Here is a 284,864-nt window from a genome sequence, read left to right as displayed (position 1 = left end):
CACCTATAGGAATAAAAAAAGACTGATATGTGTACATGCATATAGTAATTGAAACAAAGGATAGACGGTACCACCATATGACTTATACAATCAAAAGAACATATTTAACCTGACTCATGGCAAGACATCTTTACCTTCACATGACCCTTTCTACAAAATACAGAAGAGCAGACCGATTTAAACTCATGCATTAATTCTGCAAATATGCAGTGTCATGAATCTGCATGGCTTCCTGAAAGCAAATGCATTAAACTTTGAGAATTGGACTACAAGAACAGCAAGGATAACCACCAATCAATGCCCCACTCCATTCATTTTTACAGAACTATGATAAGCAACAAAATTAATAATTAAACAGATAAAACATTCATATATATCAACAGCAGGAAACAAGATACATTGCATTTCATTCTCTATGCCATTCCCAGCAGCTATTGTGGCAGATGGAAGGGGAGGTAAATACTAATTTCTCATCATCAGTATTTCCAAATGTCAATGCAACAAGTAATGAATAAAACAGATTTTATTTAGCTAAGTACTTTTTTTTCATACCCATTTGTGTATCTTCTATCCTTTTGTAATTTTCCTGCTTCATTCAAGTCAGTATGGTGTATTTCACAAAATAAGGAAATCCTTGTAATCACCAATATATTTGTCATCACTTCATAAAGGCAAAGGATTAATTCCTCGCTCATGCTAAATTTGCTACCTGTTGTGCAAAGTTGCTATTGTTATATTAGTAACCCACCGTAAAAGATTTGCAAAAGTGCGTATCAAAGTTGAATAGTATCAGGTGGTGAAGAGCGGATACATACAGCTACTGTAGGCCCCTTACATTAGGGGTTGATCATGATTGGGGGGGGGGGGGGGTTGGGAGGAAGAAGAAAATGAATACGACTCTTGAGGCAAAGCCTCGATTCCATGACACTCATCAAGACTGCACGTTATCAGGATTTTTAAAGCCTTTCGAGGCCAATTGTTCAAAATATGAGAAAAGAACATCCTGGAATTGATGACATCTCTTGCTCACTTTGCATACAAATGGCGGCTTGGGAAAAACGCGCTCCAATTTGACGCGCAAATCTCGAAATCTACCTCCGCGTCCTTGAGCATGTTATTGCTCTCTGCCTTTAGACATTACGTTTTGCTCAATGGGCGTACAGAGTGACATTGTCTTTGTGAACTGGAAATGTGCAATACCAACAAAATAAGAATGTTTCTTCACAAACATTCATGGTCACTGCACAGATCTTACAACAAACTCACAAGAATACCTGATCACCAAAAAGAAAAAAACAAAGGAATGGTGGAGACGTCTTTTGATCCTTATGCTTCGTGGTAGTCATGGTTTCCATAACTAGCATAATCCTTGGATTCATGCATTAGTCATCAGAGGGTATGAGTGATAAAACCAGCAAAGTCCAATGGGGGGGGGGGGAGATTCATAGAATTATATAAAAAGAGAGGCAGTGATTATAATTGTACGGACATTTATACTCTGAGACATGCAAGATGACAATAATGGTGATGAAACATAAAACCAAATCAAATCAAATTAGAAACACATTCTTTTCTTGGTGGAAAGACATTTCTAGTTTTCATGGCCTGTGTCATCATTACTACCCTCCATATTATGCTTAAGATTACTACGCCTTTGACTCCAATGCTTTTAATTTGTTGTTTTACATGCCCACAGGCTTCATGATCATTTTCATATCATATCCGCATGACGCATTTCAAAACTGAACAAAATTTTCAAAGACATACCCAAATATTTCACCACACTGACATTTTGACTGGACAATGCCAAGGTAATATCTGTTGGGATTTATGGCAGAAGAAAAAATACCAAAAAAAAAAATGTTTTTCCATGGCTTGCATTAACTTTTAATTCACAAAAGCTGAATTGTATTCTAACCACTCACGACAAACCTAGAAATTACATCTTTCCTGTCTCTCAACATCCTTCCTTCATGTGCATTATTAACTCTTTACTCTAGTTTGATACTACCGTATCTAAACTACGGGATTCTTGCTTGGGGTAATACATATCAGATACTACTTGATAAACTTTTTTTATTGCAAAAGAAAGCACTCAGAACTGTTTTTAACCTAACTACACGAGAACATACAGATCCTTTGTTTTTTTACCATAAAATACTAAAAATAAAAGATTTGTATGTGTTTCAACTTGGTCAGTTCATGTTTAATTATAACAGCAACTTTTTACCCAAAATATTTCACGACTCTTTTCATCGAAACAGTCATGTACATAACTATCCTACGCGACGATCCAACGAATTCCATCTTCCATTCATGAGAACCGTACATGCCCAAAATACATTTCTGTATACCGGACCCAGACTTTGGAATAATCTAGATAATAGCTTAAAAGACTCACCCTCATTCCTCACATTTAAATACAAATTCAGAAAACATTTGTTATCTACTTATAATTCTAGATAATCTGAATTAATTGTTTTAATTTATGCTTGAGGTTTCACCTGTCCTGATGTCGCAGCACTTGGCGTGTTCTGTATGCAGACCTCTCTTCTCTCTTTATTCTTCTTTCCTCTTCCTTCCTGTCTTTGTTCCTCGTAGACTTGTATTGTCACCGTCTTCTCTCTTCTCGGTACTGTCTCGCGTCGTATATGTGTGTGGGTAACTGAATGTCTGTACGAGTGTGTCGTCCTTCTTATATTTTCCCGGTACACCAGTTCAGTGAACACCGTCTGGGCATTAGCATTGATACTTATTTCCTATTATTGTCGAAGCCAGCGTATAGCTATATTTTTACAAACGACTTAAGTAATCTATATTTAATATGAATGCTGTAAGAAAATAATAAAACAAACTTGAATAATATATTGCTTACTCATCAATTATCTAGGGATCCACGTCCTACAAGCTTAGCTTTTTTGTGGATCGCTATTTTCCAAAATTGAAGTTATTTTCTGAAAGCTCGCGAAGTATACATGTATACGCATCGTTCCTTCTGATTATTGTACATATGTTGATGCATATAATTTATTTCGTATATTACATGAACCTTTTGTAAAAGTGTAGGCAATATCATTTTATGATATGTATACTTTGCATTACGTTTTGATTTTCTTTGATTGGAAATAAACTACGATTGAACTTGAAACTTGAACATCTGCCTTCTGTTTTTTCTTCTTGTACCATTCGGATCAATACAGCACAGTGCATGGAGCCAGTACGAAAGGTTTGTAATGCATTCAGATTTCAGGCTTTCCATTGCAACCAGTATGCTTAACCAACCTTTTCCTGCCTAGCTATGTTTAATAAATGCAAATTAGATCAGTATCAGGCTTTACATACAGATTCACAAAAATATGCAAAGGAATTGCAAATTGCTCAGATCACCAGGGAAAAAAAAACAAAAACATAAATTTGATTACAATACAACACTCCAGTATTGCAGGATGCCGGAAAACTACAGAGGTTGGATCACAAACAGACATACCAATCCATTTAAGCTGTATGACAAAAAAAAAAAAAAAAAAACACCACACACTCACATTCCTGCAGATAAACACAATTGTATTGGTATTAGTAACAGTTTTCCCATTTCACAATAATCAGAGCAGACTTTTGACCCATTGCTATGGTGACCTTAAATTGTGAGCTTCCTGCCATTCTGCAGCAAAGCTACTATAAAATTTTGTATTCCTAACATTTTGATGTAATACTATTAATTTTCCTATACCACTGCAGAATAACAAGGTAAATCACAGAATATATATTTCTAATTAATCATTTGAACAATCAGTATTCATGGTATACAAACCTCATGCTACTGCAACATACAAAACTTGGATCAAAGAAAAGTGATTTATATAGGAGCATATGAGAATATAATATAACCCTTCCAATTTTTTCCCCTTCCTTGTTTGTGATTGGATTGAGGCAACAAAGGATTAAAAGCACCACCGCGTAATTAGGAAGCTTAAGCTGCCTTAATCCATCTGGCTAGGTCGTTAAAACCGCCTGCTGGATGATGCTACTGACGTGGGAATGAATCGCTAACAATTCTGTCCCCAAATGGTCTCCACCTCTCTTGCCAATTGCTCGCATAGAGATCCCCGTCTCATGGCCAATCAGCATGTGCGGCATATTGCGGTCATATTCAGCTCATCCTGATGTAAATCTGCTGCCGTGCCTGACAGACCTAAACCCAATTCATACTGGGTTCAGACTTTAATATCTGAGTTTGATTCTTTTTTTTTTTTTTTGGGACAGTAAGCAGGGAATGATTTCTTCTCCCTTTGTTTACTGTAAAACATGATATATTGGCGGCACAAATTTTTCGCGAATTGGAGCCGATGGCCTTTTTTGCGGCATGAAATTTTCGCGAACTGCCACTGGCTTTCAATGCATATAGTGTAGAAAAGAACTTTCGCGTGCATTTTACTTTTGCGAATCTTGACACTCGCGAAATTCACGAAAATAGAATGCGCGCGAAAATTCCTCGTTTTACATTATGCTTCTGAGAGAATGCATGGCATTATTTCATAATATCAACTGCAACCATCATCAGTATTAACACAATCTATTTATTCTGATCCTGGTGAGATACACAAGCACATATAATGCTTCAGCCTGCTTGAGGATATTTAACCCATTGAGGATGAGTCCCTAGTATACTCCGGCAGGTGTCTATGGGAAATGCCTGTTGCAGCAAAATCAGTCCATCCTCAACGGGTTAACAATGAGCAGGATTGTAAGAACACATCTGACACTGTAATCTACAACCAAAATTATGGTCACTTTTAAAAAGATCTGATCCATCATGATAAGATTTATTCTTGTCATCCCTTCCCCCCTCCCTGACTAATTTTCATCCATGACAGGCATGAAACTGAGGGTTTAATATAAGGCTTACAAAGTGGCTTCACAGCTTACATTTATCTCTCACCTTCTGGCTTTCAACCATCCTATTGAATGCACAGAAGAATATAAGAAGGAATATAAGAAAAATAGACCCTTTCATTCTTTTGATTTCTCTTTTTATAATTATCTCATAAGCAAAAGGCAATACCCATTTAACGAAAAACCATCAAGGACATGTTAGCTTCGGTTCCGAAAGCTACACACACGATTATACTGGAGTGCCATTTGCAAGAAAACAAGGAACACAGCAACAATACCACTGAAGCATACAAAAGTGGAGGGAACTGTACCATGTCTTCAACCCCCCCCCCCCCCCCTCCCCCTCAATGCAATGAGGATACTGTGTTATTTATGTAACTAGTGCCTTGAGGTAGAGAGCATGGTGAATTAACACCAAAGAATCAGAGGTCTTTCTGCCCCCGGGAGAGAGGAAGTACATCTCGATTTCCTTTTTTTGATATTTGGCAGAGAAGCGGAAGTTTTGCCACAGAAGTTCATAAAGATTCAGGTGATTTTTTTTTCCCTCTCTCCCTCCTTCTCTCTCTGCCTCAGCCACTCTCTCTCTCTTTCTCTCTCTCTCTCTCCTTTTTTTACTCATTCTATTTCTCTTTTTCATCAGCTTCCTGCCAAAAGGAATCACTTTTTTTTTACACTGTTGCTTTTTTTTCACATGAACAGAAACTCTCAAGTACCATTCATATACCTATAGAAACTTGCTACCCTCCTCATTGCATTGACTAAGATGTATGAATCATGATATTCTCTCATTGTCAAACTTCTACAAAGAATTATACAGGGCATCTTTCATGTAAAAAAAAAAAGGTTTTGTTTTTCATAATCGGACATGTTTACAAACCTTCAGGCAGAGATTATTCTTTTAAAGGAAGAATACATTTTGTGTGTTTCTGCCTGTAGTTCAGTCCTGTAAGAAGGCTTTAGTGTGTGTATGCACAACAAACAAAGGCAAGTAACCTCGTTCATCCTTTTAATGTGTGTAAATTTAGATTTTTCTCATGACAGGGAGTGGGTGTGATATAACAATGATCCTATATATGGATTACAAAGGGTGAAATAGTATACAAATAGTGAATGGTCACGAGTGCAATGGTACGAGATTTCGCACAAGGTGAAAGATAGAGGCGCTCTATTCAACGAGGCGAAGCCGAGTTGAATAGTGCGCCTCATCTTTCACCGAGTGCGAAATTTCGTTCCATTGCAAGAGTAAAGACCATACACTATTTGATTTATACAACGTCCAAGTAGATCTTTTTGGTCTAAGTAGGCCTAGAAGTCTATAGGGCCTATATGTATGAAAAATATAGCCATACTTACATGTGGATCCACTGCAATTCTCTTTCTGGCTTGTGCAATCAGTGTAGATACAGGTCACAGCTATACTAGCGCTCATACACGTATACTAGCACTACGTAGGCCTATGTACGCGCATGCATGTACCGCACACGTACCTGCGCTAGCTGCATGCGATCCTCAATATGCAACACACAGTACACGCAGTACCGTACATTATTTCTCGAACCGTGGAATAGAACGAAAAAATCGAACCAAGTTGCACGCAAAAATAGAACCAAAATTGCACGGCGCGTTGAATGGAGTGCTTATTTAATATCACGTCACCAACAATCCTCCAATCAAATTACAAGGATCTACTTGGACGTCGTATAAACAGCTAATGAGCAGAGATGTATCACACAATTGTTTTGATTATTGACAGATGTAGAAATCTCTCTTATTCATATCTAGACAAAGGAATTAAGGGGAAGACAGATAAGTTTAGGTCGGATTAGATTACATTATTTAATTTGCTTTGAATTAGATTAAAATTAATTAGATCCAAAGATAAAATCAAAGTAGCTTGAGTAAGTTTTATTGTCCATATGATTTTGATTATTCATTTCAGAATACACCTTAGTTTCGATGGGAAAATTCATGAATACAGCATCACTAGCAAAGAAACAACACCTTGTGTATGCTTTTAATTTTGTAAATGTTATTTTTTTTACATCAAACACAGCCTTGGAATCGTGCTGTTATTGACAGTGTGACAAGAGGATCACAAGAGCACATAACTTGTAAACAAGTCATGCTGAATTCATGCTATTCATAGTTAATGCATCCATATATTATACAAATGATGCACAGGATAGAGTGCGTTAGTGTAGGCGTAGTGCACTCGAGGGTATTTACAATTGTGAAACATGCACGAGGCGAAGCCGAGTGCATGTTGCACTACATTGTAAATACCCGAGAGTGAGCTACGCCTCCACTAACGCCACGAAATAATCCTGTGCATCACTTGTTTTATAAAATGGGTCGAAAATTCGAAAACTAACAGCATTTTTCAGCATTTATCACGTACCTTTGTGGGTCGAGACGTCCGAAGATGTTCGTCCCAAACATTTACGCACGTCGCACTCGGAAATCCCGCACATACAGTATACTAGTAAGTATAATGGGGGGTTGGGTTTCCGGACACTTAAGTTCCCCGCATGAAAACTTACTAATTTTACATAGAATATGCACCCTTTACCTTAAAGACTTGATATAGACTCCTCATATATGCCTACTAGACAACATACTCTGAAAACGGCGTGAGAATTAACCTGCTAAATCGTTGGATTTGCCCTTCAAAGCGACTCCATGTACGCGTCCAGTCCCACAACGCTTGGTCTATAGCTGTACATACGTACGTACGCCATGCGCCATACATGTTATGCACAAGGGAAGAAAGGCCGGCCGGCCGGCAGCCCGAACTAGAAGTTGTTTACAGGATTGACAGCGCGTATGCATGCAATTCATCAAAGGAGCCGCCGCGCGCACAGATGATCGGCAATAGGATTTAACACACAGTGCAATGGGACTAGAATAAAGGAAGCACATGTGACTCATTTCAGCGCTTCCTATTGGCTACATTCTTGAACCCTTTTTATAAATCACATATGGAGTACAGAGAATCAACATTGCTTTGTAATCCATATCTAAGGTAAAATGTTGTTGTCGTTGCAATTTTAATTTCCATTAAAGCAGGGCAAGGACAAACTTAAATCAGAATGTGCTTGATATACATCTTTTGTGTGGGTGTAAAATGGAACATGCTGACTTTCATCAGGACCATTACTTATTTATGTAATCACATTGTATTGCTTGTCTAGATGGCAGTATCAGCGGGCTAGGGTTCACAGAACTGAAAATATACATCCAATAACATCAGCATTCATACAGAAGTATTACTGTCCGCGGCAATGTTAGGTTTTGTGGGCGTGGGGTGGGGGGGGGGGGAGTGAATGAGAACGAGAAAGATGGGGGGGGGGCTACAGTTTACCAAATACATTCAAAATTTATATACCAATGAGATGAATATCTTGTAAAAAATGCCATGTTTCTCCACTGTGCTAAACATAGTTTATGGATGGTGTCCTCTATGACACATGATTTGGGGTTATGTTTTTGTTTTGTTTTTTCTTTCACCTCAACATTCCAAAATCACATTTCACAGCTCCCCTCTTGACACAGCTGGCCCCTATGATCTGAATGCAGGAAGCATGAATGGCTACAATATCGGAAATCATGCAAGACTTCCTCCGTAACACATCCACATCGACGCCCAATGTGAAAAAGGGAGAAAGAGATAGAGATAGAAGTATATACTAAAAAGATAGATGGATAGATAGATGGATAGAAAGAGAGAGAGAGAGAAAGAGAGAGAGAGAGATAAGGCACATTATTCCCATGTTTTCCTCATCACCTGCCACTGTCCGGGATCGCATCCCTCACCAACATCCATTCCCTGCGGTCTCATCCGATCCTCGACGTGATGAATCGGTGTTTGCCCGCCACCAAAATTTGTGTTGGGTCGGGCGAGGTGTGTGTCTCGGGACAGACAGGTCCAACCTCCCGGGGGAAATCTGCTCTCCGTTAATCAGCAGATATACAACATTGAATCTCAAAGGCAGTTTCATGTCCCTTATTCTCCCTTTGCGTCTCCCCTCCCCCCCCCCCTCCATTCCACTCCTTCCATCATCACTTTCCTCTTTGTTTCTGATTATTTTGGCTACTGGAGTAAAGGAAGAGCAGTAGTGATCAATGACTCACTCAGAAAGAAAAAAGATAGAAAACACATTGAGTACAATGAAATGGTATAAAGGGCAACACAAAAGGAATAAATATGATACATACATACATGTATATGTGTATGTCAGGTCTCGATATTAACTTCTTTCTCTGTCAGCACATTCTTTAAATTTGAAATTTTGGTGGCCCGAAATAAAAAGGAGCAATATTCATTTTGATTCTTAGTTGCTCAATTGGGCTACCAAAAGACAATTTTTTGAAATTAGATGGCCCGACATCAATTTTTAGCGGCCCCAGGCCACCACTAATGTCAAGCTCTGTACATACATATATGATGTAGAAGATGAAGTGACTGCGTTTGCAGCAGTAAAAGTAGTAGCAGGAGGAGAGACACGAGTCACAGAAGAAGTAATGAGAGCTTTTTTTGTTTAACTTTTACTGAGAATACAAGAAGTTGAAGTAATAGAAGTAATTTCAATAGTAGTACAGTTGAACCTCTCGTATCCGGACAAGTCGGGACCGGGGCTCATCCGGATAAGGGATTTGGCCGGATATGGGAGACTCAATGCTTTATACATGTACATATACATACACATGTACTGATGTAGCCCATTGTAGTACCACATGTAGTAATGTGTATACTGCAACCTTTTCATTGATACACTCAGTAACAGACCCCAAAATAGAGGTTTGTGTTTGCAAGAATGAAATCATTTTCTTTTATAAATTCTTGGGATGATTTACCTAAATAATTATTAAGAAATGTATCAAGTATATGTAATTCATGTGTGTTTGTGTAGGAGTTCTCATGGAGTTGGGAATCCCCCTTTCCTCCCGTAATTATAATATTTAAAAAAAAATCACGGCGAGATTGCGTCCGTATAATAGAGAGATCCGGATAAAGGGAGGCCGGATAATAGAGGTTCAACTGTAATAAGATTACTGTAGGTAGAGGTAGTAATAGAGTGTTATTAGCAGTTGGTACAAGTAGCTGAAGTGGTAAGAGCAGATCTATAAAGTTATAGCAGTACATGTACATGTATGTAGTGATATAAACAGAGGTTGCTGAATATTGTCATCGCGTGTAATCACAGAAGTGCCCCCCTGCATTGTGTGATTGATAAAACCTCCAGTGGATGTCAGATCAATGAAAATGAACTTTTGAAAAATGTGCAGGAGACGCTCTTGCACTAACCAAAGCCACCATGATGGATGTGGGCTGTGTTTACAGCCCGGGTACCTGCTACGCATCAAGAGGCACATTCATTAAGAAGAAAGATGACAACAATGATGCCACATCAGAGAAGCGAGGAAGCTGGACTGGGATGGGGTGGGGGGGGGGGGGGAGAAGAAGAGTGTTATTGAGGTTAATCAGGTGTAATTTGGCCACCTTCCACGCTGTGATCTATTCTTTCAGCCCTTTCATTATGCTAAACGAGCCTCTAATGAGACAATTAGTGTGTGGCGAGGTGGTTTTCGCATCTTCGCCACGCTTGCGCATTGACTTCAGTGGCACACGGTGACACAGCATGCGCTTACGAAAAAGAAGTACAATTACTGGAGGCACATTTACTGCATTACATATTTTACATGCGGTATTCTCTTTACGGGACTACAGGGAGTAGTCTTTAGGCTGATGATACAGGAGGAAGCTAATGGGAGACTTAGTTCCATGTACAATCAAATATTTTCAGAATACGTAAAATCTTACTTCGGCATTAAGCTGCACTAAAGCCAGTACCAAGTATAGTGACTGAACCTCAGCATTACTGGTAAGAGTAGCTTTAACTCTAGTATTATTACTTTGAATGATGGTAATAATAGTGGTAGATGTAATATACATAAGAAGTACTCAGAAATAGTCATGTGAGCCTTGGTGTGGCAGGAGTAATTGTTATCAATACATAGGCAGTAGTAGGTATAGTAGCAATTGAAGGACTAGTAAAATGAGAATTAGTAGACTGTGGAAGAAGGAGTGGTAATGCTAGTACAACCAGTAGTAGTGGCAGTGGTTATAATAATACAAAAAGTAGTAGTAGTAGTCATAGTAGCGGTAGTATAATATTAGTGGTAGTAGTAGAAATAGTAGAAGTAGCAGCAGCAGCAGCAGTAGCAGTAGTAGTAGTAGTAGTAGTAGTAGTAGTAGTAGTAGTGGTAGTGGTACTTAATTGTGGTAGTAGTAGTAGCAGCAGTAGCAGAAATAGCATAGTTGATATAGTGAGTTGTAGTTATACTATAGTAGTTGTTGCAGTTGTAATATTACCATTGTCAAGTGATGGAACAAATTTTACTTCATGATAGTGGTGACTATGCAAGTAATGATAGGAGAAGTGAGGGTAATATCAGAATTAGTACTACTCGTGTTTTGTGATAACTGTAGCAACAAGACTAGTTATGAAAAATGGGTGTAGTTATGGTAACGACAGAAGCAGAGTAAAGTAGCAGTAGATGTAAAAGTAGACATCATAAGTAGTAGTAGTAGTAGTAGTAGTAGTAGTAGTAGTAGTAGTAGTAGTAGTAGTAGTAGTAGTAGTAGTAACCACAGGACTTTTTTTGTAAGGGTAGTAGTAGTAGTAGTAGTAGTAGTAGTAGTAGTAGTAGTAGTAGTGGTGGTGGTGGTGGTGGTGGTGGTGGTGGTGGTGGTGGTGGTGGTGGTGGTGGTGGTGGTAGTAGTAGTAGTAGTAGTAGTAGTAGTAGTAGTAGTAGTAGGTAGTAGTAGTAGTAGTAGTAGTAGTAGTAGTAGTAGTGGTAGTAGTAGTAGTAGTAGTAGTAGTAGTAGTGGTAGTAGTAGTGAGTAGCACAATAGTAGTAAGAGTAGCAGTAGCAGCAGCAGCAGTAGTAGTATCTAATGTACTGGTATCTAAAGTACCAGAAGTTATGTGTACATGTGACTAGCAGTAGTATAGTAGCTGCATTTAAACTTCTAACAGTGCAATGGCTGCAAGTGTAATGGCAATTGTAGTTTAACAACAGCAGTGAGAGAAAAAAAATAGAAGAAAATTTGTTATTGGATCTTCTCATCAACATGACATGGTTCTATTTAGGACTGATACCAAGCATCTTTGAAACAGCAAGCTGCACTCATAATTTTTATATCTGTATCCCTATAAAATTACAGATAAATCAAAATAAGATATCAACATACTTCATACACAGAACTATTTGTATAGGTTATTTTGCATACAGAGACAGCATGCTTAGACAGTTATATAAAAGGGGAAAATTCAATGGATATCCTCTCCCTGGCTCGCGATCTTGCAATTCAAATACCCTCCCCATTTCTCATTACAATCCCAGCTTCTCATCAAAGAAACGAGCGTTCACTGACATTTTACAACGGTTTTGTAATTAGACGGTGGCTGCTTGAAAGCGGTGGAGAATTCTTTGAAAACAAGGAGAAAAAAGAGAGTCATCTTTTATGTCCTGACGGCAACAAATCTCACGACTTCATCTACAGTTGCCATGGGAACGCACCACTGCTCGGCTGGCAAAGTACCACAGCAAAACGACTCTCCCCCAACCCAGCAGGCACTGCCAGGCATGCAGCACTGGAATGGAGTTATGAACGGTTTACATCACCAAGCGAGAGCAGAAAACGATACCCTGTGGGATAATGCGTAAGCTACGTGCGCAATTCATTGATGGGCATTCATCCCGGCTGGTTTCGTGACCGATTTCAAGGCTATTGCAAGTCTCTCTGTTTTGTTTTGTTTTTTACGGCGAAAAGAGTATTTCTTTGTAGGCAACGCTGTATTTCCCAAAGTCTCAAAGTCTGGGATAAAACGTCAAACGTATCAACATTGCACGCCTTGGTGTATTTTGAGGTTTGTTTGGTTTGTGTTGTAATTTGAGTGGGCAGAAAGAAAAAAAAATGTCATCAATAGAGAATGAAGACCCTTCCAAGTTTGCTTTGTGTAGTTTGTTTGAGGAATTCTTTTCAGCTAAAAGTCTTGAAATCAATCGGATCTATAGCTGACAGTGGTTACCAGTGGCAACATGTAAACACTGCATTGACTATCACATCTGGGTGATATCAGTGATCTATTAAACCATCATTGGTATGAATCATCAGTGATATCATGGATGATATATGATAAGATATCGTCTGATTACTTCAATGAGCTATGAAGAGTGAAAACAAGAGTATTCTACAGGAGCCCACACACTACCAAAGATATGATCAATAGGAGATTACACACACAATTACACAAGCACATTAGTCTCTACTTTTCCAAAACAGACTTTCCTGAGAGTACAAACTTCTTATATCAGCCTAGACATAAGACTAACAGCCTGAAAACACACACGAATACACACACACACAAATTTAAATGCACACACAAAACTAATCTCTACAAACTATACCCTCATTTGTGTGGGGGCCTCATTCTCACTGACAAGATGATTAGCACAAACGAAAGCCTCATATTTTGCTGTTTAAATGCAACTTGCTGCTCTCGCAAGATTACGTACTAAATATAACTACCATATCAAGCACTTTGGGTACTGCTTTGAGCTTTTTATTTTTATAAAACTGTTGTGTACAAAGGGGGAAAAAATACAAAGACACAAGAATTCTATAAGCTGTAACCATAGATCACATTTTCCGCTTGTACCTTTTAACTATGTCAATAAGTATTGAATAAGCTCGTCTTGACCTTGAAATACCTTTTCACACAACAAAAGTTTGCATCCATGCTTTAAGGGAAAAACAATGCCTCTGGCACCACTTCGTGGCGGAGGCATAAAAATAGTTTGAAGGTTACAAAATTTACAGGTTTGATTAGTGTTCCATAGCAAAGGTAGCTCACTATACTTCATTTTACAACTTTTTTAGAGTGATTTGTGTATGTACATACAGGTCATACTAATTTATCTCACTTTTTACAGATGGGGGAAATCTTATTTTTTTCACATAAATATTTAACAGCCTCTGAAGTAAAAAGACAAATTTTTAAAAAATACATGAAATGACTGAGGTATTGAGACTACAGGACATTGGATGGAAGAGGGCATGAAAAACAAATCTATTTTTAATCCCAATATGAAACAGGTAAAGTGTACTGTCAAACACGATTTTCTATACTGATAAGTAATAAAGTGTCAAAAGTACTTTTTAGCCCCCTACTTGAATTAACCAGCTCCATCCACCTTTGGCATTATGGACTTCCTCTCCCCTCTACACGATGCAGAGAGCATTTACCCAGAAACACCCACTGGCATCAAATATGGAAGGCAACCAACACACACACACACATACACACACACACACAACACACACACACACACTCACACTCACACATGCATAACTTCTTGTGGTTGCTATGGCAACCTGGATTGGCTGAATGCTCCATCACGGCTTGCTTGGCCGCTAAGACACTCTCCTGAGGAAATAGACGGACAGACAGGCAGATACACAGACACACAGACAGAAGAAGAAAAAGTATCACAAGAAATGGTACAACCAGAGAAAAAAAAAAAAAACAATGGAGGAAGAGGAAAACAGCCAATACTAAAAATACACTTTCTCATCTCTCATATTTGTAACAGACGATACGGAATGGAAAACAAAGACACAAGATAAACCTGGAAAAAATTGATGAAAAAGAACAGTGGCACTGAAAGACTCCAATATCCCAACAACACAAAGATATACTGTCAGCTTGCTTGATAGAAGGTAATACAATGACGAAAATAGTACAAACACAATGAGATCATGACTGAATACCACACTACCAAATTATGATGAAAACACAGGAAGAAGAGAAAAACAACAGCTGTGAGACATAAAATTCCAGATGAAGCAAAAAAAAAAAGGAACACAATTACGGAAAGACAGATAAGGTTAGCGATGGAAGAAGGCGATAAGAGGAAAAAGTGAGGGCTGAAAGCGGAGAGTCGTTAGCAATGGGTCTCTTTACGTTCGGTGGCGCGGCAGCCAGGAGCAACAGTTGAGGTTACGTATTAAACGCACCACTTACGTCAATGACAAACGGGTGTGTTTTGATGGCAGCTTGTTCTCACCCCTCACTAACTCCCCCCCCCCCCACACTCTCCCTTTCTCCTCTTTTTCTTTCTGTCTCTAATGCCGCAAACATGCACTCATAACCATGGTAAAATCCTGGAATGCACACAGGGCGGCTGAGAAATGACCGACAAGGCTTATATTCAATCCACACAGCCATTGCCATAGGAAGTAAAGTGGCTCCGCATTTGGACGCACAAGTTTGTCGGTCACTCCACACACGCCGGCGGCGGCAACGTCGTCTTGGAAGAGACTGTTTTGAGAGTCTATAAGCCAACGCTAGCACAGAGCGGTAATGACATTTACCACGCCTTTTGTTTACTCAGCATTATGGCTCAATCAATTCTTTCTGAAAACATGAACATCTAGCTTTGAAAAACACACACTCAAACACACTTGCAGTTGCACGGTTTATTCAACAATTTGACTCTTGATATGAATGAAAATTAACTTCTGTGTTCTATACAAGTGAAACATGTCTTGGCTATATGTATTTTGTTCACAATGCATACTCGGTTAGGGGGTAATTACACATTAAATAAAATCTGCAAATTTAATAAAAATGATCACGAAAGAGCAAAAAAAAAAAAAAAACAATACCATGGAAGAAACAAAGAATATATGAGTGAAAAGTGCTTAGTTTCTTAGATACCAGAGAGTGTATTTCATGTGAGTGCATTTTTTTTTTCCAAGTATTTGTTGATGCCAGATGAAGTGTTTCAACATGGCAGATCTGAGACATTACATAACAACAATAGAATAATCTTTTACTTTCTTGGAAAGCATGTCATTTTTCCTCGTAGGAGAATGAGGCTACTGGAAACTGTGTGTCACATCTGTGCGTACATACGCAGTGCCTGCCGTCATCACATCTCATCCCGACCCTGATTCGTGGCAGAAAACAACAAACAAGTCGGGCGCCTCTCGTGGCCTACCACTTGACAGACATTCTCCGTGAGGTCGTCAGTGGAAGAACACACAAACACAAACACAGAAAACATACAAACAAACGCACATACACAGACAAACACTGTACACACCCAGGCACAGACACTGTACACACGCAGGCACATGCAGCTAGATGCCTGCACACACACCATAGTCTGATCGATACTGTGGAGATGGACCATTTTTGCCAAACTTCCGCCCGTGCATGTGGATGACGGGCCGTGCCAATCACGTTTGGACAGCTCAGCAAACGTCCAGCCATCTCTGTCCCTCTTGATCTCTCCCCTACGTCACTCTCCCACACACACAGACAAAAACAGAAAAATCACTGCAGTCAACTCCACTGAAAGGATGCAAACACTCAAGATGTCTCAACCTTTGATGACCATCGCATACTTCGGAGGTGCACTCCACTTCAGTCAACTTTCACCTTTCGTAAAGAAAATGACTTTGACAACCACAAGGTCTTCACATGAATACGTTATCTACCAAGCCTTCATGATTGAGTCCATTCAACAGAGAGTAGGAAGGACTAAAGTGATGATGCAGTGGACTTTAAAGGAATGATGTCATGTGAAGTCATGTTGACGTGGATTGATTCATGATACCCTCTCCATCACTTATGAGGCCAAATTAATTTGCAAATGCATGCCAAATATTCCACAATAATATTTCTAATATTCTTCCTCATATTACTTGGATACACAAACAAAATACCCTTCGAAACCAAGATTCTGCCAGTGACATCATCTGTCAATTACGGCTATTAAAAGTACAAATATGATTATCGAAAGAAATTGGAAGGCACTTTCCCTATACTGAGCATAACTTGCATGCTTCCATGGTACTTTACATGACTAACAAAAGACCATTGCAGGGAAACATCCAAATTATGCTCAACCTAGGGGAAGGTGGATTCCAATGTCTTTTGTTAATCACAGTACTTTAGCAATGATTGACAGATGATGTCACTGGCAGAATCTTGGCTTTGAATATTTATCTTTTTTGTGGGCATATCCAAGTAATCTGAAGAAAAATAGAGATATTACTTTGAAATACATGTCACATATATAGATATCATTTTGACCAAATAAGTGATGTCCAGGGTATCATGAATCAATATAAGTCAAGATACCATTGCACTGCACAGTCCCTTTTTGTTGAGGATGGGCTGATTTTGCTATAACACGCATTTCCTATATACACCTGCCCAAGTATACTCGGGACTACGTAGTCTTCAACGGATCAAGAATCATATTTCCTCCTCCCACTGAAGTGCAATTTGGTCGTCAAAATCAATGAGACAGCTAAGACTCTCTCACTAGTTGTAGGTGTTTTCCTCCAAAAGTATATTTAACAATATTGATTTTTTTGTAAGGGCAAATACAACTCTTTAGGGAAAAACATCATAGTTGCTATTTCTGAGTGTTTGCAGTGATATCTGCAAGGATTGATATTCATCTGCAAAGCATCTATTATTGACATTTCATGTTGCATTATCCCAATTTTGCAGCACGTTTCTTTCCTTCAATTTGTAATTTTCACTGACTTGCCAATTAATGTTAAATGGTTTTGAATAGATACTAGCATTTCAGGGGAGTGGGCAATCATTGCCATCTATTTATGATTTTTTTTTTTTTTTTTAAGTATACATTCATTGATTTTTTTTTTCACTTGCTAGAACACATAAAAAAAGGTTTAACAAATAATAAAGCACTGAGAAATCTTTCTGACAGAAATTTCAATATATGTTTTATATCTCAATATAATGTTGGTTGTGAATTCATGCAATCTTTGGTGCAAACTGCCTGTACATTTTTAAACACAACAAATTCTACTAATCAATAAAGAGCGAGGTTTGCGCCTCGTTTTTTTTTTTTTTTTTTTTTTTTTATCCAACATTTGACGTCATCATGACGTTAGCAAGTGTACTGCCATCTTTCTAATTGCTCTAGCAGTAATTGGCCAAATTACTGGCTATTACCTGTTGCTATGAGGCAAATCCTGCATGGGTGGGGAAATGTGCTTGTTTGAAGTTGTGGAATGAAAAGGTAATATCCCCAGGTCTGTTTGAATAAAAAGACCTTGTCTACTACAATATAACTCAATCAGTGAAACTACCTGCCTATAATCTTTTTTTTTTTTTTTTTTTTTTTTTTGGGGGGGGGGGGTAAGCATGCATGTACAATTTTCATATCACTCTTGTCCCAGTGACATATGACCCTTACAGTTATTCACTCTGATGTTTTTTCTATATCTTTTAAACTCGTTGCGATTTTGCTGCAACGCGCATTTCCCATAGACATCTGCCCGAGTATACTCGGGACTCGTCCTCAACGGATTAATCTGAATCACCAAATTTCTCTCTGAGGGGGAAAGGATGCAACACAATAAGAACCTCTTGCCTCCATCCTGGATGTATGGCCACACCATGATGCATTATCCTGATGCATCATTCATCCAGACTTGCGTTTGATCCAAACTGTCAATGACACGGACACATGAATTTCCAACACACACTGGATAAGAAGTCAATCAAACTGAGCTATGGTTTTGCTTTTAAAGTATTTCCAGCCCCTTAATCACTGGAATTCATCCCTTACCTTTTCTACAATATGTCTGGCCCCCCCCCCCTTTTCTCTGTACCCCTGTTTCTGTTTTATTATCTTGTTTAAACTTGACCTCAGTGGCTTATGTTTTCTAAATCCACAGCAAGCATATCAAACTTTTGTTAGTATCACTGGGAAAGCATCACTTTCTCCCTGCGTCATTGCAATTTGCCTGTCATAAATGGCAAGCTGATGTGATACTCATGGGAAGTGTATGGATTGAGGAATGGGGGGGGGGGGGCTACCTTTGATCTCTGTGGGATGAGGGGAGGTGGAAGACAAGGGTGATAGGGACGGGGATAGAAGGTGAGGAGGAGGAAGGTGATGGAGAGGAAAAGGAGGGAGTGACAAGGCAAAGGAAGAAGAGGAGGAGGAGGAAGAAGAAAGATAAAGGCAAAATGAGGAAGAGAAGGAAAAGAACAATAATAAGGAAAAGAATAAAAGAAGAAGGAAAATGACGGCAAGGAAGAGGCAGGAGAAAAGGTAGAGGAGAGAACGGAAGAATTGGATAATTACAAGGAGAGAAAAGACAAGGAGCACAAGAATGAGATGAACACAAGAAGAGAAGAGAAGAAAGGTAAGGGAAAAAGAGAACAGAAGGGAAGAGTATGGAGAAAGAAGAATGCAAAGAGAAGAGGAGGAGAGAGAGAAGGAAAGAAGTGGCACGTGCCTTCATGTGGGTGCAACAGGAAGTGAGTTGGTTGTGGAAGGGTAGGAGGGGGCACTCAAGTACGAGGGATGATGATAGCCGTCAATCAGCCGCTACAAAGACAACAAATTAAAGACCACATATTTGAACTCGAGGGTCACTGCCTTGTCCTCATCATTTTGCCTATCTGCATCTTGATCGCTCACAGCAAACACGGAAGATACGCATCAGTTGTCTTAATGGATGCAAAGTCTACCTCCCTCCTTTCTCTTTCACAATCATTACCTTTCTTCTTTCCTTTCTCCACTTTAACCTCCAGGAATATCAGTTAGTCCCTTTTTTGTCTCGCTATATTTCAATAGGAATGACAATTCTGTTACGTATCTCTTGATTCAAATCATATGGTTTCCTAACACTTTTGTAGATTCTTCTATGAATTAAGACTAAGAACGTCTCTTTATACAACTCTCCCCATTCTTCCTTTCTCTTGGCCTTTCTTTTTCTTTTTTTCCCCAAAAACATTATACAATCCCCATCAAATGTTATATAAGCCATGTTTAGTGTACAAAACTGAAAAATTGGGGGATTTCACTGAAAATAAAAAAGCTAATCTATGAATTAAAAAAAAAATATCTAATCAGTAGTCAGAGTTTGATACATTTACCGTTTCTCACCAGTTTCAAAGTTTACAAAGTGTTAAGAGATTTTGAAGCATTCAATTCCTATGAAACATACCACTCTGTGTCTTGATATTGTGTTTAAGTACTGATGTCCTTCACACTATGACTGTGTCAAAAACTTTGGAGCCGATTTTACCCAAGCTGTGTTTGTGTGGTGGCCACAGCTTTTTCTACAATTTCTGTGGCAATTTCTCAGGAAATAAAGCAATTAAAAAGTGGCATAACAGTTAGTAACATAAAGTCTAGAGAATTTAGAAACAAAACGATCAGAAAATGTAAGTTTTGGTGATTCATTATAGTACCAAAGTGATGATGTCACAGTCTGTTGTTGTAGCTCAGTGATGGTTCCAAACAAGATATCCTTGCACAAGGCTGTAGGCAGTGGGTTGGAATCGGGTATGATCATGGTTAGCAACTGTTGCGTTCACAAATATTTGGGTTACTTGAGGTCATTTAGAACCACTTTCCATTGTGATGAATGGCCATGATGCCACAATCCAGTACTCTTTTGGCTCTTTATGAAAATAGACCACATGTCTTCTTGGTTTCATACTATTGTTTTAATTGACCTTTTTTTTGGGGGGGGGGGGGTACACCTAATTATACACAGACTTCAAAGCCCATTTTTCTCACAGGAGTGCCCTAGTCACGCTACTGAGGACAAGCTGATTTTGAACAATATTTTGGTTGATATTTTGACCAACGATTTTGACCAATGATTTTGACCAAGATTTTGAACAATATAAACACACATAGACACCTGCCTGAGTATACTCGGGACTAGTCTTCAACGCGCGGGTTACCATGATCGTGTACCATTTCTATTGTACGATATTGGCAAATTTTGATTCACTGGAAAACTCAGAGCCTGACACACATGGAGATGTGTAAATCAAGAAATCAATGTTCAAGAAATTTGCCGGGCTTCCACGGTGACGAGGCAGCTTTGTTTTCAATGTTGCCACAATGGTGATAACAACAGCAAGGCCATCTTACTCATTAATATACAGGCACAAACACACACATACACACACTTTTTTCTCTCTCTCTTTCAATCTCTCTCTCTCTTTCTCTCTCACCTCCAATAACCTTCCTACACATATGTCTTCAACGTTGCTGAGCCGGTGACAACAGGAGTGAGGTTATCTCGCTCACTAATTATGCAGGAACAAGCAATATACACACATTCTCTCTTTTTCCCCTTCTCTCTCTTTCTTCATTATTTTATTTCTCTTTTAGTCTCTTTCTATCTCTCTCTCTCTTATATATATATATATATATATATATATATATATATATATATATATACAATGTTTATATTGTATTTGCCTCTCTCATCTATATTTCTCTATGCAAGACCCCTCCTTTAATGTCTTCCATGTTGACACGACAGTAATAGTTAAAGGACAAATCCACCTTCATATACATGTGGATTGAGTGAAGGCAACAATATTAGTAGAACACATCAGTGAAAGTTTGGGGAAAATCGGACAATCCGTTCAAAAGTTATGAATTTTTAGAGTATCTGCGCAGTCACTGCTGGATGAGAAGACTACTACAGTGTGTGATGTCACATGCGTACAACAATATAAGGAAAATACAAAGAGAATTTCACAAAACTTTACTTTTTCAATAAAGGGCACGTTTCTTCGACTTGTCACTGACATATGTTAAGGGTAATATTATTCCCCCGTCTTCTGAAAAAGAGAAGTCGAGCGTTTTCTTTTGTTATGCGAGAAAAATGAAAATATGTTTAATTTTCTTTATTCTTTCTTTAAATCATTGTACACATTTGACATCACAAGCTATAGTAGTCTTCTCATCCAGCCGTGACTGAGCAGAAACTTCAAAAATCCATAACTTTTGAACGGATTGTCCGATTTTCCTCAACCCTCACTGATGCGTTCTACTAATATTGCAGCATTCACTCAACCCACATGTCTATGAAGGTGAACTTGTCCTTTAAGCACCAACACTTCATTAACACGCAAACATGAACATTTCACACTAATGTTCATGCAGATACAAAAACACATACAGTACACATACACAAATACATTATCCTCTATTTTTCTGTCTGTCCGTCTGTCTGTCTGTCTGTCTGTCTCGGTCTTTGTCTCACTCTCTTTCATTTTCTTTTTTTTTTCTCTCTCTCTCTCCTAATACTCATCTCATGGTCTGTAGAATATCAATTTTCTAATATTCATCTCATAGTCTGTAGAATATCAATTTTCTACCTCAAGCATTGTGGGGAAGGTCTAAGCATGCACACACCAAGGTCCTGCACCAATTGATCTGAAAGTCTACATGCACATGAAAGGCAGGATTGAAATCATTTCCATTTCTTCCCATAATACAAACTCACACACCTATCTTTCTAATCAAAACATACTTTCACACACACAAAAACACCACACATACACAAACAGATACAAACCTGGGTTCACTTGTATGTGCATTCATGCACATGTGAAAACACACATACAACTACTCCACGGTCCCTGGAAAATGAATCCTATAGTCTCTAAAACACCCCACTCCCCAACACACACACACACACACACACACACACACACACACATACACACACACACACACACACACACACACACAACGTGAAACAAAGCTTTTATCACAAGCACCTGAAAAATTGGATCCTCTTATATTAAAAAATAAGAAAAATAACAAGGTCTGTGTGTCCTCCTCTGTGGGGTCTTCTGAAGATGACACACATATTAGATTATTTGCTACTAATGCTAGAAGCAACTGAATCACAGTTTAGAAAAAAAAAATAAGTGCACACTTGGAAGGGTCTTGTTCTACAAAATCTGTAGGCAAATACATGGCAGTGTTAGGGAGATAGGGGATGGTTAATTAATTTGATTTTACCAAAATTTTACTGCCACATAAAACATCAGATGAGCAGTGGCAAGTGAAATCAATGCAGTTTAATCACATTATGTACAACAGGTATCATCCTCCATGTTTTGATGAGGTTCCAGCTTGTGACAGACACTAACAGAAATTGATGCGATCTCGTGTGACTCTTGTGCATATTTTATACTTGGTAATTTAGGTCTCCTATTTCATATCTCTTGCTCTCACCCTATATCTATTTCTCTATCTCTCGATGCCATGATTTCATTCTGAGTGGTGAGTGGTGTTTTTTAGCTCTACTTGTACACACTCACTTCATAATGTCATCCAATGTGACATCTCTTTTACAAATTTTTTTTCCTGTGAAATGTCTCCCTCAAAAAAACCTGTCAAAAAAAAAAATTCAAATTTGGCTTCGGGTTTTTTTTTCTTTTCATGCACCTCTGTCGGCTCCTAGTGATCAATCTCAGCTTCATCAAAACTGGTTTGCTCCGTTTCGACGCAAAAAGAAGACGTTACACTCCAAGAGAGTGCGACTGGATGAATCCATCAGGGCAGTCGTCATGTTATTGGGTCAACGGAGACCACTCAATTCAATAGACGTTATTACCCTCACTCCCACACAACAGGGTCGAAGCCATCCTCCCACACAAATTAAACGTCATGTCGGCTTTATCTCATATAGATCCAGCCACCGCTGGGGAGGGGGAATTTGGCTGGCTGAACTGTTTTTTGTGCAATATGAGTGAAGAGTAACCACAATGAAAAAGAAGACCAAAAGAGACAAAAAAGGGGGAAAAAAATCCAGGGAGAGATGTAAATTGTCGATCTGCTCTCTCTCTCAAATTTAGTTCACTTCCCGTCCAAACGTCATCTCACCTACCAGCGTTTCCTGACTTCATATCAAAAGTAGATCAGCTGTGAAAGGAAAATGAATACTTTTCATTAAAGGGACTTGTCAGTCATTTCCAACTGCACAGACCTACTGGAAACAAATTGGCTTTTGTCCAACAGGATTTTGAAATATTTTCTTTTACAAAAACAGATAGCTTTAAGATCCTTTGAACTTTCAAAAATTTGTTAGTAATTTCAACATCCAACATGTAGGGCTTAATGCAGTGAGGAGGGACTAGGTTTCTCGGAATTTCCCAATGCCTGTACGTGTACTTTTTTTTTTCTATGGCTGCCATTTTATATCTTTCCATATTGTGATTAAACATAGGGAAAACTAATGAAGAGCTACCAAGAGTTCAGACCCTCTTTTCTTTAATACTATCTTTAATAACTTTGATATCTTGAAGCACAAATAGGTTTCTGTCAATCACATTTTGTCAAATCAAATCAGTGATTTCTTTGCAATACCATTCCTCCATCATCTACATTTTTCATTTCAGCACTTTGAATGTTTATTCTTCCCATTCTGAAATCTGTTTATATCTTTCCTCTCTCATTTTCATTGCATCAAAAACCCGTCTCCCCATAAAACCCCTTGCTACAAGCCATTTCGATACTAAAGTGTCACCTATTCCGCTTTTCCAATAAAACATTGATCTTTATTATTCTTTTCCCGTTGTAATCTTGCCGGTATGCATGTACCGTTCATCTAAAATAGATGACGAAATAAATCACGATGGATAAAGGGGTATCTGCTAAAATCCCTATAGTCTCTCATCGAAAAGATATTAAAGTAAGATCCCAAACACATGACAAGGGAAATGAAAGTTGCAAAAATCCATTTCCATCTTTATGGCACTGATAATCAAGTTATCTCTTTCTCTCTTTCATATTTCTTTTTTTCCCTCTCTCATTCTTTCCATTTCTATTTGAGTACATATATATATTCATATCTATCCATCTGTCTATCTATTTGTCAACCGGAATATATCTATTTCTCTCTCTCTCTCTCTCTCTTTCTAGTGAGAATACTTTCCATATAAAGTTAAGAGTTGTATCTGCCAAGACAATAATCTCTCAACCTATGAGTTTCATGATGACATTTTGACTGATGATAGGTGAAAAGTTGCCCGTCATCCTTTCTAAACTTCTTGCCCTAAAATTTCAGTCTCATTACTACTTAAATCCAATAACTCCTACACAAGGCAACCAATCTAACATAATATGTCGCTTGAAGATATAATTAAGTTTTTCCTTCTCTCTCCTTCTGCCCACTCTTTTTCTCACCATCTCTCGTTCTCTCTATCTTTCTCTTTTCAAACTGACACCCAAATAAACTTTGTCTCTCTACATTCTCATTTATAAACTCTGAATTTTGACATTTTAGCATAGTCTTACCACATTTACTTGCTCATTGTCTGGAGCACTATATTGATGTCTCATGACCTCCCCATCCTATAAATCAATTTCTCTAACACACTGCCTCTGGTTTTTTTTTTTATCTTCTCTCTCTTTCCCTCTCTCTTCTTCCTCTTTGCCTCTTTTATTCCTTTTTGCTCTTTCTCTACCTTGCTGTCCACCTCTCTCTCTTCCTTGCTGAAAAACGGCACTGATGCGATCTTGTCTATCCCATGCTTAGCCTCCCCTCTTTCCTCCAAGTACAGTTCAAGTGCAAACACATGGCGAATCCTTCCTCCCTGGTTGTGCCACCACCGCGCTACCGCGTCATCTGACCTTGCATCGAACATCGGCCATTATCTTGCCTTCGCCTCACCATTCGGGGGTTTTCCTTTATAATTTGGCTGGCTTAACACATGGCTGGCTTCAATAAACACAGATTCCTTCACCATACACAGCACATCCATATGAAAACTTGTATCCCTATGAAGACTGGATACCACGGAAGAACAGAATCATTATAATGAATCTGACATGGGCAATCCATCTATTCTGTATATAATAATAATCTTTCTTTGATTCATGCATGATTTATGTATTTTTTGTACGTTTTTATTGTGAAATAAAGGATAAATTAACAAACAAATATGACGTAGTTTATATGTATTTATGAATACACACACCTACACACAAAGAGATAGATATAGTCATGCATCTGTAGTACTTATGACTATGCCGTCCATAACTGCAATACTGTATACCCCATGTATTTCTGGCTTCATTTCTGGCTTCGTAGTCAACATACACAAACAATAACAATATTTCCTTCCTCATGTTTATGTTTTCCTCTGTCTCTCTCTCTCTCCCTCCCCTCCCCCTCCCCCTCTCCCCCTCCCCCCCCCCCCCCCCACATCATCATCTTTCAAACCAGCATGTTGCCATAGCGTGGAGTCTCTAAAACATGAATGGCCACCCTGCTCCTCCTCCAAAAACATCCTGGGGGGTGAGTTACCTGAGCCTTTATTGGCTTTCGGAGCAGCTTCCAATATCGGACTAACTTCCCATTTCTCGGAGATGCGTTGTCATCAGCTCTGTGGAGCAAAAGCTGTAAAGGTTACAGACACATGTAGCTTTGGGCTCTTTTTTCCCTCCCTCCGCCCAAACCCATTTCTCCCCTTCTCTCTCTTCACCTTTTCCCCTAGTACATGATATATGTCACAAACCATACTGCTCTCTTTTATACTACAGTACACAATCCATTAGATATGGCCTAATTTATGTACAGCTTCGCAGTATTAGTAATGTATCTAACACTGGCATATGTGGGTATAAATGACAGTGCAAATAGACTTCACAGCGACCATTAGCCCCACTTTAGAAAAAAAAAAGTTGCCAAGATTTTAGAGAAACGTACTGTCAGGTTATATCTATCTTTGATGTCAGAAACTTTGCCTTGAGTTTTTCTAACAGCCCAAATACTTCAATCAGATTATTCATGAAAATTATGTTAATTCACATTAGGGCTCAGACGATAACATACTCCTGTACAATTGGCAGAAACTAATCAGTAATGAGCAGCATACCCACACCTCAAAATTTCTTCTCCTTTTCTACTCTTAGTATTTATTAGACATTCCCAATGATGGGAATTCAGAACAGTGGCTATTCTTCATCTTTACAGTACCCTGTGATGATAGACATAAATCTTCCACTCAAGTTATGAATTAAACATGAAAAGATTTCTCTCCGAGATATACACAAAATCTTTTGCATTATCATTAACATTCGGCTGCTAAAGAATCATGTTGAGTTCAAGAGTAACTATATCACATGACCTGTAAGTTACTTTATGTGATAGTTTATATTTGTGATTTATGACATGATTCTTTTTTTTTAGACATCATGTGACAGCCTTTCTGTATCTTAGTAGACTGCTGCTTCCAGAAATACTCTTTTTTTTTTTATTATAAAGGAAATTATCCCATTGCATAATGGTATTTTCTATGATGAACAACAAACAGAGTTAGCTTATCAATCCTTTTCCTACTCTAGAACAACCTACAAAAAAAAAATGGCAAGTCATTACGAGAAAACCATCAAACCAACAAGCATACAAGAGGAAGGGGGAGGGGGAAAATGGATTGCAACATATTTTATCAGTCTGGTTCATTGTTCATGCCCCAGTGACAACGTTGACATGACTTTCCACGAAAGCCCAAATTTCCCTGGAAACTGACAGAGTGCTAGACTGGATAATGACTTCAACAATGATTGCACAAATTTCCCTGTTCGGCACCCAGACAAGAGACGGAGAGGTAAGGGGGTACGATATTGCCGCAAAACTGTGAAGTACTCCCTCACGTGCGGGCGTGACATGAAAGGCTACTGTGCCCGCTGCATCTAACTTTTGGCATGTGCCGTAACCTGATAAATGCATGAACCCTGTTTCTGACTGCACCTCCACTCTGCCCCCCATTGATGAGCATCCTACTTGTCATAATATCCAATTTTCTTTTTTTTTTTCAAAATACCACAAATGATGCCACAGCAATTCCCCACCCACACACACACAAACAAAAATAAATTACCAATTACATAAGGAATCATATCACAATTATGCAGGCAGTGATCTCACATTCACTGCTTAGGAGAATAGTCTGATTTTATATGTTGGACTACACCAGACTATACCATTCTTTTTTTCATATTCAACTTTGATATTGCAATCAGTCAGGAGAAAGAACAGTTTCATAGAAGTACCTTCCCTATATACTGCCCTCAATATTCTGTTGCTAATTCAGTAGGTCTGCTCCGATTCCAAAGCACAGTTTGTTGATCTCCATCGTGGGACATTTCGCATGCACAAGGGGAAACCGGATGTCTGCCCCTCTGCATACGTAGTGCTTCGATTTCAAGTTTACAGCCTTTACCTCTTACACCCTCACTGCAATAGTAAGTAGGTTAATTCATCACACTCTGTGAATTACAAAAAATCAATTTGTAGAAAATCTCATCACCATTTGCCAAGAATATTGCCAATCTTTGCCTAAAAACAGCAAGTACTGCTCACCGATCCCTTCCTTCCCCCCCCCCCCAAAAAAAAGAATACACACAGCCAGAAATCGCGATGGTATCATTTCTCTGCAGCAATCTCCGACTTCCATTAAACTCTGCTACTGACACACAGCTAATCCTTAAAGTGCGAATGGATTCCCGGAGAGCTGACGGTTTGATTAATTGCAGACGGCCGGATTTGACTTCACTTCAAGTGAGCAGAGAGACGCGCGGCATATCTTTAAAAATGGCATGATTTTAAGCCGGGTTCCACAAAACTTTTCCCTGTCTCTTGTCTGGATTAGATCAAAGTTTAATGAGTCTCTTTGCTACTAAATTCTCTGCCCATATAAAGAAAAACACAGGCAAGTCTCTTTGAATTCAAAAAGTTTTGGTTCAGTTTCATGGTTTGATGAGTTTGGCCACATTTTAAAAGGATGTCATTCATTATAATTGTGCACATAACTGGAATCAAAGTAAAAAATAAGTTTTCATTATCTAGTAACTACATATTTTCAATGCTCTTTGTACTAGATCACCGCTTTTTCAAATTGGTGATCTTTTGAACAAGCAACAGAAAAAGAAAACTGCTAGAGTAAGATATTTCACGTCCCACAAAGCTGACTCATAAATCATGCTTTATTGCTAAATTTACCAAGTCACGATTGATCCTGGTTGAAATGCAAAATCTAGATCTTGTAGGAGAAAGCTGACATATCACATGAAGGTTCAGCCCTTGGAGAATGTATCCCCAGGCATCATGGAGGCCATTTGTGCCATCTTTTGAAAAACTCTGTGTCCACAAGCAGTTAAGACAAATAACTGACTTCTGCCAAGCCTGATTAAAATATGTTCATTTATATCCAAAAAGACGATTAAAATGTTCAAAGAATTTGACTGCCTTTCAAATGTGCACATGCAGTATTCCCTTCAGGGGTGTACCTTGACCTAAACTGGCACTGCTATGGTGACACTGAAGAGGCTACCCTGTATAAATAAGACCATATCGCACTCTAGTCTCTACCATGGTAAGAATGATGCAGTTCATTCAATAGCAGTGTTCCATTTCTGTTTCAACAATTCCAACCCTTGCTCAGTATACAAATGATGCACAGGATAGAGTGTGTTAGTGTAGGCGAAGCGCACTCGAGGGTATTTACAATTGTGAAACATGCACGAGGCGAAGCCGACATACGCAGCCCGAACTAGAAGTTGTTTACAGGTATTGACAGCGCGTATAGTAGCGCGCGACGCACTTGTAACAACTGATTGAGTGCGCACTGGTACTGCAGTGCAATGGTACTAAAGTAATCAAAGCCCACGTGACTCATTTCAGCCCTTCCTATTGGCTACGTTCTTGAACCCATTTTATAAAGCTCTTTATCACTGAAAGCATTGCAAAGCATCAAAATATCTTTTAATAATACCTATTTCATCATGACGTACATGTAAACATATACAATACCATTATTCATAATGAAATGCATATTTGACAATCTGCTCCTCATTTATAGACTGAAACACATATAACAGAAGATAAAGGGAATGTTCTAGGAAGACAAATGTCTCAATGGTAAAGAAAACAACAACAACAACAACAACACCGACAACAACAAAACTACATTGGCCATCGACTGGTAGGCTCGCAAATTTCCAGTTTCAATCCAATCTGTAATCTTTCGGGGAAAACTGCAGTAGCTGCAAGCTAGCCAGCACAATGTTTGTCCTAGACAGCCTACAGGAGGAGACATGATTTTGATGAGATTCATGGTAGAGGCAAAAAGAGCAGCGGAGGTAGACCATGACCCATTATAGCATCCCTGTGTTAATTTACCCGGTAGCGTATTACACAGAAACCCACACACCCACTTTGCTGCTGCTGCTGCTGCTATTCATTTCACAGAAAGAGACCCCCTAGGAAAAAAAAAAATAATTGCTAGGGATTTGGTAATCAACATAAATGTTTAGCTTGAATTATCTTTGACTAACTCAGTATTTGGATTGCCACGCGGGTAGCTACTAGAGGCTGCCATGTGCTAGATTCCAATTCGGCGTACCTAATTCAATCAAGTCATCTCTGGAAGCAAAATGAACACTAACAATCAACCTCCTACATTTCCCTGAAAAACTGTCATACACCACTTGCATCACTTTATATGCGTTGAATGTCAATCATGGCTTGTGTGAATGTGCATCCTTTCCATGAAAATGTGATGATGTAAATGATTAGGTTATCCTGATCATGTTAACCCTTTATGTGCTAGGGACTTTGGACAATGTGCACAGTACCATGGAGTTTTTTGTCCTTTCGCACTCAAAGCACACAAAGGGTTAAAGGTCGCAAGGTGAGACAAGAATTTCACAGAAAAAAATATATATATTAGCAGCCTTTAAGTGCATTGGCAGTGCATAGAAAGAATGCTTTTTGTCAGGCTTTACGTTTTGTGCATGGTTTATCATCATAAGATATGAATATAGTCTAAACTAACTACATACCCTAGCAATTTCTTCTGGATGTGTGTTGGATTCAAAATCAACAAAATATAACATTTTTATAATGATATCACTTTTAAAGGAATGAACATGAATGGGATTTTATCTTTGTTGTGCATAGATTTTTGTATTCTGGACCCTATGTGTCATAAATGGCAATGTATGTATACTAATAAACATGTAAATATGTATCACAGAGAGCATGGCTTTATGCAAAAGTTGTTTTCACATTGTAATTCCATTAATTTTTATGAGATACTTGAGCTGGGCCCCATTTCATCAAAAGATATAATCGATTATAAATTTCCTTACCACACAGGTTGCCATAGACTTATGATAGAAATCAACTATATAATCAATTATAGCTCTTTCATTAAACAGGGCCCTGGTTTCTTATGAAGTCCTGACTAATAATTGCTTGAGGATTTTTTTTTATTTATTTATTTTTTTTTCACACAAGTAAATCAGAGCACTAACACTGGGAAATATATGGACAAAATTTATTTCATTAAAAAATGGAAAGGGAAAATTGGAAAAGGGCTGGTAGCGGGAAGGACCACTCTACATGTAGCCTTGGAAATGCCTGGAGGTTGTGCTTTCCTGGAATTCTCTCTCTTCTTGTTTCATGCAACCATAATGTCCCCCATGGATGGTGGGGTGAGGGGACTGAATCCCTGATGCTTGCTCCGGGCCAGATGGCTCCGTTGGTGGATATATAACATGCAAATAATCAGACAGAGGAGAAGTGGGCATTGACAAACAGTCACACAAAATGGAGGTTCAAAAACAAAGTCTGCTTGGAATATCGTCATCCGACGTGCATCATTAATCAGTAAACAAACTTCCTTCTGGGAAGCGATTCTAGCACCTACGGAGAAAGATGAGCCGCTCGGAGATGTGTGCGGGGAAACCGATATCGCGGGCGAGAAGCCATCTCTTGACATGAGCATCAACAGGTGCTCACTCGAGGAGCGGCGCAAGACTCGGCACTCTTCATCTCTCTTCTCATACCATACATCCATGATGCCCCAAGGTTGGCGAGAATTATGGACAGATTTCTGGATGAGAATCCCTCTGGGTGCTCTATTATTTAAGCAGCTCAAGGAGAATCCAGAATACATTGCACAGAACAAAACATATTTCTTGTGTGTCATTGGTCTGTCATATTAACAGATTTGTTCTCAAGAATGATGGTGTCAATCATACCATGGAAAGATACTCTCTCTCTCTCTGCTTGAATTATAATGTAACTACCTTTTCAACAAAACATGTGTGAGTTTTATTCATTCTACGAATAGCAAGTTTGATAAGGTTTGTGGAAATTTGATCTTTGAGTACTCAGCAGGTGCCAGCAGTGCTAAGGCATAGATTGGTTGGCTCAGCACCCTGAAACCACATGTATTAAAATGAGAATGTAGATTTCTGATGCCCTTGAATGGAAAGTTAAATCATTCAAGAGCTAACCATTCATTCAGTTCTTCGGAACTGTCAATTTCAAAGAAAAACAATAACCTCAGTCTTCATCTAGAGACCATTGATGATGACGAGTAGAAGACAGACTTGCTTCACATAAAGACAACTCGATTTGACATATTCTGCCATGAGTGAGCACAATACATAAGGCCACCATCCATCAAATCTACAAAAGATTGATGAGCATGCTCATAGGGTCTGGAGGTCACAATCCATGGCAAGGCTTAAAAAGAACTATAAAGATCTCTGATCACATATCCAAGGAATTTCTAACACCCAGGATACGTCAGGCACTTTGCCTTCTTTACAGGGTAGTACCCAACCAAACTGCTGTTGGGACGCCTACGTGCCTGCGTGAGAATCATGTGCATTAAATCGTAAAACTGAGGCACACTAGATAGATTAACCAGAGAGTCTTGGCATGGTCCAGAACATCAAATGACACAAAAAAGTTCTGGATGAAATCTTACTGATACTAAGAAAATGTACATAAATTTTGTTACAAAGTTTCATGCCACTGTCAAAAGTGTCATTAAATGCTCCTTGGAGTGGCAACTCTACAACATTTACAAGGAAGACTACTTCAAACCTGCAGCAACTGGGGGCAAGCCAATCAGCTGCAAGTATATCAGCTCTCGCCATGGTAGTGACAATGTTGAGAGGCAAAGTTTGCAAATCTTTTATTGAGAGATCTACACTCACACCTTCTGCCTATCTGTTGACAAAAAAAAAAAAAGAGAAAGTAAGCAGGGAATTCATGAAGACTTTGTTAAACAGGAGAATACGGCAATGTTAATGCTGGTACAGTATTCATCGCATAATCGGGACAGGTCGGGAGTAGCAAACACGGCCCCTTTAAGCGGGGTGCCCGATTTCGCGATGAGCACTCACCATACACTAACGGCATACGACATGTACATGTAGTGCACACACACACACACACATGCATACTGACGTACTGTACATGTACATGAATACACAACCACGCTACCCCTTGGCGCGACCCTCTAGCTCTCCCTGCACTTGGCTTTGCTTATAGGGAGAAGAATGTTCGCGAAAGCATGTGTTTCGCAATGGCATGGATACTTATACACGGCGCTTTCGTGGCTATGCACACCAGTCCGAAGCTTGCTTTGTAAGTTCGATGTAAACGACAGCTGATAGGGAATCTTTGAAATATTGTTGTGGTATTTTGGTAGATTTTTTGTGTAAAATATCAACAAAATCAAAGATCGCTTGAAGAAAAATTGTCCCGTTTATCAGAGGTCCCCGCCCGATTATCCAGTGAAAATAACATGCATTGGAAATGTTTCTGGGAAGCGTATGTCATTTAAGCGAGGTTCCCGATTATCAGATGCCCGATTATGCGATGAATACTGTACTTCCATTCAAACACAGCTAGGTAAGAGAAGTAATCAGGGAGATTAACGAGGACAGTGAGACAAAGAAAACAGCAAAGCAAACTTGAGCGCCCTCATATAACATTTCAGAGAGGAGCAACTCCCGCCCTGAAGTAAACTGATGAAAGGACATCTCAGAAATGCCGTTCGGAGAAAAGGGATGTGCATATGGGATTTGGTAGAACGGAAGTGTGACCGCAGACGTGCTTAGAGATGAGAAAAGAGGGAATCCCTGACGACTGAGTGTCACGATTAGATTCACCAAATCATCGCCAGTTGCGCTCTCTAAGATGTCTTGGTAAATCTAAACATGGACTGTTGTGTGTACCGCAATGCCTGCCCAAGATGGCATTGCTCTAAGGATTTTTTCCCCTCTTTACTTCTTTCTGAAAAGAAAAAACGGAAATGCAGTAGTAACCCTATTGCCAAATTGCCCTAATTATTCCCAAACCTATGAATCCATTTGGACCGAATCTCCTGAGAATCTATATGAGGGCTGTAAGCTGCTTGCAAAAACCACATTAGGAAAAAAATAAACAAAAACAGACATACATCGTATGCTGCAAAGTCTCCAGAAAGGAAACAAAAGAGCTCTGACTTCTGATTATGTCTTTTTATCTCTACCATCATCAACCCTGCAAGACTTATACAACTCATTCCTAAAGTAGTTCAGATCAATGTAGATGATACACTTTGCAAGGAGGGGGGCTTTGAGAAACCCGCGGACACGCAGCTTGGCTTACGAAAGTTCTCCGAACATCTCGCCAATAAATCTCATTAAAGCATGATCTGTGAAACTATGAGATTTTGATGGAGATGGAAGATTTGCTCCCCATTTTGTCCTTTCTATCATTAATAGATATATTCAATTTGTCACTCGCAGAGAACAGACAGGATCCTCAACAACTTTATTAGAATTCCTCATCTCATAGCTACCTTGCATTCCAACTCAGAGAATTTTCCATTTGCATTTAGTTTTTAATGGCAAGCCCAATTTGGATGAAATAGATAAGAATTGTGTCAGTTTGAGACATCATGAGCTTTCCTAACCATTAATTCTAGGCTGGCAGTACAAATTACAAACATGTGAATAAGTATCATTTATCAAGGAAAACGACTGTCACTAAGACTAACAGTAAGCTCCACAATATGAGTGAAATGTGTACATTTGTTAAGAATGAATAAATTGAATCACATGTGTGATATTCATTTACAAAGCTTAAAATTACAGGTGTCATATGATGTATGATATATAACATGAAAGCTCAATTGTCTTATATTCACTCCTCAAAGCCTATGAAATTTAATTGAAAATACGAATCTTCTACTATGATAAACACAGTGATACGTGGATAGAATTTCACAGTACAATTTTTTTTAATATAGTGATGATAACAAAGAAAAAACGGTTTAATTTTCTGTGCTTAATATCACCAAAATCACAAGTAGAGGGGAAATAAAAAAAAAAAAAAAAACTCCTGAAGCTAATGTTGAATTATTGCAATCTAGGGCAGTGGATTAGAGAAATGATGATCATGAAAGTGTAAGCAGGTATTTATAATTGATAAGCACACACGACAGTGAGGAGAGGAAAATCACTTTTAATCTCTTTGTTCATTAATGCTGTTGTCATCAACGAACCCTCCCAATTTTCATAAGCGTTCAGATGCATGAGAGAGTCTCACTGCATATTGACACAGCGTCTGCTAATTTTAAGCTCCAGCGGGGGATAATAAAGAATAAAAGATTGCATAGTAATTGAGCAATTTCTGTGCCCTAAAACTTTCTGATTACATTTCCAGTCAGTGTTAGTAAAGGCTTGGCAAGTTCTATTTTCTTTTCTTTTTTTAACTTCTGTCACTGTTCAAATCAGGACAAGCTACAAATTCATTCAAGAGTTTTAAATTAACATCATATACCATATCATTTATCTGTTATCAGTCCACCCCCGCTCCATCCCACCCTCGCAATATGCACCCTGAAGGGTTCACAGGTTTTAATGTATGAGGACTCCTTATACATATGTAGTGTATCTACTGCACATTCAGGCACATTTGCACATTCCTAGTCTAATGCTAGACCGCACTGTCTGTTCTGCCATAGAAACCAAAATACTCTTTCACATGGAACACAAGCTACAAAGAGATTAGCACCATACTGGCTAGTCTGAGCAAATTTGCACCAAAAATAGTAGTCTCTATTGTAAAAGTGGACATTTTTGCAATGTGGAAACTGTTGTGCATTTCACAAAACAAGAAACTAGCAAGAAAATGAAAGCTTGCATATTTTTCCTTGCTATATGAATAATGTAAGATTATTTCATATCTTGATTACACAGAATAAAAAAAAAAAGAACACATCAAATTTGCCTTATCTGGCAGAGCACAAAAATTACTTGAACAAAAATTTTCACATTTGCAGTATACACATCTCATTGGAATTCTTCAGTTACCAGCGCAAAGTCGCACTGTCTCAAGTCTCCATTGTCTAGTGGTTTCATGGACACTTTACATGTAACACGTTTGTTACGAGGAAATGCTAACCTCACCCTGAAAGTAGAACACCGCCATGAAACACAACCCTCTCCACTTCACAGATTTCATTTGCCTGGAAATTTCATTCGGCCCCATGATACATCTACATGATACATCTCCTTGCAAATTCCGAGAAACAGAGCAGTGGCAACATCACACAGTGCTCAAGACTGCCTACAGAAAAAAAAAAAGAAAAAAATCTGGATTGGAATATTTTTATCTCGCAAGCTACATCTTGCCTTCAAGTGCTTTCTGCTGGTTCCCACAATTTTTGCCACAAGAAGCCAATACTCGGACACATAGGCACATGTAGCACGATGTATGCCATGATGAATGTACATGTGTATATATTTGTGAATGTCACACAAACAAGAGAAAATACAAAAATATCTCTGGTTAAGTGTGACAGCCAAAGAGGCATGAGAGTAGAGAAAGGAACTGGGGCGAATGTTGGCATTAGCGGAAGGAAAGGATGTCACGAACCGCCTGACGATTGACAATGCTCAAATTCCTAACTGCTGATAGCGATCACAATGGAGGGTCATGTTGCCCCACGAAGGAAGTGACGAAGGTATGGACTCAAGCAAATTCCGGGAAAAGAAAACTCTACACAGACAATGAGAAGGGCAGGTAAAGCAATTCACATTGAGAATTCATCTGTCATCATGCTTGTCTTACACTGCATGCAATCCCATTTGATGAGACAATGGTACCCCGAGATTCAAAACTTATTGAAATTAGAAATTCCATGAAAAAGAAACAAGAATAAAACAAGCAGGTGACAAATTTGGGAAACAGTAACTGTTGTGTTTAGTAAGGAAATACAGTCCAACAAACTTTGTCTCAAACACAAGTGTTGCATTGATTCTATTTGTAGTTACACTAAACAATTTCCTGTTTTTGATTAATTTCTATGACTCTTTGACCAATTAGTGTGGGTGGAATGCCTTACGGGTATTAGAAATTATGGAGATTACTCCGGTCTAAATAAAAATGCCTAATATCTCAAAATGGAACTACAGCTGGAGATATTTGGAGTGTGTAGAGAAAATTCTAAAGACAGGATATAAGATTGAAGTGAATCAGGAATAGACCTGACAAAAGACAATCCGGGAAATGAAAAAGGCCTTGAGAAAATAATTTCAATTCCAGGAATTGCACACACCTTCCTGATAGATAAGATTTCTTCATTTTGGAAATCTGTAGTGTGAATCTGTACTAGATTTCATTGACAAAGTATATTTTTACTGTATGGCCAAACAGACAAACAAAACACACACAAACACACACACACACACACACACACACACAGCAATGAAACACATCCTTTTTTCCCCATGAACACCCTTCCATTATTTCAAAATATACTGCAGGAAATTTTATTACCCATAAAATTCTTCACTTGGTGAGAAAATTCTGTCTAGAAAAAGGATGCAAGAGCAGAAACAATACTAATTCACATCAAAGCAAGAGAAACACTGACCCATTGAAGACCAGTCATTCATAAACTCTGTTTAAAGCATGTGAGAACTTTGTAATTCACTAAAATTACACTGCACAAAACTGATTACTTTGATATCACAATGTAATCAACTCTGCTTAGAATCCATATCATTAATGCTCTTGTCTCATTTTGGTGGGTGTTACCAGTGGTTATGAGAATTTTGAAGGGTGAACGAAAATTGGCAATGTACATGTATGGGGCGTTAGGGCTTCATATAAAGAACAAACCAACCCATGCACACAAGTTCAACCCCTAATGTGGGCATCAGATCATATGGGTGAGGAAAGATGGTTGATGTATCTAATTAATCACTTACCAGACAAAATTTTGATGGGCCCCATAAAATGTTCATTGAAGAGTACCCAGACGTGCCTCACACACATGCACACACACACACACACACACACACACACAAGAAATTCAGACTCATGAAACTCTCCACTATTGTCAATCTTTGATTAGATTACGTACCTGCCAGATAGTTAGGCTTCTACCTTAAAGAGAAAGAAATAGTAAAGATTGTATTCCCTTCACATCAATCTTACTTGACTCAAAGCCTAGATTCCACATTAATGCCAGAAGGAAGGAGATCTCATGCACCAGTGGGTTGGCCCCGGCAACCAATCTACCCTTTCACGCTCGTCACTCATGGTATAACCCGGGAAATTCAATGGGGAATCAAACCTGGAACATTTGAAAAAAAAAAAAAAAAAGTCTTTCATATATTAGTGTATGAGCTCTCAGTTGAATTTCTCTCTGCAGTGCAAGTACATGTTATGGCGCATGGCCCGCAAGATGTTATTGGTATACCAACCTTCCCTTTTTACCCAGGTGTTCAGCCACAATGCTTTTTATACTACAGCATCATTCAAGAGTTCACAGGGACACTGCTGGGGAGTTTAGCAGGGGCAGTTTGAGGTTAGGATTTTTGAAAAGTCACATGGCATTTCATCCGGGAGTTTACCTGCAATGCTTTTCCATGCTACAGCATCGCTCGCCAGTTCCTGGTAAATCTCGAGTGAAATTTGCGAAGTAGGAAAGGGGTATAAGTCCTATTACAGTATACTTGACTTCAGGGCTTTCATGGTCATGAAAGTGCTTGTTCATTACTATAATGTTTCTACACAGATTTCATGCTAATCAAGTAATTATTGACAAGTCTAAATGCATGGATCACATTTCTCACAAAAACTTTGTCAAAGCATATATGGTCAATCATGTTTTGCTCAAATTTAAGTGCACGTTTTGAAATCCAAATGGTTTCAACATTTGAAACACCATTGGGGAGGCAGAATACTTCCACCTTGTGTCAATATCTGCCAAGATGCTTGGGGCCTATACATATGTATCTTTGCATGTAAGCTTTTGATCGAGAATTGCATTTTTTATTAACAGGTCACAAAAAAATGTTATACTGCTGTTGCGTGAAATGTTAATACAGTCATGAATTAGACTCCATTCCATGTGTACCTGAACAACCAGTAAAGGGAAAGGCATTGGGAAATGAGTTTCAGAAACATGATTAAACAAGTTCTTCTGTAAGTGTGAAACTTCTCTTCATCTGCAACTTGATAAGGATGCAGAAGATGATCTAGATTACAACCAACACCCCCTCCCCCTTTTCTAACGTCACCCTCCCCACCACTTCTCCAAACTGACATACTTTCTGGACATGTTCCTCATATGACATGGTTGAGTGCATTATTACAATTTCCCTCGTCCGCCATGTGAGCTCACACAGAGGATTTCCAGCTGGGTTGCAGTAATCACTCCCCCCTCTCCCCCCCCCCCCCCCCCCCCCATTCAATTGCACGGTGATCGCATAAGGTTAAACCGCTAAGGCTGTTGAGTCTCCCCAAGTACTGTGTCCTCTCCAATTACCCAGCATTAGCCCATCCCTGTACATCTTACTCTGCCTGCGATGCCCTTTGAACACATCACACACGAGTCCTCTTATCAACCCTCCCTTTGCACTCTCTCTCTCTCTCTCTCTTCTTCTCAATCTCTGATCTCTCCTTCTTTCTCTCTCTTAATATTTTTCTTTAACCTGTTGTACAACAAAATATGGTTGAGTGTTTGTCTTCTTTTGGTTTTTTTTTTTTCATCCATTTGTACAATGCACAGATCAATCAGCATGCAAATGTAGGTCAACAACTTGTTTTTAAAATTGCACTACTGCAATTGTGAACCATGTTTACTTTTTGATATCTGCATCCATGCAGTTAATTATCATACAACAATATCATATTGTGCTAAAACTCAAACAAAGTGGTATTTCAAATTCATTTATTCATTCGACTGCTTCTAACCTTTACATCTGCATTGAGTATAATGGCACAAGGTTGGAGAGGAGATCTGACATACATTTATTTTATTATACTTTTGTCCAGGCTAGCCTTAATATTACTACTGAATATACCAGGACTAGCAAAAGATATCAAATTGCTTTGTGATTCAACCCACTCTTGCCATATAAAGTGTTCTATACTGTACAATGTCCTATCTCTCCCTCTGCCTTTCTTTCTTTCAAACACACACACACACACATACACACACACACACATACACACACACACACATACACACACATATACACACACACATACACACACACTTTTTTTTAAAAATAATATTCTTTATTTGAGTTTCATTCAATATCAAATCCATATTAACAATAAAATTAATATGTCCACCAACAAACAAAAAAAAAGCAGCTGTATTCTTCTTTCTTGTGCTGCTTAATCATTTTTTCAAACATACAGTACAATATATTTGGGTCTTTTTACCAAATCATACCCTGTTTTTTTTAAGAGAAATGACATGAAATTCTGCATAATTCTCAGAAAAAGCTATTTTGATCAGCCTAATCAAGCCAATCCAAATGTGCCTTATCACTCACACACCCAATAAGAAATTTGTGTTTTCTCTCTTTTTTTTTTTTTGGCAGAGCACACGCTATATATATAAATATATCAGATAAAGTATAACTCTTAAAAGAGAAAAGAATTCTTGATCAACTTGATCAGATTGCTCAATATCCACTTCATTACATAAATTCAGCATTTCCTAAAACGTATCATAAAAAAGCATTCTTTACTTAACCGAACAAACACACACACACACACACACACACACACACACACACATATACACGACCCCTCATGGTTCGCCCAAGGTGACTATAGTCAGCAAATGGTATCGACCAGGCACACTGTGCCATACTCTACTATACGAACACGCACACTCACCACCCACACACATTACATAAAGTCAAGGTAGCAGTTAGTCTTTGGTGTGCAAACCACAGTTAGCTTTTGTCGCATCCATAAGATGCTCACAGCACTGTGATTTGGTTATAGCATCATCACATGGCTGCCACGTGTTCATCAGGTTTAGAAAAAAAAAGAAATATAAGATTAGAGCAAGCAACTGCGGTGCAGTCAACTGAGATTCCCTTCACTTCCTAATACAGTCACTATATGCAATACATGTTTACATATGTGGCACTTCGTTTGCATTTGATGAATTTATTGACATTGACCACTGATCAAGGACTGATCATAAGCCCTCTCCACACACCTAAAAAACAAAACAAAAAAAGACATATATTTGTGACGTACTTCCAAATGCCTTACATAAAAAAAAACAAACATTATCACCTGGCTTACCAAAAAGTAATATCCCTAGCCAAAACACAGCATTTTTACTTAATTTTGGTGGTCTTAGGCCTTGACCTTCTACTCCTGTATGATATGATAACCAATATTTATATAGCGCTTTTTCTAAACAGACACAAAGCGCTGTAATTGCAGGCAACTATGTGATTACTCAGTCCTAATCTTCACACCATTATATTACCACTAGAAATTCCTAGCTGATGATATGACTGTAAACTTAGGATTTAGCCTAAAATCTGATTTGCCCATCTTAAATTCACGTCATGTAATGTAGCTTGCCTGGGCCAGGTACCAACAAATCTACAACATATCAAGAGAGGTTTTCTAAATCAAAGTACCCAGAAAAACAGACAGACAGACGGACAGATGGATGGACAATCCAAAATGCAATACAGTATTCATCGCATAATCGGGCATCTGATTATCGGGAACCTCGCTTAAATGACATACGCTTCCCACAAACATTTCCAATGCACGTTATTTTCACTGGATAATCGGGCGGGGACCTCTGATAAACGGGACAATTTTTCTTCAAGCGATCTTTGATTTTGTTGATATTTTACACAAAAAATCTACCAAAATACCACAACAATATTGCAAAGATTCCCTATCAGTTGTTGTTTACATCGAACTTACAAAGCAAGCTTCGGACTGGTGTGTTTTGACTTCCGTCCATCCAGTACACATACATTTCAGCTCGCTGCCCGCCTTCGCTTTTCTGTACATGTGTATATATGGCGAGCTAGATCGCTACATATTGACAACACATGTACAATGTACAGTGCAGTGATCGCGGCAAGTAAACAATCAAGCCGTGATGATTGAATGATTGAAGGACTTTTCATTGACGTTCCCACATCAGTTCTGGGTAATCATTTCCCATGGTCATGGATATGTATTTATACAGAACGCCCTACATGTCCAAGAATTCTACGAATGTTTAAGAAAGTGCTAGCTTTTAATCCACATATATTTTGTGTTCGAAGAGAGGTGACAGAAGAAGAACCCAGTTGCGATTACTCTACAACATTGCGAGAATGCAGGGAGAGCTAGAGGGTCGCGCTGAGGGGTAGCGTGATTGTGTATTCATGTACATGTACAGTACGTCAGTATGCATGCGTATGTGTGTGTGTGTGTGTGTGTGCGCGCTACATGTACATGTCGTATGCCGTTAGTGTATGGTGAGTGCTCATCGCGAAATCGGGCACCCCGCTTAAAGGGGCCGTGTTTGCTACTCCCAACCTGTCCCGATTATGCGATGAATACTGTACCTCCTGCACCCTTCAGATTAGAGCACTAAGAATATACAGTGTAATTGCAAAATAACCTAATCAAAATCATAACAGGCTTTAAAAAGCAGCTTTCATCTCTTTTTAGAGATTGCACTATGTTCAGCATCTAAGAAAGTTTTAGAAGGAAATGAGTAGGAACAACAGGGGGAGTGCTGAAAAGTACAATACAATTCTTTACGTATCATAGTGTATTTTCATGAAATCAAGCTTGAAATGGAAACCAAGCACCCTGTTGTTCACCTGCCCACCTTAACTTTCACACTTAAGATGTTCTCTCTATTACAATAAAAAGATTATGAAAAAAACAATGATAATAATACCAAATTCTTGTACAAATTAAGTGCTATCAAAACACTTGTTTGGGGGTTTTGTTTTGTTTTGTCTTTTTCATTTTGATGTCCGGTCGTGTCCACATGTAGATAAGAAAGAAATGATTCATGACCTTATTTTCTTCAATGTTTCATGCAAGCATGTAGAGGCATTCTTGGTGACAGGGGCCTCGCTTTCATTTACCTTGGATTAAGCTTTTTTATTCAAGTGGTAAATTGAGTAAAACCAACTATGACTCAGGCATAGAATGCATTCCTGTTTTCCATCATGTTACAATGATTCAAAAGAGGTATATAACGTGAAACTCAGTATTTTATGGTAGGAGGGGGAGGGTTAAAAAAAAAGGTTGAGCTCTTTACCATTCTTTGCGTGACCTCTGCTGATGAACCATGCATATTACCCTTTGAGTCTACCCACTATGAATGACTCTCGCTACTACAAGGTTGCCATGCACCATATCCTTCTGTTTTTTTCTGTGCATTCTATCCCGTCCCATCCCCGCCCCCATTCCCAGGGCCTGATGATCAGAAATGGCTTTCAGCCACGCCTGGAATATTGGCAGACTGATGGAGCGCTTAGCCAAAAGTGATGGCAAGTTACTCCAATTTTTGGCCAGTCTCTTTTCCGCATGCCCCATCACATCAGTTGGAGGGGCACTCCCCATTAGGCTGACAAGGGCCAGGTAAAGTGCCGTTAAACCGACTCGTTTGCGGGGTAGGCCCAGACGCGGTAGTGTTTGCAAAGTACCATATCTACTCAAATTAGTCTATTGCCCCCCTACCAGTCTTGAAATATATCACCACAACCCACATACTGCATATCCAACATGCCTTTTAACTGATACAGGTAGGCCAACTCCCAATAGCCATATCATGGATGAGACATTCAGGAGAAAATTTGCTAGGCGTAAATGTATTCTCTACAAAGAATATACCACACACGCACATGATCACTCTCAAACTCTTTATCATGGATTTTCCCCATACAAAAATCCTGATAAATTGAAAAGATAAGGGTGATTAGTCTTCTATCTTAAACATCACTTTTACAGTAAAAAAAAATAAATAAATAAATAAATAAAACAAAGTACAAGAAACACTGTTTTTTCACAAATCTTTACTAGAAATAAACAATTTTTCAGCTATACCTTATAACATTGAGAGAGACCCAATGAACAAGCTCACCATATTCATGAAATATACATTATTATATTTACTGTTCAGCACACCAAGGTTCTTCATTCCCTTTTCTGCAATGCTGGAGCTGTTCACTTGTAAGCAAAAGCAAGTAGGCCGAGCTAAATATAGGTGTGACTTTGGACGTGCAGTGACTGTATTTTTAGACCTTATTGATGCTGAATGCGCCTTGGAAGAATACAGAATTTCGTGCAGCTGCAAGCAAAGCGTACCACCCCACAAAGGTGGCACACTGCATAAATGCATGCTTGTTTACTCTCAGTTTATCAAAAGCGCTACGGGAAACGTCTGTACAAATGCTAAGGTTTCCATCCGGCATTATTTTTCTACTGATACACAATAATGCACAACAGCAGGCGTGGAAACGAAAATGTTAAATTGATTCCGCAACTATCATGGTATGTCGGGGAAAACCCAAATCAATTCAGTTTACGTACAATCCATATGCCTTCACTCCCAGCAGCGCAATAACACAACATGTGTGCACATTGGCAATTTGATGACCATTTTTGCTGAGGAAGACAAAACAAAGGTGTCATTGACCAGAAGTTGAAGTGTGTACCTGCCAGACACATTTGATATCACAATCCACTTGCAAGCATGACCACAACCAGGCCATAGAATCTCTGAGCCTGGATCCTACACTCGTTAATATGTCATAAAGACTTCCATTGCAGCAAGAAATAAATCAGTAACATCATTGCTAGCACTAGTAGGGAGGGAAACAAAATTCATATACAAATTTTGTGCAAGTGACTGCTACTGAATTAGCAAGAGAAAGAAAAAAAAAATCATTGTGGGCGTGTATATTCCCCCCCCCCCCCCCCCCCCGCACACATGTACACTTTCTACCTCTTCCTATGCATAAAATCATTATTCCTATGGATACTGAATGAGAAGGGGAGACCTTGTTCATATTACTACAGCTCTATGATCTTTGCACTTTCAGTGTAGACTACAGGTGAATACAGATTATAACCTCTCTCATATGATATGAACAAATCAGAACAAGCCAAAAAAAAAAAAAGTAGTCAAGTCATAGCATGCTGGAGATTTAAAAAAAAAAAAAAAAAAAAAAAAAAAAAAAAAAATCATTAGGGGGGATCATTAGGGGAGTTAATTTCATACACAAATCACTCAAAACAGTCATTCTTTTTTCTCCTTGTTAAAATGTATGGATAAGGGCTTTGATTTGATGTAAACAATACTGGTCTTTAGTTTGTTTGTTTGTTTGTTTTTTGTGCTACATTTGTACTCACAACCCAACATAATGTCAGTTTGAGAGACTACAAAAGAAAGTCGCCAGGTTCATCTGTAATGTGTTGACATACAAACCTATCAACTCAGCCTGCTTGGTTAATTTAAGTAAATTCAATATTCACCAATTTAACTGTTACTTATTCCGACATATTATGCTGTCATTGCTATTAGTTATAAATATCACATCTCATACACATCTAAAAGGATTACAAGTTCTAAAGCATTTGGTAACTTCTCATTTTGCTGTTGAAAAGAAATACACTTTATACTGTGTGACACTCACATCTCAATACGTTTTGCGAGTCAATCAAATTATCAATTGTCATAGGTTAATCGTTGGCCTAATTCTGTATCCTGTGCATCCATGCTACAAATACGTCATTGTCGAATGAATCAATTTTGTTTTCTAGGTCGGCAACTTATTGTTACCAATGGTCGCCAATCAGGGGCAAATGAAAGAAATTGGGTTAGCTAGATAAACAGCATTTGAGGAAGATTTGTAGATACTATGCGTAGATATGATGGCAAGAAAGAAACACACACTCATAAAAAAAAAGCAACCAAACATCCACACTCCATCGGATTATCTTTGTCAATGACAGAAAAATCCTATCATTCATTCAAGGATTTTTGCCGACTGAAGAATGCAGAATTGCGACCATTGTTCTGCAGTAATCATCTCATTGTGGTAGCCAGAGTAGTCACTGCCACTGCAATGGATACAAAAGAGGCCCAGCTACAAAAATCTTTGTCTTTAAATCCAGTGTAGGCTTCTTGGAGGCAATAGGCTTAGTGCCAGGAAATACATCGTACATTTTCATGGACAGGTATTATGGTTTTTCATGCACACATATTATGAAGAACATAAGAAGCTGAAGTCAATAGTTTAACAAGGGACTGGATGAGAAACAGGCAAGATCTTTAGCATCCATTAAAGACACACACCACTATCCATTTAGCAACAACAAGAGCTTTGCTCACGAAAAGCTCTGGACTTACAATATTTACGACAAGAAACCCCAAATATATCTATACTTTATGCAGATGTATACATATTACATATACATTATCTCTGTTTTACCCAGAAACTTTTTCAAAAATTTCCAAGAATCAGTAGAAAAATAATCTGCAATGCATCTGCTATTTTCAAGGTGGTCTGTGAGCACTGCATTTGAACATCAAACCAGTTTCTGAGAGGTCATTTTATGCAACTCGTATTTGCATGCTCTACTTTATTCAAATTCTCTACACCATACGGCAACTGAATTAGCCCCTTAAACCAGACACTCTCACCCTTTGTGCATATAGACCAATGACCAAATATGATCAGAAATATTTGACCCTGGCCGATCCTCACGCCCCATCTAAGTTTGCTTGATAGGCAGATTGAGAAAAAAGCATGCCTCGGCTGGATTGTATTACCATACCATCTAGGCACACAAGCATTACAGACTGGTGACCCCCGTCTCCGACTCCCTTGCGTTCCTCATCGTGTCTACCCACATCCTGCATGGCATGAGATGAGGGGCATGCCACCAGTCTTGCTCATGTCTCAAACTTTCTGGTGACCATCAAGAGAGGCCTTGCAGACGCTCCGGCTGCATGGCTGTTCATTTCAAGACAGCTATGCCAGAGACTGGTGCACCAAGTTCTACCTTACCACGGTATCACGTCAGCCATGGCAGTAATGTGATAGACGGGGTTGGTTACCAGTCTGCCATGGCTCAGATTTCTAATTAGTTGGACGGACCGACATAGTTAATTGCAATATGATGTAGCAACTTCCTGATGTATAGCAAGTGCAGAATATGATGTAATTGCTGTATTCTGACGTTAACCACCGTGACAATAATTTCCACAATTGCAATTTAGCAGACCGAGATATTTCAACCATCATAGTAATGCAATTATCAAACATTGGTACATGCACATGCATTTGATGTCAACAATTTCTTTTGACACATATTATCTCTGCTCAAAGGCCTGTCCATGATGTTGAGACAAAAATAAGGTGTTTTTCATGGTTGTGTTGATTTAATGAAGACTAAGGTACAGAATTTGTAGGCCCTATGGATTTAACTAGATATATCGCTACGGCGACTGAATGCCTCCGCCATAATGCATGGTTCTCCTAATAGGTCTATAGTACAATGTCTTGACAATGTGTGATGACAGTTTCACACAATTGGCAAAATATTAAAATGACAGGTTTGCCACAAATGTGCTGAATGTTCACTTTCCTAGAACTAGGTTCAATTGGATGAATGATTAAAATGTCAGAGTGCAGGTATTTGGGGAACTGATGATTTTTACTTGATTTTTGACCCTTTTATAAGTTTATGCATTGAGTAATTTCCAAGGTATTGAGAAAAAGTATAATTTCAGTATCAAATGGGAAAATAGCACTATCTAAACCTGGCCTTTGACCTTTGACCTCACAGTTCCAAAGAGAATCACTGTTAGGTTGAACATGCATAAATATGTAAGTTTCATGATGATAACTTGAGTTACTTTTGAGATATGGAGGAAAAAGTGCAATTCAGCACTTTCACTTGACCTTTGACCTTTTGACCTTTAACCTTTTTTGCAAGAAACTTCCCACAGAATATATATTGGGTAATACATGCATACATCAAGTTAAAAAAAAAAACCTTCAGGCATTGCATAAATATAAGGAAAGTAGTGATATTTTGAGGAGTTGACCTTGACCTTTGACCCCCTGACCTTTGAACCATGACCCCCAACTTCCCTAGATAATCACTGCCCATTGGAACAAGCATATATACTAAGTTCCATGAAGATACCTTGAACCATTTGCGAGATATGGAGAAAAACATGAATTTTCAACCTTTTTTTTTCACAAAATAACCTGTGACCTTTGACTTTTGACCCCATGACCCTAAAGTCCAAACAAAGTATCATCCCCCCAGGATATACCCTCATACCAAGTTTGATGCAAAACCACCTCACGGTTCTTAAGATATCGATAAAATCAAAACGGGACGGACGGACGGACAGACGGACGACCCGAAAACATAATGCCTCCGGCCACTTCGTTGGCGGAGGCATAAAAAGCAAAGTCCAAAAAGTTTGAAGTGAATGAAAGGAACATAAAAACAGAGCAAGATGGGAATGCATAGGAGCCAGTGGAATACTCCCAACATTCATTATTTACCACTGGAAATGACTGAGTTAAAGTCTAGTACTGTACTTTAAGCTTCTGATTATTATGATAATTTATCATTGTCAGCCAAGAGAGCAAGTGAAGCCCAAATTCAAATTTGCAAGATCTACAAACACTGTCACTTTGTTATTAATTTGGCTATTTTGCTTTGTGTACTCCTAGAGTCCAGGTTATGATAGCATGAAGTTCCTGAAAATAAAGTAAACAAACAACTATTACAGCAGCTATTTCTCAAAGACTAGCCTAGATACAAGGCATTAACAACACCAAGATATTATTGATTGTTGATTTATAATTTCTTGAAATCTGTGGACAGAATTTAAACTTTGCTCAAACAGAGGGACAGAGCACAAGGCAATAGCCAAAAGGATTTTAATTCTAATTTCCATTCATCAGTGTTTTTAGATTTGGTCATCTTTTACAAAATAACTACTGTAGCATGGTTTTAACTTCCTTATTCAAAGCTGAGCTGAAGAATTTATTGCTACACCTATATTTCCTACATCGGGGCCACAAGTCGCACTCAATGAGATTTGCATGCCATACTGGAGGCTGTTAAAACGTTTTATTTCCAATTGGTCCACTATCAAAACATTACATTGATACTCAAAATCTCTGTTACTGTTACTCCCACCGATCTGTTCATGCACAATGTAAATGTCACATTGCTATGGCGGCAGGAAAGGGTTAACAAGTCACTGCTCTCACAGACGTGGCCAAAAAGCCAATGATGTTAGACACAGTTCACCTGCATTGCAATGCCCCCGCTGTGAAGCAGACCAGGGCCTTCAACCCGCTCCCCTTCTCCCCTCTCCCCCTGCCCTGCCCCATCACAGTCTGGCAACCATGCAGTTAATCTTGGCCCAGATTCCAGGCCAGACCTCGCGTGCAGCACCCTGCATCTCACACGCCCCACTCTTTTATAGATGGTGTCTGCAGGGTTGGCATGGCAACAAGGCCACGGAGAGAAATCGCACTGTCCACTAGTTGTATAAGAGCCTCCGCAGGCACCCTACAGGGGCAGAAGTATGCATGGATCACTGGTTTCGCTCTCAAAGTAGCACTCTATTGGATAAAGTGTCTTTTTCATACCCACTGGCTCTTGAATGCTGATGTAATCTCTTAACACAAATTTGGAAGGAGAAACAAAACAAAACAAAAAAATCACTCAGATGTGCAGGGATCCTCTGAATTTATGCTCTCTACTGTTTATCTTTCTTTATGAAGAACAAAAACTTTTCCAAATACAATTACTTTTCTCAGTGAGAGTACAGTGTATAAATCTGTCAGGCTTAAGTTCATTATCAACCCATTGGGGATGAGCTAATTATGCTATATAACACACAATGCCCATGGACACCTGCCCAAGCATACTTATGAGTAGTCATTCCTTCAGGGATTCTGAAAATAAACATGGACACAAATTAGATTTTTTTTTATATATCTAGAATATCATCACTGCCTTCTTGCAATTACAGGTCACACATGTTATATAGCACATTATTGAAGATCATGTTTGTAGTATCCCCCACATTAGATTCCATCTTTGACTTGCACTATATACATGTGTACAGGCCTGTCTCTCGGTCTCTCTCTCTACCTCACACACACTGACACACGACGGAATCTGCTATTACATCATGTAAGGTAATATGGCACTAACTTGCCAATTCTGCACTCGATTACCTTCATGTGTGAGTTATTGACGAGGAAAATCCCATATTGTTGTCAGCTGCAAGCAACCACAAACCTTATCCTTCAATGGCACATACACACACCCACATACATGCACACACACCAACCTAATCATAAAGTGTTTAATACACACTTATCACCATACACACATTCATGCACAAATACACACATGTTACAATCTAATACAAATACATACTCATGCATGCACACACACTTTACACTTTGTGCTCTTTTATGTGATCAAGGTATTTTTATGTAGAACTAATCCACTGTTCACAGAAAGCTGAAATGTCCTGCATCAAATTTATCATATGGAAAAAATTTCAGAGTTAACAGGTTAAAACATTATAAATGTGAAGTTGACAATGCTAGCTTTATTAAGAGGTAGGGAACTGTCAGAAAGGTTGTACACAGATGTCTCTTTTTTTTATGAAAATGCAATGATGTGATTATTCTTTTCAGCAAAACAACAAAAACACTGATATGTACAATATAGCTCTGGAAATTCTGCATGTGAATAGTGTGTATACCTCATAAAAACACACTACTGGCTGGCACAAGCTTGTAGAGTAAACAGTAACACATGTTATCATGCCACTTTCACCTGGTTCGCAGCTCTGCAGGAAGCCATTCAGACTGTGATTTGACCACATTTGGCCCAGCAGTAAAGAGACTGGTATCATATACCAGGAGAAGCAGGTGCAATAGCTTAATGTGATAAAACTGTGGTGTTTACTCTTTGGTAGGGGCAGCTGTGCTACCAGTCACAGCCTAAACTCTTGTAATATCATCACACAACCCACAGATATTTTACATCAGCAGGTGTGGGGATTCCAGACTGGTTTACCGCTTGGTAATACTTGGTGACTGGGCTTTCTTTTTTTCCCTGTGTCAGGTTGCCAACATTTTCTTGGAATACTGGACCCATAATGCTGGTGGCTGGCTTTTAAGAACCAAACACACACACACACACACACACAAACAAACAAATATTCACACAAATAAATATGATAATACATTGTATACTATATAATTTTTTCCATTGCAGTTATTCCCTTCGCGTATCCTATCATACACATACTGTAAAAGTGGAAATTTTCGCGGTGTTGAAATTTTCACGCATTTCGCGCAACTCGAAACTAGCGCGAAAATAAAAATATATTTTTGCTTGCCATATGTTCCAGTAGTTGATGTCTTGATTCCGCAGAATTAAAAACACGCAAAACTCTTCTTACCCCGCCGAACACGAAAAATCAGTCGCGTGAAAATATCTACTTTAACAGCAGTTAGCCCTGATGAGTAAACCATGTACTTGTGTTGATGGACTTGCATTTCAATGCACTTTGTTCCCATTAATTATTACTGCATAATGAAGCATTACATACATTGAAAATGAAGGGCACAAACAAACAAATGTTATGTTCCTAGCCCTGCCATAGACATACTATCAGCACTACTGAAAGATCAATTAATCCTTATTGATGTCCACACTTCAAAATACAAGTGCTGTGACTAAGCCACTCGTCCTGTTAGGTACTGGCCATTGTAAAATGCTGTGAAATTTCATTGATTGGATTATCAACCATGTCCCCTCCATCCCCCCCCCCCCACACACACACACATACACACACACAAATCATTTTTATAATGCTTCTCTTCCAAAACTTACACTCACTTACTTCAAGTCACAATCTAGATTTGACTTTGAGATCTCTAACTTTTAACGACATCCTACCAAAAGAGTGTTATTTCACAAGGACTTACAAACACGATATCATTTAGGCAAACAAGCAGAAAAGAGAAATTCATTGACTAAACATTTTGTCCTCTGGAATGACACAAATCTGGCATAATGTATTCACATTGCTATTCAATTTCCAGAGAAACCGCATCAAACTAGCTTCCCAAATCACAACCTACAAATAGCTTACATCTCTGGACCACATTTTGTTGGACAGGCAGAATACAGTGTGATTAACTAATTATAACAAATTCAAAATTTTCCCACAAGCCTATGACATGATTCAAACTACGAATATTTAAATTATAAGTGATTCTTTTTTAGACATGTCCTGTCACAAACTGATGTGGAGCTACTTAGTGACATTCCCTCTAACATACCTTGATTTTCTGTAATTTATCTCAAGCACTTCACATCAAAGTAAGATATGAAACAGATATCTCAATTACTTCACATCTAAGTAAGATATAAACCAGATTTATACTACATTGTATGTGACACAAAGGAAAAGGAAAATGAAGGAAAATGCACTTCACATAAAAATGCTTACCTCTCAAGAAACAAATTTTTGTTTACATTCTTTGCCGGTGAATATTTTTATGCGTGTGTATGCATGTATGATTGTGTGTGTGTGTGTGTGTGTGTGTACATATATCCATATCAATGCGTGTGCATTTTTGCGTGTGCATTCTAATCGCAAACTGCCTACGTAATTTCCATGTGCATGTAAAAGATCAGGCTGCATCAATGCTTGTAGAGTGTATGTTTTAAAGAATTTATGGGAAAAGCCTATGGTTGCTGAAAAAACAGTGGTGGTGTACATTTTGACATTGAAAATTGCCGGATAAGAACCCGAGTTGTTAAAAATCAATTTTCAAATTCATCGCCTACGTACTGAATTTATATTCTAAGTGCATAATTTGCGAGTCTGAACAATGCATTTCTGTCAATCTAGATCTTCCTTTCAATATGACACCATTTATAAAGTAAGTGATATTATCTGGTAACTGTTAAAAATAGGATACATGTGTGATGAGTTCATGATTGAATGAGATGGAATTTCTAAATTGTGCATGTTTATTAGCACACTCTACGGCCAGAAAAATGATGACAGAGCAGTTTCACCACTTTGGCTGGAATTAGTAAGTAATTATTTAAAACCAGGATTTCAATAAAATCTGAATTACTATGTCCTTCAAAATTGGAGTGCTTATGAATTTCATTTTGTCTATCATTCAAACAAATTCGTATCAGGCATCAACACTGAAGATGCACTAACAACAATTTTTACAAACTTTGCAACTGGTATAAGCAGGACCACACATCACAAGGAACTTTCTGTTTTCTGCCTGAAATCATTATGAGACTACAAGCTGAAGACACTTTGAACGTCAGATTCAGTTGATAGGTCAGGGGAAATGTGGCCTTTAATCATGAAAGTCTGGCTAAAAAATCTAGAAATATTGATAATCTGATATAAGTATATTCCATTTGCTACATTGCAAGCTTTCATATGACACATTATTTTCCCTGACTTTATGTTGAACAACCTGAGATGTAAAATGAAAAACATATGTCACTAGAAATGTACTAATTTGGTTAAGGTTAAGGGTACAGGAGATTTAAAAGCATTCAACTTCGACTTTGTGGCAACATGCATCAAAAGACTAAATCAAACCACTACAGTAACTGTATGATACTTTAAAAATGCTACCTTTGATAATTACCACTTTATTCAGAAAGAGTGCCCATGTAAAGCACTCATCGCTCATCAAAGATCACATTTTAGCAAATGGTACATGAAATTTTCAGACATTCTCAGACATACTGATTTTGTTTTGTTAAACCATTTTACTCCTTCTTTGTTTGCATGCTTAATCTATCTTCGATTAGAATTCATCCCTTAGGCATAATTTCTTTAGCAAACCAGAACAAGGTTCATGAATGAAGTTGGCAATCTCTCATCAGTTATTGCACATTTCAAAGGGGCAATTATGCACAAGTCTCCACTGCAATAGCAATCCATCAAAGAATGCCCATATATGAGAGAGAAGGAGAGAGAAAAAAAAATGACATCCCTTAAAAAGTCATATCAGAGAGCCTGCATTGTCAGATACAGAAGAGCAGCGCTGGGGCTACGTGTAAATGTAAATGCAACATCTAGCTTTTAGCATGGGTTTCATAGGAAATCTATTCACTCAGGTAATTATCGCGCGCTGCGTGCACAGGTTGTTGGGCACAGGCAGGCTTGTCGCACAAGGGGGCGAGGATGAGTGTGTGGGATAAACACGGCATAGCGGCTGGCAGGAAATGGTTGCCTGGCAACCGTATCTCCACTCTTTTTTTTCTCTCTCTCTTTCTAATATGCACCATCTGCATTGTTCTTCGTGGGAAAGAGCTGCAATCCGTGGCCTCAGCACACTTGCGGGTGAATGCAGCCGCTGCACTCTCTTTCACTCAGGCTTGCTTTTCTGCTCCTTCATGCTTTCTACAAACACGGTCGGGCCAGCAGAACATGAGCTTTGTGTCATGAACGCCTGCCACCTTTATCTCCCGCCCTCGAGTAAAGGCAGAGCCCACAGTATACCGAGCAGAAATGCACGCTTTTTCATTTTGCTACTACCGCCTCCCATTGTTTACATCAGCCGAGCTTACATTATCAATACGCCTCACCTCTGCTCAAACATGAACTCGATTTTCAGACGGTGGCGCTAATGCAGAATGCGACAGACTTTCATTTTTGACATAATCTGCAGTATCTGCACTTAACCTATTCATTGCCATCAGTCATAGCTAGTATGTTCTCTCATAATTGGGAGTTGGGGAAAATGAAGCATGTTTATAAGATATCACAAAATAATTTGGTCAACTGAACTTGAATGATTGTAGTATGACACCAGCTAGAAAGTATGGATCTTGCTGTGTTGGATAAATGGAAGCACTCATGGCAAGCATACTGTACTTTCCATTATGCACAGTGTTTCAATTTAATTTCTGCATATGAATGATTGATTGAAACACCATCTAATAAATTTGAAATATTATAATAGAAACAAATGAGACGTGTCTCTGATCTTCTATTACAGACACAGTTTTATTTTCAAAGCAGATATTTTAGTATTTTCCTGTTCTTTTTTTTTTTTCATTCTGCCAATCCCATGGTCTACTCCCTGTGAAAATGCTGTGCCCAAGATTTATATGTGACCAGAATTAAAAAAAAAAAGGAAGAGTTAACATTGGCATCATACAAAGTGCGCTTGATTACATCTGAGCAAAATTAATTTTACACACAAGAAATATTAAGAACATTGTACAAAGTACATTTGTGTTTTTAGTTTTAGAAGATGACTGCTCTTGGGACACTGAATATAATTTATAAATAATTATATAACAGATCATAGAATCTGCCATCATAGCCACATTCACACATGGGAAGTAATGGTTATTGCATCGTGATACAAAACTCGAGTTTATTTGCCACCATTAACACACACTGCACAAGACAAATTATTACAATGTTTCAATAATAAAATCAACAGTGGCCGGAACTTGATACCGGGAATCCAAGCGTGCGGACCTGCTGTGGCACATTACATTATGGGATTACAAAACTTGAGTTTCTCTTCCTGTACCATCCACAAACACTACTCAAGGCACATGACTGCAATGTTTCATGTAAAAATTAATTTTGCATCAAGACGCAGCTCTTGATGCAGGGTTTATTGTGTCCACACACAGAAATTCAGCGGTTTTTGCATTGCTATTCAGAAACTTGATTTTCAAAGAGCATTACCTGGGGTGTGTGTGAACAGCACTAATTTTTCTTTACCTCAATCATCCCGCTTGCGAAACTGACCCGACAACCAGAACCTTGAAAACAAACAAGATGATCCTGCCCCTTTTATTGCATTGTGTACATTATACAACTTTCAGTTTAATTGGGGTGTTGGCTTTTACTGACACGTTGAGAGAATTAATAGACTCTGACTGGCTTTCCACACCACTGAATGACACGGAAATGAGGATGAGGATGGAATTGTGGTGGCGATGGAGGATGGGGGGGGGGGGGGGGAGGGAGGGAGAAGTGAGGAAGGGAGAGGAGGGATGAATACTCCATTGATTCTGAACAGGATATTATTCACCCGGAGAGGATTAATAGATGAGAGCCGAAGTGATGCTGACACCGTGCTGAATCTCGGAGGAGGAGGAGCGCATCATTACCAATCATCCCAAAAGCCACAGACACGCATCCGCTTCCAACACTCATTTTTGTCTCCTTCTCAAACCCTTCCTTTTAGTCTCATCCTATAGTAGGACTTCACACAGTCATTGTCTAACCCTCTTGCCCTGACAATACAGTAAACTCCCACAGGATTTAATAAGCTAACACATTCACTTCCTATAAGCAATTATAATGGATTATTGTCCAGACCAGAATGTGGCAACATCTGAATGTGGTCAAAATTTCGCCACAAAGCATGATGGGATAGGGTGAATGGACTAAAGTGACATCAAAATGATACTCTTCCACATACCACATATGGTGGGGAAAAAAGAAGAAATGAAATTGTTTCTGGTGGAAAATTCATTATTGATAGATTCATGAATATATACCACATGCTGTCACATGGTATGATGTGGTATTCTTTGAAACCTATCAAACATGGGGTTTGCTGTGACAAGGGAAATATTCTTTCATATTAGAACTAATCTAAAAATGCATTGTATATGTCACCCTTTACTGACTTAAAACTGAACCTACAATCTACCAAACATGACTTTCAAAATATTAGTTGCCAGCATACCTGTCAGCTATCACAAGCATTCATTCTCACATATCATGAGTATTCACAAGGATTTTCAACTCCTCATTTTGTGAGCATTGATGAGTATTAGTGATCAGCCCCATTCTTCACTATTCTTACACGCGCCAATCAGGCAATTACATGTACACCGCTCATTCGTCTACCTGCATGCTACCAGCAATGCAGCAGGGGCAGTGTGCGTGACCCCTGCATCCAACCCTCCAAGCGTCGCAGACCAAGATCAATACTTTCTCGATCAAAACATTTACATCATGCTCTAATTACCACCCACACTGTGAAGTGGCAATCTCATTTCTTTCTTTTTTTTAATATGGGAATGTCTATCTTAATTACAGAATGGTTTGCATATTTTCTTGGAATAGGTCACAACACAATGCATCCACTGTTAAAGGAACATGAATAAAAAAAAAAAAAAAAATCTATTCTGTCACTGGCTGTCATTCAATATGTATATTAAGGTTGCTGTGATGATCATGCTGTCAAGCGGTAATCCTTTTACGGCACACTCTAGAAGAAATCACCTTAACGCCAAGGCCCACAGATTATTAGCACTTACACTGGTTGATTACCATCTTTCTACTGTGAGGTCAAAATTGGCAAATGGCTGAGTGAGGGCCTTGGTGCCACTGTCAAGGGCAATTACAAGTGAATTGAAAGAGTGTTACGCGAACACACACACAAGTACTCACATATACACACATCTGATTACCCAATCTAAAAGTCACTCAAAGTGTAAAATTAACTTGCACCTGTGTGCATATCAGTGAACCTTAACGTATAAAGAGACTTTTGTGTGTGTGATACTCATTTAAACATTGTATGCAGCTCATTATTATGAAGTGCTACATGGTAATAACCTTGTATGTAAAAATTGGTGTAATGTATCTGTTTCGATTTCTAAATAACTTTATACAAAATGATCTTTATTACAAACACAAAAAGTGAGAAAAAAAAACATCCCAGGTAGGAGAAGAGGCAGGCTTATGTTAGATGACACAGTATTACCTCTCCCAAAACCTACATGTACTTCGTTACTTTCACAATAAAGACTAGTAAAAGTGCCGATGAACTGTACATTATTAAAAAAAAAAAAAAAAAAAATACATGCATACTGTATCAAATCTTGTAACCTAGGGTTTGTGTTAGGAAAACATCCATACATTTTACTGACAGTTAGTATCAATACCATTTTGTTTTCTAAAAGAATGATACTTTCACATTGTGTCGGCGGATTCAGTAGAGAGTGGTGTGCTATAATATGTGCTGTCAGCCAGATTACTCTTATTACTTACATCACAGGAATGCTGCAATCATACCTCATTGCAATGAATGTTACTACCGTACTTGCAAGGGCATGAGCATACTTAAAAAACATCTAATTCATCACTGCTTTAATGGTACCTACCGCCACATTCCGAGCTGTGCGCAACAATTATTCATCGTGCTGCTATTAGAATTTTTTCTGCACATGTATACCCTTAGAAGGTGAGGAAAAAATCAGAGTTTTTTCTGTCTTTTCTCCCCCTTGACTGAAATAATCATTTGTCATGATAGATCCTCAGCAAAGTATGTGGGCACATCTTTAGATGCAGACAACGGGAGTTAACTTCCCAGACACTGACAAACAATGCACCACACTGATAGAGTGTAACATGATTAAAAATTATGGTGTATACACAGAACAAAAACTCCTCTCAAGTGTATTTCTCACATTACCTCAGGCATTCCCCCTGAAGGAAAGGGGGTAAGGGGGAAGGATGGGGGGGGGGGGGAGATGGGGGAGGGGAAAAATGGGGGGGGGGGCTAGGAGAGAGAGAGCGAGAAGGGTAGATGGCTTTTCAGCCCTCAGTCTGCTGCTGAGGAAATCCTACTCTCTGGAATGCCATCAAATGCCAGGCATAAGTCTGTCTGCCCTATGGCTCTCTGTGTCACAGATTGACTACATGTGTGCCGTTCGAGCTCGCTGGGTTATTAGATTATTACAACTGCTAACTATGCACTGTGTAAATGCATACACGTAATGTAGTGCACAGAGTGACCATACTATAGCGAGTATGTTTCCTTTCATTTTTGGTGTCTGCTACATCATCGTATCTCTCGAGGATGGATGTACCATTACCTCTTCCTTTTGCACTTCCCTCAATGTTTTAATTTTGTGTGTGTAGGTTTTTTTTTTTTTTCCAGAACTGTTAATTGTGTCTAACTGACGATGCTAAGTAGCACTTTGATATAACAATTGTAGACTAAAGTGTACAATATTTCTATAACTGCTAAAATAAAAATAAAAATCTTTGCCATATTTAGGAATACACTTGCCATTTAACAACCGAAATAAAAATAATTGATTCCTTTGGCTGGATCGCTTTTAATCTGAATTAAGTCTATTATCATGGAGTAATTTAAAACAGAAGCATATTTAATGCACTGCATCTCCTCCTAACCGAGCAAATACAGACACTGCACAAAATATGCACCAGACGCAGGTAACATTCATCATGGTTTTAGCAGTCTCAAATGATTAAGGACACAGCGATTAGCCGAGGTAAGGGAAAAATCTTGAAAGGAGCACACAACAGACCACACACAGCCCGGTGAATAAACTGCATGTCTTTCTGCGACTCTCTTGTGCTTCGCTCATCTGTGCAGTTGCCATGGCAACCTCCCTTGCAATTTTCATGATTCGGGCTAGACAGCCTTCCAGGCACTACTTGCATACTCATCAAGGCAGGCAGACGACAGGCACAGGTAGGGTAAATATCACGGGGCATTGTCAGCACGGCGATGCTGCATCCTTCAAGAACACTTTTCTTTGTCCTAACGCAGAGAAAATGAATACACTGATCAACGTCGTGTACATCAAGACAAGTGTGTATATTCCTCCCATGAACAGGATGAATGCATGTACACAAGCTGCCACTGCAATTGTGCATAGATTATGACTGTGACATCGCCATATTCTGCAAAGCACTGACTTTGAATCAATCCTAGTTACACACAGGAAACTATGACAGGTCTATGATTTTTACTGATTAAAAAAAAAAGACAATAAATGAAACATTCAGCCAATAATCACTGCCAACATAAAGATGATTTAGTAAGTTCCACAAAATCACCATAACTAGTTATCAGTCATTGTATGCATGCATGGCCAAGTAAACAAGACCGACAAATGATTGTTTGTGGACACTTTGCCAAAACGTTGGCTCAATATTTGGCAGTGATTGGCGACAGAATGCCACATACTGTATTCTGTACATTTAATAACCAATATTTGTCAGACATTCAGCAGCACATTTCATCACTGTTGAACTCCAGCTGGGTTAAAGTATTTCAACAGGCAGTCAGTGACTGATTCACACTGATAGAAATGTCCCATCACATGCCCTGCTACTCAACCAGGAGACATCATGGCTACCACCAAGAATAAGGAGTCCAAAAGTACTGGAACAAACATTCTTTAGTACCAATAGCAGAAAATTAGAACAGAATTTCTTTGGACCATGGACACGCCACGGTTTTGATATCAAATAAAAAGCACAACGGCAACAAATATTTACACACAACTACTGTATACTCCGAATATTTTGCGAGGTTTTTATTTTCACAAATTTTGCAAGTCAGGTGCTATTCACGAAATTAAAGACATGCGAAAATATTGACTCTGATCCTGATGTGAATGTGATGTACACGTTTACAATTCTCCGTTCAGTACAGGACTCCATGATCGCGAATTTAACCACTCACGAAATCGTTGGGAATTCCCGATTCGCAAAAATTTAGACTCGCGAAATATATGGCATTACATGTATAGTACTTGTCAGGCACAGTGAAAAAAACAGTGTTCAAAACTATGACTGCATAAAATCTTTCTAGCACCCTGTGATAACCAACTACCCACAGGCGGTTGGGTCATACACTGGTGACTACATTGTATACCTGTCACAGCTGGTAGCACTATGGGTGATAGTAATAAGAGATTAATGTTAAAAATAGTGATGAGTTTAGGATGAAAACTCATCCTTCACAAAAGTGTGATTCCTGATGAATACTATGACTAGATTTATTCACTGCATGGAAGTTTGTTCCTTTGTTACTATGTACTCATCAAATTTTCAAATACCAATTCAATATCTTTGTGGGGGGAGGGAATAGATGTTTTCTAAAAAACAATGCTATCTACACACAGTCAGCACCAATATGATTTTTACATGTACAGTGTACCTAGCCTTCATTAATAAGACAGTTCCTGTTTTTTTAATTATATAATGAAGCAGAAATCACTATCTCTATTTTTTTTTTTTTTTTGGTATCGTTGCACTATTTACATTATCATGTTTGTATACTGTGGAGTGCATATGGAGTTACATCTTTTCACAGTTAGTTGATTCTGGTGAGCGTTAACGCAAGCACCCACACATGGTTTTGAGGTAGTACCAATTTCCTCCAGAAGTTCATGTAAACATGATTTAATTACAGCTGTATGCACTGAGTAAATACTCGAGTGTTGACACAATCATACCAGCACTCTTGCACAGGGCTTGTGCAAAATAACCAATGCCCATTCGATGAAACAATGAAACTACGATTAGTACTCATTCCAGATACTTCTTATGAGAGTTTGCAGCAAACTAACAGCATTGGTGAGAGCTGTACAGTTGTGCTTGTGGGCATGGAAAAAAAAATGAAAGCACACGCTAAATAATTTACTACTTCTTATGAATTAATAGGAATAAAAGATCAATAAGATTTGCTATAACTCTGCTGAAGTACATCACAGAACCATATGTGTGCATCTAATATACACTGTATATAATATGCATAAATGCATGTATGCATAATGTATTATAAACACATAATTTCTGTTGCCTTGACAGCAATTTTGAGGCAACTACCAAACCACAATGCACATTAACGATGCAAGAGATTTATGCTGAATGGTGCGTGACCGCAGTGCAAACAGGCCCCTAATCAATAGTACACTGGTTCTGTTGGTGCAGTGTCGTAGCAGGTGCAGAGCACCCGTCTTGCTCTAGTCTCGGGAGATTTTTAATCAATAGGGTGCAATGTTTTAAACGTGCCAAGAATAGAATCCAGTCAACGACACGGTGTCCCCTGGGAAAATTAAATCTAGTGCAGCCTGTTTTTTAGTGAAAATATTGGTAAACCAAGCTTTTTTGGACTCCTATCCATTAAAACTTTTGATGCCAAGGGCATGAAAATCTCATTTATGAGTCTGCAATTGACTCACTGCTTGTTTGAGACAGGTGGATAGAGTGTACAGCCCAGGGGTCATAGGGTAAAAGGAGGGAGGTGCTCATTTCTGACACTCTTTAGATGAATTCTTGCCTAATGTTTATCTTAGTTGGCAACATGCCAGGTAAAATGTGCACGTTTTGAATTTGTGAATTTGTGAAATTCACATAGTTAACATGATCTACACCATATGTTTCTATAACAGCCTGTCAAAAGCACACCTTAATACAATGCGCTCAGATTAAGACCATGAAAAGAAACAGTGGTAAGGTTTCCCATTTGGAGACATGCATTCCACCTTTTACATGAGCATGGCAATAAATTACTGTAGTAAGCAGGTTTATTATAAACACAACCATACTTCCTAGATCTATGTCTTTTCTCATTTCTAAAAGCGCTTAGAGACTTGAATGTAATTTGCGCTCTATAAAAATGGTTTATTATTATTATTATTATATCAATTCAGTTTGACAATGAACTCAATTTCTGTGGAAGTACTGCCTATCATTAATGGATATTGTCATATAAACTATGTCTGAATTTCTGTCATACTGGCTTTTAAACATATTGGCTAGCCTTGAGTGGGATAAAAATACTCTATACAGCACATACACTAAATATAAAATATAATTTGGTAAAATCTTCAGTGGTATGGTTCCTCCTGTATGTGCTGTGTATGCAATAGCCAGTCAATATTTCATTTCTGGTTTGTTTGGTTGGTAGCATCTAATGCTTTTTTTATACTAGCCGTTTACTTGGTTATGCACTCATTTTACTGAGCATTTCTGAGCATCTATGAACAGACTATGGACCTTAATAATTCAAAACCCCTTCAAATACTGTCCAATTACCTATAAACTTAGATTCAAATTCAATGTACACAAATTTTGAAAAAAACAAAGTTGTTCCTGCCAACCAGAAGGCTTACCCTTGGCTTACCAGTCATACAGTACCAATACATACCAAAATGTCATGTCATTGCCATTCATTGTCATGGATACTGGTTCTAAACAACCTCACCTTTATTGTTGCTAACCATGCTTGCACCTGGTTCCAACTCATGCTATAACAAAAGACTGTGACATCATCACTTATTCAATATGTGCAAACTTGGGCCACATTTATAAGATTTTGCATGCCGAGAATCACTGTTTTGAAACACTGATTTGGAACACTGATTTGAAACACGGTTTTGTCAGGAGAGCGTTTATAAGATTTTTCCCCGTGCGTGTTTGAGGCTCTCGCTCAGACTGTGCCATTGCGCAACTCATTCTGCGCAGTTTGTTCCTCAGCAAAAGGTCAAACAGGGTGCGCGCAAGGCATTGTGACGTCATTTAAACAGTGTTTGAGATCGCGGTTGCATTTATAAGATTTTTGAAACACTGTTTCAAATCATGGCGAGCATTTATAAGATTTTTTTTTTTCTTGCTAGAAACACTGTTTGCCCAGAAACAGTGTTTCAAAACACTGTTTCTGGCAAGAAAAAAATCTTATAAACGCACCCTTGGTCTCATTACTGACATACATTAAGCATATACTCATAACAGCTACAAATGTTTAAGTTATGAAAATGCTTTTGTTTGTTTGTTTCTTTGTTTGTTTGTTTGTTTGTTTATTAACAAACCAAGATGCAGTTTATAGATCCCAAAACTGGCACTTTCTCCTATAAATCCCCATCAACACACGTGATTTCAGTTAGAACAGCTATAATCCATCAATGCAGACTATTTGGCGAATGCTGCAGAAGTACACATTCAAACTCTTTTCACTAGTATGATTCCTTACATGTCAATAGTCTTCACAGTTACTGTTTCATAGGCTTGATATTTTCTGGCATTAAAACAAAATGGAGGCAAAGGACTACCGCAAAGGATAAAAGACCATTTTTTGTTTTCCCTATGGCAACATGTGACTAAAAAAATCAATTTTAAAATACATCATGCCTTTTAGCTGGATCAAGTATAAGATTGCCTGTGAAAGAAAAGATCAGGGCTGCCAACCTCTGCAGATCGGGAATCTAGTCATGCAGAGTTTAAAACATATTTTGAAGACAGACATCACATCCCAGTTGGAAAATAGAGAGATTGCCTGTTTCAGACTCATGCAAACATTGGCTAAAAATTATCAGACTTTTCAGATTGATAAAAAGGATATTTCCACTCCACGATGCTGATGCACATCCTCCTGACAGGATTGTCCAGCGTCAGACAGAAAAGCGAGCGCGGGGGCCGCGAGGGCGCCCCGATGTGCGGCTTCTTCTTGCCGTAGGCGTTGCGCTTCATGCTGTTGACGGTGTTGGCAGCCGCTAGCGCCTGCATCCAGGCGTTGCTTAGCGGTTGCTCGGAGAGCGGGACAGTCCTGGTCTGGCCCGGGGTAGGTGCCCCTAGGCCAGTGGTGGTGGTGGTGGTGGTGGCACTGGACGGGGCCGTGCCAGAGGTCGCAAGAGGTCGTGACCCTGGCGCCGCCTGGGACGCAGGAACGGTCCCGCTGACGTAGGTACCGCTACTGCCGGTCCCGGCCGGTGCAGCATTATTGTATGGACCTGGAGAGAACAAGACAAAAGAAGTCATTGATTATGGCTCTCATGACTAACATCAATATTGTCTTTCCTAATCATACAGGATCATGTTTTCAATACAGCTTGGTCCAAAGGTACATGTTGAGTATGACAAACTTCTGCACAGTCAAAATGAGAATACCACAAACAAATACACAATAATTACCATGAAAATATATTTCAGAGTTAATGAAAATGAAAGAATTGATAATGGATGAATAAATTGGTGATCTATGTTACTGTTGGTTTATTTTATCATTTAACTCAATTTAACACTGAAGGATTCACTATACTATTCTAATACAGGGAATTAGTCTGGTGCGAAAGGACCTATATTTTCCATGTATTTTCACGAAGACTTGCCATGTTTGTTAAGTGTATGATTTCACAACCTAAATTAAACTTTACATATCACGCTTACATACATCTCCAATGATTCAAAGGTAAGAATAAAGATTATGGTTATGCTACTACGCATTTAATCAAAAATTCACTATTTACTTTTTATGCCATTTTTTTTTTAATTAAAATCTTCTGATGGTGGTATTTTGCTCTTGAGAGTTTTGGTGATAGCAGTTTTTAAAAAAAAATCCACAAAGAGCAATGGCTATACCCCTTAGATGTGCTTACACATTATCATGCCAGCAAATAATCTTTATAATTATTTCTATGTGTATTGTTCTTTTAAAATGCATAACATGTTTCAGTACATGCACAAATTACCAAAAACCACCAGATCCACAACTTGTATTATAGAGCACATACAAACATATGTACATTTTATGTACATGTACATGTATGCACCTTCATACACATGCAAACATATACATGTACACACTTTCAAGTTAATCCCAACAGACAAGACAGAATCTAACCATGGGCACAGTAATTACCACCATTACACATAATGGCACACTCACTAATGATGCGATATATGGACTTTTGTTATACGAATTGCCAGGGTGCAAAAAGCCTTCTATGTTCATGTCCATTAACTATCAAAGGACATACTTTAGGACGCACAGCAAAATGCTGCAGGCACTACAAATGTTTACTGCAAGGGCAAAAAAAAAAGTTAGAAAGAATATGCGCAATGATAGTATGTATGTGACATTTTGATGCACTGCCTGAGAAGTTGAAGCGAGTCTTTGATAATGTGAAGGAGGAAGGGGATCTGCGTCTTTGATGAATGTGATCTAAATGGAAATGAATGTGGGAAGGGATGACACTTATGGAAGCGCCTGTCGTGTTTGCTCCTCTCGAGTGCGTTCAAGCCACTCGAGATTTATGCAAATCATGAAAATCAATATCGTCGGCTCGCGCATCTTCCTAGGCTGCAACAGGCAAAAGCCGCCTCACACCGCACTAAACAGACGTGGATGACATCACCTTATTAGATTATCTACAATTATGGGGGGAAGATACAAAAAGACGTTTACTGCAGAGTTCATGGCTATGTGGACAGGCTTAAGAGGGGTCCCTGAATTTGCATTTCATATCCATTGCACTACATTCATAGTGGTAGCTCAAATCAGTTTCATTCAGGTTTACACACGTCAGAGTAATATATTTTCATTAGAGATATTTTAGAACCTAGAATATTAATTCAAGCAATGCTCAAGAAGATTTCATGAAATTCTATACAAGTTTTTTTTTTTTTTTTTTTTTTTTACTAAATATACATCATGACATCTTCAGTAAAAGCTTTTTATTTGGTCTTCTGAAATATGATACCTGCAAAGATTTTAATTGCTGTATTTTCATATTGTGAATAAAAGTGTTCCTTTCAAAGTATATATGCATCTGTGCTTATGAAAAGAGTTAATCTATCAGTCTCCATAAGCAATTACATAGCTATTACATATTCATTGTTTGCTCATGAATGGAATCACTGTACACTGAAAGAAAGACAAACAATTGTTACCACCACACTCCCTCAAACTCAGTCTTGCCAAAAAAAAAAAAAAAATCATTCAAATCATGTTCTCATTCGATATATTCATTTACAATGACATCATATTTTATACACATTAAAAGCATTCAAGGTACCAGGAAGTTCATGAATGGCATGGAGGGTAGTTCTTTTTTTTTTTTGAGTGTTTACAAAACAAGAGCAGTGTGAATGAAAAAAAAAAATAGAGCAATATATCGATGCAAAGTTTCTTAGGCACGACAGCATCACAAATCCTCTACACAGTAAGCATTTGAATGTCAATAAGCATCATAACAAAAAAAGATAAATCTCTCGGGCCATACGACTGAATTCTCTTGCGGAGAAACAGTCACCACATGCTTGACATTTCTGCAGTCGTAACTAATTATCTGTGGTATTTCACTAAATATTTATTGACTTCTTTCTTCTTGTTTTACCACTTTTTTTCTCTTTTGAGGCACACTTTCTCTTTGACGTAATTCAGCCTGTAAATGTAACAACGTAATCACAAAGTGTGATCACAATTTAGAGGGGTGCTCTTGTCACTGCATTACATGGAGAGTTTAGATGCAAATATCAATTTTTATCAACTTGAGATATTTGAGATAGGAGCTCCTTAAAAACAAAGAAAATAATTGAAACATATGTGTGATAATTTTGATATCTTCACAGATATTATCATGTAATGGGTACAGTATCACTGAAATTATTCAATTTCTCTTTGCTTGATGATGACTTTACTCAACTAAGAGAAAAACTTTGAAAATGGTGTTTATCTGTTCTTGTAGCCTGTGTAGCAGGTGATTGTAAGTTTTGTATTCAGGGGATTTTCCCAGACAACTTCTAGCCTGTGGACCACCTGAAAATTACGCTGCTGGATGAAAATGGCTGCCATTTTTCTCAAAATGGCCGCCGTATGTAACTAACGTTGATTTTCACGAATATTACCTTTACTCACCATGTGTACCAAATTAAAGATAATTAAATTTCCTACAAGAAGATACCACATTTGAGTGGTTTGAAGGCTATTTGTAGAATGATTTTGGGCCAAAAAAAAAACACATTTTTTATCCAAATTTTTCACATTATGTAAATTTTGCTAAAATACATTTTTTTCATATTTCAAAAACCATAGCAACTAGACTAGATTAGATTAGACTTGACTCCCCGACTTCAGTCACCCACAGGATAAGGGTAAGTGTTCAGTGATGACTGGGAGCTTAATTCAGGAATATGGTATCTGCCATGACTTTTTATTCTCCTCACTTACAATTTCATGGCATGATAACAATACTCAAATAAACTGGAAGCATCACCTATAAAGAATAAGAAAAATTCAATGTTCATGCACAACACTAAATAGTTTTCATTCCTGTTCCATCCCATGTCGCCAGACCATGTTGCCAGACATTACTTCTGCAAATAAATATTCCAGTATCTCTCACCTCAGCTTAAATGACACAATGCCAATGGTGACATTAAACACAATATTCATGAATTGTAAATGCCTGAGCGGATATCGGGAGGGGGAAGCAATACAACATTCTCTTCCTGATTTATAATGCCATGCCATTAGGGACAATCTGTTAGACCACATGGCTACATAGCTGACAGTTTGAAAGGTTATTGATCAAAAGGGATCATTTTTCCAATCAAGACAGTTCGGTCATTGGTGGCACCAATGTAGCCTGCACATACATACAAATGTAGACTCTTTTCTCGCTGTTTTTTGTTCTGACTGGGTTATGATGGCTGGTGATCGATGACACTGAAACACAGTGCATTTACTGGGTCACCTGACTCACAGACACATATGATGCACAGAATGTTCACATATTACTTTTGTCACGTACAGTGTCATTTCATATTAAACCATATTTCTGCAACAAACACAATTCCATGGCAATCACAACCCTCAGAGCAGGTTTAATAGAGTTGCTTGTCGTCACACTATCTGATGAGAAATATAGGATCCCCACATTTCTCTTGTCCAATATGTATGAACTAGTCTCTCATTTCCACAGACAATAGGTATACATTTTTCTTTAATTCTGTGCAAAAAAAAAAAAAAAAAAACTACAAACAAACAAAAAGTAAAGAAAAAATTGTTCTAACATGTATATAACACAATACATTGTTTTGGTAAAAATATGCTTCATGTTACAATATGCTGTGTTGGAAATGAGACTTATCTGATCCAAATGGAAATGAACTTACTCTCAATGAATCACACGTTTCTGGCCAAGGAAAATCTTTGACCATTTGTAAATTGGAATTGTGAGTAATACTGTCGATGTTGAGCTTTAGTGATGACTTTATTTAGTCAAACTACCTGTACACAGTATAATGACAGTGACCCATGCTCATATAGTAATTTGTGACATTCAATGCTTTGGATTCAATCAAATGAAAAAGCTTTTACCTCTTCTGTGCTGAGCATATGGAAATAGAGTGATACTTGTACGTGCCCTCTTTCAAAAGTGAGGATACACACAAGTTAACTCTTCTGGCTAAACTGTGAAACTCATTGATGCCAACCTATACTTTACCATCTAACTTAGATGTGCCCATGCGATACTGTGATAAGTGTGCTAAATATAGACACTTGTTGAAGTCTGCATGTGTCACCTCAGCATTCATAAAATTCAGTCAGTATAAATAATTGTTTTTATTCTATTGTAATGAGCAGACTACACTGTATGCACACATTTCATGAGCCCAATCTTTATTGGAAGCCTGCCCCCCTCCCCTTCTCTCTCTCTCTCTCTCTCTCATATATTCATAACACTGATGTGAAAAAGGAAAGAAATCCTAGCTATGGAGGATTAAGTGATATGCTAGATTCCCTGGCTACCTTGTTATTCCACACTGAAAGACTGGCTCATGTCAATAGCCAGAGCCTCTGGGAACAATACAGTTGACACACAGTTCTTTCAAATTATATTTTAAAGTACCTTGACCCATTCATCATGGTGAAAGGGGGCACTTGGCCTATAGATACTGAATAATTATCAATACTATCATCATCATCATCAATTTCACTAAGAAAACACAAGACTAGTAGTTATATGTAGGATTTTTTTTTTCCAAAAATATATATTTTTTTTTCTATCTGGATGGCCATATTTTGGTAAAATATTACAACAGAACCAGACAGACTATAACTTATTTAATCCACTGTGACCTGAATGACCTTCAACAGGGCATCATTTCAATCACAGCAACAACAAAAATACATTTGAATATTTTTAAACCAATGAATCTTGGCACAAAGAAACAGCTGGTGGTCATATTAAACCATGGAGGCCTACTCATATCCATGTGCATTTAGTTCCAAAAGATGGATAGGCATCATATCCTTGGTTTCAGAAGCTGTTTAAAAATTCCAACAAAGGAAACACTTCTTGATGCAAGAAATGATAAACCTCAATGTAAAGTCAATCCCCACATACCAGTATTCTGGGAACAAGGTATTTTTGTTATCTAACCTTCAGTTATATGCACACAACCACACACACACACACACACACACACACACACACACATACAACCATGGGGTACACCTTAATCATTTCTTATCATTGTTCTGTGTAGACCTACTGTAAAAGTTGGGTTTTGCACTCCACAAGCTTGGTGGAATAAAGCCACCCATTGTTCTCTAGACTCAACCATTTAGCCTACTGGGTACACACACACACACACACAAAAACACATACACACATCCACAGTATCATATTTTTCTCATAGTAATATGATAGTACTAACATAGTTACAAGGCTAGCATGGATATTAAATTTCATATAGGGCCTAACACCTAAATAGATCCTTGTCATTTGAATGGCTGTTTGATATCTGATCACTTATCCCATTTTACTATCAGTATTACATCATTCATGCAATTGTGGCTCCATGAGTACCGAGTGATTTTTGATTAATGCGATTTGTCCTATTTCATAAAATATCTCATGACAAGGATCTATATAATAATTCTAGGTGTAATATATAAAACAAATAATTCTTTTTTTTTCTTTTGTGCAATGGACAGAATATTTTATTTGGTAAAAGATGAAAGTATTGATCCATTCAACAAGGTTGTGCCTCATTGAATGGATCATTTCATCTTCACTTCATTAAATATTCTGTCCATTGCACTCATAAACATTCATTATTTGTAATACCGATTTTCAGACAGTTGAGGAACTTGAATGAATGAAAATGACTACAGCAACAAAGAAGACAACCATGTGGAAGAAACATATAGGACAAACCTAAGCTATCTTCAGTAGATGTTGATATATATCTACTATCAAGTAGGGCCTAGAATTTCTAACTTACATCTCTTTTATCCTTTCCAATCTTTGAAATGTTAATAAGGAGAGTGAGTAGAAAATCTAGCACTCGTATAGAAACTCTACTGTTACACACCTAACGTTAGAATGATAATTTGCTCTGATCCAAAACAGTTCGCGCTTGCTTTGCTAGCACCAACACTTTAGTAGTAACAGCAGTTTCTTCCTAGGCCTACTTTGTTTTAACTGTCAATTTGTTTTTCGCGTTCATCATTCTCACTCTACCTGAACATCTTTTTGACCTATTTTCCAAGAAATCAAGTCGCCATGAAATTATCCCTGGGCTTTTAGTCTGCTTGTGAGTTTTTGTGTTTTTTTTTTCCATTTATGCAATTTCCAATACTTTAATAACGGAAATGACGGTAGAAAACAATTACTTGTATTGAAGCTAACTTCTATGGGCGCACTTCACGCTGTGCTCCGTTCGCTTTACGTAGAGCACAGCCTGGAAAGCGTATTGTGGCGAGTGAGTGGTATGTACTGTACTGATTTGTATGAAACGTGAGAATGAAATTTAGCCATGGAGCGGCGAAGGCAAATAAGGACTGAAAATATTTACCCGGTCTTGGACGCTGCATAATTACGTTTTCCTAAGACAATCTCTCGACGACTACTACAAGAGTCTTGAATATATCCAAATATCACCACATAATGATCTCACGAATGTACAGTGGAGCATGATTTATCCAACACGATCAGCTACGTTGACTCTTCCAAATTACACTGAGCTCGCGATTATCACACACGGAAGCCTCGGGCCTCGCGAGGATCCGATCGAGGAAGCGGAATGCAACTGGTCGAATACGGAGAAGCGCCGGGCTAGCTAGCTAGCCAAACTACGTGCGTTGACGCCCGGCAAAATTAGTTACTCGTACTTGACTCGGTCGCATGCACAATCACGTACGTGTAGTTGGAACGCGTTCGTGAGGTGGAAAATTTCACGCACACAAGCGAGTCTCGCAACTGATTGCTATTAGTTTCATTTCTTATCCCCGCTCTCTTGGTGGATTCGTTCAATATGAGATAGGTAATCAACTTTTGACTTTCTACTTGAACAATTACTAAACTTCCAACTTAGTTCAATCAAGTCACGTTTATTCACTTCTGACTAATAAGTTATTTCCCTGTTCTCAAAGCTTCAAACATACAAATTACTGCTAGCAGGATTTTGTAGTGTTGTTTTTTTTCAAGGGCGAAGATTTTGAATCCTGACTCCTAAATAATTGAAATGGACGTGTCATTTTCTTTGCGTTGATACCACCACTTCGTGTACAGCGTGAAACCGGGAACCATGGAGCTTCAATGGTTACTGAGTACTCATTATGAAATACATTTCTACAGGAGGCCTACCTCCTTTCATATCGAAGAGATATCCATCGGCTACATAGTAACAATAACATTACCGGTATTTGTTATTGTCTCGGAGGAGTGGGGAATATAGTGATTAAATGATTCTGAAGAAATTAAGTTGAAGATTGGTATCATTTCCTCTCTCTCCCTCTCCCCTCCCTCCCCTCCCCTAATGATGTGTCATATCACACGTAACGATTATTGTCGAAAGTTTGTCTCCTCTCGATATTCCTGGAGTTTTCTACATACTCTAAACGTAGATAGACATATGAATAAATAAGTAGGTAGATAGATAGATAAATTTTATTTATTTTTATCAAGTCATAAAATTATCAATGTTTTGTGGTTTTAGTAGACGAGAAATTAAGTTTTCATCTGTGAAACTTTTTCCAACTAACACAGCATTCAGATGGTCTAGTTTAACACACAGTCTAGACTATTTAGCATAACGTCGATCGTCATAATTCTGCTAGTGTCCCATTCAGGGGTAGATCAAACTCTAATTTCATTTTAATACAAATGAGCAAAAGTATTTTGTGAGTTAGTCTAGTTAAGTAACGGGTGACCTCCATATATTATCTGTACCAGCAGGTGACCTTCATAAATTCTTTGTAGGCCTAGAATGTTACAACGTGCATATTCTGTCTCCCGACAACCGACTATGAACCATAATATTGAGTAGTCGTATCATATAAGCCGCGGAACATATCGAGGTGTGTACATCTTGTATTGCAGTTTTTACCTCTGTCTGAGAACTACCTCGTGATATCCATTGGGATTCGTTATGATACAAAAACCCCCAACCCCCAATTCCTGGGGAGAACCTACAATGGGCACTTAATCACGACTTTGCATTTCGTTTCCTTTGTCATTACCCAACTCGGACTGGTTTCTACTAGTTGCGAGTACTTGCGAGAGAAGAATGATGATTAGACGACTGTGCACAACTTGCAGTTCGCGCGGCAGCCTCGCTCAAATCTTACTACAGATGGCGCTCTTCTACTTGCATGCTTCCATTGCATTGGGTCCACTACAAATTGTACCACGAATGTAATACTAGTACACGTGAAATTTTGACAATGAAATTTTTATGATTTGTACCGTTCGTATGTTCAGGCGCGGTGGAGCACCCCAATTATCTCGCAGAAATCCATCGGCAGCCGAGCCTCATTTGCATAAAGTAAACAACATGTACTCGCGTAGTTGAGAAAAAGTAAACAACTTCTCAAGCTAATAACAATTTAAGGAAACCTATTTTCGGATTAAAATTGAGTTAGTTTGAATTTGAAAACATGTCCGAATATGCACATATAACATATTAATGGATTTGACAATGATAAAATGTGAAATTTTAGCGAAAACCTGGTGAGCAAAATTACCAAAAATATGCCTCGAAAATCATCCTAGAATTCACGAAGTGTGATTGCGGAACCAAAGCGCCATTCGAACAAAGTACACTGAAATTTATTTATCTGCTTGCATTTTAAATTTCACACCGTAATATTCCCGGCCATGGTTGTGTCGGAAAAAAACAGAAGGTGATGTCAAAAATGACACGAACACAAAGCGTACAGGTCGGTCCCATGTATATATAATCGCGTCACTGTCTGAGCGTTGCATGTCACAGCACACACAACGCATTGCTGCATGCAGCGTGCGCGGCAGCAGCTCAGCAGTCACCGCCGTGCGACACTCAGCAAAATTGACTGCGTCACATGCAAACCAACAATACAATGAGCACGAAATCCTGAATCTCACGTACCACGCATGCCCAATATTACGGGAAAAGAAATGACGTCATTTTCAATTGTTTCGCTGACTACAATTTTCTATTCCAAACCCTGTAGAAACAAGTTGATTTCTCAAAAAGTACAGGTGGAACCAAGCGAAAACTGTCACCATATATGGATTGAGGCCTGATGAACTTATGTTGCCAATTTCGGACACATTGGAGCCCGGCCATAGTCCAGTCGGAAAAAAAAAACCAGAGAGCTTGTTTTGCGAGAGGTGATTTTCAAAACGCTTTAATATCTCAAGTTCTAGTGCAGCAAATTTCATAATATTTTCATCAAAAGGAAGGTTTTTAAAAACTTAGATAGTGTGGGAAGTTTGAGTTTACTAGCGGCACGCATAGCGGCACAAGGAGAAGGTAAAGATTTGACTTTTTCATGCACACAGTTTCGGGCAGCCGTGGATGCCCGTTGGAAACTCAAATAGAACGGGGCGATAATGAGATGCAAATTGGGGTGCTCCACCGCGCCTGTGTTTATTCGAGGGACAGCAAATGTGCTCTTACTGGCCGTATACCCTACTAGCCTGCTGGTCTTGTATTTAATTTTGATCCATGCAGTAACAGTATCAACCTTACTAACATGTATTAGAATGTGCATTGCACAAGGAAATAGTGTTTTTGTGATAATAATAATTTAAAAAAATCACACACAATAATCTATGGGGGGGGGGGGGAATGCACTCAGCTGATGGTTAAGTCTGAACATTGGCATCATACTGGTCAGGTCATACAATGCTTGAATTCAGATAGATTAATAGAACACTTAATTATTATTTTCTTATTGATTTGACACATTTGTGATTAAACTAGTTAGAAAAAGTAACAAAAAAAAGGAATATTTTTTCATCACTATATATCTAACTTCAAGAATATTTCTTGTTCAGTGACAAGTGCATTATCACTGGAAATATTTTGTTTGCAGTTGCATCATCCATTCAAAAGTTATTGGAGTTGAAAAGGAAAAGTATGGGGTTGAAGTGAAAAGTGGCCTTCAAGATATACCTGCTCAAGCTATTCTGCAAAAGGTGTCCTAGAAAAGCTTCTTTTATGAAAAAAGTCCCATATCTGATACTTATGATCCCAAACTTTACAATAATGTGGAAGAATTGTAATGCTCTTTCAGAAAATATGAAAAAGTCAAGATTGACTTGGTTGACCAGTTTCACTTATCTTTAATCCTTATAAAAAATCAGGGCGTGCAACTTTTTGTAGGTTTTACGGATGCGTGGTCACATATGGAAAACCATAAGCTAAAGAAGTTAGGAGGAGGAGGAGAATGAAGAAGAAGAAGAAGAAGAAGAAGAAGAAGAAGAAGAAGGACGACGACAATGACCAAACAACAGACAGGATCACGGAATAGTTGGAAGGGAAACAGATCTATAAGAACAAGCACAGAAAAAGATGATCGTTTCCTTCAGAGTTAAAACTTTGCTCTCCTAAATTAATAAAGACAGCAGAAAGTACAGAAGAATTATTTTGATGTTATTATCATAATTGTAATTGTCATGATGATGATTATGATGACCATTATTTTTAGGCCTATATTTTCATTATTACAATGATCACCATAATCTTCATTATCATCACGTCATCATCATCACTTGAAGAGTTTGTTCGCAAAAACCGATAAGTCCATATTTGCCAAATGGAGATATTTGCGATTAAAGGTCAAGAAAAATAAAAAGAATGATAAGAAAATTTGTGCTTCTTTTGACTATAACTTCAAAAATGGAGCTTTATATGTAGTGACCAATATATCATTTAAAAGGTATCATTTTGTATTTTATGACAGAGACCGTACTTCAAAATCTTCAAAAATGGACTTATCGGTTTTTGCGAACAAACTCTTCACTTACATCATTATCATTATGTTGTTTTTATATAGATGTTTGTTATTATCCTGTGTATATTGATAAAAGAATGGACTCTGGAGGGATAGTGCTTTGGAACAGATAAGACCATCCAGAATTAAAAAAAAAAAATCAAAACTAATGTGAAAAACAAAAATACAAATAATGAAACGAATGAATGAATGAGTCAATAAATGAACATTTGAAATGAATAAAAAATAAGTAAATACCAACTCTCCTGACCGACGGAATAGATAATTCTCATTGATGGACAAGACCCAGTACAAGTACAATTTATTATTGGGAAGCTAAAACTTCACAAAATCTCTACCCAACGTAGGCCTATTAGCCGAAGACATGGTTTGGACAGTAATCACTAATGGTGATCATCAAAACATTGTATCAGATTCTGATCAACATTCGAACATCTCTAGCCTATGTTGTCAATTGTCCATGTCACCACGAGAGCAACACAATACGGAGAAAAATCTCTTCAAAGAATAACAAGAGTTAGGATCTCAAAAATAACATTAGGAGACAGACTGACAATGCCAACGCAAGTCAGATGTTTTTCCGACAATCGGAGCGCCCAGTGACAATTTCTGTATGCCGCCATCAACGGCAATTGTGCGCACATGCACGGACAGCAGAAAAGATGGCGACAAACGTTGACAAGGCCGAGGCGCAGATGAACCTCACAGCGCTGCAGCAGTTCGATCCATACATAAGCGACATTTTGCTGAAAGCAAGTCAAGTTGCTCTCTACCTGTTTGATCACTCTGCAAACAAATGGGTTAGTATGACAATGATTAGACAATGTTTACGCTATCTTACCGAAACGGCGGGACGTCTTTGTATAACAGTCCCATATACTATATCTCATGTAAGTGGGTGTGAGATCAGAGAATAGTGGCCAGTGACACTGATTGTAGCTGCTACTGATTGCATTGTCACACGGAAGATGCGCTTTCGAAGCATCCAGAACCCTGAGTACGTAAGTGCATGCATGCAAGCGGACAGTATGGTACATAAAACATATAGTTGAGTACAGAGATACTGCAAGAGCTCCATAATGTGCCCCCTGCTAAAACTGACAGTGAGCTGAGCTGAGGGGGGTGAGACATGTCCCCAATTCCCACCACTTGCCAAATGTGTGTGTGTAAATTAGGCGCCCTAAATTAAATTAAAATACAATTGTATCTACATCCGTGTGTAACAAGTGTAGGGTAGTGTAGAGTGGTACTGGCAAGATTAGTGGGATACATCAGGATATCTTTCCCTGTAGATTTTGGCATTGTATAGGCCTACCACAGCATTTTTCTGCTTCATCATCATACTGGGCCGGGTATTGTGGGTTAAGCGAGTGAAGAGCAGCAAATGCAGTGCAGCTGCATAAGTGCATGTTTAGGACATCCACACTGCAAAAATAAATGGTTCCTCTTCTTCTTCTTCCTGATTAGTACAGTCCACTTTTGGTGTATTGTCGTACTGTTGACAGGCTAACTATACACAGCCCTGTCTCTGTACACAAGTGTAAGTCGCGACAGGGCTGTACGGTGTGGACACTAGTAATCTCAGGATTCTGGGACGCCGACTCCATTTTGAATTTACTGCACCATATTTGTTACGCAGACTACATATGGTGAAAACTTGATCTATTTAGCTACCGTCTTTGGCAATCAATATTGAGATAACTATTTCACAACCTACCAAAAATGACACTTTCTTTAAAGGTACTAGCCCACATTTGCAAACCCACGAAAATCAAAACTGCATAAAACAGGTCCAATATGACTTCAAGTACAAGTTATAACAGTAACATACCTCACCTGTCGCTCTTTGTCTATGCCATTCGATAAAAGAGAGAAAATCATCGTTTTAAAATCAATTTTCAAACGGGGTCAACCGACCCAAAATCGAATTACGAGCGCGGGCTATAGCTACGTACATTGTACATGTAACACATACATGGACCGGAGCTAGCGAGCGTTATACGCATGCATACGGATTACGGTGCATTTTCATTTATTTTTATGAAAGTAATGGACTAATTGGAACAAAATTTTGCACAGGTGTTACTGCAATCATACCCAAACTCCATGCTAACTATGAGACCAATTGCTGCAGGTTTACAAATGTGGGCTAATACCTTTAATCCTGTACATCGCAGAAATCGTAAAAAGGCAGACATGATTTGAAATGTCAGCGGCACTGCGAATGGTGGGCAAAGGGGGCGCTGTCGACCGTGCGGGCGGTACAAACTCTGCAGCGCGTGCACGAAAGAGATCGACAAGGGGTGTTGACCCCATCAGCGCACAGCCGCGCTTGCTACGAAGCACTTCCGGTCACACATGCGCAGTTTGCATCACTCAAAGCTGAGGAAGATTTATTTTGAGTAGCCCAGCAATGATCAGCATTCCGGTTAAAATTTGACTTTTTTGCTCAGTGTATGTTGCATGAGGACTCACTATGGATTGATATACCATGCTCATAGTCCAAGCCTTTCAATTCACGTGAGTGATTCGTAAAATTTGTGATAAGAATGTCGAAATTTTCAACAGTTTTGTTGTTGTGTGGCCGTGTTTGAGGGGTTTGTAGATATGTGTATGGGGTTTAGTAGATATTTGTATCACACACCGTGCTAGTGCACGGCGTCTGGTCGGGCTAGGTGTGGACGTGTTTATGTACAGTGTAGGTTAAAATGACTGCATTTTCTACAGTGCAGCTGAAAACATCCCATGAGTGTCTTTATCATGTATGATATCTCATAAACTTGATTGAGACAATACATTTGATATGGCAAGATACCAAAGATGTATTTTGTGTGTAAACCATGTAACAAATGTTTACTTTGCAGCCAGTCATTTGAAGTGCTTTAAAACTTTTAAAAGCACACCTCTTCTTGATATTGCTGTCCTTTGTTATGAATGATGCTTTTATTCTCTAGTGCACAGCATAGGAAAGCAATGCTGGATATGACCGAAGAATTTGTATTCTTGATAATTTGTATACTGGCTTGCCTCTATGATGGACTGTAGACACTTGTGTAGGCACAGCACGAAATGATTTAGAACTAAAATGTGATCTTCTGTGCATTCTATAACCACTGTAAAAAAATCCATGATGAATTCTTAAAGTTTTCAAATTATAATAAGGGTTGATTGGTACCGAATCTCATCTAGATAGTTGATGAATGTTTCTGTCTTATACATGAAGTCCGCAATTTATCATGGATCAAACGTAAACAGAAAAACTGACCAGAATGAATATCATTTATAAGTGGAAAATTGAGCAAAGAAAATGGGATTCCATCGGGATTCGAACCCGAGAGCTTCGGATGCTAGCCCGGTGCTCTACCAACTGAGCTATAGAAAGCCCTAGTTCAGTGTTCGTCACAGAAACCCTAAATTCTCAATGCTCGAATGGTCAGAAGCTACAGCAGTGTGTTTGTGTGTGACACTCACGTACACAATTGAACCTGGCATAAACCCGAAGGATAATTCAACTTGGGGATAAATGCGAGTGATCACCGAAGTGATGCAGCTTTTTGAGCATGTAACAAATGTAAACAGAAAAACGTAAACAGAAAAACGTAAGCATTTATCATGGATATTACTTGTAGGCCTGCTGACTGCCACAACAATGCCTTTCATGAAATATCAAAATTTTATCACATTGACTGTTTCTTGAGATTGAATGGAATTTGTTAGAAAGAATAGTTTTATGGATGTTGTTTTTTTTTGCTGCTATTCTCCATGAATAATATGTATGCTCTATTGATGTAGATATTATTATGAACACCAAGTGAGAAAGAAGGAATTAGCTTGGGATTTGAACCTGCGTCACCTGCTGCGTACAAGGCAGCAGCAGCAGCTCTAACACCAAGCTAAAGCTAATTCATGGCAGTGACAGGATGATGTTTGATTGTTTCTTATCTCTATTGGCTTTTGGACATGATTGCAATAAGTACCAGTAGTTAATATAAGAATGGTACACCAGCTGCAAACTTGTGTGCATCTCCTTAGTTACAATGACTAGGGGTGGCACATACTGTATCATGTCATGACACATTACATGGGTGTCAAAGTGGCTCCCCCCCCCCCCCATCCTATATCCTACATAAGATGTTCATTTGTGCTGGAAAGGGAACTTAAGTTTTTGTGCAGTAGTTATCTCCTGACATAACTTTAGCTACCCAGCAAACATTTTTTTTTTTTTAACTATTGAGATGGCATTCATGTCTACTTGTCTATTTGATATCGTTACCCATTTTTATGTTTTGTTTTTTGTTTTTTGTTTTTTTTTTTGATTAGCTGTTATGTACTGCTGATGTTCTGATTGCGGTAGTGATTGTGTTTGGTATCAGCAACAATAATAATGTATTCCACTGATGTTACAGGGCAAAGTTGACTCTATTTCTGATTGTTTGAGAGCAAGTGCCCTTCTTGTGTGGAAATTATCTTTTTAATATATTACTGATGATATTTGGTATTTTTGTAAATCTTTATTAATTCGTCAAGATACATATCTATAGTCATTTTTTTTTTTTAATTTGGCACAGATTAGTCAGTTATATGAGGTATGTTTGAAAATTTTGTCAGCTCTCTCGTTAGTTTCTTAAGGTCAGTAGGATTTATATCACATTAGTATTGAATTAGTAACTTTGCACCACAGGAACTAGTCCTGGGAGAATTTTTTTTTTTTTGCCCTTTTTGCATGTCCATGTAGCTATGCACATGTCCCTGATTAGATTTAGAATTAAATCAAATTAATATAAAGGATGTGGTACACTTAAGCAGGCCTGCAGTATTCTCAGTGATCAGTCACTTTGTGTTTTTTGCTCCATGTAGATTGCATGCAATAAATTTGAGCAAATTCTGAATACTGTAAAGCAAAATAGTTTGCGGCATCAAATTTTGGCGAATTGAAGCTGACTGCCCATTTTGTGGGATGGAATTTTTGAGAAATTGCCACTGGCATTCAGTGCACATAGTGTAAACAAGAGCTTTGTGGTTTTTTTTTTTTATTTCATGAATCTTGGCTCTTGCAAAATTCACAAATTTAATATGCATGCGAACATTTCTGGTTTTACAGTATGTTTGCCTGATTGACTTTTTAACAAATTGCTGGCATTATAGGAGGTGTCTCTTTCCTGTTCCTAGAGTAGCTTTTATATGATTTAGACATGAACAATCAGCTGTTCAGAGTACCTCATATGCGCTTATTCTGATTACAAAGTACGTGTGTCCCTCCACTCTTAAAACAGAAGAAATCATTTTGTAATAAATCTGTAGGACAATGAGATTTAAATTAACTCAGAACAGACATTCCGATTCAGCATATAATACCCTTTGAACTAATCCTGCAGACAACTCAATAAATACTGTATTTGATTGGAGTGAAGAAATGATTTATATTTCTGTTACTAGCATGCATTCTTTGTATTTAAGTCTGCACATGCTGAACCTACACAAAACAGTAGAAACACTCAATTGAGCAAGAGCAATATACTTGATCAAAACAGTGAACCCCTTTCCTGTGCATATTGCATGCTGCCCTCTATTGTTGATCATGTGTATAATGGTTTGATGCCAGTCTTTGCATCGTTTGGGTAATCAGTGTGGATCATATGATTTCGCTGAAGCATTGTCAATGCTTCCATCTCCTGTAGAGAAGGAGAGAGAAGGGGGGGGGGGGGATTATGTTTTAAGGTGATATGAAACAAATGACTATGTTTAATTGATATGCTACAGTGTAGGCTTGAGCTCTTAACAAATGGAAAATGTTTATCAGTAAAATTGCTGGTATGACAGAAATGGTCCCTATCGTATAATTTCTTAGGATGTATAGATTACACTACTTTTATGCATGGATCATATTCAAATTTTCAAACTGAAATGCCCCTAAGGAGGAAATCAATAAAATGAATACTGTCAACATGCTATTCTTTATCAAAAGATGTCTTCAAAATTCCATGTGTTGCTGGCCTTGTAGATCTGTGACATTATTTACAGAAAATGTAGAATGAGGTCTAGGGGTGACTAAATATTAAAAAAACAACAATAGAATATACATGTATTTGTTCATTTGTTTGTTTTATGTTTTGTTTTACCCAAGTGAGTGCTATGGAAATCATTCTTGGGAAAAAAGCTTTGAGACATATTAAGTACTTAAGATGACATGGTAAAGGAAAAGCATAGTTGTCTGATACACAGAAAGAGTTGTTGTTGTTTCTTCTGTGTTCTGTTGTTAGGTGAAGGTATTCATGTGTCTTGACGGCATAATGAGTGTGCTGAAGTGAACAGTGATTAGAGCAATTATGCGATGCAAAGTGGAGTGCTGCTGCCATGCGTGAATTTGATAGCCTAAATATTTAGCAGCTCTGGCTGGATATTGCGAGGCAGCGTATAATGCGTACACACACAGACACACACACGCACACGCAATTCGCTCAAAATGGTCTGACACACACACACCACTCAAACACACTCTTTTAGGAACACATGCAATAATGGTGAGCGGGGCCTGAGCGCGACTCAATTTTTCACAGCTTTAATCAGGAAATTGCTTGTGGTGCAACTTCTTTGTTTTCTCTGTTTTTTAGCCATGAGCTTGATTGATCACTGTTGCTGCCTGCCCTAGCCATTTATTGCCTGATTACCATCCAGTGGAGTGTGTCTTCTGAAAATTTAATTTGTCAGGTTATTTTCTTGTTTGGTTTTATTTTTATTATTATTATTATTTTTTTTTTTCTCCAGAAAACACTGGGAATAAATTGATGAGAACTTGAGGAGTGTAGACTACTCTTTAGTTGAGTGTTTTCCATAACGGCATGTATTCAATTAGATTAGTGACTAAACCCAGGAATTCTGTGCATGGATTGTAATACACGTGATGGCCAGAATGGTGCAGAATAGCGCAGCGCAAGCGCAAGGAATATATTCCAGAGCAAAGTGCTGTATACGCATTTGATGCACCTGTGATTACGAGACATTCAAACAATTTGTACAAAATTTTTCTTGAGAGTAGTCTTGATTTGTTTGTTTTTTATTATTATTCTGATTTTTGGTTGGCAAGAGCATGGACAATTCAATCCATTTCTTGAGATTGTAATCCTTAAAGATTGACCTCATTACATACACATCAGTTTCCTCTGAGCAGTACCTTAAAAATAAAACATTTTTCTCTGAAGGGCCCAAAATTCATCTTCTACCACTTAGAATTTGCTTACAATACATCGAAGGGGTTTACCAAGAATCTTACCTGGCTGATGTGATTTGCCAGGATGTTCAGTTGTTTTCAAGTGTCTTTAGATCAGATTGTGCAAAATAATTTAGATAAAGTATGCAACCTTTATTCCTGAAATGCCCTCCCCATTCAGTAGCGGGTAGGTAGAACGGTGCGTGATGATCAATTGTGCCCTCGCAGTAGTTATTTCCCAGCAAGCTGCACGCAATTCATTCTTGTTCGATGGAGTAATGATCAATAGCTACTGCTAATGTGTACTTTGTAATTACAATTTGTAAGTAAAGCATTAATGTAGCAACCATGATTGATGCTTTGAAATTGCAATGCTGTTGGTGTACCTCTTTGGCTATTAAATGCTTTGCAATTTCATCATTACCCAAATGAAATTGTGTTACCACAATGTTATTTTACTCATTTCGTGCATGCATACAAGTATGTTGCCATTGTAGATTAAAAAAAAAAAAAGTAGACAGTTTCTGTCTGCATATGGAAACTTTGTTTTACTGTTATGCCTTCCATACAATCACAGTGTTGGCTTTGAATATATGCCTTATGTATTTCTTCTGAGTGGGAACCTTTGTGCATACAATGAAAATGACATTCCAAGATGTTGGTCTTGGGAGAGTTTAAAAGACAATTGTGTAGTTACTCACAGTTGAACATTAATTTGCATACAGGTGATGTAATTGTCATTGGGCAGATCAATATCCTTTCATAAAATCATAATCACTTAAATTTTTTGTAAGCCCTCACTTTTCCGCCAAGCAGCAAAAACATGCTACCTCTCGAGTTTGCAAAAGTTTTTTTTTTTTTTTTTTTTAACATTGATGGGCAATTTTTACTTATCTGAGTTTATGCAAGAATGTCTATAGATATTGATACATATTTGAAAATGGTATTTTATGTTGATTGCAAGATCGTCTTAATAATTTTGTCACAAGCGTAATGTGTGACATTGATTTAGTGAATATGATTTTTTTTTTCTTTTTAATAAACTTATAAACTCATGTAAAATCCTTGTTGCAAGCACATTTATGACTTTCAAGTCACTGTGCCATCATGAAACTAGGCCAAGAATAATCATTTTCATGGCTAGGTCCCAATGGCTTATGTGTGCAATGCACTTTTCTTCTTTGTGTTTAAAACCAATTCAAGGAGTAACCTGTTAAACAGTTTTGAAAAAAGCAGGGTCAACTGTGATATATGATAAGATATATGGCACTTGATTGCCTGAGAAGAACAGGGCTTTACCTAGATAGGGAATACATACACAGTATCTAATTTTTGTACATGGAAGAAATTCAGTAAGCAGAGCATGCCTGTTGTGAAGAACGTAAAGCTTGGTGGCTGTTTTAAAAAACAATATTTTTCTCATTTTTAGTTTATTTCTTTGTGAATCAGAAATATGACTTTAAAGTGCATTGGTCTATACAATACTCCTCCTTTTTTGTTAGTGAAAAGAGAGTTGAGATTTTTATTTGGAGAAACTGATGAGTATTACCTTGTCCGATATTGAAATATTGAATATTTCGCAATAATGCTGCCACCCCCACCCCCAAATGCTCCCAGCAGAGATCTATAACAGCTACCACGACATACGCTACCAGTATCCATGGGGGAAATCAAGCCAAATTCATGGAATGAATTCACTCTTTCCGTCGGCTCAACCAAAACCATCTTGTATCATGTACACAATAATCCTCAGCCCTGTCTGTCACAGATCTATGGCTCAGACAGTTGCTACTGTAGACAACTCTATCTCCTTGATTACTTTTATTCAAATCCTGGCCCAGGAAAATGTCAACAATAGTATGCTCTATATCATGCCATTGCTCCCAAATAGCTCTTTGTTACATTTTTTGTAGTTGATCTTATTGTTGCTGCTGTTGTTGTTGTTGTTTTTTGTATTATTTGAAAAATGCTTGATGATTTTTTTTTTTTTTCTCTCTCTGTGGGGTCACTGTGCTACTGCGCTCGCGCTAGGTCTTTGTACTAAGCTCCTTATCGGGCAGTAGATTTTTGAGTCGGGAAGATTGGATCGATGAGCGGAGCATGATACTCATTCCCTAGCATTGTCCTCCACGGAGGGTTTCCTGGAATTTGGAATGAATTGGCCCTTAACGGCTTGCAAGGGATGATAGCATTAGATGATGGCATGTTTAGGAGTTCTCATCATTGAAAGCAATGCAAAATGAAACAAAGACAAAACAGACACACACACACACACACATACACACAAGAGTATTAGTGCTTCAGTATTTCTGGCATCATTAGTGATTTAACTTTCATTGCCTTATGGCATGTCTGCAGTCTCCAAATTGATTGGGTGAAGGTCAAGTTTGATATGATTAAGTAAGTGAATTATGCATGGGATATTTTATCAATTTACATACAAATGTGCTTATCTCTAGCTGTAATATGATGGATTTAGAGCCCATTTGTCTAAATCAAGACCGATAATGATTTTTATTTTAAGAATGTTGATCACCATGCCCTTTTGCCAATTATAGTAAGCAAAATGCCATTAGCATCATAATTTGTGAAGCTAAAACTGGAAAAAACTCTATTTTGATTTTCTTTCTTTGTTTTGTTATGTTTTTTTTTTAACTGTTTTAATGACATTTCCCAGTATAATTCCTGGTAATCTTTACTACTGTTTCTTTTTTGGTTTTCATATGATAACACACACAATAAAGGCAATTTAAGATTCTCCATTACTGGGGGTTTATGTTACTGTGTGTTTGAAATATTCTATGTTATTGGATCAGACTTTGAATTTGGCTTTACTGGGATAATGTAATTCCCAGAAGATAGAGTTTGGGCAGAGTGTGAGTTAGGCACCAACCGTATAGTCAAGGATATACATTGTAGCATAAAGATTTCTTTGGAAATGTCTGCCAGTGGGTTGTATACAAATAAAACACAGATGAGAGTGCGTTAGTGGAGATGCAGCACACTTTCGGGTATTTACAAATTGTGAAACATGCGTTGAGGTGAAGCCCAGTATTTTGCCCTACTTTTGGCTTTGAACGTGAATTCTAAATTTTGGAAAACTATCGTTACTATTTTCTCTGCACATTCTGAACTGGTATGAGCATATGCAATTCCTTAGCACAAATTCAAGAACTCGCAATTACGTTTTTGAGCCACACTGCAATTAAAATTAATCACCCAAAAATATTGATGTTTACAGTTTCTCTTTAACTTCTAAGAGACTGTGAAAGCCAAGAATGAAAGAGATATTTGAGTCTTCATATTTAATGAGTGGCAGAAAAGAATGAGATTAAGAGAAAAGAAAATGTTTCTGCACAGTGAGACACGTAAAAAGGTACATTTTCTAGTCGTTGGTAGTGATAGGGGGAATTTAAACTGGCTGCAACGAGTGAACCTGAGCAGTGGTAAGAGGAGTGTGCCGCATCTCAGGCAATACTGATAACAGCAAAACCGACAGTTGCTAGGGCAGCTCTCGAGCGTCTGTGTGTGTGTGTGACAGAGCGTGCGCAAATTTGGTTGTCCAGTGGAGCGTGTGTTTGAAAAATGGTGGTGGTCGGCTGGTGTGAAAGCTTTTTAGAATTTCTGATAGTGGGTGCGCTACTAATGAGGGTTAGAGAGCATGGCGTAATGCGGCGTGATCCGTGCATTCTTGAGTGGCGTTGTAGCGCCGTGGTCAAGTGGGCTGGCTTGCTAATGTCATATTTCTTTTAAATTAATTTCTTCCTCCTGGATTTGGTCTCCCCCTCTCTCTCTCTCTTGTTCTGTCTGTCTGTCTGTATGTCTGTTTGCCCTTTTTTCTCTTTCTCTTTCAGTGTCTGTCTGTCTGTCTGTCTTTGCATCTGTCTGTCTCCGTTGTTCTTACCCTCTTAGGATGGACATTTTTAACTTTGTCTCCCTCTTTTTTCCCTGTTTGTTTGTTTGTCTGTCTCTCTATCTCTACCTGTTTCTGTATGTCTGTCTTTCTCTTTCTCATGCCAAGTATGCCATGATGGAGAATTGGGTGGCTGTTTTTGGTTTAGATGCATTATTTTTGCGGTCATAATTACTGTACAATGTGGCTGCGTTTTGAAAGGATGCAGACATAAATACATTATAGAGAGCTGTGTGTTAAAGGTGTATAAAGTGTATTTGGAGGATGATATTTTGTATGCAAGACATGACTAGATGGCATCCTAGCTCTGAGTTGATGTATCTTAGTTCAACAGTCTCCCACCCAGTGGAAGCTTTCATATTCCACACATTTTAATTGGTAGCGCTACTTCCATGTGAAAAAAAAAAAGGGTTTATGAGTGGTGAGCTAATTTATTGCATGGAAGGTGCGGGGCTGTCATCTCCCCTTTCTACACTCTGCCATGTTAAAAAACTTCCTGATTGATGGCCAATGTCGACAAATCTTTACATTGTGTCAAGAGTGCACTTTGTGCCACATGATCGCCTTGCTCAAATGTTGCCCGCAAATGGTTGCTAAATTACATGCTGCAGGCGGGCATGTTTTTTTTTTTTTCTGTCCCCCCCCCCCCCCCCATTGCTCATTATCGCCGCTCAAGCATGGACAGACTTGTGTAGAGTCAACTGTGACAAACGGAACGAAGGAAACGCCCTGTCTCGTTGTCAGATGCAATATTTCTGTACCCCGGTCGGCAGGTTCAACATCAATTTTTTGTATGTAGATGGAAGAATTGTAAACATGATACCACTCTAAATAATGAGATCCATTAATTTGGAATGTTAGAAATAGAATTTGATTTGAATGGATTTTGAATTGAATTTTAAAAGCTGACATGCCTTTTTCCTGATATCATCTGTGCTTCAATTCATCTTTTCATGTTTTTCATCTATCTATCAATGTATCGTCATACCTATCTTCTCGTATCTATCACTGTATCATCATACGTATCTTGCACATACATCTTTTTGTTTTGTTTTGTTCCTTCTGCCCCATCTCTACATTGTAACTATGGATATCCATTGATTACATGTATCTACACATCCATCAACCTGTGCATCATTATATCTGTCATATTATCTATTCATCTATTTAGAGATCAAATTTATCATACATTTGCAATCTGCCTACGTAATTATTTTCATCTTCCTGTCTGTATTTCCATTTTTCTCTCTCTTTCCTATGATTAAAGGGATCGTATAGTTTTGGTTGAGACCAAATTTCAGGTTTCTAACATTTTTTGGTGAGATAATGAGAAACCTCATGAAATATGAAAGAGCATGTAATTCTATGAGGAATTCAATCTTTATTTGATGAAAATTGGTTTTGAAATGGCTGAGATATCCAAAAAAGAGCGATTCTAATAAAGTGTGGGACCCACACTTTATACGATCACTTTGTTTTACTTTGGTTTTGGATGTTTCAGTCATTGCAAACCCGATTTTCATCAAATAAACTTTGAATTCCTCTTAAAATGGTACACTCTGTACTATATCGTAAGTGTTTTCTTGGTATCTCACAAAAAGTTAAAAGCCCAATTCTCATCTCCACCAATACTGTCCCATCCCTTTAACCTCCATTTCACACAACTCCACAGCAGGTATAGTCAAATGCGTGGACGGGAATAGCCCCCTCAGCTGTAATGTTTAGCTTTCTTTCTGGTAACATCCTGGTGGATTCATTTTTGATCATCAGAGAGGTAGTCTTACAAACATGATGTCACAGTATCTATGTTGCATCAGAAGCTAAAGATATTCATATGAATTTCTTGTATTGGTGCCTGGGCAGTTATGAACTTTCTTAGGACCACAATCTCAAATTACCTGGTACCTGGCAAATTTTACATCATATTCTTGCCTCTGGATATGAAATTGAGGATGGTAATGACTGCCCTCCCCCCCCCCCCACTGCCCACTTAGCTGTCCAGTCACGTTGATTTATCTTCCGCATATCTTTGAGGGGCCAAAACTCTGCCGACTAACTCCATGAACAGATGTGTGGCTAGGGAGTTGCCTCCCAAAAATAATCGTTGCTTATCGTTAATATTTTAATTTTTGCAGCTGATAATTTATGGCCAGTTTAATTGAAAGTTTTGGATGCTCATGGGAGGGGGGGGGGGGAGCTCTGTGCTCCTGTTGAGAGAGCAAGGGGACGCATTAACCCATCTATCTATCTATCTAGGGGTGTTTGACCCACCAGATGAGTCAACACACAGGGTATGGATGCGTGACTGGAATTTATCAATTAACGTCCGTTGGGGTCAGTTTGCAATGAGTGATAGCCTACATAATCACCATTGGAAGAGCTAGGGGTGAGCCAACTGGTGCGGCAGTGTGTATTTGCAGCACACAAGGTGCCCTTGTGTGTAAAATTTGTGGGAAAGACAGTGTAAGACAGTGTAATTTCAATAATGGTGGTGAAACTGAAAGCAACTGGTACTTTAAAGGGAAATCGATCATGTATTCAGGTTGACTTAAATAATTAAGTTCACATGACCAGTAGAAAAGTTCAAATCAATATTGGAAACAGTTATTGTACATACAGTGACATATCACAAAAGCAATTAAGAAAATGCTCTGGTATCATTATTATGACTTTCGTCTGTATTTTGCTCAATAAGATCTCGTTTTCAGTTTTGGCGTTTAGCACCTGTGATGGGTAATACGAATGTTTACCCCTTTTCAGTCTGCCCAGTGTAGCAGCAGGGCAGGAAGAATGTGTAATTTGATAGGGCATGCCGTAATTTCATTTTGTCCGGGCAATGCCGCGAAGAAATGGGGGCAGACCCCTGATGTTAGAACATCACAAGGTGTGTCGGCGGTGTTTCGTTGATTAAATCAAGTTTGCTACAGAGTCTCAATGTGTTTCCTATACCGAGTGACACCACAAGCGTTTCCCAGCCATCAACAATACGATCAGCCATTCTTTCCATTATAACCATAATACTAAGTTACATATTCTTTTTCTTTATATCTTTGAATGACAATATTTCAAGTTGTACCTTTCCTTGAAACGTTAAGCTAAATGGCAGGTTGCCAGTATTGATTTTTCAAAACATATTAACATCCTTTTCAGTCGCCTAGTTTCGGAAGTTACACAGGTGTTGCATTTATTTGTGTTATCGGATCCAAACAGGAAGCTGTATTGAATATGCCATCTAATCTTGGTGAAACAAACCCTGTGTCCAAATATCATACTGCACGAAATGAGTCAATTGGTAAATACTACGTCAGTGTATAAATTCTTGATTTATTATTTCTATTACAAGTCATCTCTAATAACCATCAATAATGCTGCTATTTTCTTCCTGAGATCCGACAGCATTCCTTATTTCAATAGTTTGAGAACACATGATGCTTGCGTTACACCAGATTTACTGTTTGCTCTAAAACCCCCAATATCGTGCTTCTGTACACGTGTACAGTCTTTCTTACACGTGTACCGCGGCGCTACTAGTATCCGTTCGCAGCGCCGACGTCATCCAGTGATGACAGTAGCCGTGTGTACACAGTTGACATTGTCTTGATCCTGTCTGGCGGGCAGGGACAGCGGAGGTGCAGGGGGTACAATGTTTGGCCAAGGGAGTAAAATGTGCATCACTCGGATGCATCACAGACAGACAGACAGACAGACGGGACAAGACTTGTCAGATTGGGAAGCAAAGAAAAGGTAGAAAGAACAAGGATAAAAGGTGGGCGTGACAGAGATAATTGACTGCCAGTGTGCGCCTGATTTATTGACACATGAATGATGGGGACGGGACGGCATGATGTGAGAGGAAAATTAGGCGGTTCTGTTTGATGGTTTGGATACCTCTCGGGTTTATTGACATTCATCGCCCCGATCAATACACTGCCGTCTGGGAGGGGAGCGCACATATTATGCACATAGCCGTGGCAATGCGTCCATGTTAAGGTGTGCATCACTCACAACCGCTCTTCTACAGGCAAATGCATATTCGTCAGATTTATTATTAGTTTTATTTTTTGCTCTCTGAATAATGATGCAAGAGTTGGACAGAGTGCTGACACAAGGCAGACAAGGCTTTGTGAAATGGATCGTGTGATAAGATTACACTCTATGTACCTCTGTGACACTGCTGTTGATCTATGAGACAGACAGACAGGCAGACAGAGAAGCACAAACACACACACATGCACACACAAAAGGAAATTCAGGCATGAATCTGACACTGAGAATTTTGTGAAATGATGTCAGTGTTGGGGTTTGGCGAGCAAGTGTATGTACAAATCTTGCTGGAATTGACTTAATATCACATTGGTAGTGATGATGTCAGCTAACTGAGATGAAATACTGCATTAGAGATAGTCAATAAAAAACAAAACAAAAGAATTAACAGGCCCCATCATGATTTGATTTGAAGCTGTGAATATCAATTCAATATCAGAATCCAGGCAGGGTGTACATGAAAAACGACAAGATAAAAGACTGACGAACAGTGTTACATGAAGAAAACATCAGAAGTTGTGAAATTATCTGTAGATGATATTAAAATAGGAGGTTGCTAGATATCAAATGCACTGTACAGACATTATTAAGATAACTGTCATGATTATGATAGCAAAATGAAGACAAAGAGTGCTATATGTACAACAACAAAAAAATCAGTCTGTCAAGTATTCTTGGCCACAAAGATCTCCCCTCTCCTTGGAGGTGATCGTCGAGAGGTATCTCGTAGGCATCCAGAAATGGAATTCTTTAAGGAGATCATGCTACGTTTCAACATTCAGTCTTCAATACACAGGCATCCCCTATAGTGATCAGATTCGTTCGTCACACCACCGTGAGTTGTGGTCTGGGGTTTGGGCTGTCGTGTATTCCTTTTTTGTCAGTTCTTTGTGGTCGTGTTCCTTGAGATCTAGACATCCGTGAGGAGTATGTCCGCTCCTCAGACTCAATTTGTCTTTTTTTTTTTCTTTTGGTCTCTTTTCTCTTGGAGATGAAGAGAGAGATTGAGGGGGAAGATCTGGGGAGGTTGCTAAGATACGAAATAAATTTCCATCACATCAAGGAGTTTTGAGATCTACGGAGCATTCATGTATGATGCTGAGTGTCCAAATTGTGCATGCTCTCTGCGTGGGTATTATGTGAGTGAGTGAGTGTACTTATTTGTGTATTTGTGTGTGTGTGTGTGAGTGTGTGTGCATTTTGCTACCATCCCTATAACAATATAAAAAATACTTAAAAGTGGGTAGGAGATTTTTTTCTTAGTATCCCAAAAACTTATGACTGAAACTGTGTCAACATTGCTGATTAAAAGAAAAAGAGAAGGTAATGGAAAACTGATAGCCAACTCAGTACAAATTATGTCCATCAGAAACGAGCCCTCAGTATACCATGGATAGTGCATGAGCAATAAAACACTGATGAGCTCGAGAGCACAGTTTTGGCTCATCGACATGCTCGTCATATGTTGCAACTGGATCTTTGTCATAGAATATGTCTGTGAGTTCAGATCACCATACAAGATAGAAAACTCATATTGGTGACGACTGTTATGAAGTGGTGTTTGATCTGAAGGGGAAAAAAGTCATAACCTAGCTACACTTTTGCTACACTATAGTTGTTAAATTGTGTCTTGTTGGTTCTACTGAAAATGCTGAATAAAAAGCTTGTCATCTTCCTTTTTGTTGTTGTCATTGATATGTCTGCATGATTGGTCAGCCCTTTTTTAACCCGTTGAGGACAAGTCCCGAGTGTACTCGGGCAAGTGTCAATAGGAAATGCATGTTAAAGCAGAATTAGTCCGTCCTCAACGGGTTAAGACTTGGTCTTTTCTCAAAACAATAATTTGCTTTCGTATGTATGAACCACTTGGTACATGTGGAAAACATGCAGTGCTTGTCCTAACTTTAATTTTGTGCTGGATGTGACAAGCAAGTATCACAAATTGACAATGGAGTTTATGAGAGAAACTCGCAGACATGAGAGCGTGAAGAGCCCCATTCACTTTCTTCTCTGTGGAAACCAAACCACTTTCCAAGAACTTTCGTTGGAAGATGGCACTGTATAGAGTCAGAAAGGCAATTAAAGTGAAATGTCAAGTCCCAAAATAACAATTAGCTGTAAATATCTATCTGAAAAAAAACAACAACACTATTATTCATCTGTGTATAAAATTCACATATATCAGCACTTCAGCTGTAATTAGCAAATAGTTTGAATAGTAATTATCAAAGTAATAAAGGAAAGCATGACTACCGGTACATCTAGAGGTCGTGTACAACCGAGATAATATTCCTGAAAAGATGAAGACAGAACAGAATGACATATAGATGAATGGGACATACATATCATCAATAAAAAATTTGAATTCAGTGAAAGTCTTTTATGTGGGTCTCTCTTTTCCAATAATGCCATTATTTTGAACGATCAGTTCTGTAAGTATATATATGTGCATTTATTGTTGTAGTACATTGGATGTTTTGTTTTCTTTGAATCTGTATCGATAACAAACGTATTATTGGAAATAAAATTTCATTTGAATTGAATTAAAAAAAAAATTAGTAGTTTGAAATATTCCATGATAACACTGTGTTATAATGCACAGACAAAATAGTGGAAGACAACAGGAAATATAATAATGATTTTTCTGTTCCTAATTCTGTTATTGCAGAAAAGACTCACTATAGTGACAGGTGTACTTCAGCAGCAAATGAATGATGATCACTAGAGTCAAGGACTTTTCCTTTGAGTCATAAAGTCTAGATAACACCTTGATGTCTGCAATGTGATTAGGGTATTAGGTGGAAGATACAATCACCCCTGTGGAAAGACCTAGGGGGATTAAAGAAAAATGATGAGGAACTACAAGTTTTTAGTTCTTGTAAAGATTGGAGGATAAGAAAAGGAAATTAGGTTTTAGGCAAGTTGATCATCTTTTTTTTTTTTTTTTTACAGATGCATCAAATTTGTATGATTGTGCCTGTGTGTTCCAATTCCTTTTTTTTTTTTTTCCTGGGCGAGGGGATGAAAGGTTGGGAGTTGAACGATGGTTGATCGTGTGAATGACATCTCCCCTAAATCGTGAAATCGTGATGACTTGTGATGATTGCTCCGGGAGGAGGGAGGTCGCAGAGGAAATCAACCCCAGTGGGAGTATCTCCTCCCCCCCCCCCCCCACCCCACTTCTCATCACCCCCTGCCCCGGATTATTTGCTGAAATATTTATGTCTGCTTGTCTTTCCACTCTGCCTGACAGCAGTGTAGATTGGAGGGAATGCGAAGCCATTCTGACAAAATTGGAGCACCATTACGCATTTTCCGTCCCTCCCCGTTGCCCTGAAAATCGACAATCATGACAGCGACACACTTTCAGCAGATACAGCGGAGGTCACAGTAGAAACAAAAAAACAAACAAACAACAAAATCTGATGTGGAAAGGATCGTTGTTGGAGAAGAATAATGATCCTTCATGATTCTTTTTTTTTTGGGGGGGGGAGGGGTGGGGAGATGTCACCTTATGCTTCAGAATTGATCCTTCTTTTTCAAAAGCTTGCAAGGAATGAGTTACAAATTGTACTACTTCACATGGGCATTTGATTTAAAGTGTACCAATACCCTAAGTATTATGTTTGCTATGTTTGTTGAGTGTACTTAAGACATGCCCTCTGCAAAATATTAGAGTTTTTTTGTCACTGCCATTTTTATTTATTAGGATTTAAATGTAAATTTTAAAGAGCATGCAAAAACTAAAACAACTTGAAATAGACTGGTAGATCACCTAATTCTTTCAATCAAACTACCCTCCTATTGATATTTTTCCCCCCAAATACGTCTTGAACGATAGTAATATGCATTGCGCGCATGTACTTCGATTGATACCTCGCCAACCGATTGACATGGAATCTCAATATTATATGTGAAAACGTATGCGTATAGCTATAACGCACACACGTAAGTACCAGCATTTATGAAGCAGAACTTAAATGCGTGGAGCACAAGTGGCAAAGTGCACTAGAGGTATAATCTTATTCAGGGGCTTTCACAAGTAAATTAAACCTGTTTTTTTTTTTTGTGTGTGTGTATTGTAGCTGTACACAAATTTGATTTCCAGGGTATTGGTACATCTTTATAAGCAATCAGCATTAGAGTGAATTTTCATGACAAAAATCAACGTTGGACAATTTGAGTTTATTTTCTTATTCATGCAGACATATTTGATAGCAGTGACTTTCTCTTGTGCTAGCAACATGGTTTATGAGAGACCTTTGAGGAAAGTTGCAAGAATGATGAAAATACCATTACCAGTACATGTCTTTAAAGATTTTCATATATTTCTGTAGATGTTGCATGAAAAAGGAAGGATATAAAAAAAAAAATCCAAGAAACTTTGATGCTTGTTTTTGTTACAACGGTAATGCCAATGACAGATGACTGGATTTGATTTTTAATGCAATGCATTCCTTCTCTTCACTCTTTGTCTTTTCTCCAGGCGAAGACGGACATTCAAGGCACGATGTTTGTCTACAAAAGGTCAGTTCTACCAGATCCTGTATTGTTTGTTTGAATTTTTTGTTTCTGTCTAAAGGAAGGAGAGCTAAGATCTGAACAATTCAAAGTACACAATATTCCCGTCAGGTTCTACAGTGATGGAGACTCCTTGATTGCCATAGCTGGCTGGGGTAGAATTTGGCAAAAGTTACCACGACAACGTCTGAGCAACATTTTGCAGGGACCGTTTTAACAGGCAGGGCAGAAAAAGATTGCTCGGATGTTCTTGCGGTAACTCTGGTTTGAAAGTCTCTGTGAAAACAGGGCTTAACAGTGTTCAATTTCTCTTAGAAATCATATATGATGTGAAAACGTTTTTCTAATGTTTTTATTTATGACATTCTAAGGTTGTGTTGTTTTTTTTAGGGGGGAGTTTCTCTTATTCTAGAGGGATCAAATCTTTCATACTATAAATAAAAAAGAAATACGTATAGATTTGATGCTAGACTACAATAGCTCATTAAACATTATGCTAGGGTACAGATTGAGCCTCTAGATTCTTCCGTAGAGTTTGCTCTAGATATTTATGACATAGGTGGGTAAAAACACAAGTAAATGGGAATAACACAGGAAAAAATGCCAAGTTTGAGATGGTGAGAGTTTCAGACTTACAACAGTAAGTGATTATGAAGCTATCCTAACAACATTGGTATGTGTTAATTATTCTTTATAATTCATTAGGCGTTTACTAGTGTGTAATTGTCTCTACTACTGTTCAGCTATATGGAGTCGTACACCATACATACATGTGTTTTCATTTTGAAACAAATTGTCAGTGTGTGGTGGTGTGATGCCAGTGTGAACGCAGCTCCTGAAGGAGTAGCGATTGTTGCCCTTGTCCATTCCTAATCGAATGGGGTTTTGGGTGCCTTGCTCTCACCTGACAATCACGGTAATTGAGGGCCAGGTGTGGGGCACAATGCGTCTAGTGTCCAATCAGAGAAGTATTAGGGGGTGTGACATCCAAAAAAAAAGGAAAAAAAGATGATGGAATGCCATAAGATGAAGGAATGATGTTGAGATGGGAACAGGATGGGGGAGAATTTCAAATGTTTTTTTTTTTTTTTTTTGTCTTTGAGGATTTCTTGGAAATGTGATTAAACTGCTTTAGGATGTGGCAGCAGATGAAAGTCTTTAACTCCTCCCCCCCCCCATTGAAATTCTCAAGTTCTCACAGATGGTGCTACCTCCAGCTGATGACAATGCACTTGACATGGCTTTCCTACTTCTTTTCCTTTTTCTTCTTCTTCTTCTTCTTCTTTGAGAGAGAGAGCAAGAGAAGCATCATGGTCTGTGCAGGATGTTTAAGAAGGACTGCAAATGAAACATGTGATTTTGCACATCAGAAGTTGATGGAACACTGTCAGAAATGGCTATTATTACTTTGTGGCATGATATAGCAAAATCAGTGGGGGGGGGGGGGGAGTGAGGGAGGATAGAGGGGGAGGGGAGGGAGGGGGATGGGAGGTTTATCATCATTTGTCATAATAGCATAATTTATGACCCCAATGCACAAATTTGTCGCAGAATAAGGTGATTCTCGCAATACATTGATATAAAAGGTGGACTTTGTAACCATCCAGTTGGTGTACAAATTGTCATCTACACAGTTAATTACAGATGTTTCAAGTACATATATGTATGTGTGTGTGTGTGTGTGTGTGTGTGTGTGTGTGTGTGTGTGTGTGTGCTAACCGGAATGGCTGTGAGATATACAATTTGAGGAGCATAACTTATGCCGGCATCTTTTTGCATTTCTTTTTTTTCACATTGCACCATAAAGTGAAAGTGAAAATAAAGTGATATTCTGCTTGTAATAGGGGAATATCAAAGTGAAGGTACAATGCATGTTGTGAGAAAAGAATAGTTAGTGGGCCATGTAAAGAACAAAGAGAAAGGTAAAGACCCCCAAAACAAGTGAAAAACAATTACCATCCTCTGACTATCAAATACATAGTTGAGTAGTCAAGTACACTCCTACCAAGAACTCATGCTGTCAGTGGACAATTTGATTACATGGGGGGGGGGGGGGAGACTGGCCTCAGATTGTTGTTTTTTTACTTTGTTGTTATTGTTGTCGTATAGAGGAGACAAGCACTGCGATCGAGTGGAAATTCTGCGACTCCATTGCAACAAATCCCCCAGAGGCAATGCGTGCGTTCTTTGGCAGTGCGTGTTTACGATGGATTTATTGATTTTTCCCCATCGGTTTAATGTAGAAGAGAAAGAAGACGGTGTCTTCGGCTATTTATGGATTCTACATGTGGTGCAGAATTGGTGATGCCTAGATAGTCTGTGCGTGTGTGTGTGTGTTATGGTTTGTAATGCATCAGCCTTTTCACAGGCTAAAAGTGAGGGAAATTTCTAATGACAGTTTAATACCACATGCTACCTATCATATCATGATAGTTGTTGGTATTCATAAAGATTGCAATCTGCAATTTTGTGTACTCTCTGGGGTTTTTATGCCAGTTCATTCTCTCTGTTCTTTAAAGTAGGGATGCTTGTCTGAGATAAAGGATAGAAGATACAAATTTTTATGTTTAACTTACTGTTCAGCAAACACTCTCACCAACGAGGCATGGTCTTGATAAAACAGATGAATTAATAAGATATAGGCACCGTAAAATACCTGAACGTTTTTCATTGAGGACACAAGGGCTGCATTTGATGCATCTTCTAAAATGTCCTTTTGTTGTTTCCAGGAAATTGACAAAGGTATAAAGTTGCAAGTGTGTGTTTTTATTTATCCATGTGGTACTTTAATTCAAAGGCATTCTAATAACAAGGTGTTTCCAGTCTTGCTATTCCTTTTTAAGGTAAGACTATTGGCTTGATAAGTCACTGAGTGGTGAATGTTTTAGTTAACCAATCAGAATGAAGGGTCGACTCACTTGATCTAAGGTATGCCAGTTCAGATTTATGCCAGTTCAGATGTGTCTGTTTGAGTTTGTTTCTTTCCACTAATCATAAATATACACATAAATGACTTTAAAAAAAAAAATCCTTCCTGTTGTAAAGGAAGTAGTTTTCATTAGTATTATATGTAAGCATTTTAAGCCTGAAAGTTTTATCAAATGAATATGAAGTTGAGCTGCATTCAAATTGAAACATATTTAGTTGCTCGTTGCAATGGCTGGTAATCACATGTTGCGGTTTAAAGACAGAAAACATAAACTCAGTACTGTACAGTGTGGTTTTGGGACTTCCTGATCCCTGCTGATTGCTTAATTAAAACTCGTGCTGTCATCTCCCCACACGGACGCGACCGCATAAACCAAACCTTGCGCGAGCAGCGCGGCGCCGGCGACAGGTACAAAGCGTCATTACACATATACAGTTGCAAAAGCGCGTCGAAAAACGAAATGGGACCCTGGGGAGAGAGAGAGAGAAAGAGAGAGACTTTACGAGGACACGCCATGATGAATACGGAATTGAGGGCAGGAGCCTCCGTCGATTAAATTTTAGAGCAGCCCGTCGAGTCAGGGCTGTCCAAGGCGAGGTACACGTGTGTGCGTTTGTGTGTGTGTGTGTTTGTACGCACATGATGTTAAGGGGAAAAACAAGACTAGTGTATAATGAGACAAGGACGGAGATGGCGGCGGCGATCGCCAAATTGGCAATGACGCTGACAGTCATTATCTCATTGGCTGGCTCTCATTTGGGGAATCAAACTAATGATGTATTCAATAACATGTCGGCGGAGAGAATTAACGTTGATGTACCTGACGGGACTCAGAATTTTGTAGCCATTGTTGACGTTGTTGTCACTGTCATATTTCTTGGGCAGTAAAGACATTTTCTGCACTGAATCATCGCTGATTATTAAAAAGAGAGAGAGAGACAGAAATATGACAGGACTGTAAAGGAGAAAAATTAATGTAATAGCGGGCACTGATACCCTTATGACTACATGATAAAAAGGATATAAGGATGCGCTGAGCGAAACTTCATCTATGTGCATTATGCAGTATATTTTGTGCATGACTTGTGCTGAAATGCCTGTAGTCCCCTGTGCCTGCAATTGGTATGCATGTACTCTGTGCTATTGTCTCAACTACTGAACACCCACAATTTTATAAACAAAAAGAAAAATGTCTTCCTAAACCCTTGGGGGAATAACTTCTTTGCATGCTCTTTCTTCAAGAGCAAGTTCTACATCCAAAGTCTGGCTGTGACGTGGACCGATGATTACTTTTGCTTCCTGGATGGCTCAAAATGTGATAGTGCAGCGAAAGTGATTGATTACTAAAAATAAGCCCTTGGCAAGTTAAGGTGTCAGGGTCAAACCTTGAATAGTGAAATTTCCTCAACATCTTTTTCCTCTGTTATGGAAATAATTTCTCTCTCACTTTTTATTTTCTTTCAATTCTAAAAAAAGTTTTGTTGTTTTTTTAGACTGTTTAAGGATTTATTGTCAACACAGAAGTTGGACTGAGAAAGTTACGATGACGTGATTGATGTGTTGCCATTGTCATTCCTGAGGACATAATCCATGCCTGGCGGTGGGGATTGAATTGAATCAGCTGGTAGGATTGTGGTAGGGATTAGGACCGAATCCGAGCCTGGTTAAGGGAGGAATGGATCGGAGTGGTTGACTGTGGAAGTGGGCAAAACGGCAGATGCGAGTGGATCATGCAAATGGTATAGATTATGGCTGTGCCTTCAGAACTCCAGAATCAGTTGGCTTCTTTCTTTTCTGTGTTATTCTGCTTTTGTATATACAAAGTGTGTAAAGTTTGAACCTCTCGGTTGATAATTCTGCTAGCTCCACTCAAACATGGAAAAATCTAGCTTTTTGCCCAAAGGTGGCCTATAGAACAGCAAAATGCAAAATATTTTTAATATTTAACACGATAAACAAATGGATGGAGGTTTTACTGAGATTAAGGAAGATTCATGTGGATATGCCATTATTCACTGTGACAGAGGTCATATATCTATACAGAGAATAAATGGGTTAGTACACTGCTAGACGAATAACTATATGGATAAAGAGAGGGGAGGGGAGGTGGGAGAATATCATGGATACACCGAACAGGAGTATAAATATAATATACCATGCACTGAGAGCTTGTAGTTAGAATTATGGATTCCAAGGTTTCAGGTATAGTACTATTTTTCACAATTCAATTTCTGACATTGAGAAATTATGCCTATAATTCCACAAGTGGCTCAAATCAGTGCATGATATACAGCTGTACTAGTATTTATTTTATGTTCCTCCAATAAGTCTTTAGATAACAAATGGTCAAATTGTTTGGATAAAAATATGTACATATTGCCATGCAGATGATCGGTATACGATAGTGGACACGAGTTACGCAGTGGTTTATCAGGTCAATACCGATTGCACTTTACACATGCTATTGATAAAAACACATTGAACATTTGCATAGTATGTTTAATGACATCTATGGTATAGTGCACTATACCATGAATGATCTCAGGATATAGCACGTCTTTTTCTATTACCCCTTTTTATTTTTCAACATCATCAGTATCATAGCAATGTAATGTTTTGTCATTGTTGTTAGTCCTTAGGGCGGTGAGTTGGCTCAGTCGGTAGCGCGTCTGCCTCACGATCACGCAGCCCGGGTTCGAACCTGAGTCTGGACTGAGCAATGTTGTGGTAAGCATGCCACCCCCTCTAGCAAGAGGCAAAACACTCTGTCCCTCGGATAGGACATAAAATGGAGGTCCCGCATATGAGAGAGTCACAACTCATGCACGTAAAAGATCCCGCTTCATTCATTCATCGCAAAGAGCAGGGTGTTTAACCCGGTGAAGTGGTCCCACCTCACGTCCAACTGGACCCCATGGAAGACCAGCTTAATGTAGCTGAATATGGGCTATCAGCCATCTTCTCAGATGGAAATGAACAAACAAACAAACAAACAAACACAATGCCGCACATACCAATCAGGATACCAAACAGGATTTTAAAATGATGGATATAATGTTAATTAATTATGTAGTGTGCCCATCTTTTCTATTCTTGGTCAGACAATGAGTGAAGGACCCCATGATCTCAAATAGTTTCAGATCACAAAGATCGGAATGACCTTGCTCACTTTATGAGTACATGACTATAGCTCAGTCATTGTTGTTAGTCCTTCTTCATTTTTTTTTTACCCGCTCTTGCTTTCTTTTGAACTAAGCAGTAAGTGAACACACCATGCTATAGGCTTGTTGGTAAATATTTTTACCGCTTTGTTTGATGTGGCCAGACATTGAAAACATCCCCTGTGTTCAGTAAGCTACTTAATTGCAACCTTCCAGTATGTTGGGTGGTACAATGGTAGGTGTACAAATTGTTTTTACTTGCAGATTGATGTTTAAAAAATGTTATCATCGCAGTTTGCAAATTTTCCTCATATACCATCCGAAAGGAGGAATATGCCATTCTCATTTTTCTGTGTGGATAAACTCACATTTTACATTTATCCAGTATGTAGCATTTGACATTTCAGAAAATATGTCATCCTGATGTGTTGTTGTTGGGTTTTTTTTTCTGAAATTGATAAGATGAGAAGAGGAAAAGTGAGAGTTACTGAAACCAATATTTCTGTAATACTTTTTTTTTGCAAAAAGAAAGGATACAGAGTCAGTGAAGTGAATCAGTGAATGAGATTGTATAGTAATTGTAGCATTCTATGTTTCTAAGTGCTGATCTACATTAGATGTGGAACTACCATGTAATTTTCAGTGTATGTCGGAGATCATTTTTTTTGCATCTTTCTGATTCCTTGGGAGCTATTTTGAAGTCTTGAAATTGAATGCAGTATCTTTATTTAATGTGAAGATGGGTCCAGGAGTTGATGTGCACTGTCAGTGTGTTAGTGACATGGCATCACAATGAGGAAGCAGTGTAAAGCAAACTTTCCAGGAGAGAATTATCAGTTTCATGTTTGGAGTTTTCAAGGAATTCTCTCTCTCTCTCTCTTTCTCTGTCTCTCTCTCTCTCTCTCTTGCTCTCTCTCTTACTCTTTTTTTCTCTCATCCACCTCATATACTCTTATCCTCTGTCTGCCTGTATGTCTGTCTCTCTATGTATTCATATGTGCGTGTTTGTGTGTGATATATTCTTTGTATGATTTTGATATATATGCACCATTGTTTTTTCTTTCTTTTTGTTTTTTCAGTGCTCTCTCCCACCCCCCCTTCCTTTTCCTGGCTAAATACATCAATTTTGTGCTGATTGCCGCAGGGATTGTGGCTTCTACTTTCCTGTCGAGTAATCTGTTATCGTCATGAATGTTTATTGATCTCGATCATTTTACCTCTTTTTCTTCGTTCTTGTTCTTTTGCTGATTTGATGCATCTCACTCTGTTGTTGTTGTTGTTATTGTTTTTTGTAGACTTTCTCTCCCTTGGGCTTTTTTCCCTCTTTTAACCGTTCCTATAGAATTTGGGATTTCCCATGAAATTCGTGTCATCAACATTCTCTCCCCTCGCAGAGCAATTTTTTGTTTTGTTTTTTTTTTACCAGTAATTGCCTGGAGTGATATGGGGAAACGATCAGCTGTATTCGTGCTCAGAATCTACACGGCTTTGCCTTGTCTTTCTTATCATTTGGGTATCTAATCTAATTTGGGACATGACATCAAGGGCCGTCCTTTTAGTATGTGTGTGTGTGTGTGTGTGTGTTTGTGTGTGTGTGTGTGTGTGTGTTTGTGTGCATATTCCAACAAGTTACTGTGGGGGGGGGGGGGGGGATGGGTTGGGGATGCATACATTCGAACGATTGACCATACTTGTGCTCTGTCAGTATATACAACTTGAAAGTTGGTGGCTTATGCATGTTTTCCTCACTGCTTTATGCACAGACTGTGAGATTATAAATGCATGCCATTTACACATGCATGCTTGATAATCAGCATTAGTGTGCTCGCTCGTTTACGTGACAGTGCTTGTGGTGAAATGCCAGAATTTAGGATGATGTCATTGGCCGCTGTGGGCTAAATATGTTGTTATGTTGAAATGGGTGCAAATATTGACCGCAATATTTCACTGCTCATATTAAAATATAGAGTATACTTGAACATTTTTGTGTGGGGGGATGTATGTTTGTGTGTGTGTGTGTGTGTGTGTATGTGACTCCAACAGAAGCCCAAACCAAATGATCCACCAGTCGATAATGGGCTTAATAAAAAATGTGCAGTAAATAGGATGATTTATTCTATGACAAAATTAAGTTTCTTACCCTTTTGAGTTCACTTCACTTGTGCCGACAGATTTGAACTCAAACCAAATTATTAAGATTAATAATGAGCTCCTTCACAGTCCCACATATGCCTAGATGTTGTTGCTTCCATAGTTTAGTAATGCCTAAATCTTGTTGCTTCAAGAGGTAATTATTGAAAATCTTCAGTAATTTGAACAAACAATTAAAAAAAAAAGAATGACAGGAGTACCTCTTATTTGTAATTGATTAACAAAACTTTTACAATTTATATCTTCCAAATCAAGGGTGTAAGAGGAGTTTTCCTCTGTTTTTTTTGGGGGGGGGGGATTGAGGAAGAAAAGGCAAACAAAAGGAACTACAAGAGGCAAGATTTATTGGCAAAGTCTATATGGGGGTTTACCCCACTTCTGACTAATGGCTTGTCTTTTTGGCTAGAACATATTGGTCTAGGCATGTCTACAATTACCCTCCTCCTAGAAAATGTGCCCACTCACATAATCTGCCCACTCACATAATCTGCCCACAGATAGGACTACAAATGGTATTGGTGAGATGTCTTTTAGATGTGCACCAGTGGTCAGTTTAAGGGAGTCACAGAGCAGGGGGTAAATAGAGAAAGAAAGAGTTCAAATTGATGATTGATTTTTGTTCCCTGCTAATGGAACTTGTAATAGGACAGGGTGGTATCATCTGTTCTAAGATTTGACATACAGTCAGAGATTGTTGACGGTAATGGGAATAATGCTAATGATGATAATATCATTGTGCTGATTCCACTCACAATAACCATCTGTAACAACACTCATCACTATATAATTCATAATTTTCCATGTTCCACACATGGCTAGATATTTTGTAATCCTAGCTGTAAAACGTTTCGCTCTGTGAGATAATTTGATTTACATTGATTTGGCATTAGCTTGAATTGAAACCAGTCATAATGCAGGGAGTATAAATGATGGAGGGTTATTTTTAGGACTAAACCATAATATTGCTCGGCTGTATAAAGTAAATCCTGCTAATATTCTCATTGATTAATGAATGAGAAGTTGATCTTGTTTAACCAGCTGGAATTGGATCAGAAGTGTAGAGGATCACAGACTTAATGCATCATAGCTTTTCACCGAATCATAGGCAGGTATTTTCTCCATAATTTTGTTTTTCAACATGTTGCATAACTGCATATTGGTACATGACTGCATGAAACAGTGCGTATTAAAAAAAAAAAATAATATTTAATGCTCGCGTTTGGGAGTTTTTGCTGCTAAATGATATTTGTTTACCTTGGGGTGGAAAAAAATCCAAATGACATTTTCATACAGAAAAAGTCAGAGCCCTGGGTGATTTCATGCTGTGCTGTCCTACCATTATGGCAAATTGTGTAATTTGGTGATATGCTTATTTAGAGTCTGCCAGGGAAGCTGTTATGCCAGAAAGCTGGAATGGTGTTCCAAGCAATAGACAAAAATCATGTAGGTCAATGGGAGATGTGTCAAGAAATACAGAAACAATTTTAAAAAAAGAGATGATAAAAAAAAAAAACAAAGAGAAAAAGAAGCTCTAAAATGTACAGTAGAGTGAGCCATCCAGTATTTGGACCATCGAGCGAATCTCAGAAAGGTGAGCTTTGATCAACCCAACCCTCTACCTGGCCGTGTAATTTGTCCTGATTCCCCGAAGGCGAGCCGAGATTCTAGGTCAGCCCGAAATATTAGCCACTGCAATGTCCTGGTGGTAGTGGTGGTGGTAACAAGGCGACTATAGTATGACCCCTTATGCAGTACCAAGGGGGAGCTATCAGGCAAGAAAGTTGCTTGTTGGTCATGGAGGATGGGGGGGGGGGGGGAGGTGGAATTAAATAGAAGCAGTTAAGACATCAGTAATGGACGGGAAACCAGAATCGATTTTAAGGAGAAAAATGAAGGAACCCTATGGGGAGCTGTGAGTATATCTTTGACTATGAACCATGTCAAGTGAACTTTCTTCATTCATACTTGGTGCCAATGGCATGGGAAAACTGAAAGAATAGGTGTTATGTCAAGAGTTCGTGCCCCCCCCCCTCCATTAGATTATACTCCAGTGCCTTTCTCCAAAGGTCACAAAATGTCACATATATTGGTTGTATAGCCTGTTCTGAACACCCCATGATATTTAGCCCTTTATGTACCCACTGAAAAAAGACTTGGGATATGAGGTATTCAGTGTACGATTTGGTGGATCTAACTTTAGGGAATTTAGTGGGAGTAATTGATGCATCCAACATTTTTTTTTTTTTACACTTCCCTGACATAAATCATGAACTAAAAATTGAGAGCATATATGTATATAATTTAAAATGCTCAAAAAAAGTCTTGAAAAGAAATCTTGAGAATGATTATCGACAGAAATACTCATGCAACTATGGATAAGATACTTGGGACCTTTGGATGGGAACTGGTGTTTGTGTTGTGCAGTTTTTTCTTTTTGGTTGTCATTGTTTAGGTTTTGTTTATGTTTATGTTTATGCCTTTGTTTTGCTGGAGGGAGCTGGAGGAAAGAGGGAAGGGAAGAAAGAAGGATGAGGAGTGGGGGGATGAAGGGAGAAAAGGAAGGAGTGGTCATCACCTAGCAGGGGCGGATCCAGGAATTCCATAAAGGGGAGGTGCCTTTACAAAAAAAAAAAATGAAAGGGTGGTGCTTTGCGCCCCCATTTTTTCTTTTTATTTCTTTTGTTTTAACAAAAAATAAAGAGGGTGCGCACGCCCAGTCCGCCCCCCTCACGCCCGATGCTCCCCCTCTGGATCTGCCACTGCCTAGGATGTTTGACAGGTGCTTACTGAAGTCTGCCGATACTCCAACATGCTTCACCACATGCCAAGAGCTGCTCCAGCTTGTCAGATACTGGTCACATGATACTTCCATACTTCCCAAGTGCACAAGTTGTCTCTTTCCTCGTTTTCTGTGACAATTGTGAAAACAGTCTTTGCCTTTGAAACAGTGTTTTGTGGTGTGTTCCCCCCCCCCCCCCCCCCGTGAATTGTATACATTTTCTTCCAACAGCAGAAGTATAGACCTGTATTAGATATGTACCATAATTGTATGACTTACTGCAAGCCTGTTGCAACGTAAGAACTTATGATTTCAAATGGTACAGCACTGAGTACGGATTACTTTGAGTTCTGGCAAAAAACAGACACACAAACAAACAAACAACAACAACATCAAAAACTGAGTCAAAATTTTCTCTGTACTGGACCTGGTTCTTCAGTGTAACGTATGTGCATAGTGATATAAACACTCTCAGTCGAATTGAACCCAGTGCTATTAGACACCATTTTAGCTGTCAAATGAGATCTACATGTATGCCATCCCAGCAAGCCTCTCATGTGTGTGAGGGTTCCAGTGTATTTGAAGTTTTAGTGGCTCCCAGCTCTCCTGCTTGTATTGTGCTGTAAAGAAAATATCTCAAGCCTATTCTCGACAGTGTACACCATACATTGTAACTGCAGTGACTGTTAGATCTAGAGAATGCGGGACAGGCTACGGGGTAAAATATTAGAATGCTCAGAGACGTCGCTACCTGTTGAATTGGGGCACATAATTTAATTTCTTTTCAAATGTTTACAAGTTTCTTCTCGTGCTTGTATTCTTGGCCACGAAATCTCATTAGGAATCATGAGTGATGTGACTTTTCGGGTGCACAGTCGAGTCATAAGCAGTACCTTGTCGTATGCACGGTTCAATTTCATAGAAATGAGAAACCCTCCCAAAGAATGCAAAGTGTTGAGTTTCTCCTCGTCTAACTCTGAAGGATGTTTACTGCAGATGATGAATGCCGAACAACGGCGGAGCGAAATTCGAGAAAGAACTCGTCAATTCTTGTGCCATTCAGCCCCAAAGGCATGGCAACAGTCCAGTGGACGCTTGCCTGAATTCGGCGCAACTCAGTACCCAGCCATGACGTCTGCAGCGTATTTCAATGATATCGAATTTTATTTTTGATCCTGTTGGACAGAAGCGTCAGCAGACCTTTCAGGATTGGGGTGGGTTGGGTGGGTCGTGGGCCACCAGTAAATAAGATGTACAAATTGAGGCACGGTGAAGCGAGTTGTAAACAACTGCTGCTTATGCAATTTGCAGCATTTTGTCACCGAATTCCACTTGTAGCACTTCACAAAAATTCTGTGAATGTGAACGATTTAGTTACGATTTGCAACAAAATGGATGAAACATTACATAATGTGAACTCGTTTTGATGGCAATTGATCTTTCTGTTTTACTAGTTGATCCTTCTGTTTTACTAATTGGTTTTAGTTATGTGTTTGGTGTTTTTGTTTTTTTTTTGGTAGCAAGCATTTTTGGTAGCAAGCAATGATAAACCAATGTCTACACAAGCTCAGAGGTTTAAAATGCAGGAAATCAAGCACTTTCCTCACGTTGTGTCATATTATCAGCATTTCATGCAGAAAATTCAAGTGAATTTCTTGTAATAGATAATATGCAGTACATAGAATTCTTATAAAAATTTTCTGATGCTCCTTGGAAGCCAGCAACCCTCTGCTGTTAGTGTGAGCATTGCGTGTTTGGGACTTCAAGACTTATTCATGATTGATGGTACACTTCTTCATGAATATTTATGATATTGTTCAGCAGTCAATCCCATCACATATTAGGATACTATTTCAGACCCAAGTTGGTGAATTGAACATACGTTTTGCACATCTCGTTTGTAAATATCATCTCACATTTGACCTCTCAGTTTGGTGCTTGACCCCAGACTCTCTAAAGAGAGAGAGATTAAAAAAAAATGTGTGCACAGTCATCTTTAGATCGTTAGTAGTGATGGGATCATATTTGCAATGCGTGTTATGCAAGTTTTTTTTTTTGTGTGTGTGTTTTTATAGTTTTTTAAGGTTTCACAACATGTTTGATTGGCTTGCTAGAGCAAATATGAAAGGTTTAAAGTAAGAATAGTCTTTGTTTTTTATGTTTTCCACTGGAGAAGGGTTAAGCTCCATGAGTTTAGGGTACAGGCTGTACTCTTGGAGAGGGGAAAATGCTAATTGAATTAGGCCCCGTTCAACTAATTAATGAAATTACCCCTCCTCGGCTCCCGGTCTTCAGTCTCACCCCCTCCTCCCCCCCCCCCCCACCCCATACCTCCTTCCTAATTTCATGCTGCTGAGTTATCCCCTGAAGCAGAGATCTGAGAAGAGAGCAAGGGGTAATCTACCCTGCAGTATTAGCCCTCATCCAGTTGTGATAGATGTTAATGGAAATTCAATTAGACTTCCATCAAATGCTGGAGACTCTACAAATCGAACGTCTGTTCCCAAATCAAAACAAATGAATCATTTTGAGGAGCTCGGCTGCATTAAAATCCATCTCTTGGGTGTTGTGGAAAAACAACAGCTCCATAAAAAACAAGGGAGAGAGAGAGAAAAGAAAGAGTTTTTGTCCTTTGCAATGCCAGGCATTCTATCTGTCCATTTCTCGAGATCAAATGCCAATATCACTAAGTACTGAGTATTTGAGTGTACAAGTGTGAACACATGAAAAAAATAAAATAAAGATGTGATATCCTTGAAAAGCCAAGTTTGTGATAATCGAGTGGAATAATGACAGATGATTCCTTCTATAAATGATCACAAGAGTAAGCTTAATGAAGTAATGATAAAAAATTAATATGTAATTCATAAACATTCACAACAAATTCCTACACCCATTTTCTTCTCTCGAGCACAAATTGCGATATGAAATTCTTGAGAAATAATGTATTAAGTGGGCATCTTTTGCTCATACTGGCAGCACATTTTGTTCTGTCCTTGGATCTAGGATTGGAACATTGAAGCCTTCAAATAGTGTCATCATTTACAGGATTTAAACTTCCAGTATGGAGGCAGTAGTAAAATACGTGGTTTCTAGGGAAAGTCTGGGCTCAGTGGATATTCTGGTAAAACTGATTTTGTAGAGTGGTATAATCACTTAGCAATACCAAAACTCTAACAACCAGGCTTGGCAACAATACTTTCGAATGCAGTGACAATGCCAAACTATCCTTGGTACCATGAAAAAATAAAGCCTACAACATTTTTTTTTTCAACAAGAATTTTGCAGATCAACATAATTTATGAGGAGATACCCACTTTGATTAGGCATACTTTTTCCATTCAATCAGGGTTAAAATATATTCACATTAGGTTCTTTCCCATAGCTCCAGAACCCTCGCAAAACTTTCCTGAAGACCAAAACGTAGATTTTACCATGAAAGTAGCATTAATGCCTTGAGCAAGTCCCTTAGGTGGGATGAGAAATAAGAAGTGTATAAATACACTGATAGGCTGCCATTAATGTGTTTGAGGTTTGCATTCATGATTTGTTTATACGCCACAGAGTGGTGCGTTCCATTTGGAGATGGTTGAGAAAGACGCGTCTGGCGGCGTGCGATGCCTGTTTATTTTTGCAGTGACGATCAATCCCAGGTAGACTTAACATTGTTGGCGAGCGGCAACGTGATTCGCGAGCACTGCCCCTGATTCTCTGTTGTTGTGATTTAGTGCAAGTACAGCAATTGTGTCAGTTTACATGGCATTGTTGCTAAGCAAATACACCTTCTTTTTTTCTTTTTCTTTTTTTTTGAGATGGGGGAGGGGAGAGGAGAGGATTGGAATAGCACCATGATGAGCCCTTTCTACTTTTGTTCACTTGTAAGGAATTTTTTTGTCATACGGTAAAAGAATCAGCCTTTTCGTCTTCCAAATGGAACTTCAATAACTCGGTGAAATACAGACTCAAAATATGTTGAACGGCCAGAACTTTATTTCTAACAGTGCACCCCCACCCCCTACCAGATGATAACATTTGCCCTGCGGAAGGTCTTTTATTCTAACTTCATATGATGTTGACTTAGTTATATTATATTCCTTCAGCAAAGAAGAATTTCCAAGGGAGGTGGAAACAGTCTGATAAGAAAAACAAAATTATCACACTTCAGTCTGAGATGTAGGGAAAATTTCCTCAGGGATCTGCAGGTACTTTTTTTTTAAAAGTAATCGATGTGCATTATCCACTTGTGTAAAGTCACAGCCATGCTTTTTTTCAAGAGCAATCCAATACTACCTAAGAAAACATTATACGCTCTCTCTACTTGAAAAAAAAAAAACAGAGACGAAGAAATAGCCCTATCAAACGGACAGGTCGCGTTCCTTATTAGCCATGCGGCAAGAACTGTGCGATCTGAGGCACGCGTCATGCATAACGCAGCCGCTGCTCACGCACAAGCCAACCTGACTTGCGACCGTTTGTTTTGTCTACCCATCAAAAGACCCCGTCACTCCATCCGCTGGGAGGGAAATCCAACATCTCGATCCATCTGCCTTGCCGGTTATTCTTTCCGTTAGTTTTGTGATTCTCTTGTCTTTTTTTTTTTTACCCTCCTTCAGTTGTGTAAGATGAAACATTATGAGCAAACACTGAGACTAGACATACTTGTTTTGGTTTGATTCCTCTGTGTTTCATATCAATCCTGAAAAAAGAAAAAAAAAATGTCGGGTGAATTCTTTGTTTGCTCGAACAAGCACCAATGCAGCATGCCATCCTGTTTGTGAGAATGGTGGAAATCCATCTTCAAGATTTTCCATGTTCTGTGTACAACTGATTCACTAACAGTCGCATGTAGTTGGGAAGAGAGATGATATGTACATACATTTATAAAGAGAGAGAGAGGGAAACATGTATTGGACTACAACCAATGCAATAATTGTTAAAATCTCAGTTAGGTTTGGTCTCAAATACATGCATGCTGTTAGCATAAACTAATAGGCCAAAGTACACATTTGTACTTCAAGCCATGGATGGGAACAGTGCAGTCTATTGAGAATTGAGATTTTGACAACTTTTGTTCAGCCTGTGTATTTCTTGTGGATTATGAGTTCCAGGTACAAGGTTATCTTCTCCTGATGTGAATGTATTATTGTGCATCTCTGATTTTGATTCTGATGCAGTTGTTCATCCTAGTCCTGACTGCAGAGATTAGAATACTGTTAAAGGGAATATTGTCGTGTGAGAAATTTTCTTGCTCTGCTGGGTAAGGTGAATTTCGCATGTATTTAATTCTGTGGAATCAGGATATTAATGACTGGAACATATGGCATGCACAAATGTTTGCACATTTATATTTTCACACTAGCTTCTGGTTGTGCGAAGATTTCCATACCGCTAAAATTTCCACTTTTACTGTATGATGTTCTGTTTAGGCCAAAGGAGATGTTTGACAGAGTGCTTTCATTTTACAATTTCAAATTCCAGCATTCATTACAGAAAGGTTCTCCCAAAGGTGAAATTTCATTGTGGGTCAATTAGATAAAAATTTTTTTTAAAAGTTAGAGTGATAAGAAGTGCTTTTATTAATTTGTTTTGAATCTCTTCAATGTATAAATGTTTGGGTTTTTTTTTTCTTAGATAAAATGACTTGTATGCATGATGGGTAAAGGTAATATCTTTTCATCACAAAAAAATATGTGCTAGTACAAGAGTTCATGAAAATACGGCCATCAACTAATTTCATCTTGCCAATCTCATTATCAAAGAACAAAATGCCTCAGGTCTTTAACAGGTAGCACATCATGTATGTAAACCTCAGCCATGTATCTTATTCATGACCCCAGTCTGGCTTGCATCGCAGCTTTCATCCGTAAGCAGCCAGAGGGGTTTACGATGCTTGAATAGCACAGTCTGGAAACAGACCCATCCATCCGCTGAGCATTTGCCTCTCAGCCGGGGTTTGAACTGCACCTCCAAACGGGGAATGAAGCCCATTAAATCGTCAGCTCCACCAGCTCAGCTAATGCCGTCTGGGTTTGGATAGAGGCCGGCTTTGCCATTTTGGAGCTGGCGATTACAACTATTGATGCAAGATTTCTTTTCCTGCAACGGTTTGTCTGTCCTGCTCCTACAAAGTCCGCTGCAAAAGCTCACTCTGACTCTCCTCCGTCACCCGTGGCGATGCATCTATGCAAATGATCACCAAAGCACTCAGATCTGACCCATTCTGACCCCTCAAGCAGAGTACTGAAACAATCATTTCAAATTGAGAAGTGTTTTTAAAAAAAAAACAAACAAACAAACCCAAAGGATTCCTTATGATCAACAAAAAAAAAAAAATGAGGGAAAGTGAGCGAAGTTAATCAACTGTCTTTGATATTTTGTGATAATTCCCTGTAGGGTTCATGATGAACCAGGTTCCTTGGTAATGGACAAGTGACAGATGCTTTGTTTACAAAATTGTCATGTAGTGTTTGACTTTTTAAAACTAGTTAACAGCTGATGTGACACAATGTCTGGCTAAATTTCAGAAGAAAGTAACATCAGAATAAAAAAAAAAGTCTGGTACAAATTCCAGTATGAATGTACTCTGCACTGGAACTAATAAGGCCAAGCATTATCCAGGTTTACCTGAAGAAATAATGGCATTACTGGACAATTTTCCCTTTGGTTTGTATTCAACCCTTTCTCCTAAAAAAAAAGTCTTTGCTAGATTATTGCAGCAAAACATTTTGTGTGTGTGTGTGTGTGAAGGATACAGAATTTTTTTTGTGATTTCATGTTAACAAGGAAAGTTAGTGAAGTTTAATGTATACAGCAAGAGTCCTGAGACTTATTAAGCCATTGCCTCATCTAATTGGTATTTATAGATGCCACCATTTTACTGGTTGGTGAAAAATGTGACACTTGAAAATTCCATAATTTCTCTTATTTGAGGTTGGATTTGGTAAAGCCTCTACCATTCTGTTTGCATGATTTTGATTTTACTTGATTTCTTAAAGCCAGCGTGAACATAATGAGCAGATTATACCTTAGAGTGGTAGTCATCATGTTCAGTAATGGGAGCTCTGCATGTTCCTGTGAGGATACAGTATCTCTCAAATTACCTTTTGCCCCCCCCCCTTGATGATTTTGTCTTGAAGTCACTGCCCCCTTCCACCATTGCTAAAATGTTTCCTAACCCACCCCCTCATTACAAATCACTCTGGTAACTCCCCCCCCCCCCCATACACACACACACACACACTTTCTCTCTCTCTTTCCCTCTATATAAACTTGTGTACATGCCTGATTAGAATCAGTGTATCGACTCTTGTCCCCTCCACCCAATCCATTTCATTTGCAGTCATTGGCTGTTTCGCTTCGTGTCCTGTCGTGTCCTCCCGTTGTTTGGTTCCCGACCGACCGGCCGGGCGAGGATCAGCCCCGGCGGGGACTTTGCCACGCCATTAGACAGATGACACTCGGCAAGCTAATAAACGCGACGAGGCAAATCAATAGACGCGAGCCGAGATCTTCTTATGATTTGTGTCCATCTGCCGGAGTTAGTCTCATTGATGAGGCCCTCCGCTGCAGTCCCTAGGACATGTGACGTTCTCATGCTCAGGTTCCCACTCAAAGTCAGAGCTAGAGGTATTTTGCCTCAAATTTGGCCCGAGTATAGATCCATGAGGCAGAAGGCAAAGAGCGAAATTCTTTCATTTGCTGAATCTAAAGGGATGCCATAGTATCAAGCTTTTATCAAAGTGTTGGGTATGATCTCGATAATGGAAGTTGTGTAGAAGAGGAAAAAATATGAATGTCCCTAGTCATTCAACCCCCCTCCCACATATACACAATCTTACACGCACACACTCACACGCACACCCTAACACACACGCACGTACACACACACATCACAAAGTAAGCTAAGTTAAAAAGACATAGTAGAGACACACGAGAGTAGATTCTAGTATGCAGATTAAAGTCATGATGTCACATTCACCTGAGAATCAAAATGACTCTCCTTTCAAGGGACTTTTCAACATTCTCTGAGCTTCACAATAGTGATTTTTAAAAGGATTTATTCCCAAACTAATGTTGGTACATATCTTTGGAAACAAACAAAACCAGAAGGGAACCCGTGTCACCAAATTAGAGATGTAAGTAAAATGTATGTAAGGTTGGTAGATAGACCGGAATGTGATTTTGTGCATCTTACAGGAGCATTCTACTCTTCAGAAAAAGGGTAAAAATGCATTTATTGAATCATGCTGTAGTTTCATACTTGTTCCTGATATAGTACAACTTCCAAAAGCAACCTTTTTGAAGATACTTAGATACTGTTTTGTACTTATACATTGTAAGTTTCCATTTTCTGGTTAAAATCATCAGGAGAATGATTAAATCTTTTGCTCTCTTGTAATTCAAGAACTCATGTTGCATTGGTCACGACAGGATAGGTGTGAGAAGGTGACGGGAGTTAGGGCACTTGCTGTGAAAGCTGCTGCTGTGATGTTGTGATAAAAGGGAGGACATAGCTGCAGCTTTTTTCCCCCACCAGAGTGGGTGCGTGTTTGGGGAAAGATAACCTCCCGCCCGTCCGCTGATTGCTTCACGATCGCTCCTCTTGTCACCTCGTGTGAGGTTCAAATTTGATTATCGGCATCATAATGGTGCGCGCATCGCTTAACTCGAGCACCACACCCTCCCGAGAAGTCGCTTTCTGAGACGTCGGCGGTGGACGCGTAACGTTGCCAGCAAAATCGAATTAGAGATCCCTCGCCGTGCGCAGGGGGGAAACCTAAATCGCTCACGACGGAGACTGTCTCTTCATGTCTTTCACAATATTGGTATGAGTCTTGAGTGTTATCGGGGAGGGGGGATCGGGGAGGGGAGGGGAAAGGGGGCTTGGAGGGAAGGAGAGGAGGATGTTGATGAGGTGAGGGAAGGGAATGAGGTAGCGATGTGCCATGGATCACCAAACAAGTTTACGGAGACGAGGAAAATAGGGAGAAGTGTCGAGGAGGGCCTCTGATGCATACTGATGGGGTCCCTCCTGCCCTCCCTCCCTCACCGCCATGCCTCATCGGCAGCGATTTGCATGCCCATCCCACCTCGCATCACCGTCGCCGTGGTAATGGCATGGATGTCTCCACTCACTGCATCTAATCCCGGGAATAAGCTGCGTAAACATGTTGGTGCTGATGCCCTCTCCTGGAGTTTGGGCAATGATTGGAAGGAAGGGGGGGGGGATAATGTGGTAATGATGTTGCAAGAAAGAAAAACAGAAAGTCAGATACTCCCCTCCTCCCATCAGAGAGAGCTCAAACAGAAATCCACTATCAGCAGGAAATCATGAGGAATTTGCCTCCATCAATCATACTCCTACAGCCCACTCGCGATCATGATGAAACATTAACTCGAGATATTAGATTCTGTTGTCACCGGACAAATGGATGATGCTGTAGGCTAATAGAATGAGATCACATGAGATAACTCTCACCGCTCACTGTCAAATTGTGGGGTTGTTTAATCTTAGAAATGTAACATTGATAGGCTGTTGTTGTAACAAATACTGTGTAGTAAATGAGGTTTGTGGAGACTTGACGTGTTAGACAAGGAGTGTTATAGCCCGTGTGGGATCCATTTATGAGTTGTGTTATCAGCCCCAAGATGTAAACATAAGCAGAGATTTCATGCCTCGGTGATGCCATCGTGAACATGCTCTCACATTGACTTCACATCACGTTAGAAGGACTTATTCTTAGAATATAGTGGCACAAGAAGTCAGTGCTTGAGTTATACATTGTATAGAAGTCTAAAGGTTGGTAACTGCATGAAAGTTTTCAAGACTAGAACATAGTAATGTGTTTCCCAAACTCGGCTATGTTATTAGCCTACGTAGTAGGGCTTTAAATACAGTCACAACATGACATTCATTTCTTCTTAAGTTGGGGAATGATTGTCACCTTGGCAAAAAAAGGGGCAAGATTTGTTGGTATGTTGAGGTAATCTGTGGAAGAGTGTGACATTTTGGGAGGGGGAAGTGGGTAAGAGCATCATTGGCAGGCCTACTCATGTACACCTATTACTGAGTAACCAGAGCACCACATACGAGGAACGGTGAAGGATTTTTTTTTTTTTTTTTGAGAATGACCAAATGCTGGGCTCAGAATATGATGGTAATGTATATTCTATCAAAGAGCATAGTTTTATGTGGGTAATGAGAGCCTGCATTCTGTGCATTGCATTAAACTACTGAAATGACACTTGGACAAGACAGAGTGTTCTGTGCTTATGAAATTACAGAAATTACAACCTCTATATCATTTTGAAGACCAATTACCTCTATTCAAAAGAATGGGGAAAAAGTGGAGGCACAATAATTACTGCATTCAGAAGTTGATGTAATATGTTACATCAAAAAAGCAATTTTTTATGCAGGTTTTGATAGCATTAATTTTAGTTGTTTTTAAACACTAAACTACAATAACACATTTTGAAAAGGCAAAGTGTTTCGTGATCACAAAATATTAAAGCTGAGCCTTACTTAATCTGAAAGATGTAAAGATTTATTTATCTAACAATTCAACAAAATAGCAAACATGAAGATGCACAGTGTAACTTCAGCTTCAGGCAGGATTTCAGACCATTTTCCACCATTTTCCTGAATAATACAAAAATAAAATGTACCTTTGATTGTATATCAATATTCATCTTTAAATATCATATGAAAGCATAATGTCACAGTGCAAATTTGGCTGCTGTGTACATTCTTAAGATTTAAGGGAAATGCATAAATGTAAGAGTATATTGTGAGGAATGAGTACAGGGCATTACTTGATAATTCTGGTATTTCCATCATTTGTCTTCTGAGTCACAAATACAGATGACCTTTTAGTTGCCTTGGTTCAACTCATCATATGCCATCTGGTTTAATCTTCTAGGACATCCCATGAATGACGGAACATTTGCTAAGAGATGACTCTAAATTTGCTCAATGCATCATTATCTCACAGGTATCATCTCTAGCATTTCCAGTGGGTATTAAAGCGAGTGTTACAAGCATTTGCTGGGCACTCTGGTTATTATGTTTTATGCATAATGTGAGTAGCCTTCTTTTTTTCTTTTTCTTTTTTACCTTGACCGCGAATGGACAATGGTCGTGTGGCGGTCAGAACGAAGAGGGACATATTAGCTTCGCCGACCGAGGAGTGTAAAATGAGAATGCAGGGGCTCTGAAATCCTGACAATGCATAATGGATTGGATGTTCTCAGATAAGAGGGGCCATCGCACTCTTCGATGGAGGGGGGGGGGGGGTAAGATGTCCTTCAGATTTGGTGAAGAAGAGAGAGATATCGAGACGAATGGCCATTCATTTGTTCCCCCCTCTCTCGGTTTTACATTTTTTTCGTGAGCAGGAAGACATAACTGTAGGTCATCATTGCAGAGCTTCCAGCTAGTATACCTTCACTAAATTTGAATACAATGTAGGTACAAGTAGTTCATCCAAAATAAGAAAAATATGGTTGAAAAAAAAAAATTGTGTGTTTTTAGATATGATTTTGAATAGCATACATACCTATCTGTACTTTGTTGAAATTTCAGTCAAAGCAAAAATGGAGATGGTGTCAGCCCTCAGATACATGGTTTTCTTTCACTTTTTTTTTTTAAGCTTCACATCAGTTATACCTTTTTTATCTATAGTTCTAACTTGAATAGCAACCATTGATTCTTTTACAGTGCTGTACTAATATACTGTAGCTCCTAACATATGGTAGAATTTGAAATTGTATGTTGTAATGAATTGGGGTTTCACGTGGACTGAATCCATCTTTCAGAACAGTGACTTCAGGAAAATGAATTTCTATTTCTCACTGTGTCATTTTGTGTGATAATGCCGTTCTTGATATGTGTTATCAAATTGCTTTGCATAAATACCCTGTGTTTGGGGTGATGTTTGTTTTCTTTGTCTTCAAAGCTTCGTCTGCCTTTGAAATTAGACATTAGAAGAGGTGGAGAAGAAGACATTTGGTGTGTAAAAAAAAAAAACGAAAAAATCATACAGAGGAAAAAGTAATCAGTGAAAAGAGTAGAAAATTATCCTGTATTAAAAATTGATTGAAGAAAGTTAGACTTAGAATGAAGGCTTGTGGTTGTGGTGCTTCATCCAGAGTCTGCAGAAATTGTAGAACTTGCACAAAAGTTAGATTAACTCCTTTAGTACTATCAGCAACTTGATTGTGCACATTGTCAATGTTCAGTGGTCTTGGCCCTGATAGGGGTCAATCACTGGAAGCCATGCCTCCTGCAGTTTTAAACGTAGGAGTTGGTACAGAGAACTCAATGTACAGTTCAATGTTATTTGAAGTGAGTAAATGCCACTGCGGTATAATGAACCTATATTGACACTTAGTGCAAGGCAATATTCACGTGGGTTTATGTGGTGCCACGATCATTCTAATCAAAGTGATGGATTGATAATGAGCCCATTGTATTCCTGATCAATGTGCAGTTAATGATTTATGAGCCGGCGCCATATTACCCCCAGACACAGACGATTTCAGCCTTGGAAAAATGTGGAATAGGATAATTTGGCCGTGCAGTAAATTTGAACATGTTCGTACAGAAATTGAACATTTGAATGTCTTAACTACCTCATGTCTGCATTTCAGAAGTGTGAAAAGCTGATAAAAAAACTCAAGTCTGTTTGGTCGTTTGTGCGTGAATCTAGCCCCGTGTGTCGAGACAGTTGATCTCGTGCATGCCTGACTAAATGCTAAAGCAGATTTTCGAAAAACCAAGTTAATCTTGGGGCAGACATTTTCACCTATTGTATTTCTAGGTGGTTTCGCATATCAGAGGGATGAGTTTTACACCAGTGGAAGGCCTAGAGTCGGGCGGAAGACATGACTGTAAGTCTGTTTCTATGGTCATCAAGCACATAATTGCTTTAGAAATGGTTGATTGTGTCTCACCTTTGTCCTTTAATGATATGAAGATAACAAAATGTTCTAGAGTCCCAACTTTTCCTGGTCCTGCTAAAGCAGGTGGTAGATCAGTTCCAAATGCATCATGAGTGCCATCTTGAATCATTTTATCATATGCTGCTTTATTTTATAATCCTTACATTTTTGGAATTAAAAAAAAGACAAAGATTGTGCCTTATTTAAAAAAAAAAAAAAAAAAAAAAATGTCCCCGTACCAGACTAGTTCAAGTATGACAGCCTTCTGTCACATCACTAAGGTTACTGCATCAACAATGCCAAGCCATTGGCCAGAAATATATGTACTGACAAGTGGTAAATATTTCACAGGAGATCTCTGGGCACCAGCCGTGAAGCTCCCTCATAGCAATTTATCACATTGGTTGTAAAATCATCCAGTCACCTTTAATGAGCAATTCCATGCTGTGTTCAAGTTCTATTTTTATCAAATGGAGTAGAATCGGACAGACAGAAAGGTGGAAGACTTTCATCAAAATCGGCCTCAATTGTGATGTAAGAAAGTCATAGAATCATTATTTTCACTTGTTTTCAGTGAAAAGTGATATCGGTCGCGAGCATGCTCACAATTAGTGGAGGCACTGATGTTTTGCCACACAATTCTTCTGTTGGCCTGGATGTAAAATACTATTCAAATGAAAAATCATGTTCTTGGTTGATAATTTAGCATCTGCAGCCTCTTCCCTCCCCCCCCCCCCAAAAAAAAAAAATCAATAAAATTCATGGTTGCTTGGTTATTACAAGACAACTATTGTTTCATGTGAAGGACTCCAACAAATTCATAAATTTCATGTTTTGAAGAAAAAAAGGTGATAACTTTATAAAAGTTTATTTTCACAGGTCTGTTTGAGATTCCTGATGTGAAGATATCATCACTTCTTGGTTTTATGTGTGGTTGGGACTAATAAGTAGAACTCTTTAAGGCTGTGACTTTGTTAGTTATGAGTTTCATGAAACCACACTGTCCTTGTTCATCTGATTTGAAGTTTTTTTTTTTATCTTTATCCATTTACTTTTACTGGCCCTGTCTAGGGTGATTGTGCTTCTTATACTCAGCATATTGTAAAGTAGCCAGCTTTTGCTATCAGTGTTGAGAATTTTATTTTTTGACCAGACATCATAAAAACCTCAAAAAGGTGCCGGATGGGATATTTTGGTTAAAGTCAAATTCTGAAGGATTTTATAAGCTCAAAATGATATATAAATCGTCAACAATGAATGTTCCTAACCCTTTGAAATGTATGATGGAAAATTCTGAAGGATTTTAAAAGCTCAAAATGATAATAAATCGTCAACAATGAATGTTCCTAACCCTTTGAAATGTATGATGGAAAATCAAACATTGGTGTAGGAATGCTACTTCTGAGAAAAGGGGATTTGATGTTGAGAGGTCTATTCAAGTGCACATATTCATTCCTTGCTGTCATGTACAGAACAATGAGGGCATTTAAACTCCATGGCAACCGCTATGAAGAGATTATCCAATTTATCATAAACTTGGTACTCTCATGAACAATATTCTATTCATGATTATGTCAAAGTTATTCAATGCTTTTGTGGGATTTGTAGGATATTAGTGCACACTTCCACAAGCCTTATGGGTAGAAAATTGAGAAAATCCATTAGAGACAGAAAGAGAGGATAAAAAAACCAGTTTAACATTTAATCCTACGTTTCCAAACTTCAGACGTAGAGTGAAAGAGATAAACTATGTCAGATGACATGGTCAGATACCAAATGGAAAACCGACGTGTATAATTTTTGTGGGTTTGTAGTGCAAGGTCACTCACGTTCTCTCACTGAAGTATGTCTCACATAGTCAGCTGATTATCATGCATTCCATTTTAAAATTTCATTCAATTTGTATGCCATTATAAGTAGATCAAAATGTAGCTGTAGATGTAATGCGCTGTAGCTGATCCCTTTTACCTATTCATTCCTGTCTCGAGAGTGTCATTCCTGTCTCGAGGGTGTTGACAGGTTTGCTGTTGTAAAGTAGATGATATTTTCATCCACATTCGTGACACGATGTATTGATCTGTTTATGTAGGCATATATGTATATTCTCTACATACCTCGCAATGTCCCTAAATTAAGCAGAAAGTGAAAATGTCCTATGCTGACATGAACACGCTCACACTAACACACCCCTGGGAAAACTAAGAAATCACCAGGCATCCGCTATGAAGTTTTCATACACTCTGTATTTGTGTGTGTGTGTGTGTGTGTGTGTGTGTGTGTGTGTGTGTGTGTTTGTGTGTGTGTTTGTTTGTGTCATGGGGGGGGGGGAGGCAGATAATCAGTAACCTCATAATGTATGTCTGCGAGCAATTCCCAGGCCGAGGGTTCTATAGAGTGCCGAACGGGAGTGTGTATTCGTACATCGTGTTAGCTGCGTTTTTCCATATGTCCCTCCAAATTGGCTGCATGCTCCTTTTCCCCTCTCCTCTTTTGTTGATTTTTTTCCCCTCATTTGTTGGTTCGGTTTGTACGAGAAAGAGGGATAATGAGTTTGTTGTTGTTTTTTTTAAGTGAAGCTATGAAGATAGTACATTGCGGTTGTAATTTGGACAATGACACAGTGCATTATTCAAGTGACTTCCAAATACAGTGAAATCATGGCAAGTGCTAGAGATATTTGAGTTTTACCCCCCCCCCCTTCTGAAAAAAAAAAAGGTCAAAATATTTCTTTTTTTTATATTGAGCATATCGTCGGTTGAAAATGATAAGGGCGTAAGTTGCCACTAAACCCATAGTGTTCACGACCACTTAACGCCCTTCTCATTCTCAACAGACGATATAATGATAATCATTTCAGCTTTTATATAGCAGCCATGAAAGTAATGCCAGGTCCAGCAAAAAATTTTTGGTGGTCTCATTCAGTTTGTCAAATTTTTGTTACTGGGCTTTGATAAAAAAAAAAAATTAGAAACAAAAATCTGAAAATGTCAACCCTTCTCACACATACTCTCTTCTTCTCCCCATGGAACCAGTAGGCAAGTCTTGTATTGCCCAAGAATGAAGTGATGAATTGGGATCTATCAATTTTTGCATAGAGTGACACAAATGTCCCCGTTGGGGAAAATAGGAAGTCGTCATTAGGGTTATGGCTCTGGTGTGATGTGTTGTGAAACAGACAGAAATGAAAGAGAGAGAGGAAAGCATATAAAAGATAAAAGGAGCTGGAAGGAAAGATTTAGGGTTGATTTCTCCTTTATGACCAAAGAAAAAAAAAAATAGAGGAGAGAAAAGTAATCTTGGGAAGATGATATCATTCACATATCAAGTCAGACCTATAGACTCAAATGTGAGAATGGGGGAAAAATTTACATCTCACAGAAGGATATTCCATGCCACCTAATCCAACTTGATTATTAAATATTTACTGATAATTGTCTGATTTAGTGATATTTTTGAATAATCAATAAAATAGGTAGCTTACTTCATTTAATGTACATATTAGTGAATTTGAAGTCCCATCTGATACCCAGTTCTCTGCTTTCTTTTAATCATGCATCTGATGGCATTTTGTGCATGCAAATGCTGCTACATCAGGAGACGAAATAGGAATTAGCTAATTTTTTGTGTGTTTTTTTTTTGCTTCTTGGTCACTATTTTGATCACAAAAAAGTTGAAAAAATAGAAATCATGGTGATTTTCAACTCTCAAATGCCAATGTCCTAGTATGATATGGTAGCTACATGGGGGGGGGGGGGGGGGTTATTGTCAACATGCTGATGCCAGATCTATAGAGACCTGCCATCCTTATGCTGAGATATCGCACACATATATATTATCCTTTCTAATTGTATATATCTCAGTCTAGTCGGTTTCCGTTGTGCTAGACATTTCCCACTTCCCTCCCCTCCCCCTTCCCCCTACCCCTCCCCCCCCCCCCCCCCCCCACCCACCCACTGATCCACAGATTTATGAGTATTTGCGCAATATTACTCGGGCAAACAGTAGTGCTTCTGGTCAAATTTATTCGGCGGAATATGACAAATACTAACTGAAGCTTGTTTGCACATGTTATCCAAATGTTATCCCAAGCAAACTGAATTTCGGCACTTTATTGTCATTTCTATGCAGGAATAGGGTCTGTAATTTTTGCCCTCATGAACTACATTAGGTACCATTAATTTTTAAGATGTCTTTACGTAAATGTATTCTTTGTTGTTGTTGTTGTTGTTGCTTTGGTGTCTGTTGTGTGGCCAGTATTCTGAAAATTTTTTGTCATAACTAGACAAAAGATGTGTTCAATTGGGTAATAGCTGTGAAAGTGTCATGAGATTGGATGTGGTAAAAATAGCATTAAGAATCAAGAATGGTTAGAATAATATGGTACACATGGAAAAAATGAATTCATGATGAAAACACTTCCCCTCTTCCTGAAAGATACCCCAAATTAAATTCCCATGGATAAAAAGGGAAAAAAAAAATGAAAAGTCCAGTGAAGTTTTATTCATGCTTATCCTAGAGTAAATAACCTGGGATATTGATTTATTCGTTGCATTAGGCTTTAGTGCAAATCTAGCGAAAGCGATCGGCTGATGTATTCCTAATCCGCAGCTTTCGGCTGACATCCCAGTATTCGGTGGCACTTAAAATTCATCAGGGCACGGAGAAATCAAATCAAGCTCTTCCAGCCGGTGCAGTAAGCTCCTGTTCCCATTCTAATGGTAGAAATCGAATATCGTTCTGCGCAATCTTTCTTCTCATTGCATAATTACGTGGGGGGGGGGGGGGAGGAGAAGATGCAAAAAGACAGATGTTGCTGGGGCAAAATGCATTCATAAGAAGGGAAATGTGAGTAGATTTGATCGAATGGTAGAATCATTTGATAACGTGTGAGAGAAATCTTCACCTTGAGGGGATTATTTGTGTATCTGGTAGAAGAAACGCAACAATAAAACCGCTCAGCATTTGTCAAGTCGCAGCTCATATTCAGTTGATTTCCTCACCTTAATATGTTCTGACAAACACCTTGCATTCCTGCAAGGAAAGAGGAAAATGAAGCAATAAAGTTAGTCGGCCAAAACGTGAAAATATATTCTCTCTCTCTCTCCCTCTCTCTCTTTCATCTTCCTCTATTTCACAATTACGGATTTCCCCCTCAGCCTGCTCCTACAAGAAGCTCCGTTGTGATGTGTTTATTCCGTAAAAGACTTTCATCGCTGAGGGTAATCAAGCTGCTACCTGTGATTGCAGAAGCTATTCAAACAATGATGCAGGGCCGGCGAATATCCTCTCATATCCCCCACGGTCCAGGGGAAAGGAGATTCGCTTTTCCCTGTTGGCCCTCGGGCCGGCCGTGCCATTAATGTTCTTGTGCCATATATTCTGGAAGGATGGGTGGTGACGCTGGTACTCCGAACGAACTGCCTAGAGTTTTGCAAGGTTTTGGTAAAGGGACACGATTCACTTTACGATGGGATTTGCTTGCTTCACATATTTTTTCTGGGGGGGGGGGTAGTTGCATTGTCGCTAAAAGCTTGTGAGCTATTGCTCGTGGCATCAGCAAACACTGTTGAAAGCTCGTTTATGGCCCGTTCTTCTGGGAGCAGCTTGATTTACGTGTTTTGCTCTGTTTTTATTCCTAAGTGCCATGTGATTTTCATTTGATCTTTATTCTTCTGTCTCGCCTAATTCACATGATCGCCACTCTTCCATTTGTCTCACATTGTTCATACCATTTGTCTAGAAATTTGTGTGCAAGCACTGGATAAATTTGGCGAACCTCCTTCCCAAGCCATGCAAGATTGATGTGCAGCATACATCTAGACCATAGGCCCGTTCACACACAAGGGAAAAAGTGCGATTTAAAAATCGATTTTCTTATCGCGATCAAAATTTCGAAATTTTTTCAGTGTGGACAGAAAAATCTCACTAATTACCGCGATCCTTATCGCGATCCAACTCGCACTATTAGTGCGATTTTTCAGAATAATCGCGATTATTTTGCCAAGCGTCGTGTGTGTGAGCGCGATCGAGATCGGAAATCGGTATTTTTTGTCCCATCGTTCGTAGCGCGTGCGAAACTCTATTGGGACTGCGCGGTCAGTCTTCGGTCATGCAAGATTCGCGCATGCGCAGTTTGGCCACTGATCGTTCTTTCCTTGCTGCGAAGTGCGATTTTTCCCTGTGTATAAACGGTCGAAAAAAAATCGAATTTGGATCGCGATTGAAATTTCGATTTTCGTTGTTTGTGAACGGGCCTATTATCTTGACCCAAAACCACAGATTTATGGTACAGCACTGTCCTTGCCATTAATGGCAGTATGTGGAGAGATGCCTCTATGCCATGCCATGTGACATCACTTATCCGTTTTGATTTATTCCTTGAAATGGCTCAGGCTTTTGCAGGTCATGATTACTACACATCCCTCTAGGTTCCACATCAGTTACACATATTGGCATACTTGACAGTCTGCAATCATGGGGGTGTGAACGAATGTGGCGCACATTTCTCGTTATCACGACATAATTGGCGCACTGAAACAGCAGTGCTGATTGACAATTTTCATTTATGGTGTTCGCTGTTCATGATCTCCGTACCCCCTTTGCTTGCCCTCATCTTTGTGATGAATCTGCTGGCTCCCTTCCATCCCAGCCCCTTCACAGACCTCCTAACCATTCCAAATTTGGAGGAAAGAATCTGAATTTTTACTATTCCCAGCTCTTGTTTTAATAGGAGTTTCCTATTTTTCTTGATAATTTTACTACACACTCCTATGGGAACAGCTCTTTTTTTCCCCTACTTTTGAGCCAAATCATCCCTATTTTCAGTCAGAAAGGTTGGGAGGTCTGCCTTTGTGAATGTGCAATGTGCAGTCAGGAAAGATGACAAACTTGGTTTCTATCTATTAGAAGACTATATAATTGGACAATTTTGTTGGACATGTTCATACCTTTCTTTTGTCCAAAAAAACAAACAAAAACATCCTTCATGTCTCATTTTAGCTACTTATTGCGGTGAAGAAGTTACTTTAACATTTGGTCAGACATCATCTTCACAGTAAAGATCTATGCAACTCCCCCCCCCCCTTTTCTTTTATTCTCACTTCTGTGTCTGTCAATAATATTTGATAGATATGACCTTAAATTGTGTTGCTATATTCAAGTAATATCATTTTGGTTCATGATGCATGGTTTCTACTCTTTGGTCAGCCATAGAGATATTGCAACTGTGTCGGTGCAAAGAAGAAATCAAGACACACATAGCACAAAAAAAAAAAACAAGCAAAAAAAAAAAAAAAAAAGGACAATAAAATAGAAGTACAGTGTTCTATTATCCAACCTGTTCAGTTCATAGACTTCTTATTTCTGTCCTAGCATTGATGTTGAGTGCAGAACTACAATTCCACCATATTGTAACAACCAGTAACAACCAGTGAAATAACAAATGATAACAAGCCAATCATGACCAAATTGCGTCGTGAGCTTAATTTGGGCATGCCGTCAGCGTTCTTTGCCTCCTTTACTTCCAAGAGAACGAGAGTTAGTAACGGAATGAGCTTTGCTCTTTCTTCCTCCTCCAGTAATAATGCTCTTGGCTGGCGTAATTGCCACTCTCACACACTGTAGCCAGTGTATGACGAGGTGTAAATGAACTCGTTGGCACAACAGGAGAGAGGTTTTCAGCCGAGGGGAGAAACTTGGTCTGTCAAAACAAAAAATTGTGTCGATGAGATGATTATTAAAATGGAATCTAAATCCATCTGGTGATTGATCGCCGTGGTAACAGAGAATCGGCCACCTCGCTCTTTGTTTTGTCCTTACTTCTTTCTCTGTATTACCCATTCTCTCTTCCTCTCTCTCCCTTCCCTTCTGTATTTCACTTTATTTTCATTTACTCTTCTCTCCCTCTCCCTCTCTCTCTCTCTCTCTCTCTTTCTCTTTCTGTCTCCATCTCTCTCTCTCTCTCTCATTTAGGTGATGCTGTGTCCCCACAATGGTGTACAATTATTGACCTTCTGACTACCAGTGCACATATTATGTGTCGTGAGTGTGATTGAGGTATACTCTGGCTCTTTCTCTAGCACAATGCCAATGCATATATATCGTGGATGGATAGGCGTACAACTACTACTGGTACTTTGATCAAGTTTGATGTGAATGCAGTCAAACTTTAAGTAAAAAGTACATGTACACAGAGAGTACAAGTGTAGATACATTAGTCCCCCCAAACAGTGTTGTATTGGCACAAACTGCCCAACACTGAAAATATACCCCAACCCTACATTTTGTTTTGACCATCGAGATCATGTATGATGGGGCTGCCTTCACAATTGAATATGCTGTGCATAGAAAAACAAGAAGTGTTGTAGACAGTTTCCCTGCCATGAATATATGTGCTTCAAGAAGTTTCAGAAGAGTTTAACATCTTTTTCTTTCGTTTGTTAGCACGCCCAGTGCAGCTCGTTTTGGCAATGTCCATGCTCACGATGCTGCATATCTTGCTCAATGAAACCTGTGGTAATGCGTGCAAAAAAAAAAAAAGTGCTCTGTAAAAAAATAAGAAGAAGAAACAAACAAAGACCTGTTCTACCAATCCTATTGTTCAGTGGCCATTTGTCCCAATAAAATATTTTTGTGTATGTGCCATACACGAAGAATTATATACAATGAGGCAGTATGTTTTAGTGTGTATGTGTGTGTGTGTACAACTGTGTGTGTGTTGTGTGTGTTCCTGTTTTCCAGTCTTTTTGTAAACAATAGTATTGATACTCATGATGTTGGATTATATGAGGTTTTTTTTTTATTTTGTTTTTTTTACCTCAAACTACACTACTGTCATTTAACCATGTGCCACTTGTGCTGTGTTCCTCTTCATTTGATGTTTATTTTTCAGTGAAAAATATTAATTGTCCCATATATTACAAACACTGCATGGTGTACAGATATTCAATAACTCAAGTAGCTATGGAACATCAACATTTGAATGTCAATTAAGTCATGAAAATAGATCCTGATAAAAGACAGATTTTGTCTGAGCAGATTGTGATGGCAAAGATGTATATAGTTTGCTGTGTTGAGATGAGATTGTTTATATAGAAATTTTCATTTTGTGCCATTTGTGATTTCAGTGTAAAGGTAATGTTTTAATCACAGAGCTATAAAGTAAAAGCGATTGCTTAGTCTTGTTTCATACTTGTTTTTTTGCCATGTTATCCAACATATTTCAATTTCAATTCAATAATACTTTCTGCAGACAAAATGAAAAAAAAAAATCGAATTAGTCTAGCCGAGGGCATTTTTTTCCTTGAAAGCACTTCCAATTCAAGCAATAACTGAAAATTTGCATTTTGTTAATGCTACGCTCTTCATCCACTTAAAGTCTTACCCTAAAGATGATTAAAGCAGGCTAGGAAGTATCCAGTAATGAGATCGGGATATTAAGCAACTGTCTACATTGTATGCATTCTTTCTAAATCCCTGTATTTCCCCATCTCCCCCCCCCCCCCTCCAAAAGAAAAAAAGAAAAAAGGAAAGAACCTTAAACACCGAGACTCTAAGAAAAGAAAATTATGATCTCACTGAATTTTATAGTGAGTGTGAAGAGAGTGAGAGAAACATAAAGTAGGGGGAAGCTTGTAGTAAAGATTACTGTAAAAGTGGATATTTTCGCACGACTAATATTTCGCGCTAGGCCCGGTAAGAAGAGTTTTGCATGTTTTTAATTCTGCGGAATCAAGACAGTAAGTACGGGAACATATTGGCAAGCAAAATATTCGCGTGCTTTTATTTTCCTGCTAGTTTCTGATTGCGCAAAAATTTCAACACCGCGAAAATTTCCACATTTACAGTATCTAAAAAATGGTTTCACATTGTATGAGAACATGGCGGGAAGTGAGAGGGGAAAAAAGTTATAGTAAGGACATGAGAAGGAACAACTCAAGAATACAGGATTAGGACAAGTAGGAAATACAGAAATAGATTCTATTAAAGAAGCAAGAAGAAAATGTGTTGTGTGTGGGGGAGGGAAAGAGGGGGAATCATGTACTGAATTAATTTTGAGCATGTAGGCAATGATGATACTAACCTTGAGCTATTCTGTCGACAAATACAGAATTGAACATACAGAGACAGGAAGTAAGAGGAAAGTGCAGAGTTGGAGATGACAACAAGACTGAAGAAACATTGATGTACCTCAAGATTTCTAATGCTTGGGACCAATTTGCTTTAGTCTTACTTCCAGTCTCACTTTGATGCCAAAAATATAAAGTTAATTCCTGAATATCACAGTCATCCATATTTCTCCCATCTGTTACACAACTTCCTGGTGCACGAGAAGAGGGTTTTTTTTTTTTTTTCTTGTTCCATATTCCACATTTCATACAAGTTTTAGATTCCCTTTAATTTCAAGAAAAATATGTTTATCACAACAGTCAATTTGAGATAAAATTGCACAAATGTATAAGGACATATAAATGAGATGTAATACAAGGAATCTACTAAAAAGCAAAGCTTGTAGGATGTAGGTTCCTGAGTTAAACATATATACAAGTTTTTCAAAAATTTTGTGAAGAGAAGGGTAGGTGAAGAGACCTTTTTTTTTTCTTTTTTCTTTTTTGTTTTGTTAGAAGCACAAAGGGATAGCGGCCTTAACAGCTATCTCTTCTCTGCCCACTCAGGTTACGAGTGTCTGGTACTCAGAAACGAGCCTTTCTGCAGAGAGATGGTACTTGAGCACCCAACACTAATTGGTGGTCCTCAAAAGAGGGGCACAGCTGGGAGCATTATCGGCATGAAGGAACCACATTGAGTGGACCAAACTTGGGAGCAGGATCATGCTTAGCTGTTAACCCTTTCGGCACTGTTTGATGCTGATGAAATTACATCATACCATATTCGCTGGCGATAAGGCAGCACTATTCTTCACAGAAATAAAGCAGTAAACTTAGGGTACGGCCGATATGCCACCACAACCAAATCAGGGTCATGTCCAACCAGTGATTCACCTGCCTAACCAACAAGTGTAATCATGTATGGGACTGTGCAATATGCCAATGAGGAATGTGATATTAGACAGTGAATCAATTAATACGACAGACTTGGTTTGATATATATGTATGTATATATGTATATATTATATACGTTTTTTTTTTTTTTGTGGGGATGAGGTTAAGTCTGCGTTGGGAGCTATCAAATAACAGCATGGTACATAGCCCAAGCATTTAAGCGACCCACATTTTTTACCCATGCTTGTTCATGTTTGGTCCTTACGACATTGAATTCTCCTTCTTGTTTTGAAAGATGTTAAACCCTGACATCACTACTATGAGAGTGTGTCATAATTTTTTGATTTATGACTATATGGAAGGGGGAGGGATGAGAATGACTTTCTCAAGTTTCAATCTGAGAGTGTGATCTGTGTGCAAACTTAAATTGCTCTAGGCAATTTCTCGCTCACAAATCGTTGTCAACCCCTCAAGGGTGGAATTCATGTAAATTCCACCAAGTTTAACGAGCAGGGTGCAAACGGGGGACAGTTGAGCCATATATTCCACCACCGCACCACCTTCGATCCAACACAGAATAACTCAGTCGATGGGAGAGGGAATACGCTCTGATTGATTCAGGCAATTTCTGGTAGGCCTACAGTTGCTAGTGGGGCAGTTCCGGTACCAATGATCCATAATGTTGTGCTTCATTTCCATTTAAGTGTTTGACTAACAGCTTGATATACCTGTGTTGATCTGTCATTGCAAATGCATACATCTGAATATCTATCTATCCATCCATGTATCGCCTGTCTATCTATCTGTTCACATCTATCTGTTTTAGAATGCCATAGTTTGCAAAAGCTGATAATATAGACTTTTAGATTTTCTCTATAGAGTAAACGACTTATATGACAAATGGCTGTTATCCTTCGAACTTACTGGCTTAAACAGTATGTGGTTCTTATAATCAGGTCCTATTCTTCTTACTCTGATGTCCATATCCCATATCTACAGAATTAAAGAGTGAACTTCAAAGCATCTGCGTGTATGACCAAGAAATGGATTGTGTGCTTCAGTTTTCCTTCTAAGTGTAGAACGATAAAGTGGCCACTGTTTAAAGTTATGAGATAATGAAATGCATCTGTGCAAATCAACTTCAGTCATTGCACTTGTCTTGCATCATGTATACCTTTGAATATATGTGCTCTGACTATTGGGTGCATGATTTGACATTGTGTTACATTTATGAAGATGATAAACAAAGAAAAGAAATAAGTCTCTAATATTTTGTTGAGTGTAGGCATCAGTTCCAGCTGATAACACAACTCTTGATTTGTCATTTAAGAGATACATCATTTAAAGTGGAATTCAAATTAGAAAGAGGGAGAGATATGAAAATCTGGCATGAAGCAGCCTTGAAATTTGTATATGCACCTCCTAAAGGGATGGTATAGGATTGGTTGAGATGAGGATTCAGCTTTTAACTCTTTGTGGGATACTTAGAAACCACTTTATGAAATGTTAAAGATCATACAATTCTAAGAGGAATTTAAAGTTTACTTGATGAAAATCGGTTTTGAAATGGTTGAGATATCCAAAAACAAAGTGGTCATAATTAAAGTTGGGGTCCTACCTTTTATTAGGACCACTTTCTTTTACTTTATTTTTGGATACCTCGGCCATTTCAAAACCTATTTTCATCAAATAAACTTTTAATTCCTCTTAATAGCACCGTATGCTCTTTATTATAAGTCAGTTTCTAATATCTCACTAAAAGTTAAAAGCTAAATCTCATTTCAAACCAAAACTATACCATCCCCTTAACCCATTGAGGACGGTTTGATTTTGCTACAACACGCATTTCCCATAGACGCTTGTGCGATTATACTCGGGACTTGTCCTCAACGGGTTAAAGGGAAAATGAGGGTTTAGGCAGAGGGTACACTTCCTCCTTCACCCCTTTTAGAGAAGATTGGACAGCAGGCGTCGTCATCCTCTGGGAAGTTTACCCATAGACAACATCCACGGCCTCCTCACTTGCAATATCACCAGACAGACAAAAAGTACAAGAAAATGCAAAATTGAAACCTTGAGAGATAGCTGAGGAGGCTGTTCTCATATTTTTTTTTTCTGAGAAAACTTAATTTGGAGGAGAGCTGAGTGAGTAATATGATGGATTAGCAAGCCAGAGAGAAAGAACCAAAGAAAAAGAAAGTCAGTTTTGACAGTAGAGATAGCTTCCATTTATCTCATTTGACTGGAAGCAAAAGTAAGGAAACTAAAAACAATCACATCGTCGTACGATCATATCAACCACTTTCGAGATATGGCCTATTTCTGACGGCACCAACTTGTTTACCTGCCTTTTCAGAAGCTTGCTATGCTATTTGGCAGTGTGGAATTCCTCTTTCTGTCTATGTTGGTCAGTTATACTAGGGGAACTTAAATACAGATGAGGTGATATTCAGGGGAAAACATGCAAGTGGAAAAGCTGCCATTAATTCAACCAAATTAATTATAATACTGTTAAGCAAGAAATATTCACAGCATCAAATTTTTGCAAATCACCACGGCATCCCAGTACATCATAGTGTGTAGACTAGAACTTTCACGTGCATTTAGATTTTGCAAATCTTGGCTCTCGCGAAATTCGCAGAATTTTTCTGGTTTTACAGTAGTCATAAAACAACAACAAAATTATAAATATGCATACTGATGTAGGATGTCATTACCTATATGCACCTGTTGAACATGTGCATATTAATGATTAACATGTTTTAATTCCAAAAACCTGTATTGCGGACTGTAGTCCATGTTATATATTGTTTCATATATTGTTTCACAGATGCTGCCATACCTCAGTAATCTAGCCATACAGACATATATTGCAGAGGTTTGATGATAGCGAGGGAATACATGGAGAAATGGTTTTTGCACATGATTTAAAGATGTTAAGAAAACACTAAATGCATATACTGTATATATACATGTATAAAGAGAGGGACTATGGGCAATATACAGACAAACAGAAGAGAGAGTTAAGTGGGACAGATATGCAGGGAGAAATGAATTTGATCACCGTACTGGTGGTCTTAATTTGTCAAACGTCACCAAAAAGTTCCACTTTGTAGATCACGTATATGGAGCCCAAATTAGTGTGCCCCTCCGTTTGTACTATGCTAAACAAGGTGAAAGATGGAGGGGGAATGGGATGGGGATGGGGGATTTGATGAGACGGGTGCCCAAAATGGGCCTAATTAATTGGTAGAATGGTGTATGATTGCCGTCTTTGGTCTGATTAACTGCCCATTACTTGGCCCAGTCCTGGTACATTTGATTTTGGGTACAAAATTAGAAATGGGCCACTGGGGAGAAAAAAACAAACAAACAAAAACAAACAAACATAAAAACAACCCAAACAACACACAATACAGTCAGCCAATGCTGGAGATTTTAGTGATGGAAATATTTAGAATTGGAGAAACAGGTGTTTGCTGGTTGTGGTATTTACTATTTGTAGGGACATTCCATGACAGTGCATGCTTGTATCACAACTTGTTGCAGGAAAAGAATCTTGTGTTGTAGGTTGTCAGTCTGTTATAACACTCCTGTCATGTTGAGTGTATTGCTGTCACTGCACTAATGAGAAAAAAAAAAGCAAACAAACAAACATGTCCTCTAATATGCAGGATGAAATTCTGTGGAGCTCCTATCCATGTTGAAACTTAAAGGGATGGTGCAGTATTGGTGGAGATGAGAATTGGGTTTTTGCGAGATAACAAGAAAACACTTATGATATAGTACAGAGCATACCATTTTAAGAGGAATTCAAAGTTTATTTGATGAAAATCGGGTTTGGAATGACTGAAACATCCAAAAACAAAGTAAAACAAAGTGATCGTAAGAAAGTGTGGGTCCCATACTTTATTAGAATCACTCTTTTTTTGATATCTCAGCCATTTGAAAACCAATTTTCATCAAATAAACGTTGAATTCGTCATAGAATTACATGCTCTTTCATGTTTCATAAGGGCAATTCCGCAGTTAGGTGGACATGACATGGATAAAAGAAATGTGCCTCTTTATCTTACCCTTTGATCTAGGTATCAACTAATGCCATGGATGTTCACCAATCATTAGGGTCTTTCAAATTCAGTAGATTTTATTTTTCGCATTTATTGATTTTGCGAGATCTAAAACCATCATTTAAAATGTACATGTGGGACTGGGGACGCTGAAATTCACTTAAATGCAAATTACGGTGGGTTCCTTTGAAATTTTTTCCTCAAAGTTTTGCTAAAGGGTAAAAGATGAATACATTTAAATACTCCAGAAGTCATGTGACATTTTGTCAATTACAAAAGGGTGAAATGACCTGCGGAATTACTCCGGACAAATGTAACGTTACTAACCATAACGTTACTAACCATGCTTTTGGGGGTCTAGCTAAAAAATTATCGGTCGAACTGCTAAAAAAGATTGCATGAACATTTGTCATGATGCAATAATTTAAATTAATGCAACACTTTGTTTGAAGTAACTTGAATTTTTGCACACTTTTTGTTACAAGACATTGATTTTTTTGTCATGTCCTTTTTTCGTAACGTTACTAACCAGCCCTTTAAGTTGCTATAGCAATTCTAATATTTCTTGGATTGTGTTCATTCTTTTCTGTATCATAAACCTGGGAAGGATGAACATGTTTTTGACATAATTTTGACTTGAAATGAATAAATGGTAATTTAGTGGTAAAAACAAATATCTGAATTTGTTCAAATGTAACGTTACTAACCGCGGAATTGCCCATAAGAGGTTTCTCATTATTTCACCAAAAAAATGTTAGAAACCCGAAATTAGGTCTCAGCCAACACTGTACGATCCCTTTAAACCTGTTGAGAATGAGTCCCGAGTAGACAGAGGCAAGTGTCAATGGGAAATGTGTGTTGTAGCAGCATCAGCCCATCCTCAGTGGGTTAATAAGACAACTGGTAATAGTAAGACAAGATTCTAATGGTCAGTTGCTGTATCCAGTGAGTTTATACACAGGTGTCTGTCAGTACTCGGCTTCTCTCAGCCGATGTAGGCGTGATAGAGTCTTTGGTTTGGAGGTGCTAAATATAGATTGAAATTACTGTCCAATGCTCTCGGGAGAATTTCCCCCCATATCAGGATATGAGCAGAAACAAATCAGCATAATTACTGAGGTGGCCACAGGTTTTCCATCAGGCCCATGTATTTTTGCATTGCAGTCATGCCATGATAGACACTCGAAGGAACAACGTGAAGCATCAGACATACGAGCCATGGAATCATTCGTGTCAACAATACTGCCCTACTGGGTTTTGTTTTATTAAACTGGTAAAGTGGGGGGGGGGGGGTGGAAGAGGTAATAAAATGCATAAACCTCACCACTTGTGACAGCAAAGTGAGATAGTGCCAGAATGCAAGTAGAAGTCAACAGCAATAGTCAATGGGTCATTTGTAAGACGGATGTCTGACTCGGGAGTCATAGCGTGACAGCAAAATTTCAAATACAATCGTCATGCAGGAGTTTGAGGAGACGGCCATATTTGCTGCTCTGGGTTGATATGGAATTCAGCGCTTGTGTAGCGGCTTCATTGTTTGCAATGTGAAAGGGAAATTGAATGGTGGGTGGATGGGGGGGGGGGGGTGGTGGGAATAGCAAGCATAATAAGCATGTCAGTCGATACGTCGACTTCACAAACTGAATACTCCGAAGACCTTCGCCTGCATGGTCATCACCATTCACGCCGAAAATCAGAAGTCAGTCTCGGAGAATGCGGGCATTCATTTGTGGACGAAAGAACTGGAACGTGTTTATTTTAACCAAGATGTCTAGAGCCTCGTGTTTGAAAGCTGCAAAAATGGGAGAAGAGGAGGTTCAACAAAGTTGTTTGCCTGTACTCGCAACGAGAAAGGCAACACCCGAGTTAGGTTTTTGTTGCCCGCCGCAACGCAAAGACCGAGGTTCTTGCCACTCAGAAAAGAAAGAATCCTTATCGGCTCTGTCAACGAGCGACGATTCACTGTGGATGATATTTCAGTGTGAAGTGACATGGAAGAAGCAATCACGTCTAGTTGTGTTATGTGTCGATTTGGGAATGACCACATGAGGCAGGTGGGTGGGGGGAGAGATGAAAACAGGATGAATGAGAGAGAGACAGATGTGGTAGGAAAAGAAAGTGTGCCCTAATTTTGGCCAGGTATAGTTTGTTTGGAGCAGGGCACAGCGGCTGGCAGGAGTCCTCCGTTTGATAAGTATCTCAATTTGGGACTTGTTGAAAGTAGTTTCTTCCTCCACTAGAGGTGGAGCATTGGATAGGGGTATGAGTTAAGGAATCAAATATGGAAGAAAAAAGAAGAAGTACATACTACATGCCTGGACATTCTCTTTTCATTGATATCAACATGTGATACAAAGAGAAGAAAAAAAATATCATTTTAGGCTGATGATTCACAATCAGATATATGTGTTTGTACTTTGAAAAGATAGCTTCTACAATAAGGTATTAAAGCCTGTTTGATGATACAGGAGCAATTTTCATCATCTTTTATTTGTAAATAAAGTCAGTAAGTTTTTATCTTGTATTTGAAAAAAACAAACACAACGTTTAGTTGTGTGATTCAATGATAAGACATGATGGACCGAAGTCCTGAAGGAAAAAAAAAATGTTCTTATGGCCAGCAATACTTGGACAGAATTCCTGAGGTATTCAAGTCTTTTCAGGCCATCTGCCATAAATTCTGAAAACACAAACAAACAAAAGGAGATGAGGAGCACATGATTTACTAATTTTCTTGCTGTCACTGTTGAAATTAGTAAACAAATTCATAGCAATTTGTAAAAGCACATGTCCATCCATTGCATAAATATACATCTATTGGCTGCTTGTCACTTAGATCTGAATGATTTGATTTCCAGGTAAGTGACTTTGCGCTGTTATGGGCCAGATTAATATTTGTAATGCTCAGATATCCATTTGCCATGGCAGAGCCAGTTTGCTTTAGCTTCCATGGAAGTGAGAACCAATTTTGATTGATTTTATTCAAGCCTTGTGAGTGAGACTAGAGAAATAGTTTCAAGCTCAGAGGCTTTACCTGAATAATGTATTTAGAAGGTGATGACTCATGATATTCTGCATTTTAATGTGCATGCCTGTCAAAGCTAAATTATTCAAATTTATAGATATCGTTGTCATTACAACCTTTATATAGCAACAAGCTTTCTAATCCACCTGAGTACATACACAATGTATGCAATGTTTAATATCCAGTTTGCTGGTACAGCTGCTGCTATGTTGGGCAAGCCCCAGAGCAAGCTTTCTTTCTATAAAAAAAAAACCCAACAACAACCTTTGTTGTGTAATATTTGAATATGCCAGCAAACTTGTCAAAAGAGTCTTTCTGCATCATATTACAATTCATGGATGTTTCTTTTCCTGCTGCCTGGTAACAACAAACTATTTTATTCACCAGCTCCATTCAACTGAGTTCCATAGGCAAGAATTCACTCAGTAGTTGCTAGGTAGGGCAAGTCTCCAGCAAGCTTTATGGTTGTTGTGGGCAACAATTGTAAACAAAGCTTGCATAGAATTTTAATACATTACCAAATGGCCTATTGCCAAAGCCAGAGAAAGAGTGAGAGAGCAGGAGAGAAATATGTTGTGTGTGTGTGTGTGTGTGTGTGTGTGTGTGTGTGTGTGTGTGTGTGTGTGTGTATGTCTGTGTATCTGTGTTTTCTTATGTGTGTGAGGGGGGTGGGCGATGTGGGGGCAAGGGACAAGTCAAACCTAGATATTTACATATCTCAGCTATGCAGACACAGATGTGTTTGCATTCTCTGGCCTACATGTAATCACCTGGGTGATAACTACTACCATCTCCAGAAATAAATAACAAGAAAAAAAAAAGGCTCTCAGTGACCAAGGAGGTCTTCCCAATTGCCATCTCTGGTTCTTCCTGCATCTTTCTCTCTCTCTCTCTCCCATCTTCCATTTGATATGTACTCTCTTTCCTCTTACATCTTCTTCATCTCAATTTCTTGTGTATTCTAGATTGCTGCAATGGACTGTTATATTTCTGAGTGGAGTATCATCCACTCTGCATCCTTCTTTCTCTCTCCCTTTCTTTGCTACTTTCTCCCATCCTCTCTTCACTTTTGTTGGTAGTTTTCCCCCTTCAACACTCGATATGATCGCATTCACTACGTCTGATACTGTGTAATGGCAAATGTTTAAAATGTGCCTTCGGCATAGTCTATCTTACACGGATATGAAATCCCTGCAATTATTTGTTAGGATATACTTATTATTTTTTAAACATTAATGACATACAATGGAAGTGTTTCAGCCAGAATTTGTTCTGATAAAGTTATTTATGGTTTCAATTGAGCGATGGAATTTTTAACGCATGAAAAATTTGTTACACCAAGTTTTGTTGCAGTTTTGTCGCGGGGTTACTGCTAAAGCAGTTCCTAATTAATGGGTGAGCACTGTATCCAATCTGCACTTTGCTTTTGCTCGATCTCTCTTCATTAAATCATTTTATCTCTTTTCTGTCTCTTACCAGTTTTTCTTTGCCCTTTCACTCTTTGATGCTCTGAAACATTCTTTGACACACGTCTCACTCTGCCGCACGTGTATGCACCTGAACACACATCTATCTCTGTTTACAAGATTTGCACTCTCTCATACATACTGTAAAACGAGGAATATTTCCATGGATTTTAATTTCACACATTTTGTGATAGCCAAGATTCATGAAAATAAGATGCACACGAAAGTACTGGTCTACATTATATGCATTGAATGCTAGTGGCAATTTGTGAAAATTTCATGCCGCCAAAAAAGCCATCGCCTCCAATTAGCAAACATTTTGAGCCTTGAATATATCATGTTTTACAGTATAGTGATCTATTTCTTTCTCCAATGTCTGTGAATATCTCGTAGTCTACATCTCATGCACTCTTCTTTATATTTCAGCTTGTGTATGTTTCTATAAATCTCTCTCTCTTTCTATATGCAGTGACACAACACACACACATATTTATGTTTATACATTTCTATCTCTATTTGCTTTCTCTGTTGTTATAATGCACACACACACACACACACACACATATGTACACACGTGTCTCTATGTTCCTGTTTCTCTTTCTGTACACCAACACAGTCACATACATTATATGTATGTAAATAGAATGTGTAATATATACATATATATTCATATATTCTATCTCTTTCTGTATCTCTCCTCTATTCTGTGTGTCCCAGTGTGTATCTCCTCTCTGCCTGGATGTAACCTTTTCCATCAGTGTCTCATCCTCTCCCCCTTTCAATTCGGAGGTGAGAGGAAGTGCACTGGAGCAGATGTTTTTTGTCCCATCTCATTAGACTTGTCCTCGTTGGTAGGGTCGCACTGAGAAGACCACAGAAACCTGCCGCTTCCCCCATCCCTCCCCTGCACAGACGACGGACCAAAGACTTTAGAAGGGGTTAAACAAAAACGACGACAGTGATGCTTTACCCCACTGATCCTTTCATATGTTTGTGTAATGAAGAATGCATGGCTGGTTGCGTCCAGCCAGCACAATAGAGCAAAACCTCATTTTGAAAGTCCAGGGAGGTGAAATTAGCCCTTGAAAGTAGGAAAATCTAGTTCCCAATATGACTCATATGTTGGCAGCCATGGGGGCAGTGCAAAAGCAAATGGATGCAGATTAAATTTCATTCATCTATTTCCAGTCATTTATGATACAGACACGCATGTATTGTATATGCCATACTTCATTAAATTTTATGGTCATTATATTTTGCAAACCAGTTCTTCTGAGATAATTTCACAAGTGGTTAATTTTCAATCTTGAACTATGGAGATTTCAGAAATAACTGTTACCCCTTTTCAAGCAGAAACAGGGTTCATAGTTTCGCATTTTGGGGATGACGTATGAATTTCACTTGGATTGCAAAAGTTAAAGATTTGGTCAAGCTAGAAATTTTGTGACTCTGATTCAACTTTTGCGATTAAAAAATAGAGCTAGCATAAAATGTATCTCATCATGTATGCCGTATGTAATCTGACAGTGTTTCTACTTTTTAGTTTGAGCTTAATGGAACCCAAAGCTTTTTGTGACTGTGTATTAATGGCTCATTGCTTGCACAGTTCATATATATCTTGAGTGCCATCAAGGACTGATTTCAGATTTTGTTAAAAGAATCAATATGTGCTGTCATTGTTTCTGAATTTGTCACGTTGACCTAATAAACTCTATAGATGCCCTTAGCAGCCTCTTTGGATGCAATAACAATGGCATTTTAAGTTAACGGTACTTAAAGAGTTTAAGAAATCACACCTTGGTGATTGCTTGGCATGAGCATAAAGTCATAGAAAGTGGAATATCTGTGTTACATTCATGCATCATAATTTCTGGTGCTAATCTATCTGTATGAGGATAATTTTAATCATAGGTTTTGGGAGAGATTTAGCAAAATTAGTATTCCTGCATTGCTAACGATATCAATAGCAAAAGTTAGTGCACCATATATCCTGCCCAGCACAAGATGTTTGTTGTGCCACAACTTCTTGTCTCCGTCTGGAGCGGAAACCATTCAGTGTCCTTGGTCTGCTTTCATCTACTCACGTCGTCGGCCAGTGCTGTCGTTTATGACCGAATGTGATTGGATTCAAAATCTCGACAATTGATGCGAGGCGGACCGGAAGGGAGAGGTCACTCTCGCCGGTCTGGTGCCTCCGGTCAGTATTGTATTAACACGATGGCTTTCGTGTGATCAGGTCATAAAACGGTCTGTTGCCTGCACTCTTCCCATATGATTATCTCGAATACTGCTGAAGAGGGGTTTCGGATTTTCTGAGAACTTGTGCGTAATCACGTTTCTGAAGCACATTTCCAAACGTGTTCAGCATATGGTAATGTTCAGACCCTGAAATGGATCTTCTCCATGACTGCTGACTCTAAATGCTTTTCTGTGCTACAGCTGCTGACAAAAGCCATTGCCTACCAATAAAACATGCGAGAGCATGAATACGTATTATATGTAAAATGTGGTGGTCGTGAATGCGAGACTGAGCACCATCTGAGGTGCTCAGCTGAGCACCATCTTCTCAAGATCATTTTACAGGGGTCTGACAATTCTGACTGCTATCACACACCAAGAATCTTGCAAAACTCAATTCTCCCTGTCACCTGTAACTATAAAAACTAAATCGCCGGTGGTGCTGTTTAATTTCCATAACATTGCTTGAACAATGTTGTGCACAGTGCATGTTCTATTTGATCGTACATGAAAAACATGCTCTATTTGATGGTACATGAAAAACATGAAGCACTATCTCTTTTTCCAAACTAACATACCTGTAGTTTTGTAGATTTTCTCAGCAAATGTTTGGAAGAGAAATAAAAGCTCTGAAAATGCATTTCTATTTTGAAATGACAATGTTTTAGTCACGCTAAAAAGGGGAAAATCAAATGCGATTACAGTATATGCGCTCTGCCCATGCCTGTTGCACAGTAACTCTGTGTTAAACTGAAGTGTACGTAAACGCTGAAAGTGTGACCCCACTTGACCTCTGTTTGTTGTGCTTGAGTGCTTTAAGATCACCTCATTCATTTCCAAGGAGCATACAACGAGCATATGGACCCAACTGCTAGTGACGAAATGTTTACATATTTACATGTCAAAGGGAGAGTTTAAAAGTACCATACAACAGGGAGGTGTTACAGAGATGGAGTGGCAACTCTTCGTAATTCATGCAAACACATGTTTGGGTTCAAGGCGTTACAATGGGATGTCTAGCATTCCATTACGCTTTGAAGTCATGCTCGGCACCGCTCTAGTTGCAAGACGAAGTTCGGAGACGAAGAACGCATTTCACCTTTCGTTGAATTACAAGCTTTATTTCACCGCAAAATTTCAAATGAAATACTCGAATTGATTTAGAATAGTTTAGGAAAGAATTCAATATTATTAATATGTATTTCTAGTTTCTTCGTAATTCGCAAATCGAAAGGAAATGAACATTAGGCCCTCTTAAAAACCTAATTTTTTCTATAATGCGCACATTTCCGCATGTTAATTTTCTATCTGTTAATAAGGGGGTATTTTGATCTTTCAAATAAAGTACTCCGTTAAAGCGTGTTCCAGCGTGGTTTTTAAACTATTTGCTGTTAAAATTGTGAGTTTTACTCTGCATTTTGATTCGCTGCTCCAATTCAAGGTACACAAATTCATTGTTGCCATCACATTGAAAGAGAGAGCGAATTGCAGTAGGAGCAAATATTTCTAGATGTGAGAGCGCTAGTCCCGATTATTGATGCTCTCTTTTGTCAAAGCACATGGGTAACACCTGTAGTTGAACGCATAACTTCTCGGCGGTGCCGCGCATGACTTCAAAGGAGAGCTTTAGTTGCCTCTCCTTCTCTAGCACCTCCCTGCATACAACCAGCATATGGACCCAACCGCTGGTGACAAAATGTTTGCATATTTACATGTGAGAGGGAGAGTTCAGTAGTAGCATACGACTAGCATATGGACCCAACCGCTAGTGACAAAATGTTTAAATTTGCAATACATGCCACAGGAAGAGTTCAACATTTTGAAGCACTTCTTGACCTTGACTTCTCAAACTTTACAGGAGAATAACAATGCAAGTTGATTTTCAGTTGAAAATGAAAGAAAATTGCTTGATTAATGTAAAAATGGATATTTTCGCGTGACTAGTTTTTCACGCCAGATAAGGAGAGTTTTGGGTGTTTTTAATTCTGCAGAATCAAGACATCAACTACTGGAACATATGGCAAGCAAAAATATTGATGTGCTTTTATTTTCGTGCTAGTTTCTGATTGTGTGAAATGTGCAAAAATTTCCACTCTTACAGTAGCATAAAATATATTCATGGAGACATATTCACAAATGAGTTCTCATGGCAATTTCAAAGGACTAGGTATGATACTGATGTGCCTGAGTTAGGCACCTTCCCGAAGTGTTACAGTCCAGGAAGGACCACACCAATTGCCTGCAAGAGGATTCAGAAGAAAGGATTTCAGAAGAAAGCATGGGATATATGGAGGGAAGGTATCAGCCTCATTGACAAAGACTACACACTGGTGATGAATGATAAATACAGAAGCATTAAGGGGCAATAAATTACCACAGAGTGGAGTCAGGAGCCCTTGGCGAGAAAAAGGAATTAAAACGTTCTTATGTTTCTCTCTTTTATAAGTGTCTTTTGCAGAAAGGTTAGATGCAAAGTTGAGCTACTATTAAAGGATGGATTGCCAGGAAATGTTCGTTTGTTGTCTTTTCCCTTCTATTTTGGCAAAAGTCACTGCAAAGAGCATGTGCAGTGGACTGTTTGACATCCTTCTGACATGTGCATGTCCGAGGCCTGCATTTGGGTCCTCAACCCTGTGCTTACTTTTACGACTCTTCCGCGCTCCATTATGTTCCTCCACGTGGCATTGTTTAATCTTTCGCAACATAAAACGCTGCACTCTTGCTGGCCACTACATGTGCGAACTTTGACACGGTGGATAAGTGATGAGTTATGATGGCACAAATTCACTGCTCTCCACCGAGGTTATATCATAGTAGTCCCACATAAAAAGAAATATGTTGGGTGCTATCTAAACAGGAAGGACCATCAATCCATTCTTCATAAATCATTGTGGGGGTAGATTGTCCTGCTGGTTTATTCCTATGACTGTAAAGGAAGGCTTATCATGCAGAAAGGGAAATGGAGCTTAAGCTATACCATTGGGAAACAGTTGGGAAGTCTAATTGTAATAAACGAGTGTGGTCAATCTAGGGAAAAGTGCTGATCATTCCAACCAGAATTTCACATGAAACTTCATTAAGGTTTGTTTATTGCAACTATCAAATCACCATCTGGTCCTATTCAAACTCTCAACAGCGGTCTCCGTTTGAGAAGTAGACAATTTATTGGCTGGCAAGAAAGTCCTTTTTGTTCAATTGAAGTTGGAGGGTCATGAATTAATATATATGGGACTCATTTGTAGAGAGATGACTTTAAAGCTGTAGGCAGTCTGTTACTACCTCTGCAAGATTAGAGGTCATTTCATACCCCACCAATGCCCTTCTTGCTCTTAAGGACTGGCAATCCCGTACCGTGTTACCAAACAAAGAGTCTTACATGCCATCTACAGAGGCCATTAGGATAGGAATTCAGTCCTATCTCACACAACTCTTATCTGAAATAACTCAGATAATTGTGTACCACAAGTAGTGTTGCAGTCAACCTGAAACGTACTAGACTGGAATTTGAAAATTGTGCCTGTTGTAGTGTCACCCCCCCCCCCCCTCATTGTCCCTGATAATCTTAACTTGCAAGGTGATTACTCTGGCATGCCATCCAGGTGGCAAGGGTGAACATCTTCTCAGACTGACATAGCCGGGTTCACACGTACAAAATAGCGGGATGACGATCGCGATGCACATCCCGAGTTTTTTTGCGAGCGTCCACACGTACCAAATTAGCGGGATAGCGATCGCGATCGGTATCCCGCTAATTTGGCGAGCGTCCACACGTACCGAATTATCCCGCTAATTGCCGATAGAGACAACAACAGCAAAGCCTGCAAACTGGGTCACACAGCGCCCTTCTCTATCACTGCCAGCGCGCACTTACCTTTGCCCATTGTCTTTTACGCGTCAGTGGTGTGGTTCGCTCTTGTTGTTGTGCTCCAAAGAGGTGAAGGACATCTTCGCAGAGGCCTCGCTGTAGTGATGTGCGCATTGCATGATGGGATATAAAAACTCGAGATTCTAATCCCGACCGTTCACACGTACCAGCGCGGGGCCAATTATCCCGCTAATTGATGAACCAGCGCAAGATTTCTTGGGATTAGCATCGCGATGCTTATCCCGCTAATTTTCGGGTTTTTTCTGTCCACACGTGCAAAAAACTCGGGATGACGATCGCGATGCAAATCTCGAGATTTGTATCCCGCTAATTGGTGTACGTGTGAACCCGGCTATTAGGGTGCAATTCACATTTTGATTATCGTACGATGAAATACCACCATAATTTGTTTGTACCATTCTCATTGGCGAAATAACACGGGTATAGATGCCGCGGTAATTAGCTTTGTATCATTCTTGTTCATGAGATACGATGATGAGATTTGATGGTATTTCTTGGCCTGAAGGTATTCTGCTCCAAGGTAAGCACTGCCCATGCATACATATCCTATGTCAAGTCATGTGAGAAATATGCCGCTGTACGATCGGTGGTATTTTGTTACATGATGTACACTTAAATCGTTCATGAGTATTTGGTGCAAAGTTGGAATTATCACTTAAATATCATGGTATTTTGCAATGTATTTCATGTTGTATTTTGTGATATATTTGCATTCACATTACAAACTACCACAGAAAATACTGTGGTATATCACCATAGTGGTGAAAGCTCCTTTTGTGGAATGATCTCCCACAACATTTTCTCACAAAGTATGTATTGAAGAGCTAGAGAGTGTTTCTTTCTTTCGATAAACTGCAAAAAGAAAAACTTTGGATTACTACAGGCTGTTGCACCCTCTTAACTGTTCTGTAGTAGGGTTGAGTGCAGGACATGGCAAAAACTTACATTAACCTCCCCCCCCCCCCACACACACACACACCCTAAAAGCTTCACAAAATGGTATGTTATGTCATTTTAAAAGATATGCTGAGCTTCATGCATACATGAAGATGTAAACTGGAATTCACATTTCAGATTGGATGGCTCGTCAGAGCAGATGTGAGGTATGCAGGACCAGAATTTGGAATTCTCGTCATTATCAGTCACGGCGATTTAATCAGAGCTTTCCCAGAGAAGGAAAAGAAGAGCGGCTGGCACAGCAATAAATCACTCCTCATTTTGACCACCTGAAGCTCGCAGTCAATGCCCTGACGATGTCTCTTGTAGGTAATATTGGACTCTTGCGGGAAGAAATCAGGTGCTGATGAGCTGCAAGAGTGTACTAGATTTGGTCCAAATTGATATTTCTTGCGTGATGGGAATCTCATGTCCCATCCACCACCTCTCTGCCTTTTATCTTGCATGCTCTCTTCCCTCCCTTCCCCCCCCCCCTTTCCCCACCCTCCTTCTCCTCTTCTCTCACCTTCTTTCCCAGAATTTGATAAAGGAGCAGGACGGTCCAGCTGAGGAATATTAGGGATATATCTCGGAATGTAAATCCAGCTGTTCTGGTTAAAAAAATAAATAAAAAAAAACAACTTTGCTTTTTGATAGTAGGTTCCTCATATTACACATCACTTTATGTCCTTCAAATTCCTTTGTGCAATTTTGTCTCAAATTGATGCTTGTGTTAAATTTTTTTTTTTCGAAATCAAATGGAATGTAAAACTTGTATAAAATGTAGAATATGGAACAAGAGTATGAATAATAATGATAATTTCCACCAGTCATAATAATGTCAGGATAGTATTTGTCTTGCAAAATATAATTTGCTTTATGGAAAACTACAATCTGTCAATTTTTTTTTGTACTTTACATCAAATACTGAGCTAATTCTCAATTAGTGATATCATAGAATAGAGGTACATATGTAGATTAATTTACTACTGAAAGCTCATAACAATGGAATGATATGGGGGGGGGCATAAATGGTTATTCTAATAGTAATAATAATATGTCAGTGCTTTACCACTTGATACAAAGTGGTTTGCATCCAAAAGTATTTTGCAAGATTTGATGCTCATACATAATGCTTTCATAGCAGATGTGTCAATACGAGTCAAGGTTGCACAATGTGTTGGGTCGAAAGGGAATGTGGGCATAGGCCTTCATACAGTCGTGTATGAATGATCATTGCCCGTTGTTAACCCCAGCTTTTGCCAGTTAAGCATATTGTTTGGTTGTGAGTTTACTGATTGTTCAGTAGCTCACATGGCATCTGGATTTTTTTTCTCTGTCTTTCTTTCCTGCATTTTCAATCCCGTTTGTGCAGTGTTGTCAGCTAGCATCTAGACAAGTGCTTTGTTTACGAGAATCGGCGAGTCATCGTAGCTAATAATAGCTTGACCTGACTTGAGGATGAAAGTTTAACCAACATGCACACTGTCAAAGTCTTCCTGGATCACAAGAAAAACACACCGTCAACCTATTCAGAAACTGCTGTAAATGTAATAGATCATGACGTGGATTTGATATTTAATGCATGCTTTAGACAGGAGTAATTTAAGATGAAGAGCTTAGAACAAATTTAGATCTTCTTTTAGAACTACAAAAGCCAAGCAAGTAAACAAGTGTCCTTTTTATAACAATATGGGATGGTTTTATAAACTGTACTAAAAAAATGATATACCCACACTGCATGGAACCCTAGTGGATGCTGTAGAAAAGGTGATAGGCAGAGGGAGGGGGATCCAAACAGGATAAGGGCTGAGCAAGAGCTGGGATGAAAAACGAAGTCATGTGCAAGAATGATGTGATGTTCATTCTTGTTTGGCTCTGCTATTCTTTGAAAGAGGGGGGGGGGGGGGGGAGAGCATGTTCTTCTTGTGCAGGATACTGCGCCGAGGAAAAAAAAAGATATTCCCAGACATGGTTCTCGCTACATCAAAAAATACAAATAAATAGATCGAAGAAATACACAACCTGCTGTCCATGGTTGATTGATCTACAGCAGATGTGAACTCTGCCCCACATTCCCCGTCGTTGTGGCGAGCTGTAAAGCCAACATATGACTGCCCAGGTACATAAACGCCTCACATGCACAGATGCACACACACACACACACACACACACACACATTGGCACTCCATGACACATACTAATCAGCTAGCAGCTTTCAGCATTTTGCCAGTTGCCATGGTTACCCATAATCCAAGTCGAATGTGGAGGGCCTAAAATCAAAACCGATGGCCATATGAGAAGAGAAAACCAATCTAATGATTCGTATGAGATCAGAAAGGGTCAGATGATAATATGATTACGTCAAATTATGCTGATAGAATCATGTGAATATTTCTTTGAATAATCCTTTGAAAGTTTCTTCAGATAAATGACACTTTTTAAGTGCTGTTTCATCATTCATCATCACAATTCATCAGGTTTACTCAAATAAAAAAAGTGATGATCATCGTGATGAAGATATTGATAATAGCAATAATGATATAAATGAGCATGAGAAGATACAATGATAGCAATGGTTTAAAAAGAAAACATAATAGTAGTGATAATAAAGGTTATAATGATGATGAAAATTACAGTTATGATAATGCTAATTATGATAATCAAGGTGTAGAGTATTTCTAACACATCATGTTTATCATGTTGGACACATCTGATGCTTTTACAACTTCTCAAACTCACCATGGCATAATATGCCAAATGCTTTGTAAAGGAGAACTCGGGTTGTTGAGCAGATTAAACCATGTGCACAAAATTTCTCTCATGAAGCCAGGGGGTAAACCAAAAATCTGCCAATTTAGAGCCCCTGACACGAGGTCTGCCATTAGTGGATGTAAAGCATGGTGCATTTCCATTACGCTTAGCCTTAGTCTGAATTGAGTAAAAGATTGGAGACTTAGAGTGAAAGAGAGAGAAATAGACAGAGATAGAGAAATATATATATAGCGAGGGAAATATATATAGAGAGATAGAGAATCAGTGTGAGAGAAGGAATAGGGAAAGAGACATAGAATAGAGAAAGAAATAAAGAATATAGCAAGAGAGAGAGAGAGAAATAGAGGGAGTGAGATAAACAGATGGAAAGAGAGACATGAAGTCAAATGAAGGATTATGGGGGCTCAGAAGCTAGAGCCAGCTCGGCAATTGCAGTTAATGGGAATGTCATCCAGTATGTTCCAAGAATACCTGCTCATTCTGCTCACACGGGAACTTTGCCTATTGGTCTCAGATTCAATTACAGCCAGAAACGTTTTCAGCTATCCATAAAAAAGAGATAGAGAGAAAGAGAGAAAGAAATGTTAACTAGAGTGGAGAGAGAGGAGTACATCCGTAATCCCGGTGATCAATATCCTCTTTCCATCTTCCTCATCCACCTATTTTACAATCTTACCCGCTCTCTGCCCTCAAGTCTCTTTCAAGAGTCATGGTAAAGTGTTACATGCCTGTATGTGCAGCAGATATGGCAAGCAAAAGGCATCACTTCACTGGGTGAGATATGATAATAGTAACGATAATATATGGAATTTAAGGTGCTAAATCCATCAAATGGTTAAATGCTCTAGCCACAACTTGTGCAAAGTATGCACAAGTGTACAAGGAAGGAAAGGACAATGTGAAACAGTGCAGTACATTACCCCCCCCCCCAAAAAAAAAAAAAAATATATATATATATAGTAAGTAAATGAAATGAAATTAAATAGTAAGTCATGATAAGCTCACATTTGCTATTAAAACTCAGTATAGATGACACAATAAGTGAACTTTTATTTTTTTTCTAGCAAGGAGAAAGATTAAAGGCATCCGCAAGAGATACATGATCTAGATATTATAACTAGTTCAATATTTACTTTTGATAAACATTTATATATCACGATTGTATTTATAATAAGTTTGAGTAATTTTGCATGGATTTTGATGTTAAATGCTACACAATATTTTGTAAAATTGATTATTGTTACCTTGTAATAACTTTGTATCATTTCGAATATGGACAAATATGAAGTGAAATGAAAAATGAAATTTTCACTAAATTATCAATATGAGTATTCAGCCTTTGGGCGTTGTGAGAAAGTAGTTATAAATCTCCACTGCTGCAGAAAAAGGGTTAAATTTAAAGTATTGCTTACCCCCCTCCCCCCCCCCCCACACACACACACACACACTCCACCAAATCATCACCCAGGGTCTGATAGAACCCTTCTTTCTGATTTTGATGTTTGAGGTCAATCGACGAAAAATGGATGAGAGTTCAATCTTTTGGAGGTGATTTGGCTGAGCTCTCCCCTCCTCGGGGCAAGAATGAGACAGAGAGAAATCAAACGGGACAAATATCGATGTCGAAGCCCTGTTCTCGCTGATTCTGCCCCGATTGACCGTGATTGAAGGACGCGGTATGAAAGCCTGTATCGGGGCGGAAATCCTCAGATGAAACCATAATGTTTTCCCGGGGACCCACGGATTGGGGTAATGTGAATCGTGAGCGGTGGGCAGGATTCGAGTTATGCTCATACCTCATAAAAGAAAAGATATCACAGCGTTGTCTTTTCTGTCTGGGGAGAAGGAGGAGAAGTAGAATATAAAGGGGATGGAGGAATAGGTAGAAAAGCAGTAGAAGAAGAAGAAGAAGAAGAAGAAGAAGAAGAAGAAGAAGAAGAAAAGGAGGAGAAGGAGGAAAAGGGGAGTTGATGTAGGAGAAGAAGAAGAAAAAGATGGAGAAGATAATGAGGGAAGAGGGAGGTAAAGGAGCTGAGGAAGAAAGTGAAAAAGAAGAAGACAAAATAAAGAAAAATAAAAGAAAAAGAAGGAGAAGACAAAAATAAGAACCAAAAGGAGAAGAAAAAAAGAGAAAGAAGAAGAAAATGATGAAGAAAAAGAAGAAGAAAGGAGGAGGAGGAAGGGGCAGATGAAGAAGAAAAACAAGACAAAGAATGGAGAGAAAAAATTAGGAGGAAGATAAGAAAAAGAATCAGGAGGAGGAAGAGGAGGAGAAGAAGATGAAGAATTTGGGATGCTGTAGAATAGCATATTATTCTCATGGACAATAAGATGTAATCTGACTGTACTGATTAGGTGGCTGGATAAACAACAACATTTTTTTTTTTTAATTTACTGATAACTGTCATCAGGTGACTTTAGGTGGATTAAATGTTATGTACATATTGTGCTTGACAATGTATGTCAATTCTCTCTTCTTTCAATCACTTCTTGAATGGGTTACCATGGTCCAATCTTAGCAAGTAATATATCATTTTAAAGCTTAGAGCATACTCTTTTAAACAATGCTGAAAAGCTGAAACTCATTTCAGCCTACTTCTTTTGTGAGTTTTGAGCAGGCCGGTCACATACATGAGGTGATGATGCATATTGTGCAGAAGATCTTACATATCAAGAGGTCAATTACCCAAAGGTTCAAGGGTCAGTAGACTTTGTCCACTCTTACACTTTTTGGTGTATGTATAGTAACTGTGGTGTATAGTAACTGTTGATTCTTTCCTGACTTCATATCTAGTATTGCCCTGTAACGGCAGCAAGTATTTCTGAGTAACCATGTGACTTTGCTGATATCAGCTGTTGCACCTGTCTGCTTCGTGTGGGTCGTCGCGGCGCTGGAGCGAAGTCGAGAGTTGTCTCGTAAATGACGTACTGAAAAATTCATGTGCCATTACACCCTACAATCAGGCGTGCCTTTGCTGCAACTGATGAGCACATATCAATCAAATCTATATCATTCCGCTCATCGGGGAGGTGTGTCATTGATGAAATGTCTCGCTCATCGCGTCTGCCTTGGGAATTTGGAAGTAGTTGCTCTGGGTGTGTTTAGCCCGTGTGCATCTATTTTACCATTCACATTGGAAGGGTGTAATAGTCTCTGTTATTTGTGTGTGTTTTGTTAGTGAGTGACTGTTGTGTGTATATTTGTATATGTGTGTATGGCTTAGTAATGCTTTATGATTGGACAAAGTAAAAGACTATTTAGAAAATTCTTCGAGCGTAATTAACCACATTATGGCCATTCATACCAACATTTCTTGCTGGTCCACTAGTCAGCTCTTTAGTGTGAATACAATATCATATATCATGAGTAGATTACTAGTTATAATAGTACACAAAAGAAAGTATACTGTATATATATATGTTTTATTACATTTATATTCTTGGAGGGAAAGGGGGCGGGGATGGGAGGATTCTTTGTGATTGTGTACATTATTATGCAGAGAGAAAAGTCATAAGTTGTGACACTTAGATTTGTTGAATTTGTCTCTTGAACTACTGGTATATGAAATGTTAAAGTTTTTGATATGCAGAAAATGACACCTGCCCATCTTCATTTTGTATTTAAAAAAAAAAAGTACTTTACATTCAAGTTAATCATTTACCTGTTTCTAAGTATTTCCTCTGTAGATTCAAATGTTACTCAACAGGTTTGTTCAGTTGACTTTGTGTTATATTCTTGTGTGGAAAAGGAATGCCGAAATAAAATGGAATAAAATCAAAATCAAATCAAATATTTGGACTTTGAGTGTAATCCCACTTTATGATCAACTAAAGAGTTAAGTCAAATAGAAGCTTTATATGGTAAGTTGGGCAAGCAGTGTGAAACTAAAACTGGGCTTTACACAGAATTTCAGTGTCTCCCTTCTCTGAGTTGTCAAGCACTCATGCGTTCATCTCATATGACATTTCAGAAATAAGAGAAAAATATTACAATTGTGAGGCTTCTCTATGGCCACCCCCTCTCCAATGTATCCTCCCTTGGACAGATTTTGGCAATTTTCTTATCCCTCGATGAAAGCTGGGCGAGACCCAGCAGCAGTTGTGCCGACACGGAGCCATTCTGGTTACCCGGCCTGTAATCGCTAGTAATGACCAAAGCACACTTTTCTTTGCTGCCCGTGGCTAATGTATTGCGTATCCTGATTAGCTGCGAGATCGGGGGGAGAGAGTACGAAACGGAGATGGCTCCCTCGTGGGGGCATATGTGGGTGGGTGTGGGGGTGGAATGCCCACTTCTCTCGCCGGTCTATAATGCCGTACGCTACAAGCTGACCTTTAGCTTGTGACTGGTAATGAATGACTGACCTAACAGTGATCTCTGACATATTGCTGCTACTACAAAATGATAGCATGCAAAATATTGAAAGGTGATATATGAATATAGGGTGATATATGTATATAACATTATTTCCATATCTCAATCTACTTCAGTCCATCTTACTCTATTCTATTCTAGCCTATTTCATGCAGTTCTCTTCAATTCCATCCATCCCTATACTTTTCTATTCTATTGAGCTCTCTTCAATTCTATCCCTTCCAAAACATATTCTTGTATCTTCTGTTATCTGTGATTCTAATTTTATTCCATATAGAGAGCTTATCATCAGCTTTGAAAGAATGACAATCTCTTTTCTGTATTAAATACTGATGAAAAAATACTATTCTGTCAGTACCAGAAAATGAAAGTGTTAGGATAATCAGTGATGGATGGGTTGTTACTGACTGTAAAGCAAAACCTTGAGCAATTTGATGAAATGTCTTACATTCAATATATTATGTATGTAATATACACACAAGTGTATGTACATGTATACGTATGTGTGTGTTTTTGTGAATGTGTGTCATGTATGTGTCTGTAATATAAAAAAAACCAGTTCATTGGTCTTTGCTTGTCAAGAGTGAATAATTTCACATATTTAACAAAATAAAAGTGAGAAAGAGAAGATTACATGGTGAGACATGCCCCATTTTTTGCAGATAAAGATATACTCTGACCTTCAGGGCAGATCTCTACTTATTTGTTGGTTTTTCATCTCTTCCTAACAGAGAAAATTTGAAACAAAAACTAAGAAATTCTTCCTCTTAGTAATCCACAAATGGGTGAATCTTAGAGAATTGATTCTTTTCACAACTAAAATTCTGTGCAGCCCCATATATCTAGGTAAGATATGAATGTAGAGGTATGGTAAAGCACATGACATATCCATATTGCATGTTCTGTACTGGTATGTACCGGTATGTGTGGGTGTTATTGTGTGTATGTATTTATGTGAGTGTTCTTATTGACATTTGTCAGAAGTCTCCCTCAATGTTATTTTTATCTTTGATCAGCATAATTCAGTCTTTTTATTTACCACATTCTCTCTTGTGCATTTCCTGTTTCTCAGTCAACATCATCCTCTCTCTCTCTCTCATTCTCTCACCCTTCACTATGTATTTCTTTGTTTTACCCTGCCTCTGTAACATAGGACAAAATGTCCACCCCTCCCCCAATTCATTTTTTATTTTTTTTGTGTGTGCTTAGTTTTGTCTTGTTATTCATTACATGAGAAACATCATTTTCTCTTGCCTCAGTGACAGGATTCTTGTTTGATTTCAAGCTTCAGATGTCCGCGAGGGCTCCCGAAGGATGGGGCCCCGGCAACGCGCATGGCGCATTTGGCTGTGTTTTTGGTGGTCGGTCAACATGCGGGGCAAATACACATGTCAAAAACTCCCCTCTGTTTCATAAATGCAATATATCAATGCCTGCATGCATGGAGAACGGCTCAAGCTTGGAGCAATGTGGACTCTCAAGCTAGTGGACAGGAGTGCTGTCTTAACACTTGTTTGGCGCAGTTTGCCACTCGGCTGGAGTGCTATACAACTATATTTACCGGTCAGCAGAGATGTCTGAATACTAATTGTCAATGAATGGAGATTAACTAATCCCCCTAATCCCCTTTGTGTCACTATGGCCTCATGTTGGACATCATTGCTATACCTGAGTGGGCTTGCTGACTTTACTACTAAGGTCAAGTTTAGAAATTATGAAAAAAGCTCGGCAATTCAAGCTAGGCACGTTTGGCTCATGAAGGGTTAACCTGTTGAGGACAGGCTGGTTTTGATGTAACACGCATTTCTTATAGACACCTACCCAAGTATACTTAGGACTAGTATTCAATGAGTTAATAAGGGGTGGAGAATAGAGAGGGACACTGGAGTAAAAAAAAAAAAGAAAAAGAAAAAAGAAGATTGGCAAGGTCATTTATAACGGCATTTCTTGGTGACACCTTATTCTCCTCACAAATGTTTGCTGTTTATTAGAAGTGATATTAAAGTGAGGCAGTCCTCACGAATTTCAAAAAAATATGTTGTTGTTGGTACCTCCAATGAACTACTTTCACCAAAAACAAACTTTCAAATCATCAAATAAGCTCGTAAATTTTGATTGAAAAAGTGTGAATCTGCATGGTGAATATGCTAATGAGCAAGTCTTGGCGGAGAGTCAGACGTCACTGAGGCACAACTCTTCCCAGCCGTGTCCTGCTCGTCATGCGTACGCTCCCTAGTTATTTATAAATTCATGTTTACTATTTATTTTTATATTAATCATATATATAAATAAGCTTGAAATATTTTGTTTAAAATAATAAAACCACATGTTGTCACATTTTATGACAAAATCAGATATGATCATTTTGAACACTTAAATTGGTTTTCTGAGGCACGGCTGTCAACTTAGTGAGTTGGGCATCAAAGACGTTGCACCTTTTTGCAGGCTCTTACACGATCGCTTGCAGGAATTATTTTTTTAAAATTGAGTACAGAGACAGTGTTTGCTTTCCACGTGTATAAATTGGTGAAAGGTTATAGTTTTTACTCTTCTCAATTATCATACAGTGAAAATTCTCAGGACTGCCTCCCTTTAAGCAATACACGGTGCAAATTAGATCCTGCCACATGCCATGTATTTGCCTACGTATATGTGTCCACAAATTAGTATCATGATCCCTCTTTCAATATAGTGAGAGAGAGAGAGAGAGAGAGATGAACAGAGAGAGAGAGAAAGAGTTTTCTATGTATATGTTAATCTATTCCTATAACCACGTGAAGTGCACATGTGGTATTGACTGTGTGGTGCTTCAAGAATTCTGAAAATAACCAAAAATGACTGATATGAAATTGATGCCAAACAAATCATAGATGGTTCTAGATCAATAAGTACGTATGTTCCCCACAATATTATGACTGACAAGCTTGAAGGTTACAAGAGTCATCATTTTTAAACATTAGAAATTCTTTTCATTCCCACCCCCTTTTTTTTTTTTTTTTTTTTTTTTTGTTCATTGAACTTGCTGGCCAGTTGGAGCTGGTATTTGATGAAATGGTTTTGGAGCTTCATGTCTTATCGCTTACAAATTTTCTTCCAGAGCTTGATCTCAATCAAATAAGATGATGGAATTTATGAGAGCGGCCGGCCGGGGATCAATCCTGGGGGGAATTAAAGCGAGAGGAGCCCTTTGTGGCTGATTAGCCAGGTCATTGATTGATTGGGGTAGGGGCCGGAACTTCGTGGGAAGGCAAGTTTAGGCCGGGACATGTGGAAAGTTGTTGGAACAGATGATGGGGCTTTTAGCCAGAGTCTTGCCATCTCCATTCCCCTGACTTCAAGGGGGGAGGCGAATGCAAGATGGCAAATCGAGCAGCTCAATGCAATTAAGCAAGAAATGGAAGAATCGCATCCGGGTCTCGCGCAAGAGGTAGAAGCAACGCTGACAGTGTTTAATCTGTGGCAATACCTGGACTCATGGTGCAGTATTTGATGATAGGTTGATCGTGTTGTTTATATACAAATACAATGAATCTATCATCATAGCTATTTTTTCCTTTTTAAATCATATTTGAGAATATAATTATATTTTGTCACATAGTTGATGACAAAAAATTCAGAATATCACACCTCTTTATAGTTTTTGTATTTTTGTATTGAGAATTTGGATCTGTTTGAATAACATGGATATCTAGTTATTGCAAAGGACAGAACTAGACGTGTGTATAAATTGAGAACATGGGACATGTGATGTGTTGCACCCATTGATTGTTACTGGAGACTTGATTGATAGCTGTCTTGTGGGTAACTATGAAATGATATCAAAGTCATTACCACTGCTGGCAGGGGTATGCCAGATGTGGGCGAAAGAAAATATAAAAATTGCTGCACAACCAATCTGTAGTAATTGATCAAGTCTGGCAGAATGTGTGTTTTTTTATTGTTGTTGCTGTTTTTTGGCTTCATTTTTCTATGGTTTGCTTTTTTTTTTCATTTGAATTGGAAGTACATTGTGAGGGTCACTCATGAAAAGTGGCTTTGGATTTTGTGAGAGAAGAGGGGAAAACTATTTGAAATAAGTAAAGCCATGTCTGATTGTGAGATAAAGAGAATACAAATGATGTGAGAATTCTGCTCACACGGTATGGCTTCCTCTAACGACACAGGTAAAATTTTGAAAATTTGTGTGGATATACTGGAGTGCATCTGTTTTTGTTTTTTGCTTCTTTTGGTGTGCTGGATAACTTGTGTGCATGTCTGGCTTTAACAGGTAAAAAGCCCTAAATTTGTCCCAAGTTAGTTTTTGTCTTTGTAGAAAATAAGTGTCATCCAATGAGTGAAACTTTCTCCTTCTTCTTTACCATGGCTCTCATTAGCATAGATGCATTTGAAGAAAAAAATACTGTTTGTCCCATTAGTTATTGTACCACAGCAGATTTCCATTTTTTTTTTTTAGCCTTTTTGAATCATAGTGTCTGACTTCAGCAATCACAAAGTATTCTTATTTTTACCATGGCTGAATCTAGAAAATTGTGAATTAGACACAAAATTGATGAAAGTGTTTAATCTAATGAAATCTGCCTCTTCTGTCTGGTCTTTACCATCCCTCCATCTGTCCATGTTTTGCAACAATGCGTGGGATATCGCCAGAGGAAATTAAAGAAAGTGTTTTCCTTTTTGCATCAACAAAGAATCATGTCATGCACTCCCAGGAGAATGCATCTTTTGAATCTTATAAACTTTGAAAGTTTCACTGTGGATTTTTTTTTTTTTTTTTTGGGGGGGGGGAAAGTTATGAAATAAGCCCTTGAATACAAAAAATAACAATGGGCAAAAATGTATCGACAAACATGGAAACAAAAATTTGCCTTGCATGTGCCGTTCAAGGCCCACATAGTAGCTTTGCAACATCAAGTGATGGCTACATTAGTATTGGTACATTTTGTTTGTTTGTTGTTATTGTTTTTTTTTAGAGAGAGATTTGATCTTATTTCAAGAAATGTTATAACAGGACAGTTTGTTTGAGAAGTCACAATTTCTTCTGAGCATTTGTGTCATTTTTGTTGTTGTTGTTGTTGCTGCAATTATTATGGTAATGAGAAAACCACAAGCCCAATATTAGCAACTTCTGAAAATTTCTGATCAACTGCTATTCACAAATATATCTGTATGTCAAAATATTGACATTTATGGTATCATATGACAGCTTTAATGCAAGCTGTTCCCATGTGAGTGTATCAAGGGGAGAAGAAAGATCATTTCACTTTCTGGTGCATAGTACGTAAGTAATAGTCATTTTGTGATCCCATCACTGCCATCACATGCATGACAACAGCACAGCAGGGGATTGAATATTTTTGTCGGTTTTAGCAGCAGAAGGGCATTGATGTTGTGCAAAATCTGTAGAGATAAAGCCCTTCTGGTTCCAAACTGACAAGTATAGTTTCTGCACATTGGACCATGTGGAACGCTTGATTAACTGTGATATTAATCTCCAAGGGCCATCGTTTTCTCCTCTCCACAACGTGAACATGTCATATCTGTCATATAATTAGGTATTTGTGACAGATTTTTAAAAAAATTGCGTGTATGCATCTTGCTTTTGTAGCCATTGCTAAGAGAGACCTTTTTCTTGTTTTGATTCTTTTACGCATGAGACAGCAAGCTTACAGCAGGGCTTTTTGTTGTGCAAATTACCTGCAACGAGGATGAAATTCAGAATCCTGTGTCAGTTGGGTATAGAGGGCCTGTGGTGCGGCATCGGACGCCATCGCGAATGCGTAGCGAGAACTGCCCTGTGCGGCCGATGCACACACCTCAGCTATTGATTTCTTCGGGAGCATCTATGCAGCGTCTGAATGTTTTCTTGGGAGGGGATTTTTTAATTGCATACTGCTTTCCTGCTCTGGCCACCACCTGCCTTGCCTTTCATTGCCCTGCTCAATAACGGTATCCATCTTTCAGTGTGGTAGAACCAGTATCAGTATTGATTTTTGGAGACAGGTGGAGGAGGGGGGGGGGGGGGTAAGATGCTGAAAATGATTTTGTAGCATTTGGTCCGAGTCAAATTGAATTGGTAGTATCAACAAACCTGTCAATTTCTTTTCATGAATGCCTACTATGTGTCTTCCAATTCATGAATAAACTGTGAGGAAATATGTAGTAACTGAGAACCGATGAATGCTTTGAAAGCGATAGTCTATGAAATCCAATAAGTTTTTTGCACGTTCACAGTGTAGCACATGCTAGATTTGTTGATTTATACAGAAGGAATGAAATGTATCTTGTAACTTATCGTATCTTACAGTCCCACAGCCTGCTATCAGGAGAGATTTGTAAACAAGGTGTCTTTCAAAATCTCCACCAAGAATTAGTCAAACTTGAGTGCCTTGGCTCACTCATCTTACAATGTACGGACATCTGGACCGAAATCACTCTCCCCGTATCAAACCGATCACTTGCGAGTCTGTGCCATTAACATTCAATCCAGGCAGTGTGCGCAGAACAATCTCTCCTAATTTACAGCCCCACCAATGTTTTTGCCCCAGCATTATCTGCTGATTGGGCTAAAACAGCGACAGATAAACCGAAATTTGCCGGGCATGCCCAACCTCATTTCCATCCAAGAGCAATCCTATCAGCATCGTCATCAAAGCTTGACCATGTTATCGCCGATTTCAATGAGGGTTTTTTTTTGCCATCTCCTGCCATGGGCAAAGGGTGGCCAGAATGTTTGGGCCGTTAAAGAAAACTCCTACCCATGTGCAAGTTGGCTTACATACAGAGGAGTAAGTTCTCACAACTGAAGACAATGAACATTTCAATAAAGTCAGACCAAAAAAAAAAAAAAAGAGAAAAAGAATAAGTTTAAATGTGTTCTCCCACTCGTTTATATAGCGATGCTCCAAAAATCTCGATATCACTTGTCAAACTTCCTCTTACCTAAAAGTACCCTCCTGCATAAAAGTGCCACATAGTCATTTCAACTCTAAATTATTAACAGGAATAATGATTTACTCTCAGTGTTTTATCTGTGTGACTCTCCCTCTATTTGCTGAAGTTGACTTTAATGTGGCAGTGCCATAGTCTACAAGAGCTGGGAGTTGCTACCCTGTATTTGGGGGACATAGAATACTTTACATCAAAGAACCCGCTTATAGTAAAATCAGTTTTTATGTCCATTTTGCTTCCTCCTGATCGAAATGACAGAATGAGTGGTACACCTGTCACAAAGTTTTTATTCCCCTTTTGACCTTACACAGTACATCACCTGCTGCATCATTGATGCTATGACAGGAAAGCCTTGTTGTGAGCTGTCGGAGATGTCAGCAACTATTACTCATAAAAAAAAGAAAAAAGTGCAATAAAATTTGCATCTGCTTTAATTTGACAGATGCTGTGAAAAGATTATTCAGTAACACTTTTTCAAATTCCCATTGATATGTCAAACATTTCAGGCTTTTAAAAGGAATATATATGTTGGCCTACTCTTCTCTTACGTAGAGAAACCAAAACTGTTTTTTTAAACCACTCATGTTCTTGGAAGAAAGTATTGAAAGGGACCGATTGCTTACAGTTATTCTGATAAGCTTTTCTGTTTGTAGGATATTAATTGATTGAGTAGCCTGTGAATGAGAAAATGTGTATAGCCACAAAAGTGATCTTTCCATAGGCCTGTTTCTACTCGGCATCTTTAAGGGTCTGTTGTACATATGGAAGGGTTATTACAGTGTATCTCGACAATTTCAACAACCCTATCATTAGTCAATTAGATCTCAGGATTTGTCATTGATATCAGCCTGGTTCCAATCGCAGGCAGTCAAAATTATGGATAGTCCTTACATGCAGTGCGATGATTAAAAAAAAAAAAATGAAGTAATTGTGCCATCAACCAATCAGAGAAAAGAGGATTTCTAAATGTACATGGATTACAGTTGCACTTTGCAAGCATTATAATGTATGAGAAATTAAATGTGATCAGGCACAATGCTCTTTGAAAACCAGCAATTTTGTAAAAATCTGGATGATTTTGATTTATAATGATGAAAACTGCATCACAGCTGATGATAAACACTACAATGCATGTTGCTTAGATACCTGTCCTATTTGGTCTCAGTGATTATGATATGCCAGTATTTTGAATGATTGAAGAGCGAGCTTTAGTGAATGCGATGCGATTTTATGTGTGTTTATGCATTTGAGAGGGTTCAGAGGAAGAAAGAGAGAGGAGGGGGAAAAAAAGAACACAAAAAAAAACGATTTCATCATAGATGAGATAAATTGCGCTTTGCGTCAGTCCCAAGCATCTTATCTAAAGTACACACCGACCCCTTGCGTAGGTAGAGATTTATATGCTGATCTGAGACAGAAATTTATACTTTTATCCATACTACTTCTGGGATGCCACTGTGTGGGAGATCTGAGTCAGGGCATTTAATTTCGAGTCATCGGTCTTAAAGGTGGAAAACAGCCTTTTGAGCATGCCATGAACCCAGTCTACACTTTTCTGTTTCTACTCGATCCTGATTACAATGCATCTGCTGCACAAGTTATGTGTACAGCTTGCAATTGAGCATGAGAAATGAAGTCAATATATATATATATTTTTTTTTGTCAAAATATAGACATAACACAGGAGTGAATAGCATTAACCTTGTGATAAAGGCTATTTAGAACAGTGATGCTGAAAATTCTGCTGGACTAAAGTGACGTAATGTTTCTTTTAAAGAGTGTTTGTGTAGTGATGTACTTATCTATTGCAAATAAAAAATTGGAATGGCCCCCAGGCAAACATGAAAGAATAAAACTTTATTCTGGAAGGCATTGTAATGGTCCCCCGTGCATTGCCAGTAAAACTGTTAATATTTACATGATGGCTTGAATCACAGCAGTGCATAGACATATTTGGAAATGTTTTTAATGTCGTCATCGTGTGTGTTTGTTTGAGCTAGCATATCCTAGACCAAATCATTGTTGTGTAAGATATTGATAGAAAAAGATGGATGCATGTTAAGGAGAGAGCCTGCATATGTAAGGGGGGGAAAAAAGAAGAAAACGAACAGATGGCTCAAAACTCAAAAGACTCTTTTTTCACTATAGCAATGAGAGCATTATCACTCGTTTCTTATGTTTAATCACCAATGATTCAAAAAGCATGCGATATTGACTAGATGCCTTTAGCACCAGTGTTGACGTAGGTGCCAAGAAATGCATCCCCCACCCCTATTCTCTCTTCAGCGAAGGCGCAAACAGCTATAATCAATTTCACACTAGGCTGGCTGCCAACATTTGTGGCAGGTCTGTGCCGTAACGCTGCGTAGACGCGCTCGCTGTGGTCAAGTTGGGTTTTCTTTGGAAACACAGCGATTTGATTCGATTCTCAGGAAATTATACTGCCCCGATGTATCCAGAGATTTCTCTGAAGCGTCCGTGAGAAACAATGTGGAGAGTATATACGAATATGCTGTCTAGACCCGATGGTAAACGTGAAAGTCTCAGAGATTGAATTGCAAAAAATAACTGCATAAAGTCAAGCAGCTTGAAGGTCAAGCTCTTTGTGCTTCTTGGTCTTCCCTTATTACTATTCTTCAAACGTTGCATTCATGCACTCATGTTGAAAGTTTATATGTATAAATGCTGTTAATGTATTGAATGTATCTCTCTCTGCTTTTTATTCTGCTGGAATCTGAAATCAGAAAAATCAATCAAAGGGCAAAGATGTCTTATACTCTTTAAAATGCAACTGTACAGGGGAGGAATGTTGCCTCTCTCAGAAAACATGCCCTTGATGTTTTATTTGAATGTCAGAAGCGGATACATAACACCTCAGTTTGATTGCCACATGACAGTATCATAAGCACAACTTTTTGCAAATTTTTTGGACAACAAAAAAAAAAAGCACCAAACAAACAAGCCATTTTTGTAATGATTGTCAGGTTTTGTGATGACCGCTGTTGACGTCAATTCCTGCCCAAAACAGGAAAGAGAGGTGAATCGCTGCAGCGTCAGATTCTTTGTGTGTAATTCAGTGTACCCTGTTCACTACCAGTCATTTCATCATCCTTTTTTTGTCAATCCTTTATTCTCTTCAGGATATTTAAACTGCATTGCTTTATCTTTGTACTGCAGAAGAAATCACACAATTATGTGTTATATATATGTATGTATTTATATATGTATATAGTTATAGTAAGTTATATATATATCTCAGTTTAATGCCCAAATGATTTATGGGGAAGGGCATTTAAATCTTCGGTCTTTATTTCAATTGTTGCTGAAGAAATGGTGGAGAAATTTTGCTATCATGACATCTTGTTGAGGGAGTGTGTGATTTTGTGAAAGATCAATAAAGCAGATCAACAGTATACTGCAGAATATTGACATCACATTGAATCACAAAGAGCATTAGAAATTCACAAGTTATATTTGATAGATGAAAATGAGAGCTGTCTGTCGTTGCTTGTCAAATCTATTGTTATAACAAATTTTCACCTGCCAAAACTTTTTGTCTCTCAGTCACTCCTCAAGCATGCCCCGGTAGATGGCATCTTATGACTACTTTCACTTTTGGTTTTTGCCTGCGGGCTTTCTTTGTCTACGACTGAAGAAAGTAAAAGATCTTGAAATAGTTGTGACTTCTGCCGGTCATTGCCGGAAGGTAGAAGTCATTGGTAACGAAAGCATGCTATCGAATCAATCACAATCATGGTCTTTCGTCTCACACTTGTCAAATTTTGAGGAACGATTTTTGAGATGGCAGGTGAGTGCCGAGGGGGGAGGGGGAGATTGTGTCAACAATCGGTCGCCAGAAATTATTTCATCACCATTGCCGCGTCAGTATTTTTCCGTTTGCTTGTACTGCACCTCCTTACTCTTATGTTCTCTGTGCTCGCGATTGAAGACACATTCTGGTCAAATTTCAATCATCCACACCACGCCTTTCATCATGCATTAAGGACGGGGACGGCTGTCGTGGAGCCAGCCAAGTGTTAAGATCTCTGCAGGAAGATGCAGCAAGAATGCACAACATCAAATTTCAGGAGGTTAAATTTTTCCTCGGTTTCCATGGTAACGAAGGTATCTCCGTGAGGCATCATGCCCAGCCAACACTCTACTCACTCACCCTCTCTCCCTCTCTCTCTCTCCCTCTCTTTCTCTCTCTCTTTCCCACCTGACTGGTGGTGTCTAATTGCATTGACAGTTCAGTCCAATGAAGATCAAGTGCACTCTCATTATCAAGGACCACTCCGTGAGCTGGTAAGAGTGAGTTCTCGGACCAACCATGTGTGGGATCAATTCCATCTCTTTCGTAGCTCTCCAGGACTTAGCATCTGTTGTTGTTGTTATGTTATGTTGCTTCTTTTTTTAAAAGCCAATCTAGCCTGCATTATAATGAATACAATGTAACTGATCGTAGTATCACTAACAGTGTACATTTACCCATATGTGTTTGTGCATGCATGAATATAGCATGTACAGATGCATTATGATGCATTACTTATAATGTGTACGTGTAAATTATCTATATACATGGTATATAAACAGTGTATTTTACTTTTATGTGATAAATGGCTTTATCACAGCAAACTGAAATGTATGGAATACAATACAGCAGTCATGGGCTTATTATGTTTTATGGTTCAATTATTATCATTTTTATAATTTTTTGTTATAATCTCATGAAAAAAAAACAAACCAGAATTGTAGAACCTTCCTTCTGAGACATCCTTGTTATGTTATATAATGAGGTAAGAATAAGATACATTTTGTCACAGGGGCAGGCAAACTCTATCACATGGCTTTAAGTGGTACGTAGGGTTGGAATGCTCAGGGGGCAAAATCTCTTCCCCTGTTACCGACCCCCACGTGCGATAATTGCAGTCAATCAGATGATGTCGCAAACGTTTTGTAACTCTACACATTATCGAGGTGAAACTCGTGACAGTATTTGAATCAGTGTTTAACAGTGATGATTGGAGGTACACTGGTTAGTGCTTTTCAATTGAGCTGGTGATCACATTGTAATTAGACATATATTTGGATGATTTTAGTGCAGACGTACAAGGCTGAGGTTTTTACGCTTTTCATGGACATCAAGGTAGTAATTCTCTCTTTTTTGCTGTCGCTAATACATGGGATGAATCATTCTGTTCCATCTTTTTTTTTTTTTTTTTACCCTACAGAAACCCTGTGTGTTTGCTGGCCATGCAACAGTATAGTGTGAAATATACGGTGAAATATCCTCAGTAATATGAGTGTGGGTTGATAGCTGTATTCCAGATCTGGTCTTGAGAGTGGCTTCTGACTCTTTTCTGTTCCTTTCTTCTTCTTTTTTTCACTCTTATGAGGAAACATGACCCAAATGAGACCTTAGATCACAAAAGTGTCACCTAGCGATACAATTGGTATTGGTGGAAAGGTTGATGATCATACAATGTGGAGTTCTTCGATGCAGTCAAGGAAGTAGGCGTGTTTACAGTCGCAAGATCTTTGGGATGGACTTTGTCGTGGACTTTGTCGTGTTTTTGTCGTCCACTATCACATCATTCTTGCTGGAGGGTTGGGCAATCAATGAGCTATCGATGTCCTGCTTTCATTTGCTCCTTAAAGACGCCTTTTCTTTTCTTTTCTTCCTGCACCGTCCTTTCATTGTTCTTTTTCATCAGTGCACATTGTGCTAATTGAGAGCGCTTTATACTGCTTGTCATTGATTTATGGTTCTGTGGATTGTCCACCTTGTAGATGTGTGCTGAAAGGTTATGAAATCAAGTCTTATACATGGAACAATGACTCAGCAGGGAATTTCCTTTTGCTCAGAAGGCTCAAAGTTGGCATCTTAACTCACTTATATAGTAGGGTAAGTGAAGAAAGCTACAATCATGGCTGAGAATTTGCCTTAAAATATGGGGGAAACAATCAAGTCCCTTGAAAAGTCGAAATAAGAAGGGGATCCTGGGCCTATCAATATAAGGGCATTAAAACAAGCAATTAAACAAACAAATAAACAAACTGACAAAAATAAGTCTAGGTATTGACCTCTCCCTCTACCATGATTGTATAAATTGTGTGAAGACGGTCGTCCCACAAAGAATGGAGGCGTGATAATATGTTCCCATAACCCATGCATGACCTGCAATACAACCTCTGTGAATAGTCATTTTCTTTTGCGGGCATGGGATGTGAATGTCTAGGGAATGAAATTGTGACTGTCAAATTAAAGTCGCAAGCCAAGAAAAAAAAGATATGGGTAAGTATTAGACTTGCAAGAGAAAGAATGAGAGTAATTTGATGATGATGGCGATGGCGATTTAGTAGTTGGAAAGGAAAACTGGGTTCCCACTATCCAGGTCGTGATTGTTGCTTGTGGAGAATATAAAGGGAGACTCTCCCTAGACATGCTGTGTTGCATTTAAAAGCCCTCTATTACTTGAGGGCACTCTAATTGTCTATTGATTGATTTCCAATACACCTTGTGTAACCTTTTTAAAAGTCGGCATCCACTGCACATGGGGCTGTCTCCCTGGTGTGCATGTGGGTGTGTGTGTGTGTGTACACGTGTGTATGTGTGTTTAAAGTAGAGGTGAAGAATCCAAAGGGTTGTAATTCCTCTGTGAATGGAATAGACAGTCTCTTCATTTTGATTTGTGAGTGTGAGACAGGAGAGCTATGTGTTACAGACGATCCATTTCACATATTTGTGATGCTGGAATAATGGATCGCTACAGACGATCCATTTCATGTTGTAATTGTGTAATAATGGCAGAATCAAATGAAGGACATGGGTGTTGCATTGATAACAACAGCAGCTCAGTGAAGCTTGTGGCAATTTTTCCTTTCTCTCTTCTCTCTCTCCCTCGCGATCTCCGTAATGTAGCGCAATAATTCTTGCCGGAGTCAACATTGGTACAGTGGGGGGAGAAATAATTGCTAAAGGTTATTCAGCAGTCATTTCAAGAGGCAAGGGTGGCAATATGGTCGGCTCTGAATCAACGCGGATGATGCATGCTCTCACTCGGCCTTAGACTTTTGGAATTGGGTCAGAAAATGACCGTTCCCGTGATGTGCTAAACAGCTGCCACCGAGTGCTTTGGGGGCAGTTTAATGTCTGTAACATCATTACTTTCTCATTGCCCTGTGCCCAGTATCCGCCTGATATTGTGAATGGGTGCCTGTAAATTGCTTCACGACGTCATATAATTGCGCTGAGATTTTAATGTACTTGGCCATTATGAGCAGCGGCAGTTTCTTCTAAACATAGCGCCAGATGAAGAATGCTGTTCCTCAACACTTACTGCAAAACACCCCATGAATTCCACTGCAGTTAAGCAGCAGCAGGGAAATGTTGTTAGTGAATTTTATGGGTACCTATATCTCATGTTTTTTTTAAACCAAGGACAGAAAATTTGCAGTTTGTCAAAAATATTATATTCAAATGTGAAAAATGAAAGAAACAATATAGGGGATTGAATCACTATGTTTGATTAAATGTCATGTGAATTATTTTGCACATGATCATAGCAATTCTTTTACTTGCAACAAAGTTTTGGTGCATGCATATCTTTACCATAGGAATTAACAGAAAAGTTAAATTGGACAATGTATATATTTTTAAAATATATTAACACCTCAATGCAAGATGCACTTAACGTAACCAAATACCTTGTTTTTCCTAAGATAATCATATTGATGTTCAAGGGAGAGTCTGAAATTAAGCATTGAAGAATGTCTAAGTGCATAGTGTACCTTCATCCTTCGTATGCAGTTTGCTTACTGCCATATGTGGTATGTTTGCAAAGCATGTTTTATACTAAAAAACATGATATTTTCGTGGCATTAAATTTTCATGAATTGGAATCGACAGGCCTTTTTTGCGGTATGAAATCTTTGCAAGTTGCCTCTAACATTCAATGCGTATAGTGTAGACAAGAATTTTCACGTGCATTTTAATTTTGCAAATCTTGGCTCTCTGTGAAATTCACAAAATTAAAACGCATGCAAACATTCCTCGTTTTACAGTACTCAATGTCAGCTGTCGTGAATTGTGATGACAATTTAATAGCAATTTTTTGTATACTTGTTTTATTAGGACACTATGGAATGTTTGCAAACATATAAACAGAATGGTCAAGGGTTAATTTGGAATGTAAAGTTTGACATGTGCATGTATTCACTGAGGTTGTTCACAGTAGGCACCAGGAGTTGAATAGCTTGCAACTTTGGGCGTTGCTGTCGTGTGAATTGCATTCCGTGGTATGGCACATACGGAATATGGGCTTCTCTTCTGCTGAGACTTCAGAGAGCAACCTCCGATCAGGTGGTGTCGGTGAGTGCTGGGTGACTTTGTGACCCAGCAGATCAAAGTCTTGGATCCTATCAAACTGAAATTGTGGGCAGTAAAGAGGAGGCTATGGTACTGCAATGTGTTTGAAGGAAGAGCAAGCAGCATTTCAAATGTTCAAAATAAATATTGTGGCTTTTGCTTTTCCATGACAGCAGCAAACATATTGGCCCAAATTCACAAAGGTGGTACAAATGAAACCATGGTTTAAACCATGGACAAAGACCTTAGTTTTTTATGAGGTGCCAAGTGTTGCATGGCCTATTTCATTACGAAATCAGTAATTTCGTTGATGAAATGACCATTACGTTAATGAAATGATCATTTCGTCAACATAATGTTAATATTTCGTAACGAAATGAACATTTCATCTACGAAATCGACGAAATAGGCCATGCGACACTTCGCGCTCCGTACAAATTGTCCATGGTTTAAACCACGGTTTCATTTGTACCACCTTCGTGAATTCGGGCCAATGTATGTGGAAGAGCAAAATGAATTGTGTTGCTGCCTTTGAAGACATAGCTATCATTATGAGCCTGCAATGCTGTGTAGTACAGAAAGAGTCTGTAAAGGTATATTTTCTGAAGAAAAAGAAAACGAAAAGACAGGAGAAGAAGAAGGATGCATTAAAGAACTGAAAAATGGAACTGCAGAAAAGCAGCAATAGGCTTACCTCAATGTAAAAATGTGCATGGTTAGCATGCGACCACCAGTGACAAGTCCCCTCTGGTTGGGAGGTGAGAAGTGTAGTGAATCCTGTGTCAACTGAATAATCCAACTGGCTTGAATGGAGGCCAAACACAAAACACATGCACAAAAGAAAATAAAAACCCAGAACATAGAAAACTGCGGGTTATGCGAGGAGCAGAGATGATGCACACAGCAGCCAGCAGTTACTGTCGCCGAGTTTTCACGTGATAAATCCGAGAAATATGAATCCAAGACCACTGGTTGGGGTAAGAGGTTTGACGAAACGAATCCTGAGGGGGGAAAAACACGGAGGATTGGCAGAGTGCAGGCTGGAGTACTATTAAAGAGTATGAGGCAGTGCTAGCCAGACGAGGTGGTGCTAAATCTGATGTGTGATTAAAACGATATGAAAGCAATCAGGCCAAACAAGGGACGCCATGCACCTGTGCATGTGAAACGTTCAAATGAGGGGAAAGCAGTAGGCATCGCTCCGCTCCGCATGTGTGTGTGTGTGTGTGTGTGTGTTTTGTTTGTGTGTGCTGGACGGAGAGTGGAGGAGAGAGAGTGGACAAGAGAAGTTGGATGGCAGGGGGGGGGCGATCGAGGGATGATTCAGAATCGGAGAGCTTTGATCGGCAAGGTAGTGATGACCGTGGAGTGAGACACAAGTGTGGCAAGAAAGGACAACCGATCTACAGCTGATCTAGAGCTGTTGCTTTATGGTAAAAACACAGGAAAAAAGAAATGAGAGATATATGTTGAGAGGGGAGAGAGAGGGAGAGAAGATTTAGCTGAACAATAATACTCCCACGACACAAAGCCAGTCTATTGTATGTGTTGTGCTCTCTAAATGGACTATACACAACCTTTTCTCAGTGTGCCTGGTATAGTGTGGAGGTGCACACATATACACACTCTCACTTTTTTCTCTCCTTCTCTCTCCCTTTCTCCCCTCTCTCTCCCTTTCTCTCTCCCTCTCTCTCTCTCTCTCTCTCTCTCTCTCTCTCTCTTGTCACACACACACACACACACACACACACACGCACACACAGAACTTATAGCACTCATTCATTGGTCTGCTAAATCCTACGCCTTTGCAGTACCTCATGCATATTTCATGAGGCTTCAGAGCTAGGAAGGGGAGGGTGGAGTGAAAAAGGCAGGTCATTATAATATTGCAACCAGGGTGGCTGGTGTACTCCGGTTGCCAGGCAACCACCGGGTGACGTGTGGGTTGTATGGCCCAACCTTCATCATTCAGCTCTCCATCTTTTACACATGTGCGCCTTTTTGTTCATTTTTTTCTTTGATATCCATCTTTTTCTTGTATGCATCTATGTATGTATGTATGTATGTACTAGCTGTATATATGTGTGTGTGTGTATGTTTGAGTTTTCCTCTTTTTTTTCTCCGTTCCCATCTCACTGCGCAGTCAGGGAAAATGAGAAAGTCACATTATTTGATCCATTGCACATTAAACAAGCTGGCACGTAACATGCTCCTGCTATGTGTAGTCACCCATTTCAAACTAGCAGTCCTCTTGAAATATATACATATGTATTCCTCAAAAATATATATATTTCTTGAAACACAGATCTTTTTTATGACTCTCGCTTCCATACATGACAGTCGGCCGTTGATATCGAGAGATTGAGTGAGAGCCTTGGGATAATCATGCCTCCGCCCTCTCCAGTTTGATCGATGTCTTCCATTATCCACTGAACAATCGCTCAAATGTCATGTGGCGGTCGCAATGTGTTAAGTGACATTGGTGTGAATTTGAATGGGCCAAATCACTCATATCAGTCGGGCGGCCCAGTGTTGCGCACGAGTCTGGTTTTGAGAAGAAGCAATGCCATTCAGCTCCATGTAAGAGATGAAAAGGGAGAGGGATTTAAAACAAACAAACAAACAAACAAAAACAAAAAACAGAACAAACAAGAAAACACATCCAAGGAGACTGACAATTAGTCATTTACACCATTTACACATGATGACAGTCTCCCAAAAAGAAATGAAACCCAAAGTTACATTTGTGACCCAGCACCTCAAAACAAACAAAAAGTTGCCACCCATGAATTTTTAGTTAAGACCATATTCTGAAAGAGCAGACTTTAAGCTTTAAAATGATGTATAACTCAAATCAAATGGACTCTCCTAACCTATCTAAATATTGGAAAGAAAGCACAAACTCAGGAAAAGTGTGAACTGAGAAAAGAGGCTCTGAAGTACAGTGTCTATTCAAGCACTTAAAGGTAGGGAATCCCATTTGCATGCCTCAAATTAAGAGTTGTATAAATACAGTGGTATGTTGAAGAGAGTATCATTTTAGAAACTCCCATACAGTATTGAAAGTGGAAGGTAACATTTAGTACATTTTTATTGACCGTTAGATTTTGAATTGAATTTTTTTCGGGGCTCACCGGAAATTCCAGTACATTACTAGGCTACCTTTGCAGACCCATGCACTGCATGTGTGTCCATCATGTATATTTTGTGAAGAAAGTTCATCAAAACTTACAAACATTTCTATATACATTCTTGCCGCACACTCTATATGTTATTACATCAGCTCTTATACTTTTAGATTTGTGTTTATAGATTAAAAAAATACAGAAGACTGCAACAAAAAGGCTTAAGTGTGGCTGACACACAGAACTACTGAGTAGTTAAGTTTTGTGCATTATTCAAATTGTAGATAACTGTTGACTTCCAAATTTCTCAGCAGTGGCCAAAACAAGTCCCCTGAGGTTCATATTTAATGTTTTGCTGCATTTTGGGAGGTCTGTAAAAGGTATCCCCTACCTTTAATCTTTACCAAACCGTGCTGGCTGTGCGATGAATGGGACAAAAAAACAGGAAGTAAACCACCAGAGTAACAACAATGAAGGGATTATCAGATTAAACTGAAATTAAGCATGCCTCATTAACACATTCTGTCCATAATTAATGCCAACTTTCAAAGCAGTAGCACTATCCTTTCAAAAGTTATTAGAGTTGAAAGTGAAGAGTGTGGACAAGGTTTTTCAGAAATGAAAAAGGGATTCTAAGGACACACCTAATCACACTATTCTACTAAAAATGTTCGAGATAAACTGCTAAAAAAGCACACTTTCCTGCCCGTTTTATGATACCAAATTTTAGCATAATGTAAAAGAAGACCCGCTCTTTCAGAAAATATTAAAAAGTCAAGTTCGGCTAGGTTGACCCATTTCACTTATTTTCAGTCCTCACGCAAAATCAGTGTGTGCGACTTTATGTTTGTTTTGAGGTGCACGGTCACATTTAGATTTAGTGAACACAGCAACTTTATTCAGACATATCAGTGAAAGTTCAAGGAAAATCGGACAATCTGTTCAACAGTTATGAAGTTTTAAGTTTTGGTGCCACTAGCATTGAATGTGAAGACTGCATCATTTTGTGATGTCATGTATAGAGAACTAAATAAAGAAAATACAAAGAATATCCAAAGTATTCTCACTTCTCTAGCATAATGAAAGAGCACTTGACATATCGCTTTTGGAAAACAGAGAGAATGATATTACCCTTTAATGTATGTCAATAATAACTCAAGAGAATGTTATCTTTTCTAAGAAAATAAAGTTTTGTGGAATTCTCCGTATATTTTCTTTATATCATGTTCCACACATGATGTCACAAGCTGTAGTTAGTCTTCTCAACCAGCGATGACTGCACCAGAACATAGTTATATGCAAAACATTCTTCAAGCTCTCGGGATCTGTTTGGGGTTTCTTGAAGATTTTGCGAACATTGTGTATATCTTGAGTAGGTCGTGCACATGAGAGGAAGCTTTTAAATTTTTTTTAAAAGAACAAGTTACAAGCAAATCACGACCCAGATGCTGGAAACTTTCACAAAAAAAGAGGTCATTTTTTTATTATTCTCACTGAATTATAAATGTTGTCTACAAAACAACTGATGATGCTTCCAAACACCCACTTTTTGTTTGATGATCATTCAAAGCCTAAAATTCAAAGGATGGACCTTTTTTTTGACATTTTTTCAACATGTGCAAATTGTTCACATGCTCCGTGAAAACAGTCCTTTGCTCTCTACCAGCTATACGATGAATTCATTCATCTGAATGCTGACTAATGAAACAACGTATAACGAAACAACATATAACTTAACAACAGTCAGAGCATCATTTCGAACTACAACTTGATAACGAATCAGCATTTCATGGGCGTCTGAATGTATGGTGACCATAAAACGGTATAACTGGGCGGGACTTAACAGGAGTGCACACGAAAGGTGACCCTATACCTGTCACTTGCGGCGACGTCATGACCATAACAACATGCACAGTGAGAAACTGCACTTCTGTACGACGTTCTCCAGAACGGTCAAGATTAGCATCTGAACGGTCTGTTGGCGATACGATGATTCTTTATACGTCGTTTCTTTATCAAGTTTTTGTATAAACTGGCTTGCATCTGAACAGGGGATCTGCTGACCTGGTCATCACTCTGAAATGACCATCAAAATGGAGTTAGGGACATGCAGAGAATAGGAACACCTGCTCCTAATCAGTGGACCATCATTCATGTGTACTGGCAAGTCAAGACAATGAGAGCTATGATTAGAAGGAATGTTTTAGGGTTTGTTCCGTACATGACAAGGCAACACAGCAGCTGAAAGCACCAAATTTGTACCCAACGATACATGTGCTTCATTCCTGCTAATGATTAGAGATCTACTACCCAGCCTTTCACATGTTTTTCTCAAAAGGACTTCTTTGTATCATATGGAATCAAGACTTCATTTCTGTTGCAGTAACTATGAGCTGAAATCAAGACCAAAAAAAAAGAGATTTCTGTGATTTGAAAATTCATGTTTTTAGTCCCTAAAGTCACAAGGCTATTTTTGTTCACTCTACAAAATACAAAATACATTCAGATGAATCTCATGTGGGGAAGTCAGCCACAGAAGCAGTCACACATAGTACATATTTACGAAAAAGACTGAGACTATGGCGATGAATGGGATCGTATTGCAAACTGGGCCCATCCGTTGTATTTATTCAGTTCATTATCAGTTTATTATTCAGTTTATAATCAATCACAGATGCAGCAAAATGTACCTTGCCACCTTCAATTTGTCCAGTCCTGTAACACTCGGTCTCATTGATCAGTATTCAACTGCTTGTGAATTTTTGTTATTTCTCTTTGTCACTCTGATGAAAGAAGTTATTACAGGCCTTTTTAAGACTTAAATTATGTATCCCAAAGATAAAATACCAGAGACGTGGGTTTGAATTGTCTGCAGTATTGTAGTCATATTGTAATCATACATCATTATTGATTGATAGGGCCTGTATATTCCATTAAAAATAAAAGAGAGAAAAAAGGGAATGGTTCAAATTTCTTGACTGCTTAGAGAGCTATAAAGCATTGTGTTTCTTTATCTCAGTAAATTGGATACCTACCTTGCATAAATTCCCCTGATTTGGACTGTTAGATTTACCTTCATTTTCCACGTTGAAAAAAAACCAACAACAACAAAACACTACATGATAGACCATGTACAAAGCTACCTGTGAAACATTTCCTGAAAGTAATATGTAATATTTTCCACATTAACAGCACTGGGAGTCCTTCCCCCACCATCATAAGCAGGTGCACACAAGTTTGCTCTCAAGACAAAACATGTCAATTTTGGTGCAATACTGGATGCGTTGCCGAGCAACCGGCAAAATGACGTCCGAACTTTCTCATTGTCATGTCTGCGTTCTGCACTCTACTTTGTGAGTAAATATGATTATCTTATTAGGGGCAAGAAAAAGATAAGAATTCCCCCTCCTGAACATACAAGGGAGTGACATTCAAATATTGCATAGCATCAGAGGAATCCATACATTAACCCCCTCAAAACCAACAGCCTCAAAATACTATATTGATGCTGCAGAGAAGCAGGTTGCCATTAGCAGCAGCAGACTTAAGGCATCAAATGTTTTATATCTACTCCTTAGCATGGAGAGCTTACCACTTTATTGAGATGCTCTTGCTGGTTTAACTCTCACTCTCCCATCTGCTCAATTTCTTCCAACCAACATCTGTTCTTGGGATTATCATATCTCTTTCCAGAAGGATGCAAGTGACTCTGTGCTTTTGTGTTGTCAGTCCCTCCGTCCATACGTTCTTCAGTCTGTCCATCCCAGATCTTGTTACATTACACCATTTCATCTGAACTGGGGGCTATTATTCTGAGAATATAAATGTATTCTCAGAATATAAATGTATTGGTGGTTAAATAACTTAATCTAAAAGCAGCTCCCTTTTGTTTTTAGCATGTCAGCCGATTTGTTGTCCCCGCCGAACAAGTTCGAGCAGGGGACTATGAAACGGGCTCCGTACGTGTGTGTGTCCGTGTGTCCGTCCGTCCGTCCGTCCGTGCGTGCGTCCGTCCGTGCGTCCGTGTGTGCGTCCGTGTGTGATCAAAATGTTCAATTTGCTACTTCTTTGTCATTTATGAGCCAATTTTGATTCTGTTTGCTTTATATGATAGCACTACATGGGAGCTTTAAAACTTCTACACAGAATTTCAGTTGTGACCTTTGACCTATATTGTACATTTTGCTACAAAATGCTACTCCTTCGCCATTTCTAACCCGATTTCGATTCCGTTTGCTTTATGTGATGGCACTAGGTGAGGGCTTCAAAACTTCTACACAGAATTTTGACCTTTGACTTCTTTGACCTTTGACCTTGATTTTTGACCTATATTGTACATTTTGCTACAAAATGCTACTCCTTCGCCATTTTTAACCCGATTTCGATTCCGTTTGCTTTATATGATGGCACTAGTTGAGGGCTTCAAAACTTCTACACAGAATTTTGACCTTTGACTTCTTTGACCTTTGACCTTGATTTTTGACCTATATTGTGCATTTTGCTACAAAATGCTACTCCTTCGCCATTTCTAACCCGATTTCAATTCCGTTTGCTTTATGTGATAGCACTAGGTGAGGGCTTCAAAACTTCTACACAGAATTTTGACCTTTGTCTTCTTTGACCTTTGACCTTGATTTTTGACCTATATTGTACACTGGCTACAAAATGCCACTCCTTCGCCATTTCTAACCCAATTTCGATTCCATTTGCTTTATGTAATGGCACTAGGTGAGGGCTTCAAAATTTCTACACAGAATTTTGACCTTTGACTTCTTTGACCTTTGGCCTTGATTTTTTACCTATATTGCACATTTTGTTACAAAATGCTACTTCCGGCGGGGACATATATTACGCACCGCGTAATTTCTACTTTTCCTTGTTTCTCAATAAAAATGAAGTAATCCCTGTGATGATGGGCTTTTTCTGACATCACAGATAGATATGAGGAATACACAGATTTATGTCCAGTCCATGTGACGTTGGGTGCGGCTTTATTTTTGCTTTCATGCGATATGTTCATATGCTGTACAAGAGGCAGAAGGGGATTAGCTCCATAGGCTTGTCTGGTGCGTTCGGCCTTCTTGCTCTCAAACGGGCTTATTGATTTGTCTGGCAGGAGACTTCCGTGAACGGGAAAAACAGGGAAGAGTCGCTCTGAAAGGATAAGTTCCACATCCTGCTGTCAGTCCCTCAGTTCATGTATGAATATGACTCGGATTAAATCGGCCCCACCCAGTATAGGAGACAAATATATCAAACATATTCTTTCTCTCTCTCTTTTTCATTTTCATCATCTTCATTCTCTGACTCCAAATTCAGAGAGCAATATTTACATTATTGTGGTAGCTGTTGAGACTGACAGGGCTGAGAAAGCTGCCTGTGTATGTGGACAAAGAGTGATAATAAGCTCCTAGCTGTCTTCTGTTAATTTGGAGGAAAAAATTGTTTGGATATTGGATTAGCTCCTCTGCCTTTTGAGCGATGGTGGGACGCTTAATTGATGTGGATTCAACCAGATAGGAAGAAATATCTGTGGTTGTTTATAAACTGGTCACAGAGTGTCTAAACAACGGGCAGGGTTTGTCGGATCGCCTAATGGAGAGGACGGCTGACGAATTGCCGGGAGAAGTTATTCCGGGCAAGAGATAAGCGCTAACAAGATGTGTGTATCCATTCAGATATCACCACTGTCTTCATCTCATATCAGTCCCTTACATTGCAACGTGTCCAACCCCGAAACTCTCTTTCATTCTCTCTCTCTCTCTTATTCTCTTTATCTATCCATCTACCTTTCTGTCTACTGAGCTATATATGTGTATATCTATTGATCTATCTATCTATCTATCTATCTATCAATCTTTCTATTCAACTATATGTTTATCTATCTTTCTTTCCATCTGCCCATCTATTTTCCACCTCTACATTTCCAATTATCTTAACCATTCTGTCCTTGCCCTCTCCTTGCCTTTTAAGGTGAGGACAAAGTTTCATTTAATAAGCCCCTTTCACTTCTCACGTCTGCTCACATCTCCACCGTCTTGATTTGCTCTGACTCTTCTTGCCCCGTTTCAATGTATGCTTTTCATTTCTTAAAGTGCTGTATTTTTGGTGGTTTTTAGTTGAAATACAAATACCTTGCACCCGTGCTGATCCCTTTCAAAGGGTCCGCTAGGGACAATGACCGGAAGTCACCTAGCAAACAGGAATGGACATGTTTAATTTACAAGATTATTAAAGGGCAGAGTGAAAAGATGCCCCAATTGAGAGGTTAAGCTTGGTTTGGCAGGTTGTTCCAAAGGTTGACTGTTCCAGAAAAAAACAAAAAAACCCAAAACAAGAATGGACTGGAGCATGTTGATGAACAATGGAAGAGGCAAAATTTCTTATCTGCTTCTGCTTCTCTTATATTGGACAAATGCCATATCGCATATGCACATTTCTTTTGAAAAGAAATTCAGGTGTCTTTCATTTTGCTGTTTTATTTAATTGTTATTTCAGTCTTGCATCACCAGGATTAACAACCTCCCTTTTTTCTTTCATGTCTTATCTCTTCCTACGTTCCTTCCTTGTCTGGCCTCATATAAGCCCGCGGTCACACTGGCAAAACATCATAAAGTTTTCATTTGCGAAGTTCAAGATCTTGAAGTTTTGCCAGTGTGACCACAAACTTCCCCAAAACTTCGTGCCAAACTTCTCCTCGCAAAACTTCCTACTCAAATTAGGGAAGTTTCCTGGATCTCTGTCAATCATCTCCTAGTTTGAGCAGTCTGAACACTCTTGCAGCTGAAACATTGTGAAGTTTGTCACGTGACCAGTCCACCGCCTGTTTGTGGGCGGTGCCCTTGAAGCTCATTGGGATGTACGTGTGTGCGTTGTAAAATCACAATCAAAAAGGTGTGATTTCACGGAGCACGTGAACGATTTGCAAAGGACGCGAATGGAAAAAATCCAATATTCGTAAAAGTTTTTCTCCGAATGTGTTCCGACAATGAAGCTGAAAACCATTCTTGCGCAATTTGTGCAAAGTTCTCACGACGTATGTGCGAATATCGTGTGTATCATTGCTAAAGTACAACATGTTACGTACACGAAGAACACGCGACGGAAATGCAAGCAACGCAAATTTTTCAATAATCATGGGAGAAAACAATGTACCCAATGAGAGCTGGGAGCTGTCTTGTGTTGAAGTTTTCTTTTTTCTTTCCTGCATTTCTCCTTTCTTTTTCTCTCATTTCTCTATTGTGTGCGTGCCTAGAGTAATTTTCTTAGGACCTATCTTCACTAGTAAAGCATTTGATTTTTTTGCAGTTTCTCCAACACATAATCTCTAGTTTCAAATGTAAATTTGGCATACTTTAGATTAATTTTAAGAGTATTCTGCAAATTTTTTTTTTTACATAAAACATTTCTTTCTCTTTGCTAGTCTTTCATTTCTTTTTTTAATTTCTTTAGTTGTTAATAATAGTTTGATGTTTAGATGTATGCTACGATTTTGATTTGTAGAAAACGTAGGTCATACATCCCCCAAACATGCGCTAAATGTTCGTGAGAATGTCTCAAAAGGTAAGCGAACAGTTTGCGGTTACGTCGTAAAATGATTGGAAAAACTTCGCAGATTTCGCGAAACATACACGAGACATTCTCCAAAGTTTCGGGGTGTGTTTGGGGTTTCACGAACATTTTGCGAACATTGTGCGTGTTTTGCGAAGGTCTTGCGCATATGACAAGGCTTTAAAGACACTTTCGAGAACAAATCACGACGAAGTGTGCAGAAAAGGTTCGCTAAAAATTCCGCCGAAGTAAAAACGGCATTCGCGAACAATTGACGACGCTTCCGAACCCTCACGTTCATTTGACGGTCTTTTGCAGACTAAAATACGAATGCTGGATTTTGCCATTTGCGTCCTTCGCAAATCGTTCGCGTGCTCCGTGAAATCACACCCGTAGCCATCAGACAGCGCATTCTTTCTTCTTTGTTGCACATGTGCACCAGGAACCCTAACTTTAATAACTGAAACATCGAAAAGTGTGGCTTCCAGTGTTTAAAGATGAACAAGCTTCATGTAGACTTCTCAAAGTTAAACTTCATGATGTTTTGCCAGTGTGACTGCAGCTATTGAGTTTTTTTGCATTTTTTTTTTCTCCGTTTCCCTGAATACAGGGAGTTGAGGTGCTTAGGAACTTCTGTCTATCAAGTTTCACAGTCACCAAGTAATAAAACCGCGCTCCAGATTTTTGAATGTTTATAGGATATTTGATATAATTGGGTCTCTGGAGGGAATCATCATTTTTTTTTCTTAGTGTGACAGTTGAGTACAGTACAACATACATGTATGTTTGTTGGAAGTGAGTAATTGCATAAAAGACTGAAAGTTGCTAACTTTTGGCTGTAACATCTTGGAAAGAATCAACAATGCTAGTCAGAACTGGCTACAGAAAGAATTTTCAACAGCTTTCTTGCAAGGACTAACTCTTTCCGAGAAAGGCTACAGACTAGATTAGGACAAAACATAGAATGCTTTCAGAGCTTGAGAGAAGTCAACATAACTTGAGACAGACTTGGGAATTGTGTGATAAAGACAACTGTGTAGGAATCCTTCCCTCCATTGAACCTGACAGCTTACCTTTTTGTGCCTCATTCCACCTTCCCCCCCCCCCCCCTTGAAACATCCTCATCTTCACTCTCCAGTCAGAGAAAAAACACAAGAGTGCCGAATCAGTGGAAGTCATTAGGAAGTCACATCACTCCGGCGACTTTAGTTTTTAGGGTGCTTAAGCGGAACCCGGTGCCGGCAACCAGGGGGAGCGTGACATGCATCCCGTGTGAGCCTGCACCCTGGTTTGTTTTGACAATCGATTTGCAGACTTCCGATACATTCTCGGATGGCTCCCCCTCTTGTCAGCCTGCCCTGGGCAGCCACCAAACCTTTAGAAGCAGGATTTAAGGAAGAAGAAGGAGGAGGAGGAGGAGGAGAAAAAGAAGAAGAAGAAGAAGAAGAAAGAGAAAAGAAGATGAAGGAGAAGGAAGAAAAAGAAGGAGAAGGAGGAGAAGAAGAAGGAGAAGATGAAGGAGATGATGACGATGACAAAGAAGAAGGAGAAGAAGGAAAAAGAAACAGGATACTGTACAAGCTGTTATTTTCACGAGGGTTTAATTTTCGCAAATTTCGCAAATTACTGTTGGACCGTGAATTTGACACCATGCGAAAATGATGCCATCCACTAGGCTGATAATGCACTTATGACAGCCTCGGTGTCAGATCGCAAAAACAACATCTCGCGAAAATGTCCCTGACCTCCACATTCGCGAAAATATCTGTACGCAAAAATAACAGCTTATACAATAAATGAAACTTACTTTTTTAAGGATGTGTTTTCTTCTTTTTTTGTGTGTGTAGGGACAGTTACCCAATCTCTCACAGATTGAGATGAAGGGATTCTTACTAGTATCGAAACCTTAAAAACAGATGCTGAATTAATGACAATTTCTGAGTAGTTTACGCATTCATAGTCTTGTCATCACATGTCATCACTGCCTTCAAAACTTTGTCTAGAGAAAAATGGAGTATCGATATTGACTTCAGTCATTTATTACAAAGTTACATTATTAGAATGTTGCAGCACATCTTTCATCATTTCCTTGATACACATCTTCTTCTAGGTACTGAAATAAATCACAAACAGGCCTTGTACATTTCTAGGTTCCTGGCTGGATGTCGCTGGAAATAAAACAAACATTTTTATAATGCCTTTCATCTGCTTACAGAGGCAAGATGGAAAATGAACAGGGGGTACTGGAGATTGCAAAACATGAACCCTAGACCAATTTGAAAAAAAAAGATAAGCAGAGAGTGTATCACATATTTAATATGTCCATTAAATGAGGTTTACACAAGAAAGTAATATTCGAGTCTCTGTGTCAACATTTTGATTTCTGACTTCTTCATTTTTCAGGAAAATCTGACTAATTCGATGATGAAGGTCCTTTTTCTTGCGCGCTCTCTGGCAAGTTTTTATATCTCTGTGTCATTTTTTTTTTTTAAGTTTCATACTCTGTATTAAGAAGGTTGTATCATGATTTGCATAATTCACCCATTAAGAATGAGATTTCTTTCCAGCCTCAACCCCCCCCCCCACTTTCTCTTGTGAAACAAAATTTTCACCAGTGACGCTGTGATGGAGGCTTTCAGTCCCACCTGCCAAGATGGCGGGCCGACTTTGGCACCTTGATGCTCCCTTCCAGCATCTGTCATCCCTGTTTCGCGGTAATGATGTGGAGCGGGATCTTGTCTTTCGGAAAGCGAGACATTCGTCTTCTCGGGGCTGATTCACTAGCTAGCTGCTCTCTTGCACTCACTAATGGCAGACACTTAATCTGTTCTTGCCACTTAGGATTGCGCATCTCTTCTCACTTGGAAAACACACATAAGTCGGTATTGATTTACCTGCAGCCCATTAACTTGCAAGTCTTCGACTTTTTGTTAGCTGTCCTGACAACACACATCTTTTTCCATTCTTTCCCTAGATTTACTGCAAAGAGAAAAACACCCCCAGTTAAATTATTCCCTTTCAATTAAGGATGTAGGTTTTGTTATATGTCTACTATTTAGGGATTTCTTGAAGATTTGCTGGCTAGGAGAAGAGTGTGATAAAAAGGCAAAATTTGGTATTTGCGCCACTTCAGAAAAAGTGCATATTCTTTGACAAATACTTGATTGCAGTCATCAGAGCATGAGATGTGTCAGGGTCCATGTTAGAGTAGACTGATATACATGAGGCTAGTGAATATGATTAAATGAATTTCATCAAGTCCATGAAAAATCCAACCCTATCCATCTTGAATATATTTCCTCCATGACATCGCATCATCCACCCTTGTCAATCCACAGTGGTTGATGAAAATAATTATACCCCTTTAATATTTGAATATTTGAAGATGAATAGTTAGCTGAATATGCAATAATGCTAATCATGTAGGCGTGAACAATGTTGACTTTTACTTTTACTTTTCATATTGGAAGCATGTGATATTTCCGTACATGTGTATGTGTACATACATATAGTTATATAAACATATATGTGTACATATACATTTATATATTATAATTCCATTAATCTGAAATTATCGAAGGATGTAGTCTTCCTCAATTTCATCTGTTCTCCCAGAATGAGAATGGCATATTCACACGTGTACACACTCCACAGAATCAGCCATTTACATTACAGATGCATGAATTCAAGCTGATCTTCCTTTGCTAATGGCTCATCAGTCTTAAAGGCAATCAAAGCATTTCTCATCCGCATCTTTCATTGCAAGAGGATCGACCAAAATAACCACACCATGTGCCATCCATTGGTGGAGACATGGGATTACACAGATTTAATGTTGGCGCAGCAAAAGGCGCAGCATTTGCATAAAGAGTCGGAATGCTGGATGCTGCGCCGTTTCGCCCCGCGACTGCGACATTTCCTGGCCTGCGGATCGCGAGAAGTGTCAACAAAGTTCAGGATGTGCAGCGAGTATGAATTATGTATAGTGCTCAGTTTCATGTAAAGTTGGAATGGGGGGGGGGGGATGGAGAAAATGGAGGGAATGGCAATATACAGCATTCAGATAATGGTGCAGCGTTGGGGTAAGATAAACGGGGATGCTACATGTACCCCTCTTTGCCTTGTGGAGGGGAAAAGTGGCCTGTAGCAATTGTGGGCCAAAGTACCATATGGCCCTACGGTGTCTGAATTGTTGTCCTATAATACCCAGAGTAGCATTATGTTGAATAGATGAAGATACTGGACTTAGAGGCATTAGTGTAGCCCTGGTTTCACTGGGAATGGTTCTTTTGTTCATGACTGAACGACGGACTTGTTGAAGACAGGGGCTTACGTTTCCATTTATTCGAAGGTTGCTGCTTCACTATTTCTCCTTGAAAGAGGACTAAAGACCATTGGCAGATTAAGCTACTCAGAATAAATGTAGAGCTGGCTAATGCTACTAAGCAGAATGGAGAATAAACTGTAGAGGTGTAAGGATATTACCTGTAAGGATTTAGCAAATGAGGTCAGCCTCATCTACATTTACTTGAGTTCATGGAATGTGCGGTACTACAGTCCCACATCATGAACTCAATATACAATCAGATGTGTATCGGGGAATATGAGAATAAGAGTCTCTAACTACGTAATCTAGGTATTACAAAGACCTGAGTAGCATATGTGTGTGATCTGAAGAAAAATCTAACCTCACCAAATAGGCCCTACTGTAAAAGTGGAAATATTTGCATATTTTGCGTGCCATGAAACTGGTACAAAAATGCAAATACATTAATTTTGGGCTTGTTGTACTTAACACTGTTTTTTTTTTATTTCACAGATTTGAATCAAAACCCGTGAAATTTATTTTACGCGGCTGAGTGCGAAAAATTGTTCATGTAAATATTTCCCATTTTATGGTAGCAGTGCATTCAACTTTGTTGTGTCTGTAAGGAAGTTTTCTACATATCAGTGATGGTATCTATTTTCAGTCTAATCATTTTCTGTTCTAATATTCTTAGTGTTTGGTAAGAATGTAGCCAGGTGCTACACATCTACTTTCCCTGTTTGCCCCGGACAACTAAAGGTCTCTATCTGGCAAGTAATGTGGATGGATGCTCACTTGCCAGCTCAAATTATTGGGGCCCTTGCCTGAAATGCCCCATTAGGGAAACTGGTAGAGATATTCATTGTAGTGCCCCAGTATGGTATCTAGGCATTATTTCATTGCAACATGATGTGGTGTGATAGTCCCATGTCGTGTCCTTGGTGAGATTTCTTTTTTTCTTTTATCTCAAGGACTTTAACGATTGTGATGCTCTTAAGTGAGATGCCCTGAGCATTGGTTATGCACATTTGCATTTGTCGGTGCCACGAGTGCTAGATTTCGGTCACAGTGGCCTGATTTTAGCCATGGTATTCATGCGACTGCTTTCTCGGTGTCATCCCTGAAGCCCCAAAGCCCAAACCCTGTACTGTCATTATCCATTCCGTCTTTGCTAGACATGATTGGGGGTAAAGAGAGTGAAAAAAAAAATTGTAAGATAAATCTCTCAGAAAGTGTTACACAAGAGAGAGAATAGGAACATGTTGCATATCTCAAAGATCAAGATCTAGAATTAGTGTCACAAATTTGTGGTGATTTGCAGTTGCAGAATAACCTCATTGCATATTCAAAGGGAAATTATTCGTTCCATTCTCCTTCTTCCTGTCTTCATTGCATAAAGAAGGCTTTATTCCTTAACACAATCTCAACAGCTTGTGTTTTCAGAAGGAAATAGGTAAAATGGCGCTTAACTTACTTTTGTCTCACCCACACAAAAAAAAACACCCACACAATAACAGACATCAACATCAACATACGTAAGCCTGTTATCTTTAAACACTCTTCACTGAAATAAAATGTTTTATTTTTATTTCAAGCCACTGTTTACCATTGGTAGCAGTGATTAAAAAATGTTCGAGTAATCACATTTTGATGCATATAATGTATTGTTTCTTTGTCAAGTAAACGCAGTCATATCACACCTATCCTGAAGAGTCTTCATTGGTTGCCTGTACAGGAGCGAATTCGGTTTAAGATACTTCTTTTGGTTTATCATGTTATTGAGGGAACAGCTCCTGATTACAATGTTTGTTTGTTTCGTCAATACCAACCTTCACGAACTCTTCGATCCTCAACTTCAGGTCTCTTACATATTCCGTTTTCTAGGAAATCTTGGGGGGAGCGTGCTTTCGCTCACGCTGGACCAACACTGTGGAATTCACTTCCTCGTGAGCTGAAAAACTCAAGCTCTATAACATCTTTCAGGAGTAATTTAAAATCCTATCTGTTTAGCAGTGCATTTTGAAGACCAGTGTCTTTTGAAGACAGACTTTCATGTCTTTTTTTTTCTGCTTCTTCATCTTCTTCTATTACTGTGATGTACTTGTATCTTCAGTCTGTTTGCTTTGATGTACCTATTGTAAAGCGCCTTGAGCATTTAATCAAAGTGGAGAACGGCGCTATAGAAATTGTATGTATTATTATTATTATTATTATTATAGTTAAGTTTTATTACAAAGCATCCTACCACATCAAAATTTTGCAATAAATCTACAAATATGAGGAGATATCACAAATTTTCTTGATAAACCATGACTGTAGATAGTTTACTATAGGAACAATTTTGATAAAACTATTGTTCACACTTTGTATATTCAACAATACTTGATATTGACATTGCTGATTAACACTTTTACATTGGTTGTTTATATCCCTAACTCACATTTTAGAACTATTTTGAAGCACTAGAGCTGGGTAGTATGGGTTTTGTTTTCATCTGCAAATGGTAAATTGTGCCTTTAAAATAACTTCCAAAACCCCCACAGACTGACCTTCTATTCAAAAGTACTATACTTGAATTTCCTGTGTTCTATTTACCTTTACCTTTTAGATATATGACATAAGTACATACATTTTTACCTGGTGAATAATCCAGGTGTGAAAAGGGTCCATAAAACTGCGCCTTACAAATTATGTACATAATGATATTTCAGGTGCCACAGAACATTTTTTTGTTTAAAGGTGGAGAGGTTGTCGATCATTAGTAACCTATATATAGATGTATCACCTCAGTCCTTGTTCTGTGGCCCCTGTATTTGTTTACTGTAAAACCAGAAATGTTTGCATGCATTTTAATTTCTGGAATTTCAAAAAGAGCCAAAATTTGCAAAATTAAACTGCACGCAAAAGTTCTTGTCTACACTACATGCATTGAATGCCAGTGGCAGTTTGTGAAAATTTCATGTGCCGATAAAGGCCGTCTGCTCCAATTCACAAAAATGTTATGCCGACAAAGTGTCTTGCTGTACAGTAAATTATTTTTGCCCTTTGTTGTCTCTTTATAATTTTGTCTGCCTACTCATGCAGTTGTGTAATATGACAGTGTTCTTCTGTTTTATACCACTTTGATAGTAACATTACATCATACTGTGTCACCCCCACTTACTCCTCCTCTCTCTCTCTCTCTCCCTTCTACCAATCTCCAGGTCTGCCACACCCTACCACGGCTTCATGATCATGAATCGCCTTAGTCTCCACAACCTGACTGAGCCCATCACCAAGGAGCTGGAATACACCCTACAGGAACCCTTCCTTCTCTACAAGACCACCAAAGGTTGGTAATGACGATGATGATGATGAAACAGCGTTTTGATATAGTGCAATTTATTTAAAGAAACATTCAAAAACACCCGGCTCCCTCAATGTGTCACACATTATTCACAAATTTGCTGGAAAGGATAAGTCTTCAGTTCAGATATAAAGGTATTAAGGTTGTTACAATTTCAAAGCGGGACTGGTAGAGAGTTCCACAGATGTGCAACAGAAGAGAAGGCTCTATCCCCATACATTTTTAGGTTGGTATTGTGGGCACATGGACATCTACACCGCACACACTTTGCTGTATATTGTCCAGGTATTGCATTGTCATTAGGTCATTCAGTCCTTAGGTCATCTGAAGTATACCCTACAGAAACCCTTCCTCATCTATAAGACCACAAAAGGTTGGTGATGACCCCTTAACCCTCCATCTGCACTGCACACTCTCTGCTGTATGTTGCCAAAGTGTTGCATTGACATTGGTCATATCACTGGACTTTTAACCCCCTGTTATATTTGCCATCTACCAAGTGTAATGATTTGACAACAGACAGCCATATCTGGTTCAAGTTCTCATCTTTAATCAAAAGCAGTCTCATTTATTTAGCTAGGGCTCCACACTGCCTTTTGTTGTTTGTTTTTTACTTGCCTAATATGAAATGTTACAGTTGTACATGCCCCAAGCAAGCGAGCAAATTCAAGTGTTGAGCCCTGATTACTGTAAAACCAGAAACATACATGGCATGAAACTTGTTCATTAGAGCCAACAACCTTTTTTGCGGCATAAAACTTTCACGACTGCCAGCCATTAAAAAAAAATTACAAGTATATACCACATGTACTAGTAATCCAGTGATTTGTTTGGCATACACTGCTTGTTGAACACTCAACAAAACTGAATGTGCACTACTAAACACATAGTTAAGCAAAAAATAAACAAAAAACCAATGTGCACCAGTAGTACATATACTAGTGGTTGACTTCAGATGTATACAGCATTGTACTGGCATTCAGTGCATTGTGTAGGGAAAACAAAAACAAATCACTAGTGTGTACTTTACTTTTGTGAATCTTAGCTCATTGTAAAATGTGTGAAAGTCTCCTGCATGCAAAAAAAACAAAACAAAACAAAGCAAAACGAAACAAAACAAATCTTGTTTTATGGTATGAAAGTCATTGTCTGTAAAAAGCTGGCTAGTGATTTACTATGTCTATTGGGACTTGAGAGTCTGGTAGGGAAAGGTTAAAGAAGAAGTCCACCCTGAAAATCAATTTGTGTGAATAGAAGCAGAAAAATCAGGTGAATAAGACAGTGAAAGTTTTAACAAATTCTAGTGAAAGCTATGCAAGTTGGGATTTTTTTTTTCAGTTGTGATGGGTCAAACACAAATTGGCAGTTTTATGATGTCACACAAGAGCTCACCCCTATTTGCTCTGTACTATGAAATTAGAAATTTTTAACTTCAAATCAAATAATTTTTTTTTTTTTAAGTACAACAATTTAAATATATTTTTATACAACAATTGCATTGAAAAAAAAATGTTTGTCATCATCAGTAATAAAAATTAACAGAAGAGATTTTATGGAATTTTATGCACGGAGCAAATAGAAAGTGAATTCAATTACTTTCAGGCAAAATTTAGTCAAATTTTCATTGTCACTTTTTCTGATGCTATTCAAATGATTTTTTTTTTCCAGGTGGACTTTCCTTATAATGCATGCCTGCCACAGAATTCATGAAACAGTCCTCAAACTTTTCAGCATTTTTATTTCTCTCCAAGCATTCACCCCCCCCCTTAACCCTCACTTTCTTCCCATCTCTTGGCTGTAGAATCAAATAGAATCCTTCCTCCATGCTCTTCCTTCCTCCATTGAGATATAGAATCAATATTTACACCTCGGGGTGTCACAGAGAGAGGGAGAGATGTATTGGTTTTTATTTCGACATTCATGGTTTGCAAATGAAAGCAGAAGAGTCAGTGGCTGTCAGGTGATGGATTATCCTATCTTCTCATAATGGATACATTTCTGATGGGTAGCCAGGGACATTTTTACAGCTTCTTCTTTTTTTTTCTTCTTCTCCTTCTTCTCTCTCCCTTTCTGTCTCTCATACGCTCATGCATCAGTCTTTCTTTAGCCTGTTTGCATGTCAGCAAGATAAATAATATCTCACTTTTGCACATATCTGAAGGGCATTAATAAAAATAACAGAAAGTTCTCACATATTTCTGCTTGCCATCCCACCCACCCACCCCCCCCCCAAAAAAAAAAGAAAAAGAAAAAGAAAAGTGATATGATTTGTATAAAACAGTCAAAATTTATATAATTTTAGTGGGATCAGTTAAAAGCAGCTAATCATCCCATTCCAATTTCCTTACAATTTACTAGAAACATTGAAACAGAACCAACCTCAGAACCTTTGCTTTTATGGTCAACCAAACTCCTTGGCTTGTTAACATGTAGTGTAATTTGATGGGATATGGTTTTAATGGAGGAATGTGTAGCATGGCCTTGTGTACAGCTAGTGAAGGGATTTCAGAAGAAAAAGGTCACATGGGTTTACGAGACCTTTGCAAAGCTCACTTCTGCCTGGTGTAGTATAGATGATATCTTGAAAGAGTTCACTATGGGGTAAAGCTGAATTGACATTTTCTTGGAAAGTAGATAAAGCAAAAATTAGGAATGTTCACATGGTAGTAAAATCAGCTACAGCCCTACTTAATACACAGTGAGGATTTCATTAGGAAAGGTGACCCTATAAGCCAAACATAAACTCTACCCACAAACATAACCCTAACCCTAATCCTAATCCTCACTATCAAACTAAACCTAAAGCCCTGTCACAACCCTGACCATAACCCTAAGTCTTTGGAGAAAATAAGACCAGAGCAATTGATGCAGAAGCAAATGTTGTGTCACCCTCTATGACATACACACCACTTTGGGGCTGGCCATGCTTACAGTTTTATTCTGAGGGCCAGCATCTAGATCAATTGTAGTTTTCTGGAATAGAGTTTGAGCAGAAAGCCCTCCCCCTTCAAATAAAAGAATTCAGTTGAAACACATCAGTCACACATGTGATAAAACAAAAGATGATAGAAAACTATCACATGTTTCATATCTATGAAATGGTACATTCCTTTTTGTTGAAGAAATGTTGTAGTCCAGTTACGAGAATGTCTTCACATCAGCATCAGATTATGTTTTCCGACCTCTTTTGTTCATATACACACTCATGCACACACACACACACACACTTTCTCTGTCTTTCTGTTTCTTTTACTCTCTCTCTCTCTAACCACACACACACCCTCACATACCCACACACAGACTCATATACATGTATATGTATGTATATATATATAATGTATTATACAAACCATCTATTTTTCTATCTTTTCCCCCTCTCACCAACACACACATTTGCTCTTTCTTTTTCTCTCCTTCTCTCTCTATCTATCTTTGTATATATAATTATATATATATATATATATATATATATATATATATATATATATATATATATATATATATATATATATATATATATACATTTATATATATATATATACATTATAAATAAATATAAATATACATTATCGCTGTATTATCGTCGACAACATAAAAATGTCTAGTTTGATGTTATTACAGTCGTCTGTCACAAAACACATAAGATGAGGATACTGCATTGGTGTTTTTGTTATATACCTTCATCTCAATTAATAACACGAGTTTGATATGAAATGTATTCAATAATATGCAATTGATTATGTATATTATTATTGGAATATCTTATATACAGCTGTAATTACGGATTGATTGATTACACAGTCATTATAGACTCATGCCAGTTAGATTTATATTAGTATATATATATATTAATATATATTTATTAGTGTAGCCATACGAGTGAGTCATTTTTGTATCGTTACAGCCCTGATGAAGGTCCGTTTGGGACCGAAAGCTCGGCAGCAATAAACAGGCACGTTGACCCTAGCTACGTCCACCTGGCTCTTCTTTTCACACTGACTATATATATATATATATATATATATATATATATATATATATATATATCTGTTTATCTATCTTTCTGTCTATCTATCTATCAATTCATTTATTTATATATCTATCTATCTATTCCTATATATTCCTATCCATCTATCTATTCTGTCTATCTATCTATCTATCTCAGTCACTGTCTCTGCTGTATATCCTTACTCTTTTTCCCATCCTTGCCTGGTTTCTTGCCTTTACATTTCTCCCTTTATTATTTTTGACGTTCTACACCCTTTATTCAATTTCTTGCTTTCCTTCTCCTTCCACTCCTGTTTGTTTCTCTTCTTCATTCTGTTCATTCTATCTTCTACTTTACCATTGATGTTTCCCATTATTATCATCTTCTTCTTTTTCTGTTTTATCTTTCTTATACCCTCTACTTATAGGGGCTCAGTTGTTCCTGTGTCATGTCTATAAGGATTTTAGAATCTTGATTGCAAAGGGTTAAGATCTTTTGTCCGATAATAGATATGATTATGAATGCAATCAGGTTCATACACAATATCAGGTATTTATAGAAAGTGACTCCTTTAACGAAGGCAGGCAGGTTCATACACAATGTTTGGTATTTATAGAAAGTGACTCCCTTTCTCCGTCTAGGCGCGTTGCCAAACAACTCGCTCTGACAAAATTCTCATTTGTTTGACTCGCATGTACGGGATGATATTGATTGAATGAACAAATAGAAGGGAGAATGACAAGGGGAAGAAAAAAAAAGTTAAGTATGGTGAGGAGCCTGTAGGACAAGTCTCAAAGTTAAATGATGTATGCTTCATGCTCACTTCTTGTCACATAGATTTGATTTCAGACCTGCCGTGGGAGATCATTTGAACACCGATGAAATGCATGAGCCTTAAACGAAAGTGACATCAGGCTCCTTTGTGAGAATGCACACAGGACACCAACCCAGTGGACTCAAATCAGATGCTAAATGTGTTATCCTAACCTATAAGTGTGAGATTTGATAACAATCTTGGCAGTTTTAAAGCAAAGCTAAGAGTGGTGCTTTATAGTTGCCAACAATTAGTAAGATTTATTAATTATTTGTAATTTCAGCATTTGACTGGTATTTATCACCTTATAAAATTCTGATTTTTTAGCAGTTTTTACAATAAATATACTGTGTGCTTCTATGGAAAACAATCCACTTATAGTCATTCTTATGAGAATGATCAGTAAATATGCAAAAACTTGTTGGCAGCTGCGGCGTTGATCAAAAACATTTCTGCCTTGAGCTTGTTTTATATTCTTCTTGTAAAAGTGTTATGATTGAGAAAAATATGCATCTGGAAAGATATTCCAATTAAAAGATTAAAAACAACATGGAAAATTTCAATTTTTTTACATGGTAAATATATGCATCTAGAAAGATATTCCTTCAAAAAGATAAAAACAACATGGTAAATTGCAAAAACAAGTCGCAGATCTGATGATGCAAGAGTTCATTCTCACATCACCGTGTCTTGTGGATGATACAAGAGTTTGCCAGTCTCGAAGTGAGACTACGCTCGATGCCTGAGAGATTTCCTGCTCAGTGTACGGAGGATGCGGGGAGACAGGATGGGGGGATGGAAGCCGAGCTGATGGGAGAGAGTCTTTACTCAGCTGGGAGTATTTCACTAGCACTGTGTGTTTGCCATACATCACAGGGTCAGGGAAAGTACCTGATAATAATCACTCGTAGAGAAAGAGAAAAAAAGAAAGAAAGAAAGAAAGATGGAAAAAAGAAAGATTGAGAGATGGAGCGAGAGAAGTGGACTGAGCTAAGAATAGACAGGAAGAAAAGAAATGCAAATTGAAATACTTTAAGTAATGGGAGAGATAGAGAGGGGGAGAACTGGCAGTTTTGATTTGAACAGAATTATTGCAGGGCAAATGCAACAAAAAAGGAATAAAATAAGACAGTTCAAGTTATGACAAACAGTCAAACAGGAGAGATTTAGAGGGAGAAAAAGAAGTAGATAGCGAACGGGGAAAAGAAAGAGAAAGAGAGCTAATTTGGAAGGGAGAGAGTAGATGAGGGGTAGGTAAGAGATAATTATATAATGGCTCTCTCTAATACACAATAGCTGTGTAAGTGTTGTTGCTATCTAGCAGACATGTCGTTTAAGATTGCCTTTGCCTTGTTCACAAGCTTGAAGGAAAGCGTGATAGTCACTCTAGCCTGTTGCCATGGTGATGTGGAATCTTTCTGATTCTATCGACTGCTGGCGTACAAGGGGCTACAAGCTGTGATGAGACAGGCCGTGAGAAAAACAAGATGGTGGGTGAGACGGGAGGGGGAGGGGGAGATGAGAGGTGTAGGTAACTTTGCAGCAGGCAGTGATCAGGATCAAGAATATATGGGATGGTCTGTGGTTGGATTGTTGCTGTTTTTTCTTCTGTTCTATGAGAGGCGGGGATGCTTGAAAAAACGTTCAATGGATGTCACCTCCTTTCATGTCGCAGGGCGATAAACAGATTCTGCGCGAATCTCCAGGTGTGGCTGTCCGTGAAGCGGATGCGTCAACATCCACTGTCCACCGTCCTCTGTGATTACCCAAGAGTGAGACCCTGCGATGGCGGGGAGGGGGGCATGAGTTACAGTCCCAGAGACTCGGAGAGGGGATCGTTGCGTTCCCCCCGGCAAGGCGCTGCATCCCATTTCAATCACGGAGCCGAAGAGGATAATGGTCAGAGCTCACTGGACCCGGAGCATTAGATAGCCAGCACAAGTCACTTAGCAAATTAAAGGATAAGGAGATATGAAGAAAGAGGGGGTAAAAGGGGGAAGAGGGGATGAGAGAGATGAGGAATGCAGGGTAAGATCACTTTAAGGATAAATCTATCCTCTTCCCTCCCACCCAGCCCCCCCCCCTTTTTTTTCCCCAACAGAACAACTTTCTCATGAAAATCATCTTTGAGTGAAGAAAATAATTATGCACCACTGAGGTCTCTATTTCCCTGTGGGAGACATAATACTTTCTCCTTTCCCACCATATCTCCACCCCCCCCCCCTTCGCCCTCTCTCTCTCTCTCCCTCTCTCTCACTCTTCTCTCTCGTATACACTTTCACAAACACATACACACACATGTTGTATATGGGTACACACATTTCACAGCAGCTTGCAATAGAAATGTTTCTTTTAAAAGTGTGTGTACACTATGACAATTTTACACAGCCAGGCTCGAGCTAATATATGTATATACAGCATATGTGTATAGGTGCACACAGGCACACAGACAAAAACCAAACAAATAAGTAATATAGTAGTATTCATAGTATAAGTGTGTCTTTGTGCGTTCTTTTTCCTGTACCTGCCTCAGTGTCTTCTGTCTTTCAGTTGATTCACCCATTGAGGGCTAACTGATTTTGCTACAACGCACATTTCCCATAGACACCTGCCCAAGTACACTCAAGACTAGTCTTCAACAGGTTAACGTAGAGAAATTGTGATATATTCAATTTCGTTTTAAAACACAACATATACCCTCATTAAAGAATTGGAAGGTTTTTTTGCTGGCATTGCCTTTTAGACAGTCTAGTGTCATTGTTGAACACTTGTCTGGCCTTTTTAAAAAGAGATGAGTGAAAATGGTGAATCAAATTTCACATCCCAGATCAAGTGTTTTGTAAGAAAGTGATTTGTTGCTGGACGTAATTCACAGTTTCCTTCCTAGATTTGTTTATACAGTCAACTCCAGATTAGTTGATCTTGACAGGACCAAGAATATGGCGTCTGCATTGTATTTTGGCAATATTCCACTTACTTGGTGTGTCTGTACAGAGGAACGATACATGTTTGAGACTATGAATGTAAATTAGGACTTTTTATTTTCAACCATTTAGCCAACTATTTGATGTATGCACCATCGACTTACGTGGTGTTGACTATATATATATATATATATTTTTAATTCTCTTCATATTCTGTCTGTTTGTCACTGTCCTATTGTCTCTGACTCTGTCTTTTTCTATCAACATATTACTGTATCAAAGCTATTGATAAAGTCAGCCCTGGTGCTTTCTATGTTATAGATCTCTCCGATAATGAGGATTTTCCCCCTTGTCTTTGAGTTTTACCTATTGTAACAAAATCAGACAAAGTTAGGAATGTGTATCACTTTTCTGATTCTCTCCAACTTTGCTGTCTGCCCTTTTTTGTCATTGTATCACGGTCTTGTAGTCACCTGCAATGTCAGCTTTTTTAATTTCTGTGTTATTACCAGTAGATCTCAGCAGTAAGAATCACCCCCCCCCCCATCCTCCACCATATATACCTTGTCCATACATCTTTTACTTCCTGTCACAATCTCACACAAAACTGGGCTACATGTAGGTACATTACGTATATTTCTGATGCCCCTGGTAGGTTTTTCACCCGAGCATCACTCTCACATCCCGATTCTGTGGCTGGTGTGTGGAATGGTGCCATACTTGCCTTTCTCTCCTGCTGTTTCTTCCTCTTCTGCTCCACCAATGCGCCGCCGTATCTTTGAAATCTGATATCCGAATAGTTCTTTTAGATTTCCTTTTTTTCTACCTCCTAGGAAACTTATGTGCAACCCAGCACAGGCCGGAGGGGTTTGACCCAGATAATGCCTTTTGATGCAGTTCCCCCATGTCACCCAGTATCCTATTTTTACCACTCTTTTTGAGAATACCGCCAATATTTCATTCCTGTTCTCTTTTTGCTTTTACCCTTTCTGTTTTGTTTTTCATTTCCTTGGCCTGTGACGATGTGTGTTCTATGAGAGGGAAAAAAAACAACAACTTAAATATCAGTGGAAATTTACTCCATATGCACCATGGTGGATGTTTTCTTCTAGATATTTGGCAAAATGTAGTATGTAAACATACATACTGTTTTATCTATAAGGTTTGAAATGAAATCTATTGACCTACTCACTTCCGGAAGTAATAATAGTGGTTATTTGTTTGGCACACATGTCCACCTTTTGGTGCTCGTGGCACTTCAAAAAAGATAAAATATATATGTAAAAACAAACATGAAAACAGGGAGGAAAAAAACAAACAAACAAGCAGACACATGCCTGAAAAAGAACACAATTTTTTATGAATATTTTGAATTGCAGTTATGTAATCTTCAATATGAAATTAACAAGAATGTTTTAACTTTGGATTTGAATATTTCTGTAGATGACTGTTGGCATAACTGAATACGGAATTGATTCCAAAGTTTTGGTCCTATAACTGAGAAAGCATGATCCCCCCATCCATGTTTTATTCCAGGTGGTCTAGCCTTTCAAACCCTTAGGCAAGAACATTCTGTATGCTTCTGACAATAAATGAATCATCATCAGCGGTATCAGTGAGGATTAATCCAAATATTTCTGAGGACTTACCCTGAAAACTCTGCTAAACCTGAAGTTTTCTTTTTTACATCGCAAATCATCAGTTGTCTGATTGTCAGTATTGCATACTGGTAATATCAGAATTTTTCACATGCATTTAAATTTTGCAGATTTTGCGGGAACCAAGATTTGGGAAATTAAAATGTACCCAAAAGTTATTGTGCTGTCTGAACTGTATGCATTGTATGCCAGCGGCAATTCGCAATGTTTCATGGTGTGAAAAAGGCCGCTGGCTGCAATTCACAAAAATTTAATCCTGCAAAAATTTCATTGCTTTCATTCATTCATTCATTTATTTTTTTTCATTTCCAACAGAAACACATAAATATATTACAGAAATTGAATACATAGATTTCATCATAATACAAAATAAAGGATAAGTTACAAAAAATTTGTAAGTATACGGAAATGTTGGCTTTACAGTATGCATGAAAATGTATTAAAATGATTTGCTCTTTCACTGGTAGCAGTAATCCTTTATTAACAAAGAAGTGGTACTCTGTGGGAGAAGGTAATGACATATTTGAATGGCCAACATGAATGTAATGTTCTACAATCATGCATGCACTCATGTTTATCCTTGCACTTCTGATATTGTGCTAGCCCCACATTTTATTAATCTCCACTTACATCAACAAATTGCTGCTTCATGTTTCATCAGAGAGATATAATACCATTTTGTTTTCTTTCTCTGCTCTACAGCCATCTGTGGAATCTGGTTCTACAATAGAGAGGACTGTGTGAAGTTTGCCCAACTTGTGAACAGGTATATACATACATGATAAGAACACGGTACATCCCCTCCCCCCCCCAAAAAACAAAAAAAACAAAAACAAAAACAAAAACAAAAACAAAAACAAAAACAAAAAACAAAACAAAACAAACAAACAAACACAAAATGATGATCAGATATTTGCATAGATAACTTCCAATGTTAATAAACTGACTGAATGTTATTTCTTGGTCTTAAGAAATAACATCTTAACTATATTTTGCAGAAAACCCCATTTAATTTCCTTAAGAGGTCACAGAGAAATGTGAATTGTTGTAAAGCATGTCATGAGTCTGTTTCTTCCAAGTTTAGCACTTGGATGCTCTTGGAACTACATATTGATGTGTGAACACAACAGACAGAACTTGGAGGGAATGGATTCCTGACATGCTCTACAAAAAACCTAATTTCTCTTTGACCACTGAAGCAAATTGGATGGGGTTTTTAGTAAGATGTGGATAATAAGTTATAGTTTCATACCCTAAACTTGTATTTGGATTGATTCACTATTTTAAAGTTATTGTTGCAGAGGGTGCCATTGTAGTTTTTTGGGACATACAATATAGATATATTTATTCATACATGTATCTCTCAAAATATCTTTGTTTATATTTTCTTCATTTTGTTTTGTGCATTTTGTCTTCTTGTTTCATCTTTTCATGGGTTAAAATTCCATGGTAATTTCCTTCACTATAAACCATGCTCTACTAGTGCTGCGTAAAGGGACTGTACAGTACTGGTTGAGGTGAGGATTCAGGTTTATAACATTTCTAAGTGAGATAATGAGAAACCTCTTATGAAATATGAAAGAGCATGTAATTTTAAGAAGGATTCAACGTTTATTTGATGAAAATTGGTTTTCAAATGGCTGAGGTATCCAAAAAAGTGATAATAAGAAAAGGCGACAGGCCACGCCTTTTATTGGAATCTCTTTGTTTCACCTTGTTTTTTTTGATATCTCAGCCATTTCAAAACCGATTTTCATCAAATAAACTTTTTATTCCCCTTAAAATTGCATGCTCTCTGACATCTCATAGAGTGGTTTCTGAATATCTCGCAAACCGTTAAAAGCTAAATCCTCACCTCAACCAGAACTGTACAGTCCCTTTAACATAATTAGAAAACTGTTTAGGCCTCCTACTCCAGCTCAAAGCAGACTTCTGCTGTGTTGCCCTTCACATTTGGCTGTTTCCACAGGACTTGTGGTGACAACCAAAAGGTCATAGGTTAACCTCTTATGCTTTCATGATTTCAACCCTTGAAGTTATCAAAATCTTACAGAGTTAGAAAGCCATGGACAGTGACAATAGGCTTGTGCACACACAATGAAAATCGAAATTACAATTGCGATCCAAATTTTGATTTTTTTTTTTCAACCGTTCATACACAAGGAAAAATTGCACTTTGCAGCAAGGAAAGAACGTTCAGTGCATGACCGAAGACTGACCCTGCGGTCCCAATAATGTTGACGTTCACGCGCTACGAACGATGGGATTAAATATACCGATTTCCGAATCTCGATCACGCTCACACACACGACGCTTGGCAAAATAATTGCAATTATTCTGAAAAATCGCACTAATAGTGCGAGTTGGATCGTGATTAGGATCTCGAAAATTAGTGAAATTTTTCTGTCCACACAGGAAGAAATTTCGAAATTTTGATCGCGATAAGAAAATCGATTTTTAAATCTCACTTTTTCCCTTGTGTGTGAACGGGCCTATTAACTACAAGTGAAAGTACTTCACTACTACTAGCTAGGGTGCTTAAAAACAAAGCCTAATTCAGGATCAAGATGTGCGCTATTTTAAGCTCTGCCATCATTCATTGTTAGACTTGGCCTGACTTTCCTCTCTTCCACTATGGCAAAGCTCACATTGTTTAATGGTGATCTGGAATCCATTATGGCACACATTGTTAAAGGGAAGGTAAACCCAAAGAACAATGTGGAATGAGTGAAAGCAGCAACATTAGTAGAACACATCAGTGAAAGTTTGAGGAAAATCAGACAATCGATGCAAAAGTTATGAATTTTTAAAGTTTTGGTGTTGGAACCGCTAGAGGAGGAGACTACTAGAGGATATGACGTATGAGTGGACAACAATACAAAGAAAATATAAAGGAAATTCAACAAAAATTCACTTTTCTAGAATTATGAAAGAGCAATGGACCAACCGCTTTCAGAAAGCAGGCGGAATAATTGCTACCCTTAACATATGTCAACATCAAGTTGATGGAATTTGTAATTTTCATGAAAATGGATTTTTGCAGAATTTTCTTTATATTTTCTTGGTATTGTTGTCCACTCATACGTCATAACCTCTAGTAGTCTCCTCATCCAGCGGTTCCAACATCAAAACTTTTAAAATTCATAACTTTTGCATCGATTGTCCGATTTTCTTCAAACTTTCACTGATGTGTTCTACTAATGTTGTTGCTTTCACTCAATCCACATTGCTCTTGGGGTTTATCTTCCCTTTAAGGTCAGGTATAGACCAATATCATACAAATTACATCACACCGGCTGGAACCTGCTGTTGCATAAAAGTTAAGATCAAACATAAGTCAGAATATCAAACATAAGTCTCTGAATACTCACTTCTGATTGGCCGATACCTGACTTATATGTTTGATTTTTCTGACTTATGATTGATTGCATCTTTTTATGCAGCAGGGCCCAGGAGAAGAGATGCTAAGATATGGGTGCAGCACAGATATGGTGAAGTATAGGTATAATTAGTCAGAAGTGCAGTATCACATGGTTTGCATTCATCTTTGCTTTTAGGACTGGTTATGGTGCAGGGATATCATTATGCAAAGAAATATTGTAAAGGCTTTGAATGGTGGCTAATTTATTTCTTGTATTGTTGGATCAATGTTGCTCGAACTCAGTACGTTGCAAGTTCATGATATTCATCTTGATAAAGGTGTTGCTCAAACACATGCATTTTGTCTGTTTTCACATTATATTTCTGTGAAAAATATTGCCAACTAATGTAAAGAAAATGATGCTTTGGGCATATCAGGGCAATTATCCCCTCCCCGAGGATAATAACCCCCCCCCCCCCCCCCCGCTAAATACTGGTTAGTGATAAGGTTAGAGTAAAGATTAGGGTTCAGGTTAGGTTATGGGTTAGAGTATGGGTTTAGGGTTAGGATTAGGTTCAGGATTAGGATTAGGGTTAGGGTCAAGGGAAGGGTCTGGGGTAATTGTCCAGGGGTTAATTCCTAGACCAGCTGTTGGAAGAAACCACATCTTTTTATAGATATACAGAATCCCCTACTTAGCTCCTCCTGTGTCTTGTTCATGCCTTGGTCTTGTATGTACAGGTTTGAGTGTTTAAACTTTTATTCTTTCATTTAGAAGAACCAAACTTTTCTTTGTTGTTTTTGCACTTATCATTGAAGTTTCCTTTCTTAAAGTCCATTGAGTCCTTTATGTTTGCTCCATGTGCAAGGACTGAAAGCTCTACTTTGAAGAAAAAAAAAAAGGAGATGCATTTGGTGGAGTTTCTTTGTTGGCAAAATGAATCATTTAGAATTGAAAGCAATCAGTTGAGCATTTGACTTGTAAAAGTGATGAAGTCAATGGTGACATATTGCTTCCAAAATATGTGATGCCATCATTTGTATGGTATGCTGTTGCAATTGCGATAAATGATGGCTGTCGATGCTGAATGGCGGTGATTATATCTCGAATTGCAATCGCGATAACGTCGAAACGGAGCAGTGGCGGAACTAATGTGGCCGATTATTGCATTACGTGGAATTGATAATTGGCCTACTTCTACTTTGGCAGTGTATCGACGTTTCTTTTGTAGTCTTCAGGAGGAACCCCAGCTGCGATTGTGCAAGCAATTTAATTACTGTATTTGGGTCAAGCCCTCTATGCTACATATGCCAGCTGGCGCATATGGGTATTAGCTTTGTTATTGCCTTTTCCACATCCTCTTGGATTTTTTTTTCTATGTATCGTATAGTCGTGGAAGTCAGAAACCAATTCTCACCTCGTATTACAATCAATCACCTTTGGGGCCAGGAATGGGGTAACAATTTTCATTGTTGACGTGCATGCTTTTTATGTAAGGAAGAGGAGAAGGAATTTGGGTAGTTTGGGTAGTTTGGGTTTTCAGTTGGTTTCAAAATGACCATGGAATACTCTCATATGTCTACCTCTTGTCAATTTTTATTCCAATTTTCATGTCTCAGGGTTTCTCTCTATATGATCTCCCTCTCCCCCCCCCCCCCCCCATCTCTCTTCTTTTACCCCCAAGTTGGATTTTTTTTAAAATGTACTTTCAATTAGATTTGTAGGCTTAGGGCATTGTAGCGTAACCCAAGAGAATTATTTTACCATAACGGTGTGTTTTTTAAAAAAGGAACTTTTACCTTAAAAAAAAATGTGAGCATGATGAAAATCATACCATGACACTAAGTGTTTCAAGGCCCATCTGCACATTCAAATGTAGCTAACAGAATGAAGGAAAAGCTTAAATATGTCATTCGTGATGCTTTATACTGAGATGTACTTAATTTGAAGTAGAATGAAACTCCATGTACAATATGACTTATGTGAATACAAGTTGACTTTTATGGATAAAACCAAATACATTGGAAATGCTGGGGGGGGTTTATCATGGTAAGACATTTAAAAAAAAAAAAAGGATAATGTCAAAATATTATGTTATACTTGAAAAAAGTTTTTGCTGCATTGGCATACGCAAATTTGAGGAGGGGATGATTTCATGGCCTCATAAACAAATCAGAGAGATTTGTTTGTCCGTGTGCAAAATAACTCAAAAAGTTGTGCAGGATTTGGATGAAACTTGCCGGAAAGATTGAGAATGACACAAGGAACAGACGATTATTTCAAAAATTTTGGTAGTTATTCGGAAATTTTTATGGATTTTATGAAGGATTTTCAATATTTGGCAGGTAGGGTCAATGAACTTGGGAGTTCAAGCTGCGCATTTTTGAGGCTTTCATACGCGCGCTAAAATGCATGCTCTAGTTTCTGCTAGGGCGAGGCATGCCACACAGCTGAGGGTTTATGACGCAACAAAGGCTTCTATATTGGGAAATCAGGCGATTTTTCAGCATTCATACAAATTGATTGAAATCACTGATCTCTATGGAAGAGCAAGATCATCGGTGGAAAGTAGCTGCTTGGCGGAGGTCTGTGCTCTCAGAGTGCTTTTCTAGTTATTTCATGTTTTCTATATTTCAATTTTGTTTCTTGACTGATGACTTTTAAAGGGAAGGGTGTTGCAATGTGCTGAATTATTGACCTCAAAAGTGTCAATTGTATCATAAACTGTAGGCCTGACAGGTGATAGTGCCTTCACTTCATCTTATTGGAGGGGCTTGTTGTTACATTTAACAGTACCCTTTTTGTTTTCAAACATTTTTAAAGGACAAGTTCACCTTTATTAACGTAAGGATTAAGAGAATGCAGCAATATTAGTAGAACACATATGTGAAAGTTTGAGGAAAATTGAACAATCAATGCAAAAGTTATGAATTTTCAAAACTTTTGTGATGGAATCGCTGGATGATGAGACTACTAATGCTCATGATGTCATATGAGTACAACAGTATAAAGAAAATGTGAAGAAAATTCAACATATTTTCATTTTTTTTCGCATAATAAAAGAGCACTGAACTTGCCTCATTATAAAGGCAATGGGAATAATATTACCCATAACATATGTCAGTAACGAGTGAAGGGAATGTTTACTTTTTTCAAAAGATGAAATTTTGTGAAATTCTCTTTATATTTTTCTTATATTATTGTGCGCATGTGACATCATACACTGCAGTAGTCTTCTCATCCAGCGGTGACTGCACAAAAACTTCAAAAATTCATAATTTTTGAACGGATTGTCCAATTTTCCTCAATCTTTCAATGATGTGTTCTAATAATATTGCTACATTCTCTCAATCCTTATGTTAATGAAGGTGAACTTGTCCTTTAACTTGAATTTCATTGCTTGTTTTTTTTTCCAACATACAATTGTATGTCCAGTCTTAATGATACATCCAACCAGTCATTGTTTTCAATTTCATTTTTATCCATAAAAAAATCAATGTTGTAATATTTTTAGTATGATTTTCCCTATTCCCTCCCCTGCCCAAAGTTAGTATCGATGATTTTAAAAGGACATGATGACTCCATATGCATTCCAGTAAAAAAAAATTCTCAGTGATCATTGTGCCTAATGCTGGGTTTCCGCTGAAAGTTTGCTTTTTTGCAGACTAGCATTCGCCAGGGTTTGCCTGGTGCATTAATGTGTCGGGGAGGAGTGTTCCGCAACAAGATGCAAAACAGCAGTCACTCATGCAACCAAATAGTTTTGCCTCCATACGGATAACACTCAAACGAGAGGAAATTTCACACCGCGCTGACTGTCTCACATACATCTTGCTGCAAGTGTCAGATCAGATACAGCCCCCGTTTTCCACTGCAGACAGTTCTAGGGTGAAGGTCTTAAAACATTACCCACTGAAGTATTCTCTCGTGTTATATAAAGCTGTCCAGTATGTTCAACAGACATTTTGCCCTTTTTATCATGATATGAGGAAGTAAATTAATTCTGGACAGTGTTCAAATTAATGAAGTTTGGTATTGAGTTTTTTGTTGTTGTTTTCTAATTGCAAGTAATTAACACATTGCCCTTCTTACTTCTTCAACTTAAAAAGAGACATACAAAAAGCAACAACAACTAGATGCAAGAATAAATCAATTTCAATGAATACACAGTACCATCTGCATTTGCTCTAAGAATTAGAACCAGCACTGGCTGTCAAGCAGAACCTTGATAGTCTAGTGGATATGATGCCTGTCCAGTAATCAGCAGATTGTAGGTTCAAATCCAACCCGAGTTTGTATGCCACATTATCTTCTTTTGGTTTTTTTTATCATGGCTACTCCTAAACACTGAATAATCAGTTCTTGTTTGTGTTGCAGAAGGGCAATCTGGGCAGTGTATTTTGAGGACTGTAGCATTTGCTTGCCAGATTTTGTTTTGCAAAGTTCTACTCCAATAGTGCTCTCGTCAAGGTCGATGTGATAGATAACATGAAGCGGGAGACACTTTTTTCCCACCGGAGGACAGCTTCTCCTCTGACACCGGCAACGGGCTGAAGCGTGGCTCATCGATGTATCGATGCGGGCGCACATTCGCAACAGGAGGAAAGTCGCTGGAGCGCAAGAACGCCACCACACCTCACTTCCCACGTCATCGTATCGTAGCTGCTGTTCCAAACTGGCACGCATGTTAGCATCCCACCCCCCCTTTACCTCAACATGTCTTTTCAATTCTCATGGGGAAGAGTGGGAATCGTGTATCCTCAAGCCAGCTACACTACTTTCATTTGTTGTGTGTCAGTCTGCTGATATTGACTGGTGATTATTAGAAAGAAGAAATAGGGTTTTTCCTTGTAACATTCACGATTTAAGGTGTGTAGAGATCATAGTGTATAGCTTCTTTATGTTTGTTTGTTAGAACTTGAGATTCAATTGTAGTTTTTGACTATTCAAATTATCATTCAATGAGTTGTTCTTTTTTCAATTGCAGACATTCTGTTCTTTTTTTAATCCCAACAGGAGAGCATGAAAGCTGGAAAGTGTGCACTATAAAATGACTGGTAGCTTTATAATAGCAAGGTTTATTTTTTGTTAATTTGTTTGTTTGTTTTCTGTTTGTATGTTTATTTATTTGGTGAAAAACTTTCACCAGCACTTACCTGTATGTGACAGCAATAACAGCATGACTAAATTATTTACCCTCAAATTGAATCATATAGGATGTTTTGAGAAAAACGGAAGATTGTGAGAGAAACGAACGTCTTATTTTGTGGGTACACAGATGCACTCTCAGTGTTGCAAGACATTCACTGATTCAGCATTTCACAAAAAGACTTGGGGTAACATTATGCCCTGTCTGAGTGGTTTGCAGTCACCTGTCAAGAAATAGCTCTGTTTCTTCCTATTTTTAAAAGAACAAGTCCACCTTCATATACATATTGATTGAGTGAATGCAGCAAGATAAGTAGAACACATCAATGATAGTTTGAATAAAATATTATGAATTTTTGAAGTTTCTGCTCAGTAAACTGCTTGATGAGTAGACTGCTACAGCTTGTGATGTCACATGTGTAGAACAATGTCAAGTATAAAGAAAATTGTACATGTATTCACCTTTCTTGCAGAATAAAAGAGCAACTTCCTTGCCTCTTTTAGAAGGCAGGGGCAACTATATTACCCTAAACATACATCAGTGACAAGTCGAGGATACAATGTATGTGCACTTTTTTCAATAAATACAATTTTGTGAAATTCTCTTTATTTTTTTTTTTTTACATCATACACTCTTATGGTCTTCTCATCCAGCAGTGACTGTGCAGATATTTTAAAAATTCATAACTTTTGAACAGATTGTCCGATTTTTCCCATATGTGTTCTTCTAATATTGGTACATTCACTCAATCCACATGTACATTGTACAGTGTATCCATTATGAAGGTGGACTTGTCCTTTAAAGGTCTCCATTCACAAGCAGTGTTTCATCTAGTTGTTGTATTGTGCAGCAGAGTAGCACATATTGAAATTTTAGTGTGCAATAGAAAATGAATATATTCTTTAGATTGCACTCAGCATTTTGCAATATTTAGGGGCATCCATCCTTCAGTCAGCCAGCCATGAGAATCATCAATTTTCTGACATACATGCATGTGTGCTCCAGAAGCAAAGCTAGGCTGATATGGTTACCATTATGTCATTTCATGCCTGGTTGAGCCCACCTTTCATGTAGACCCCCAATAATGCTCCGCAAGTAAGATCCAGTATCTGTATGAAGCATAGTTTCACCACTGCATAAAAAGGGTAACCATTTAGTGTGTTTGTCACAGTGATGTACTTTAGACAAAGCAGTCTTCTTTTATCCCCCTAGCTATGGAAGACTAGTTCTCCCTGTGCAAAGTTGTATGAAGTTCGTACTATTATAGAGTCCTGGAAGGGAATTGATTAAGAATGATTTCAAAATTGGTGGATTCTGACTCAACGTGCTTGTCAAAAGTATGCAGTGCATTGTTGGACATGATGCAAGTTTCCTGTATCACCAAAATATACACTCATCTGGTATTTTAACCAAGATTATGTTACGAGGATACATAACCTATCTTGAAAGTTTTGGGGATGTTGACATGTCAGGCAATAGATGTGTACAATAATGCATGCTTTTGTTGTCAGTTACGATTTAGACAGAACTTAACAAGATTCTTCTCATGCTACATCCTAATTATTGATGCTGAAAAACAAAATGCTTACATGGATAGGCATTGATGGGACTCTGTGAAGAGTCATTACTCAATTCTATCACTGTCACAGTTTATTGTTGAATTTAAACTTTGGGTAGCTTTAAATCGTGATAAATGATTGAAAAATTCCCAGAGGTAAGGTGGACCGAAAGTGAATTAAATATTCCATATATGTTTTTATGCCTCCGCCATGAAGTGTCGCCGGATCCTTTTTTGGGTTTCCATCCTTCCGTCCATGATCAATTTTGTGGACAGCATAACTTAAAAACCGTTTGAGGTATCGTAATGAAACTTGGCATGTATATGTATGTGTTGGCAAAGTTGTGCCTATCAAATTTTTGGCACACATGCTGCGCTCAAGCTCAAAGGTCAAAAGGTCAAGGTCAAATGCACAAAATTTCACTATTTCCCTCATATCTATGCAATGCCTGAAGGTATTTTCTTGAAACTTAGTGTATACATGAACTAGGAAATAAAGATTCTCCAGAGAGAGTTCTGTGTTGTGAGGTCAAAGGTCAAAAGTCAAGTGAAAATTTTAAAATTTCCCTTTTTTTACCCATATCTCACAAACGGTTCAAGGTATCTTCATGGAACTTAGTACATATGCATGCACTGACTTGCAGTGATTATGTAGGGAATGTAGGGGTCAAAGGTCAAGGTCAACTCCTCAAAATTTTACCATTTTCCTCTTATCTATGCAATGCCTGCAGGATTTTTCTTGAAACTTAGTGTATGCAAGTATTACCCAATAGACATTCTCTTCGAAGTTTCTTGGCATAAGATCAAAGGTCAAAAGGTCAAAGGTCAAGTACACTTCTTCCTTGAACTTATGGAAGGGTCAAAGTTCAAGTAAAAATCCTCAATCCCCAAATACCTGCACTCTTTGACAATATAGCCATTTATCCAATTAAACCTTGTTCATGGAAAGTGAACATTCAACACATTTGTGACAAACCTGTCATTTCAATATTCTGCCAATAGGTATTATGTGAAACTGTCATCACACATTGTCAAGACATTGTACTATAGACCTATTAGGAGAACCATGCATTATGGCGGAGGCATCCCAGTCACCATAGCGACATTTCTAGTTCCTGGATGTGATTGAAATGGCAAAAACAAGCTGTCTTGGAATAAGAGAGTCTGATACGTCCTCATCACATTGCACAAGGATCATAAATTGAATTTTTAAAAATAAGTTCATGGTGAGTACAGGGGTAGTCACTTTATTAAGTTACAAAAAATAGTCTTTTCATGTTCAGGACAATCACAATGATTTCCAATTAAGACTTTCACCGTGTAGGAGTAACAGATACCCTCGGTGTCTGCTGGAATGCTTTTCATCCCCGGAGACATCCATAAAATTGATTATTTGCAGAAACATTGTGAGGAAATAGCAAAAAAATGGAGAAAATCTATATGCTGCAATTTCCGTCTTTTTTTCCTTTAATTCAATTTGTGAGGAGGATAACTCACTTCTGCTTGGCTAGCTGGTTTGCTGTTGTTGCTGTTGCTGCTGAATTATCCCTCCCCCCAAAACAGGAAGTGGAAACATCTGCTTTCCTCTCCCAAGTCTGCACTAATCCATTCCTGCCAGTGACAGGACTTGTGTCCTTGTAATTATGTGACAAATTACTCTCTGCCTTTTTTTTTCCATCCTTCTCTCTCTCCTTTTCTCCACCTTTCTCTCTTCCTCCCTTCCTCCATCTTTTTTTTTTTTTTTGGGTCTATCATCAGTCTTTCTGCATTACTGATTTTTAGATTATCCACTCATTTTTCATTTATCACATCAATCAGCTTATATTTTTTATATGTTTATGTCACTATTTCTCAATCTTTACGACACATTTTTATTGGGTCCATCCATGTACTATTCATCTGTTTCTCAGTTTATCATTGATAACTTACTGTAAAACAAGATATTTTCGCAGCATGATATTTTCGTGAATTAAAGCCAATGGCTCTTTTTTTTTTTTTGCAGCATGAGATTGTTGCAAGTTGCCTCTAAAATTCAATGCTTGTACATTTAGTGTAGACAAGAACTTTTGTGTGCATTTTAATTTCATGAGTCTTAGCTCTAGTGAAATTTGCTAAATTAAAATGCAGGCAAACATTCTTTTACAGTATTTTGATGGTGTAGTTTTTTTCTGTATCACACATTCTATCCATTCTTCCATCTCTGAATCAATCCCTCCATTCATAAGTCTTTCTACCTGGCTTTGCAGCCATGTTACTATAATCTATCCATTTCTCTTTCAACGTTTTAGTATTTTCAACATTATTAACCCTTTGAGGATGGGCTGATTTTTGTCGAGCCCACCGGAGGTTCGGGGAGACTAAGGGATCGCCTGTGGCGTCTGTCTGTCCGTCGTCCGTCCGTAACGCTACAAAAACTTGTATAACTCTCTACTGAGGACTTCAATTTCAATCAAACTTGGAGGGAAGAGTAGTTATACAAAGTTACACATTTTACCAAACTTGAAGGTCACCTCAAGATCAAAGGTCACAGGCAGAGGTCAATGAACTTTAGGGCCCAATGTTAAGTTTTTACAGTGTGTTTCGATTATGGCTCATAACTTTTGGTGTATATGTCTGTGTGACCAAACTTAGATGGTAGATGTCCCTTGGGGAGTTGAAGGTCACCACAAGTTCAAAGGTCACAGACAGGGGTCTAAAAACTTTTAGGGCCCAATGTTAAGTTTTTACGGCGCGTTTTGATTATGGCTCATAACTTTTGATCCCTATGTCCGTTTGTGACCAAACTTGGATGGTAGCTGTCCCTTGGGGAGTTGAAGGTCATTACAAGGTCAAAGGTCACAGACAGGGGTCAACAAACTTTTAGGGCCCAATGTTAAGTTTTTACGGCGCGTTTCGATTATGGCTCATAACTTTTGATCCCTTTGTCCCTTTGTGACCAAACTTGGATGGTAAATGTCCCTTGGGAAGTTCAAGGTCACCACAAGGTCAAAGGTCATAGTTGGGTCAATGAAATTCCGGGAGTTAGAAAAACATTCATTTCTTCTACGCGAATGGGCGAGACATAATAATTGGCACTTGCCTTGTGCTACAACAAGCATTTTCCATAGACACTTGCCTGAGTATACTTGGGACTCGTCCTCAACTGGTTAAATAAATATGTTACATCTTTTACAACCTATCATATTGTGATTATACTATAATTATTTTGCCGTGTGAAGGATATGTGAATTTTTTTTTTATCAGCATGATATGTTTTGTACATTGGACTAAATTTCAGTGGCAAAAAAAATGAAAACGAATGAATAACATGAAATAAGTCCATCTGTCATTCAGTCTTTCAATCAAATCTATACATCCCATCTCACCATTCTCAACACAATGATACGTCTCAGTCTTGTCTTTTGGTTTGCGATTCAAGTTTCCCGGTGAGATTTTTTCGCTTCATTTGAGGCAGACAGTCTGCTTTTCCTTCCTCCATTCATGTGTCACACCGTTGCATCTCCTCCAAAAGGTTGCGTGCCTTTTTGCTGGACTCTGTCGGCATATTATGTATTTTGAGTAGCACTCAAGAGCAGCCTGTTGCTTTTGTGTCAGCCTCCTTTCCCCAGTTGGTTCATTACCTTATTCCGAGTAAATGAATTATTCATATCGAAAGAATCCAATATGTTTTGGGAATTCAGCCATTGTATTCCATATATATTCATACACATACTTTTTTTTTCCTGTGATAATGTTTAATTCAGTTTCATTCAAATGATACCTAAGACAGTCATTCAAATTGATATTACCATACAAAATGATAAAATTTGCCTAATGTGGTCACCAAAACCCCCCACTGTGTTCTTTTCTGTTGACTTTTTTTGCACAGTAGAAGTAGAAATAAAAACTCAATGATTTAAACACATACGGTAGTATTTCATTTATAACATGTGATATGATACAAAACATTTCACACATACACACACACTTTACACACTAAATGCAAAAGAAATTGCATACTTCTCAGAATATTTGATGGTGTATTAAAAGAAGCGTCCAATCCATGCTTTCTGAGAAGTAAAGTTCCTTTATAACATGGGAAACACTGTGAAATACACTTGATTTATGCTCACTCCTGAACTTCCTCAGAAAACAGGAGTAATACATACCAAATCCAGTCAATTTCTCTTCAGCCTGAAAATTCATGTACAATTTATTTGAAAAAAAAAAAATTAGCAGTGCTCTTCTTCTTTCTTCACATTCTTCAAGGACCTTTCACTCTTCAAAGAATGAAGATGTCACTGAAATAGAGTTGATGTCAAATGCATCCAGTGTGTGCTTTTGATTAGTACATAATACAATTATGAAAATAATTGTTCACAGGGTCCCGCAGACAACTCTTTTCTGTATAAGATGCAAACATTTATGTGATTTTTTTTTTTTTTTTGTGAGCCCATTTCTGGTATATCACCTAGTTGTTGCTATAAAAACACTAGATAATTTTTTTGTCAGTTTAAACAGGAACTGTGGAGAATTCTGTGATCAATCTACAGCTTTGTCATAAAAGATAGATTCATTTACTGATTGCTATGTTGAGAAAATACACTGTGATTTACATAGATGAAGATGAACTGATTGGTAGATGAATTAGTGAGTATGTGGACATATTAACACATGAAATGAATGTAATTCAATCAAAAGTATGTGTCAGAGCATCATTCAAAGACTGAAAAAAAAAAAAACCCATAGAAACATTTATCAGCTATTGAATATGTGAATCATTCTTCAAAGAAGCAAATGCATGCACAGAAAAATGATAAACAAGTGGAACATGAAGATTTTATTGTTTCTGTCGTCTGTGATTTTTGTTTTTCTGCAGACTGTTGGACGTAGCCAAGCAAGAGAAGAAACCCCAGGCAGAGCCCATTCCTGTCCCCACTGGGGGTGGGGCGGTCGATATCATGCAGATGCTGAATAAAGCCCAGCATGAGTACAAGGTAGTGTGTCCTTTGTTTTAACTCAGCAAGATCCAGAGAGATGTTTTCTGCAGACATTTATCGACTTGAATGAAAACAGAAGAATGGGAATGCAGATGGGTTCAGATGTGCTATGACAGATTATTTATCATAGCACGTTTCTTCGTCCCTCTGCCATACATCTGTAAAACGAGGAATGTTCGGGTGCATTTTAATTTCGCGAATTTCGCAATCGCCAACATACGTGAAATTAAAATGCATGCGAAAGTTCTTGCCCGCATATTATGCATTGGATGCCAGTGGCAATTCGCAAAAATTTCGGCTCCAATTTGCGAAATTTTCATGCCGTGAATATATCACGTTTTACAGTATTCTTTTGCTGTCATTCAATAAGCCTTGTCCGCCTTGGACTTTTTAACATAACAATGATGGAATTCAGACTGGGTATTAGTTTCAAGTTCATCCTGTCACTGCAGGCCACCAGGGATAGCCTGGTGGTAGTGTCACTGCCCAGAAATCAGAAGATGACAGGTTCGATTCTTGCTGGTTCCTTTTTCTGACATGTTTGTTAAAATGTAGATCGGGGCCCTGTTTCATAAAGCTGTTCGTAAAGTTACGAACAACTTACGAGTGACTGGTGATCAGTTCTGATGTGCTATACTTATCAGAATTTCCATAATTTAGCAGTTTAAGAACTGATCACCAGTCGCTCGTAAGTCGTTCGTAACTTTACGAACAGCTTTATGAAACACCCCCCAGGAAGTTCTGATCTTACATATACACTTGAACAGAGGATGATGTTTGATCTAAAAAAAAAAATAAAAAAAATCTGTCATAGCACATTTATCATCTTGTTATCAATAGATTGGCATCTGAAAATTTCTCTGCATTTCTTATGATTGAGCAGAGCACATAATTTAGTGTGCATATCCACAACTCTAATACACACAGCTTGAACTCCAAAGTTCTTTGATCCTATTTGCCAAAAGATTTTTTAAAAAGAACTTTAAAAATTCATAAACATTCATGGATCACTACCAAAATTCAGTTATCTGTTCCTTGTGTCGTAATAAATTTTTCCTGGAATTTCATTCGAATCCGTTAACAACTTTCAGAGTTACTTTGCAAACATACAGACAAACAAACCACACACATAGAAACATAACCTCCTTGGCGGAGGTACGTAACAATGATTTTTGTGTGAAATGACAGAGATGAAAGGCTGAAAGTCAACATAATACATGTAGGTCATTGCATTATTATTAGCATGTAATTTTTTTTTTTCTCCATGACTTCCAATTAGAAAGTCCACTGATAAGTTATTCAGTGTGATGAGTACCATGAATAAATTGGGGAATATTTGAAGAGTTTGTTCGCAAAAACCGATAAGTCCATTTTTGAAGATTTTGAAGTACCGTCCCTGTCATAAAGTACAAAATAATACCTTTTAAATGATTATATTGGTCACTACATATAAAGGTACATTTTTGAAGTTATGGTCAAAAGAAACAAAAATTTTCTTATTATTCCCTTTATTTTTCTTTACCTTTAATCGCAAATATCTCCATTTGGCAAATATGGACTTATCGGTTTTTGCAAACAAACTCTTCATTTCTTTTGTGGAAAGACTGTTAAGGTCAATCCTACAGGTCAATGATCAGGTCCACAAACTATCAAAATGTAGATGAAGGGCCATTACTCATAGCAGAGAAATGTAGCATTTCATGAGATGGAAGAGCTATTCCAGTCAGCTGAGAAGAACAGTCAGATTGCTGTTGTTATTTTAGGAATTATATCTGAGCCACTGTTATTTGTTGCAAATGGCGTATTAGAAAAAATGTATCTGAGCCACTTTCATTTGTTGCAAATGGCGTATTAGAAAAAATGTACAGCAGTTGCAGTTCGAGTTGTCACCAAGCAGTAATTTCAGCTGTAGTAAAGTGCAAAATTGATGCTTGTACTTCCTCTGCTTTTTAAACAAATATGTCAGTTCCTCTTTCTTCATTTGTTTTATATCACTGTGAAATCTAACATCACACAAGCACACAGAAAAAGCCCTTGATCAATATTCACAGTCTGCATTAGCCTGGTCCATTTGTGACCGGCTACAACAAAAGGATCCTAAAGTCGCCGACGGGTGAGCCGAGAAAATCGAGTTTGAAGTCAGATCACCAAAATCTGTCAAAACGTTCGGATTTCTGTTTTTAACATAATTTTGTAGTCTAATGTATCTTCTATCATCTGCCGAAATTTCGAAGCTAAATGATCAAAGGAAAGGCCTGAAAATAGCATTTTTCTGGGCCATGCTTGGCTTGCCCGTCAGCGACTTTAGGATCCTTTTGTTGTAGCAGGTCACATTTCATCTACACATGTGTCTTACAGTGCATGTTTAAACCCAAGTTCTGTGCTCTATCCTTTCAGAAGTGTCATGATTGTGAAATAGGTATACAGAGCTTTACTGCAGGTCACTCTTGTTCCACACATAGTGAGGGCAGATTGGAGATGTAGTCAGATGGCAACCTCTGGTGGCCACTAGAGGGCAGTATTCATGGATGATTGCAAGATTGAGCAACAGTTGTTCTATTCAACATCAGCCAGTGAGAGAGAGAGAGAATTATCATGGCATGAATGGAGAACATCCAATATCTATGAAGAGAATTGTGTATTGATTGACCTAGTTACCACAGCAGCCAATAATCTTAGCGTTGATGACAACATATGATCATTATAAATGTCACATCAATAATGAAAGCAGACAAAATGGCACAATGACATAATTTCAGTGTGCATGTAAAATGTGATATTAACGGTACATATGTCCATGACTGCACTACATCATGTAATCAATATTTTAACATTTCCTGTGTTTTCCAAAAGAGTGGGCAAGCCATCTGTATGGATACATTGTTGTTGGGTTTGTTGGGTTTTTTTTTTTCGTATCATTGTGCTTAAAGGAAAGCAAAAACCAATTATAAATGTGGATTTAGTGAAAGCAGCAACATTAGTAGAACACATCAGTAAAGGTTGGAGGAAAACCGGACGATTCATTCAAAAGCTATGAATTTTTTAATTCATTGCCATCATGGCTGGATAAGAAGACTACTACAGTTCATGACTTCTTGTATGGACAACAATATAAAGAAAATATAAAGAAAATTCAACATATTTTCATTATGCTAGCATAACAAAAGAGCACTTGACATACTGTAAAACGAAGATATCGTGCTTTACAGTACCTCTTTCAGAAAGCAGATGAAATAATATCACTCTCAGCATGTATCAGTAACAAAACAATGGAATGTGTACTTTTCATGAAAAATAAAATTTTTGTGGAATTATCATCATATTTTCTTTATGTTGTTGTCCAGACATGACATCATGAACTACAGTAGGTTTCTTATCCAGTTATGATGGCACCGAAACCCTTAACAATTCGTAACTTATGAATCGATCATCCAATTCTCCTCAAATTTTCACTAATGTGTTCTACTAATATTGCTGCTTTTACCCATTTAACATTTATATTTGGACTTTGGTTTCCCTAAACATTCCAGAACACCTTGGATTTTCCAATACTATCACCCTTTCCTTGTGTAGGTGCTAGCTTTAACTCAATGGCATATGGAAACTAGAATCTAGAATCCTGGTGGACAGAGATTTATGAACATGTAATAATTCCTTTAAAACCGTAAAGGTCCTGTTTACCTTAGGGAGCAGTGATTAAAAAAATGTTCAAGATATCACTTTTGATGCATATGTGTAGGTCAGTTGCATCACAAAACATCCCACCATATAAAATGTTTGCAATAAAGCCTAAAATATAAGGAGATATCACTATTTTTTTCATTAAACCATAACTGTAGATGGTTTAGTGTGGAAACATTTTTATGACAAATATTGTTCACATTTTGTATAATTAACAATAATTAACATTGATTATACTGGTTCAAATTTTACATTGGTTACTGTTTCTATCCCTAACTCACAATTTAGAACCATTTTGAAGCACTAATGCTGGATTTTTGTTTCATCTGCAAATGGCAAATTATGCCTGTAAACTACACTGTATCTTGGATTATTACATATGTCCACAAGAAATTTCCTCTCATCCTTTGCCAACATTGGTAATAACATTTCTGTGAAATTGAGACATCTTTTCAACAACCATAATAATGCTTTCTGTGAATCAGGTCTCAATACAGTTTTTTTTCTTTTTTTTTTTTCTTTTTTTTTTTTTGGGGGGGGGGGGCTCTGAAGGCATCAACTGTGCTCCTCTATCTGGATATTTTATGAACCTCTTTATATCAAATGTAGAAATATTTGGTATTAAAGGGATACTCAATATACACTATGAGAGAGAGAGAGAGAGAGGGATAATTGTATGCATTTATGTACAGCATGTATGTATTGTATGTGTGTGTAAATGCATGTTTATACCACATATACAATTTACTTTGTTAGATAATTGATTCATTTCAAAACATATATATATCTAGTATTGTCCTTCTGAAGGCATGATATACGTTGAGAATATAGTTTCTATATGATATAGAATTATTAGCAATCCCTGTATTTCTCCCTACAGTCCCAACAAGAGGTAAAGAGGAAGCCCAGTGGGTCAGAGGCTGGGCCAGCCCCCATCAGCCCTGGAGGAGATGGAGGAGGAGGAGGGGACAGGGTTATCAGGCCCATACCAGTCAAGGGCACTCTGTCGCCAGGTAACAAGAGAGGCATCTCTATTATGACATCATTAGAACAACAAGACACAATTTTCCCCCTTCAGTGAACTCCTAATTATATTTACAGGAGATAATTATGTTCTGTTGTATATCTAATGTTGTGCACAATTTATTATCTTTCTTATATTGACCATTAAATTTGAATGATGTTTATGTTGTGTGGTACTCATTTTACTGAATTACAGCAATCATGTCAGACTACTCTCCCCAATGTTTCCCACCTGCTTTATCACTCTAGATGTACAGTTCAGTAGTACTTATTTTTGATGCCATATGTCTGTATAGCTGTAGATTTCAAAAATAAAAAAAGTTTTCTTGTTCTATATTTGATTCCTCATTCAAATATGTTTACTCAAATCTAAACATTATGGCATTTTACCCGATCAATGAATTATGATAAGCATATTCTCAGAAGTAGCAACAGAAGTGACAGCCTCACATAATCATCAGCTCAGTGTTCAAGATGTTAAGAATGTGATAATAGCAAATGCATTGTATGGTATCATTGCAGGACATGTTGCCAAGACTGACGACAACCTGCCAAGCAAGACTGGTGCCAAGCCCAAGACCAGTCCCATGGGACCCCGCTTCCAGCGTTCTGTCAGTATGCAGGAGACTCGCAGCACCACATCCATTGCTCAGGCCGGTCCTTCAGGTGAGTGGTTGCCATGGAAACTCAATGACATGGTGCAAACTCTGGCACAAGCTGGCTTGTCAGCTGTTACCATGAAAAAAAAAAAAAAAAAAAACTTTATGTCTCTGTAAGCCATAACTTGCCAAGCCATTTCTTTATGATTTAAGCTTGATATGGAGTGTTAAGCATTTTGATGTATGTAACAAAGTTGGAACAGTGTCACGGACAGTCAGTTACATTTTGAAGAATTATGTAGTAAGTGTGAGAGGTTTAATCCTCTATTTTAGGGAGATTGTTATCACATCCCCAATGGAGCCACAATGGAATATTCCATATGCAAAAGGCAATTGTTTGAAATAGATATTACTTTTTTACTTTTTTTTTTACAAGCAGAGTTGTTCATCTAAAGCTAATATTGCTCACAGGACAGCAAAAAGGTTTCCAGGATCATCAATGCAATCTCTCTCACTCTCTGTCTCTCTTTCTTTCATGATGATATAAAAGTTGTGAAATATTCGCTTGAACAACAATATGATAATAAGTCAAGAGGAGACATAAAATGTGAGTTTGCAGATTGATTGATTTTCTGACTGAAGGTACATGTGAATAAGAGCCTGGACCTACCCACAGGTCCATGGTAAGAGTGACAAATTTTGTCATCCTCTCTACCAGGTCAAGGTGAAGGGATGCAGGTGATACCGGTCCTCCAGAGACTGATGTCCCAGGGGTCAGATGAGAGGTCACAGCCAGTGGTCAGGGAGCTCGGCCAGGTCCACACCGTGGAGAGTCTGGAAAAGCTGCACACGACGGCCGCCGAAAGCGGCCCCACCGGTAGCAAGAAGATGGAGGTGATGATTATTGCTCTACTTCTGTTGATGGAGACACGATGGTCTTTGAGGGCTTTCGGCGAGTGGGGATGTGGCGTGGTGCATGTCTCAGACTGAATTCACATGTCTGCTCAGTGTTAGTTCTGTAGATATATTAGCAAAATTGTATTGTGGATTGATTAATCACCACAGGAATTGTGTAATGGAACAAAGCATGCTGCATAAACCACACAGGACACTGAGAAACACCCCCTCCAAGAAGATCGGTTAGTAAGAATTTGTTTCTTTGCGACACGAGGGATGTACATGTAGATCTTACAGTGGAAGAAGTGAGTTGTCTTTGGTTCAGTTATTTACCAGAGCCTTTGTATGCTTTCAAATCTCAGAGTGAGAACCAGAGCAGGGAGAAGGATATGATTGTATTGAAATGAACATGATTTTTTTTTTGTGCGTGAATTTTCCCATGAGTGTTGAATTTTGGTTTGTTGCTCTAATAGTCATGGTACAACAGTGTCACAGTTAGCCTCTTTATGCATATCATTCATAGGATCAACGTGGTTGTCAAGTCACTGTGATGTACAGTTTAGGTTGATATACATGTAGAGTCATTGTTGCATGTGTTCAAGTTAAACTGACCAATAATTTCATGAATTGGAACAATCACCACCTAACAGGTGCAGAGTCTAGAGAGCATTGAGAGACTGCAGCTTGTTGGTGGAGGCTCGGAAGGCAGACCCACGGCAGCTGCCGCTGGTACCACCGGTGCACCATCCAGTGCTGAGTCATCACAACATCTCCAGCGGTTACTCCTTAGACTCCAAAGTGGTCCGGATGCGGGAGTGCCAGTGGCGCCCCCTGCGGGTGATGCCACCGATGTTGGCACCGTTGATCCCCAAAAGGGGACCCCTCAGCAACCGGGAGCATCAGCGGTACCGGAGAAGCAGTCGAGTGCACCGCAAGTGGACATGAATCAGGCATTGCTGGAGAAGTTAAAATCAAGCACAGCGCCGGCTGTGAACTTGATGAAACCTTCTGCCACCACTCTTACACCAAGCATTTTGGCCTCACAGCCTGCGCCAGACACCAAAGAACCAACCAGGATACCCTCAGCCATGAAGCAGCTGTTCCCAGGTCCAAAGGATAGTAGAAAGGTATCTTTCATTAAAACTTGTCAAAAACTATGAATGAAGTTTGCTCAAAATCAATCATGAATCTATTAGAAATTTACTCACTGCAAGTTTAATTGCCATGGTGACACCATGAACATTGAAATTATAGGGCCTTACACTGACCTTCTGTTATACCTTCTGTTATACATTTCCTTTATATTTCAACTTAACCATTTGACATTAGTTATAGATGCATTAGGCACAAAATATGGAACAGTTATGAAGCTACTGTACATGACCCATTCCATAGGTAATCCCATCATTTCCAATTAGAAAATAACACCACATCAAGACAATTAAAATGTCCCAATCAGAGTTTGAAAAGCGAAGCCTTTTCATCATGCAGCCTTCAGAAATTTCACATTAGGTTATACTTCAAATTTTGCATTTTTACAGATTGTCATATTCAGTATGCAGTGTGTAGGCGAGTAAAGTTGCACTCACTACTCTGACACTGGGTACCACAACACTCACTACATGATTATCCCCACTTTCAACACTAGATGGCAGTAGACAGATATAAGTGCAAGCAGTATGCATAGATCTGTGCCTGTGAAGGGATTGTAACAAATTGTGCTCTGTGAGATTGTCATTGGTTTTTATTGTAACGCTCTCAAAATTGTTGCTGCCACTTCTGTTTTTGTAGAGCAGTCATTATGTTCTTGCTTTTATGGTAGCAATCCATAAAACCTGACAATGTATCTAAAGTATACAGAGATGTGAGACTGCGCAACAATCCTTTTTTTTGGGGGGGGGGGGCACCTAGAAAATAAGAGACTGAATTTTGTGACCTTGTTGAGCAGACTGTTAATTTAACAGGCTTCCACGGTAATGTTAATTAAATGTACACAATGAATTGAGTATTTATGTGTTGCTTTTGTAGCAAAAACATTTTTACTTTTCCATTTCACTCTTAAAGACACCATCCCCGCCCACCACGATCCCTGGAGTGCCCACAAGCCTCCTTACACCAGAGGTCCTTCGAGCCAGGTCATCTACTGAGCCTGGGGGAGCAGCCACCACCTTGCTTTCACCCCTCAAATTGAGTGGTACATCCCAAGGCATCCAGGGCCAGGCATCTGGACAAAAGACTGAGCCACTGTCACAGAGGAGGCCGGTGACAGCACTCACCAAGGAGGAGCTGGCACAGACTTTAATCTACTTGCTGCAGGTTGGGCAACTTTTTCACTCTTTTCTCTCCAAAAGTAGACTATTTTTAGAAGCAATTAGGTGTATTTGAAGAAACAATGGCAATTTCGATTTACCTAGACACTCTTCCTATAAAAATGCTTCAATTTAAAAGAAAAATATGCTATTCAATGTTTACCTTGATTTGTGATTCTCCCCAAATATCCTCATCATGAATAGCAATTATGCTATGCCAGAGTGGAAATTGCAGAGACAGTTAAACTTGTACTATTTTTCTGTTGTATTGATTCAATTTTGCTGCATTTTATCACCAATTTCTCTCTTTGTACTTTCAGAATGATGATGACTTCGTGACCAAGATTCACTCGGCGTATGCCAAATCTGCCCAGCGACTCCCACCCTAAGATACCAACCACTGACGTCCGTACATGCCAATCCCTGGATTTGATTGTTAATACATTGTACAACCACGATATAGATGCTAGATTGTTGCCATGTTTCAACGGAATTGAAGAAGCATCTTGCTTGAGAACTTGGATTTCTTGGAGAATTGCATTATATTTTACATTTTTATTTAACAGCCATATTTTTTGGTCAATTTTATTGATATTTACAATTGAAAAAACAAGGTTTTTAAGTGCTCACATTTCTTGTGCATACATTGTGACAGTAGATGCGATACAAATTTCTTCTATAATTACTTTTTTGCTTCGTCAAGGAAGAATCAACCTCAAGTGCAACACTTTTTTTTTCTATGAATCAAAATACTGGAATAGAAGCTAACATATAAACGAAAAATTTGGGAAAAAAGGTATTTTAACAGAAAACCAAAAAGTCAATAAAATTTTTATTTTTGTAATTTCTTTCCATACCAACTGATTGGACCATTTAAAAGCTTCCATGAAAAATACTATTAATTTTGTATCCAAAATTACAAGTTCATGCATTTTTGTGAATTGATATGAGAGAACCAATCACACTGGTTTTGGGATATGTGTCAACGTAATATTCTTCATATACAATCTGTATTTCAAGTTCACTTATAAAGCCATTTGTCTCTTTAAAAGAGCAAATGAGAGCAACTTCACAAGCACTATCTGTCTTGTAATGTAGACTACCAGAATCAGGAACTCATTCAACACCATCATTGATAGCTTATTAAATTTTCAAATGAGTGAAATCTCTCTTGCATTTCTTGGCTGTACAGGAACTTGGTATGATGCATGTCATTTACTTTGCTGCATTCCCACAATAATAATTTCTGCACAGGGTATTCCAAGTTTGTACAGCATGTTGGTTGCTGATACACTGACACATTGTTAGGGTTTTGCATTGTTACTTGAAGCAGAGAGGGGATTACAGCGGTCATAAGATTTGCATTTCTACATGCCCAACAACTACAGTAATTGTCTGACTGTGCATAAAAGTTACTACACTTCTGTAGTAAAAGTTACTACACTTCAGATTTGCACCTGAAGAGTGGAAGTGTAGCTTCAGAACTTTATGGTAAGAAGCTTCAAAATTTTCTTCACAGCAGTAGCAAGAAAGGAAAAGGTGCAGAATGGACAGTGTTTTCCAATATTTCCTATAATCTCTCAGTTTCTGATGGCAAAAGGTGATCTCTTTGTTACTCAAAACTACAGACAATGGACTAAACAAAGATACACAGCACAGTTTGCATGAAAGTGCTTGAAAGCAGCACTAAATATATAGCATCTTAGCCACACTGTTGCGCAAACTAACCTCAGCTGATCACTAGCACTCAACATATTGGGCAATCCAGTAACAGGTCTATTCTCAGCAGTGATTTTCAATGTTTCTCATTCTAATTAACTTTCATTGATTTTTAACTTTTTTTGTTTTAAATACTTGACTCCATTTGTAAGAAAAGGAAGAAAGATGTCCAGTGAAACTCTGTCATGCAATTACACCTTATCCAGTATGAAGTCCATAGTTTTAGTCACTGGTGCTACATCAGTCTCATGGTGAATTTATTGATGCACATCATATTTCAAGCACTTGAAATGTGAAATGCAGATAGAGGCATTTCTTGATGAGACACGTTTAATTGAATGCAGAGCTTTTAACATCAAGATTTCAAGTTAATTGAAGGAAAAGATAATCACTTTTTAGTTTGGGCTGAAAGGTCCTTCAAATTATAGAAATAATTCATATATTCTGGTATTGTTAAACTCGCTTTGTTACTTGTTGTATGATTTACAAATATTAGCCACCATTGCATGACATCATATAAACAAGGTTTTAAATGAAAAATACATTTGAGAGATGCCTGAGGCAAACTGAATTTCGTCTGTTGAGAATGAGAAGGGCTTTAAGTGGTCTTGAACACTATGGGTTTTGTGGCAACTTAACGCCCTTATCATTCTCAACCGACGATTTGTAACTGTGGAAATATGTATGATTCTTTCATCTGTAAGAGATTTTGTTTTTATACTATCTTCTGCAATATTCGAAATGTACTTTTAATCTTCATTGATACGTTGTCTTTGGTATAAAATGATATAAGAAGGTAACAAATTATCTAGCAGGGGAAAAATATATACTCTGTAGATATTAAACCACAGTTCAGAGCACTGTATTTCATTGTGCGTAGACAATTCACACATGCCGGTAATGTTAAGCCATGGTTGAAGACTGTGGCTGGCTATTCAGTGGAGGAAATAATGTGATATACAGTTCTCACTTATTTCTCACTTACTTATTGTAATAAATATTTGCATGGTAGTAAGCATGACCTCCCTTGCATATTAATATTCTATTTATTCCATGGACAGCATCGTAGATGTATGCCATCAATTGTATGCTGCATTTTACTTGATGCTGTAGCTAGACACATGTTTTGGTAGTGTCATCCAGCAAATGTAATATGATCAAAGAAGAGGTTCTTGGAATAAGTTGGCGGTGTTTATCAGAGAGCTGTTTTACATTGTAATTGACAAATCAGCAAAGTGATAGCAAGAAAAGTTGCATTTTTGCAAAGAAAGGCCAGTTGCATTTACTCATTGCAGTTATGATATCATAATCAGAATTATTGGAATGGGCTACTGAACAAAATTATATTGAGTGCTCCATACATGATTGGATACCCAGAGGTCTGTTGATGGTGATGATGATGATGATGTTGTTGTTCTTGTTGTTGGTGTTTTTGGTGTTGTTGTATAAACATAACTTAAGTCTCTTGATCAGACAAGCTTGTGCCGTGGTATAAACTTATGTTCTCAGAGCCACTATTTCAAAATATTTTCAGCGTTCTGAACAAAAATTTGTCATTTAATAGTAGTTGCAGAGTTAAATTGCAACCAGGAAGGTGGAGAGAGATGATTTCATACTTTAAACATTGATGTTTTTTGCGTGATACATTTTTGCGCTAAGCGGCTCAAAAACATAGTCACAAGTTCTTGAATTCACGCTGCGCAATTGTCAACCCCTTCAGAACGTGCAGAGAAAATTGTGGAGATATTTTCGTGGGTTTCAGAATTCATGCAAGCCAAAAGCAGCGTGAAATGTGCGAAAATCAACATACCGCAAAAACTTCCATGTTTACAGTATTCAATGATGAAGCTATTGATGAAGTCCATTCATGATGTCATCAGCCAGCACCAAGACCTACTCACACTGATTTTAATGGCACTCGCTCAACATTGTTCAAATATTGACTTATGTGGTGGCAGCAAGTGCAGAGTTTCTCAACCATCCCATGCTCTGTGCATGTGGCATACTTCTAGCTGTTAAGTCAGCTCGCTAATTGAAATTTATTTGTTAATCCACTGTGTGACATTGCATGTGGCTGTGATTTCTCCCTTGTGTGAGATGGCAAAAATTTGCTCTGTTCCTGGTAGGATTACTATTACTTAATTCAACCTTCCATCTTTATTGGAGGGAAGAAATAAAATGAACCTCAGAAATGTGTGTATGTTAGAAGGCCGAGGAACCCAAAACAAGTAATACTTGTAAACTGTGGTGATTTGTACCATTACTTCACATGTTGATATCATCCCTCCCCGGCCCCACCCATCTCCTCCGAGATCCCCCCCCCCCCCAAAAAAAAAAAAGAAGAAAAAGTATAAAGTGTATATGTTTATATGCATAACATATCCCCATGTGTTGATATATTGTGTGTATATTCATACCATACAAGAGATCTGCCATTGCTGATTCAAGCCTCCACCCCCTTACCCTTGTATTAGATAATCATTCTATTAATTGCCTGTGTGAAGTAACAATGCCAGCAGAGCAGGATGAATCCTACTGAGGCCATAAATTTCATAGAAGATTGGTGATCAATACCCTGGTGGTATGCTTCCCTTCAGCAAATGCAGAAACCCTCAATTTTCTACAAGCTGTCATGGACATCATGGATGCAAGGAATTGCTTTGGTGATCAAGAACAAATCAGTTCAAGGCCTAGTGAGTAGTCTATGCAAAGGCAGTCTGTCCTGTCCTTCTTGTGCACACACCAGTGCCGTATATAAAGAGGGTCTGGCCAACTCGTAAATTGGACGCCATGTCGTTGCCCAGCGTATTACGCGTTACAGGGTTAGCGTGTACGCTCAGACGTAATAATGAAAACCTACCAAATACGGGGTAGTGAACAATGGGCACTGCGTATGAGCGCACTTTGGTGACGACATGGCTCCTCAAAGATCACGGGACCACTTTTGACCAATCACAGGCTTCAAAACTCATAAGCGGAAAACCGAGTTGGCCAGACTCTCTTCATATACGGCACTGGCACACACCATTCAAAGAGATCGCAATTCTGATTTCATGTCCACCCTATATCCAGTAAGCCCTGTAGGTAGGCCTAAACTTCCCTGTAGAAGGGTAATGGCATTTATGTGCATTTTCTGCCTACCAACAGCTTCTTGGACAGTCATTAAGATGTGCATCTGTAGGTCTTTGATGCACCCAAAGTCATTCTCATCATTTGAAAATGCCTTTGCCTGGTCCTGTAGCAACTTCATAGCTACTTAATTAGCTCAGCAAATCATCAGCAGAGCCGGATCAACAGGTGGTCCTGAGGAATTGTCACTCTTATCCTGTGCAAGTGCTGCTGACTTGATTCCCAGTTCCATTAGCTCTAAATTTACATCATATGGCATTTCTTGTGGTTTGTCCATCACATGGAGAGTGCTTAATATAATGAAATGATTGATCACCCACCATGGCTAAAATGCCGACACCAGGATGTAGGTATTTGCTGATGGTCTTTCTTTCAGGCTTTCCTCCACTGAAGCTGGATCCATGTGCACACCATGGAGTAAGAATGCAGGTTTAGCAGGCTGAAACATCAGTGATTGGAGTGGTTAGACATAGAGGGTGAGACCAGGAATCTAACAGCTTTTGAGGTTTCCTGTTTGATTGTGACAGCTTTCCTGGCTGTAGCTACAGAGTTCTCAGAGTTCTAAAGATCTCTCTACTTGAACTTTGTGAGCAAATGCATCACCTTCCTTCTTCCTTATGTCTGGGATTGTGGGGGGAAAAAGTCACTCAAATGAGTCTCTCCAGTGTCTCTGGTCACCACTTCCGTGATGACGTTATCAGTACTTCCAACGTCTTCAGAAGAGTTGCTTACAAGCATTAGTATTGATAATTGGCATGTAAAACCAATCCAGTCATCATGCAATACTGCTGTACCATTTCTTGCCATTATACTCACCATGTTAGGTTAGGCAATAGGAGTACACCTAGTGGTCTCAGTTGCACAGCTGGTAAATTCCCTGTTGTCCACCTCCACAGGAAAGGAGAATCTTGGGCTCCTACAGGTATCTTGTAGTGACGACTTCCATTGTCAGTTGTACAGCTGGTGAGACACCTCCTCCCAATCATCCTGGTCAGGGCTTCCGGTTTTGAAGGGGTATGCTACAGTTTTGATAGATTGATTGGTCTTGCTCGATAATGCTTTTCTCGCAGCAATTGGCCCCAAGCCATTTTCGGCTGCCTGTTAGTTAAACTTGTGGAATGATACTTGTCCATCGTTGTCGGGTCAACCATGCAAGGTCCCTGCTACGTAGAGATGGAGTCATGTCTTGTTCTCGTGTGATGGGAGTAGAGAAATATGTTCTGATGCGATGCTGGTTCTTGTGTATGTCCGCTGTCCATTTCCTGGCTGCCAGAGATGGCTGCCAGAGATCACTCTCCGCCGCAAAGTCAGGGTTCAAACGCCGATGGGACTCCTTTGAATACAATGAGAAGCAGCATGACCAGAAACATGATGTAATATATTTACGTGACGCTACAACCACACTTTGATTATTATTGTTCATCAAGTAGTGTTCCTCGATGTCTTGCTGTTTCAATATTACCAAAAAAAAAAAAAAGAGAAAGAAAGAAGAAGACATCTTTGCCCATTCTGATACAGTGCATATTCCCATAAGCAATCATATGAATAATTTAGGGAGACTGATATCACCAGGTTCTTTGTAGGCCCTATTATGTTCATTTTCCAAATCATTTCTTGCTTCCAATCTCCATAAAGAAAATAAAGACCAAACTATGCTGAATGAGTAGCAAATGTGTTTCTGAAGTTCTCATTTTCATATCTATCCTCCGTGTTCAATAATCACAAAAATTAATTTGTCCTGGTTTCATGTGCGTACATGTTTTTGTTTTGCTTTTCTTTTTACACTCGTTTTTAATCGACCAGTTTTGAACATTTGTGAGATGCACTAAGCTCCAAAATTGACATTTGTTGACTTCTACTACAAACAAAATCATGGATGCATTTTAACTTGTAGAATTATATGCCTCTGAGTTGATTCCGCAAGATATCAATAGCGGAAATTATCCAAGAGGAATGTCCTTTCATATGTGTGCAATCGTCTCTTTTTAAGCATAACATTTTTCATGCATGTCAAAGCAATTTGTCATTCCTTTCCTGTACAGAAACCAGATGAATCGGATGAATGAGCCTTTCATAGGAAACTAAGAGATGTGTCCATAAACACAGTTAACCCTGAATGTCTCGATTAAACTGAACCGTGCAACATGTAATATATGCTAAATATGTGTATATAATGTAGGCTAAATAATGTGAATTGTATGTTTCCCATCAGTAGCTGCTGTGAAGTTGTCACCTTGAAGCCCCTCTTCCCCAATAATAAATACATAAAAGAAAGAGTTCCAGATTATACTCTGTGTCGTTTGTGTTTCAACTCCGTGCTTTGTTTAGTGAAGTAGTCAAGTGGTCGAGTAGTAAGGTGTCTGTGACTTACATATTCTTTGATATCGTAACATCGTCACAGAGAAGCAGTGGGATGGCATATGTGAATGATGAATTTAGGATATTCTAGTAATGTTGTTGCAACACGGATTGTCGCCCCTACACGGATTGTCGCCTCCTGCTCGGGGCGACAATCCGTGACGGGCGTTGGCGGCACGGATTGTCGCCCCCTACACGGATTGTCGCCTGGCGACAATCCGTGACGCTTGTGCAGTTCCCAGTTTTTGACCTCGAAGGCGACAATCCGTGTTGGCAAAAAATTTGTTGCGACACGGATTGTCGCCCCGTCACGGATTGTCGCCCCGGGCTCGGGGTGGTTCCTCCGGTGTTAAGCTTTGGTGGGATGGGTATGACTGGTAAGTTATGCGTATGTGTGTGTGTGTGTGTGTGTGTGCGCGTATGTGTGTGTATTGTGAGCTGCATGATATGTGATGTGTATGATTTGTTGTGTGTGTGTGTGTATGTGCGTGTGTTTGGAGTATAGTAATACAATATGTAGAAGCTGTGCATGTGTGGTGGTTGTATAGTGGTAGTGGTTTGTTTGTCTGTGTGTATACGTGTGCCTGTATGCTTACGTGTGTATGTGGAATATAGTGGCGTATGTGTATATCAAAGGGTATGTGATGGTGCGTGTTTGTGGGCGCAGTTTTGTGCCTGCATGAGTATCTGAGGGGTTTGGTGTTCGTGGGCTACGTAGGCCCTACGTATGTGTGTTGTGTGTGAGCGTTCGTGTGTATACGTAAGGCCCCAGTCACATAATGCTCTGCGTCCGGCGTTACGTCCAAATAAGTCATTCTTTTTTTCTTTTTTTTTTCTGCGGACACCCGGGGATCTCTTCCTGTCACCAGAGCATTTTACGAAACATATACGGGAAAAAAATATGCGGGGCGATACGGAGAGATTTGGCACGAATTGGCACGCAATTTTGTTCTTTTGACTTGCATTTAAAACTTCCGAATAGTTCGGAAGACCTGCGGAGAGTTGCGACTATTTACAGAGAGTTGCGGATATTTTCGGATAGTTACAGATTGTTATAAATAATTATGTACAATATAACGATCCCTGCCAAGTCAATGTATTATGACAGCAAATTCATCACATATTGGACTGTCTTACATTGTACACTGGGGAAAAGTGAAATTGAATTTACGTACAAGTTGTGAAAAGTTTTCGCATTTCTTTAATTTGCTTTACAGTAATGAAAGATATGTGAAATTTTGAACTTGAATTTGAATTTTATTTGTGCAGCTCAGATATGGATAAACATCATAATGTAAAGACTACATAACATAATTATACCACAAACAGAATACTATCTAGATCTATAAGTTAAACAGAAAATAAAAAGAAAATATTACTTACAGTTATGGAATAGACAAACTGTGGTTATGCTGTCATTGTGCAGCGATATTCACGACTTTCTGGGTTATGTTAAGGAGATTGTTATAAAGCGAAGCCTATTACATTTCCAGAAAAAAAAATCATTAGAACATTCGGACACCCCTCCCACACCCAAATACAATAAAAAAAAAAATGTAATATCCATGGAGCGTAAAGTGGGTAAGACTATAGAGAAATACTAAATTCGTTCTCATTGTATATCGTTTATCGCTGTCCCACACCTTCCCGGCCACACACACACACACACACACACACACGAAGGTTCGTTATTCCGAAGTTTCGTTTTTTCCGAGGCTTCATTTATCCGAAACACACAATTCCCTATACTTTGTGGTTCGTTGATCCAAAAATGAAATTCGAAATAACGAACCTTCGGAATAATGACCCTTCGGACAAATGAGCCTTCGGACGAATGAGCCTTCAGAATAACAAACTTTTGCAATAACGAAATGTAACCCCCTTCCCACATACCGACGTACACCCGAACCGATACCACATCCTTCCTGATGAAACAATTTCCCAATAATGATAAATAAGACATAATGGACCGTATGCAGAAAAGCAGCATCCGCCCGCACGCAAGCTCCACTCCGAATTTATATACAAATCTGCCAAACAAACTCATCAAATTCAAAGCTGCTGATAAAATCAATATCAACATTTATGCCAGCAACAGCTTACTAGGTATCCCTCCCCACGCGCAGCTAAAAAACACATACGCAAAAAACTGACATAATAAACACATTCTTCCATCACACACACACACACACACACACACACACACGCACAAACGGACACTAAATTATCATGTGCACGCGCACATACACACTTCCTTGAAACCTCACCATGACTTTTTACATGGCATGTTTGCATGGATGTAGCCATGAAAGTTATGTGTTAGTATTTCAATGATTACGTCCAGAACGATATTACCCAGCAAAATGTGCTTCGAGGGCGGGCGACAATCCGTGTAGGGGGCGATAATCCGTGCCGCCAACGCCCGTCACGGATTGTCGCCCCGAGCAGGAGGCGACAATCCGTGTAGGGGCGACAATCCGTGTCGCAACAAATGTCATTGTTGCGTGCTGTTAAAAACGAAAAAGAAAAAGCCACGCAGAGAAATAGTTGCAACACGAGTATTCTATTAACTAATATGCTGCTTTACGGAGAAAAAAAAAATACTCTGTAAAGCAGCATACTAGTTGATATGATACTCGTGCTTAGTAACCCTTATTTCTAATTAACATTTAATGGTAATTAGAAATAAGGGATAAAAACTACTACAACAGTCTAAAAAGTGCCATGTTTTCGTCAGAAAAAAGACAGGAAAATAACAGAGCACATTTCTTTTTCCTTTTGTAACAACTGTAAGTAGGCCCCTACGTAGTGTAGTTTCAGTAAAATCGTAAGCACGGAGTTGCTCAGAAAATATTATATGGTACTGGAATAAACTTAATCTCTAAAGGAGAGCAATAATCATAAAGATTCTTTGAAAATTGCTCCAAGCGAGATATCATAAACATTGATAATGAACTCTTACACAAGTTTTTTGTTTGTCAGTTATTAGGTGATCCGAGTATCCTCTCGGATCACCTTCTGTATCTGTACGGATTCTTTGTTGGTTCTTCTTTATTTCTGGACAAAAGTTGTGTATCTACTTACTCAGAAAGTACTTAGAGTATCAATTTCAAACTCATACCATATATGTATCATGTCCCAAAGACGACAAATCTAATGTATCATTGTGATCAGTCGACCGTGACGTCACTATGACGTCATTATATGAAAACACATTTTCATTCATATCTCAATAATGGAATGGAATTTTGCAATGAAATTTACGTCACATACATTTCAAGTTATGCGCATTTTATTCATATTCTCAAAATTCATATTTTCTCTTAAAACGTGCGCGTACGCGCGCGTTGAAATATTTGTATCCTCCAATAGAGCTCAAAATTTTTTTGCACACTTTTCAGACCATTTGGAGCATTTTTTGAAAAATTGAAAAAATTGGACGGACGCGTACGCGCGCGCACATATACGCACGCACAGCTCATATGCAATAGAAATTTCCCATTTTTTCACACTTATCGGATGCCTGAAATGTCAAGGAATATTTCTACCAAGTTTCAAGTCAATCCGACTCAATATGACGTCATACGGACCCGTCAAAGTTGAAATTCCGCGCGCGCGTCAATGGCGATATACAGTTCAACAATGCCAAAAAACCGCCAATTTTGAATCCGATTTTACTCGTCAGGATGGACGGTGACCCCCCATTTTCTTTACATATTCTGAAAGCTGATGAGCTGTACATGTCAATTCATGGGTTGGCGATGCTGGAAAAATGATTAAAAGATATCAAATTTCTTAATAAAATTAAAAAAGTAAATTTTCAAAATGACGTCATCAAATTTCAAGTTCACTCGAGCGTATCTCACTTATCCTTTGCCAATTTTCACCCAGATTTCAGTATGTTGTAGCTTATTAAATGCTCGTTCATAAATATAAACAACATTTTTGATTGGATGACGGCATCACCTCGTAAAAATGGATTGAATGTAATCTTGTCAAATTTGACCGTTTTACGTGTTATCTCTATGGGAGTGCAGTTTTTCTGGAAATGAAAATTGACATGACTGTCTTTTTCGAGCACTATAGCTCACTTATACTTCGATGAATTTCTGCCAGATTTTGATATGTTGTAGCTGAGACTTTGGGCTATCGTTAATGTGCCCTTCGTTTTTTCATACGGTGTCGGGATCACGTCCAAAAACTTGGTTGAAATTAAAGCTTATCTTCGATGTATTGAGATATTCCTTTCTTTTTGCAACTTTCTTTACAATAACTCAAGAAAAACAAGCCCTATCAGCCCAATATTTTGCACATGTTTAGTTCATGTCACGTACATTATTTCATAAAATAACAACTACTTGATCAGACGTCATCTCGGGTATGTAAATTAGGGTCAAAGGTCACTAATGTATCATCTTGTATCTTGGTGAATACATGTCCCATCTTTTCCATATTTTGCACACGTAAAGACCATGTTACAAGGATCATTTCGCAAAATAACCACTTTTTGCTCAGATGCAATCTTGGCTGTGCAAAGTGGGGTCAAAGGTCATATGTACTTCTTTCTTTATCTTCGTTATGACGTGTTATCTCTATGGGAGGGAATTTTTGTAGATGTGAAAATTGACATGATTGTCTTTATCGAGCACTAGCTCACTTATGCTTCGGTGAATTTCTCCCAGATTTTAATATGTTGTAGCTGAGACTTTGGGCTATCGAAAATGTGCCCTTTATTTTTCATACGATGTCGGGATCATGTCAAAAAACGTGGTTGAAATTAAAGCTTATCTTCGATGTATTGAGATATTTCTTTCTTTCTGCAACTTTCTTTACAATAACTCAAGAAAAACAGGCCTTATCACCCCCATATTTTGCACATGTTTAGTTCATGTCACGTACATTATTTCATAAAATAACAACTACTTGATCAGACGTCATCTTGGGTATGTAAATTAGGGTCAAAGGTCATAAATGTATCATCCTGTATCTTGGTGAATACATGTCCTATCTTTCCCATATTTTGCACACGTAAAGACCATGTTACAAGGATCATTTCACAAAATAACCACTTTTTGCTCAGATGCCATCTTGTCTGTGCAAATTCGGGTCAAAGGTCAAATATACTTCATTCTGTATCTTCGTTAGTGTATACGGAATTGTGTACCATAGATGGCAGGTCTGACTCCCTTTTCTAAATGAGAATTCAAACATCACACGGCCAATGTCCACTAAACACAGATGAAACCGGTATGTTCATGCCTATTGGGATCAGGAGACTCAAATCGTTGATTTACGAACAGATCGGATCACCTAATTTGTCAGTGTTGACAAATTCCAAGTCTAGTTCATTTGTTTTTTTGTTTTTTATTTGTTTTGGGGTTTTTGTGTTTTTTGTTTTGTTTTGTTTTGTTTTGTTTTGTTTGTTTTTGTTTGTTTGTTTGTTTGTTTGTTTGTTTTTTGGCGGGGGGGAGAGTTTTTTGGCTCCGGTGCAATTTCTCATGCGACGGTTATCTAGACAGTGACCACAACGCAATTACTCATTGCAAAAATAACCCTAAAAAGTACATCAGTTCAGTTCAGTTTAATTTATTTTATTTTAATGCCGAACTTCAGGTGGTCCGTGCCCGATAAAATCACATGCATAGCAGGTACATCATCATACATTATACAATAACAAACATAACGATGCAAACAAAACACAAGTACAACACACTGATTAGAATACAAAAAATATACAAAAAAAAAGCCAAACGTTTACCCTCTCCCATCGGTGCCAGGTAAAAATGGCAGAGGTAAAAATGGCAGAGGTAAAAATGGCAGGGGTAAAAATGGCAGGGGTAAAAATGGCAGAGGTAAAAATGGCAGAGGTAAAAATGGCAGAGGTAAAAATGGCAGGGGTAAAAATGGCAGGGGTAAAAATGGCAGGGGTAAAAATGGCAGGGGTAAAAATGGCAGAGGTAAAAATGGCAGATGTAGAAATGGCAGAGGTAAAAATGGCAGAGGTAAAAATGGCAGAGGTAAAAATGGCAGAAGTAAAATGTCACAAGTAATGAGAGCGATTTCGTCAGATATAAACGTATGAAGAGGTTTTGAATGATAACCTAGTCAGAGCAAACTGTATTTATCAAATTATCAAATCCAAATTGCAGATTTGAAGATTATTGATTTAATTATGTTTTAAAAAGATTAGAACACTCTCATTTTTCTGAGTTTGATTCAAGTGCAGTGGCGTAATCTGTCTGTTTGCAGAGAAATAATAAACCAGCTAAGAGCCTAGTAGGCCTATGGGAAATTATTTTTATTACTAATTATTATTATTGTTATTATTATTATTATTACTATTATTATTATTATTAATAATCATTATAAGGGTGTTCCAACAATGCTGCAAAGCCCTTAAACAGTATAATCCTACGTTGTTTCGCCCAATGAAGTTATCACACACACACACACACACACACACACGAACCCACTTTTGGTATAAACATATACGCAGATATATACATACTCTCACATACACACTCTTACACAAACGAATTCCGCTCACGTCCAGGCTAGTATAGTCATTATTTTTCATTTTTTGAACTGTTTAGTGTAAAGAAGTGAAGGAGACATAGTCGAAGCAAACCGCTAATTTTTCACTTGTTCAATATTATTTTCTTACATTCAGGTTTCGTAGGAGCCTATTAATCTCACAAGGCCTGATCACGACATAATGTAGAAGTAAAAATACAAAACGCAAAAAAAAAAAAACTACAGCAGATGTATCGGCAGACATAAGTAAGCTCTTGCAAAATATTTTATTACGTTGTTCAAGTATCACATGGCGCAAAAACAAATATCAAAGCTCTTGCAAAATATTTTATTACATTGTTCAAGTATCACATGGCGCAAAAACAAATATCTCGAAGTTTAATGAACACTTTGGTCACTTTACAAACTTATGCCTATTAAAACTGGAGACGAACTTTAGCAATAAACTGTTCTAGTGAGAGTAAAACTGATAGTTTGCCATGGGATTTCTGTCAATCATTGTTGAACGAATCCGCAGGCGAAAAAAAATGTAAATGTTTGATGCCTTTCAAACTTAGCTGTTGCTCCAAAGTCAGATTCCATTATGTTATCAACATGTTGTGTTGCTAAAGATTGGTAGATTCAGCCACCGAAAATGACGTTGTTCCCTCGTTATACAACAACAGTAAGAAAATCCAATCCAATCTCATCCAGGTAGATTGAAATCACCGCCTATGACTACCATATGATCGCGATTCAATTTACACAGGGATCGCTGAAGCTCTGCAAGACTCTCTTTACAATGTGCCGCCTGGAGAAATGTAACACTGCCCTTTTAAATTTCTCCCAGTGGTAACAGAAACAGTAAAAGATCCCTGCCAATTTTTCACACCTGCATGTCTATTATCAAGCAATTAATTTTTATTTTCAGAAGTTTGCACATTTTTAACATACTTATTAACATAGTATAGGACCTACCAGATCTAAAGTAAGTTTGATATTTTACTGACAAGATACCTGTAGAGCTGTATAGTGGTTAATATGTCCATTTTCAGGTGTACCGAGTCTCATCTTTTTACTGATATAATTGGATTGTTGACTGGCCGAGCATTTTTCAAGTTACATGAGTGTCCCATATTTCTCCCCGTGTCCCAGTTCTCCCCGGTCTCCCCCGTGCTTTATTTCAGGAGACGGCACGAAAAGCGCGTAATGCGAGAAAGGTGTCAGAAACGTGAAAAAAAAAATATCTGTCACTTTTACCTCGTCCTCTTGCATTTCAACGATTAAATTCTTATCAATGGCATTCTTATCTCTAGCATTTTGACCACTGACCTTTCGACCACTACTGACAACTTACCTCTGACATTTTAACCACATAATAATTTACCTCTGCCATTTTTACCTCTGCCATTTTTACCTCTGCCATTTTTACCTCTGCCATTATTACCTCTGCCATTTTTACCTCTGCCATTTTTACCCTTGCCATTTTTACCTCTGCCATTTTTACCTCTGCCATTTTTACCTCTGCCATTTTTTCCCCTGCCATTTTTACCCCTGCCATTTTTACCTCTGCCATTTTTACCTCTGCCATTTTTACCTCTGCCATTTTTACCTCTGTCATTTTTACCTCTGCCATTTTTACCCCTGCCATTTTTACCTCTGCCATTTTTACACCGAACCCTCCCATCCCCCCCCCGTCCATTTATAAAAGAAATACTGAATATTCCCATAATTATATCTTTACCCATGAAATATGCTTTATAAATTAACAACATTTCAGTCTAACACCTAACCACTCATCTTCAATCCAGCAAATGACTTCTTTTTTATATGCACAGGAAGCTGATTGCATCGTGTGATACCTCTATTTGATAAACTCCGTTTCCTAAAAATTTTACGAGGTCTTGATAATTCTAAATTCTAACATATATTTCTCATACCATAATAAAATTCTTTAAATACAAAATATTCATAAACTCACCAGGCATCATTTCGTGGACAATCTTATACATAACATACAACACATGTTTATCTCTCGGTGCAGAAAGATTATCAATATTCAAACACTCAAATATATCTCGACTAGAAAATCTCCACTCGACATTGAGAACCACCCGGAGTGCCTTATTTTGCATTCGTTGTAACTTTTCCAAGCACCCTTTCCCAGCATTCCCCCATATCATGCTACAATAATCAAACTTGCTTTATATTACATAATCATATTTATGATTAGTTTGTTGTGTTACATTGGTTATACCAGTGTAACACTGGTATTATTTTGTCCCATGAGATTTCTTTGAGTTTACCGAGTTCATGCTAGGGTCCTACATGGCCAGGGACGAGTGCCAAGGAGGTAAATTTTCTCACTTGTCAGAAAGGATTTGTCTTTGGACAATTTCCTTTGAAATTATCAGAGACCCATTGTCCCAGGCGTAATCCTGCGAACTGTATTTCAGTTTTACTTTTTGCGTCAGATAGAACGGCATCGTCATATCGACCATCGTACGGCGGGCGCTATACTAACGCGTAACACCGGTACACGCGTACATTGTAGTTTGGACAAAAAGCGACGTCGTTTTTACTTGATTGGTATTAGCGCGAAAAAAAAAAAGTAATTTGGAGGTACAGTAATGACCATGCCATGCACCGAGTCGAGCAGCGTTTTTCATCAATTGTCCAATACGTGCAATATCATAGTTCCCCTTATACTCTTCTGCGAAAATGTCGTGTGTCCAAAATCAACAGATAATCTACATTATGGTGACTGAACTACAGGTATGTGAGTCCAATTACCTCAATTTAAATATGTCTTTTAATTGAAAATGCTGTCAAACTTTGATCCAAATAACCACAGTAAAATTACGAAGTATGTGTCCTTACCAATTTCTGTTCACATCTTTCTTCTTCGCATCATTGGAAGATGTGAAACCACTTGAAGGGGAGTGGAGTTGGATGGATTGGATTGGATTGGATTGGATTGGATTGGAGTGGAGTGGATGGATTAATGACGCTAATACTACTGAACCGTCTTTGCCGGTTTCTCTCTCGCGCTCACTTTCGCTGTCTTACTCGCTCGTTGCCAGCTGAGCCGTTGGATGGATTACTGATAATTACGAGGATAAAATGGCACGAATATTATGATGATATGATAGTCCAATAGTACTAGAGGTCATTCAGAAGACATGATAATCTTTACACTCGGATTATGGTGATGATTATGGTGCCACTGTGTACCTCAGCGTCTAATAGTTAACTCCAAACTTGTTCTAAGTGTAAGTTTGTGAATTTATTTTTTTTTTATTAATCTTGACTGATTTTTTAATGTAAAATAATGGCTTTGTTCAAGCTTCTTTCTCTTTACGTCATTTGCAAACGCACATACATACAAAACACAGCAAGCAAATGCGCGAAAAATGTTCACATGTTTGGTGTTTATTTTCAGAATCTTTGTCGTGCATCTCTATTCTGTATGGACAACATTCAATAGGGCCTTATAAAAATTTACAATGACGTGGGCATTAACTATTCAGGTTAGTTTTTCTAAGCGTGCATGATTCTGGAGGCTGTGAGCATACCTTACAGACACACTGAATGATTCCGTCAGAATAAAACCAACAAATTATGTGAAAAGTTTTCGCACCAGATCAATGTGATTGACATAAAAAAACACACGACCTTGCACATGTACGAGCGGGTGCACGTCACGAGACCAACACCCACGAGTCATACAGCCCACGAGTCATACAGCTCACAAGTCATACTTACTACAACCCATGAGCTCAGGAGTCATACAGCCCATTAGTTCGACACTAAAAGATTAGTTGCCGAGTAGACCTGTAGTTTCACGCGAGGTGGCGGCAAAAAAGTCGACAATGACGTGGATGTCCATCGATGTTTAGATGCCATAGCCGTGATTTGCGTGGGTGAGATGCACAATAGTAGAGGGTGTGTGAAACACTGTGCACAACGCCTACGCAATGCCCGACATGGCGGAAACAGGCGCAATCAAGCCGTGGTTGTTTAGGGACGATAAGTCCATGTTGTTCCCGTTGTCCCTGTGCGTTATCCACATCTATGTGAGCAGGTGTCGGCATCCACATCTATGTGAGCAGGTGTCGGCATTCAATTTGGTGACAGAAGGTCGGTCTCAATTACAGCTTCAGATTACTTCGATAATACTACTAGTAATATTTTTTTATACAACTGCTAGTATCATCTTCCTCCTACCCCGCCAAGAGAAAGACAGTCATCCTTCAACTGCGACAGCTGCTGCTATAGTAGCACCATTACTGCTGGAGCTACTACTACTACTACTATCACTACTACTACTACTACTACTACTACTACTACTACTACATGTACTACTACTACTACTACTACTACTACCACCACTACTACTACTACTACTACTACTACTACCACTACTACATGTACTACTACTACTACTACTACCACTACTACCACTACTACTACTACTACTACTACTACTACTACTACTACTACTATAACTGACCACTATCACGATTTGGTTTTGTTGCTTGTGTTTTTTGTTTACTGCCTCTGCAACATTTTTCTTCTCCCAAACTTGCACACAGGGTTTTATGCTTTTAGTGTGAATGTCATTTTATCATTACATAGTGTAGCTTTGTCGCGGAATTACGATTGCCAATCATCTCATGACCTAGAATCATTCTGCAACACCAAGGGTTTTCATTATCACCAGCGGTACCTCAAGACTTGAGACCACAAAGGCTTTGTGTCTTAAACGTGATGGAAATTAAACAGCCGTCCAGTTTTATCCTTTATCAGCGTTGCCTTTGTCCATAAGAGAAAACATCTGAAAACATGATAATAATATGACAAAAGTCTTTCAGAGTTGCACATTGGTTATCTTTCTTTCTTTTTTATTCGCGAAATCGTCGATTCATTGTAACTACTCTCACTTTGTAGTGCTACAACAAGAAGACGAAAGCAAGTAGTCTTTTGTAAGAATGTAACTTTCACTGTACTTCTACTCGTTAAGAACGCAGACGTGCCGTCTTTTGTGGCGCTAAGGAGCTTCCGAAATGTACTTAGGGTCTCATTTTCTGCCTGGACTGTCGAGAATAAAAGACTGTTAACACCTACAAAGAACGGCTTGTGATTCGTGATGGTCTTTCACTTATCAATGCAGTGAATACATACGACTAACTGTTTGACACCACACTTTGTAAGGAGCACACACCCCACTTCTCATAACCGCAAACCATCACGCCTTTTTCCCCGCATGATTACCCCGTTTTCTTTACGTCATAGGCAAGAAAACGTCCGGAAGTATGAAATCCTTCCCTATTATGTAATCCAATCTTGACATTGCAAAATCGGAAAATGGCATTCAACACTAACATACTGAAGCTTTTCGACATGCAATCATCAGAGTAAAATCGCATGAATGAACAGAAAGCAAGAAACGAAACAATTCAGTATGTGTGTGTTGAATGCTATTTTCCAATTTTGACATTACACTTTCAAGGTACGTCAGGTGCGACACATATTTTCATGTGATGAAAATAGACTCGGAGAGTGGGCAAAAAGCGAAACATCTCGAAGGGGAGCTTCTCTCGACAACAGTAGTTTAGATGGTATACATAGGCCTACGTATAATACGTAATGCAATTTGCTTTACAGGGGTGTTCCACGAAGAATTTAAGCCGATCTTAAATTTTAGGATCAACATTTAAGATCAACTTAAAATTAGAGGCTGTGTGTGACTTCAATAATATTCTTTCATATAAGAGTGACTTTTTTAAAGACTTGTTCATACATGCATTAATCAATAAGACAAATTAACAAAAATATTCTGTAAATTTTGATAACAACTAGAAGTGGATTCTGAAAACATGAGATTCAACTGAAACTAGAGACCAACAACCTACCATAATTTTAAGTTGATCTTAACTTCAAAGTTCGACTTAAATTCTTCGTCAAACACCCCCAAGAATTTGTGGCATTTTGAATCAAGTCAAACAGGTGGATATTCCATGTCACTAGTTGCGAGGTTCATCGCAAAGATGAAAAACAAAATTTCGGGTATACATAAAATTTGCCCTGATCTCTGGCAAACAATGGAATTTAGTAGGCCTACATCAGTTTGCGTATTTCAGTGCCAAAATACCAAGAAAAGAAAACTGCTGGGAGAGTACACGTGATGGGGAAAAGACACATTACCACAAACAAAACAAAGCTGCCTTCCTCCTTGGACAATGAAACAGGTGCGTCCATTCAGGGAATGCAGTCCATTCAGAGAATGCAGACTTAGCTAAGTCATAATGAAGAAAAGTTAATTTTCCTTTTCCGTTCATTCTTTAACTGTCTCAGTGCTTTAGTTGCCTCAGACATTAGATCGATCTAAACTCTCGTCTACATCCCCTGTGTGTGTGCAAGACAGATGCACCTGCAATCGATTTGGTCCCATAGTACATACAAGCTTAGGAATCTTGAAGAACAAAAATTTCTATTAGAAAAGGTATGCCGGGTGCACCATTGAAAAGACAATCACAAAATTCATACTATGTCACTTTCTGTATAAAAAAAGTCATATGGTTATGTCAGACTCAGACTCATCTTCTCAAACTGAGATGATTGACTCGGATACCTTACGTTCTCGTAGTCGAGTCTTATCACAACCCGCTGTCCACGACGACGAAATAATGATGTCCGGACGAACTGTAAAATATACACACAAATTGGTCAGGTTTACAGTCACCCTCTGGAGCAAAGTGAAGCATTTAATATTCCATCCTGTCGCCTACCGCCAGATGACAGTAGAGGTGATAGTAACAGGCTTTACGAGATACTAAGGTCCCAAATGGAGTTAGCAGACCAGTCGTTACACAAAGCATTCAGTCCGCTCGAACAGGCGCTCTTGCCTGATGTGATCGTCTGCTGAGAACACGTGCGAGTAGCGACATAGCCTAGGAGGCGGGACTTATATACACCTGTATGGGAAGGTAAAGACGGGTGCATCTTCGGTAGCCTCCTATTCAAATTCGACCCCATTCAACCCTTCACCGCTTCGACCGTCTTTCTTTCGAGTATTCTTGAGTAGATCATTTCTGCAAACTGATTGTTTGTCAAGAGGTCTTTGAGGTTAACGGAAGGGCTACTGGAAAACGGAAAAAAGCTAGCAGTAAAGAAAGGGATAGAGAGAAAGGGTCGAATCCTGCGTATTTAGGGACAGGAAAGAGACCTAACACTTTTGATCATCTACACAGAGGGGTTGATGTTGTTTACGACCAAGTTCAAAACATGGTTTGGCGGGAATTCTGAGAATTGTTAACAAGACTAAACAAAGTCAAATTGTTTAACAAAATTTTTTTTTAAAAAAAAGAGATAGATCTAGAGAGAGAGAGAGAGAGAAACTACCAGGACTATCAGGATTCGAATCGGCCTTACGCTAACGTCTTTCTGTTTGTGTGGTCAATGTGTGTGGAAACAAGACAGAAAACAAGATGAAAATGCACCTCTGTTGCCTAATGCAATTTGCATAATACTGTTTGTCTCGAGTAGGACATATTGTCTGTATAACAATTTGAAGAAATGAGTTCGATAGTACAACAAAAATAGATGCGTTTTATTATTTTTTTTTCAGCTTCGTATTGTTCGATAACCTTACGAGTCTTCATTCCAACTCAAGTATATAGTAAGTACGTGAAGATACAACCACCGAAAGCTTTGACAGTTCAAAACGAGAACTTTAACACAGTAGCTGCTCGTTTCAGATTTTCCCGCCTCGAAGACACTGACGAAAGATACGTGTATAGCGGTTTGATAATTCTGCTGAAAGCGGAGGGTGCATGGGGCGATTTACAAAACAGCAATGCAAGGCTTCCCTAATCTTGTGAAAAATGACACGTCTTTTATCAACACTCGTCAAGTTCGATTGATGGCTTTACCTGGGAAAGATAAGGGGTTCTTGAAGTTGAATAGACAAGAATGCGCGGAGATTACCCCGTTCTTCCATGGCGTAATAGTTTTCCAATAGCAGCACAAATGGAGGAACAATCGAGAACCTAACAGTAACACATTGACTCACCCACCCCCTCCTCACTATTCGCACACCTCTTGTGATGCCCTAATTGCCTATCAATATCAATAACACCTATTTTTAGAGCACTTCGACTTCTTTGAATGAGAAATTCTGGGTATCCACCTTATCCTCCGTGAATAACATCATCTAGGGAAAGTGATCTATAGATATTCAAGAAATGAAATGCAGCCACTTCAGTTCATGGTTCCATGGATTAAAAAATGCATATACATAAATAGATAAGTAAAAGTAAACGAATAAATAGACATTTTGGTACGTATTGATAAAGGGTTACACGAGCTGTGATAAGTACAATTGTAAATAGACCACAAAATCCAACCACAACAAATATCTATTGCCGAGATGTGCGAAATAATCCTTTCTTTGAGGTCATTTCATTGAATCTTTCCCTGCTAGCTATTAAAGAAGTACTTTACGAACATCCCTTTTGACAGGTGAGGCCATCTTAAAATACGCAGATCAAATAAACGTCGATGATCAAAGTGTGATGTTTGTTGTGGCGACAGTAGAAAAGTTCCTCTTGGCTCTGAGACAGTCCATATGCACCTTTCCGTTTTCGCACCTGGGTGTCACAACGTCGTCCGATCAAATTAAAGGATGTTGAGCAAGAGAAGCAACACTTTCTTAATAGAAATTCATGTTGTATCACCATGTAAACACAAAAAGCCTAGATAGATGAGTCTAAATGAAAACAAACTAGATTTTGAGCAATTATAAATCACGAGGCTCCTTTTTTGACAATACGCTGTTTTACAGGATTATAACAAAGCAAAAAGATACCATGACGAGAAAGAGAGAAATTAACAAATCAAATGTAGATTTTTATATTTGCTCATGTCACATAGATACGAGGTCCTAACTTTTCATTTGCCCAACCCACACAGCAGCAAATGTGAGGAAAAACATCTTAAATTCGCTTAGATACCACTGCAAACAGGTGAAATGAAAGAACCGGCGCACATCGGTATTTAGTAAAATTGGTCAACAGATGTTTTGTTTCTATATCAAATATCTGTGAAGTTGTATAGATTGTTGGTTTACAGTAGCCTGCACTTGCACTAATCACTTACCAGTAAATTTCAACACCACTTACTCGCTTCTGCAGCCCACTACTGGTTGCGATATTTCCGTTGTTTCATCGCCCTCTTTAAAACTCTTTACAGCGGTCAGAGAAACGTTGAACACCAGACAGCAAGCAAGCATATCGCTTTTATAGTAAGATGTCCCATGTATTTGCATTTGGCGACAGCGCTAAATATATTTGCCAGTCACTCGGATGGAATGTTCCAATGTGGTTAGGATACAAAACAGGATCATTCCTCTGTGTTGCTGCTACGAGAAATGTACAGTCTGGCGTTGTTAGCTGAACTCGCCAGGAGCCCTTAAAGTTTAGTGACCTTGCCATTTCGGCGCCATGTTTGCAGACGGCCAAATGGCGCGCGTCGAAGCAGATGACGTTAACTTTTATACGACAGAAATTGACGAGATCACCGACCTGCTTTACAACGAATTAAGTACAATATTCTGAGCAGTTTTTGCAATACATGGCCATCTCGGTCTCTCTCTCCCTCTCTCACACACACATACAACAGTTCTTGCGATGTCTACAAAAAATAGATATACGGAAATTTAGACATCATACAAAAAAGATATTAGAGACAGAGACTGTACAGTATGACCATCTTCAGCACCACACACAACACTATAAGGATTAACATTTTGGGCTTCCTCTCTAAAGAAGTGCTTTTTGAAATTTGCGAATTGTACCAATTATCGCAATTACCAAAATAACCTAAAGAGGAGTAAAATTTGTTGATACATTAAAACATAGTAGTCCCCCTATTACCCTCATTGCCAGTGACACCTCTTTCTTTGATAGTTATGATTTTTTGTTTGCAAGTGTTTGATGACAAATTTTCTACTGAGAGGATGTACAACTGATTTAAAAGAGCTGTTGCTTAAACCTTATGTTTGTATTTTCATTGATTCTTCATATACTGTGTAAAGACTAGTTGAGGTGCTGCTCGTATCCATCTTGCTACATTTACCGTGTGGCTCGTAAGTAGATCACCACAATAAATTAACACTTAAAGGAAAGATTCAGAAAGGTTACATTAACATGTATACATTCTCATGGACGACTTCCAGCTAAAAAAAAAATAAATAAATAAAAATAAAGCAAAAAATCGTAAAAAATTACAACACCCATATTTTCCGACGGTCCCCTGCCCCACCTTTAAAAAAAGTTCCGCGGCTCCTGCGTACATACAACCGTTATTTTTGTTTAAGTTAAAGTATCGAGAATGAAGGAGATAATACATGAGATATCCTAACATGTTTAGATACCTCCAATTTAAAGTCCCGAGCATATTTAATCATAACTGATTAATCTTGGATGCTTTCTGAGAATATAAAAAGTATTACAAACTGTGTTAATCAATTGCAGATATCATTTTGTGGGTACCAGAAACATGAAAGATTCTTTTGAAACATTGCCGCTAAGTAAAACCGGGCACTCAACTGTCAAGTTCTTATATAAAACTTACTGCTCAATGATGGACGCACATCGTGATCTGTACTCTGGAGTTTACCTTGCAGCAGGAAACCATTTAGACACATTTCACTGCGACGTCATAGAGCTAAAGGAGAGCACGCCGTTTTCCTTCCATTTTTTTTTCTTTAATGCTTAAGCTTCCCTGAAAGCATGCATTATTCAGCCGGAAAACTATTACGTCACTCTGCAAATAATGCAAAAAGAGACCGTGCTCTCCTTCCTTCTAAGCAGCCATTCTAGCTCTACCAACCCCTTTCCTTCGCCTTTATTTACCAACCCATTTCTTGTTTTTGCTCTCAGCTCCGTGGCTCCCTAATGAAACAGTCCTATGCTACACGTTGTCTTAATTAAAAACTGATCATTTTTATGGCGCAATTAGAATCGCCCGGGTTTAATTACAGTCAACTCTTTTGAACGCGGGGAACCCGGTCGCTTGGTTTACAATGCGAAAGCTATGTAATGATATGTCCCTGCTAGTTTCCCCGTTTGGAAGGGATCATTGTGGCTGTAAGTACATCCGCGGACAATATCTTTGTATAGGTAGAGGCTCTATGTATAATCCCTTTTTAATAAGTCATTTGCGATTTTTTTTTTTTTTTTTTGGGGGGGGGGGTCTACGTCTCTGCTGTCAGTTATTCTTTGTTTTTCTGTGACTACACTTGTATGTATTCATGACTGATGAATTGCAGCGCCTCAGACACGGTCCTTTGAAATATAGATCACACGTTACAATAGCACTTTCTACGTTAGAATCGAAGGCACCAACCCCCCCCCCCATCCCCCAAGAAAAAAAAAAAGCGAAAAAAAAAAACAAGAGCAAGAAAACAAGAACAACTTTCTTCAATACCACAGCAGACAAAGTTTGTATCCTGTGTGTTCAATGATGAACCAATGAAACCCGTATCAATACTTCCACCACAGTAGATTCCTATAGGCCAACCTCAACTCTTGCGCTGAGATTTATTTGGAACTTGTCCATCTTAGTAATAAAAGCATCGAGATGAGAAAAAAAAAATGGTGTTTGGTCAAAATAAAGTCACCAAGGGAAAAGACAGAGTATTGATATCATAACATTGGCTTTTGTTTGAAATCACGCACCTGCTACGTTCCTCACACCAATTTTGATTGGCGTAGAACCATTCTTCAGGACAATGATTGTCACAACCGGAACGAGATTAGAAATCTCCGTGGTGGTTAATTGCATGGTAGATAATGAATTATGAATGAACATTGTTTCAGGCACCCGATGCATTAGTACTCTCAATATTATCCAACATTGTTTAATCAATATCAAGAAGGCGATAGTAAAGTCATCCTACAGGCCATCAATATTGATCACCATATAATGACAGCTTCGAGACTTTTACCCTTTTTTAAGGAAGTTTGAAAAAAAAAAAGAAGAAGAAGAAGAAGAGAGAAGTGGTCTAGCTAAACCATCCAAGTCGCGGCGTGACCCATTCATTCCTCGCTCGTATCAAGCCGAGACATACCCAAACATTGCCAATGATATCGATTATTTCCAGGTTCCTAATGGCTTTGTGTCCTCTGACCCAATACAGTCGCCTGATTCACCGCAGATTTTTTTTTTCACATCATACTACATAATAATTACATTCTTGTAATGTCGTGCCTCATTAGTGTCTTTAACAGCAGCAATTGCGTACTTTCTAGAAAGATTTCATGTTACTGGAAGAGGGGCGTCGTAAAATCTGGAAATGTGCGCGCGGTTTACGACAGGTGTTACGTAGAGCGGAGAAAACAAGCCGCCATTCAGAAATGCAGCGGACAGGTGTTACATCGCAAATATCTTTTGTTTAGAATTCATCGTTATGTTATTTTCAGATTGGCATAATTCATGTAGATTTACATTCTTTGAATACATTCACTTTAGGGAAAACTAACATGCAGCTGTATACGTGATATGACAGATATGCCAGGTACACAATGTAGGTATCAACATCTTGTTGATCTTATTCTACAGCATACATGCAGACGAGCAGGCAAAAAACAAAACAATGGAGAACAAAAGATAGCAGTCTACGAGCTTGGTCTCACTGGGTGCATTTCTTTATTTCTCTCCATACCAAAGAGAAAGCTTGTCATAGCTTTAAAAATGCAGCAGCAGATATAAATACATGCCTATATTGAATTTCCTGTTTCAGGGTATAACAACATGATTTTAACAGCCTGTTACTGAGTCCTATAAAGGGAATGAGCATCATAAACTTGCATGTATTGATAAACCAAGGAGGTTTTATACATTGGAGTTCCAACTGGCTGTGATTATTCAAACAGTTGTCAGATTTCTATTGATGTACAAAGGAATTCCACAGGTGCACTTGTGGGTTTTTTTTTTCACAATCTTTTGATTCCATATCAATACAATTTCATGATAAATCGAATCACATGTATTACAGAATCCACGATTCAACAAAACACAATTATAATGAAATCAAACCTGTGCCTTTGATGATCGATGTTCCTTGCCGCCGTCTTGCTCAGCATTCTGAAGATTGATTTTGAACATTATCATAATTTTGGCGATATTTTGCTTATCTATCTATTAAATGAAATGAAATTTCAATTAATGATAAAGCATGTAAAACAAGACATTTCCGTCCAGTAATTTGTGCAAAAGTGTAAATCTGAGCTGTATCATGTGAAAATGTTTAAAACTGTACCATCCTGGAAAGCGGGTTTTATCACTTTTCCGCTTAGTTTCCACAAATGAAACTAATATGGAAGAATCTTCAAGTATAATTCGTTATTGATAGATATATCAGATTAGTGCCCACATACGCCCAGTCGAGTAATTTTCCTCTTCATTTCAGCATTTTTGCTCAATTTCGATTCGCGCATCCTCATGTCTGTCCCACCTACCTTTTATAATAAGGGATTGCGAAAAGTAATTACCATCACAAAGAAATATCTTCCTTTGAAAGTGGCTAGTGATTATAAAATGAGACACGAGTCAATTGTCTTCCTATCTGCGCGGCAGATCCTGTTTGGCACATGCTTCAAATATTTTTGAGCGGCGGCTTCGAACATCTAGCAAAGGAAATAAGACGGTTGTGACTCCATTCTCTAGAACCCCTTGGATAAACCATGGAGCTACTAACGCGTAGCTCCATGGATAAACCAAGGAGGTTCAATAGCTAGAGTTCCGACTGGCTATAATTATTCAAACAGCTGTCAGTTTTCTAGGGATGCACAACAGATTTTCACAGATGTATTTGTGCTTTTGATCATCGTGGTTTGAATTGTTGCCGCCATCATTCTGAGCAATCTGAAGATTTGTTTTGACCTCTAACGTATACTTTGCTAATCTATTCATTAAATGAAATGAAATTTCACCTCATGACAAAACCTATGAAAGTCAATCACGTCCAGAAATACGTGCAAAATAGTACATCAGAGCTGTATAAATGTTGTGAAAGTGTTTAAAACTCTTCCCCATGGAAAGCCGTTTTCATCGCCTTTCCGAATAAAACCGATATGGTATAATCTTCAAGTATATTTCTTTATAGATTGTTATGTCAAATTAGGGTCCAGACATGTCCAGTAGAGTAATTTTCATTTCAATTTCATCATTCTTTACACAATCTTTATTCGCGCACCCCTGTGTCTTTACCATTATGTACCGCTCATCCTTTTATACATTGTAAGTAGGGATGGCGAAAAGTAATTACCATCATAAAGGCATCGATTCTATCTTCCTTATAGAGTGCATGATTGTTCATTAAGCAATAAGACATGAATCAACTTCCATCCTATCTGTGAAATATATCCAGTTTGGTAAATACTTAATATATACTTTACAGTGGTGGCATCAAACATGGGATCAAAGGAAATAAGACTGTCAGTTGAAACTCCATCATTTGAACCTCCTAGAATAAGTTGGGTTTGTAGCAACTCTTTCTTGGCTGTGTCACGAAGAAATGAAGTCAAACTTAAAAGTTAAGATCAACTTAAAGTTATGGTATGCCACTGGTTTGTCGTTTCAGTTTTATCGTAATCCACTTTAAATTGTTACATGTATCAAACTTGACAAAAAAAAAACCCTTTGTCCCTTACTTTATTTTGTTAATTAATGCTCGTATGAAAAAGTCTCCAAAATCTAATTCTTATATGAAAGTTATGATATCATTGAAGTCACACACAGCTTATCATGATTTTAAGTTGAACATAAAAGTTAAGTTAGACTTAAATTCTTCGTGAAACACCCCTTCCCCCCCCCCCCCCCCGCACGCAGATTGCGTCTATCTACATCGGAGAGCGGACTGGTGCTTCGTTCAAAGTATTTACCATTGGTATAGGAATTCCATTTGGTTGACGGAAGCATTTATAATTATATCAGAATGTATATTCACATTACTGAAATGCCCATAAACAGGGCCAAGTAATTACAATCGTCATGATCGTGTGGATCTATGGTTGAAACTAAACGAGAAGATTAACATGTTAAATGGGTAATTGTTCAAAGAAATTCAAGTTGTTGTTTTTATGCCCGAAATTATTTGTGGACGTTTAATGTTAGACCATTCCCCACCAATTAAATCGTTTTGTCTAGTACGTGTATTAGCGCTATCTTCAATGGTTCACTGTTCTGAGGAGAATCCATGAAAAACTTTGAGAACATGGTTGCTAAACCTTTTTAAAATATGGAGTAGACATTATTAAGTACATGGAATCTTCTCCAGCCTACTACCTATAATGTCAACATCATCTACAACATCTGTGTAGATTATGTATTTGCAAAAACATATATTTCAAGGATTTGAGAACGTCAATGACGTTCAAAGCTCACTGACATATTATTTTACACATTACAATTATTATATATGGCTATGATTGTCGTTATTAATATCACATCATGTATAAGTGTCCCACAATCATTGTCGTTAACAGCAAAGTAAGCGACTGGTGTTTTAGTTGTAGATCTTTTCCACAATTTTCTCGATATCATACTTTTCTAATAAGGACAAGTACCTGCTTTCTTACCATTGATAGTTGCAGGAGCTCCTTTCCAGACGAAATCAAAGTCGTGCACTTCTGCGTGGAGATATATTATAAGAAGCTACTGAAGACGAGAAAATCTCGGATGAAGGGTCCCTGGTGGTAAAGAAATCGCGCTGAAGACTCGACCAACAGAGATCAATTCTTTCCCCCATCAAGTTCCGGTGATCACTGGCACAATATACAAACTGGCTTCAGTGACCTCGTGTTGCAGAATGATCTGCATTTTAGAGCTCTTTACGCACTCGTTCCTTGTTGGACTGGTGCGTTGCTGGTTAATGATGGTAGCAACACTGAAGAGACTGCTAGCGTAAAATTTTCAAGTTGTTTATAGGAGGAAAGTTCATGCTGAGATCAGCAGGTGGGTTTTGTGAACGGAATCAAATCTGTAATGGTATCATGCATGCAGACAGAATGTCGCAATAGCAACCACCACCCCCCCCCCCCAGAAAATGAATAAATGAATAAATAGATAAAATCCCTGTCGAAACGAATTGTATGAAGGTGGCGCATACAATGGCAAATCTTGAAAAATAGAAAACAGAAAACATCACAGATGCACCTCAACCTGATGAAGCCACCTGACATTTACATGTCTGTCACTACCCTGAAAAGCTTACACTGACCGCTACCCGATCGACGAACAATGATTGTGTCAAAGAAGAGAGCTTCTTATTTTATGAAGGAGATACCGGTCAGCGCTTTGTCCCTTGATGTAAGAAAGAAGACACACATACTCACACACACACACACATACACACACAGAGATACACACATCTTCGGCGCACCTCCAATCCCACTCAACCCATTGTCCCGCTGACCATCCGAATTGGATACAACCGCGGGCCCTCCCGGCCCCCGAGGGCTTGTGTTTGTCGAGTGGCGGCCCGTGCTCGCAAGAGATAAAGGAAGTACACCGAGTATTCTACTTGCTTGCGGAGTTGATGAGTTCGCGCCATCCTGTTGCGTGTTTACCGTGACGTATTGGCCTATGTTCGAAACAACGCGTTGTCAGGGATTAGCAGACAACTAGAGTGCACTCTTCCCCCTTTTTTCCTCTCTCCTTTCTTTCCCTCACTTCTCAGCACCTATTTTCCCTCAATTTCCAACGACTACCTGGACTAAAGAATATTTAAGACTGGATGATTTCGTTTTTCTCTTCAGAGAAAAAAAAAATATAATGCAACAGCAGTGCCGACAAATAGAATTCCAGTAATGGATTGCAAATACGTTTTATAGTGTACCAAACAAATGAAATACATTGTACTGTCATCACAACGAACAAAAAACAAACAATCAAACAAAAAAACCGTTTACTGTTATTTGTTATGTACGTATTTATATATGTCTAAGTGTATTATGCAACAACAGTGCTTAAACTTAAATAATTCATATATTTCAGTTATCATTTATAGAAAAATACACTATTTGAACCTCACCATCCAAAAAGATTCATGAGATTCTAAGCTAATATAATATCCAGTCTCTCCTAAGGACTGATTGACTTCTATGCGTCTATAACACACCAAGAAAAAAAAAATGTAGTTGAATGATACTGTCTTTACTTTTTCATATTCTCCCCCATTTGAATTGATATTTCCGACTTAAGCTGCTCAGCGGTCATGTTCCTTTGAGGTGACGTAAAATACTCAACCTTATGGATGTTGTGTGTCGAAAAAGAAGACGAAAGGGGGGGGGGGGGGAGAGAATATTCCACCAAAGCATGGCCCACTTATATGTTTCGGACTGACGGGGCTGCAGTGGCCTCCGTTAACATGGTGTAAACGTATAACAGCATAAGGATTTGACTGTCGAATCTCGTGCATTACAAATGAAGAGATTTTGATTTATAATAATTGGTCCCATACAAATCTACCCATATACGCGTATGATATGTATAATTCGTAGGAAGAGATTTGATACCATGAGAAGGACATCAAAAACAATTCTTATATCGGTTGACGTGCTTTTGTGATGTGTGGATAAAGACGCAGTGAGTATCTCACAAACGCCATTACGCAAATTAAGTCCTTCAGCGTAGTTATTGTATAGGCTTACAGGGAGCTCGAACCAAGAAGTCTCACACCTATATACGTCAATGAAAGCAGATAGAAAAATGTGTCATTCTCCCTGTCTGTTCTGTAAGTGCTAAATCGGTATTGATTTTTGTGGTCAGCGCGTTCATAATGGTGGGCTAATTATTGCAATAGCGGGTTGTCGGTTGCCATAAAATCGAAGAGAGGTTGTGGGGGAGGAGAAGGGAGGGGAAGGGATTGAATGGGGACCGAAGCGGCCATTCCATGGCGGATAGCTAGCTTTGTTATGGCGCCCTTTCGTCTGGTGACGGACAGGTGAGAAACTCGCCCTGTAGTCTGCCCACCGATGAAACGATGCTATTGTGATGCTGCGTGTAGTCCGTTAGCCGCGAATGTGCGGAAGTGTAAGCGTGTGTGTGTGTGTGTGTGTGTGTGTGTTATTTCATTTTGAATAACACCGCCTTCAAAGTTCAATATTCAGTTAGTTGAGGAGATATAGATCTTTTCCAACAACAGAGGTACAGTAGATGCAAGGTAAATAATTTCATGTTAGTACGAAATCTAGATTGTTTTTTTTTTTTTTATATAATATCGGCCTACAGTATATCATTTACATTAGAAATCCATACGGCACTGTACTTTTTCAAGTTTTGATTTTTAGAGTTATTTCTTTTCGCAAATATTAGTGCGAAAATAAATGCAATATTTCTCGTGTTAAAATATGTGATGTTTTATAAACATGTTTCGTAAATAACTTAATGCAAATTTGTTCAAAAGATGGAAATAATGGGAAAATGATGCTTACAAATGAACCTAACTAGAAGTCTTACTCGATTCCCTTATATTCATATGATTCAGATTACTTTTAATGGATTTCAGTGTGTGCGTTTCCTATAAGTGCCAAACTAAAATAAGCTCTCGGGTAGTGATCAGAAATCTGATAGATTTGTGTGGCAGGCCTTCGATTATTAGAGGTTTGAATTGGTCCTGTACTCGTAGAATCAGAGCTAGTCAATATTAGAGATCAACATTTGACTTGACATCGCTCAACTTTTTTTTTCAATACTTGAAATGGCGGTAAAAACCGCAATTACTCCGAAGTGATTTCAAAATAGTTGCTGTGAATCACATACCATTCTGTTTTCTCCCGAGAGAAAATGAGGCATCCCAGTTGCTCTCCAAGGTCACCAGGTGTGGCCTTCCAAAATGGGAGGAGGACAAAGCTTAGGAACATGACAGTAAACAAGGGGAGATCAATTAATTGGACCCATTATCACAACGGGAGAGGGGATCGATCCGTGAGAAGGAGATGGTTTGAGGGCCTCTTGGCGATGAGCAGTTAGGACAGTGTGATCAATAATCCTCATCTGGTAAAACCCTATTCAAACAAGTGAATTCCAGAGTAACCGTTTGTGAATATTTTAGGGGAGAAAGACAACTTTTATATGTTTTGGACATGACACACAAATGTTTTAGCCAACAATGTTCCCATCGATCTAAGAGCGAAGAGTATTCATTCAGATTCTTAACACTGGAATGAATAGAAAGATAAGTGGTTAGGGAGAATCCTTCCGTTTCCGTGTACATGTTTGATTGGAAAACATTACTATCTCCATAACACTTGAGATATTTAAAAGATTGTTGATGTTTGTGTCAAAGGGGTAGGGAGCGCAACATCCATGAAGAGGGGTATATAGGCCTACTTAACGTTTCATTTTTATTTCAGCTGCATGTACAGTGCACTCCCGATATAAAGTTATATACACAGTTTAACGAAATGCTCTTCAAAACGAAGGAAGAATTTCAGGTCTCAAAAGTGCCATATTTATGTTTACATGCTTTACTGTTTGACTACAACAGCATTTCGATATTACGGGGGGGGGGGGGGTGGGCGGCCAGTCCCGACCATGTCGACGACCTCGTTAATTTGTTATTAATGACTTCGCGGGTGTATTGAAGTGATTTACAGCAATCCCTGAACATCTTCTGAAAAAAAAATCTAAGATCTCACTTGTTTTATTAAAACACATTGAAATTCCATTTAAAGTGCATTTGAAAATGTATTTACATGGCAATTACGCTATATGATTATATTGTTATCATAACTACTATTGTAATTATCGTTGTTGTTGTTCACTTAATATTATACAATAACAAGCTATTTTGGTTCGATAGGCGTGGGGCTCTCCTGGCTCTTATAAATCACACCTGACATGTATGAATTATATATCTTGTAGAGACGTTACTTGTTGGTACAAACAGACATACGCATACACACACACACACACACACACACACACACACACACACACAATCACGTACACACGAATATAAAAGAAAAACAAATAGCCTACACACACCAACACGGTAAAATGCATTTTTGCATGTAAGAATTATGGTCTACAAGTATGTGATTGGTATAAAAGTGACTAAAACTTCACGTGATGCATCTGTTGTCATGTTCATATATATAATTATGTATCACCCATCCCCCCCCCCTCTACGCCTTCATCTCTAACCTGCCTCAACTTTTTTTCTTTTTTATTGTAATGTTATTCACTACCGAATGTCAAACAGTCAAGCTTTGTGCTTATTCTTGGCAATCGTTCTGTATGCAAATTAAGATGTTACTCATGTAATCATATTACAGATGTATTGTATAATTGATGAAAATTATGATAATTGTGAAAAATACTCATAGGCCTATTAAATGAAATTTCAGAAAATTGATGTACTTGAAAAAAGAAATGGCATAGAGATAATAAATCAAATCAAATCAAATTAAAACCTGGCGGTACATGTAAAAGTATGTAGTTAGAAATTAAAAAAGAAACAAAGGCAGTACTTGTCTGTCTAACAGAAAAAAAAAAAATCTTTTCTTATATATCAATGCCGAAATGTGCTATCAACGTCAGATGCTTCGCGTTCTGATTCGACATTTTTCAAAGTGGATGATCGTCGACTAGATCTAATGTTCATTCTGTTTGTTTACTTCTGCACTTATTTGATACTTCTGTCTTAATGTCTATTTAATTTCCAAAAAGAGAAAACATAAATGTATGTTGAGATATTTCAATACAGATAAGAAAAAAAAAACAATTTTGATAACAATGATAATGGTGATAATAATGATAACAACAATGATGAAAACAATAATAAAAACGAAAAGGACAAAGTAAAGATGAAAATAAATTCATGAAAGAGGCTCTTTTCATATCAATAGTCATTTAAGGGTACTGATCCCCAAACGCGTACGCGGATTCAGCATCGACCAAGAGATTTACTTAAACATCAATAAAAATCTTCATGAGGAAAGTCGGACAACTTGTTCAATTTTTTTTTTATGGTTTTGTGTGGTAAATTCCATGTGCATAGATATTCTAGTACAGTTGGTAGAATCAAAGATGTATAGATTGATACAAGAAATTCAAGACTTACACAAATCTTCATGCTCTTATGAACGGTAAACATTTCCTCAACCTGTAACTGAGAAAGAGTGTATTATGGCAAAATTGATATTCTTCTTCATGCTTTGTGAGAGGAGCTTTTTTTTTTTTAAACTTTAGAGCATATTGTCTGAGTGTTCTCAAATTCGTGCTTCACAAGTCTTTCTGCATTCACTAAATCCACATATATTATGTTGGTCATTATTTCCCATTTGTGTTATGTTATGATATCTTTTGTGTGTGTGTGTGTGGGGGGGGGGGGGGGGGTTCCACCGTGGCCGTACACGGTGCATTCACGACTGAACTTTATTTGCACGTGTATCCGTATCATTGTCGAGGGAATCTCAGTCAGCATGCTTGGAATCAAGGGCGCCGGAAGCGGGGGGCAGGGGTGGCACTTGCCCCCCCAAACAAAATGTTGGGGGGGCAAAACGAGTTTTTGCCCCCCCCCCCCCCAAAGTGCCCCCTGTAACAAATAATTAATCACTGATTTAAAGACCAAAATGAACAATAAAGGCATATTTCTTGTCTAAATGTTGTAATTTCGTAACTGAAAATGTAAAAATTTTCGCCCCGTTAGGGGCGAAAATTATAATACACTAACAACAAACATTATTGTATCTATACACTAATAGTAACTTATAAGTAAATTTAGTGTATAGCCTCGTGTCCTCGAGTGTGCCCGCTGAAACATACCTTTAGTACATTTTTCATTTTCTTCTTTGCTTTCTAGCAGTATAAGAATATTTTTTTATTGTTCGAACGATGCGATCATGTTTAAGCTTTTAATGAGTACATTTCAGATAAATTGCAAAGTGAAAGTAGCTCGCTCGTTCTGCCCGTACTTATAGTAAAATGAAAAGTCTTCATAAGTTATTATCATAGTCCTTCGCAGTGATTTCTTTTACTGGGTTTAATGCCTCAGAAATTTAATTTAAAATGCTGTATAAAAGCGACTTTTATACTCTGTTTTTACAAAAAGTCCCTACCGTGGGAGGGGGTATCCCCCTCCCACACCCTCCCCCGCTCGGTCGCTTCGCTCCCTCGACGAGGATCTCACACCATCACATAATATACCCCCGTATTTTAAGATCATAGTCCTTCCAACTGTTTTTTTTTCAATATGTTAATTCCCTAGAAATTTGCTTTTAAATGCTCTATAAACGCGACTTTTATACTCTGTTTTTACAAAAAGTCCCTACCGTGGGAGGGGGTATCCCCCTCCCACACCCTCCCCCGCTCGGTCGCTTCGCTCCCTCGACGAGGATCTCACACCATCACATAATATACCCCCGTATTTTAAGATCATAGTCCTTCCAACTGTTTTTTTTTTTCAATATGTTAATTCCCTAGAAATTTGCTTTTAAATGCTCTATAAACGCGACTTTTATACTCTGTTTTTACAAAAAGTCCCTACCGTGGGAGGGGGTGTCCCCCCTCCCACACCCTCCCCCCGGGCCGCTCGGTCGCTTCGCTCCCTCGACGAGGATCTCGCACCATCACAGTATTAATGTACTCCCGTATGTTATGATGGTAGTCCTTCCAACTGATTTTTTCAATATGTTAATTCCCTAGAAATTTGCTTTAAATTCTCTGTAAACGCGACTTTTATGCTCTGTTTTTACAAAAAGTCCCTACCCTGGGAGGGGGTATCCCCCCTCCCACACACTCCCCGCGCTCGGTCGCTTCGCTCCCTCGCCGAGGATCTCACACCATCACATTATTATGTACTCCCGTACGTAATAATCATAGCCCTTCGCACTGATTATTTTTCACTATGTTTAATTCCTTAGAAATTTGCTTTTAAATGGTCTATAAACGCGACTTTTATACCCTGTTTTACAAAACCTCCCTACAAGGGGGGGGGGGGAGGTATCCCCCTTTCCACCCCCCCCCCCCCCGCTCGCTTCGCTCCCGCGCCGAGGATCTCACATCGTCACATAATGTGCCCCCGTTGAGATTTTGCCCCCCCCCCCCCAAAACCAGAAGTGTTCCGGCGCGCTTGCTTGGAATTATATGCCCGTTGAAATGATAACACAAAACAATAATGACTGTATTAGTAAAAAGCCTGTCTGAATAAGAACATACAGTCAGAATTAACGATCAAAAAAGAATCAGTTTCAGACTAAGTCACTCATCAGTTTGCCGAAATGTGATCCAGTGTCGCTTTGTCGTAAAGACGTTGGGGATGATATACTGTTGATAGATTATCAATGCAAGCAAACATTTCGATTGATTTGTGTGGGTTTATTAATCCCGAGATACGACGTTCTTCCCATCATTTGTATACTCCAGAGGTCAAACATTTGGGAATGTATCCTGTATTTCGTTGGATTGGCAAAGGTACTCTCAGACAAACATAATAACTATGCTCATTTCGTGTGATAAAAGGTCTGGATGACTATATAGCGCCATCTCTCGGACTACTCGTGTTGCATCTTCACGCCAAACGCGTCGAAACATAATCGTTTTTGAAAACCGAAGGGGGAAAAGGCAAACGCCAAGTTTGAATGGTGTTGAAACTTGCTTACTGTATATTGATTGAAAACTGATTGATTTTGACCCGTACTGCAGGCATGAAGTAAGGCACTAGACGGTTTCCAGGTGCAGATGATTAGAGAGAGAGTGAGAGAGAGAGTAATCCCAACCACGTAATCTATTACTGCTTTTACCAAATGTAACTTTTGAAAATACATGTATTTCCAGAACGTCGAGGGTGACACTGTATTATGCAGTGTGGAAAGATCATGAATTTAATACTTCGCAGATCTGTACAATCATTGCTTGAACAATCATGCGTTATCCTTTCACAACTGCACATTGGCACAGTACAGATATCCACATGCATATATTCCGTTTTTCCGGTTGAAATAATGATACAAGTTCATTATCTATAGATGCACTGAGGACGAGAAAGACATAGCTTAACACTTTTCTTCCTAAGAGCAAATAGCTCCATAATCCCCCCCCCCCCTTCCTCGAATTTCAACACTTCTTCTCATGAAAGCAGAAAGATGTAAATCCAATCTGGCTCTGCTGGACTGAATAACACCATATAGGCCTTCTGTAGTCCAGATTGGATACGGGATAAAATCAAATGCTTCAGTGGACCTTCTACTGAATGTAATCATCCACCCCCTCGAATTTAATGATTCATTCACCTCTGCATTTTAAGTCCTGTAGGATGTCCAGGCATTCATGACATTTCATCGTAATGAATAGAGCATCACAACTCTTCAGTTTCAGCTCCAATTTGTTTATTTCTCCACTTTTACAATCAATGAACCACATGGAAAATCAAGAATAAAATTATCCGTAAATGTGAATAAGCATTATATGTAAGCCTTTCACATCTACAAATACAAATCTACAAGGGACTTTCCCGACCCTGTCACAATCGCACAAGAAATAACTATAAAAAGTGTAAAAGGAAGTTTTTCCAAAAAAAAAATAAAAAAATAAAGGAGAATTGCTTTGTTGAAAGGATTAATTTCAGTGCTGGTTGGTGACACAAATTCGTCGATAAGATTCACAAAATCTATAGAATAATAAAGCTCTAAGGTGAAAATGAAGGTTGGACTAAGTTCTCTTTGACGAATAAAAAGGAAGATGCTTGTAGTACACATTCAAAACGGCCTGTAGTGTACGTTAAAGGTATATTTCTTATTAGTTGAAGCCAAAATGTTTCGCACTTCAGCACTTTGAGCTCTGTGCATTATCATTAGATCCAGGATTGCAGAGGTGTCTGGTCTCTCTCGCCTGGTGAACGCTGGTTAAAGAGGAAATCAACCCCAAAAATAAACTTTTAAAAAAAGCAAAATATTCCCTACAGAACGATATAAAAATGACAAAAATCGGATAAGACATAAGAAGATATGACATTTTGAAATTTCACCTTTTTTTTTCGGAAAACATTTCATGACCAGTCTTTATGAATATTCAAATAAGCAAGTTGACGATGTCATGCTCTCACAATTTCCAACTACATGTAATTTCATATAGAGAAATGACGAATATCTCATATTACAGCTATATGAATAAAACTTGTCTTAAACCCACCCAAAAAATGAAGAAGAACAAAAAATGTTAGGTCTGAGATATCATGGTATGGGAACATGCTTTTACTTGTATTATGAAAATAACAAATTTTCCGAATATTATATATCATGTATATCATACATGAAAAACTGTGAGGGTATGACATCATCAACTCACTCATTTGAGTATTAATAAGGACTGGTCAAGAAATGTCCCCCCCCCCCCAAAAAAAAAAAAAAGAAAAAAAAAGAAAAAAAAAGAAAAAAAGATGAATTTCCAAAATGTCATATCTTCCTTATTTCTTATCCGATTTTTGACATTTTTGTATCATTCTGTTGGGAATATTTTTCTCTTTCTTTTGAGGTTTCCTTACTTTTGGGGTGGATTTATTCTTTAAAGGAGACGTCACGATGCTTAAAAACTTCCATGAGTCTGTCCTGAACGAGGTCATGTCGTCACTAGGCGACCTGACTGGAACCAAGGAGGTGCTGGAAACATGTCCTTGTGGCAACGGTTGAGTGCGTATACTTGCGGGATGTATCGAAGACATTTGGCGTCCACCTCCTTGAATGCTGCAGCATTGGTCGTGAGACAGTTCAATCTGTAGCCCGGTGGATGGAGTTCCAGTCACAGAACCCGATGAACTTTCCCGAGGTGTGCCAAGAAGCGCCAGTGGCATAGTGGTCGTTGGAAAGAGACCTAACGTAGCTAACTTTCCTCGATTCGGGAGAGACTTGAGCTTTGGGGGGGGGGGATTGGTTGCTGCCTCAGTGCTGTCGTTGCCCCTTTTGGTGTAACATCTGTTGTTCATATATTATCTTGGGTGATTGGAAGGCCTCAACTGGACAATGACTGTGCCGTTAGTGGCTCCCCTAATCACCACTTGTAGTCTCCGCAGGGCAGCACTGGTCTTGGACCACAGGGATGTAGGTTGATGTCTCTATTGTTAAGTGCCTGAGTTAGTCATTCGAGGCCTCTCATGGCTGCCGGACAAAAACTCGTCAATGTTCTCATTGCTTGGTGTTACATGTAGGCCTATATTGTTCAGTGAGAAACAGGCGTGAGCTGTGGGACTGCTACTGAGTGTAGGCCTACTTTTGCATGACCAGATGACAGCATACGAGCAGCCTGTGTTATGACCAGCATGACATAGTCTACATCAACGTTAGGGTCGATGAGCGCTAGGCCATTAGCTTCTTTAGCTGCAAAGATGTACGAGTTAGCTGCAAGTATAATAATTGGTAGTTTCCAGACCTTCTTCACATTCTTGGTGATGTTGGAGCCCAGCTTCCGAAGGTCTCATGTCAAATAGTCGGCTGCCCGCATCACATAGCTGAGACCTGGCAAGACGAAGGGTTTTCTCGCATCTGTCTTCTGCCATGGAGCTAGGAAGTGATGCTGTGCTGGAGTCTACAGTCTTTTGCAGTTTCTGATGACGTTAGTGGGATGCTGATGAAGGTAGCGGGCAATGCTCTTCTTCCCCATTGGATGAAGGCATCTGATGACTCTGGATGGTAAATTTAGTTCAGTTCATCTCAGTCTTGCAAGCTTTCATGATAGAAAAATTGACAGAAAAGATAATTGTCATAAAGAACAAAATAATTACATAATGTTAATATGAATAAACGATAAATATCAATAGGCCTATATTTTATGCAAAGATATGTCAAAACTGAATTTTTTGAGCTATAATTCTATAAAGAAATTGTTTCAAGGAATATGTATTATAATCTATTTTATTTATATCTTGTAATACAATAATAGCAAAATCTTGTACCAGGAGCAGTTGCTTGACAAGATGACCACTTTACATACCTAATGAAAATGGATTAATGAAGATTTAATCCAGATTTCTAAAGAAATGTGGAAGTGCTCCCCTTAAGTATAAATCAGTAGTTTAATAGCTATAGACAGAACAGAAGACGATGGCAATTAGAAAACGTTGAAAGGATATACAAAGACAAGGATTGTGAAGATTCAAGGGGTCTGTTCTAAAAATTAGAACTCGCTGAAATCAAAGACTGAGATATCAAAGACTATGGCAAAAGGAAGTGCTCCTCCCCACTGAGTATCAATCAGTATTTTTAATATCTAAAGAAAGAAGACAGACTCAAAAAGACAGGGGATGGGGGAGAAATTTGAGCTTTAAAGCTGGTATCTCACTGAGCGGCGAACGTTTGCGAACGTAGCGAATTTGAGATTCGCCAACTTTTCTGACGAATGTTTGTGAAAAATCAAGGTTCGCTTCTGCCATTAGCGACAGTTAGCGACTTTTAGCGATGTTTAGCGAATATTAGCAACACTTGAGCGAATGTTTGCGAAAGTGTTTGCGAAACACAGGTGGCGACTATTAGCGACTGTTCGCAAATGTTAGCGACAATCTTGCAAATGTTAGCGACAGTTTTGCAAATATTAGGAACTGTTTGAAAATCCCTTGCGACAATTTGCGAATGTTTTGGGACCTGGAAAAGAACCAGCCGATTATGTATAGTCAGACCCATAAAACGAACGTACAGCCTTCAACTGTTTTCAGATCTCTTGTGACCACCGTTCAAGATGGATTTCCAGAATATGGAAATGCATTTCTGCCAAAAAAGGGTTCAACGTGCTGCTATCCATGAAGAGCTGCTTTACCTGGCTGCTGCTACAGCTATACAACGTTCAACTTAAGAGAAAGAAGATGAAGAAAAACAAGAAAGGAAGAAGAAAAGAAAGACTGTTTGGGTCAGAGAGTGGTTGTTTGCAGCAATTCAATGATGGAGATGTCAAGTGCTTCAAGCACTTTCTTAGAGTGAAACCGTGCATGCCTGTTTCAGGAGATTTCGTAGGAACCATAATAATTATGGTTACTTGTTGGCTAGCAGTGGCGAATCAAATAAAATTGTTACCGACACGGTATTACGACCGTTTGCGAATTCTTGCGACTGTTTTGCGAACGTTTGCAACTGTTAGCGAAGATACAAATTCGCAAGGAAAATTTGAACACGTTCAAAATTTCTTTCCGACAAGAAAAACTGCTTGCGACAATACAAACCGTTTGCGAACTTTCTTGCAACTATTAGCGAACCTTTTGCAACCCTTTACGAACCCTGGCGAAATCCAAAATTCGCTACGTTCACAAACGTTCGCCGCTCAGAGATACCCCCTTTAGCGAAAGCATTTGAGAGTTACAGTATATACAATGGAACATTTTCAAGGAATTCTAAGAAATTGTTGCAGTGAGAGATGGAAGAGCGAGAGATAGAAACAAAGTCAGATTCTTTCTTTGTATTATTATTACCCCCTTAGGGGTGGGCCGATCCCGGAGGTACTGCAATACCGGGCCAACCCGTGGCCAGGATGGAGCAAGCCCCTATTCCATGGCCTCGGTACAAAAATCAGATTAATATACAAGCGACTCGATGAGTCGCGTTTCAGATATTAAGCTGAAAAGAACAGATACTACACATGATCTTAGCCAAAAGGCCGAGAAGCGATACCCATTGCTGAAATCAGAAACGATAATCTTGTTCTGGGATCGATCATCAAGGGATGGTTACCCATTACAGTAACCGCAACGTCATTTCTGCCTTATATCTCCAAAAGCTTGCCTTAACACACGAAACGGCCTGCACTACCCTTGGAGCAAATGTCAAGTGCTATCCCATGGAATAATTTTCTGGATCATCTTTTGCTCTAAACACGCTATTTTAGGGCTGTATATTCCCAAATTGTAGAAACTGAGTCTGTCTTTTCTATATCACTCTGACTAGGTAATGTGTCATGCGCACTGATTCACTCAGAACATACTAGTAATCAATGAGCGACGGCTCTCCATGCAAATCGCGAATAGCGGAAATATGAATAGTCACTATCGCCCTTCAACCATTAGGAGAGCTAGAGCTTGTGACGTCATCACGTGCCGTGTTAAACCTCGATACCAGACAGACAGGCAGAGAGTCAAACGTCATGCGATCGTTACGGTTATTCTCTTGCAAACGCCGTGTGGGGCGCCCTATCTTTGTTTTCCATGCATCATGTGCCATTACAATTTTCTAACCCTTTGTTTTCTTACTTTAATGTTATTTTCAATGGCTAGCAAAAAAAAAAACAACAAAATCAAAGAATAACATCACCTTTTTAACAGTATCTTTATTATAACTGTTATAAATGGAATCATCACCATCATCAGCATCATCATTAATTTTATCCCAATTCAAAAGGAAGAAAGTTAGCATTTCTCTTTTGGGCTTGGTCATGGTATCAGGCGCGCCTTATGAGTTTTTTGAAAGAAAGTTTCACCATCTTTTCCATTGCAAAAGTAGGACCAGGGAATCCTGAGGAGGTCCATAGAATGAATAATGATGATGGCAATTAGAAACCGTTGAAAGGATCCATAAAGACAAGGATTGTGAAGATTCAAGGGGTCAGTTCTAAAAATTAGAACTCGCTGAAATCAAAGACTGAGATATCAAAGACTATGGCAAAAGGAAGTGCTCCTCCCCACTGAGTATCAATCAGTATTTTTGATATCTAAAGAAAGAAGACCCAGACTCAAAAAGACAGAGAGGGTGGGGGGAGAAGATTGAGATTTAAGCGAAAGCATTTGAGAGTTGCAGTATATACAATGGAACATTTTCAAGGAATTCTAAGAAATTGTTGCAGTGAGAGATGGAAGAGCGAGAGATAGAAACAAAGTCAGATTCTTTCTTTGGATTATTATTACCCCCTTGGGGGTGGGCCGATCCCGGAGGTACTGCAATACCGGGCCAACCCGTGGCCAGGATGGAGCAAGCCCCTATTCCATGGCCTCGGTACAAAAATCAGATTAATATACAAGCGACTCGATGAGTCGCGTTTCAGATATTAAGCTGAAAAGAACAGATACTACACATGATCTTAGCCAAAAGGCCGAGAAGCGATACCCATTGCTGAAATCAGAAACGATAATCTTGTTCTGGGATCGATCATCACGGGATGGTTACCCATTACAGTAACCGCAACGTCATTTCTGCCTTATATCTCCAAAAGCTTGCCTTAACACACGAAACGGCCTGCACTACCCTTGGAGCAAATGTCAAGTGCTTTCCCATGGAATAATTTTCTTGATCATCTTTTGCTCTAAACACGCTATTTTAGGGCTGTATATTCCCAAATTGTAGAAACTGAGTCTGTCTTTTCTATATCACTCTGACTAGGTAATGTGTCATGCGCACTGATTCACTCAGAACATACTAGTAATCAATGAGCGACGGCTCTCCATGCAAATCGCGAATAGCGGAAATATGAATAGTCACTATCGCCCTTCAACCATTAGGAGAGCTAGAGTTTGTGACGTCACCACGTGCCGTGTTAAACCTCGATACCAGACAGACAGGCAGAGAGACAAACGTCATGCGATCGTTACGGTTATTCTCTTGCAAACGCCATGTGGGGCGCCCTATCTTTGTTTTCCATGCATCATGTGCCATTACAATTTTCTAACCCTTTGTTTTCTTACTTTAATGTTATTTTCAATGGCTAGCAAAAAAAAAAAAAATCAAAGAATAACATCACCTTTTTAACAGTATCTTTATTATAACTGTTATAAATGGAATCATCACCATCATCAGCATCATCATTAATTTTATCCCAATTCAAAAGGAAGAAAGTTAGCATTTCTCTTTTGGGCTTGGTCATGGTATCAGGCGCGCCTTATGAGTGGTTTGAAAGAAAGTTTCACCATCTTTTCCATTGCAAAAGTAGGACCAGGGAATCCTGAGGAGGTCCATAGAATGAATAATGATGATGGCAATTAGAAACCGTTGAAAGGATCCATAAAGACAAGGATTGTGAAGATTCAAGGGGTCAGTTCTAAAAATTAGAACTCGCTGAAATCAAAGACTGAGATATCAAAGACTATGGCAAAAGGAAGTGCTCCTCCCCACTGAGTATCAATCAGTATTTTTGATATCTAAAGAAAGAAGACCCAGACTCAAAAAGACAGAGAGGGTGGGGGAGAAGATTGAGATTTAAACGAAAGCATTTGAGAGTTGCAGTATATACAATGGAACATTTTCAAGGAATTCTAAGAAATTGTTGCAGTGAGAGATGGAGAGCGAGAGATAGAAACAAAGTCAGATTCTTTCTTTGGATTATTATTACCCCCTTAGGGGTGGGCCGATCCCGGAGGTACTGCAATACCGGGCCAACCCGTGGCCAGGATGGAGCAAGCCCCTATTCCATGGCCTCGGTACAAAAATCAGATTAATATACAAGCGACTCGATGAGTCGCGTTTCAGATATTAAGCTGAAAAGAACAGATACTACACATGATCTTAGCCAAAAGGCCGAGAAGCGATACCCATTGCTGAAATCAGAAACGATAATCTTGTTCTGGGATCGATCATCAAGGGATGGTTACCCATTACAGTAACCGCAACGTCATTTCTGCCTTATATCTCCAAAAGCTTGCCTTAACACACGAAACGGCCTGCACTACCCTTGGAGCAAATGTCAAGTGCTATCCCATGGAATAATTTTCTTGATCATCTTTTGCTCTAAACACGCTATTTTAGGGCTGTATATTCCCAAATTGTAGAAACTGAGTCTGTCTTTTCTATATCACTCTGACTAGGTAATGTGTCATGCGCACTGATTCACTCAGAACATACTAGTAATCAATGAGCGACGGCTCTCCATGCAAATCGCGAACAGCGGAAATATGAATAGTCACTATCGCCCTTCAACCATTATTAGGAGAGCTAGAGTTTGTGACGTCACCACGTGCCGTGTTAAACCTCGATACCAGACAGACAGGCAGAGAGACAAACGTCATGCGATCGTTACGGTTATTCTCTTGCAAACGCCATGTGGGGCGCCCTATCTTTGTTTTCCATGCATCATGTGCCATTACAATTTTCTAACCCTTTGTTTTCTTACTTTAATGTTATTTTCAATGGCTAGCAAAAAAAAAAAATCAAAGAATAACATCACCTTTTTAACAGTATCTTTATTATAACTGTTATAAATGGAATCATCACCATCATCAGCATCATCATTAATTTTATCCCAATTCAAAAGGAAGAAAGTTAGCATTTCTCTTTTGGGCTTGGTCATGGTATCAGGCGCGCCTTATGAGTGGTTTGAAAGAAAGTTTCACCATCTTTTCCATTGCAAAAGTAGGACCAGGGAATCCTGAGGAGGTCCATAGAATGAATAATGATGATGGCAATTAGAAACCGTTGAAAGGATCCATAAAGACAAGGATTGTGAAGATTCAAGGGGTCAGTTCTAAAAATTAGAACTCGCTGAAATCAAAGACTGAGATATCAAAGACTATGGCAAAAGGAAGTGCTCCTCCCCACTGAGTATCAATCAGTATTTTTGATATCTAAAGAAAGAAGACCCAGACTCAAAAAGACAGAGAGGGTGGGGGGAGAAGATTGAGATTTAAGCGAAAGCATTTGAGAGTTGCAGTATATACAATGGAACATTTTCAAGGAATTCTAAGAAATTGTTGCAGTGAGAGATGGAAGAGCGAGAGATAGAAACAAAGTCAGATTCTTTCTTTGGATTATTATTACCCCCTTGGGGGTGGGCCGATCCCGGAGGTACTGCAATACCGGGCCAACCCGTGGCCAGGATGGAGCAAGCCCCTATTCCATGGCCTCGGTACAAAAATCAGATTAATATACAAGCGACTCGATGAGTCGCGTTTCAGATATTAAGCTGAAAAGAACAGATACTACACATGATCTTAGCCAAAAGGCCGAGAAGCGATACCCATTGCTGAAATCAGAAACGATAATCTTGTTCTGGGATCGATCATCAAGGGATGGTTACCCATTACAGTAACCGCAACGTCATTTCTGCCTTATATCTCCAAAAGCTTGCCTTAACACACGAAACGGCCTGCACTACCCTTGGAGCAAATGTCAAGTGCTATCCCATGGAATAATTTTCTGGATCATCTTTTGCTCTAAACACGCTATTTTAGGGCTGTATATTCCCAAATTGTAGAAACTGAGTCTGTCTTTTCTATATCACTCTGACTAGGTAATGTGTCATGCGCACTGATTCACTCAGAACATACTAGTAATCAATGAGCGACGGCTCTCCATGCAAATCGCGAATAGCGGAAATATGAATAGTCACTATCGCCCTTCAACCATTAGGAGAGCTAGAGTTTGTGACGTCATCACGTGCCGTGTTAAACCTCGATACCAGACAGACAGGCAGAGAGTCAAACGTCATGCGATCGTTACGGTTATTCTCTTGCAAACGCCGTGTGGGGCGCCCTATCTTTGTTTTCCATGCATCATGTGCCATTACAATTTTCTAACCCTTTGTTTTCTTACTTTAATGTTATTTTCAATGGCTAGCAAAAAAAAAACAACAAAATCAAAGAATAACATCACCTTTTTAACAGTATCTTTATTATAACTGTTATAAATGGAATCATCACCATCATCAGCATCATCATTAATTTTATCCCAATTCAAAAGGAAGAAAGTTAGCATTTCTCTTTTGGGCTTGGTCATGGTATCAGGCGCGCCTTATGAGTTTTTTGAAAGAAAGTTTCACCATCTTTTCCATTGCAAAAGTAGGACCAGGGAATCCTGAGGAGGTCCATAGAATGAATAATGATGATGGCAATTAGAAACCGTTGAAAGGATCCATAAAGACAAGGATTGTGAAGATTCAAGGGGTCAGTTCTAAAAATTAGAACTCGCTGAAATCAAAGACTGAGATATCAAAGACTATGGCAAAAGGAAGTGCTCCTCCCCACTGAGTATCAATCAGTATTTTTGATATCTAAAGAAAGAAGACCCAGACTCAAAAAGACAGAGAGGGTTTGGGAGAAGATTGAGATTTAAGCGAAAGCATTTGAGAGTTGCAGTATATACAATGGAACATTTTCAAGGAATTCTAAGAAATTGTTGCAGTGACAGATGGAAGAGCGAGAGATAGAAACAAAGTCAGATTCTTTCTTTGGATTATTATTACCCCCTTAGGGGTGGGCCGATCCCGGAGGTACTGCAATACCGGGCCAACCCGTGGCCAGGATGGAGCAAGCCCCTATTCCATGGCCTCGGTACAAAAATCAGATTAATATACAAGCGACTCGATGAGTCGCGTTTCAGATATTAAGCTGAAAAGAACAGATACTACACATGATCTTAGCCAAAAGGCCGAGAAGCGATACCCATTGCTGAAATCAGAAACGATAATCTTGTTCTGGGATCGATCATCACGGGATGGTTACCCATTACAGTAACCGCAACGTCATTTCTGCCTTATATCTCCAAAAGCTTGCCTTAACACACGAAACGGCCTGCACTACCCTTGGAGCAAATGTCAAGTGCTTTCCCATGGAATAATTTTCTTGATCATCTTTTGCTCTAAACACGCTATTTTAGGGCTGTATATTCCCAAATTGTAGAAACTGAGTCTGTCTTTTCTATATCACTCTGACTAGGTAATGTGTCATGCGCACTGATTCACTCAGAACATACTAGTAATCAATGAGCGACGGCTCTCCATGCAAATCGCGAATAGCGGAAATATGAATAGTCACTATCGCCCTTCAACCATTAGGAGAGCTAGAGTTTGTGACGTCACCACGTGCCGTGTTAAACCTCGATACCAGACAGACAGGCAGAGAGACAAACGTCATGCGATCGTTACGGTTATTCTCTTGCAAACGCCATGTGGGGCGCCCTATCTTTGTTTTCCATGCATCATGTGCCATTACAATTTTCTAACCCTTTGTTTTCTTACTTTAATGTTATTTTCAATGGCTAGCAAAAAAAAAAAAAAATCAAAGAATAACATCACCTTTTTAACAGTATCTTTATTATAACTGTTATAAATGGAATCATCACCATCATCAGCATCATCATTAATTTTATCCCAATTCAAAAGGAAGAAAGTTAGCATTTCTCTTTTGGGCTTGGTCATGGTATCAGGCGCGCCTTATGAGTGGTTTGAAAGAAAGTTTCACCATCTTTTCCATTGCAAAAGTAGGACCAGGGAATCCTGAGGAGGTCCATAGAATGAATAATGATGATGGCAATTAGAAACCGTTGAAAGGATCCATAAAGACAAGGATTGTGAAGATTCAAGGGGTCAGTTCTAAAAATTAGAACTCGCTGAAATCAAAGACTGAGATATCAAAGACTATGGCAAAAGGAAGTGCTCCTCCCCACTGAGTATCAATCAGTATTTTTGATATCTAAAGAAAGAAGACCCAGACTCAAAAAGACAGAGAGGGTGGGGGAGAAGATTGAGATTTAAACGAAAGCATTTGAGAGTTGCAGTATATACAATGGAACATTTTCAAGGAATTCTAAGAAATTGTTGCAGTGAGAGATGGAGAGCGAGAGATAGAAACAAAGTCAGATTCTTTCTTTGGATTATTATTACCCCCTTAGGGGTGGGCCGATCCCGGAGGTACTGCAATACCGGGCCAACCCGTGGCCAGGATGGAGCAAGCCCCTATTCCATGGCCTCGGTACAAAAATCAGATTAATATACAAGCGACTCGATGAGTCGCGTTTCAGATATTAAGCTGAAAAGAACAGATACTACACATGATCTTAGCCAAAAGGCCGAGAAGCGATACCCATTGCTGAAATCAGAAACGATAATCTTGTTCTGGGATCGATCATCAAGGGATGGTTACCCATTACAGTAACCGCAACGTCATTTCTGCCTTATATCTCCAAAAGCTTGCCTTAACACACGAAACGGCCTGCACTACCCTTGGAGCAAATGTCAAGTGCTATCCCATGGAATAATTTTCTTGATCATCTTTTGCTCTAAACACGCTATTTTAGGGCTGTATATTCCCAAATTGTAGAAACTGAGTCTGTCTTTTCTATATCACTCTGACTAGGTAATGTGTCATGCGCACTGATTCACTCAGAACATACTAGTAATCAATGAGCGACGGCTCTCCATGCAAATCGCGAACAGCGGAAATATGAATAGTCACTATCGCCCTTCAACCATTATTAGGAGAGCTAGAGTTTGTGACGTCACCACGTGCCGTGTTAAACCTCGATACCAGACAGACAGGCAGAGAGACAAACGTCATGCGATCGTTACGGTTATTCTCTTGCAAACGCCATGTGGGGCGCCCTATCTTTGTTTTCCATGCATCATGTGCCATTACAATTTTCTAACCCTTTGTTTTCTTACTTTAATGTTATTTTCAATGGCTAGCAAAAAAAAAAAAAAATCAAAGAATAACATCACCTTTTTAACAGTATCTTTATTATAACTGTTATAAATGGAATCATCACCATCATCAGCATCATCATTAATTTTATCCCAATTCAAAAGGAAGAAAGTTAGCATTTCTCTTTTGGGCTTGGTCATGGTATCAGGCGCGCCTTATGAGTGGTTTGAAAGAAAGTTTCACCATCTTTTCCATTGCAAAAGTAGGACCAGGGAATCCTGAGGAGGTCCATAGAATGAATAATGATGATGGCAATTAGAAACCGTTGAAAGGATCCATAAAGACAAGGATTGTGAAGATTCAAGGGGTCAGTTCTAAAAATTAGAACTCGCTGAAATCAAAGACTGAGATATCAAAGACTATGGCAAAAGGAAGTGCTCCTCCCCACTGAGTATCAATCAGTATTTTTGATATCTAAAGAAAGAAGACCCAGACTCAAAAAGACAGAGAGGGTGGGGGGAGAAGATTGAGATTTAAGCGAAAGCATTTGAGAGTTGCAGTATATACAATGGAACATTTTCAAGGAATTCTAAGAAATTGTTGCAGTGAGAGATGGAAGAGCGAGAGATAGAAACAAAGTCAGATTCTTTCTTTGGATTATTATTACCCCCTTGGGGGTGGGCCGATCCCGGAGGTACTGCAATACCGGGCCAACCCGTGGCCAGGATGGAGCAAGCCCCTATTCCATGGCCTCGGTACAAAAATCAGATTAATATACAAGCGACTCGATGAGTCGCGTTTCAGATATTAAGCTGAAAAGAACAGATACTACACATGATCTTAGCCAAAAGGCCGAGAAGCGATACCCATTGCTGAAATCAGAAACGATAATCTTGTTCTGGGATCGATCATCAAGGGATGGTTACCCATTACAGTAACCGCAACGTCATTTCTGCCTTATATCTCCAAAAGCTTGCCTTAACACACGAAACGGCCTGCACTACCCTTGGAGCAAATGTCAAGTGCTATCCCATGGAATAATTTTCTTGATCATCTTTTGCTCTAAACACGCTATTTTAGGGCTGTATATTCCCAAATTGTAGAAACTGAGTCTGTCTTTTCTATATCACTCTGACTAGGTAATGTGTCATGCGCACTGATTCACTCAGAACATACTAGTAATCAATGAGCGACGGCTCTCCATGCAAATCGCGAATAGCGGAAATATGAATAGTCACTATCGCCCTTCAACCATTAGGAGAGCTAGAGTTTGTGACGTCACCACGTGCCGTGTTAAACCTCGATACCAGACAGACAGGCAGAGAGACAAACGTCATGCGATCGTTACGGTTATTCTCTTGCAAACGCCATGTGGGGCGCCCTATCTTTGTTTTCCATGCATCATGTGCCATTACAATTTTCTAACCCTTTGTTTTCTTACTTTAATGTTATTTTCAATGGCTAGCAAAAAAAAAAAAATCAAAGAATAACATCACCTTTTTAACAGTATCTTTATTATAACTGTTATAAATGGAATCATCACCATCATCAGCATCATCATTAATTTTATCCCAATTCAAAAGGAAGAAAGTTAGCATTTCTCTTTTGGGCTTGGTCATGGTATCAGGCGCGCCTTATGAGTGGTTTGAAAGAAAGTTTCACCATCTTTTCCATTGCAAAAGTAGGACCAGGGAATCCTGAGGAGGTCCATAGAATGAATAATGATGATGGCAATTAGAAACCGTTGAAAGGATCCATAAAGACAAGGATTGTGAAGATTCAAGGGGTCAGTTCTAAAAATTAGAACTCGCTGAAATCAAAGACTGAGATATCAAAGACTATGGCAAAAGGAAGTGCTCCTCCCCACTGAGTATCAATCAGTATTTTTGATATCTAAAGAAAGAAGACCCAGACTCAAAAAGACAGAGAGGGTGGGGGGAGAAGATTGAGATTTAAGCGAAAGCATTTGAGAGTTGCAGTATATACAATGGAACATTTTCAAGGAATTCTAAGAAATTGTTGCAGTGAGAGATGGAAGAGCGAGAGATAGAAACAAAGTCAGATTCTTTCTTTGGATTATTATTACCCCCTTGGGGGTGGGCCGATCCCGGAGGTACTGCAATACCGGGCCAACCCGTGGCCAGGATGGAGCAAGCCCCTATTCCATGGCCTCGGTACAAAAATCAGATTAATATACAAGCGACTCGATGAGTCGCGTTTCAGATATTAAGCTGAAAAGAACAGATACCTTTCTTTCAAGTTTATTCAATCTTTTTCATATGTTCATATTTACAACGGCAAGAATGATAATTATATACAATAAGAAGAAGACATACAATAACTCATTGATCTTTTTTTTTTTTTTTAACACAACCTACCATTGGCCTCTACCCCAAGTCATACATTATGTACATAAATTGCCGTATTTCTCAAGCTGTTTGGCCAGCTGACCGAGAGTCCGCGAGACCGAAGGTACACAACAGCCTCCCGCAGACACACACACAGACATTCCACATGCACGCTCACGCAATCACCTTAGAAACATCCGATAAACCTACGATCTCGCGCCCGCTCGGCCAGCTGGGTTAAGGTGTTTAACACCAATTCCATCAAAATTAAATTTAACTTCATTATTCACCAAACAACAAAAGGATTTTCCCTCAACCCAAATATTCTTGAACTTTTCCCGAGGCCAACGTTTCAGATCAACTAAAATACGTAAACGATTTCATCCTTAATTTTTTCAAGTAACAGATCATCTGAAATAAAATCTTTTTCAAAAACATATGTACATCTACGATTCAAAATCAATTTTTGTACAACCACATAGAGAAACCATATACGAGCCCAAACCGAAGCCTCTAACTTAGAAGACGGAGTACGAAAAAGAAATAAATCACTATTAAAAGAAATCCCCGAACCTAGCAAACGGAGAGATACCGAGTGCACCCAACATAAAATCTTATACACGGAACTACACTCCCAAAGAATATGTACAATACTTTCTTCCCTGCGACAAAAGGAACATTTCCCATCCCCAATTCCCCAACGTAAAAGTTTTGCCCGTGTACATAAAGCCCAATGAACAACCCGCCACCTAAATGATTTCAACATAATAATTATTACATAACAAAGAATTGCGCTTCGTCATCGGTAGACACGCATATCGTCCTCTCCACTTTTAGATTCCATTTCCTGGATTTAGCCTAATTTCTCGGAATACTTACCTGGATTTATTATCATATCATCATTTGCTAATTCCACCATGAGCAAGGACGGACGTAAAAGGTATCCAAAACGTGGGAAACTGCTGGATTTGGAAGATGGCGGCACCTGTAGCGACGACAGTTCGTCTGGGACAGGATTTGGCGCCACTGCTGTCGGGGAAGCTGCCCGTTCTGACGTTGATGAGATCCCCGATACGCCAGAGCAGCAGAAAGCACCTGAACTCTCTACACAGTCTATTAACGACTACTTTAAAGCTGCAACCGCCGATTTCGAACGAATGATCAAGAGAGCGGTCGACTCACTCATTGATCGCATACAGAATGTGGAAAAGGCTGTGGAATATCAGAGTGCTAGAGCCGACGAACTGGAAAAGAGAAACAAACACCTGGAGGAAAGGGTAGCAGCAATGGAAAAGGAAGTTTCATCCATGAAGGATCAGCTCAGCCGCCATGCAGTCGAGGTAAACAAGGCCGAACGCTTCTCCAGGAGGAACAACTTCCGCATCGTCGGTGTCCCTGAAGCCAATGATAACGCCCGGGAGGATTGTCCTAAGATTGTGGAGAAAATCATGAAGGAGAAGTTTGGCATGGATACGAAAGTTGAGCGAGCTCATCGCGACGGCAGGAAAGCTGATGATCGACCAAGGCACATTCTGGTGAAAATGTTGTCGTATCGTGAGAAAGTTGAGATCATGAAAAATGCACGGAAAAATCTCGCAAGGGAGTCGTTCTACGTCATCGACGATCTCACGAAGCCTGACCTGGAGGAGAAGAAAAAGTGGGGGAGAGAAGTGAAGGAGTTGTACGCAAAAGGGACCAAATTACGTTCCTTTGCAGGGAAATGGCGCACCTACAACGGTATCCCCTATGACTTTTGACTTATTAGTGCAATGTAGCTTTAAGCCACCTTAATTTCCCAATGCTTTTGTTACGCATTTATTGAATAGCACGTGCATTCCTTCCTAACATCTGTATGCTTGTCTGCCCTCCTTTGCCTGTGTCTTGCATTCACACTGTTGCTCTTCTCAGCCCATTTGCATTCTTTGTACGCTTTACTCTGAATTGCTTCTATTCTGCATAACCCAACATGGAGTAGCCATGTTCCTTACAATTTGGATGCGTCACTCCCAATTGATTCTATGTTGTTACCAATGATGTATCTCAGCCAGTTTTGGTATTATCATTAAGTGTAATAGATTGTTGTTCAAAAGAGCGTGACACCTAGAAAGTTCTACTTACGATATCTCTTCACGAAGGTTTATGTATAGTACACAGTCCTTGTACTTGTCTTTACGCTGTTTCTGTACAAAGTGGAGAGGAACAATTCATTCTATCATACTTTATAATTACATGTTGACGATATATTCTGTTTCTATTTGTATTGTAAGTCTAGTTCATGTGCCTTGTGATGCATCCTTCTCCTATCCCTCTTACTTCCTCCTCGTTCGATTCTCTGTAGCAAAGCCATGCTTTCGTTACATCTGTACTTCGATAACTGATAAGTCATTATTATTATTATTATTATTATTATTATTTCAGTTTTATTTCCACAGGGTAGTCTCATCAAGACCAGCAGGTCCTGCTCTTCCAGAGAGCCCTGCCCATGATAAAAATACATAAACATTCATCGTAACACAAAGTTAACCTTCGTACATTATTGAACAGTAAAACATTAAAATCTACACACATGAATACTTATCATAATACAATCAAAATGAAATAAAATCATCTCAATAGATATATTTCTTTACATAGAATAAAAGTGGAATAACCCATCCCCCTCCCCCCCCCCCCCCAACAAAAACTAATAATTACAAACCCTCACGCCTACGTACGCACACACAATGCAGGCCACTTGGCGCAGACACGTTGGTGCACCAACCCGAAAATCTAACCCTGCCACGACGTACACACATACACGTGCTCGCGTGTTATACACAATAATTTTCTATACATACAGTACGATAACAGTCATTCATGTGCGTGTACAAAATAGCAAGATTAAAAACAAAACAAAAATGTCACACGTCTACGATCTGTACTTAAAACCTTCATAGAACAAAGTGGTATGGGGAAATCACCTTCAACATGCAAATACGGGTAAAACAAAACGATCAAGGCACCGCTATAGACAAAACAAACAAACAGACAAACAAACAAACAAAAGAGGTACCCGCACTCCTTCCCGTGCAGGGTCACAGAAATAACCTATATGGTATGTGTGATTTCCATGTCACCTTACCCTGAACCTTAAAGCAAAAATAATAAAATCCGAAGTTGCTGTTTAAAACACTGCAAAGATTTACAGTTTTGAACAAGTAACGGTAGTTTGTTGAACAGTTTTGCTCCGGTAACTGCTAAGGTGCGAACCTTAAAATCTGTCTTACATCTTGGAATAAATAAGGGACTATTAATAGCATATCGCGTAAAATAATATACTGGTCGTTTACTAATACATGAATTCAAATACATTGGGGCTACATTTTTCAATATTTAAAAACCATCAAACACTGTTGGTACTTAATCCTTTGTTGCACTGTTTGCCAATTCAAAATACTGATAAGGTTGCTTTGTGGGGTGGAATAATCTGCACGTAATATTAATCGTGCATACCTATTTTGTAACTTTTGCAATTTTGCGATGTTTGCTTTAGAGGTATTTCCCCATACGCTGTTACAATAATCTATATGCGGCAGTATCAACGAGTAATATAACTTTCTTAAAAGTCTCTTGGATAAATAATGCTGAACTCGTCGAATACAAACAATCGTATTTGATACCTTTTTAACTATATCATGTATGTGTGAAGACCATAGTAAATGCTTGTCAATCGTAACACCAAGGTACTTGATTTTATCTACTGATTCTAACAGATTGCTATTATATTTGATGGAAATGTCAGCATTTTGAGTTTTTCTCTTAGAGCCAAAAAGTATCGTTTTTGTTTTGGTTGCATTTAAGCACATACCACTGCATTGTAACCATTGAACTACATTATTGAAATCTTTTTGCAGATTGTTTTCACATGATTGTTGATCCTTTGCCTGATTAAACAATGCCGTGTCATCTGCAGACAGAGAGATATTTGTCTCCGGATGGAGATTTAGATTACAAATATCATTGACGAACAAACAAAATATCAGCGGTCCCAAAATGGAACCTTGTGGTACACCAGATCTCACTGTGAGATAGTTACTCATGGTCCCTTGTATGCTAGTACAATGTTGCCTATTTAAAAAGTATGACTTAAACCACGCCAATTCAACTCCATTAATGCCGTAACATAACATTTTTTGAAAGATCAAGTGATGAGGTATAAGATCAAAGGCCCTTTTCAAATCTAGGAAAACGGCACCTGTGACTCTGCCTTTGTCCATATTGTCAAGAATTTTCTCTACTATATGGGTTAAACATGTGACAGTTGAATGACCAGGTCTAAATCCTGATTGAAATTCGCTTAACATTGATTGTTCGTTCAGATATGTATATAATTGGGTATGCACAGCTTTCTCAAGAATTTTGGACAATATTGGCAGCACGGAGATGGGTCTATAATTACCTAGTTGCATTCGATTTCCTCCTTTGTGAATAGGAGTTATTTTTGCTATCTTAAACTCGCTCGGAAAACAGCCATGTTCTAAAGAACAATTAAACAGCTTTGTTAAAGCACCAGCTATGTAAGGAGCAGCTATTCTCCTTATTGATCTCCAATGTTCACTATGTTTAATGATAACACAAATGATCAACAATTTGATATAGATGGCAACTGCAGATATTTTCTACCTCACGAATTTTATCATCAAATGTCAGATTATAGTGTCTCTTCCGATCTAAGCTTATTACATGTTAATACTCGCAGCATAGTAAAAAAACTTTGATGATTTTTCTCATTTTCTGTCCTCCATACATTTAAATTTTTCTATCATTGGGGTAACAGAAACGAGGTTGAATGATACATCTCCTGATCTTGTAAACCTTGATGGTTATAAATTTATTCGTGCTGACAGGAAATGTGGTAGAGGTGGAGGTGTTGGTCTTTATGTTACCCATTCATTGGTCCCCAAAATTAGAAATGATTTGACATTCTCTTTATCCAGTGCTGAAATACTCTCTATTCAAGTTGATGTAACACCTGGTAACTCTTTTATCATATGTGTAATTTACAGACCCCCAAATACAAACCTGGAATTATTTTTGAGGACTTAGAAACCCTGCCTAGGAAAATTAACTCTTCCAATAAGATGTGCTGTTTAATGGGTGATTTCAATATTGATCTGGCAACTGAAAATGACTCAACTTCAAACTTTCTTAATATTTTATTATCACATTCATTTTATAACACAATTGATAAACCGACAAGAATTACACCTCAGTCAGCTTCTCTGATAGACAACATTTTTATTAATATGCAACGAGATACATTAAAGTCAGGTATATTTTATGCTGATATATCTGATCATCTTCCAATCTTTTTGATCTTTACCAATTTGATTTTAAAAAGATCTTCTCAGTCTACCAAATATGTTAAACGTAAAATAACTTCTGATTCAATTAATAGATTGAAAAATGACTTGGCAGTAGAAACTTGGAGAGACGTTTTTGTATGCAAGCAGGTTAATTCTGCTTATGATTGTTTTCTGAATAAATTTTTATATTATTTTGATAAGAATATGCCTTTAAAAGAAATAGATGTCAAACAGAAGAAAAAACACCCGTGGATCACGAATGGTATTCTGAGGTCAATTAAGAGACGGAATATGTTATATAAATTGCATATAAATAATAGATTTGATTTAGAATGTTTTGACAGATATAAGAAATATAGAAATAAATTGACAGAAATAATAAGGGCATCTCGTAAATCATATTTTCATAATAGACTTGTAAAAGTTAGAAATAATTGTAATTCCATTTGGAAAGTAATTAAACAAATTTTGAATAGAGGTCGTGTTAATAAGATTGATATGTTATTTTTTGAAGAAGTGTCATATGACACACCATTAACAATTGCAAATAAATTTAATGAGTATTTTACCGGAATTGGTCGAAATCAAGCTAAAAAAATTGATAGGAATGGAATTGATTTTCGGGATTTTTGGAATAGAAGTTTTTACAAAACGTTATTCTTTTATCCTGTAAGTGATAGTGAGATATTAAAAATCACTAAATCATTGAAAAATAGTTATGCAACTGGTCATGATGAAATCAGCTCATATTTATTGAAGAAAATAATACGATGTGTTTTGATACCACTGGTATATATTTTCAACCTTTCATTATCTACCTTTTGTATTGTATAACTCACTCGTTTTGCCATATATAAATTATTGCAACATTGTCTGGGCAACTTCATACAGTAGTACAAATTCAATATTTTTGCTCCAAAAGAAAGGCATGCGTATTTGTGCTGGAACTGATTATAGAGCTCACACAGACCCAATATTTCAAAAGCATAAAATTCTGAAAATTGATGACATTATTTTTTTACAGACTGCTACCTTCATGTTTCGCTACAACATTCAGTGTTTACCTTCTTATTTCATGAATATTTTCCAACTCAATAAACAAATCCACTCCTACCCTACAAGAAATGCCTCCAATATTCATCTTACAAATCCCAGAACTTATTTAGCTAAAAAATCAATTCGGCACAATGTCCCAGACGTATGGAATTCTTTACCATCTCAGTCCCGTGCAATTCGCACGATTGGTTCCTTTAAAAGATTTGTTAAACATATGCTTGTTGCTAAATATCAGTGACTTAATTAACATATCCAGAACATGAATTTCTTTTGTTGCTTGAAGCATCTTCATTCTATGTTGTACTCTGCCTTCTGTTGTAGGCATGCCATGGAATGTTTCTCTATTTGTATATACAGATGTAAGTAACTGGTCCGTACGTTGCTACACCCAGCCGTTAGCTGGCAACAGGGTGAATGCACCTGCAATAGTGTTGTATTTGCACAGTGCGTTATTGTACAGTGAACGAGGAGTCTTTCTATTTCTCTCTCTCCCCTGTTCTTTCTCACCATCTGTCATTATCGCTGTCCCCTTCTTTGTTTTTCTTTCTTAGCATCACCTGCGTACATGTCCGTGTATGTTTTGTTGTGGAACTGTTTTTGTTGTGTAAAACTAGTTTGTCTTTTTGTAGTTAAGTAAACCGACAGTTGGTTGAAGCTGTTTATTTATTTATCTGTGTATGAGGCCCCAATATCAAGCTCGGCTTACTGGGGATCCTCCTGTATGGTACCTTGACTTTTTGTTTATTATCATTATGTCTTCGTTCTTTGTCACAATGATTTGATTATCTGTCATGTGCAAAATCAGCCATGAATTATTATGAATCATGTGTTTATTTCTGAAAGTGATCAGAGTTGATTATAATAAGTGCCATACAGAAACAATAAATGAACTAAATAAATGAAATGAAATGAAATTGTGCGACATCCGCCAGATCGTCGGCCAGCTCCGGGTCGGAGCTGACACGACGACCCTGGGGATGTCCGCAGGTGGAACAAGAAAAGAAATAATACCACGAATACATTTACAAGTGTAAACGAAATTCTTATTGCACATGAATAATTTAACAATAAGTCCCCACGCACTTTGATACGAGGCAGACAACTCGTAGCCGTGGGGAACAGAATTCGACCAAAGAAAAGGAAACATAGTTCGAAGTCTGCAAGCTAAGAAATACCGAAAGAACAGAAAATTGCACGAAGATACATATGCACCTGAAAGGAAAGGAAACAAATTACGAACAAATAATGCCTTCATTTTAAATTCCAAATTATGTAACTCCAATCCACCTGCCACGAAATCCAAAGTAAACACATGCCTATAGCGACCAACTCAGTTTTCTTACCTCAAATGAATTCAAAAACAACCTTTAAAATCTCCTTAAAGAAATCGTCTGTTGGAACATAAACTCGGGCAGCATAATAAAACAATGAAAATATACACGAATTAATAATCCCAACCTTCCCTAGTAACGAAAGACCCCTATTTTTCCAAACTGATAATTTCTTTTTTGCTCTATCCCCTAATTCTTTCCAAAACAACTGAATACAAAAGTCCCTCCCAAACCAAATACCGTTAATCTTAATCTTATACTCCACCCAATTTATCCCCCCTCGTAACTTCCTCCCGACAAACCCCCCAATTTTGAACCCGTGAGTTTTATTTAAATTAAGAGACGCCCCAGTAGCTTTTTCAAACAACTCAAAAGACCGAAAGAAATTAATAACATCCATCTGTGATGAAGCGACACAGGTCGCATCATCTGCATATTGTAACAACTTAATTGACTTCCCACCCCCTCCCGGAACATGAAGACCCCTAATCCCCCCATGTGACAAAATATATCTAGCAAGTGGTTCAATAAACAAAACATACAAAATCGGTAATAACGGACAACCTTGTTTAACCCCCATTTTAATAAAAACATCTTCCCCCAATTGCCCATTAATCAAAATTTAACTTTTGATATACGTATAAAGAATCCTAACCCAATTAATAATATAGTCACCAAAATTAAACTTCTTTAAAACCTTAAGTAAAAATTCCCAATCAACTTTATCGAATGCTTTCCACTGATCCATAGAAATAATAGCACAACAAATATCATTTAAATTAGCATAATCAACAACATCACGTAACAAACACAAATTTAAATGAATTGATCGACCTGGAACTGAACACGTTTGGAACTCATTAGTAATATCAGATAAGACATTAGAAAAACGTAACTGTAATACTTTTGAGATTATCTTATAATCCACATTTAACAAACTAATAGGACGACGATTTGCGGGATCTAAATGATAACCCCCTTCGGTAATAAACAAATAACAGCTGTGCGTTGAGACTCAGACAATAACTTATTTGAAAATATATCATTATATAACATTAACAGATCTTCACCAATAGTATAAAAAAAAACTGCTGAAAAAACTCAATAGATAACCCATCAATTCCAGGCGATTTATTTTTAGACATAACAAAAACAGCTTTCTTAATTTCATCTAACGTAATAGGTTTGTTTAACAAAAAATTTTCAGAACTTATACGAGTTGTAATGCAGTCAATAACATATCTTGAGTCTGTAAATCAATAGAATTATCACATTTATACAAATCAGTGTAAAATTGATGAAAAACAGAGAATACTTGATTGCCGAAAACAACAGAACCACTATTGTTTCTAATTTCATCAATGTGTTTAAAATTAGCATTTAACTTTTCATTTTTATTAAAATTCCCGGTTTTTCCCCACCCTCTATAAACTTTTCCCTGGAACGAACATAAGCCCCCCTCACTTCCTCCAAAAGTAAATCAGAAACTGAATCTTTATCAAGGGAAACACATAAATTCTGTAACTTTAACAAATTATCCTTTTTTCCTTGGCCACCCTAACCCCGTGTTTAACACATAACCCTTTAATTCTCTGTTTAATATTTTCCCACCATAATACAAACGAATCAAAACCAGGTTTTAAAGTTTGCCATAAACGATAGTAATAAACAAATTCTTTGACAAACAAATCATTCTTACATAACAAAACATTAAACTTCCAATAAGAATAAGATTTAGGCTTAAACTGAACATTTGGTATTGAAATATACGTATTTACAATGACATGATCCGAAAAATGAAAATGGATCTTAACAGATTTTATAACTTTAAAATTATTTGCAACGTAAATTCTATCAATTCCAGAACTTGAATTTTTACCTAAATGAAACCACGTGTGACGTGCATCAGAATTAACTTTACACCAAGAATTAATTAAGGAAAATGCCCTCAAAATAGAACATAATTCTTTTTTTACCAACGAAACAAGATGTATTTAACGAATCCCCAACCCTATCTTTCTGATTTATAACACAATTAAAATCCCCACCCAAAATAACAGGTTGATGTCCCCTTGCATGATAAAATAAACTGTTCAAAAAATCAACACATTTTGCAGGTTCACACAGAACATAAACATTGCAAATACGGAAAGAAAAATTTGCGAAGGAACACAACACGGAAACATAAAGTGCATGGCAACTTAGCTGAAAAAGCAATAATAACGCCGCACGAATGAGAAGACAACGAAGAAGAAAGAAAAACTTGACCTTTCCAAACTGATTTAAAGACCTTTAAATCGGAAGAGGTCAAATAAGTTTCTTGGAATAAAACAATATCAAAAGCAAAAATTTTCAAAAACGATAAAACCTTTTGACATTTAACTGAATCCCTAATGCCATGCACATTAAAAGAACAAATAGAAATATTCATTAAATTAGAATACGACTAAGCGAAAAGGGAAAAGGGAGGGAAGCACTACTTAACTACAGTCAGTCCGAATCCTGGGCTGCCGCCGGGCCGGGGAAGGCGGCCGCTTCTTCCCTCGCCGCTTCACAACATTAAACGGCTCATCCTGCGACACCTGCATGGGCGAGTCGCCCGGAGTCTCGTCCACCACCAGTCGCTCAGAGTCAGTGTCCGAAGCGTACCTTGACTGCGCCCAGTCCGAACACGGGCGCGGAGTATCATTGTCGAACATATCAGACCCTGAATCCTCCGGCTGACTATCAGTGTCGCTAATGGAGGTATCCCTCACGCGGCGCTTCCCTTTCTTCGTCTGGGCAGGCGGCTCCCGCTGGGGTTCCTTCTGCGGCGGGTCCACGGGTGTCACTCCCGGCGGCCGGCGCATCCCCTGCTTTCGAAGTACTCGGGGCGTCTACGTCTACGGGCTGGTCGGCCGGCGTGGCTTGCGCTGGAACAGCCACACCCCCTCCGCTCACCCACTCCTTGGTCCTGCTCAGCTTTCCGGCGAAAGATACAGGACACGAGCGGAACGAATGCCCGGCCTCCAGGCATACCGTGCAGGTGATGGTCTCCCGGCACGCCGACGCGACGTGCCCCTTTCCGGCATCTGAAACACCTCACCACCCGGCACTCCCGGGCCTCGTGCCCCGTTGACCCGCACTTCAGGCACGTCCGTGGCTAACCATCATACCGTATCCAGCATTCCCTGCCGCCCAAGCTGAGGGTCGAAGGGATATCAGTCTTTAAATCGATGCGGTACTGCAGGGTTCCGTTGAACAGTCCCGGGTGCTCTCGGTGCTGAAGGTGCCTGCCCGCCAGCACCTTCCCGTAGCTGTTGAGTATGAACCGCACCTGGTTGTCATCGACCTCAAACGGGACGTGAAGCACCGTCACGATCTTGATTGAACCAGAGTACGCCGTTGTCACCGCCCGCGCTGATCTTGTTGGAGCACTCGTACGAACTTCTCTTTGTATTCCTCCTCCTTGAATGTCACGTCGAACTTGGCCCCCGGGAGGCTCTGTACTGCTACAAGATGGTCAGCTACAGACACTCCAGCCTTCGTTAGAACTTCAAAAATACCAGCATCCTTCTCCATAACAACTACCAAGGCACTCCGTGATCGCTGTACTTCGGGCATTTTCGCGAATGATCTTAGCCAAAAGGCCGAGAAGCGATACCCATTGCTGAAATCAGAAACGATAATCTTGTTCTGGGATCGATCATCAAGGAATGGTTACCCATTACAGTAACCGCAACGTCATTTCTGCCTTATATCTCGAAACGGCCTGCACTATCCTTGGAGCAAATGTCAAGTGCTATCCCATGGAATAATTTTCTGGTTCATCTTTTGCTCTAAACACGCTATTATTAAGGCTATATTTCCCAAATTCTTCTTCTTCTGATTAAGTCTGCCTCCTTCAATAGACTGAAGATTCTTGCAGACTGGTGCTATTTACATTATAATACAATTTATTTACAGATATTTACAAGCACATAGAAAATTTGACGAAAAAACTTGCCACTGTGATCAACCGTTAGACGGTTTCGAAATGATCCCACAGATGGCGCTGAAACAATTTCTGACGACAGGGAATTCCAGTTCCTTACAGTTCTTGGGAAGAACGAATGGCGATGCGATTCAGTTCTCGAATATGGTACCTGATAGGAGTGTGGTTGCGAGGCTCTCGTTAACTGAGTAGCCTGTTTGATAATATAGTCCTGTGCTGAAAGAGGAGTGAGATTATTGTGTATTTTGTACATCATAATTAGCCTGTCATTTTCTCTGCGCTGTTCCAGAGTGGTCCAATTAAGTTCTTGTAGCATTTTGGTGACACTCGAGGTGTTATGGTAGCGATTTAAAGTGAATCGCGCAGCTCTTCTCTGGACCATTTCCACTTGGTGGATTAGGTTCTTGGTAGATGGGTCCCAAGCTGTGGAAGCATACTCAACAATTGGTCGAACCAACGTTTTGTAAGCTCTGGCTTTAACATCAGAAGATTTTATGCGAAGATTGCGTTTTAGAAATGCAAGCACGTTATTGGCTTTATTGACAGTATTGTTGATGTGTTGGGTCCACTTCAAATCAGAAGTGACGGTTACACCCAAGTACTTCACGGATTCAACATATTCAAGAGGGGCGTTATTTAGATGATACACGTGTTGCACCTTACTTCTTTTCCTGGATATTGTCAAAACCTTACACTTATCTGTGTTCAAATCCATCATCCATTTTTTCGCCCAGTCACCAATTTTGTTTAGGTCCTCTTGAAGATTTTGCGTATGATGTTGATTGTCGATGGTCATGTAAGAAATTGCATCATCGGCAAAAAGGCGAACCTTTGACGCGAGACCATCAGGTAAGTCATTGATGTAAAGTAGAAAGAGGCAAGGCCCAAGAACCGACCCCTGAGGCACTCCAGATCCCGCTACTGAAGAAGATTTAATACCATCCAAAA

General features: G+C 38.6%; 4 protein-coding genes, 7 non-coding genes and 1 pseudogene across 11 annotated transcripts; 2 read left to right on the top strand and 10 right to left on the bottom strand.

Moving 5' to 3' along the window:
- Positions 1-64,109: 64,109 nt before the first annotated feature.
- Positions 64,110-71,529, bottom strand: LOC140246254 (voltage-dependent L-type calcium channel subunit alpha-1D-like). Its single transcript, XM_072325712.1, has 2 exons — positions 71,394-71,529; positions 64,110-64,537 (listed from the first exon to the last, which is right to left on the bottom strand). The coding sequence occupies exons 1-2, from the start codon at positions 71,410-71,412 to the stop codon at positions 64,110-64,112; spliced, it is 447 nt and encodes a 148-aa protein (XP_072181813.1). The 5' UTR covers positions 71,413-71,529.
- A 4,951-nt stretch (positions 71,530-76,480) lies between these two features.
- Positions 76,481-193,611, top strand: LOC140243847 (mRNA-decapping enzyme 1A-like). Its single transcript, XM_072323522.1, has 4 exons — positions 76,481-76,619; positions 95,470-95,510; positions 186,739-186,870; positions 193,359-193,611. The coding sequence occupies exons 1-4, from the start codon at positions 76,482-76,484 to the stop codon at positions 193,609-193,611; spliced, it is 564 nt and encodes a 187-aa protein (XP_072179623.1). The 5' UTR covers position 76,481.
- Positions 193,612-193,704: 93 nt separating this feature from the next.
- Positions 193,705-221,194, top strand: LOC140243838 (mRNA-decapping enzyme 1B-like). Its single transcript, XM_072323510.1, has 9 exons — positions 193,705-193,711; positions 196,968-197,031; positions 211,193-211,310; positions 215,875-216,007; positions 216,540-216,683; positions 217,335-217,510; positions 218,164-218,640; positions 219,578-219,829; positions 220,143-221,194. The coding sequence occupies exons 1-9, from the start codon at positions 193,705-193,707 to the stop codon at positions 220,209-220,211; spliced, it is 1,440 nt and encodes a 479-aa protein (XP_072179611.1). The 3' UTR covers positions 220,212-221,194.
- Positions 221,195-262,005: 40,811 nt separating this feature from the next.
- On the bottom strand, positions 262,006-262,197 carry LOC140246481 (U2 spliceosomal RNA). The gene has a single exon (XR_011902544.1). It is a non-coding gene; the product is annotated as a U2 spliceosomal RNA (small nuclear RNA).
- Positions 262,198-263,430: 1,233 nt separating this feature from the next.
- On the bottom strand, positions 263,431-263,622 carry LOC140246487 (U2 spliceosomal RNA). Its single transcript, XR_011902550.1, has one exon. It is a non-coding gene; the product is annotated as a U2 spliceosomal RNA (small nuclear RNA).
- A 1,226-nt stretch (positions 263,623-264,848) lies between these two features.
- On the bottom strand, positions 264,849-265,040 carry LOC140246480 (U2 spliceosomal RNA). The gene has a single exon (XR_011902543.1). It is a non-coding gene; the product is annotated as a U2 spliceosomal RNA (small nuclear RNA).
- Positions 265,041-266,269: 1,229 nt separating this feature from the next.
- On the bottom strand, positions 266,270-266,461 carry LOC140246486 (U2 spliceosomal RNA). Its single transcript, XR_011902549.1, has one exon. It is a non-coding gene; the product is annotated as a U2 spliceosomal RNA (small nuclear RNA).
- Positions 266,462-267,692: 1,231 nt separating this feature from the next.
- On the bottom strand, positions 267,693-267,884 carry LOC140246479 (U2 spliceosomal RNA). The gene has a single exon (XR_011902542.1). It is a non-coding gene; the product is annotated as a U2 spliceosomal RNA (small nuclear RNA).
- Positions 267,885-269,111: 1,227 nt separating this feature from the next.
- On the bottom strand, positions 269,112-269,303 carry LOC140246477 (U2 spliceosomal RNA). Its single transcript, XR_011902541.1, has one exon. It is a non-coding gene; the product is annotated as a U2 spliceosomal RNA (small nuclear RNA).
- A 1,232-nt stretch (positions 269,304-270,535) lies between these two features.
- Positions 270,536-270,727, bottom strand: LOC140246484 (U2 spliceosomal RNA). Its single transcript, XR_011902547.1, has one exon. It is a non-coding gene; the product is annotated as a U2 spliceosomal RNA (small nuclear RNA).
- Positions 270,728-271,954: 1,227 nt separating this feature from the next.
- On the bottom strand, positions 271,955-272,173 carry LOC140246392 (U2 spliceosomal RNA; annotated as a pseudogene).
- A 10,506-nt stretch (positions 272,174-282,679) lies between these two features.
- Positions 282,680-283,546, bottom strand: LOC140243828 (zinc finger CCHC domain-containing protein 3-like). Its single transcript, XM_072323499.1, is given in 3 exon segments — positions 282,680-283,004; positions 283,006-283,340; positions 283,343-283,546. Coding segments are annotated over 3 exon segments (864 nt in total).
- Between the last annotated feature and the right edge of the window lie 1,318 nt (positions 283,547-284,864).

The sequence above is a fragment of the Diadema setosum genome, chromosome 2 (genome assembly GCF_964275005.1).
Source record: "Diadema setosum chromosome 2, eeDiaSeto1, whole genome shotgun sequence".
Classification (NCBI taxonomy): domain Eukaryota; kingdom Metazoa; phylum Echinodermata; class Echinoidea; order Diadematoida; family Diadematidae; genus Diadema; species Diadema setosum.
The sequence above is the reverse complement of the archived record's forward strand: the minus strand, read 5'-3'. Positions and strand labels throughout refer to the sequence as shown.

Excerpts from the sequence above, each read along its gene's own strand:
- LOC140243847 (XM_072323522.1), top strand. The coding sequence starts at position 76,482 with ATGGCGACAAACGTTGACAAGGCCGAGGCGCAGATGAACCTCACAGCG. Across the intron at positions 76,620-95,469 it reads ATCACTCTGCAAACAAATGG|GCGAAGACGGACATTCAAGG; the intron begins GTTAGTATGACA and ends TCTTTTCTCCAG. Across the intron at positions 95,511-186,738 it reads ACGATGTTTGTCTACAAAAG|GTCTGCCACACCCTACCACG; the intron begins GTCAGTTCTACC and ends ACCAATCTCCAG.
- LOC140243838 (XM_072323510.1), top strand. Across the intron at positions 216,684-217,334 it reads TGCTCAGGCCGGTCCTTCAG|GTCAAGGTGAAGGGATGCAG; the intron begins GTGAGTGGTTGC and ends CCTCTCTACCAG. Across the intron at positions 218,641-219,577 it reads GTCCAAAGGATAGTAGAAAG|ACACCATCCCCGCCCACCAC; the intron begins GTATCTTTCATT and ends TCACTCTTAAAG.